The sequence below is a fragment of the Pezoporus wallicus genome, unplaced genomic scaffold (genome assembly GCF_028554395.1).
Source record: "Pezoporus wallicus isolate ANWC-B61680 ecotype Strahan unplaced genomic scaffold, APGP_CSIRO_Pwel_v1 contig_10769, whole genome shotgun sequence".
Lineage (NCBI taxonomy): Eukaryota > Metazoa > Chordata > Aves > Psittaciformes > Psittacidae > Pezoporus > Pezoporus wallicus.
In genome coordinates, this window is record NW_026635715.1 from 666,748 (window position 1) to 910,540 (window position 243,793).

The 243,793-nt window shown below is 51.9% G+C and overlaps 7 protein-coding genes, 2 long non-coding RNA genes and 1 other non-coding gene across 17 annotated transcripts; 3 read left to right on the forward strand and 7 right to left on the reverse strand.

The window, feature by feature from the left end:
* Positions 1–58,436: 58,436 nt before the first annotated feature.
* LOC130593049 (uncharacterized) lies at positions 58,437–61,733 on the forward strand. Its single transcript, XR_008970742.1, has 2 exons — positions 58,437–58,582; positions 61,486–61,733. It is a non-coding gene; the product is annotated as an uncharacterized LOC130593049 (long non-coding RNA).
* Positions 61,734–69,022: 7,289 nt separating this feature from the next.
* SDC3 (syndecan 3) lies at positions 69,023–104,301 on the reverse strand. 2 transcript variants are annotated; one of them, XM_057397874.1, is made up of 5 exons: positions 104,137–104,301; positions 74,146–74,263; positions 72,786–73,399; positions 70,788–71,058; positions 69,023–69,872 (listed from the first exon to the last, which is right to left on the reverse strand). In XM_057397874.1, exons 1-5 carry the CDS (start codon positions 104,233–104,235, stop codon positions 69,706–69,708), a joined length of 1,269 nt encoding a protein of 422 aa, XP_057253857.1. In that variant the 5' UTR covers positions 104,236–104,301; the 3' UTR covers positions 69,023–69,705. The 2 variants fall into 2 exon arrangements, with proteins under 2 accessions (XP_057253857.1, XP_057253859.1); XM_057397876.1 differs by lacking the exon at positions 104,137–104,301 and adding an exon at positions 95,669–95,728.
* A 4,384-nt stretch (positions 104,302–108,685) lies between these two features.
* On the reverse strand, positions 108,686–170,863 carry PUM1 (pumilio RNA binding family member 1). 7 transcript variants are annotated; one of them, XM_057397872.1, is made up of 22 exons: positions 170,720–170,863; positions 166,404–166,777; positions 155,782–155,850; positions 148,348–148,453; positions 146,103–146,281; positions 144,008–144,174; positions 142,504–142,774; positions 138,475–138,568; positions 137,079–137,195; positions 131,361–131,512; positions 129,403–129,541; positions 127,715–127,858; positions 126,062–126,358; positions 123,883–124,119; positions 120,092–120,359; positions 119,423–119,552; positions 118,184–118,312; positions 116,742–116,879; positions 115,032–115,157; positions 113,919–114,040; positions 111,851–112,043; positions 108,686–109,194 (listed from the first exon to the last, which is right to left on the reverse strand). In XM_057397872.1, exons 2-22 carry the CDS (start codon positions 166,764–166,766, stop codon positions 109,063–109,065), a joined length of 3,573 nt encoding a protein of 1,190 aa, XP_057253855.1. In that variant the 5' UTR covers positions 166,767–166,777; positions 170,720–170,863; the 3' UTR covers positions 108,686–109,062. The 7 variants fall into 7 exon arrangements, with proteins under 7 accessions (XP_057253855.1, XP_057253850.1, XP_057253854.1 ...); XM_057397867.1 differs by having other exon boundaries at positions 118,178–118,312; XM_057397871.1 differs by having other exon boundaries at positions 137,079–137,180; positions 148,348–148,456.
* LOC130593074 (small nucleolar RNA SNORD103/SNORD85) lies at positions 133,635–133,718 on the reverse strand. Its single transcript, XR_008970745.1, has one exon. It is a non-coding gene; the product is annotated as a small nucleolar RNA SNORD103/SNORD85 (small nucleolar RNA).
* Positions 170,864–176,467: 5,604 nt separating the features above from the next.
* LOC130593048 (uncharacterized) lies at positions 176,468–177,857 on the forward strand. Its single transcript, XR_008970741.1, has 2 exons — positions 176,468–176,570; positions 177,522–177,857. It is a non-coding gene; the product is annotated as an uncharacterized LOC130593048 (long non-coding RNA).
* A 652-nt stretch (positions 177,858–178,509) lies between these two features.
* On the reverse strand, positions 178,510–199,080 carry NKAIN1 (sodium/potassium transporting ATPase interacting 1). The gene is made up of 7 exons (XM_057397879.1): positions 198,766–199,080; positions 184,237–184,374; positions 183,975–184,055; positions 183,160–183,357; positions 182,394–182,454; positions 179,561–179,642; positions 178,510–178,754 (listed from the first exon to the last, which is right to left on the reverse strand). Exons 1-7 carry the CDS (start codon positions 198,817–198,819, stop codon positions 178,745–178,747), a joined length of 624 nt encoding a protein of 207 aa, XP_057253862.1. The 5' UTR covers positions 198,820–199,080; the 3' UTR covers positions 178,510–178,744.
* A 4,009-nt stretch (positions 199,081–203,089) lies between these two features.
* Positions 203,090–210,867, reverse strand: SNRNP40 (small nuclear ribonucleoprotein U5 subunit 40). Its single transcript, XM_057397877.1, has 9 exons — positions 210,736–210,867; positions 209,657–209,750; positions 208,909–209,074; positions 208,391–208,513; positions 207,310–207,430; positions 206,309–206,391; positions 205,851–205,912; positions 204,348–204,451; positions 203,090–203,514 (listed from the first exon to the last, which is right to left on the reverse strand). Exons 1-9 carry the CDS (start codon positions 210,827–210,829, stop codon positions 203,465–203,467), a joined length of 897 nt encoding a protein of 298 aa, XP_057253860.1. The 5' UTR covers positions 210,830–210,867; the 3' UTR covers positions 203,090–203,464.
* Positions 210,868–211,938: 1,071 nt separating this feature from the next.
* ZCCHC17 (zinc finger CCHC-type containing 17) lies at positions 211,939–224,260 on the forward strand. Its single transcript, XM_057397878.1, has 7 exons — positions 211,939–212,089; positions 212,462–212,519; positions 213,621–213,721; positions 214,267–214,358; positions 215,397–215,497; positions 216,413–216,561; positions 223,588–224,260. The coding sequence occupies exons 1-7, from the start codon at positions 212,048–212,050 to the stop codon at positions 223,783–223,785; spliced, it is 741 nt and encodes a 246-aa protein (XP_057253861.1). The 5' UTR covers positions 211,939–212,047; the 3' UTR covers positions 223,786–224,260.
* A 774-nt stretch (positions 224,261–225,034) lies between these two features.
* FABP3 (fatty acid binding protein 3) lies at positions 225,035–228,148 on the reverse strand. The gene is made up of 4 exons (XM_057397880.1): positions 228,057–228,148; positions 227,356–227,528; positions 225,906–226,007; positions 225,035–225,322 (listed from the first exon to the last, which is right to left on the reverse strand). The coding sequence occupies exons 1-4, from the start codon at positions 228,127–228,129 to the stop codon at positions 225,269–225,271; spliced, it is 402 nt and encodes a 133-aa protein (XP_057253863.1). The 5' UTR covers positions 228,130–228,148; the 3' UTR covers positions 225,035–225,268.
* A 2,667-nt stretch (positions 228,149–230,815) lies between these two features.
* Positions 230,816–239,980, reverse strand: LOC130593047 (cAMP-dependent protein kinase inhibitor beta-like). The gene is made up of 4 exons (XM_057397881.1): positions 239,896–239,980; positions 232,212–232,367; positions 231,937–232,088; positions 230,816–231,243 (listed from the first exon to the last, which is right to left on the reverse strand). Exons 3-4 carry the CDS (start codon positions 232,079–232,081, stop codon positions 231,161–231,163), a joined length of 228 nt encoding a protein of 75 aa, XP_057253864.1. The 5' UTR covers positions 232,082–232,088; positions 232,212–232,367; positions 239,896–239,980; the 3' UTR covers positions 230,816–231,160.
* Between the last annotated feature and the right edge of the window lie 3,813 nt (positions 239,981–243,793).

The following is a 243,793-nucleotide window of genomic DNA, read 5'->3' on the forward strand; positions in this document are numbered from 1 at the left end:
ACGGAGGGAGCTGTGCTCTGCCAAGGAGATGTAAGGCCCAAAGCCCCTGAGTTGCTTTAATTTCCTCCCCTGCTCCAGACCGGGCAGATTTGTGTCACATCGCAATCCAATTAAGTCAGTCAGCGTCGCTAAACCCTCCAAGCCGAACTAATGGATGTCACCATCTCACTGAGCAGCCCATCAGCTCTCTCCTGTGGTTTCTCCACAGAGCCTTGCTCCATGGGGTAGCACAGGGCTGCCATCAAAGCCCGCCACCCGTTTTCCTCCTCTGCTCAGGAGAAGCACAGCCAAGGATGCGAGTCATCAATGGAAACGCAGTCACCGGGCCTGACCCCAGGACCCCTGACAAAGGAACGTTTGAAGTGGGTAATTAGCTTTGATTAAAAGCCTTTTGCTGTGGCAGAGGCTCCTGTAATTTGCCTGGAGGGGACAGAAAAAGAGCGGAAGGAGCAGATGTTTGGATTTGCTCCCCACAGGCGGGGTGGGATTTCATCCGCCTTTGACTGGCTTCTCCTCCGGGTCCCAAGGCAACGGTGCTACAGCACTGCCTGCCTGCATCCTCTCCCCATCGCCCTGCAAAGGGCTGTGAGGAGAGGCAGTCTATTGCAAATGAAACTGAAAGAGGCACCGGTTACTGCGAGATAAATGTGAGATGAACGAGATAAATCTGTGAGCTCAGTGTGTTGGGCTGCATCAGAGCAGGTCAAGGGAGGGGATCCTGCCCCTCTGCTGCGCTCTGGGAGACCCCCCCCTGCAGTCCTGGTCCAGCTCTGGGGCAGCAGCACAAGAGCGATGTGGAGCTGTTGGATGGAGCTGCTGCGAGGGCTGGAGCAGCTCTGCTCTGGAGCCAGGCTGAGAGAGCTGGGCTGGGTCAGCCTGGAGAAGAGAAGGCTCCTGAAGGGGAGACCTGAGAGCAGCTCCAGTGCCTGAAGGGGCTGCAGGAAAGCTGGAGAGGGGCTTGGGACAAGGGATGTAGGGACAGGACAAGGGGAATGGCTGCACCCCCTCTGCCCGCCTGGCAGCAAGCGGGCACTGCTGCTCTGTGTCTCAATGTGAGATCGCTGCTGCCAAAGCCACTGTGAGGACACCAGGAAATTCCCTGGGGGCCGCTCTCTGGGTGCCGTGGCCAGCGCGTCCTCCATGGCTCACCCATGGAGAATAAAGCCCTGAGGGGCTGAGACCACAGAAAGCATCTTTATTAAATGAGGAAAGAGAGCTCATGCCTTGTTTAAAGGAGCCTCTCCGCGCGGTAATTAAATGCAGCTCTAACCGCTAACAGGAAACGGAGGCGTGCCAGGCTTCTCCATTAAGAAATGCTGCCCAGAGGCTGAGGCTCCCTGTCAGTAACCGGGCTGGGTGCAAACACCATCAGACATCCCCAGCAAGACTCCTTGGGATGAGGAGTGCCCAGGGTTTATTAACCCTGTGCTGTGCTCCTCTTGAAGAGGCACCAGCAGAAAGCTCTCCCTCCATGGGTAATCTCTGCCTCAGGGCACCCAGGAAAGACTTCAAACACCTGCCCTTGTTCAGCCTGGCTGCCGAGAAAACCTTCATTTACAGGTCCCTGTTCCCGTATTCCCCTGGGAAGCAGCCCTTGGGCACATCATGATGCTGCCTTTGTTTCACTCGCGTACACTTGGCCTAAAGAATCAGAATCTCCTTCTATCTTCTCCCTCATCATACTCATGCAAGGTTTATGGGACGCTGTAGCCCCCCTGCCTTCCGATTCTACCTGGTATTCCTGCCCAGCCTCCCAGCACCCTGATGAAAAGCAGGCAGGACTCTTTGCACAGGTCCATTTTATGCACCAAGGGTGACCAGTGACCTGGTCAAGGTATCCCTGTTACAATGCAAATATCCAGGCAAGGAGGTGAGTGTGAGGGAATCACTGATGGGAGAAAGAGACTCAAAGCAACACCTGGAAACAGCTGGCAGAGAGAGAGCCACTTGTGGGAACAACCCAATTTGATCCGGGGGCAAGTACCAGGGCATCAGGTCAAACCTGTGATCCATGGGGCCTGATCCTGCTCTCAGAGTCACCCAGGGACATGGCACTCACGCAGCAATGCTCCTCTTCCAGAGGAGTTTCAACCCCCAGCCCATGTGAGAGACTTGTTAAGGTGGAAGTGGTGTTTCTGTGCTTGAGAACCTTGAGGCTTTTCCCCCAGCACTTTATGGGATTGGTTTCTCCAGCCTCTGCAACATCCTGCGGCGAGGAGTTCCACCGGATAAGCACTTCTCGCATGAGGAACAGCCTCCTGTTGTTCATCTGAACTTACTTCTTGTGCTGGGAATGGACCCTGAACAACAGCCCCTTGTTCAGCTTCCCCCATACTCTGTCCCTTGCCCCTGCTCCTTTTCAATGCACACTTAGCATGGCAGAGCCAGAAAAGAGGGTCACAAAGCCCCGTGCCAACATCCCCCTTCTCAGAGCGAAATCCCATCCAGGACAATGCATTATTGATTAGGAAAGGGGAGAGGAGGTGATATTCAAACCACATGCCTTGCAGCACTCTCAAACCCACCCTCCGCTGCCAAGGTTTCCATATCCCAAAGGTTCCTGCTTCATCTCCGGCCGTTGCTTGCCCAGCAGCAGGTACAGTGGTGGAAAAGCAGCAGAAGGTCAAGAGCGGGGTTGTGCTGTGTGAGGCTGCTTGCTCTGGGTTGTTCATTCAGCGAGATGAAAGCTTAGCGAGGCTTTAGCAAAGCTCAGAAACCAATCTGCCCAGCTCCTGATGAAGAGTCACACATGCAGCAGTGTTAAAGGGTTATTTCAGCACTGGTGGCCAAGGGTAAACAGGAGTTTTCCAAACCGGAGTTTTCTAAACACGGATCCACATCAGTTAGGAAAGAATTCTCTCTCTTCTGCCCTGCCAGAAACTGGTTCCAATGAGCAGAGCCCTGGAGGGCTCAGGAGCCACTGCTCCCAATGCCTCTCACCACAGGGATGAGCAAGGCTCTGCAAACCCACTGAGGTTTCATGCTCTGGCCCAGCACACACAAACTAAGGCTGTGGATGCAAAGGGAAAATTGTTTCCATGCTGATTCTTCTGCTGTAAGTCAAGCTTGCAGGACGTGGCAGCCCAGCAACACATCCAGAGTCAACTACTTGGAGGCACTAAGATGATGGTGTGGGGTTTAGGAGCCTGAGCTTGCAGAGCCTTCGTCCAGCCACCCGCAGACCCCAGGTGGCTTCATTTCCTTCCCAGTTTTGTCTCTGAGCACTGGGGACAGGAGCAGGGGGATGCCTGCCACATGCCCAAGGCTCCCAGCTTGACTGGCATCTCATATAGAACCACGGACTGGTTTGTGTTGGAAGGGACCTTGAAGCTCATCCAGTTCCAGCCCCTTGCCATGAGCAAGGACATCTTCCACTGGAGCAGGTTGCTCCAAGCACCAGTGCACAGCAGAGGGGCAGGATCCCCTCCCTGAGCTACTGCTGCTCACGCTCTGGGGGTGCAGCCCAGCACATGGGGGGGGTTCTGGGCTTAAGCACACACTGAAGCTGGGTCATGGGGAGCTTCTCATCACCCAACACCCGCAAGTCCTCCTCAGGCAGCTCCATCCAGTCTCCCCAGGCTGTGGCTGTGCTGGGGATTGCCCCAACCCAGGTACAGGACTTTGCACTTGGTGCATCTCTTCTGTGTCCCCAGGCTATCGAGCCCTGGGGATAAGGGGAACTTCTTCCCCTTGGGCTATCATGTTCCTTGACACGGAGCATTTTTGGGAAGAAAACAACCCTCAACAGTGCTTTTTAGCGTTTCATAGGCAGATAAATCTAGGTAGTTCAGCAGCGCTGGAGTGATTTATTGAAGCTTCACAACAGACATAGCACGGAAGTTATGTGAGTCATGGATGCCTGTATTTGCATATGTCCATAATAAAAGGGATTTTAAAAGAATCAAGACAATGTGATTGATGGTTGAAACGAATATTACCATGTTATCAAAAGGAAATATCTTCAGCAAGCCCGATCTGTTTCGGGAAAGCTGTGCTTCCTCTAAACCCCTCCCTGCAAACCTGAAAAGCTTTTTCTGACCAGCTCATTTGGCACCTTGCAAAGGCAAGTCCTTACAAGAACAGGGGAAATCTCATGCATGGACAGGTTTGGGCACACAGGACACCGCTCCTACCACAAAGCCCCATGTGCTTATCCTTAATCCACTCAAGCCATCTCACCCAGCATCCTTTGGCTGCATCCCTGACTCCTAGCACTGTCTCTCTGCAAGACAAGGAGGATGCAGGAGGTGCTGGGCTCGCCAGGCTGCTGGGTTTTCCACACAGCAGATGTCTGTGCTGTATGGATGAGGTCTGGAAAAATAACCCATGGCTGGATGGATCTCCAGAGAAACTCCTCCCTCAGCGCTTCATTATGGAACTGATAAATAAAGTAATTGTTGCACAATTAGGGTTCCCATCTCCTCCAACTCCTTAATCACACCAAGATTAATTATCGGCGCCGTTATTGCTTTTGCTTTATGGTTTTTGGGTGTTTGTCTGCTCTTTTGGAGCTGCTTTGAGATGCGAAAAGCCTTTGAAGCAGCTTAAATGCGAAGATCCAGGCGGCAGCTTTGTTAAAGTTGCTTCTGCTTCAAAGTCAGCTTCATTTTCTCATCGGGGCTGGATGCTCTGAAGTCATTTAATTGCAATTTAATCTTCCTGCTTTCTCCTCTAATATATTGCGGTGCGGTTCACGGGGTTATATTTGCCAATTCATTACCAGCCTCGCTGCTATTTGACATTTCGCTTTAGGGAAATGCAGGTAAGCGATCTTTAATATTTGGAGGATTCCTGAATAAGATTTAGGGGCTGTGGGCTGGGAATTCTGATTTGCTTTTAATTTCAGTGTTCGCTTCAGGGCAACTTTGGGGCATTTTCCTTGAAGTTTTGGACCATGTTGAAACTTGGGAAGAGGGAGAAATCAATGGGAAACAGCAGCAACATTTGGAAGAGGAGAAACACGTAGATCCCTCTTGCATCTTGAGCACACATGGATTAAAATCCCAGAGTTTCCCAGATCAAAATCCCAAGCCTTTTTCTCCTGGATCTGATTTTTTTCCTCATTAAGCACATCGGGCTTTGCCTGTGCTTTGCTGTAGGAGTTCCTCCTCCAGCTGGTTTTGCTGCTATCATCACACCCAGTAGACAGGGAAGGCATGTGAAAGAGCCTGCCCACACATGGCACACCACATCCCTTTGTTAACACGAATCACGTCCCTGAAAGCCTTGGCAAAGGCTGGGATGCGGCTCCCACCATTTGGCTTTTATTCCAAGAGCGATGTAATGCTTGCCACGAGTGGAGCTGAGGGATGGGTAACTGCCTTTTGATGGTGGCTCACCCCTCTCAGCATAACGACTCTGAAATGAACTCCAGTCTTTTCCTGGGTTCACTTTACTGTTTTGCCTTGAGCTCACTCCTTCACCTCTTTTCACCTTGTTATTAAGGAAATCATAAAGATCCAAAATGCACATATATGCAAGTAACCACAAAAACAGACTTTTAAAGACACTTAAAGCAAAAACCACCTAAAACCACTTGGGACTTTCTTTTTAATACCCAGACCTCCTAGCTCTCCAGGCTCAGCACTCTGTGCAGAAAGCTTACATCCTGCACAGACAAATCCCATCAGATCCCAAAGGAAAAGAGTGATAAAGTGGAATTTGCTGGTGTGACACTTGGCATGGGCTTCAGCTCCATTTCATGCCTCATTCTCCCTTTGGATAGCGCAGAGAGCATCGCAGAGAGCTGTCGGGGCATGAGTTATTGCACACATGCAGCAACTCATATTAAGTGATCATTATGAGAAATGCAGAGTCAAATATGCAGAAGTATGGAAAGACCCGGAATTAAGGCTGCTTTTACCTCCCTAATTAGGCCCCTGGTGAGTGTGCATCGAGTCCCAGCATTAATCACCCCCCTGCACCCTCCAGACTTCATTGCTTTTGCAGCGTTTTTGTACATTACAAACTATTTCTTCTCCTGTTAAGCTTTTGCAAAGCACACGTCCCCTTCCCACACAGGAATACCTGCAAGTGCCCCTTGAACTACAGGAAGAAGGTCTGGGAGATACCCATGTGCATCTCTGGGCAGGAGGCAGCCACTAAATGCCATCAGCACAACTGGCACCTGCGAGAGTGTTTTGTCTGGCAGGAGGGCTGCTGCCTTTATTTGTTCCAGAGCTGCCTCCACATAAAGGATGTTTAATTTTGCTCTCTTCTCACATGGCAGCATAGAGCAGAAGCTCCCCATATACACCAGCTGTGCCCAGATAGTGCTATGCAGCTCAGCACACCGGAGCCGGCACCCGACTCCCATCAAGTTCCTGTTGGGGTGACCTGTGCCTCTGCCAGTGCTTTTTGGACTCGCGGATCCCAGACATCCCAATAAGGGTCCATTGAATAGAAGCAAACTTCCCAGTGTCCTGGTTTTTCTTGCTGGCTAAGACTTACCCTGCTTAAGCCAAAGGGACAAGAAAGGCAACTATCGTGACTTTTCTTCTTGAGGAGCTCTCAGCAGTGGGAATTTGCCTTTGGGCAGCCTTGCAATGAGGTTTATTTGTTTATCAGCCTGAGGAATGAAAGGCAGAGCTTTTCATTAGGACAGTTCAAGTCTTCCATGCAAATCCAGCCACACAGCAAAAGCAGGTTATGCTAAACTGGGCACGCTGATTGTGGATATAAGGCCGGCAGGGAGTATTGTCTAGTGGTTAGGCTGAGGGAGCCGGGTCCTTTCATCAGGTCCATTCACAACACTTATTACAGGAGACTTGTAACCAGACATCTCCTCTCTGCTTTAGTTTAAAGCAATATAATGCTTTTTCTCCTTATTCATCAAGCGGTAGAATTAACCGATGGCTGCAAAGCACTCTAAGAGCTACAAAGAAAGGTAGTTTTAAGAGTGGGCAGCTAGTGAGGTTTATAACTCAATCAAACACAGCCAAGAGGTGACATACCACAAGGAGAGCTCAGATCCTGCTGTCTCTGAGTGGTCACCATAAGCTGCCCATCCTGGGGATGAGATGGACATGGAGGGATGGAGGGCAGCAAAAGCATCAGCTCTCACCAGAGGGGTACTTGGGCACCGTCAGTGATGCCAAACCACACCAGAGGGAGAAACCAGGAATATGTCTGCAGAAAGAAAAGGCCACATCAAGGCTAACGAATCATTTCTAACCATAAAACTGGGCTTTGCAATGGCTTTGGTTCCCCACATACCCCCCCTCCTTAATAATAGTATACATTTCTAGCCAGATGCATTGGATTATTGCCTCCGAAATGAAGCTTAACCTAATAATACTGTCAAAAGTGGAAACACTGTTTAGTCATTAATGGAATTCTAATAGCAAAGTCATTAATTGAAACCCAATAATGCTTTTCCATCCCAGTGACTTACTGCAGTTGTGCTGAGGAGGCCCAGACTTGCATCTGCATCTCCTTTCCACCTTCAGCAGTGACCAGGACTTGTACCTTTTATCACTGTATGCCTTTGTATCAGGAGATTTTCTGCTTGTTATTCACTCTTAGGAAATTTAGCAAGTCTATACAGGCTCTTTAAAGCTAATGTTGCATGAAATGCAGGGATAAACCAAAGCAGACAGCTTCATATGTACAAACATACTATCAAAACGCTCCCATCACCTAGGCTCTTCCAACTGGTTTTATTATGTAAAATGATTCAGTCTGGAGCAAAGCCACCACTGCCAATGCAGCAGTGCCAAGCAGGTATTTAATTCCTTATTTAAATATGGAATTTCAATGAAATCACACTGCATCCAAACAGATTTCTCACTAGTTGCCACCTGGTTCCCAGGTCGAGGAAGTGATGGAAATTCCCATTTTTTATTACAAGAAGGATTCATTTACTCCAGGGTGTTCCCACCAACAGGAATTAGTGCCAAGAGACCTGTGTATGGATTAACCCATGAGGAACAACCCTCTTCATACCTGTATCACCCATGGAGAGAGGCCATTAGCCCAGGTGCAGACACAAGATCAAAGCTGTATTACTGTTAATTCATCTCCATATGGAAGAGATGTCCAATGACACGTTCAGCATTAAAAAGCCAAGGTGTGTGCTACCCCAGCCCCTCTCCTTTAATCTTTGATGTCACAAATCAAAGCCAAATTTGACAAAGGGGTAAAGCTCCCCCGAACTGTTAACGCCTTACAGCTTGCTTCAGAAAAGTCGTGGGCACTAAAGGAACAGATTCAGTGTCACCCCCCAAGAAATGTAGACGCTCATGATTCATTCCATATGGAAAAGTCATCTTGGTCCATAGACGTGTTCCGTGCAGCCTAACACGTTGCATAAACCCCGTAGCATACCTCATCCCTCTGTAAATTTTATTGCCTAAGGCATTGCAAACCAGGCCTGCTCGCCCAATATTTGCAGTGTGCTGTGTAACAAAGTATGCCCCAAATCTGCTTAAAAGGCTGTGAAACCTTTCAAGTATGCACACATAACATTAACATGCCTTAGCACCCTGGGAAGCAGCTCCATCAGCTCCCTTGAAGACTAAACTGATGTCTCGAAATACCAGGGGAATTTCCTTGCAGCTTTGCGCCCAGGCTTGTTTTGGCTGAGGAAGTGTCAGAGATTGTCATGTCCTTGTCTTTATAGATTAGATGCTTTTGATCGCCTCTGCTTTCATAAACTGTTTCCTGAGCTGCCAGCAGAGAGAGATCTCAGAGGCCCCGGGGATTGCGATTAAATTAGAGGAGGTTGTTGTCATCTCAGAGCCTGGAGCCTTTCCGACCCCCTGGGTCCTGCTGGAGCCCCCCGTGACCCTGTAACTCACACTGTGAGCAGAGGATCTGCTGCAAGTCAGCTCCTTCCCATCCTTCTCCACCCTTTTTGGCTGAAGATACTAAAGGAATGAAGCCTCCCTGTGCAATAAAGTCACACCACAGAGGGATTGCCCACTGGACAAGAGCAGGGATCCTTCCAGGCCAGCACCATTCCCAGCAGTAGGAAGGAGGTGGTCCCTAAGGAGGACATCACCCTAACCCATCACCAACACCCAGATTGCACAGGACAAGCCTGAAGAGTGACAGAGGCTGCTCTGCTTTGATTCTTGCCCCCTTTGTCCCCATCGAGGTGGTAGGTGTCAGAGCAGCAGCTCTGCACTGATGCTGAGCAGTGAGGCAGCAAATCAAAGGAGGAGCAGATCTAGACCAGGCTCTTGAAAACTGGAACAGGGGAAGTTCAGGTTGGACACAAGGCAGAAGTTCTTCCCTGTGAGGGTGCTGAGGCGCTGGCACAGGGTGCCCAGAGAAGCTGTGGCTGCCCCATCCCTGGCAGTGTTCAAGGCCAGGTTGGACACAGGGGCTTGGAGCAAGCTGCTCCAGTGGAAGGGGTCCCTGCCCGTGGCAGGGGTTGGAGCTGGAGGAGCTTTAATGTCCTTTCCAACCCAAACCATTCCATGATTCAGTGACCCCCAGGAGGTGGGAGGGCTCCTGGGCACCCCATAGTGAGCTGCACATCTGCCTTAGGGAAAGCTTTTTCTGTGCTTTTAATTCAAGTTGGCTGCAAAATATTGTCCTAAATCTCACCTTGTTACTGACACACAAAACCCAACCTTCCCCACCCTGTATTTAAGTGCTGTTGTTAAGGTGCTGTTATTAAGGCTCCATTACTTTTACAAAATGCATGACAGAGCATCCTGTGGCACCCTGTGAAGTCCTATAAATAATTAACTTCAACTAGACTTGTCAAAATAAAGGAGCAGAGTAGAGTCTGCTCTGTGGTGCCTTTGATTTTTGTTTGCATGTGTTGTGCCTTTTACTTTCTTATCTGCTAAACTGCATTAACACGGGGATCAGAAGAAGGAGGCCCTGCCACCAGCCTCGCTATTGTCACACGGGGATGGTCTGCCCCATGTCCTGCCTGCCCAGGAGGTTTGGTGTCTGCTGGAACGCTCACTCTTGGAGGGAATTTGGTGCCCAGGTTCCCCTTCCCAGCAGCATCACACCAGGGAAGGAAGCAGAGCTCCTTCAGGAAGGCACACGGCTCCTCCCCGGCCACTTCTGAATTATTCATTGGGAATTAGGCAAATCCAGGCTTCTCTGCATGAATTACCCCCAGAGCAGTGGAGATCCTGCTTTTCCCCAACATCAATTGGTTCATTTACACATCGTCCAGCAACAGAAATTAACACAGCAAGGCTGGGCAAGGACTTCACCCAAACCTGCACCAGGACCACGCTCTGTGCATTGCCTATGAATTCAGACCTGCAATACACACCTGTGGGGCACCAAATAGAGAGGACAAAGGGGGCAATACCAGAGCTGCACCCCTAAAACACCATCTGGGTACAGAAATAAATGAGGGAGACAGAGCACTCCTGCTTAGGGCTGTGGCTTCCCCTCTGCCTGGTTCTGCAGCAGCCTGTGCTGGTGTGCATTCAGATGCTCCATGAACGTGAGTCTCCCACCTGGTCTCAAGCAATGCTGTGCTCATGTGCAAACAGATTATCTTGGTCTCTGCTGCTGTAGAAGTTACCAGCCCCAACTTGCCTCTGCAACACATCCCTTTCTCCCCATCACTCTCACCCCATCTGTATGCATGGGGGCACCCTAAACCATCACACCCATGTTTTAGGTACCTCCATAACCCATAGGACATCCCCAAGCCAGAGAAATTGTACATCTTCCTCTGATCCATTCATCACCCCCAGTCATACCTGTATAGCCTGGGATTAAGCTCAAAGCCACTACAGTTCCCAGACTGCTTCCTTAATGGGATTAATTTGAGCAGCTCAATGCCACCTCCACCCATCACATTCTGACTCCTGTCTCCTTGCTCTGCAAGGAGTTCACACAAAATGGTCTCAACAACCCTTGAATCCATCTTAGCTGGAGAAAACTGCAGTAAAGAGAGAAGTTTGAAGTGGGGAATGAACTGGAGTATCCAGAAAAGGGGTTTTATCTGCTTAATGGCAGAAATAGACTTTCAATACCCAGCAGGAGAGCAAAGGATTCTCACTGCTAACAAAGCTATTAAAGAGAAATCAGCTTTGCCAAGACATGAGCAAGAGGTCTGGGTTCCCTTTCCAATGCTGCAGCGAGCCATTCAATTCCTTCAGTATGGTGGGGCAATTCCTCAAGCTCCCTGGAGGCGTTCTTCGTCTCCTCCTAGAAGATAGAGCTATTGAACCATGTTCTCCTCATGAACAATTCACAACCTGATGCACCATTGCCCTCCTCTGTCACCGTCTGGACCCAGGGAGCATGAATTCCTGTTCTCATCACCTAGGAGCTTTCATCCGTTTTACACTGGGATGGATGCTAATACACAGTGCAGGGCAATGTGACACAGGTTTTAGGTGGGAGATGTTGGTGCAAAAGATGCCAGATCCCCAAAGAAGCTCTCATGTGTGTTCCCCACACTGTATCCAGGAAGGAGAAGGCTCTGCTGAAAAGAACAGCATTGTCTGTCCATGCAAATGGAAATCTCTGCATGCAAAACCTTCTCTCTGCCCCCAGATTGGCATCTGGCTCAGTGGATTGTGAATCCTGATAAAGAACCTTTATCCATGGGTCTGCGGATCCTTTCTACCCTGCAAAGTGGCAGACAGCTCTTGTTTAGGGCTGCCAAGTGTAATACCTGCTGCTGCTATTGCTGACTGATAAATCCAACACAGAGCTGAACACGAGGGATGTCCTTGGGAAACGAAAGCGGCCTGCGGGTCATTGACTGGCAGAGGGCATTAAGAAGAGCATCCAACTGGAAACGGTAGCACCACTGGCTCCTATAGGGTCTTGTGCACTGTCCTGAAGGACAAAGAAAAAGGGGAATTTCTTAGATGGAAGGAGCTGCAGGATTTGTGATAGCAGCATCCCGTGGACAGGGCTGCAGCGGGGGGCATCAGAAGGACCTCAGGAAAGTCAAGGCACTGCTGGTGGGCAACCCCTGAGCTGCTTAAAATAATCCCCTCCTCTTACAGGGCTCAGTGCTGAAAGGAAGATCCTAAACCTTCATAGGAACAGGATTTAAAGGAAAATGACTACAACGCCTTCAGGTGACCTGAGTCAGCTCCAAGAAGCTGGATGGGCAGAAGGGAAGGGTGAAGAGCAGGGATGTAGCCCATGAGAGCAGGCATACAAAGAGGAGATTCAGACTAAGGGATTCGAAGTGATTCACCATAGTCAGGCAGCCTGAAGCACTTCAGTAAGTGTGTGAGCTGTCAGAGATGCTGGAATTCCAGCCGCTCTCACCCATCTCATGCTCCAGCCTTTGCTCACGTCTGATTTTGAGGTGAAACAGCGGCTCCATCCCAGACATAAAGAAATCTGCTCGAAACAAGTGAATTTTCCCTGCAATGGGTAATGCAGAGGGGCCCCACCTCCTGCTCCAAGCGGAAGATGAGCTCCGCTCGGGAGATGAACTGTGCTCTGAACGCCAGGCAGGTTGTTACATGTTATTACCATTAATTATCCCACCTCCCCTGTGCGGGCACCTCCATCAGTAATCATCACGTATCAGCCAAAGGGCCACCCTTGCTTTTCTCTGCCTCTAATTCCATAATTGGAGGGGAGGAAAGAGGGACGAAAAATCAGTGCTGAAGTGTAAATTGCTACACTAATCTTCCTGCACTAATTGCATGTTTATTTGGAAGGGAGGGAAGGACGGTGGGCAGCCCCTGGGTCGTTACTCTCCATCACTCCATCAGTGCAAGCAGCTCCTATGAGGTTAGCGGGGAGATGTGGCTGAGCCCCTGTTGCCTTCCGAGCAGAGTGAGCGCTCGCAGGTTGTGCTGCTCACCCCACATACCCTCAGCTCCACCCCTCTCATTGCACAGGCACATGGGAATGGGAATAAGGGTCTGCTTGTGTAGGAGCAGGTCAGGGACTGCAAGGAGTCCCCCTTGGCCAGACCCACACAGACACAGTCCCATACACCAGGGAGAGTGAGGGAAAAGCAGAATGAAGCACAAAGAAAAGCCCCTTTGTGCCAGTGCACTGGAGGAAAGGTTTGAATACACCAGCTCTATCAAAAGCTCCTTTTAGGATCCATCTCACTTAGCTGCCTGTTGTTTTTCAGTCCATTCACATCGCTCTCCTCCGAGCATCTCCCAGCTATCAGAGCTTGCTGTCGCTGGAGTCGGACCAGCAATGCCATGACCAGCGTCAGTAAATCTGAGCATCCCACAGCGTGGAAAGCCAGGCCTCCAAGGGTAATGGGGAGCCAGGGAAGGGCAGCAGCCAGGATTTGCCCCTGTAACTTGTTTCAGTTCACACAGAGAACACCAAGCCCCTTACAACCTTGAGTAGCATCCACATAGTTGATCATATTCATTACCTGTCCCACCTCCCTTCTCCAGCATCTGTGCATAGACCTCCTGTACTATGATCCCAGCAGCCTAAAAGGGCACAGAAAATGAAGCATTTCCCTAGGCAGCTCCATCTCTGCTCTCAAGCACACAGACCAAGGCACTCACCCTCCCCACTGCCTGACACGGGGCTCATGTCCCCGGGGGGGGCCACAGCCCTGGCCTAGGGCAGATCCCAGGGGACCACCAAGATCCACCTGCATCCTGCTTGATATCACCAGGGGAAGGCAGTGAGGGTGATGGGGAGACCCTTTCCATCTCCCTCACAGTGTTCCTGCCCTCGCTTTGGGATCATGCAAGGGTTTGGATAAGCATCTGCTCTGTTCTTTCCTCCTCTCCATTCTCTGTGGTTGCAGTGATGCTCGCTGAGCCTACGAATACATTAAAGTGTCAATATTCTTTCTTGCTTGAGGCTTGTTTGTACAGGTTCTTCTACCTCAGATTCGGATATCCAGGTTTATCTATGCCTATTTTATTCACGGTAATTCAATGCTATCAGCAGCACACTCAGCTTTTACCTTAAATCTCATATTCCCAACTGAAAGTCTGCAGGGGGAAGCACACACTTGACATGCTCTAAGCAAACAGTATTCACACTCTGCAGTTACCCACCTAGAGGAATCTGATCTCCTGAAGTACCCTGGTGAGATAAAGTAGCCATTTTCCAATACACCGGTGACCCGAACTCACATTTATTCAGCTTAAATGTGGTATCAAGCTCCACGGAGTGACTTTCATGCTAAAAATAATTGCCATTTTCCAAACGCATTGCAGAGTTTCTTAAGAGACTGAATTCCAAGGAGGATTCCCCAATCTCGAATATAAGGCTCAAGAAATGAAAGAATAATTTAGAGCCTTAGAAATGGGATCATTCATTATTTTTTTTTTTTTTAATATTATAGAATTCATAAAATCAATGATTCATGGCACTGTTTGCCCGGGCATCGCATCAGCTTTGTAAGAGGGTAAATAATTGAGATGCATTTATTACATTATTTATTTGAAAATTCACAACATCAATAATTCAAAGCCAGCTAATTATCTGAAAACTAAAGGCTAAAGGGAGGCAACACAGTCCATTAGCTACGGCCACCCAATGGAATTTAATTCCCCTTTACCAGGAGCAGGAGGCCGGTTATGGAAAGCAACAGGGACACAAGGATGCTGGTGAGCCAGCTCTAGGGCATCACTGCAGGCACGGCTGGATGCGGCTCCTCCTCATGCCTGAAGTGCTGGTGCCAGTCCCCACCTGCCATCCACAGGGCATGAGCTGGGTGCATGGTCCCATCAGCATCCCTGCTTCAGACTAAGGTCTCCCCTTCAGGAGCCTTCTCTTCTCCAGGCTGCCCCAGCCCAGCTCTCTCAGCCTGGCTCCAGAGCAGAGCTGCTCCAGCCCTTGCAGCATCTCCATGGCCCCCTCAGGAACTGTGGGCTCCTGGAGTTGTTGGAGCAGGAAAGCAGATGAGAAAGGACTTAACCGCTATTAGCAGGAGAGGATGGGACAGAACAGTCTGCTCCCCTCTCCTAGGCTTGTACCCACTGCAAACAGTCCTTCAGGCAGGGAGACCTGGCTTGGATCTCTCCCCTGGACTATTTATGTGTTACCATCCATCATCCTTCCCTCCTGCCTCCAGGTTGCGGAGAAGCAGCCCCTCTTCCATCGGCACTGTGCCCCTCTGGCTGCTCACAGCCACTTGCAACTTCATCGAAGTAGAACACCCTCAAACACACGTTTTGCTCTATCAGAAAACGAAGAAATCAATGGAAAGTGAGGTGTGGGCATTTTCCACTTAGTGCTGTTGAGACTTCTGCCACCATTAGCTGAATGCACGTTGCAAAACTCATTTATCGCTGTCTGGAAATGGTGACTATGTAAAATCTATTACAACCACCACAGTTTTCTTCTCCTCTGCCTCCTCTGATGCTCACTTTTGAAACGCACAAGCCTCATTATTAAAAGCACAGCCTCCTCCCTTCCTCCCACCCATCTCCCCCCGCTTTTCTAACCTATAAAGAAGTCAGCAATCTGACAGACCCACAGCTGCTGCTTTCAAACCCAGGACTTCATCAGGAATCTGGGAATAGGCAGCTTCCTCCTACCAGATCTGGTTTAGAGCTCAGGAAGAAGTTAGTGTCTGGGGTACAGATGCAAACCAGAGTTATAATAACACAAGATTATCCCTCTCCTTTATAAAATTCCACATAAGTGAATGAAAACTTATACACCAGCTTTATGGAAATCTGGTATTTTCTCTGCAGCGTTGTTATAATTGTGGCAGCAACAGCAGTTATTCTTAATGCTCATTTCTCAGTGTGCAATGGTGACTGGAGAGCTCACCTTAGAGGAAGCCCTCTGAAACCCTTGGGCTGGGCTGCTGGAGCTGGGGCTGTCACTGCCCACCCAGTACAAGGCTGCGTGATATCCCCTGCACCACAGGGGCAGTCCCTGCACAGAGCAGCTGATGCTGCCCTGATCTTCATTCCGCCGCTGTGATTTGCCGCCCATCCCTATGCAGGAGAAGGTGAAGGCTTTGGAAACATCTCTTACAATACCTCTGGAACCTCCCCTGTGATCAGTATGCCGGGGCATGCTGCATTCCACACGCATCCCCTTGCGCTGCCCTTTGCCAGAAGACTCAGAGTTTCCCCTTCTCCTTGCACAGAGCTGCCTTTCAGCTCCCGCTTTTGTTCCAGCCTTGCCTCTCCCCAGAGGAGTCATTAACTCCGAGTCGTGGCCGGTTTGTCACCAGTAGCACAAGTCTGGTGCACCGGCCCCTCTTGGCCTGGTGGGGAGCACGGATTCAGCCCTCAGCTCTGCAGCAGGCTCTTTTGGTGACGTTGGCTGTTGTTTTTGCCTAAGCCGGTTATGTCCATGACTTGCATCCAGATTGCTTCCATCTGGATGCAATCTATTCCTTGTGTCACCCCTAGGCAGCTGAGAGGAAGCCACTGGTTCTGGCAAAGGAACAAACAGATTCTGGACCGCTTGTCTAGGCTAAGCTGTGATGTTGTCTTCTTCCTGGGAACTGTGAGGCTCAGGTCCTGGCTCTTCACTTGTCCTGCAGCTCACTGAAGTCATTGCAGATGTAATCCAGTGCATCCACCAGCATGTGCATCTCGTATCTTACCTGACTCAAAACTGTGCCTTTCTCAAGCAAAGGGGATGCTCCAGTCCCACGTGAGGGATGCAGCCAGGAGAAAACACCAAGATGTGCAAGTCCCTGGGGGACGGCATCTGGGCAAAGGCATTGCTGCTCACAGAGGCTGCTGGTCCTGCAGCACTTGAGCAACTCATGGTGTCCCTGACCCAGCAGGAAGCATCTTTATAGAGAGTGTGGGCTGCAGAGATGCCACAGGGCTTAGTATGGGTGCACAGCATCTGGAGAAGAGACTATGCCTCCTCAGCACCGGCCTCTTATCTAGGGATGCTGGGATCTAAAAAGGTGCTGGAAGAGAAGACGACAGCATTTGTCAGGCTGGGACAAGTCAGGCTCCTGTGACAACCCAACGTGCCGTGGGGAAAGACCATGTCCAGGGCTCTGCTCCTCACCGTGACCAGGAATAGGACGTGCATCCTCTCTGTGCCTTGGCCTAGCTGTTAATTCCAGCTGGAATTCCCTCCAGACTGGCATCCTGCTCTGCCTCAGCAGCCAGAGGCACTTGCAGAGGAAACCCTCCTCTCCCTGCAAGCCCACACTTCATCACTACCCATCACTTGCTCTCCAGAAGACCATAAATACACATCAGTTACATCTCATGCAGGACTCCCATCCTGGCCAGCAGTGTTTTAAATAAGCTTTAAGAGTATGCAAATGGACCCTGGTGTGTGCTTCTCGTTTGGCATCTCTGAGACATTTGTGCATAACGAGAGATGGAGCGTTGTTGTGCTAGCTCCCTCTTTGCCGTGACACCGGGGCTTAGAAGTGTGATTTATTTGCCACTTGTAGCATCAGTGGAGCATGTCTCATGCTCAAGTTACCAAAGATGCTGCGAGGTTTCTTTTTCCAGCAGAAATCTGTTCCAGAAGAAGCTTGTCAATAGATGATGGGATTTTCAGCACAGAGGGAGGTCTCTGCTGCGAGCTTGGGACCAGAATTACTGATGCCTTTTCCCTTCTGCGCTTTGCAGGCTTCTTACTACACCCACTGTTACCAGTGTCAAGGGATTTTCAAGCAAATTACTAAGCTTGCTCCGAAGCACTGGGAAATCATCTCTGTTTCCAAGCCCCCAAGTCCCTTGAAGATGCCTTTCTCGTACAGTACCAACAAAGACATGGAACTGAATCCTATAGTTTTCCAGTCCCAAATAGCAACACTTAATTTGTCTTAGAAGCAACATGACCAAAGACAAGTCATGGTTTCCCAATTCATTAAAGGCAGCTTTAGGGCACTTAGCATCAGATCAAAACCATTGCAACTACACGATGCCAAGAGCTATATAAAACTCACTTGGCTGTTTCAAATGTGTTCAGAAATGTTGATCAGTTTTAGCTTTGTGCCAGCAGTTTTCCTCCTCACACAGGTATATTATATTATATTATAATCTATTGTATTATATTGCATTCTATTCTATTCTATTAATTGTATTCACACAACTCTATTCCACATCAACTGTTGTCCATGCTCTACTGCTGGATTGAAACCACTAATATGGCCAAAACCTCTTGTTAATTTAAGCAAAACCCCATCATGTGCCGCACATTGTCTAGAGTGAATATCTACACCCACATTAGCTCGTGTGCTGGTCCTGCAGCGCCACAGATTCAAAACTTGTCACATCCTTTTAACTCAGGACCAGCCCATCTGCTTGCAGCGTTGCCAGAGCCATCCAGGCTGGGAATACTGATGGAGCAATTAAAGGAGGAAGACAAAGATGGATTTTGAGGTGAGATATAGGGCTGTGATTTCCTCTCAGAAGAGGCAGACCGTGTGCTTTTGGACCATTCTATGCGTCCCTTGCTGAGAAGACTTAAGTGATGTTCACTGCCGGAGATAAACACGTCTGCACCTGAGAGCTCATGCCATATCCCCATCAGTACAACCCTGTCAGCCTCACTGAAGTCATTCTTGATCTGCATGGGTGCAATTGAGAGCAGAATGAGGCACAACAGACTGTGAAGGATAGAGATGACAAATATTGCCTGCACCCATCGGCCTTTGCATCCCCCAGTCTGTAGCACTCACAGTGCAGGCGCTACCCCTGTGTTTCTATTGTTCTGCAGAGATCTGGATGCCAACACTTCTGATGATAGAAACACGGCTGCATCTTAGAAAGCAGCACAGAAGGAGCCAGAGGAGTTTGTTTCTCGCATCACCTCACCCCAGGCTTCCCAAAGCAGAGGTGCAGAGGCTGCACACTGTGAAGGCATCAGACTCAGCGCATTCATGCTCTGCAGTTTCTATCTTAGAGCTTGCAGAGCTGAGACCTGGCCAAGGGCTTGATCCTAAACCCATCCATGATGATCTATGAACTATTCCAAACATCAAACCAAGTGGAAAAGGGATCTCTGTGCAATGCCCACTTGTGGTAATGAATCCTTGCTGATCCTCATCATGTGGGGAGGGGTTGTTATGCTCCTTTCTTCACAGATGGGGAAACTGAGGCAAGGACCAAATCATTTGGTGCAGCAATTCACAAACACAGACTCTCCAACACCTCTTCCTGGAGAGCAATTCAGAGGGAAAACCAGGGACAATCCTGCTTTATCCTAATAAAACAAGCTGAGCATCCCTCCTTGCATTTACAACCAAACACGAGCCTCACCCAGGAGTTTTATGGGTGGATCGTGACATTCTCCATGGAGGCAGGAACATTCATTTAGCCAAACCCCGACGTGCCCCTGCTGAATGGACTCATCAGATGTGTTCCAAGCATCCCTGATTTATGTGAAGCCAGGGAGAGAGCTCAGGCCTACCTCACCCTCACAGAGGGGGTTTTCTCTCCCAGTACTGGATGGTTTAGCACAGGGTCAAGGCGCTTCTGCGAGCACCAGAGCTCACTCCATTGAAAGGTCAAGGGATGGAAATGGAAACATGCCCTAAACCAGAGGAATTCCCTGGAGCAGGCTCTGGGCAGTGGAGATTGTTTGTCTCTGGCTGTTTATGTGAGGAAAAGCTGCTGAGGTTCACAAACAGCCCCATGCAGGGCAGAGGCAGCGGCTGGGTTTACAGCCTGGTCATTCAGTGACCTCCTGCTTATTACCTGCTCCTTAGATTGAATGTCTCAGGCAGGTCCAGCTGATTTCCCCTCTCTCCATCACCCCGCTCACCCCTTTCCACCTCCTAATGGGCTGCATCTGTTGAGCAGACCCAGCAAAGCTGGCAGGCTGAGAGGGGGGATGTTGGCTGCCATCAGCAAGAGCTGGGGAGGAAGGAGGGAGAAGGCAGAGTTTGCCTGAGATTCCAGGCTCCAGGAGGAGGAAATCCTGCCTCCAGCCACGGACCAGCTGCCCCAGATGGGGTGAGTGCAAATCAAGTTGAAGGGATGATGCCCGAAGAGGGGTCTCAGTGATCTGCTGCGATGCTTTGAGATGATGCCCTATATCAAGGTGGCCTGGCTCTCCTTGGTTCCAACTTGCAGGACCTGCTCCACATCCCGGGGTCCCTAATGGCATCCCAAGGCACAGCTCCCCCCCCACCATGTGCTTGCACACGTGTTGTTTGCTTTAGATCTGCAAAATTCAGGCTGAACGCAGTCCGGGTTTGCCAGCTCTTTGCAAGGTCAGAGCTGCCTGTGGGTGAAAAACAATGCAAATGCCACTTCCAGCTGAGCCAAAGGTTGAGCTCTGCAGCATCCATCAGGGAGCAAGGTTATGAAAGAGGAAAACGAAGCATTAAACCCCCTTCGTGTGAAACAAAGAGGTTCCTGTTTGGTTGTTGTGGTCCCTCTCCCCTCAAATCCTGGATAAACATGGAGCCTCTTGACACAGGATGACAACTCCTGCCCCAGTGGGGCCGTTTCCACCCAAGCCAGGAGCAAATCTTTAATCCCAAAGTGTGGATTGAATTCACAAACATACAATGGATCCTTCCCTTAGTGGCTTCAGAAGATCCCTGGGCTGGAAACATCCCCTGGCTCAGTGTTTGTAGATGCTCTAAGGAGGTTGCATGGGTCAAATTAGGGTGGTGAGGCACTGGAATGGGTTGCCCAGGGAGGTTGTGAACGCTCCATCCCTGGCAGTGTTCAAGGCCAGGTTGGACAGAGCCTTGGGTGCCATGGTTTAGTGTGAGGTGTCCCTGCCCATGGCAGGGGGGTTGGAACTGGATGATCTTAAGGTCCTTTCCAACCCAAACTATTCTATGATTCTAAATCAAGATAACCAACTTCTGCATTAATGTGAAGCTTTGGGAAGTGAGGTCCATAGGGTTACCAGGGGTTACGTGACTCATCCACCCTGGGGCAATCTGGTCACACACGGAGGCTGTGTGCACCCTGGTAGGAAACTCTCCCAGTTAAACCATTCTCCACCCCAAAAGTCTCCTCTGCAACGCTCCTATCCTTGATGCTCATGGCTGTGTTGCTTAACTGCCCCAAATGTGGGGCTGTCCCCTCTTAACCCCGGCCTGCAAAGCCCTTCAAGATGCCTCAGCTGAGATGCAAAGGGAGAGTTGCTCAGGGAGAGGGGTGAAAGTGTGCCTGAGCCCGTGCCTCGGTGACACAGACATTCAATAACCAGACACACAAGAGGATGGCAGCCTGAGCTCAGGACACAATATCTCCCCTAATCCCCAAATTGTGTCTCCTGGGGATAATAACCAAATATCTTGTCCACGGCTTAATTTAGTCAATTATACCAGCAGGGAAAAGTGCACCTTCATTGTGCGGGTACAAAGGGAAGCCGAGCAGCAGAACTCGGATCAATCTACTCAGAGAAAATGTAACAAATGGGGCTTTGTGAATATCTTTCCTTGGTTCTTTTTTTTTTTTTTTTTCTCTTTTTCTTATTTCTTTTTCCTTTTTTCCCCCTTTTCTGGCATATTTCCAGGTCCAAAAAAAAAGAAAACCACCAAAACTGGAGCAAGAGGTGATGAGGGGGGATTGGATTTAGGTCAATGGGAGACAAAAACCCACCAGGCAAATGAGAAAGGAATGGATTTTGTTCACATTTTAAGTGTTCTTTTCAACTCCTTATGAAATGCACTGAAGAAAAACCCTACCTGAAAAGGTCAGGCTGAATCTCAGAAGGAAATAGCAGGGTCTTTGCTGCTATGTTTGAGCTGGGGGAGGAGGAAGGTGTGCTGGGAGCATTTTGGTGTCTCAATCTGTGCTTTTCACTGCCTGGGAAACACTGCACCCAGCAATGGCAGAAGAGCCTGCAGGCTTCCCTCTGCCTTGCATCCCAATACAACCCAGTGCATCCCAGTACATCCCAAGTGGCTGGGGGAAGCCAGACCAACCCCTTCTGCGTGTACTTGTATTTGCCGGTAGCTTTTCCATGCCCGGTTCCGGTTTGGCTGATGCCCAGTACAATGTTGTGCCCAGTTGCAAGCAGGAACCACGATTTTCTCAAGCCTCAGCCAGCCTTTTCCATCACTTCCAGGTGTCATCAGCTCCTGGAAGCTCTGAACTGGGTGCTGGCTCCAGGGACAATGCTTTTAAGCCTCAGGTGCCACTGCTTTGAATGGGCAGGGTTATCATGTGGGGATAAGAGTAGGAGTGGATTGTCCATGGTAAGTGCTGCTGAAGGAGGAAGACCCTCAATGTGATCAATCAATCCATCCTTTCCTCCATTCTCCTGAGCCTCCAGGCTCTCATCCCAAAGCAGCAGGATGCTGTGGCCATGCCGCTCACCAGGGCTCATCCAAGGCACTCTCAGCTGGTTTGGCTGGGAATTCTGGCCTGGCCTCAGACCACCAGGCTGATTAAAGGGATGGTGGGGGAAACAGAGAGGAAAGCTTATGATACAGGATGAACAAAAGCAAAAGAAATAGCAAAGCGTGTGGCTAGAAAGAGGCAAAGCAGACGTGGGGCCAGCGCAGCCAGAGAACAGGCCAGGCAAGGGAGAGGAGGGAGCATCAAAGAAGGCATCTCTGTGTATCTCCCATTCAAGTGCTCTGAAAGGCAGACAGTTCAGTGTGTGCCTGCCTCATCTCCTACACCAATTAATCCAGTGATAGAAAAACCTCACACAGACTCATCAGCCACGCTCTTCCTTTCCTGACTGCTTCCCATCAGCTTCTACGGGTTTAAAGCATCCTCAAACCCTCCGTTTGCAGCACTGAAAGTCTCAGACCAACAGAGCCCACCATTTAACACCACGACAAAGGGCAAGGGGATGGTGACTTGGAGGGTACAGACCTGGGTTCACATCCAGCCCTGGCTGGTGGCAACCAAGAATCACCGCTTCCTTACAATGTTTTTCCACAGTTTTCCATGAAAGGGTTGAGGAATAGGGTTGGATATCTTCATCACAAAAGTCAGCATCCTGCACCAGTGCCTGGAGGCACTCAAGGCCAGGCTGGATGTGGTTCTGAGCAACCTGATGTAGTTGAAGATGTCCCTGCTCATTGCAGGGGGTTGGAACTGGGTGAGCTCTGAGGGTCCCTTCCAACCCAAACCATTCTGTGATTCTATGATCACTGATGCACCGGTTGACGGGGTCTTGGACCCCAACATGCTCAGGCAGGCGTGGAAAGGAGTTTATGCAGATCACAGCTAAAGGAGGCCCTCGTGCCTTGCAGGACACTCGCACCAGAGCAGTCTTCATCCTCAGGGGCTGCCATTCTCCATGGGCTTCCAATTAAAACAACAAAGGCATCCATCTGGAGAGGAGCTTTTCGGGCCAGCCCCATGTTGTGCAAGTCCTGAAGCTGAATCTGTCTGTGCATGGGCAAGTCTTGTCCACAGACCTTCACTGAAAACCCAGGGAGCTCCAAGGAGGGGATGTCAGCAGGTGGTGCTCTTCACCTGGAATCAGTGGGAAGCTCCCATCACTCGGGACCTCCTTCTTAATGGTGAGACATCAAATGGAGGTCTTGACCGCTCATGACCATTAAACAGCTCAGAGAATTGACTGTAAAAACAGCACCTTGCGCAACAGCTCTATTCCCTCTGACACATCCTAGCCATGAGCAGAGGCTGTATTGCTTTTAATGCCTGCACAGAGAGGCTGCTAAATGCTTACACAGAGCTGGTGGGATGGAGCTGCTGCCTTCCTCCATGCTGTTAGCAGGAAAATGAAAGGATGGGCAACTAAGATGATTAAGGGAGTGGAGCATCTTCCTTATGAGGAAAGACTGAGGGAGCTGGGTCTCTATAGTTTAGAGAAGAGGAGACTGAGGGGTGACCTTATTAGTGTATAGAAATATATAAAGGGGGAGTGTCACGAGGATGGAGCCAGGCTCTACTCAGTGGCAAACAATGACAGGACAAGGGGTAATGGGTACAAACTGGAACACAAGAGGTTCCACTTAAACTTGAGAAGAAACTTCTTCTCAGTGAGGGTGACGGAACACTGGAACAGGCTGCCCAGGGAGGTTGTGGAGTCTCCTTCCCTGGAGACATTCAAAACCCGCCTGGACGCATTCCTGTGTAACATTATCTAGGTGTTCCTGCTCCGGCAGGGGGATTGGACTAGATGATCTTTCGAGGCCCCTTCCAATCTCTAGCATACTGTGATACTGTGTCTAGAAAGCGGGGTTTAGGTGCCCCCCTGTCCTCCAAACCTCTGAGGCTTCCAGCTCAGTGGTGGGTTGGCACCAGCTTCCCATCGTGTTTCAGCTGGATGTGTTTCCTGAAGGCAGTGGCATTTTGCAGGTCCCAGGGATGGTGTGTGTGTGTCTGCAGGGGATGCGGCACAAGCAGGGATGCAGGGAGCGCGGTGCTCCCAGCTCAGCTGTCAGCTCTCCGGTGTCAGGAGTATCAGTGATGCTGACAGCTAGGGAAGGGGAAAAACCAGCCTTACAAACAGAGACTAATTGGTTTGGAGCTCCTGGAGAGCAGAGACACCGGGATGGCCAAGTGTGCCAGGCGAGTGGTGACATCTCCTTGGGAGAAGCCCAGAGCTCTGCTCTCCAGCACTGATGCGCTGCTCTCCCCAAGAGTGTCCACTGCAGCCCCAACACCTAATAATGATGTTTCTGCAGACAAACCCTCAGCCAGTGCAGCTGGAGCTGACACCATGTGAAATGTGCTTGATTTCTGCCAGACTTCCTGACCCATTGATGTTTCTGGCACTCTTTTGCAGCTCTTCTGGCCAACTGACATCTTTCATCCTCAGACATTTCTTTAGTCATTTGTCCTCTATCGCAGGGTCTGAACCTCCTCCCACCTGCACTGAGATGAGAAGCTGATGTTTGGGTAGAGCAAAGAATCCAGTCTTGCCCTCCAAAGCGCTCCTAAGGTCAGGCTGTTGATGGGAGGAGCAGGGCAAAAGGGTTTGTGTTAACAGTTAGCATTTACAAAGTATGTAATTCCTTAAGGAAGTCTTTGGAAAGCTGAAGCAATCCATTCAGGTTGTGTGTGACAAGCATCCAGCCAAGAAACACAATATACCCTGGGTGCACCAGCCAGCAGACAGCATGATTTGTATGCAGGGCTGGTCCTTGGCTAAACTGCTTCACTCTACAGAGCTTTCCCAACAGGAAGAGCTGTGGGGTGGGTGTTTGTTGGAAGCACTGGAACAAAACTGGAGTCACTGCATCTTCCTGGGGGAAAAGTGTGGTGCAGGAGGGTGGCACCAAGCACCTGAGGACATGGAGGAAGCTTCTACCAGGGCAAAATAAGACCACTGAGATCAATGGGGAGAAAAGAAAAGCTCTCCCTTTTGCTTTAAAGACTCAAGATGCCTCTTCCCTGCTTTCCCTGCACCCCTCCAATACTCTGTATGGGCTGTACAGTGACTCCAGTCAGCAGAAAAAGAGGCAATTTCCACAAGCCTTCTTTATTGCATTTATAATTAAGAGGCACCACTATTTCCTCCCAGCTGAATGGCCTTGGTAGATCAGGGCTTGCTTTGAAACAAGGACTATTACTGTTCAATTGGTTATTGATTATTAGCCCGTACTCATTCCTCAGTAAAAGCAGGCATTAAGACAGGAACGTTCTGTCTGTGATCGAAGACCTTGCAAGGGCTCTTAGAAACATGGGGATTATTTATCGAAGCACTGACCCAGTAAAAGCAAATGTGATGATATCTATTGATATTTGATTAGGATTTTGCCAAGGAGCCAGGAATACGTTATTAAATACAACTACTACCTGTTGTATAGAAGAAAACAATTCCACCTCTGCCCCACACAGCCCGTGTGCCTGTCTCCATCTGTGGTTCCTCTTGTCACCCTTCAACTGATCAGCTCTTTGTGGAGGAGAATACATCTGTTTCATTAGGACATCAAACATCCAGCACCACTTGGCTTGATCTTGGGCTGAGGTGTCTCGGTGTTACCCTAATAAGAATAAACATCAGTGACTGTGATGAATTAGGACATGCTGCAAACACCAAGGGAGGAAAAGACAAAGGCGACTCAAGTGATTCAGACAACGGGCTATTGGTCCATTGGGTAGTGCATTTTCTTTGTCCCTATTCAATGCTGTGAACTGTCATCCTAAAAACACTGTCAAAACACAGCAGTTTAACACAATACTGAGCACATAGGCTGGTTCACCAGGAGAAATGCCCCCTTCAACTAGAATAAAACAGAGGGATGAAGATAAGGGCTTGAATGCTCCCCAATCTCATGGGAATGGCTTCCTCCACAATGAAAAAATGGTGTAACCTACTGCAAGTAAAGACCTGTCACACCCCTCACTTCTGGGCCAGACTTGAAGTGTCCAGACAGTGATGATGCTCTGATCTCCACTTCTTCTGCCCCTCTTCCTGGGTGTCCCGATGCAAATTGCCATCAGAAGGGGCAGTGGAAAGAGCCTGCCCCAATGCAGCTGCTGTCCTGGGGTGGACCTGAGGTACATTTCCACTGCTGTTTTGTAGCTGAGTGACCTTCATTGCCAGCCCAACTCAAAGTGAAAGAGGATCACAGCCTCCTCCTGGGACCAAGAAAGGGTTGAAACCCAGGAACAGGAGCTTGTCCTCTGGCAAAGCAGCTGGTGCTGTTGTCCCCTAGCTTGCAGGAGGGTGAAGGCGCACCCCGTGATGCCTTAGCTTTAACAACCAGCTCCAGCCCAGAGCAGCTCAGCCCATCACAGCTAGACCAAAGCAGCTCTGCCTTTCCAAAGCTGCTCTCAGCTCTTCTCCCATCTGCTGCTCTCTGGCACAGAAGCAGCAGCAAGGCAAAGCCTTGGGTACCTGCCACCCAGGCTCACTTTGCATTCAAATCCATCCCACACGTCTTGAGCTCCCACTCAGCCCGAAGCAGCTGCAATTCCCAAAAAAAAACCCTATTTGTCAGGAAATGCCACTTAAAGCAGCCTTAAGCACAAGCAATCGGGTCGTGCACCAGCAAAGGCTCCCAGTTGTACCATCCTCAGCTCCTCAGCTCCTCTTATGAGAGAGAAACTGCTAACCCTGAGCTGACTTTGATGTCATTTAAAATCAAGTGTTAATAACTCCTCATTTCCCCCCTCTGGTACTTTTTCCCCTTCTTCTCCCCTTTCCAGTCCATTTCTTCTTCTCCCTCTGTTTTCCCCTTCCCTTTCTCCCCCTGCCCTTTTCCCCTAAAGAAATGAACTGAAGATGAAAAGTATCTGTTTTCTGTTTGCTGTGTGACTGTTATTACTGTTCTCTGTGCCTTCGCTGTCTGAATTCCGGAGACAGGGCGCAGTAAATGGGATGTTTCATCTTGCTGTCAGGGCCATATATCATTCCCCGAGCTCCTTCTGGGGTAACAAGAGCTGCTCAATTGACGAAACAAGCCCAGGAATGAATAAACCAACAGAAAACATTCAGTCCATGCTATTAATCTGCCCAGAGCCAGAGGCAGATGCGGGAAGGGAGGAACACACACCAGTGGCTCCTAATCACTGTTGCTTCCTGGAAGAGTTTTGGCCATGAGGAATGTGACTTGCTCCAAGGACACGGACCTTTCCCACAGCATCAGCCTGCAAACGTGCTGGTCCACGAATCCCACTGCAGCCATGGGAAGCAGCAGCACTTTCCCCTCCTCCTCCAAGTTTGATTTCCAGGGTGAGATGGACTCAATCTGTATCTTCAGGCAGGCAATGGCTTCTGCTGTGTCTTGAAAGTGCCTGACACTTTCTGAAGTGCTGCTGTCACCAGGAACAAGGCTTCATTAAGGTGATGGAGGGTTCAGTGGAAGCTGCAGCCACTTTGGCACGATGCTGTTGGTGGCTTGCTGCAAGGCTGCTGCACACCCAGCAAATGGGGCTGCTTATGGTGAGCAAAGGGGAGGCTTTGGGTACCAGCATGTCCCAGCTTGGCAGCAGCTCACACAGACACTGGCAGGATATTTGTCTCTGTGCTTTCAAGCTGAAAACAACCTGTCAAACCAAGTTCCTCTGTCAGGAGCTGAACCATCATTTCATCCTGCAGCCCCTTCTGAAACAATCAGTATAGACCATTTTTAAGACCTTCCACAGGGATGCTGAGGGCGATGCAATGCTCCTGAGGGTGATGCAATGCTCAGAGGCCTCCAGGATGGAGCCACCCAACCCTCAAATGATCCCCAGCCATGGAAACACACTTAATGTGGATCCAAGCACCTGCAAATGTACTGGTCCATGAATCCTGTCTCCAAACCTCTGGTATGGACCTCGGCTTGGCCATGGCAATGCCTTGTCCATGATGAGGCATAAGGGGATGGATAAAAAGATGCTGGCCTAGAAAGGATGAGCTGAAAGTATTTCTCACCTTCCTTGCGCTCGACAGTGCAATAGTCCAACAAAGCAGGAGCAGCAGTGATTGATAACGTGGTGTGCTCATGGCCAAAGAGCTGGGCACTGAAAGAGGTGCTTTGCCATTAAATATTCAGCTGGGCATGTACGATGAATGTATGTTACATGTAACATGAATCACATAGGACAGACTTGCTGCTGAGAGAAGGGTGAGGGAGCTGCCTCCTTACCCCCATCCAGGCACAAGGGAGGGTGGGAAGTGCCATGCTAACAATAGCAATGTTATTCTGAGATTCCTGGGCAGATCATGACTAATATGAGAAGCCCCTGTATTCAGAGGAGGTTTTCCATCCTCTCCACAGGGGGAGAACAGGAGCATCTCCAGGAGGCACATGCCCTGTAGGCCGTTACAGCATTCAGGATGATGAAGATGTTTGTTAATGGAGCCGAGGTAAAAGACCAGCCTCATCCAACTGCGAGAAGTTTCTGGAGATGCCCAGCAGAATAATAATTGCAGCATTAAGCATGCGGAGAGTACTTAGCCAAGCTATCATATTAGGCAGGACTATCAGATGGCCAATAATGCATGCACACAGTTACCCGATCACAGAGGCGGTGGAGCAGTGGCTGGGGAAGAGAAGGGAGAGGGAATTTAAAGCATGTCTCAAGCCATGGGGGTGGGCATAAGGGAAAGGGACGTTATTTCAAAGGTGAATGGAAATGCTTTTCAGCATAAACAAATGAAGCACCTGAGCTCCCGGTTCATGAGGGGAATTGATGCTGAGATCAGTGTTATACCCCTGCGCATCTTAACGGCAAACATCTGCCAAGCCTCTGTGGTTGATGAAGGACAGAGGCTTTCAGGGAATTGTTTTCACCTGCAGGACTTGAAAGACCTCGTCCCACCTTGGCTTGGGCAACCCACATCCACCTCCCCAAAGCCAGGCAAGAGCATACAAACGGGGTCTGGGTGCAAGGAGAGCGCAAGTCCACATACACACTGTCTGATGGGATGTCTGCATCAGAGCCTACAAGAGCATTTCTCAATGGAAAACAGTTTTGCAGAAGCAGAAAGGTTCATCTCACTGTGCACAGAGGTTTTACTAACCCCTGAGACAGCTAGGAGGTCATCTCACCTGGCTGGTCTCTATTTCAGCTCCATCTCTCACACTGAATTCATGACCAATGACTTTCATACCTTCAGAGCTGGTTCCTTCCCTGTGCCTCAGTTTCCCCTGCCTCAAACTGGCAACACCACTTCTTGATACCTTTGAGAGACAGCTTGGAATGTGAGAAGTCAGCTCTGAATGGTGCAGAGCTGTGAGCTGTGCAAAATGACAATGCTCACCAAAGCTAATGGGTGTTCACATAGGTAAAGCTGCAGCAAACCAGACAGGGCACTCAGCACACCAGGATGAACCCCTGAGGACTTCAAGCACTCACTGTTGTTCCTATTTATTCTTATCTATATTGATCAATAGCCACATACCCAATATCAGAGGCAGAGCAAGGAGTGAAGGACATGGGGAAATTAGAGAGAAGACATTTGTGTTGGAAGATGCTATGTAGAAATGACATCCAGGTCACCAGGAACTGAACCTGGAGGCCTGAGCTTGTTCTGCACAGTCATGGGGTGGCCTGGGGCTCGCAAGGTCAGTTCTGTTACAGTGTGGGGTTAAAAAGTGAAAAAGGAGGAAAGAAAACCATTCCAAAAGCAGCCTGTGCTGCTTTGAAGAAGACATTCCATCTGCATGGTCTTTCGCTGCACCTATGCAGGCAGCAGCGTGTTAGAACAGGACCGTGGCCCCCTCCTGAGCGAAGATTCATGGTACAAAAAGAAAACAACAAAAACCCCACAGATAACCCCCCCACACACACAACCTAGATCGGGATCTGCTGTCACTTCCAATCAAAACACTCATCAGCATCCCATTTTCCCCCAAACTGCCACCAAGGCTGCAGTCTTGCGGCTGCCCGCTCTCCATGCTCCCTGTTAGCAGCAGGGAGGGGAAGGATGTCAGCTCCTCCTCGGCAGGTTTCCCAGCACTTGGATCCCACCACCAGCTCTTGTTCTGGGCTAACTGGGCCAGCGAAGCTCCCCCAGTTCTCTGACTCTTCGAAGTGGGATCTCCTACAGTCCGGGTTCCCTTTAGTCAAAGCTTGTTTGATTCTCAGCCTTCATGTTGCTTCAAAAGCACCAACAAAGGATGTCTGTAAAGCTGCAAAACTGAGCACTAAGAAAGGAGGAAGTGCCAAATTTTGCCACTTCTCCACCTAAAGCTGGCTGCAGGATGACACATCCAGCAACGTCCCAGCAGTCTGGGGCTCTTTTTCCTGGCTTCATCTGAATTGCACAAGGATAATGGAAAGATTCCCTTAAATTCAGACCCCTACAATACTGGGGTGGTTCAGCTGGCTCCGATGCCCTTCAGAAACACTTCCTCCATCCCAAAATACGTCTTTGAAATAACTAGAATGATTCACTACTTCATTCAATGAGAGGACCTGGGATGAAACCCAACTTTGATGGCTAACAGAGGAGGGATGCATCCCAGCTGAAGAAAAATGAGATCCTGGGCTGGAATCATCCAACAAGAGTGTCCTAGAGCTAAGGAATACTCGGTGTATGAGGTCCAGCTCAAGATGACTGCAAAGAAAAGAACTTTTCCTGGATTTTTCCTTAGCTCTGAAGGACCCTGCCTCGGCATGTGTGGAAGCCACTAGACAATCAGTCTGGATTAGTGAGACATCTGATTAAAACGAGCGCCAAGAACAATGGTTGCTGATGATGAGTAAGATTGGATTTAGGTCACATTAAAACACTGTGAATAAATCATCCCGCTAAAGACCAATTACACCAGATTCTTTGATTGATGAATGGAAAGGGAAAAGAACTCCTCTGATGTGTTGCTGATGATTTCTAGGCTGCCCTTTAACCGTTCTCTGTCCAGAACCAGGCACAACACTTTTCCAACAGAAGGCTGTGAGCAACTTTCTTGCTCCCTGAGGCTTTTGAAAGAGTGGTGTGGGACAGAGCAGAAACAGGCTCAAAGGCACTTGTTCCAACCTGACCTAAAGCAGGAGAGATTGCGGCTGTCTGTAACCTGGTGCAATAAGGACCAGAGTCTTTCTTTGTGCAAGGAAGCTGTCCCCTGACCCTCGCTTATAAAACTCAGCCCAGCTCCCCTTTGAAACATCCCTCTTAAAACCCATGGCAGGGCTCCCATCCCTCCTCTATCCCGTCTTCTCCCTTTTAGTGATTCTGTTCCTCCATTTCCAACAACTATAAAAACCTCTATTTAAATTTCAGGAAGTAGGAATTAGCCCCATTGGGAACAAAGATTAAACCACTGAGTTCTGATTTGTTTTTTAGCAAAGCCAGGATTTCATCTGAAATTGCCCTCTAAAATAAAGAATAAGCACAAGGGTTTTTAAGCTCGGTAATACACGATCATCCTGGCCTATTGTGCTAGATGTATACCTTCCCTTAGCCAGGAACCTTTATCCGTCTCATACATCAAGTCCCTTTTTGTTTGCCACGTTATTGTTGCTCAATCTGTGTTCACTGAACTCTTAAATTATTGTTTAAAACAAATAATCTCCCTATTGTCTTTCTTGAAGACACAAACATCAGTCCAGAACAAAAGGAGATGAATTCCTCACCATAACGGCTGATAGAGTTGGATACAAAGCTCAGCCTTAAAAAGCCAAGTGTATTGCAGACATCTCTACCTGCTCTAAGCGAACAGTTCATCCTCTGTAACCAACTGCCCTCCCTCCAGCAGCTTCTCACCCACCTCTGTCCAAAGCCGCAGCACCCTAAATCTCCTATTAACTGCTGCACCTTTGACAGCATCCTCAATATCCAGGCTTAGCCAGCACAGGAACTCTTCTGCAAATGCACATCCCTGCGTATGTGCACACGAAACACAAAACCTACTAAGGGCCATTGGGCAGCAAGGCTCCTTTTGGAGCCTGGTCCTTGAATCCTTGAGCTCTCCGAGGATTTTCTTTGGTTCTTGTTTACTTTGGGAATTCACAGCTAAGCATGTCCTCCATGGGGTGGGCACCGATATATCTGTGCTGGTAGCTGGACACTGCTATCTGCAGGGTGCTGTCCTGTCCATATGACTGCTTTAATGATGCAGAAAGGTTCCTATTCTGTAATAAATGTGCTTGGCCTGCCTCCAAGGTGAAGGAGAAAGGATTAGTTACGAATCTTTCCTGATAGAGAAAGCCAAGTTAGCAAGTTTATTGATTTTGGTAAATAAAGCTCTTTATGTTGCTCCCTTGCTTATAGAAACAAACATACACTTAAATCAAGCCAATATCACCAGCCCTGGGTTGCTGTGATTCAGCAGCACCCCTGAAGCATCCTCAGCCAAGCCACCCTTGGAAGTTCTTGTATTCAGATCCCTTCCTCCCACCAAAAATACTGCTGGAATATGCCAGGCCTTTGCTGTGAGGCTTTTATTGGTTCTTATTGCATTTCCAGCAGAAAAAGGGGGAGGCTGAGTAGAGCTCAAAGGCAGCTTCCTCTAACCTGCCTCGCCATGGGGGACGTGCGTGCTAGGAATCGATGGCATAATCCATTTTGTTCTGTCTTGCAATACACTCTTACAGTTAATCCACAAGGACACTGCAGTTTTGGTGCCAAATGAATGCTGGCACAGAAGATGTACATCACCTGCACCTGGGAAATCACCTTTACAAATTCCTAACTGCATTGGGTTTGGCATCCTTTACAACCCAGAGGTTACACAGAGTTTAGTTACAGCTTTGCCGTCAGTGCTGAAGCACCACGGGAATTTGGTTCACAGCCTGATGTAACACAGAAAATGACCTTCCTTCCTACTAAAATATGAATTATAGTCATCTGTAAGTATATATTAGTAGCCACCATGGTGCAAGAATATGTATGATTAACCACGTGAAGGGGACATGCATATTCCTATGTATGTATCACGTATATAAGTGTATTTGCATCCTGACATAAATATATTCTGGAGTGACAATATTCTTTATCATGAGTCAGGCGCTGATTTCAGTTTCATAAACTGGTGACCAGATAAGACTGGGAAGAATTCAGCTTTTAACAAAGTAAATGAAAGATAAAGGTAAGTGCAAAGGTAATCAATAAAAAGATTAAGACATTTCTATGAGTCACCTAAATGAGACAGCTACAAAGGAAAGAAAACATATTTGCCTTTATAATATAGGCAAAGGGTAGATGGGTTCATGATGTAGTTTTTATTCTTCTCCCAGATTCTGCCTACCTCAAATCCTTTGAACAATGAACTCGCTTGAGGAGTGCAGACATTAAAGCCTCTCTCCCAACAGGCACGTCAGAAGACCAGCAGGACTTCAGCAAGACTAGACTCAACTTTCCTGCCCGTCTGACAGCAACCGTCGAGCATAAACTAACACAAACATTTAAAACTCTTTCAGGGTTTCTTTATACACAGCAAAGAAATCCCAGCGTGACAGAGTTCGCTTTCTGAACGCCATCCTTTGAAGGGCACCTTAAAATATCCCAGGAGAACACAAAGCACGGAGCAAAGACCAGAACGCCTTGAAAGAAACCTTCCCAGCCATCAATTCAGCCCCTGCTATTGCTGGCAGCCACATAATAAAACCTATTCATAAAGCTCCATTTGAAACGACGTGGGCTTCTCGCCGCCACCGCTCCTGCTGGAGCCTGTTCCAGGACCTCACTCCTCCAAGCTCCAAGACCCTCTCATTTCCAGGCTCAGTTTATTGATGGCTGTTTTGTAACTGCTTGGTCATGGGCCAGCCTGGTCCCTTGGCTCTCCTGCTTGCACTGTACATCTCAATGTTGTGCTTCTCTGGTTGGGGAGAGACATCACACCCACTCCTGCGCTTCCCTGCACAGACCAGGATGGGATCTAGGAGGTGCCTGGGGCAAAAGATCCCCCCATGGCCCCTCTGCAGTTGATGGGGTGATTCCAGAGGAGGACTTGGATCCTCTTGCTATAGGGATGCTGGGGAGGGACTCTTCATTAGGGACTGTAGTGATAGGACAAGGGGTAACGGGTTAAAACTTAAACAGGGGAAGTTTAGATTGGATATAAAGAGGAAATTCTTTCCTGTTAGGGTGCTGAGGCACTGGAATGGGTTGCCCGGGGAGGCTGTGAATGCTCCATCCCTGGCAGTGTTCAAGACCAGGTTGGACGAGACCTTGGGTGCCATGGTTTAGTGGGAGGTGTCCCTGCCCATGGCAGGGGGTTGGAACTGGATGATCTTAAGGTCCTTTCCAACCCTAATTATTCTATGGTTCTATGATTCCCCTACTGAAGGGATGCTCTTTCATCGACAGACTTCAGGAATTTGGCTGCCTGAGCTGAAGCAGCCTTTTAATAGCTCTGTCCCCACTGGTTTTGAGTGCCCCTTTCCCCAGTTACACCAGAAACCCTTATCCCAAACCAAGCCTGAGGAGTCCCCCATTCAGACAACTTGCCAAAGGAGGCAGCATGTGTTCACACCTCCATGTGTTCAATCAGCCTTGACATCGGGAAGGCAAAACGTTTCTCTAACAATCAAGCTCCAGGTTATACCAGTGTTCATAGTGGCACTGTGATGCTGCACGTCTTCCTGGCCTCAAAGGAGAACAGATCTCCTGAGATAATGAATAGAGGTAAGCTGTCATGCGTGGAAACTGAGAGGAGACAAGACCTTGCAGGTTTCACCTGGATATATGTCTCTAACCAGGCTCTACACTGGGTAGAGGCGTACAGCCGGAGAGAACAGTATTCATCTCCTCCAGCAGCATCACAGCAAAATCTATGTTTTACCTGTCTCCTGCAGGGTTTTACAGCACGACAGGCTCCTGGCAGCACACGACGTCTCCACTGCGATGGTGTGAACAGCACTGTCAGGATCTCCAAGAAGAGGAAATAACTGAAGCGGAGACAAAGATCTTCAGGAAATTCTAACAGCTCCAAGAGCAATTTGTGTGCAAACAAAACTGAGTTCGTTTTCTGGAAGAACATGTTCTATTTGAATTTATTTTTAATTGATTATTTTCACTCAGGATTGTTTTAATTGTGTGGGGGTTTTCTTATGTTTCCAATGTTTAATGGCACGACTTCAGTGACAGTACATAATATGGAATGCCACTCCATGTTAGTGGTGACAGGGAGAACATGATGCGTTAGCTGCTACTCCTGCCGTGGTATAATGTGACAGAGCGTGTCATACTGGCAATGCAGGAGATCATCCAGCTCCAACCCCTGCCACAGGCAGGGACACCTTCTACTGGAGCAGCTTGCTCCGAGCCCCCCAACCTGGCCTTGAACACTGCCAGGGATGGGGCAGCCACAGCTTCTCTGGGCACCCTGTGCCAGCGCCTCAGCACCCTCACAATGTAGTTCTTCCTTATTTCCAACCTGACCTTCCCCTGTTTCAGTTTAAACCCATTCTCTCTATTATATAATTATTATATTATTATTTATTTTAATTAGGGTTAATTAATTTAATATTGTTTTTCCTTCTACCTTCATTTCCAAGGCAGTTGTAAAAAGAGGGAGGAGAAGGATAGGGATGAAGAGACTACAACTGTGAAGGAGCTAAAATGGTTTTCCCAAGGCATCACATTCATCCCTGAGCAAAACAGAACTGATGGCTTCTGCCACCCAAGCTCTGCTGCTGAATTCACCTCTAGTCAGAAGCTGGGAAAAGGAAGCAAAACCAAGGAATGACTGAAAAATAGGCTATATTATCCAGAGCTCAGTGCACTCTATCCCAACCCTCCATCCTAGTAGCCACTGGTGTTCAAAACCAGAATAACTTTCACAAGTGCTCCAAGTATTTCTCTCCTTTGGTGCCTCCTAAGTGCTCCAGAAAATGCATGTTGATGCCTCTTTGGGTGACAAATTTAGCCTGCTAATGAGCGGTTGCATCACTGTTTGCTGAAGAAAATCACTGCTGCCATTTTTGCAGCTCCCAGCCAGTATTTTTCGTGTCACAATATTTTCCTCTGTGTGTGCAGGGCAATCCTTTAGCCCCTTGTGTGCCTGCAAGAGTTTTATGTGTAGCTCTGAAGCCGATGCTCTCCCAGGCACAATCAGGAACGGTGAAAGAGCTGCATGCCTGATTTCTCCTGCATTCCTCTAATAGAACTTGTGGCTTTCCAGGCAGGAAAATCCAAGCTTCCCTTGGAACTCTGCATCTTCAGAAGGTCCTCACTGGCCATGAAAGCCACAAGTAGGAACCCCCTGATTGCCATGGATACGGTGCTGGCTCTGTGAAGGGCTTTGAAAGAAAACACGACAGGAAGAGCAAGTATTTGCAAGGTCAGAGGAGCAGACACAGCCCCAGCCTCCCCCACCATGAACTGCCCCAGCATTAAGGATGGAATCTAGCTCCCTCCTCCCAGCAAACCCTTCATTGTCCCATGGGTGCTGTTGTGAAAGCCATGTCTGCAGCTCTGACCTGAGCCAGGACCCCCACTACATCATCTCTGCCCTGTTCACCCCTGGATGCACACTGTGGGAAGCATTGGCTCCTGCTCTGTCAGGGCTTTCCTGGGGACACTCAAAATCTCAGCATAAGGGAATTTTCTCCCAACAGAATCTGGCCCTCAGCAAGTCCTTATGATGGCCAGTTAGAGGGAAAGGCACAGGGCAGGCTGGCTCCATCTGGGAAGAGACAGGATGCTTCTTGTCTTCTGTGTCACTCCAGAAAACAGCCTGATTTCCCCAAGTCTGGAATCTGCAGGGTGGGACCAAAGCACTTCCCTCTCAGAAGGACATCAGGCAGTTAGGATGAGAGCTGAAAACCCATGGAACCACGGAATAGTTAGGGTTGGAAAGGACCTTAAGAACATCAGACAGGGAAAATCCTGGAACTCGTTGAAGCACCAGAGCCTGAGAGAGTTCTCCTTCTACATTGATTTCCTTTAATCCTTTCCCATAAATCAGCCTCCTCAATTCTTATGTCCCTTTCTGTTGCTTTCCTCTTAACACACTCCAATCCATCAAACTCTCTGTGATGCCATGCGCCCACAGATGAGTCCTGTGCCATCCCCAGCTCCATAAAGCTGGTGAAGAAAAGGACTGAATTCCACAGCAGATTCTGAGTTGGGTGACGTTTCTGAACACTTCATAATGGAAAATCTCCACTTCACCCATATATATTCTGGGGCTGAAACAAAGCTGCTGGGGACTCCTCAGTCTACACCAGGCACACCAGAACCTGCTCTGTAAATCCAGACATCACCAACGTAACTTTAAAGACAGCCCTTCATCCTTAAATAATGCAACAGATGTAAATGAGGACTGGTGTGCTGATAGATCATTTTCCATAGGCATCCAATCTACATATCTGCAGTCACAACAGATTCAAATATTGATACTGATACCCACTATAGCTCTATGGTGTCTATTAAGTGTATTACCCTCTCCATCAAAAAGCTGTCTGTGACAGAATGCTCTCTCCTGAACCAATACGAGCAAGGTTGGGAGTGGGAGAAGTCATTTAGAAAGAGTGCTCTAAATGTCCTGACTGTCATTTATGTTATTAATATGTCATGAGTGGACTCTAGGTGATGCTCGCTGTGAGATGAACGTTATAAATGGAACAAGCTGCATGTGCAATTAATATTCCTGTTGATATATCATTTGTAAGTGCTTTCGAGAGGTTGTAAACAGGGAAAGCTTGCTTGGAGATGAATGAATTGAAGGGAAGGGAACTGAAGAAAGAAAGAGGAAGGGAGGTGCAGGATTAGACCATGCTGCCTGTTTCCTAGGAAATAAATGCCAGCAGCCTTTCCCTCCCTCAGACCTGTTGTGCTGCCTTCATATCTCCCAGGACCAGGCAGAGAGAAGGAATGGGCTCTCCACCTACCCACCGCCCCGGGGCACAGGACTATGCACACAGCATGAAGCAGGGCTACAAGGAGACCCGGTTGGAAACAGAACTCTTTGGCACTGATTTTGGCCTCGTTAGTGCATGTTTTGCAGGCATCCTTGGGCTTCCTGCAGCTCCAGCTGGGTAATGAGGAGATGGCAAACTTGGCTGGTTACTTCAGACATATGTCTATCATCAGCCACCCTGGGGGGATCACTCTGCTGTGGGGACAGAGCTCTGCTGGCCACAGTCTAAGCAGACGCTTCTGGCATGATGCTGGATCACGATAGTCAGCCAGATCTCTTTGAACTTGCTTTTGAAGAAAGGGAGTTTGATGCTGTTATCTCCCTGGATGTGACCTGGCTCGTAAAGCCCCAGTCAAGACAATTCAATTAGAGCTTCACAGAACCATGAATTGGAAGGGACCTTAAAGCTCCTCCAGCTCCAACCCCTGCCACGGGCAGGGACCCCTTCCACTAGAGCAGCTTGCTCCAAGCCCCTGTGTCCAACCTGGCCTTGAACACTGCCAGGGATGGGGCAGCCACAGCTTCTCTGGGCACCCTGTGCCAGCGCCTCAGCACCCTCACAGGGAAGAGCTTCTGCCTAAGAGCTCATCTCAGTCTCCCCTCTGGCAGGTTAAAGCCATTCCCCTTGGCCTGTCCCTGACAGGCCCTTGTCCAAGCCCCTCTCCAGGTTTCCTGCAGCCCCTTCAGGCACTGGAGCTGCTCTCAGGTCTCCCCTTCAGGAGCCTTCTCTTCTCCAGGCTGAACCAGCCCAGCTCTCCCTTCCCACTGGAAGAAAGTTTGAAGCACCATTCAGGCCTGTCCCCAGGTAATAGGTGCTGCATAAAAATAGAACAGAAAGTAAACATGGTCTAAATAAAAGATGAAAGGCAGGCAATGAATGCAAAAGGCAGCCAGCAAAGCACCCAGGTAACAACACTGTAATGAACATAGTGCCTATTATATGCAAGTAGTAATTCCAACTCACAAACGGCCTCACCTCCATCTCATCTCCCAAGCATCCCCATAGAGGTACATCTGAAAGCTGACAGCATCTGCGCTGTGCCTGCCCCCTGGACAAATTGAGGACTGTGGTATCCCTAGTTAACAGCCTGGCATCTCCCACCAGAGGAAATTCACCCCAAACGTGACATGACAAGCCAGGATGCAGTGTTTGTGCTTCGCGTGAGTGACAAAACCACTCCTGACAGCCTGATTTTGCACTGCCACCGTGCCTTCCAAGCACACATCCCAGAGGATTTCTCTCTTGATAGGGCCTTCCACATGCTTTTAGGAGAGGCTCAGATCAAAGAGGGCTGTGGAAGATCACTAGCTCTGTGCAAGGAACAGGAGGGGGGAACAACTTCACCACACTGGAAAGCCAGATGGGGTGGACGTCAAGTCACCGGGAAGTCAGACGAGATGGACCAACAGCCTGGGGGTTATGGATCTGGGAAAAGACAAATGGAGGCAAAACCTTCCCTTGGTCTAAGCTGAATTCCCAGTGAAACCAGAACAACAGCCCTCAGAGGCATGGCTGTCCCCTATCCTCTCCTTCCTTTATGGGGAGCCTTCTGGGAGCCATCACTGAGGCACGACTCCCATTTATTCCTCCGTTTACAGGGACTGGTCATTATTTACTGAAGGTTCTCAATGCCTCAACAGCATTTGAAACAAGCAAGAAGAACTGCATTTGTAAAGAGGTAGTCAGAGATGACAGAGGAGAAAATTGCTCCTATCTATCATGTTGGCCTCTCTGCTTTGCTCTCACCAAACGCTGCTGCTGTTAATGCAGGCTATGGCTCTCCGTGACTGCAGTGGGGATGGGTTGTATGCTTCTGCCTTCCTTAATTCCTGCTTTGCAGAAACACGTGTTCTTTCTCCCAAAGACAAGCACGACTCACTCTGAAGCTGGACTTTGCAATGAGATGGGGTGGAAGCGAGAGGCTGGGGGCAGGAAGGAGCACCAGGCTCACTGCACAAACACGTGTGGGGATGTGCATACACATGTACATACAAACTCCCTTCCAAAAGCAATGCTGCTGCTTGCCACAGTCCAGGACCAGCAGCTTTCCATAAATCAAAGCTCTGTGCAACGCTGGGAGATTTACAATCAGGTTTGATGAACTTTGGAGATGTTATTTCGTGGTGGCCATAGTAACTTCATACAACCCCCTTCTTTGAAGCAGATACTGTTAATGATGCCGCTGCAAAATGCTCCCATAAGGATGCAATTAAGAAATGTTGGTGATAATGGGCATTAGACATTTTATCAGCTCTCTATTGGGTGGTAAAAAGCTGCTGAAGCAGGCATGGACCTGGGTGCAGCTGCGAGGATCCCACTTGTTCTCTTCTTCTGCAGCACCTCTTGCTCCAGTCTTCTCTGTGGTTTCTATTGCTGCTACCCTCAGCACTCTCTGTATAGTAACTATCAAGCCATGCAGGCTTCTCTTCCTCGCCTTTCCCATCACTGGGCCCTTGACTGTCAAGGCACCTTTCGAGACACTGGTCCAGGACATGGACATGAGGGGTTCTTGTTCCTCTTTTGACCAATTCTTCCACTGTTTTGTCACCTCACAGCATCCCATTAACACATCACTGTTAGTAAGGGAGCTGTGTGGTTCATCCCAGCTGAATCCTGACCCTACTGAGCTGGTGGCTGCTTACACTCTAGGCAGTGCCTGCAGAGAAGAGCTTAACATCCTAAAGAGACAAGACATCAGGAAAGGAAAAGGAAGTCCATAAAGAGGGAGTAACTAAACCAAAACCACAGACTTAAGTCTCTAAGGCATATTTATCCCCCTCAGTGGTAGTTATTTTGGGCTTGCTTCATACTTTCAGGAAGCTTCATGGCTTTCTTCAGCCGTGTTATTCCAGAAGTCTGATTTAAGTTAAGATGAAGCATTCTGGAGTCCACTTTTTGTCTCTACAGACCATTTAACCACTTAGAGGTCTGGATTAGATGGAGGCATCTAGTTATGGTGAGATGGATCCCAGCCCTGGTTTATCAAGGTGAAGTCTTAATTCCTCAGCCTGTGCAAACTACCATTGTAAGAATACATTCATTAACCTGCAATAACTTTGTGTTGCCTTATTGTCCATCTTCCAGTGCCTTTGCTTATCAAGATAGAGGTCTTTAAGCTGAGCTGATATTTCCTGATACCAATGCGATGGCCAATTTGATGCAGGGCTTTCAATCTGAATATCACAAAGACACACGAGGGCAAGCCATCCAAATCTTTTACCATCAGAATAGGCCATGGCTGAATAAATGACCACAAACTAAAGCAGAATAGCATCAGGGAAAACATAACTTCTTATATCCACCACGCGACCCCTGTGGCTGGTGATGAGGAACCACCTATGTTTATCTTCAGCTTGTCTTCACCTATGGCAAATAGCTTTTTCTTCATTTCTAATATTAATACAGCTTTCCAAGCTGTTTTCTTTAAAGCAGCTATTAAGAATGAAGGGTTAAAGTTGCCCCTTTGTGTCTCGAACATGGTATGGGATAACCAGTAGCTAAATCACAGCGAGTCAGACTAAAGGGCAATGAGTCTTTGCTAGCCTTGCAAAAAATTGCCCAGGTGCACTAATGCATCTTCTTGAGCAATGCCTCCTCCAGTGAAACTCTGCTTGCTGAGGTGGTCCTTAATCAAAGAAGTAGCTATTACCTGTGACACGACCAGGGATTTGATGGTTTCCCTCATCATGCTTTACCAGAGTGCCTAAAAAAAGACTGCATACCTGAAGATCAAAGGCCTATGAGAGTAGTGCTGGAAGAGGAGACATCTCCCTCTGAAGAAGTGCCTGAGGAAAGGTGATCAGAAGAGAAGATATTCATGTAGATCATCTTCCAGCAATTCCTTTTCAGCCAGCCCTCGGGCAGATCACTCTTAGCAGGGATGATCCTTTACTCTTCCACCTTAATGAGGTTATAATTTAGTGTTGAAAAGAGCTGGGCAGCTCTTTGAGTGCTCATGGGTAGTCTGTGGGATGAGCTGGCCACAGATTCCCATTCTCCTTCCATCCCTGCAGAAAACCCATATGGAGAAAGAGCCTGGTGGATGCAGTGCATCAATCAGGTAACATGGTAATAAATGGTTTGAGGTAGGAGTTGTGCACTGGCAGCGTGTATGTGTCACATACATCTGAACACATAAGGGACATCTTCTCTAGGGCTGCTGCAACAGCAGTTGCAAGAAGAATGAAGAGACACTGATGGTTATAAGCTATGGTGGATCCAAAACATGCATTTAATGATGTTGATTTCAGAGGATCATAGAATCCCAGCCTGGTTTGGGTTGGAAGGGACCTTAAAGCTTGTCCAGGTCCAATCCCTGCCACGGGCAGGGACACCTTCCACTAGAGCAGCTTGTTCCAAACCCCTGTGTCCAACCTGGCCTTGAACACTGCCAGGGATGGGGCAGCCACAGCTTCTCTGGGCACCCTGTGCCAGCGCCTCACAGATTTCCCCTCCAAAAGCAGGCACCAGCAATCAGGATGGGTTTGGTTTTTACAACTCCTCCTTCAGCATTCCGTATATTCCTTCCCAGACCTCCTGTGGGCAGGCAGACACCAGGGACACGAGTGCCTGACTTCGGTGCTATTTCAGAACCAGTGACCTATATACAAGCAGTGGCTGCCAGTCAGAGCGAGTGGGAGAGACTCGGCTCGGCTGTCGAGATGCTCACACATGAAGGATTTCTGCCTGGGTCATCAACCCCCATTGGCAGAGCTTGCTGATGCCTCGGTTCCATGACACAGAGGAGAGCATCAGCGTGAGGCAGAGATGAGGCTGAGAGCTGGCGAGATGCTATGGGTGGGATGAGGTCTGCCCCACACCTGCCACCACCAAGGCTGGAGAACAGCCTGTCTTAGAGAGGATGCAATCACACACAGCTTGCTGACACCACAGTTAAGCAAATGGTGGCATTAACAGATGAGTGGATTTTATTGGGAGCTCCACATAAACCCTCCCCACCAATGCTCCCTGCTTTAACACCCCACGAATGGCTGCTCTTTACCGCTGCTGAGCTGCTCCCTGAGGTCCTGGCAAGGGAATGGGGTGGGATGTGCTCAAGTCCTGCAGGCAATCTCTGTCAAACCCATCCTTCTTGAAACGGCTCCCAACAAGGACAAAAGCCCCCAGACGTCACTTTGGAAAGTATTTGATCCTTGGAGATGCTGCTAACAGCATGATCCCATCCTGGGGGCTCCGCAGCCGGTCCTGAAACCTCACTGTGCCCTCGTAAGGCAGGAACCCTGCCTGCCTTCCCCCCAAGCCCAAGCCATGAAGATGCAATCACAGCAGAAAGAGAAAAGCAATGTTATGTCCAAAGCCATGCTGGAAAGTCAGAGATGCACCTAAATCTCTGCTACACTGAGCCAGGGGTAGATCCATGTCCCTCAGCTCCATCAGACAAGCTCCTGACACTTGGCAAAGTGTGGGCTCCCTGTCACTTTGGGAACCCCCTTTGGGAAAGGGGAGACTTCAGCCTGTTCATAGCCCCCAGAAACACACATCCATTGCCTATGAAATCACACAGCTTCAGACAGATCTAATAAAGACTATGAAGAAAAGAGAGAACCCACAATAAATAAACCTGAGCAAAAGGCGATGTTTCATAGCAGGCTCCAACCATACATGATGGGGGGGACCTGATAGATAACGGGCTCCAATAGAAACATCACCTTTTGAACAAGATACTTTATCTGCTAAATCAGTTCCCTCTCTTGTCAAATTAAATCCAGAGGCCATTTAATCAGGAAAGTCAAAGCCGGATCCAGTGTCTCGGGGGAAGTTTTATTGGAAGCAGGTTCTGTCTCTGTGAGGAGGAAGGTAATATATATTTGAGACTGCATACTAATGCTAAAGCATTTGTCAGGAGGAGGAAAAAGCCATTACAAAGGAAGGAGGGAACAGCTCAGTTTCCCCCCAGAACATCATCTACATTGGGGAAATATGGAGTGACCCAGTTTTCTGAGGTCTTTTTTAAGCAGAGAGGAGTGAACATTGTAAGTGATGTTTCTGACCTAATGGATGCATTTTGGAAGGCACACCAAAATGATGATGAACTTAAACCAGGAGGGAAACAGGCTGGGATGAGGGGTAATATCCTGTTCTACCTGTCTTGAGAGGAGGCGTCAATCCCTGCAAGAGGATGCCTTCTTGCCCCGATCCTTTCCAGCAACACATGCTGGAAGGGTGCTGGTGAGGAAACGGGAACAGCTCCCAGGTCCCACCTCTGGAACATGATTTGAGCTCTTCTGTATGGCTGAATCCTTTCATAGGGTAAATAAATCCCAATATAATGAAAGCCAAACAACACTAATGAGGAGAGGGGAAAACAAACAGGAGAATAGACCAGGGCAAAAAGAGTATGTCCCAACAGAAGGAAACACACAGGGGAAGATGCTTTGCTGCCTAAAACTCAAACCAGCCCATGGGAAGGAAGCAGCTGAATTTAAAGTGACCATTTTGGAGATAAAGAGTTTGCTAAAATTACTGTTGAACATTATCCAAAAAGGCAGATAATGCCCAGATTACATCCTCAAAGTTTTATCGCCTTAAGCTAAAGGAGAAAGAGAAGGGGGGGGGGGGGGGGGGGGGGGCTGAGGCTCATAGGGAGAGAGATTTGGTTTCCTAGGACTGTCATGAGCCACATTGACTTGGACTCCAATCCCTGGGATGTTTAATATGTAGATTGACTTAGGCTTTCTCAGTGAGTAATTTAAGAAAACAGCATCTGGAAAGAAGTCTTAAGTAATTTAAACTCGCTGCAAGCAAAGGCAGCAGAAGGTCAGGTTCTTTAACATAGGCAAAAAGTGATGACATAGTATCTGGAAAGAGGCCAGGTTTGCGCAGTGGAAGAGGATTTCCTGCTTGTATTCCCATCCATCGTAACTCGCTGCTTCCCTTTAAAGCACATCTGCATGCGCGTGTGCAGATGCACATGCTTCCAGCTGCGAGAGTTCTGAGCCTCCAAGGTTTTCTCCTCCTCCCCGGACATCACTGACTGATTAAGAGGTACCCCAGGCTAAGAGCAGCAGCTACAAGAGAGGAAGGATCCCATCTAGCAAGACAGAAGCAAGGTAATAATTCAAGGAGATGGATTCTCATGGCTGCCTCTCCCAGGAGAAAATCACAATCTCTCCTTCATCCCTTCTTTGTCTGGCTTGTCTGCTCCAGGTCCAACCCAGTGAAGCAGTTAAGCGAATGCTTAACTCCCATTGATTCCAAGGGGATTACGCACCCAGCCTGAAATTAAGCGTGCTTTAAATGAACCAGGGCCTGAAAACTACGGTTTGCAGTGGGAGAGGAGAATAATGGGCCCCAAATAGAGACAGAAACTATTTGGGTACAAAACTTTTGAGGCTTTCCCCCTGCGGTGTGAGCCTTCTGTGGATGGGCTGAGCAAAGGGCTCCGTGATGCTCTCCTGGTCACAGGGACATGCAATTGCAAAGGTGGTGACAAAACCATGCTATTAAAAACTAGATAAAGTCAACTGAAATCGTGAGAGCAGAAGCCATTCCAGGTCCAGGTCCAGCTGTATATCCAAAACTATGTTTGGATTAGCTCAGAGCTGTGTCTGGGTGAGCTTTGAACCTTCTCTGAGGAGGAAAGCAGGAGATACAGCAGCTCTGGCACCAATACGGGCAGCTGGGAAGCCAAAGCCACAGTTATAAAACCAACCTCGAGTCTTCCCATCCAAAAGCCAAATCACAAGCCAGTGATGACCCATAACAGTGTTCTGATATCTAAACGTGGGCCACAAGAAAACTCTAGAGGGGCTTTGGACAAGGGCCTGTAGGGACAGGCCAAGGGGAATGGCTTTAACCTGCCTGAGGGGAGACTGAGATGAGCCCAGGGTGCCCAGAGAAGCTGTGGCTGCCCCATCCCTGGCAGTGTTCAAGGCCAGGTTGGACACAGGGGCTTGGAGCAAGCTGCTCTAGTGGAAGGGGTCCCTGCCTGTGGCAGGGAGTTGGAACTGGATGAGCTTTAAGGTCCCTCCTAACCCAAACCATTCCATGATTCTATGACTCTGTGTTCACAGTGCAAGAACATGCAGAGCTCCCAAACACTCAGCTGAGCATCCTCAGAGCCTACTTTGACCAAATGTGAGTTGTTTGCCAAGGCACAACAAAAGGCACCTTCCTGACCTCCAAAATAGCTTCGCATGAGACACAGATTGGTTTTGCGAACTGAAAAGCATCAGGACATCAGGGTGGCCTGACTCATTTTAAGCTTTACTCTGCAAACTGAGCTGCTTTTCCTGGACATTTCCACCAGCTTCCAACCTGGAGTAAAAACTGAGCCTGGGACATTTCCTTCCAAAGATGAAACACTTGGCAAAATGATCAACAACTGAAATCAGAGCCTGGCCATGGGGACTACTACAGAGCTGCAAAGGGGGATGCTGCAAGTACCCACTGAACACAATCTCCTCTTCTATAGATTTCATTGTGATCAGTCGCTGGTGCTAAGTAACCACATTTTAGTATTAAAAACACAATTTGTTCCAAACGCAGTGGCTACAGGAATGCCACATCCTGTTCTTAACAACCCAATGATGAACTGACAGCAAGCCAAATCCTGTTCTCAATTACATGAGTGTAAATTCACAGCAACGCAGTACATAACCCTCTGCGAAGGGAGTTAGCAAATGCTCCGAGCTTGTAGAAATCACATTGCAAGGATTTGCATACACAGAACTGGAAAAGCTGTCAATCAGAGCACGGGGACCGTGTAGAGCAGGCCCTTTCCGTCAGCTTGGCACTGGTGAAACCATCAGGAGTCACTGCCCGTGCTCTGGAGGGCACAGATTTGACAAAGAGAGCTCGTCAGACAGCGTTCTTTTTCTCTTATGCTCCCACCCACATGCAAAGACACCATTTTACAGCAGCATAAATCCAGGAGGGAGAATCCAAGCTCTCAGTGCTGTCCCTGCCACCAGGCTGGGGCAAATCCCTTCCTGTCTGCATCCACAAGCCCTGAGCCATTGGCTGCTCCAGCTGGGCAACACACTGCTGAGCCCCAGCATCAAAAGCCAGAGACAGCAGAACAGAGCCCAGCTGCACTTGAAAGACAAAGTCCTTGGGAAAACAGCCCCCCCCCCCCCCCCCCCCCCCCCCAAAGCATGGAGCACACCCGAGCCCCCATGCAGCAGCAGCACTCGTCCTGCCAGAGACTTCAAATGGAGGCATCATCTCCCTTGCGTGACTCCCCCTTTCATGCGCCCGGATGCAGGCGAAACCTCTCGCCAGCGGGACGGTGCCTGGGTGAGGACGTGCTGGGGCTTTCCCGGCCGCCACAGAGCTCTCATTGTGGAGGGAATACAATGGAGTCACCACAGAGCACATGGGCAAGGCGAGGGCTTGGGGAGAGCAGCGGCTTTGATGTGCTGAGGAGGAGCTGCCTGTGGGGTCCGTTAACCCTTGGGGCTCTGCCCAGCGTTCGCTTCCTCCCTTGGTCCCCCTGCAGAAGGGGCCTTCAACTGATGTGGGAGAGCTGGGAACCAGGTGTCAGGATGCTTGGGGTCCCATTCAAGCATCCCCATCCTCCCCACCAGGTATTTTACAAGCTGCAGCATTTCTTTGCTGATTTCCCATCCCTCTCCTGAATGATTCAAACATTATATTTGAGAAAACCCCATTTTTTGAGCTCCCCTTATTTATCTTTACTGCCCAGTAGAAGACTGCTCTTGAGCTCCAGCCATTGCACCCTGCACCTACCCAATATCCAAAGCCCACTGCCCACCTGCTCCAGTACTGATCCCTCTCATATCATGCACAAGCCATAGACCTCTACTGAACCTCTCCAGCTACACGCAAAACATCCCATGATGTAAATGAGACCTTGTTAGCTCCATAGAGAAGGAATGTGGTACTGGGGGAGGAGCTGTTCCAGATGATGGAACTGCTGGAGCAAGCCCAGAGGAGGCCACAAGGATGCTCAGGGACTGGAGCACCTCCTGTATGAAGCCAGGCTGGGAACACTGAGGCTGTTCAGCCTGGAGAAGAGAAGCTGCGTGGAGACCTCAGAGCAGCTTCCAGTGTCTGAAGGGGGCTGCAAGGATGCTGGAGAGGGGCTCTTCATCAGGGACTGTAGTGATAGGACAAGGGGTGATGGGTTCAAACTGAAACAGGGGAAATTCAGGTTGGAGAAAAGGAAGAAGCTCTTTACTGTGAGGGTGCTGAGGCGCTGGCACAGGGTGCCCAGAGAAGCTGTGGCTGCCCCATCCCTGGCAGTGTTCAAGGCCAGGTTGGACACAGGGGCTTGGAGCAAGCTGCTCTAGTGGAAGGGGTCCCTGCCCGTGGCAGGGGTTGGAGCTGGAGGAGCTTTGAGGTCCCTTCCAACACAAATCAGTTCTGTGATTCTATGGTTTTGAATTATAGAATATCAGGTGGGAGGATCTATGATTTTTTCTTGTTGACCAGAGAAGGTTGCACAAGGGGGGCATTTCTAGGAGAGGTACAAGGCAAGGCAGGATCTCATCACATTCATCCTCTCCTGATGTCAGCATCCTCCCTCACACGGTGCCTGCAGAGTGCATACCATTAGCTAGACCAATATAGTGTTTCTGAGGAAGGAAAATGCACCTGGACTGTGGTTCATCTGTCACTGACTCCAGAATGTATGAAAGCACCAAGAGACTGCGGGGAGCTGACAGACAGTTCCTTTGGGATTACAGGAGCAGACTCCAAAGCAAAGCCCTTTCCAAGGCTTGACATGCGAAAATGCAGTTTAGGGGCCTGATGCTCAGAGATATTTATTCCCCAGGATCCTGGCCAGCAATGAGAGGAACTGCACATGGGTGGCAGGGCTGAGCATCAGGCCCTGAAGCCAACTGTCTGGGAAGATGCATCTCATTCTGAGCACCTTTATTCCATGCCTGTGCCAGAGAGCACTTGTTAGTGTGGGTTAAATCCAGGCTTCACCCACCATAACCAGAAGCCCATCACTGCCATCCAAGTGAGCAGCATCTTTACTACTACATCTCTAGAGGAGCGAAGCAGACAGAAGCATCTTGCAAGTTAGTGTTTAAGACAAAGCAGGATCAGCCACGTCTCGCTTTATTCCTCTTGTTTTACAAGCATCTGCTGTTTTGGAAACATCTGAAACGAGGGCAATTCAACACAAGGCACCCACCCTATGCAAAGCATCCTCTGTCAAAGGCGGAAATCTCAGACACGTGTCTCAAAAGGACTTGAAAGCTTTTCGCTGTCGTGCTGCTGGTGGTAATTTTGTTTAAAGAGAAGGAAAGGAAGGGACTCCTGGTTTTTGAAGAACTCGCCCAGATGTTTGTGGTTTGGGATAATTTCTTTTCTTGAGAGCCTGGTTAGTCTCACGTCTATTGAAACCTGCCCTGCTCACACAGAATGAGGGGGCTCTGACAACGTTCAAAGGGATCTGGAGAGCAGCAGTTTATACAAAGCTTTGCTCTGCTTCCCTGCAAGGGAAGGAGGAGGGAGGGAATGGTGGGTAGGAGCTGTAAGGGTGGCTGCTGCAGTAGCTTTGTCTACAGAAACAAACTGCAGTGAAATGGAGCTTTACAGCAAGAAGTCCTACAGGCACACAGTCCTACAGGCTTTTCTCCATTACAATGCTCCCAAAGCCTTCAACAGGTTTCTGGGTGCAGATAGAAAATGCAGTCCATGTCCCAGCATGGAAGAGTAAAGACCTTCCCCATGTGTCCCATAAACATCAACTGACTCCTGCCTCCCATCAGCGCATGGTGTAGCTACCCCAGGTGTCATCTCGCTTATGTAAGCACTTACTATAGAGTTATACTTCATGTAAAGTGGAGAAGATCAAGGCTGAGGAGAACAGGGAGAAGAAGTCCAAGATGCCCATTGGGCATCAGGATGAAATACAGTGCACCTAAGAACAGTCATGATGCAATGGCAGGGGTAGGAGACTGGGAAGATGCAGGCTTACAAAGTACTTGAAGTCCCCTTCCAAAATTCATGGAACTCCGGACTTGCACATCCAAAAAAGCATCATTCATCTGACAGATTGAACCAACACAGAAACCTGGGTTTGTTGCCTTCTCATTGGGATGCCAGAAGGACTTGGTCACTGCTTGGGTGCCAACCATTACTTCCCAGCACAGTGACGCGAGGGCATGCACAGTCACCCAGCAGCCTTTAGCTCTCCAGTTCGAGCTAGTCTCTGTTTTCCACCCTGAAATACAGTTTGACCTGAAAGAGCATTTAATTGCAACGTTTTCCACCAAGCCAGGAGCTGTCAAATGGCAGATCAGAGCTGAGCACAAGCAGACACTGTGCAGTCACACAGTTCATTAACCCCAGATTACACCGACTGGAGGAACTGGTGCTGAGGGAGCTTAGCTACCAAGTGGGTTGGTGAATGCAGCTCTCTTGGCTCAGCAGTGTCAGCTCTGACCAGGGGAACTATGCTGCTGCCCTCCCAACTTACCCATCCCATTCATGTCCATCCATCTCATCCCATTCCATTCCATTCCAAAGAGAAATTGCATCCCAGAAAGGGTGCTCAGGCATTGGAACAGGCTGCCCAGGGCAGTGGTGGAGTCATCATCTCTGGAGGTATTTAAAAGACATGTAAATATGGCACCAAGTGCCATGCGTTAATGGTGGCCTTGGCAGTGCTGGGGAATGGTTGAACTGGTTTTTTCCAACCTCAATTATTCTGTGGTTGGATGGCATTGGCATTTCAGGATGCTGATCCAGACAGCCAAGCTCAGAGGGGGCTGGATGGCTCATAAACCTCCCAGGATCTCAGCAGGAGAAGATGCATAGCCTCTCAAAGGGAAATAAATAGTCTCTGGAACAGCATCCACTAGCAAGGAATATGCAAGTCTAGGGCTGGAGAGAGGGAGGAGAAAAGCTTTCCTGGTCTCTGCATCCATCACTATTAGACATACCTGAAATGGATCCAGGAGGAGAGATGTCACTAACTAGGTACATTTGTCACCCCTAACAAGGAGATGTTTTAAATCTGAGCAAGGAGACCTAAATAATTCAACCAACAAGACTGAGGCAGGTGAGAGGACTGAAGGGAGTTGAGCTCACCGCTCTGAGAAAGCCCAGCATTATCTAAACCATCCCATGAGCTGGATTAAAATCACAGCTCAAAGCCTAGGTTTGGCAGCAATGGAGAGGGGATGGGATGCTCTAAATTCCTCTGTGGGAGCTGATTGCACAGGAGGGCTGTCATGGAGAACTTCCAGACCCCAAAAGACTCAGTGTGGGTTCCAACTGCAGGACTCCCCACCCTTCAGCCTCTCCTATTAGCACCACTCTTCAGCTGCCACAGGCAAGAGCAAACGCTGTGATTCCTGATGCATGCTAGAGTGATGTCTCTATTAGATTTCCCTCCTTCGTTGAATGGGGGCTTGGTTGGAAATAATTCAATATTAATGTGGAGGGTTCAGCAAACTTTCCTATTTTCTGGCCTATTCAGTTAGGAAAATCTCTTTTTCTTTCCATTCCTCCCAGTAGCCTTTGAACTTGTCAATTAATTTCCAGCCAATTTGATCAAGGGAGAAAAGTTTCAGACCTCCAAACAATGTGAAAAGAGATGGCTGGGAGAGGAGATCCTGTTCGTGTCTCACTGGATGGCTGCAGGATGAATTTATCTGGGGTGTTAAGCAGCACTGAGCTACACTGAGAAGTGCTATTAGGAATGTACCCAACCTCGGGTGAAGTTTTGGTCCAAAAATGCATTTCAGAACAAGTGAAATAAACCAGAAATCAGGTATCCCAATCCCAGCTACTGGTGGGGCAGCGCATTTTAACCAGTGAAAACATTTCTCTCCTTCACTCTGAAGTTGCTTTAATAACTCGAGATCTCAAATGAAGGCAAGAAACATGTTTTCCAGTCATCATTAAACCAAGGAAGCATTACAACATCATGGAAATGATATCTTTGATGTTAGACTTCAGAAACGAGCTTTGATGGAGCATGGAATAAGGAATGGAGGTAGAAATCCCTAATGGGGACCCCCAACTTAAAGGGTAGGTGCGCATTTCGCTGTCAGCACTACGTGATGGAGATTAAGTCACAAAACACCCTCTGAGGACTTGGATGCTGTGAACAAGGTGCTGCAAGGATCTCTTCTCCCTTTTACACACATGCCTTGTCAAAACAGCAGCGTCCAGCTCAGTAATATCATTTACCCAGCAGTTGCTTTTCTAGTGGCTATTAAGACAATTCCACTTGGCCGATTCCCCCCGACCTCCTATTCGCTGCCACAATAACCTGTCTGAGCCCAGTTTGGAAAACCACTTGTATTTCATGAGAGCTTAAATCTGGAATCATCCCCACAGGGCATCCTTTAACTGTTTTCATCATCTCCCCTTCCCCTACTCTGCCGACTTCCAACATGGGGGAATTTTCTCCAAGCCCAGGTTAACGTGCTGAGACGCCGTTATAAATCCAAAGCAAATAGGCCTGAGATGGTCCTTGTGGGCCTTTTATTCAGTGAAATGAGTCTGGCAGCACGGCAGTTACTTTGCAAACACACTGCAAAGCTTTGAGGTTTGCCTCAAATCATCAGCTGCCTGCCCCTTGGAGCTGGAGGAGGGATGGGAAGGTCACTGGATTGTGCCTGCTGGGAAAATGCTTTCTCCCAGGTGTTGGATAGGCCCCCTTAGAGGCTAAAATAAGGGTTTGCAGAACTAGGACCCCTTCTATATGTATAGGGTCAGCTCTTGGGGGACATTTGGCACCACTCACTTGATGTGAACCTACTACGTCCATGAGAACGGATGGGAATCCCACAATCCCTGGTGTTGCCAGCTGCCTGCAGAAACCTGCCACAGGTGATTGACTTAAGTATGAGCTGCTCTGCCAGGACATGCCTGTAAAAGCAGCTCTGCACCTTCCTGCCCTTGGTAGACTCAACAGGTTCTGCTACCCCACACATCGCATCACTCCCAGCAATGACTTGGTCAAGCCTTGGGAGCTCTGGAGTTCATCCCCACTGAGCATTTCAGTGCTTCCAGGGAGCAAGAAAGACCAAGAGAAACCCAACCATTAGGTGCAACGACCGACAGTGGGCAGAGCCAAGCCAAGACCCACGAGGGTTCATAGAGCTGTCAGACCAGTTTCTGAAGAACAGGAATGCCAAGGAGCACAGAGAGGTGCAAGCACAGAAGCTGCTCAGAAGCACACAGTTCCCTTTCCCTCCCTGGCAGTGTTCAAGGCCAGGTTGGACACAGGGGTTTGGAGCAAGCTGCTCTAGTGGAAGGGGTCCCTGCCCATGGCAGGGGGTTGGAACTGGATGAGCTTTAAGGCCCTTTCCAGCCATGCTCCCATGGGCTCTCCCTATGTGACATCCATCTTAGCCTGGGGTGCAGGGAAGGACCCAGAGCTGGATGATGCTGATGAATCTGTCCCTTTCTCAGTCCCTCATACTCTGGAGATTACAACTGCTGCAAGGCAAACATTGGCTCCACTCTAGAGATCATCTAGCTATTAGCTAAGCACGAATAACGTCTTTTGCATTTAGTCACTCCTAATGCAGACTAAATGGGAGGCACTTCTGGGTGCTTCTTCAGCTGCTCTTAGAGGTGGCTCCTCTCCATTCAATCAACTGCTGCTGTGTCAAATATCCCTGCCCCAGGAGATGCACGCAGTTGGTTCAGCCTCTGATGAAGGCAGATGAAACCCTCACTCAATTTCTGAGATTCAATCCTGCTAAGATCTATCAATTAACTGAAGACATCGGAGCTTGCTAATGTCAGACTAATTAAGACATGCTTCAAGCACTTCCTATTAGTTATTCTCATGGTTGTTAGGTGTGGAGGAGATGTATATAAATAGACAGGAGCTCTTTGCTAAAGCAAGAGAGACTGTTGCAAAAGCAAGCTCTGATGGGGTGCTCTGAAATGAAGTTTGAGCAATATTGTGACTTAGCAAAAGAGGGGTTTAACCTAATTATTAGACATATGACAGGAGCATCTTGAAACCTCTCAAGCTGTTAAATTAAACATGAGTTGGACCTGAGACTACAGGAATTGGTCTCTGCCCGAAGCACTGTCCATGCATGTGCTGAACCGAGGCTGGGAGATGAGAGCCTTTAAGACCATAGCACCCACTGAGTCTTCTCCCTGCTGGAAACAAGGATGATTGCATTATCACCTACTATTGCAGCCAGGTGTCCTGAGCTTGCAAACCTGCTGACTGACTTCAACACCATTTAAGATGGGTTAAGATGTCTCAGGGGAATAATTTCTTTACCAGTTTAGAGGAAATGCGTCATAAGAAAACGCAGAGGGAAAAGCTGCCCTATAGATTTAGCCTTTCTTAGACCCCTGACTATTCACGCACACGGAATAGGCTATTGAAGTGCCAGCCACAAGGAAATCTTCCTTCCTCTGGTTAGAGCAGAGGATTGATCCATGAGATCTCTAGGAAATGGATGTCTTTCTCTGTGCTCCTGCTGCTGTTTAGCACAGCTGAAATGCTCAGAGCTGCCTGGCAAGGCTGAAACTCTTGCTCCAGTAGAGCAGAGCAAAGCATCAGACATGGAGAGGTACCCAGAGACAACCTTTTCCATAAGGAGATCAGGCTGTGGTGATCAACTGATCCAGCCTCACATCTTTGCTGGGGCAGTTACACTGGTGGGGTTCTATGGCAGCAGAGCCCAAGGGAGGAGGGCCATGAGTTCCTTCTGATACACACCACCCAAGGGGTCACCAGCACCATGGGCTGGAGAAAACCAATGTTCCCCCTTCCCATGGCCCTGAGCCATTCAGCATCCAAGAGCTGCTCTTTAATCAGGCATCTGAAATATCAAATAGAAGAGTCATTTGGGGAAGGCTGCCCTAAAGTTAAAAAAGGAACTTATTATGGAGCCTGAAACTAAAGAGAGCCAGCCCATGAGCCTCCTCCTGCAAGTTTTCCTCTATCCAGCAAAAACCTCAAGGGATCAACTCCCACTAAATTACCCTTCTCTCTGCCAGCCAGAAACTTGTATGCATCACCTCCCACTAAATTACTCTCCTTTCTGGCCAGCCTGAAACCTCAGCGGCTCACTTCCCCTCCGCCAGCCACAGCTCCTCCTTCCAGCTGAATTTCCATCCTGAGGTTCTTCTCCAAGTGAAAGATCTGTGGGACTCGATGAAGGAAAACAAACCTGCAGGCTTCTAGAGGCGTCCCGAGGGGCCTTGAGCAGCAGGTTCCTACCAAAGCCAGGCATGAGCCCCCAGGCTTTGCTTATGCAGCTGCTTAAAAGCCCCCTCAAATGCAGCAAGAATCTAGAGTTTCCTCTTTTCTTCCTTTCACAGCTTCTCTGAACACCCTGTGCCAGCGCCTCACCACCCTCACAAAGAATTCCTTCCTTATATCTAATCTAAATCTCTGCTCTTTCAGTTAGTTTCTGCTCTGTCCTCTCCTCAGCTCCCCCAGGAAGGACAAAATCACATCCTAGCACAGTCTTTAAGATGTGCAAATTATGAGGAAGAAGCAGCTTTAAACATTTTGCTTCCCCTAAACCTCCCTATATCTTTGTAAAGTATTTACTCTGACAGCCCCTAATACATTTACCATGGGAGATAATCTTTCCCATTTGGGGCTAGTGATGAAGAAAACTGCGTGTTATCAGCTGCCCAGCTCATCCCAGCAGGAGATATCCTATCTTGGGCACATGAAGGCGGATTTCACTATTAAAGAAGCTGTTTGTTTGCCCTGATCTATGGAGGAAAGAACCCAAAAAGGCAATCTCTTTTGTTCCCCACAAGCAGCAAATCAGTGTTTCTGCTCTGTCTTCATTACCTGCTCGGTAATTGTGGCTGCTGAGTGCCTGGTGAGACACCATGAAGGACGCCAAAAGCTTTCCTTTCCCCTTTTTGCAGCACCATCTGCTTTTGTCTTCTCACAGGCTGATGGAGGCAAGGAAGCATCCACTGCATTAAAGGGGCGTAAATGAACCCTCTGGCTTTATTTTTAACGTGATAAATAGTAAATATCAAATGCCTGTTTGCCCTCGCCATCTGCTGCAGGAGTTGACTTACTGAGAGCAACATCCTTCAGCTGCAAAGGCGAGGAGTCACCCTGACACCTCAGCTCCCTGCCTCTCACCTTGCCCAAAATGAGCAAAACAAGGTGACATTTGAGGTGTTCCAGAGGTGGTTGGGGATAGAGGTTGTGTTTGCAACATCCATTTTCCTCTTCATTCCAGGGGCTCCCCAAGCACATTTCTTGGCTCCTCCTCTAGCCACACATAGTCTTTACAGGGATGCAAATCGCACAGGGAAGGCAGATGCTGGATCATGTCTCATGATCCAGGGGTTTGGCCCAAGCTGCTCAAGACTCAGGGCTGGGAGAGATGCAACCAGGCACTGAAGGATGGTTCAAATGCCCTGAGGAGGAGTTGGTCACTTCCCTGATCAGACATTGTGCTTGTACCGCTATAACCTCTCAGGTGGCTTTCAGAAGGGACAACCCTTGACCATGTAGCATGGGTTACAAATGAAAACACACACAAACCATGAAAGCCTGGCAAGAGACGATTCCTCCTCTTTCCCCCATCAAACATCCAGGCTCGGAGGGGAGCCACTGTTTGTTCAGCCTCCCAACCAGTTTGTGCTCATTGGAACTCACGGTACAAAACGTTCCAGCGGATGCTTCCGGGCCTCTGGGAGCTCTTGAGGAGGCTGCAATAATGAAAAGTTATTAATTAGCCTATTATTAATTTATTATCATTATTAACTGCTGACATCCTGCTCAGCTCCAGCTGGTGGGGCTGCAGTTGCACATGGCAGGAGGCTGCCATGAGGAAAGAGGATCCTGTTATAGCCCTGCTCCAAGCCATGCACTGAGGTGACAATGAATGGGGGAAAGGAAAGGAGGTAGAGGGGCTCTTCAGATGCCTCCATTAGAAATAACACCCTAGGATTGCCATATGCATTAAGTTTCCTGCCCGAGCAGTATGACACAGTCTATGGTGTCTTACAGAAGAGGTGGCAGCACCACAGAGAACAGTTTAAGGATGTGAGTAGTGGTATTTCAGAGCAGAAGTAGAAAACCAGGGGAGATGGGAAGGTTGTGATTCCAAATCTCTTTGGTGGAGTAGACACAGAGCACGTTACCCCACACCAGCCAGGATGAGGGCTTTGTGTGCATGGCCACATTGATGTGTGCTGCTCCATCTACCTAAACCATCCTCCAGCTTCCCACGTTAACCCACGGAGACCTTATAACATCAAGTTTCAGATGTCCCTTCCCAGGGCACCACTCTTCACACAAAACAGGCAAGAAGTGCGTAAAACCCAGCCTTCTTTTAAAGCTTTTTCAGGTTTGAGCTGTTGAACTCGTTGCCTTGAGTGGTTTTGGATTCAGAATGTTGGGCTATTACGGAGGGAAATGCCCTGGGGCATAGTAATATGGATTTAGACTGAAACTTGAGCCCCAGACTGGGCACAAGACCGAATGTTTCTGAGCAGAAATTAACCCCTTACTGTTCACAGCTAGGAAGAAACTTTCAGCTGCAGTTCAGAGAGCAGCAGAAGTAGACATTTCCATCCCCAGCCTAATGCTACAGGAGAGACTACTGGATTAGAGGCATGGGAGATAAATCACTGCCTGTGCCTCGGTTTCCCCAGTATGGAGCCAAGAGGAGACTAACAAAACAGTTTAGTCAAAAGAAGCCAAGAACTCGGGAGCCCTCCTGGTTCACACACCCTGATTTTGAGACCTTACCAGATAAACTCCTTGTTTTCCCTAGTCCCTCCTTTCCCCAGCCCATAGCAGCTCCTCAGGGACACTGCTGCTATCTGGAGAGCACCCCTGGGTGCCAGGGCACTTGTTATACCCTCTCCTGTGGCCCCGCTGTGGAGACCTGCCACAGCCCTGGCTGATGAAAGCCTTGTCATTATCCATTTACTGTACAGTTGCTTTTAACTCCAGTCAAATTAAAGTAAAATGCAAATGAAGGTGTTAATTCCCAGCATCCAGAACCAAACAACTGAGCTAGGGATGTTTGTGGGAGACAGAGGTGAACCAAACACCAGAGCTAGGGATGTTTGTGGGAGACAGAGGTGAAGGAGTAAAGAGAAAAAGCACATTTCACATAGCCTCAACAAGTTCAAATCAGAGCAGCCTCCCTCTGTAACCCAGCCTCTGCTATAGACCTTTCCAGAAGAGATGCTGGAGAGAGTTCTCTGGCCTCAGAATGTCCCTTTTGTTGGCAGGGAGATGGTGGGGACACATTTGTCACCCAGGGGATGCCACCCAAAGGGTCTTCAATCTGCCACCTCCACCCCAACTTTGCAGAGAAGGGGCAGAGCTCCAACTCACCCTCCTCATCACATGCATGGAATGCAAAGCCACGATGCTGCTTGCCAGCAATGCCCTGCCTTATGTAGCAAATAGCCTGCAATTTAAGGCAACGATTTGCAGCTGTATGGATCATGTGCTTATAGAGACCACCTCTTGCACCCATTGAATGGGCTTCTGTCCTGGTATTTAAAGGAAAAGAGCTGAATAAAGAGCTGACATCCAGCTGGATGGGGTATGGTGGTTATGAGGCTCAGCCAACTCTTCCCAAGTATTTCCAGCTTGTGCAGCTTTGGTTTTTCAATGGAATGCTAATAATTGATGTGGGAGGATGCAAGCAGAATTACCCAGCAGTTCCTCTTGCCAGGTAAGTTTACTTAGACCAGACCTACAGAAGAGCTCCCCAACCTATGCTATAAGAGGATGATGATGATGATGTCTACCCTTGACACAATCCCTTCCCCAAAATTCAAGCTGTGGAAGATGAAGAGGCCCTCTGCAACTCAATGGGCCAAATGCGGCGAGAAATCCCATGTCAGGAAGCATTGTCCATGGTGGGAGTGTGGGGTTGCTTGTGTTTTCCTCTGGAAGTCGTTGACAGGGATGCAGTTTAGTCTGAGCTTTATCAGAACCAGCTGTTCTAATTCTCCATTTCCAATGACTTGGTGTTGATGAGAGTGGATTACAGGGAATAATGAGAAAGGCAGACTCAGATTGGAATGTTTGGATTTTATCTAAATGGAACGCTTAAATGGATTTAGCCTTTATTATTATTGTTTTGTTATAGGCAGTAGCACAGGGTCCCTATTATTTTTAATTGGCTTTGTTCCTCATTAGATTGAACACAGATTGTCAACCAGCAGAATTCCTCATTGAATACAAACGCAGGCACCAAATGTCCAGGCTCCAGCAGGCCTTTCTATAGAGGAGGGAAATATCCCACCAGGGAATTCTCTGGGCTCAAGACATAGGATACGGGGCGAGTTGTCCTGTCCTCCCACCATGGGGATGGACACAGCCTCAGGAAAAACAGCCCCTGGTTTGCAGAGGGGAGGAAATACTTGTGAGCTGGGCTGGGAATAGGTGAGGGACATACGGAAATCCCAAAGGTGTGCTTAGCAGCACAAATGCCAATTGTCTTGTAGCAGGTAAATAATGGGAAATGTCTGACTGCTGTAGTAGCTGCTAATAATATCTGCTGATGCTCAGGAAATGCTGTCATGCAGAGCAGGAATGGGCTGCTCTTTGCCTCAAATCCTAGACAATAGACCAAAAATACTCGGAGGCAGCATTCTGGAGCCACTGGCGTCAGCCATGCCCAGATATCCATCACTCCCATCAGGCAGCCCTGTCTTGCAGACCAGGACAAGGAGTTTTATCCGGCTATTCTCTGTTAGGATTTTATCTGTTTGTATATACATTATTTTTTTTAAAGAGCTTCCTGTCGTTGGGAAGCAGGGAAAAGGGTCCAGGAGCTCCAAAAGATAGGGAGAAACACAGAGAGGATACTTAGGTGAGATGGAGTGTGTCTTCAGGACCTCAAAAGAGGTGGGAAAGGATGGCAATGAAGATGTAGACATTATATACAGCAAGGCAGAGGGCTCCAAAATAGGGCTTTGTGCATACAGAATGATGGACGAAAGGGAAGCAGGAGATGACCCACCATGTCCATGTACTGAGGTGGGAGCAGAGCAGCAGTTGCCTGCGCTCTGGGAGGAGGCAGAACAACCCATCACAGCCTTTAGCAAAGCTGCCTTGGGAGCAGTAAGTCAACATTAGCCGCACGGTTGGTAAATGCTCTTTATATGGTGTAAGCAGAAAAGCTCATGAAGGATTTGTCCTGGTCACTGCTTGAATGATGGTGCCAGGTGAGGTCTGGCCATGGGGTACAGCCATAAAGGCATCTGAGCCTCACCTCATTCTTCCGTACCTGTTTAGGTGAATGTCTGGTCCTGGCAAATCCCATTCCTCCCTGCCCTGATTCCTTTCCAGCACACCCCAAGGCTCATGTAGGAGGTCTCCATTCAACATGCAAGCCCCTAGTAACATCCTTCATTGCACCCAAATATCCTGTAGCATTTGGGCACCATGGGGAGCCTGCTCAGGATCTGAGCACTGCTGGGACATTCATTATATGGCACGGTGTGGTGCCAACATCTCTGGAACCCAGAAGCTGATTCCATCCATCATTACAAACTGGTCTGGGTTGGAAGGGACCTTAAAGCTCATCCAGTTCCAACCCCTGCCATGGGCCTTCCACTAGAGCAGCTTGCTCCAAGCCCTGTCCAACTAGGTCTTGAACACTGCCAGGGATGGGGCATGGCCCAACGGCCTGATGCCATAGTGAGGGGCGCTCAGGAGCCTTGAACCTAATTCTAGGCTTCACCGGTAGGGTGCCTTCGAGTGGTGGCTGCCAAATGGGCTCTCCTTGAGCTGCCATAGCAGCCACGTCCTTGCAGCAGACGCATCCTGAGCTCCTGGGACAAGCTGCCTTCTCAAGGCTTTTGTATTGGATACTTGGATAGACCATGAAGAGTCCACTGATAATGGAGATATTAGGGTTTTTTTTACAGTACCTTCCCAGTTTACTGGGATCACTCGGAATTCCAGCCCTGTCCTTGGATGCACTCACTGTCCCTTCCAGTGAGGCATTGCCTGCAAATCTAATAATCATCTGTGTTAAGCCATCATTCAACTGTTAATGAAAACATTGAATAAACCTGCCCCAGGAGAGACCCTGTGTGGATGCCCGCTCAATCCATCTGTCTGTTTTGACAGTGAGCAGCTGACAACCACTCCCCTGGTACCTCACAAACAGGTTTCTCACCCTTCCTACAACAACTGCATGTAGATGAGGGTCCCCTGCGAGACAGTGACAAAACCTCACTGCCCTGGCCATGTCTGACACAGACAGGTCCTTGTCTGTGCACAGAGCAAAGTTCCGGGTCACAAAAGGACGTTAGATTGATTTGATGTATCAGTTCTTGACAAGTCCATCAAGTCTGATGTCCTTGTCATCTTCAGGGTGCTTACAAGCAGTGTGACTGTTTCTTCCAGTGTTTTCTAGGTTATAAACAAGCCTGGACCTCTCTTCCCTAAGCTTGGGTTAAGCTGTAGTCCTACTTTTACCTCTAAAGTGGGCATCTTTTGCAGTGCAGCTCTTTAGAGCATAGGCACACTGGTTTCTCTATCTGTTGGCTCTTGATGGCTTTGGGGACAGTTTATCCAAAGTAGCAGTGACAATTCTGTTTCCCTTCGTGCTCTTTTCAGCTCAGGGTTGGTATCTGAAGATCTTTCCCACTGGACACTCAAATGCGCATCATGGAGGTCCTCATGCAACTGCCTAAAAGCCATTTGTGAAGCAAGGAAGGGGCTAGTGCCTTTGGCCCACTCATTTGCAAGGAAAAACCTCAATTACAGTGTTGGTGTTGGACATTCTGCTCGTGTCACAGAGATTTATGATGTCTGAGTCACAGGGAGCCCCTTTTGCTGCAAAATAAACCCAGCTTTGGACTATTTGGGGTTCTCCTTCCAAATCCTAGGGGTCTGCAGCGGTGCTGTGGGAAGAGAACATTCCCATAACAGCCATTGCAGGGGTGGGGGGAATATACAAGACATGGGGATGGGGATATAATTAGAGGCTGTTCCAAGCCTTCAGCCTGAATACCAACACCTCAGTGCAAGCAGTTACTCACTTCACTTGTACCGGCAGCTGGCTGCGGCTGCTGCCAAGGGTGCAGGGGCTGAGGCTGCACAGTGAAATCATTATTGCTGGGGCTGGGGACAGCCTTGGAGACCTGAATGGGTGGCCCTGGTAAATGTGAGACACTTCTGGAGGCAGTGGGAGCTGCTGTGGGGAGCAGGCAGGGGATGCATAGGGACTGGGGGAGACTGGAGATACCAGATACCTGGGGTGTGTTTTACCTGGCTCTGGGAGTCAATGGTTGGGGTGAAAGGGAGGTGATATTATAGAATCACAGAATCAACCAGGCTGGAAAATCCCTTTAAGCTCACCCAGTCCAACCATTCCCAGCACTGCCAAGGCCACCACTAACCCATGGCACTGAGGCCTCGTCTCCACGCTGTGTGAACACTTGCAGGGACGGTGACTGCAGCCCTGCCCTGGGCAGCCTGTTCCGATGCCTGAGCACCCTCTGGGGCAGGAATTGTTCCTCAGCTCCATCTAAACCTGCCCTGGTGCAGCTTGAGGCCGTCTCCTCTTGTCCCATCCCTTGCTCCTTGGGAGCAGAGCCCAGCCCCTCCTGGCTCCATCCTCCTGTCAGGCAGTTGTAGGGAGCCATCAGGTCCCCCCGAGCCTTCTCTTCTCCAGACTGAACCCCCCAGGTCCCTCAGCCATTCCCTATCACACTTGTGCTCCAGATGTGGGGCTCTATCTGCTACCAAGATTCAATGAGGTATTTCTGAGCTGCCTGGCCTCAGAGAAAAAGTAAGGTTTGTCCAACGCATCCATCTGGGAACCTTGCTAAAGATTGAGTGTTGGGTTATATAGAACAGCAGTTTAACCATCTTTGTGCTGGATGAAGCACTTAGTGATGGGGCATGAGAACCTTCAGCCAGAGGCTTATAAGGGAAGCAGGGTCCAGGCTGGTAGTAAAAACCAGGAGCACTTCAAAAAACATAACCCCAAAGCCAAAGAAAGTGATGTTCCCTGAAACTCATGCCAGCAGTACAACAGCACTGGGGCTGGGAGCACATTTGGAGCATGGAGCACATCCAGCTCATGGGGCTGCTAACCTCCTGGGGCTTGGCATTTGCCCTTGGCTGAGGCTGACTCTCAAGACAGCGCGAAGCCATACAAAACATGCCTTCTGCTGCAAGCTGGGATGCATCCATGGAGGTCTGGCCTCTGCAACACAGGAGCCGGTTAAACACATCCAAGTATCTCCTTGCGGAGGCCAAGAGCATCGCTGCCAAGTCTCTCACCACGTTCCCTTCCAGGAATCGCTTTGGAAAGGGGAACTGTGAGAACGGGACCCCAGGCCAAGAGCCCAGGCTGCTTCCACCTCCTGCCTGGGGAGGGGATGGTTCTCACAGCTCAGATATCTCCTCCCGCTTGCTGGTGACACTTGTAGGACATGGGGACACTGGCTTGGCCGGAATGCTCCATGCTGTTGGACACATCTGTATCACTTGCAGCATCCCTCCGCATCCCAACCTCCCCCGTGGTCCAGCACAGGCACAGTGGGGTGCACCGCGGTGGTCCCTGCTGCGCTGGCTCCTAAGCATCTCTGCAGAGTTGCCATGGAGACCATTAATTAACCATCATCCCTCGGTATCGAGCCCCGAGAACAAGTGAAACCTTTTCCCTTCACCTTCATTGCAGGCTGGCACAAGGAAAGCCAGGGCCAGGCAGGCTGCAGCAAGAAAGCAGGCAAAGCCCTGGGCAGACAATGTTTAAATGACTTTATTTTTATTCCTTTTCTCCTTTTATAAATGGGCACAGCACAGAAAGAATTAAAAAAAATAGACAGTACCATTAACAGTGCTCGATCCATTGGCAAAAGATTATTTTTAGAGTCTTTTCTTCTTATTATTATTTTTAAAGTTTTGGCCATTGAGTAAGAACAAAAACAATTGACAAACATTTTCTTTCCTTTTTGCTTTGTTTTGTTTTTAACAGACACTATGAAGTAGTTTCAGTACTAAACTCTAGGAGAGTTATGTACATACCAAAAATGTTCGGTTTAAGATATGTTTCCTATTAAAAATATTTACATGCATTGTTTTGTCACCCCCTCCCCTATTCCTTGAAAGGTAAAACGTTTGTGGTTTCTTCTCATGGGTGAGATTTGTTGTTCTTTTATTGGGAATTTAAATTAGCTCCGAAGAAATGTGAATTGGGGCTCGCTTGTTGGGCTTTTCCTTTGATTTCCTGGAACCTTCTGGAAAGGGATATTTTTTTTTATTATTTATATCAATGGATTTTTCTTTTTTTGTGGTTTTTTTTTTCTTTTTCAGATTTCTACAAGAACGTTTCATGGTTATTTACAGGAGAACCAATGGGTGGTGATTGATCCTGGTGGTGAGCGTTGAGAGAGAAGCATGTGATTTTAAAAAGGAGTTCTATCAAACTGCAATGGATATACATTTCCCTAAAGTCAGCAGTTCTGTCTGGTTTGATTGTCAGCTGTACTCTTATGATTTAGACCAGGGGGACCCAGAACAGGGGTAGCTTATGCACTTAAAGTCACTGGTACCCTTGAGGTCTTTGGAGATGCGGTGGATGAGTTGTCTGGAACATGGGGTGAAAAAAAACCCATCTGGGCATCACAGGAGCATCTCCAGGGGTGTCTTTTTCCCAGAAATAAAAATAAGAGTTAAAAAAAAACCTCAAAAGGGAACCCAAAAAAGGTTTGTACACTCCAGACTGAGACTTCCCTATAGAGACTGGGAGTGGATATGTCCGTGGAGCTGCAGGCACAAGGTACGTGGGACAGACCAGAGCGAGCACGGAGGGGCTTTGGCTGCTTCACCAGTATCCAGCTCTGCTTCGGCTCTGGATGGGGATGCAGCCATTGGAAAAAGGCTCCATATCCCCAATCCTGGCACACCCCAACCCAGCGCCGAGGTGACCAGGGTCAGGCCACTGCTATGACAGGGCAAAGGATGGAGCCAACAGCATGGGTGCAAATCCTGCACCCCACAGCAGAGCGCAAGGGCTGCAACGTCCAGCACACGATGCCGGTGGGTAAACCCTCCTCCTCCTCAATAGGTGCAGTTTACATTGAACCTGTGCACGCGTGCGTGCTTTGCACACACACGTATATACATATATACATACATATTAATTACATACACATATATATACATACATACACAACACACCCATCCCTGTTGCCGCAGGCTCCAGCCCAGCCGAGCAAGCTGGCGAGGTGCCTGGTGAGACGGCAGTTACTCTAATAAACCTTTCAGTGCTGAAAGCTCAATGTCACTTCAGGAGCTGCCAGAGCCTTGCAGAAACCCTCGGAGCCCAGAAACGCTCATAAAAAGGGTGTTTGGGGGGGAGCTAAGGGGGGGAATAATAACGATGATAAAAGAAATCCATTCTTTTAGCTGATGGTTTTGTTCCCGTTAAAGCCTCCGTGCTGGTGACTCATGGCAGGGGTCGGGTAGCTCTGAGTTATGAGTCTGGGGAGCAGGAGCCAAGGTTCACAGGAAGCAAAGCAGCCCCTACCCAGGGATCTTTGGCACCCACCAGGCAAAATGGGGAGGGAATGGGAACTGTAGAGGTAAAGCAGCACACCGCAGCACACATCCAGCTCAGTGCCATCATCTGCCCTGCAGCAGGATCCCCCCCCCCCCCCCCCCCCCCAGTACAGGGATCTGCTGCTTTAGTTTTGAAAGGTCCAAAATCAGAGGTTTTTGGAGAAAAAGATGCAGCTCCCTCCCAGCCCTGCAAAACCTGCGTGGGGCTGAGTCCTGCTGCAGGCTCGGGCCACCTCCATCCCTGCCCATCCCGTCCTCCCTCTTCCAGGTCCTCATTTGGGCTCTTATGCATGGTTTCTGGTCCTCCCTTCTCTTTGCCCCTCTCCTCCTTATTTATGCAGCCCAGGAGTCATTGATCACTTCATCATTCTTCTCCAAAGCATCAGCTGCTGCAAATCACAGCAGGGATAAACTGAAATCCAGCAGAGCCAGGAGAGGAACCGCTGCCACTTTCCACCCCTTGCAACTGCAGCTTCCCTAAGACTACAGAACTGCCATGGCAAAGAGGCTTCCTTCAGCTCTGGTGCATCACACACACGCAAGCATGCAGGAAAGGAATGGAAAAAGAAGTGGGAAAGCCTTGCTCTATGCCCATGTGGATGCTCATATCCTTGGATGCACAGTTGGAAGGATGAACACATCTGGGCATTACTGAAACTGGGAGACCACAGCTGTTCCTGGGGATATCACTACAAGGGATATTCACAGACTGAGTTTGTGCAGAGGGGGATGATGACAAATCCATCACGAGGGAACGATGTGGGAATTGCTACCATTGGAGTTGATTTTCCTAATAACTTGCTCTGTGGCCAAATTGACAGCTAAGAAAAGAGGCTTTTGCTCCTCCTCCCTGTGCTTTTTCACTTCTTCCCCATCCATCTTCACACCAGGAATCCCTCAAAAGCCCGAGAGATGTGTCTATGCAGAAGTGACTGCTGGAGGGAGCAGTTGTGCCCCACTGCTACCGGCTCGGGACCATGAGCTGCAACACCTCCTGTTCACGTGGGTACCATACACAGCCTCAGGGATGGCCACACTGCAGCCCACCACCACCACATCCCCGTTACAAACCCTGTCAGCATCTCTTAGCTGGAGTTCATTGGGTTTTTACCCATCCCCATTGCACTGGTAATAAAGAGCAGATGGTATTTGCAATTTGGTTTGGAGATAGGCTTCCCCTGAAAAGATCAGACCATGTTCAGCTTCATCTCACCGTCACCACTACAGGGAAGGCTCAAGATCAGCCATCCTCCAGTAAGACAAGGCTTTTGTTCTTCCAAGCATCAACTCCAACCACTATCCCAGTGCTCCTGGGGAGCTGAGCCAACAGGAAAGGCTCCATCAATTTATCAGCAGAAGAAGGTGGGTTCCAATAACGTAAGATCCAACTTGAGCTCCCATCCCCTCTCCAAGCACAGAGCAATACAGCAAATGTATCAGGTAAAGGATGAACTGAGACTTTGGACAATTCTGATCACCAGTTCAATTGCTTTCACCTTATTTGGCATGTGGTTGTCTTGTACTTCTAATTACTGCAAGACAAAGCGCTGCCCAGCCTCTTCTTGCCATCCCACTTCCAGCCTTCCTCACTTCTGAAACTGTGATGGATTTAAGTCCTGGGATTACAATTTAACACCAGCTGAGTGAGCCGAGGTTAAGCTTGAGTGAATAAAAAATTGTATTATGGAACGTCAGACTATTAAATGGGGGAAAAAATGGCATGAAGAAGATTAGGGAAGCAGCTAAGAAAAGCAGTATTTAAAAGATTAAGCTGGGAGAGTTTTCTTTAATGCAAGCTCAAAGATTAAGTCCACATTTTTCCAAAAAGATGGTGATTTTGGGTGGCCTCGATACTTGCCATGTCCAACTCATTATACCATGAAGAGGCTCAAGTTCTGCCATTCCCCAACAGCGAGGGCCCTTTGTGTAGTCCCCAAAAACTCCAAAACCATCAAATCCATGAATTCAAACTCTCCCCTTCAAGAAGGTTGGAGAAAGTGGCTCTTAGAGCCAGGTTGGCACCAGCCTTCTTCAGATGTGGGGTCCCCTCTTCACAGCATCCTCATCCTCCACATCCAGGATGGACCCAAGAAATGGGTACGCACACACTCACACACACATGCACACCATTTACCTTTCAGCATCACCATCCAAGGCATCCAACAGGACCATCTTTCCCAAACTAAAAGAACCAAAACGTTGACCATTTTGAGGCTGACATCTCTAAAATGGGGATTTCAGAGCTGGCCTGTACACACAGGGACTCTGCTCTTTACCCTGAAGTAAAACCAGGTCAGCATTTTGGGTTGCAGTCTCTGCGTTGGGCACCCCAAACATGTAGCCCAAACCTCACATCTTCACAACCACAAAGTCCCATCCAGCCATTATAAGCAGTGCAATGAAAATTTACAGGGATTTCATTTCATATATATATATAACTGTGTATGTATGTGAGTATATATATATATATATATATATATCTAAAATATGTGTTTGGCCTCTCAAATTCCTAACATAAAGAAGCACTGCTGTCTTGTAGACTCCATCAGGGTCATAAATCCCTATATCCACTAACACCCTGAGGGGACAAAGTGTCACTGTGTCTGTGCAGGTTAATTCACGATGCAACGGAGTCAAAGCAACTGATTCTTCTCCATTTTCCTGTTTAAACTGCTCTAAGAGCAAAGCCAAGGTCTCCATGGGACACCCCTGAGATCCCAACCATCATGAAAACAAAGCTCCTTGACTGCATCACAAACAGTGCTTCAGCTAATTAAAAAGCCAGCTCATTGAAACAGCTAATTGACTTTTCTGTGCAGAGAGCTTGCTCCAAGAAAATCTAGCCTTTCTAGAAGGCACGGTTGGGCTTTGGATCAGGCCCTGCTGCTCTGCACCTTAGGTAGCCTCAGGGGGGGAAACCACTGCACTTGGGTGGTGATGGCTTCCAGGATCTATCGCTCTCAGGCTCCTGGGTGCCCTGTGGGTTATACTGGAATTTAAGCAACAACAAAAGAAACACAAACCATCAGTCCTGGGTCTTGTAAATGATATGTAGCAGCCAACCTGCCCTGGGGTGGACTGGTGGGAAGCCACCGCTTTGCCTCACCTTCCTCATCTTCTGGGTGCAAGTGGCCTGGCGGGGACCCTTGACAAACCCCAAAGGGGACACGGTATTGCCTTGGCTTTGCATTTGTTATGCTGTGTCTTACACCTTGCAGTGCTTCCTTATTCCCTCTGGAGTAACAGGGGAGAGGATTGAGCTTCTCCATTTCCAACTCCTCTCCCTGCCAGCTCCCCACCAAGCAACGTCCCGCTCTGTTGTAAAACCAGTGCTGTCGGTCGTACTGCGCAAGCTGAGTTTTATTGGTCACAGTGAAAACCCAGCAAAAGCAAGGTCCCTTCTCCACCAAACCCCTCAGCGGCTGGTGACACGCGGCTTCTATAGATTTAAGGTCTCTGTCTGTGCACAGCGATGCAGTGAAGCGAGGTGGTGGCAGGAGGAGAGCAGCAGGAGATGATACCCCAATGCACTGCTCCACAAACGCTCCAAAGAGTTGATCTAAAAAGATCATTTCCAGCGTACTGGCCACTTCTGTGTGTATTTTTGCCTTTCCTCACTCCAAGAGCAAACCCTGGGGCATCAGGTATTCCAGCCCCTTGTGCTTGTTTTCAAGGTTCGAAGCGTATTTGAGAGTCGTGTCCTCTCTTCAGACAGAAGCAGGGAGCAAGGAAATTCCTGCAAAGCAACCGACCCCGTTCAAAAAGAAAAGAAGAATTAAAAACAAGAGAGAGGGAAAGAAACCTCCCTCCTTTCCAAAGGGAAAAATAAAGGAAGATAAATCCAAACCAACCCCCCTGCGCCCCAGGGCTGGTAGAAGGTGTCTGGATCCCAGAGTCCGTTGTGTTGGTGGGAAAAGCCCAGTGACCTCCAGCCATTGTTGGCAGCCTGAACACACTGTCCCATGCTCACCAGGGTGCTCCCTGGACACGGGTTCCTTGGTGTTGGCTCCATGCCCCATGCCTCCCACTGTGAAAGGCCAGCGGTACTCGGTCTGAACTCAGCGATGCTCTGGGCACTTGGTTTTCCATCCTGCTGAAGATGTGTTTTCTCCTTTAGCTGTTGCAGGTTTTGCTTTTTAAATTCACAGTCTGATCCAAAGAAGAGAGAAAGAAAAAGAGAAAGAGAGAGACTGGATGAAGTAGAGGAGGAGGGAGAGTTTGGAGCGGGGAGGGAGGGAGCGTGAGGCACGCCAGGCTCTCCTTCTACGCGTAAAACTCCTCCTGCTTGTCAGGCTTCTGGTACGTCACGTTGGCTTGCTTGGGTTCCTCCAGCGTGTAACTGCCTTCATCCTTCTTCTTCATCCGGTAGATGAGCAGCATGACAAGGAAGGCAGCGAAGAGAGCTCCCACCACGCCTCCCACGATCACCGCTGCAACACAGACAAGTAGCACATCCATCAGTGCTGGCTTTCAGAGCAAATAATAGGGGGGGAATCATTTTGGATTCCAGTTTGGTTTTGCGCTTTGCACCTTTCCTACTCAAATCTATGATTAAGAAAACTGAACATTAAAGTGAGGGGATGGTGCAATGATGTGGTTCAAGGAGCTTCAACAAGCTCCTCAAGTGCAGTGATGCTGAAGGGTGGGTAAGACCTGAAAGTGAATGACAAAGCAGCCCAGGCACAGTGAGAGGTCCCTTGTGCAAGGAGGGTCCAGAAAGTACCCCCAAAGAGCTGCTCATCTGGGAGCCTGCCAGCATCTGCCATGCTGAAGACCACCAGAACAGCAGCTTCTTTGCTCTGCCATTGCCTCCAGCTCTCTTTAGCTGGTGATGGGACACTGACCCTTGTGCCTCATCACTAACGTCCCTTGCAGTCAGAGGTGGCCAGCTGGTTTTCAGGCAGTCCCATAGCACACAGAATCATAGAACCATAGAATCATTTAGGTTGGAAAAGCCCTTTAAGCTCATCCAGTCCAACCATTCCCAGCACTGCAAAGGCCACCACTGAGGGCCTTGTCTACATGATGTGTGAACACTTGCCACCTCCTGACTCCATCCTCCTGTCAGGCAGTTGTAGGGAGAAATCTTTCCACTAACATCCTGTGTTTGCCCTGCAAAACCATCTTAACAAAAGCAAACTGTGCACAGCTCTGTACTCTCCTCACAAAGACATGAAGACCCTTGGGAACCCCGCAGCAGAGGCCCTGGAGTGCCTGTTGTGGGCTATCCCACATTTCACACTTCCTCCATGTCCTTCCAAAGCCCAACCCCAATCCTGGGGCATGGCCATCCCAGCTCTCTGCCCCATCCCTAAAGCCCCCAGCTCTTCCCCACGAGCTCTCACCTATCAACACTTCTTTCCTCTCCAGGATGTTCTTCTGGGGGAGCTGAGCAGCCGAGTTGCCCGAGTCTATCGTGTTGTCCATCAGCCCCGGCTCCGCGTTCTTGCCCAGCCCGGCTCCCGATGGGGGGGTCACCACAGCCATCACCTCGTTGCCGAGCTCGGGATGAGTAGTCTCTTCCTCCTCCCGGATCTCAAAGTCCCCGCTGGGGCCGCTGCTGACCGGGACCTCCAGCTCGTTGTCGAGGGCTGTCGTCACCTTCCCTGGCTCCATCTGGGAGAAAGGACAAGATGGAGCAAGGGGACAAGGACCAAGGAGTGGTTCCTGCCTTCAGCAGCAATGATGTGTCCAGAGGAAGGACATCACAGTGCTGATGACAGCAGGGAACATGGGGGATAACGCTGGGGTGTCCCTTCCCTGTGTCTCTGATGTGGACGATTACATTGCATCAAGTAATGCAACCCCACATCTTGATGGTCGCCAAAAGGCTGAGGCCACTGTGGCTGAGCTGGATCATTCTTATATGCTTCCATCCCAGGTACCCCAAGATGCACAAACTCTCACCTGCTCCCTGTAGCTCCCCCTGAAGAGAGCCCCACATCCCGGGCCCTCATTTGGGCTCTCTGTCCCCAGTGTGGATGGATGGATGGCTGAAACATCTCACAGATACCTCCTTGCTGGGCATGAAGTGATGGAACTTTTTGTGCTACAGCAACATAGCAAGTGTAAAGACTGGTGCCATCAGACTGCTCCCAGGGAGGTCCCTTCCTTCTCCTTTTTCTCCCTTCAACCTGCTTCTGTGGTTGCAGCCCTGTGGCACAGGGCACAACTGGGTAGCTGGGTCCAACTTTAGCCTAAGAGCTCATCTCAGTCTCCCCTCGGGCAGGTTAAAGCCATTCCCCTTGGCCTGTCCCTACATCCCTTGTCCCAAGCCCCTCTCCAGGTTTCCTGCAGCCCCTTCAGGCACTGGAGCTGCTCTCAGGTCTCCCCTTCAGGAGCCTTCTCTTCTCCAGGCTGACCCAGCCCAGCTCTCTCAGCCTGGCTCCAGAGCAGAGCTGCTCCATCCCAACCGTGACCTATTCATTGCCTCCTGCTCATCCCCACATCTGCAGCTCACTCAGGGTCAAATCCCCCTTCACATTCCCCCTTGTCCCAGCAGCCTGACCCCCTGCATGTCCAGATGCTGCGCTGGACCACACTGAACATCCTTGAGCAAAACCTCCTTGGGATCCCTGCTTCCTGGAGCAAACAGCTCCCTCCACATCTGCCTTGGGATGTTACAAAGCCCAATGGGCAGAAGCTGGGGCAGGCAAGTAGGAGCCTTCTTCATATCACACTGCCCTGAACACATGGCTCAGTGCTTCCCGCAAGCAGGCGGTTTTGTGACAGGGATTAATTGAAGGTCAGCAAGAGCCCCGAGCTCTGTACGTACATCTACATGCAGAAAAGAGGGGCTGGTTTAGACAAATCACTCTGCCTTTCAGTCAAAGCAGTTTTGAAAGGGCCCCTGGGGGGTTCTGAATGAGAGATGGAGCAGCACATTAAACCCCCTGCTCAGGACACCCAATGGGTTGGAAACGCTCCGTCGAGCTGGAATTGGGAAGCATTTGGGCCTCCCAATGACAGGCTGCAAGGTGGGAAATGGTGCAATGAGCCCAAGCACCAAACCCAAAGCACCAAATCCAAAGCACCAAACCCTGGCAAGGCAGAGCTGGGGGCACCAGGAATGCATGGCGTACCCTGTGTGCTGCCCATCATCTCTTATGCCAGCCCCATCACCATGCTCTGCCTGTGCTAAATCCCCCCACCCTTTAGTCTCCCATCTCCAGCTCTCCAAATCTTCCAATCTGCAGGGATTGGAAGACCCCAACCTGGATTTGACCTCGTTCTAAGCAACGGGGTAAAGACAAATCAACACCAGAGGCTTCCCATCACCATTGCTTGGCTTCCAACACGGCCCACGAGACCTTTAGCAGGTGAGAAGGGCTCCTGCCTCCTACCTGGGGGGCTTCTGTGGGTGGCAGCGTGGCAGGACTGGAAGGCAAGGCAGTGCTTTTGTCTGTGGGCTCTGCAGTCCTGGACGTGGTTGGTTTTGGCAGTGACCTGGGTTTGGCTGTGCTGGTGGGGACAAGCCGCGTCGTGGCCACCTCTGTTGGGGTGCTGGTTGCGAGGCTGGACGTGGTGGGGGTCTCCAGGGTGGTGGCCCGGGTGGTGGCTGCCTTGGTGACCAAGGGGAGCAGGAACCTCCTGATGGTGGTGGGCTTGGCAGCGGCCATGGTGGTGCTGGTGGTGGTGGTGGTGGTGGCCGTGGTGGTGGTGGTCGTGCTGGCTGTGGTCGTGGTGGTGGTGGTCATGGTGGTAGGAGAGATGCTGGCAGTGGTACTGGTGGTGCTTGCTTTCCAGCTGGGGATAACCGGTGTCTCTGTCATCCTGGGGATGTACAGGACGCTGGTGGTCTGCTCGGGGGTGGTGTCCTCAGCAGGGAAGGGCTCAAAGGGGGTAGCCACGGGCTGCACCATGGTGATGGGCAGCACGGCCGCCGTGGTGGGCAGAGCGATGGATGTGTCCGTGGGGAGGCTCACGGCCGTCTCGAGCCCCGACTCCCTCTCGAAATCTGAAACAGGGGGAGAAGAATGAAGGGTGAAACATTTCCAAGGGCTGGAATGTGCCTGGAATGTGCCTCACCCCCCAGCAATGAGAGCAGGGACTGGTTCCAGGCTCAGCTGAAACCAAGCACATCCACAGCATTCCACTATCTGAAATGGTGCTGAAGAGGGACCCTTCATCAGGGACTCTAGCGATAGGACAAGGGGTGATGGGTTTAAGCTTAAACAGGGGAGATTTAGGTTAGATCTAAGGCTGAAGTTCTTCCCTGTGAGGGTGCTGAGGCGCTGGCACAGGGTGCCCAGAGAAGCTGTGGCTGCCCCATCCCTGGCAGTGCTCAAAGCCAGGTTGGACACAGGGGCTTGGGAACATGGTCTAGTGTGAGGTGTCCCCGCCTGTGGCAGTGGGATGGAGCTGGATGAGCTTTAAGGTCCCTTCCAACCCAACCCAGGCTGTGGTTCTGTGATTCTATGAAATTCCCACGTGCTGGTCAAAGCCCCTCCTCGGGGGTCAATGAAACCTCTATAACATGGCATGTGCCGTTGTGCCAGAGAAAGACTAATCCTGCCCCATAGCACCAGAGACTAAAATGGGAAATGGAATCACCTGAGCCCAGCTTTGGGACAGTTCCCTTTGCTTTTGCCTAGGAAGGAGCAGAAGGGCAGCTGCAGAGGTGGATAAGGGCAATCCCTCCCTCACATCCCATCACAAGCCCCTCTCCAGTCCCACCGAGGACCCTTCCCCACAGCTACTTACACCCTGAGCCTGAGCCCGAGTAGACGTCGTCCAGTTCATCATCCCCAAAGGGGTCATCGTCCCCAGAGCCCTCCAGGTCCACGGGCCTCTCGTAGTTCTCATTGCGCCAGCGCTGAGCCTGCAGCCAAATGGGGACACGCGTGAGCAGGTCCAGCCCCACCAGTGCTTGCACCGACACCCCCAGACAGCCCTCGAGGGATAACGCAGGGATTCAACAGGCCAGGGAAGAGCCAGACCACAGGAGCAGAGGCAGCTGAAACACCCAAATCGTGTGGGTTTGCCCCCAAAACAATTCACTGCTGTCAATCCTGCAGACAAGCAGACATGTGGGGAGCTCTCATTGATGCCAATGGTATTTCCCATGGAAACAAGCCCTCTGGAAAAGGGGAGGAGAAAATCCAACAACTGCTGTTGGAAACTAATGGGGAAATAATCAGTTTCTCCAGCTCATTATTGTTGGGTTTAGGTGATATTTGTGTGATTCCTGGCACAGATGTGACAGTAACACACGCTTCCCAGCTGCCGCGGCTTAGGAAGTCTCCATATGAAACAATATCAGACTTCACATATTCCACTGCTTTACAGTGCTAAAACTTGAAGAGCCCTTGCTAGTAGGGCTCTTAAACATCTTGTTTTGCAGATCAAAGTGTCTCCTGGTTGTGTTGCAAGGAAACAGTTTGACACTTCATTACAAGCCAAACAAGGAGTCTTTGATCTGCAAGATAGCATCAGATGTTCCAAGATGTAAGGAGGCAGGTTAGTGCTTAAATTGGAAATGAAGGGGTTGAAGGGTCCCCATCACCTCTTGGAGCGTTTTACCTCTTGACAGAAGCTTGGGGTTTCTTTGTTTTCATTCCACATTGGAACAAAAAGCAATCTTGAGGAGTCAGAAGGGCCCATGACATAGAAAATTGGCTCTTAACTCGCATCATGTCCCCACATCTCTCCTCCGGGGGTCCAGCAGCTCGCAAGGGGGAGAAAACACTTGGCTGGAGCAAGATGCACTGGGGCTAGAAGACACTTCCCAGGGGCTGTGAGGTGATCCCAGCCCTGGTGCCCAAGCCAAGGAGAGTCACTGGGTACTGCAGATGTGCCCCTGTGTCATCCAAAGCCCCTCTCCAGGCTTCCCGCAGCCCCTTCAGGCACTGGAGCTGCTCTAAGGTCTCCCGTTAAGGAGCCTTCTCTTCCCCAGGCTGGGAAGTCTCCAGGCTCCAACCTGTAGCACTCAGCTCCCACACAGGACGCAGATGTTTGGAGCTGGGAGCCTTTCCTCTGCGTCAACCCCAAACCTGCCCTATGCGAACCCCATCACCCCCTCCAGGCTGAGGGAGCAGGATCCATGCCCCAGCCCGGCAGGGATCCATCCCCTGGAGGCACTGACTGCAGCGGGGAACAACTTCACAGCAATAAAACACCTTGCAGGGCCAAAACCGGCTCTGTGGAGACAACTCCCCTGATGTGAGAGACGTCTCTCCCACGCCTGCCCCTCACACGCCAGCCTGCAGCAGAGCAGAGAGATTCTCAGCCAGGTTTTGTCCTAAGTGGATTCCCGAGGATCCGCATCAATCTGTGCTGTTCATACCCAGAGCACTGCCAGGGATGGGGCAGCCACTGCTTCTCTGGGCACCCTGTGCCAGCGCCTCAACACATGTTCACGAAGCTGCGGCGTTCCTGCTGCTCAGGAGAGGTGAAACGGGACCTAATGTGGGATGGCAGAGAGTTTCCCTTCTCTTCCTTGTCTGCAAGTCTCTGGGGGCTGCTCCTGAGCTGCTCCTGCGTGCAGGGGGAGCTGGTGATACAAAACCATGGCAAGCAGCAACGGATGCTGGGCAATCCCTTACTCCAGCATCCTCCACCCTACCCCTAAAGAACCACACAGCCAGGACCAGGAGTGGGGCACCCCCTGACTGCAGCAAGCAGAGCCCCGGCTCATCCAGCTTCACAAAGATTTACTGGTAAAGCCTTGTGAGGCTTCAACAGGCATTCCCAGGGCAGAATGGGGGTGTCTGGGACACGGCTGCTCCCAAAACAAGCCCCCATGTGGTACTGACATAACCCTCCTCCCAGCCAGGCTGCCCCAGCTGCAGCCCCGATGGTATTAGGTCAGGCTCATGCAATAAATCTTGGGAACAGTCGGTGTTTATTTGGATTTACTGCTGCTTAGATCCCTGATGCTCCGCATGCCCCCAGCCCCACACAGCCCCCCTGCGAGGAGGGGGCTGCTCCCCCTTTGCAGCATGGGATGAAGGGGAGAGGAGCGGTGCTTTTGCCAGCCCAGGAAATCACAAATCACACAGGACGGCAGCTCCCAGCCTGCAGCTGCCTCCCACCCCTCAGCCCCCATCGCATCAAAGGCGCAGCTGGCTGGATGGGTCCCAACAGAGAAACCCCATCCAGACCTTATCCCAGACCCTGCAGGCTCCGGGTCGGAGCGAGGTTGGAGGGAGCCTGCCGGCAGGATCCCTGCGTGTGCTGGATCCATCCCTTGCTGCCCCTGCTCCCTGGGATAGGCTCACAGAATCAATCGGGTTGGAAAAGCCCTTTAAGCTCACCCAGTCCAACCATTCCCAGCACTGCCAAGGCCACCACTAACCCATGGCACTGAGGCCTCGTCTCCACGCTGTGTGAACACTTGCAGGGACGGTGACTGCAGCCCTGCCCTGGGCAGCCTGTTCCAATGCCTGAGCACCCTCTGGGGCAGGAATTGTTCCTCAGCTCCATCTAAACCTGCCCTGGTGCAGCTTGAGGCCGTTTCCTCTTGTCCCATCCCTTGTTCCTTTGGGGGACTGTGTCAAGGACTGCCCTGACCCCGTTGCATGTTGGTGCTGCTGCCCCAACGAGCACTGCAAGCACCAAAGGAGGGTTTTCCATGGATTTCCTGCCTGCCTAGGATGGGAGTGACACAAGTCACATCCACCCCTTGCCCATGGTTGGGATAGGGGTGACGTAGTCGCAGGACTCCCACATCCTCTGTGTAGCCCTTTCTGGGTGCCCAATGCAAAGCTGGGCCAGGCAGAGAGAGGCTCCTTGGGGCAAGGAGGAAACCCCAGCATAGGGAGACCAAAGCATGAGGAGACCCCAGTGCGATGTTGATCCTGGCCCCAGTGCTCCTTGCCCCACACCACCCCCAGCTCAAGCCAAGGGACAGCAGCTCCATCCCTGCAGTTACAGCCTCCCAGTCAATGGCTGTTGGCAGCGGGGCACCCAACAGCTCAGTGCTGCTTGCCCCGGCCAGGCTTCATTAGGGAAATTAAACCAGTCAAGGCAAAGCTGCTGGAGGCACTGGAGCCCAAGACACCAGCCTGGGGGTTGCATCACCTTTGGCAATGTTTAAATCCATGGGAGGCAAAAAGGAGTGGGAAGGTTAAAATAGCCCTGCGAGGTGCTGGCCCTTCACCAGGCCATGCTCAGGACTGTCCTGCAGAAAGGAACTGCTCCATGTGGCTCTGTTCCTCCCAGAAAGGGAGCCACATCCCTGTGGCTCAGCCCATGCCAGCCATGGAGACAGCCTGGGCCCGGATCCAGCTCTGGCATCCTCCAGACCCCAATCACTTGCCCTTTTTCCAGGCCTCCAACATCCAGAAAGGTCACAGATCTGCTATAAAAGGAAGTCCTGGTGCAAAGCGGTCTCCATAGACCATAGACCGGGCAGTCAGATTTCAATAAACATCCCTCCAGTGCTCTAAATGTCACAAAATAAGTGCCAGACCCCGAGGATGCTCTGGAGATGACATGACCACTACATCAAGCTTGGACGACAAAAACATCCTCCACTTGATCCCAAAGGACCCTTCTGGTCCCATAGCCTCCATGAGGCTGAGCAAGATGAGCAGGAGATGATGCCCACCCAGCCTCTTTGATGCCTCTGCTCTGCAGCTTGGCTGGACCGGGCAGGAACAGCAGCCAAGAGGCTGGAGCAGCACAAATCACACCCATATCCCATGCTAAGAGCCTTGGAGAGCAAGTGAGAGCTCTGACCCTTTGGCCTGGGACTGCTGGAGCTGAGCAAGGGAGATTAAAGAAGCTTCAGTCCCTCTCCATCCTCTATGCCCATCTCACCCACGCAGCACAGCCCCTTAAAGCCCATCCAGCTCCAACCCCTGCCACGGGCAGGGACCCCTTCCACTAGAGCAGCTTGCTCCAAGCCCCTTGGTCCAACCTGGCCTTGAACACTGCCAGGGCTGGGGCAGCCACAGCTTCTCTGGGCACCCTGTGCCAGTGCCTCAGCACCCTCACAGGGAAGAGCTTCTGCCTAAGAGCTCATCTCAGTCTCCCCTCTGGCAGGTTAAAGCCATTCCCCTTGGCCTGTCCCTGCAGGCCCTTTTCCAAAGCCCCTCTCCAGGTTTCCTGCAGCCCCTTTAGACACTGGAGCTGCTCTAAGGTCCCCCCTTAAGGGGCCTTCTCTCCCTAGGCTGAACAAGCCCAGCTCTCTCAGCCTGACCCAGAGCAGAGCTGCTCCAGCCCTCACAGCATCATTAGGCTGTTACATTTTTTAGGGTGTTTCCCCTCCATGGCAGGGCTAAAAACCCTAAACCTGCCCTAAACATCAAACCCCAAATGTGCTGCCATTGCAAAAGCAATATTCACTGCTGAGTGTCTGGGTTTCACACCAGGAGGAACAGAACCTTATAAATCAATTAATCTTTAACCACGGGGAGAGGCTGGTTGGTGAACCTCTCTGGGATGCTCTCAGGCCCTTCACCAGTAGCCATCAGCATAGCAACGGTCACCATGGAAACCGCCTCCTCCATGGCGACGCATCCATGTCTGGTGCGGGGCGATGGGTGGTGTCCCCCAGCGCATCCACAGGATCCGGGTCTGGGGTCTGTTCCCTGCTGGGGGTCATGGGGAAGGAGGAATTGAATGACCTGATGGGGTGGGCAGCAGGGGGGGGGGAAGTTGCCTCCAGCTCCTGGGGAGTGGTCGTGGTGGGGCAGAGAAATCCTAATTCAATTCCCAGCATCCACTGCCTGTGAGACTTGCAAGGGGTCAGAGCATCACCCCACACAGCAGCAGCCCTGGTTGGGATGTTCTCTGACCCAGTCTGCGTGTGATTGAAGGCTGTGGATGTTTCTAACTCTCCTGGCTGTGAGAAGCAAGTTTTCCCTGAGGGAATCAGAAAGGACATAAAAAGAGCTGGAATTTGGTGGTTTCTAAGGCATTTGGGATGCAGGCTTGGTTCATGTCTGGAGGTTAGGCGGGTGGTGATGGGGGACAAAGCGAGGTGGCACAGTCCCCTCCCTTGGCTCGTGGGCGATGTGCATGGAGAGCAGAGCTGAGCAATTCTAGAGGCAAAGGGAACCCCAGGAAAGCATCGGAGCCTGAGGAGCCCATGTGCATCCTCCCATCAGTCCAACTGCAGTCCCCAGCACCACACGTGGGGTTTGGAATGAGAAGGCTCCTGCTGTGGGGAGAGCTGGCATGGCAAGCTGGGGATGAAGGTGATTTTATCCAATGGTATGGGTGTCCATGGCCACCCAGAGGCCTCCAGCACAACTCTAGGGCATGAGATGGGGCCAAGGCAGGGGGAAAGGATGCATGTGGAGAGCATCAGCAGGAATGCAGGGATCAGCCTGCTCCACATCCCAACAAGCTGGCAAAGAGGAGAAGGAAGATTGAACCAGTGTGAAGGCAGCCTAGAGAACAGGACAGGGCTGTAAAGGGAAGCACAAGGACTGGCTTGCATCCCATCCTTCCCTATCCCCTGGTGCCAAGCACAGGTTCTTGCCTCTACACCCGATCCCCTGCCTACCCTGCTTGCAAAGCAAAGAGCAAAACCAGAAAGGCAAAGTCTCAACGTTCTGTTTGCATTTCAACCCATTGAGACAGCCTTGGGAATCCCAAACCCCCTGGTCCCAGCAGCAGACCCACTGCCCTGCATGCTGCAAGGGCAAGAGGAGAGGACAAGGTGGGCAGGGACTGACTTTGGCCAGGATGGAGAGATGCAAACAGCAATGGGAATGCTGGGCTGTGTCATTCACCAGAGATGCTGACTCTGGCTGTGTTGGAGAGCTCGGAAGAACGCAGCCAGGGTCAGTAATCCATCGGGGGCTGAAAACCATTTTGTCCAGGAAAAACTGAGACCATATTGCAGGAAAAGCGTCGATTATTTCTTTGCTATTTTCCGCAGGATATTTTCAATTAATCACCCTTGGAAAGCGCTTTTCTGGTGTTTTATATAGCCAACCTCAATAGCTCGTCACAACATGTGATTTAGTGATACTATAAACAGTTGAAATAATATCCACTTGCACATAAAGCTGGAATGAAAACATTGTTTCTGAGCCTTAAAGACTCCACAATTCTTTTCCCACTACAGACCAAAAAAAAAAAACCAAAATCACTGAATTTCCACTCTTGGATCCAAGGCTGCGAGTTAAAAATAAACCTGTTGGAAAGCTGCTCCAGACGGCATCTCAGTGGCACAGGGACCTGCTGCTTTGGGAAAAGACCTCCATGTCCCAGCATGGTCAGCCCCCAGCCAACATTTTTGCTCATGGATTGATGCTGGAGACCACCAAAGCTGCTTGAGATGGAGATGCCCATGGTAAAGCCTGGGCTAGGAGGCAGTTTGGGATGCAGGATGCTGATGGGAAGCAGGGAGGGGGTGATGCTCACAGCCAACTTACGAACCGCGGTGTGAGCTCGCACAAGCAGCAGCCAGGTCGTTTGTGTAACTTCATTCTTTCTCTGATTAATGAAGCCCCTGCACAACAGCTGCCTAAACCCCAGCGCATTCTGATTTAATAAGCCTGTTATTTTATGCAAGTAAAACAATCATTAACATTTAGCAAGGAGCAGCAATTATTCTGGCTTTGTATCGATTCTCCACTGCCAACGCAGGCAACGCTGCGAGGAGCCAGGCTGGGAGCAGCCACATCCCAAAACCTGCCTTCGGACACACACACTTGTGAGTGTTTAATCATCACATAATGAACTGCCAAGCCTAGGTACCCTAAACCAGGCTCAGCTCTTCCTGTCCTCCTTGGGATCATCTGTCTCCACTGTCATTCTTTATCCCAGTTCTTCAATGGATTAGTGCCAGATCCTACCCATTACAGAGTAAATATCCCCGAGCCAGGGCTGGCATGAAAAACAGCAATCCTCCCTCCCGACAAGGTGGGCTGCTGCTGACACCTCATCTCCCAGCACGCTGGGCTCTTACCTCTGGGGACATGGAGGAGAAAACAAAGCCAAGCACAAAGCACAAGTCCCCACCTCCTGCTGCATGTAAATCCCTGGGGAAGAGGCACAAAGGAGCCACACATCAGCTGGGATTGCATCAGGCAACGAGATGGCTTCTTGGGGTCCCCCCAAGCACCCCTGGGATCACCTGTTTGGTTCCTGCTGCATCCTCAGTGGGTCGAAGTGTGGCCTTTCGCCCCACAGCCGTGGGTTTGGCCAGAGCTGATGGAGCACTTGGCTGGGAATGATGCTGTCAGCAGATGCAGGAGGGGAGCAGGAGGTTCCCCAAGCCTGGATGAGCCAGCATAGGGAAAAGCCAAAGCCAGGCCCTGCAGACCCCTGGAGAGGGGAGAGTGCCATGCCACAGCCTGAAGCATCGTGATACCCACTCACTCACATCCCAAACCGATGGTGCCATCCATCCTTATACTCGGAGCATCCTGCTAACGTGGGGGGTGAAACAGAGACCACCTGCATGGGATGGAGCAGAACCAGGCCAGGCTGGAGGGCAGGGATGGTCTTGGGCAGCCGGGGTGCCTGCAGCCCCAGCTCTGCCTCCTCCACCTCCCACTGTGCCTGGCCAGGCTGATCCCTTTTCCACACCGAAGGATCCACGGTGTGCTCCAGACTCATTAATTCCCATGGGATTGCACATTGCCATGGTGACGCAGGCAGCCCCGGGAATACCCACAGCCCCCAGACCACCATCCATGGATGCTCATGGTGGGCTCCATCCACCTTTTCCTTCCCCGGGGCTGGGGAGCTGCAGGCATCAGCAGGAATTCCTCCCAGTCATTACAGAATTGATTTAATTTGCTCTGCTCCATAATCCTATTGCAGCTTAACATGCAAAACTGTCTGGAGCTTTTCTCACCTTCCACAAAGGCTCCTTTCCTCTTAGACTCGGTGATGAGGAGCTGTGGGGATACATGGGTGGGGATGTACTGGGTGCTGCACCTTGCTGGAGAGCAGCCTCCTCTCTGAATTACTCTCCTAATTACACCTGAGAGGCTTTTGGTGGGGACCTGAACTAATTATTCCCACTTAACACCTTCATGGCCTTCCTGGCTATTGCCCATCAAGGGTAAGTGAAAATGAATGTCTCTGAAAATAACTGATGAAAATGAGGTTATTTCAGCCTCATAAGGGGCCTTCTCCATTCCCAAGGACTGTCCTGTTCCTTTTGGGGGCTCACTAGAGAGTCAAAGCCCCCATAAGCCCTGGCCACAGCTGAGCATGAGCCCTGCTGAGAGCTGGGGGGGTGGGTTGGCAACAGCTTGAGCTCCTCCACACACCCAAATCTCCTCAGCCAGATGGTTGGGTTGATTACACGCTTCCCAGGTCACCCGAGGGCAGCACCAGCATCTCCACAGGCCCCCCAGCCCCGAGTGAGGAGCCTCAGACAGGGAAAGAGCTTTTCTCCCTCTTTCCACCCTATTTGCTGCCAGTGGGAGCCCATTCGCTTCACTTCTTCATGCCCAGGGAAGGGCAGACACAGCACAGAGGGAAAAGCAACCACCACGCACCCGATGACACGAGCCTCATGGAGTGTTTGGGCATCACCAGGTTCAGTTTTAATCCGCAGCAAGCAGAAAGGGTAGAATCAAATAGGTGTGGGGATGGTTGGATGCACAGCACCTCAGACACTGGCCTCCTTGTTCTCCACCAGCCATGCTGCATGGCTGGAGCAGGGGAAACCTAATCCCTGCTCCCTCCCTGCTCGGGTTTCTCAGCTCTTTCGTGTTAAAGCACTGGGGAGGCAGCAGCAGCACTAACAAAACACGATGGTGGCGCCAGCCCTTGAGACACAAGAATTTAATGCCCAGCGCGTTACAAGCAAGGCTGGGATGGAGCAAGGTTTGCATGCACTGCGCTCCTGACTCCTCCATTTACTCCAAGCCCCTAAACCAGAATAGACCCTGGCAATGGGGGGGGGTTAATCCTTGTCAAGACCATCCACGAGGACAAGACCCCCAAGCAAAACTCAGAAGGGATGGGGCAAGAGCACATGGATTAACTGAGGTACAGGGATAACACTGGGGCCATCAGGTTCTTAGTGAGGTGCAGTGATTTCCTAGGACTGATGTGCCACTGTCACTGGGGGAATGCACCTGAATTTGGGGGTGTTGAGAGAGTTAATCCACCAGCACTTGAAAGACATGCAAGTACCGAGTGTTTCTTGCTTGACACTTAAATACTCACATTTTTTTGCACCTTAAAAATAGATCAATGCATGATTAGATTCAGAGCGACCAGGTATTAGCACTGCAAAAGGCATGTGAAAACTCCTTGCAAACAGTGAGTGGTTCCCAGTGCACGTGGAAGAGCTTCTCACCACCAAGAGTAACCCAGTTCCTGCTGTCTTGTCTCATCACTCAGCTCTCCTATGAGAATTAGAGCAGGATGGGGAGCTCACACTGGACTCCCTGCCCTCGCTGCCCATGCCCAGGGAGGAGAGGTGATGTGACAAAGCAGGGAAAGGCCAATAGCCAGTCTGGGGCTGCATCCTGGCTCTATCCAGCCCCTCTGGGCAAGACAGCAACCATCCAATTCACTTCATTTTCCAGCTGCAGAATGAGCCTCTCTCCCTCCAGAAGTGCTCAGGAGCAGGTTGACATTTCCCACACGCAGCAGATCACCACTGGAGCAACTCAATTGAGGGAGAAAAAAGGTATTTCCTCTTTCTAATCCACACACAAAGAGCCCTCAACCTATATTTATCCACCCTGAACTTTATCTGCTGCAGTTATTCGGCTGGAAATGTAATCAATCTCCCAACAGCACCAGCCCCTTCAGCTCAGTGGCTGCGCATCCTCTGCATCCAGAGGCGCTCAGCAATGAAACCTGGTGTGTGACAAAGACAATAAATACACAGCTTTGAAAGCACAGCTTTCGCTGCACAGGAGAGCACCTGCATCTGTTCAAACCCTGCTTTGTGCAAAGGCAGGAGACGCGGTCCCAAAGGACCCACTGGCTGCAGGAGCAATGGGACAGGCCACAGCAATGCGGTCACCCCAAAAGCAGCCACCTCCAGGACACCAGGACCTGGCTCCCGATGTGTCCCATCTGGAATAGCTTAGGCTCTGCACCGTGCCACTGAAGGTAAGGTTTCCAAATGAAAGCAAATGCTTCAGATCTGCTGGAAACCAGAACCTTGACCTCAGCGTTGCCCATCTCTGGTTACTGGTCCTTGCTCAGGAAACACTGCAGGGCTCAGCTTACCAAGAAAATAAAAGAGCTGGAGGTTTCAAGCCTTATAAATGAGCAAAGCTCCTGCCAATGGACAAAACCACTCCCGTGTTCTCGCTGTCCTTAAGCTGGGAATGGGAGATGTGAAGGCTTTTTGTATGCGGTGGGAAGCGTTTCAAGGTATCCTGCCTGCACGTGATGGGTGGATGTGTGAAAGGGGGCTGGAAGGAGTTGTTCAAATATTTATACAGCCCGAGCCTCCTTGTTTCCTGCCCCCAGATGAAGTCCTCCTAATGCAATGTAACTAAACAAGCCTTTTCCATGCGGCCTTTCCAAGGATAATTGTGGCTGATACAGTGAGTGGGACAGCAGTGTTCCAGCATCCCCATGGGGATGAAAACCAGTGGCCTTAAGGCAACAGCTACCGAGCACCCCAGCACTTGCAAAAACCCAGGGTAACACCATGCCACCAGCAGAGAGGACAGGCTGGGTCCTGGGTACCGTGCCCTATAGGTGATGGGTGCTGTGCCCAGGGTGCACCAGCAAGGACGGACACCCAGCGTCAATTCCCTTCTCTTTAGAAGAGGAAATGTTGTGTTTGCCAAGGGCAGAAGATCTCCAGCAGCTGGAAGCTGATGTCCACCATGGATGGAGGAATCCTGGGAATGGCTGAAGGTAAATCCCTGGTGCCCACAGAGCAAAGCATCCCCAGCCTGGGCATCTTGAAGCATCTCACCTGCAGGGTCCGAGTGGGGATGCAATGACCCAGGGGACAATCACTGTTGTGTACTTACAACAGGCCCATGCTGGAGTGGGGACAGACCCCACAGCCCAGCTGGAGGCTTCTGCATCACCCCTCAAGAGGATTAGCAGAGCAGAAGGAGCCATGCAAGGGGACCACTCTTCATCCTATGGATACAGCAGCATCCTGGTGTGACACAGACCTCTGCGACTGTAAGCTGTAGGGCCAGCATCATCTCTGCCATTCAGGTGGGGAAACTGAGTCACAAAGCAACTGGGCAGCATCTCGCAAGCCTGGGAGAGGACCAAGGAGTCCTGGCCTCCATCTCACACAACTTCATCCTCAGGGGATGTAGAAAGCCAAAACCTGCTGTGTCTGGAGGTGCTGGGGCCATGACCTGGTCCAGCAGTGTTCCCGATGCACTCACAACACTGTCCAGTCCTGCTGCAGTGATGGGGCTCCCCAGGAAGCAAAAAAAAAGGGAGAAAAAACCACCAGAAAAAAAAAGCTATTTCCAGCTCTCCAGCCTTTTTCTTTTCCCTTTTTTTTTTTTATCCAGATCTAAAATTGATTAAAATAAACCCAGTGATCTGACTGAGCTGTTTCTATTTAGGACCTGAATAAAGACTCGCGAGCGCAAAAGCTTATCTGCTTTGGAGCTTTTTTTCCCCCAACCATATCAGTTGCTCTAATAAAAGCTTCGGCCTCTCCCCGCCAGCCTCCTCGCACTCACATCCCTTCCACTGTCACACTTCCACCCTTCCAACTACCACTTCCATTGAGTCCTCCTCTGACTGGAGCAAGCGGCCAGGTGCCCCACTGCTACTGCTCAGCAGAGCAGTGACAAGGTTACGACTCACCCGGCTGCTGCTAAGTCCACCACAAAACCCTTCAAAAGGCAAGGATTTCGGTTAAAAACCCTGCTGCCCTCTCCCTGCTTGTTTTCATGGCTGCTGGTGTTCTTCCCACCACATTCTCAGCCCTGCACAGGGCTCAAGGCCTGGGTGCCCACCCAGCACCAGAAATGATGCTCCAACCACGGGACATGGTTTGCACACAAAGGAAGCAGCCAGGCATGGGTGCAAGCAAGGTGGGAAAGCGAGGCCAGAGCCTTGGATGAAGGCAGCTGCCTGGCTGTGTTCAGGTCCTCATGGATATTTAGCTGCAGATGGGAAGAGCAGGAGCCCCAGCTCAGTGCTGAGAGCATGTCTGGATGCTCAGACTGGGGATGGGGCACTGTAGCGACAGGACAGGCTGGATAGGGCTTGGAGCAAGCTGCTCTAGTGGAAGGTGTCCCTGCCCATGGCAGGGGTTGGAGCTGGAGGAGCTTTAAGGTCCCTTCCAACCCAAAGCATTCCATGGTTCTATGAAACACTGGGGTGCAGCACAGGGGATGGACAGAGGAATACGTTCCCACTCACCTTGCTGCAACACAACCCCAGCAGCAGGTTTGATCATGGCACCACCCTCACCCAGCACTCGGAAGCAAACCCAGGCTCGCCCCGTGCTGCCTTCCTCTGCCCCATGGCCGGTTCAGCGAGGGACAGGGTGAGGATTAAGGATGCGATAGCGAAGGGATTACCCGGAGCCCTCGCTGGGCACTCAGATCCCGAGGGATTGCTGGTGCCCTGGGGGGAGGGCAGCATAAAACCTTTGCATCTGATGGGTTTTTGTGGGGTAATAAAATGAAGGATTTCCCTAGGGGGGCCTCAATGCTAAAATGACAGCAGGGAGGTGGCAGAAGCAAGCAGCATCCATTGCAGCGCTGCGATGGGTGAGCAACCCTTGTCTGGCCAAAGGGGTCAGGAATTTCTATCCCCCTGCCAGTCTTATCCAGGCACCTGTACCCCCTTCTTACCCAAAGGGAAACTGAGTCAGAGAGCAGAACCCCAGCATGGCTGGAAGTCACCGCTCCATCAAGCTCACACCATAACCTCTGAGATGTGCAGGAATCACCCTTGCTCTTCCTTACAGCCACAAACACCAGCACCCCAAAGAGCACCCCAATGCCCACATTGCCCCCAGCAGCCTGGAGCTCCCGCTCATCCCGGTTCCACTTCTGCCTTTCCTCGTGCCTGCTTCCCAAAAGGCACAAGGACACGCGGCTGTAGATAAAAAGCCCTATTTTTAGTACTTGGTATCATGAACCTCTGGGACTCGCTACTACGTGCTGGCATCCCCAAGGACAAGGTTTCAGTCTGAGGCATCAAACCCAGGGATGGGGAAGACGCATTGCCATCAGCCAGAACGAAAACCAGGGGATACATCTGAACGTGGCTGGTGTGAAGAGGGTGTCCCCTCCTCTCCCCATAGGAAATGAAGAGGTTAACACCTTCCAGCTGCACTCACAATGTGGGTTTGGGGTCACATCCAACCCTGGGTGTGGGAAGGGGCAATGGCTCTGCTCTCCCTGGCCCCCAAACCCCACCAGGACCAAGCTGAGCCTGTTGGGCTGGACACTGAACCCCCCAAAACCCCACCACCTCCCTTTGTCCCTCCTGTCCCTGTGGCTTTATCCCCATAAGCCGATTGCCGGCGCTGCTGCCGGTGCGGGGCCGCCTGTGGTGAAGGTCCGTGGCGCAGGTGAAGCGGCGGCAGGAGACTGTCTGTGAGGATTAAAGGGAATTACAGCCACTGCTTAACCAGCCAGAGCAAGGCAGGAGTCAAGGTGCACCCTGAGAGCCGTCCCCAACCAAGAGCATCCTCCCCGGGGCTCCCTGCTGGGAGATGGGTCCCGTCATTCTCCATCCTGCTCCTAACCTTGGTAGGTCTGGTCCAAACCTTCCCTAAGCACAGGTAGGAGATGCCCACGGGGCGTCTTCCCTCATAAGAAGGATGTGGAGCTGTTGGAACAAGCCTGAAGGAGCTGTATAAACCCTTCTGACTTGATTACATGGTCCTTTCTAGGCTTAAAACCTACCAACCAAGGTATATCCATTTTATATATGCAAAACCTACCAACCAAGGTATATCCATTTTATATATACAAAACCTACCAACCAAGGTATATCTATTATATATATGCAAAACCTACCAACTAAGGTATATCCTAAGGTATATCCATTATATATATAGAAAATCTACCAATCAAGGTATTATATATATAGAAAATACCAACCATTATATATATATGAAAACCTACCAATCAAGGTATTATATATATATGCAAAACCTACCAAGGTATATCCCAAGGTATATCCATTATATATATACAAAACCTACCAACTAAGGTATATCCCAAGGTATATCCATTATATATATGCAAAACCTACCAACTAAGGTATATCCTAAGGTATATCCATTATATATATAGAAAATCTACCAATCAAGGTATTATATATATAGAAAATCTACCAACCAAGGTATATCCCAAGGTATATCCATTATATATATACAAAACCTACCAACCAAGGTATATCCATTATATATATAGAAAATCTACCAACCAAGGTATATCCCAAGGTATATCCATTATACATATACAAAACCTACCAACCAAGGTATATCCATTATACATATACAAAACCTACCAACCAAGGTATATCCATTATACATATACAAAACCTACCAACCAAGGTATATCCATTATATATATAGAAAATCTACCAACCAAGGTATATCCCAAGGTATATCCCAAGGTATATCCCAAGGTATATCCATTATACATATACAAAACCTACCAACCAAGGTATATCCATTATATACATACAAAACCTACCAACCAAGGTATATCCGAAGATATATCCATTATATATATACAAAACCTACCAACCAAGGTATATCCATTATATATATGCAAAACCTACCAAGGTATATCCCAAGGTATATCCATTATACATATACAAAACCTACCAACCAAGGTATATCCATTATACATATACAAAACCTACCAACCAAGGTATATCCACGCCTCGGGATAGTGCAGGGGAGATGGAAGCTGCTGGAATGGGTGGGAGGCAGCGGGGCCAGATCCAGGCCCTCTCCTGCTACATGTCCCACCATGGATTAAAAAAATCCCTTTTTTCCTCTCCCTAATTATAGCCAGGGAAGGTTTCCACACAGTCTCTGTGTTCCAGCTCCAATTACGATGCAGAGTGTGCAACATACAGGTCACCCGGCGCTATTATTACACACCTGGATGGTTTCCATTAATTAAGGAGGGGGAAAAGGGAACCTGTGGAGGGAGATGTGCAACACGGGAGCCTGGGGCGATGGAGGTAAAAATACCCCGCACGGGTGACTCATGGGCACTTGGCAAAGCCCAGCCAGCACCAGGACACCGAACAGATGGGCTCCAAAGATGCCTTAATGGCACGTCCCCATCTGTGCTGGCTCCATGGGTGATGCCACAGGACTCCCAGATGGGAATAATGGGGTATTTGGGGTGCCTTTGTGTATAGAGGAGGAGAAGCACATGGTGAGCAGTGGGTGCTGTGCTGAAGTGGGTGGGTGAGATGCTCTCCTCAGCAGCACATAAATACCCATCGGCTGGAGCAGAGGGAGCCTCTGCTCCCACCCAGCATCACTTAGGGAGTTAATCATAGGCTTCATAGTGCAACACCAGGACCCTTCAGAACCCTCTTTGTGCGCCCAGATGGGCTCCCAGGAGCAGCATCTGGGTTCACAGGAGCCTCTTTACACCCTTCCCAAGCAATACAAGGCCAGCTCCGGCTCTCACTTTGGTCTGGGTCATAGCTCAAGTGAAGAAACGGCTCGAACAAATATCGAGCTCAAATAAAGAAATGGGGCTATTATTTCTTTGTGCCCCAATTCTCAGCCCTGAAGCCTCATTTCAGTCGGGTTGAAAGGCTCCCTCCAGCCAAGCGGCAGCTTGTTCCCTGCCTGCTCAGATAACAGCCCTTTGCTAACAATGAAAAGGCAAGGAAAAGAGCAATTACCCTTTTCAAAAGCCAGCCAAGCGCAGCCCCAGCCCTCCCGCCCATCCACCAGGCTGGGCTGGTCCTAGCACTGAGAGGTAGGCAGGGACCAGCAGCACAGATTTGGTTCCTATGACCTGTAGATCCCCTTCTTTACCAGGGAAAAACCCTTCCCTGCAGACGGGGAAAGGCTTTGGGATGCTTGCGGAGCCGCATTGATGGCGAGAAGGGGACCACAGTGTTTTAGCTCATGTCCTCTCCTTAACTTTCAGTGGAATAGGGAGGACAATGCTCAATTGTGCTACGGGAGGAAGAAAATGATCTCAGAGCTGCTTGTGGAAGGAAAGGTTTGGTCTAGAAACGTCTCTGTGCCAAGAGAAATCACCCACAGACAGAGGAGGGACACGGGAACCGGGCACACCACACCTCAAATCTCTTTTCCATGAGGTTTCCCATGGGGAGCACCGGGCTCAGCCCTCCCCAGGAGCAGCAGAGGTGGGATGAGCTCAGCACGGTTATTTGGGGACATGGGGATAGGGCACAGGACCGTGATCCAGGCTGGAAACCTCTTCTGCCTTAGAGCACATGATGCTCCGTCGCAGCCAGAGTGATTCAGGAGGCAGAAATCCCCCTTATCCGAGGCCAGCATCGTGTTAGTCCCTCCATGGAGAGCACCGTGGAGTGACTCGTGCCACTTGTAGGTGACACTGGCACAGGTCAGATGCACCACAACCATTTTCTCCCATCGCTAAAGAGATAAAGGAGAAACGTGGACTCCCCCAAACAGCCCCCTGGGGAGCATGGGATGGCTTTGGTGAGCCAGGGTGCTGTCTCCGTGCCAGGGGATGCTCCACTGAAACCACAGGAGAGGCAGCTGCAGGAGGAAAAAGCCTTTTAATGACCACAAAAAGCAATTGTGGGAGGGTTTTTTAACCTTATTTTGTGTTTTAAATGCCTCTTCATTTCCCAGGATTGGTTTAATTGTGGTCATTAAGGTGGTGAGGGGAACACTTAGCCTCTGAGGATGGGCTGGGGTGAGAAGAGGATGGCTATAGGGGCAGACCTCAGCCCCTTTGCTCTTAAAAGGAGGCTTCTCCAGCCCTACAAACCATTCTCCTTTTCCCACCTCCTCTCCCTCCCATTCGCTGCCTCAGTTTCCCTATTCTCAGCATCATTTTAGGGATGCTGGAAGCATCCATGGAAAGGGCAATAAATGCATGAAAACACAGGGAGGTTGTGGGGATGCTTCATTCCTGCCGTGTTTAGGTGGCACGGGAAGGAGAAAAGCTATCCCTACCCTGCTGCCACGAAACCCATCACCTACCTGCCCCTACAAGCGCTGCAGTTCAGTTCCTGGAACCCTGTTGCCCCTCCCAATCCCTTCTCATGCTGAGCCACAGCTAACGAACCTCCTAATAATGATTAATTGGGAATAGATTAAAGCCTCTTGCAGGCAGCTGGAGATTAATATCGACTCCTCTTCGCCCCCCAAACCACTGATGAGGAAAGGAAGGACCCCTTTTCCCACGCAGCCCTTTTCCTTATGGCATTTAATAGGGAATAATGCATGGAGGGGGGATGCGTGGCTGACCGCTAGGCTGGGGTGGTTGCAAGCTGGTGTGTGCTGGGTGGAGGGAGTCGCTGCCCACCTTCCCTGGAGTTGTCATGGAAATTGGAATGGATGTTGATTAAGATGCTGCGCTTGCCAAATGCAAACGTGCCGCAATCTCCAGAGGGACTCCAGCCTGGAGGAGTAATCCAGAGCCTGGTTAAAGGGGAAGCACTGGAGGGACACCCAGCCCCTTGATGGGGATGGAGAGGGAAGAGAGATGCCCCATCTCGTCCCAGACAAGCTTCATGCTTCACAAATGCAGCTTCAATGCCTTGTCATTAAAAGGAACTAAAACCCCCCAAAACATTGGGAAGAAGGGAGCTGGTCTGGGATCCTGCAGTCACTGCTGCTCAAGTGCCCGCTGCAGGCAGGGCTGGAGCTCAGCATCCCTCCCAGGAGCAGGGGGATGTGCCGATTGGAGCGGGAGGCAATCCCAAAGCTTCATCCCTAAACTGCAGACCCACGAGCATCCGCTGTTCACTCCAGAGGCGGAAACAGTACCGGACACAGGCACAGGGCCCCAGAACCACTGGGATGTGCCCGATGGAGGGCGAGAGGTTGCTCGGAGCCGCCTGAGCCCCCAGTCATGCAAGCAACCAGAAATAGACCCTATTTCCATATGTAGGACGGAGCCCGCAACGCCAGCGTGGCCACGACCTACTTTCCCGCATCCCGGTGGGATGTGGGTGCATTCCATGGCTGCGGCAGGCTTGGCTCAGCACAGCCCCCACCCTGAGCAGCCCACCCCCCCCTCGGGGGGAGCAGAAATAGGCTGGGAGTCCCGCTTTTGACGCAAACTCCCAGTTTCACACCCAAACCAGCAGCTCCCGGGGGATGCGATGGTTGCCGGCGCCTCCGGAGCGCTGCCGGCAGCGGGATCTATATGGGAAGGGGTTGATGGGCTCGGAGCTGCTGGTGGGTTTCATCACAGACTCACTGCAACTTGCTTTGGACCCTGAGCAGGCTCGGGCCCTGCTTCCCACACACGTCACATGCTGGGGCGCAGCTCCTCACATCTCCATCTCCTGCTCCTCGCTGCCATTCCAGAGCCCACCAGCTCTTCCAGCACCGAGCACATGGTACAGAGACCCCACGCACCCTGCACATGCTATTTTTGAGTTTATAAGCCTTTTTGCACCACTGAACATAACACAAGCAGCTTTTACCGGTGCCTCTGGGATGCTCCTTCCCTTAAGGACTGCACAAACTAATTGGTTTCTGTAAAAACACGGCCTTTTCCATCAAGTTAACACAAGAAAACCCAAACATAATCCATTGCTGCTGAGCATCTCCCCTCTCACAGGGTTTGCCTGCAGCTTGGAATCGAGGATGGCAACCGGGAGTTCCCAAGGGGAGGCATGCCGATACTTATTTCACAGCCTGTTGTTGCCCCCAGCCTGGGCAGCGCTCAGCAAATATCCAGACAGGAAGGAGGGTTCTGCTCCATGTTTCCTATAGTAGTAAAGATTAAAAGCAGCTTTAGCTTTCGGGTGGAAATAGCCCTTCCTGACACGTCCTATTTGCTCAGAGCTATTCAGGGCTTCCAGTCTCTGCCGCTGGAGAATGACTTAGTATTGTAGAGTGAAAATGAACCCCACCTCAACCAGCTCTCGGATATAGTCCTGGAAGCAGGTGAGGAACAACCTCACTCAGTGATTAGTCAATGCACTGTCAAATATACTGGGATCCCCAGAGCAGGATGGTCAAAAGCACCAGCATCCCTGCACGGGGACGGGTACCAGCATCCCTGCGCGGGGACGGGTACCAGCATCCCTGCGCGGGGACGGGTACCAGCATCCCTGCGCGGGGACGGGTACCAGCATCCCTGCGCGGGGACGGGTACCAGCATCCCTGGGTGGGACTGTCAAACATACCAGCATCCCACAGCTAACCACCCAATGACACCCAGGACCCAGCGTCACCCTTTCAAACCCTGCAGCTTCTCACCCACAACCCAAAAGCCATCAGACCAGGAGGCAAAATAAAGCAGGGAGAGCTCCATCCCAGAGGATTTCAGCAGGAGAAGCCATGAGGATTGTTTCACCCCATGCCCAGCTTCTCCCTTATGGAGATATTTCTGGCCTCTGTACAGAGCAAGGAAGAACCTCCCCACACAGTGACCACCTCCAACCACACACCATGTTTTCCTCCAAGCCTCAGCTCCGCAAGTCAAGGGATTCCTTGTGCTTGCAAAAGCATTTCCAGCCTTAAATAAGCAGGAAGCTGGAAAACGAGACCCTGAGAAGCTCTCACAGCCCAGGGGGGAAGGAAACAGACCCAAAGTTTCGGTTTCACTGAAGAGGAAGATGTTTCATCCTAGGTTTCGCTGCTGGGGTGATGGCATTGGAAAGGCACATCCCTGCTAAAGCAACCAGAAAATCAAGCTGTTTGTCCACCTGAAACACCAACTGACCCTTGGGTTCCAGGTCAAGCCAGGCCAGCTGCTCACAACAGGTTCTGTTATCCCACTTTCCTACACGCAGTGGAACCATCAGCTCCAGGAAAAGGAGGTTTTCTGCAGCAGAGCCCACTGTGCCCCAGCACCATCCTGCCCAGGTCACCCAGACCTGCTCTTCCTCCTCAATTCCCCCTCCTGGGCTTTTCCTTCCTCTTTCTCATGAAGCTTCAAGCCATGCTGTGCCCAGAGCCACCCATCCGGGGTGGGCAAACCCTGGGAGCACCACGACCACAGTGGGCCCTCAACCTCCATCTTCCTGCCTCAAAGCAGCAGCTCTGGTGCTCAGCCAGGTTAAAGCCTCGGCAGAAGGAAAGGAGGAGCCATGAAAAGCCACCAAAGCACTGCTCTGTAAGCAAGGAAGTGCAAGGCTTGAGCAAAGGAGCTTGACCCTGCTGCCCGCTGGGGAAATGGGGATCATTTTCCCCTGGAAAGCACTGGGTCAAGCAAAGTACCTTCGAAATTCCCCTTATGGCAGGATTTGGCCTGTTCCTGGGGGAGCAGCTGTTTTCCCTCACCTCCTGCCCCATCCTCACCCCGGGAAGGGGTCATTCACACACCATAAATCCCTCTGCACTCAGAGCTTCCCTAATTAACAACATCCAGAGACATTCAGGCTGCACCAGCCCTGCTCCAGCACCACTGCAACCACCAGAAACAAGAAGGAACCCAATTAACTTCTTGGTGCCATTTAAGTCAAGGCTCTGGACAAGGGCCTGTAGGGACAGGCCAAGGGGAATGGCTTTAACTTGCCCGAGGGGAGACTGAGCTGAGCTCTTAGGCAGAAGCTCTTCCCTGTGAGGGTGCTGAGGCGCTGGCACAGGGTGCCCAGAGAAGCTGTGGCTGCCCCATCCCTGGCAGTGTTCAAGGGCAGGTTGGACACAGGGGCTTGGAGCAAGCTGCTCCAGTGGAAGGGGTTGGAGCTGGATGAATTTGGGTTATGGGAGGGGGGGTAGAGCTTGTCTCATCCTCCGGAGCCATGGTGGTGGCAGAGGAGGAGGCACAGAGCCTCCAGCCCCAGCTGAGGATGGGGAGCACTCGGAAAAGAGCTGGAATAACACAAAGCACGTTGCTGGGTTGGTGATCTCGTTTTCCCCTCTAATTGCTCCGCTGTTTTAACAGACAGACATTTCCTTGGCAGTTTTCAAGGGCTATAAATGTTTTATGTTCCTTTCCTCTGCGCTCAGACAGCAATTTCGACTGATGCAAGACCCGGAGCGGAGCAACTCGGTGCTGTCAGGGAGCAAAAGGACCAGGACACTGGCCTCAGGGGGAGGATCCAGCCCCGCATCCACATGGAAAGTCATCATCCTCCCCCATGGTGTCATCTCCTTCCCCCCCACTGCTAGAAGGGGATCCCACCACCCAAGCAAGATAAGATGTCTTTCCACTGCAGACAACTATAGATAGTGCCTAAACCCTTTTAAGATATTTATAGCTGGAGGCAAACTGATTGCACTCACTGGTGGCAGCTGGAATTGCACCGGGAGAGGGGGGATCCAGCCCATGCCTGATGCAGGGGAGTGGGTGCTGGGTGAGCATCCAATCGGCCCCAAAACCACTGGTTCCTTGCACTGCTGTGGGAGAGATGATGCAGGATGCTCAACTGCTGGAGAGAGATTTAGAATCATTGAATCCCAGCCTGGTTTGGGTTGGAAGGGACCTTAAAGCTCCTCCAGCTCCAACCCCTGCCACGGGCAGGGACACCTTCCACTAGAGCAGCTTGCTCCAAGCCCCTGTGTCCAGCCTGGCCTTGAACACTGCCAGGGATGGGGCAGCCACAGCTTCTCTGGGCACCCTGTGCCAGCGCCTCAGCACCCTCACAGGGAAGAGCTTCTGCCTAAGAGCTCATCTCAGCCTCCCCTCTGGCAGGTTGAAGCCATTCCCCTTGGCCTGTCCCTACAGCTCCTGATGCAGGGTCCCTCTGTACCATCCAATCTGGAGCAAAGAGGACACAGAGCTGAGAGGCTCCCATCCAAACACCCAGGGGCTGAGCCCAACCCGTTTCACCAACAGCATTTCCCATGGGAAGGGGAACTCACCCCACGCTGCCCCTCACCTGCTCTGAGCATCCAAAGCGGAGCAGGAGGGAGGAAATGGCCCCTTCTCCCCAAAGCCTGGCCCCAGCCCCGCTCCTCTCACACTGCTGGGGGAGGGCCCAGCCTAATTGCTGGCAGCTTGTCCTGACTTTAATACAGCCCATCAGGCTGAATGCTCCGGCTGGAGGGGGGAAAGGAAGGGACAAGGATGGGGAGGGGGATGCGGCCACCATTTCCTGAGCCAGGGATGCAAAACCCCACCGGCATGAGGATGGGATGAGGGGCAGGCTGGGAGCATGGGGGCTTTGCCCCCTAATCCTGCCCCTTGGAAAGCAACTGATCCCCTCCTTGTCCCAGCATCGTGAAGCTGCCCGGCATGGATTCGGTCCTGCTTTTCCTGCAGGGGTTACAGCGCTGGGATGCACAGCCCTCGGGAATTGCTGCAGATGCATTCTTTGCTCCCACTGGAGCTGGCAAGAGAAACAGGGAATCTGGAGCTGGGTCACAAGGAAAAGCCCACATTTGGGTCGCTGGGACCCTCTCCTGTACCAGTGGGTGCTTTACAGCCAGGAGGGCTCCAGCCGCATCCTCAGCATCGCACCAGGCTGGTGGCACCAGCAGGAAAAAGCTCCTTGGAAAGAAACCAACACACAACCGAGCCACAAACACTCTTTGTACCAAACACTTGTCAGTCACAGGAGGACCCCATGGGGTTCATCCCCCCCAGTCCCTATCCTGCTGCTTTTAGCTCAGCACAAAACCCAAGTGCACAAAGGCTGGAAGGGAGCACCCTGAGGAGACAGCCCCAAAAAGCCACTGTTTAGACCCAAACCCTCTCTCAGCTCTGGTGGGAGGGAGGCAGGACACAAAGCTATTGCTTCCTTCAGACCCTGCCTGTTGCCTTCTCTTTACAGCTGGTATCATTCCAATTTCCTCTCAGACTGGGGCTCATTTGAAGCTGGGCTGCTGCATGCAGAGCCTGGCCAGGCTGCTTCTTCCTCTTCTCCTCATACCAGTGGAAATCCCCACATTGCAGCCTGTTTGTGGGTCTTGTTTCGGCTGCGACAGACACAGCTTGAGGTTGGTTGTCTGCAAAGTGAGCCCAAACTCTGGTGAACAGAAACAACCCATCACAGATGCTGGGAGCTGCATCCAGGCGGCTCCACTCACCAGAGCATCCCAGCCCAGGGCAGCTCCAGCATCTCCAGTGGGTACCCAGGGAGCCCAGTGGGATGATGATGCCCCGCAGACACTAAACCCAGCACAGGACCCTGTTTCATCCCAGCTCATCCCGCTTGATGCCTCTGATGCCCAGGTCCTCATTCAACACCCTGATTAGCAAATACATATCAGCACACTCTCTAATTAACAGCAGGCTAATTAACACCAGGATCTCCCACTTGCTCTAGTGGAAGGTGTCCCTGCCCATGGCGGGGGGTTAGGACTGGCTGAGCTTTATGGTCCTTCCCAAGCCAAACCAGGCTGGGATTCTGTGATTTATCCTGGAGGAGATGGGCCCAAAGGGAGCAGTGATGCCAGCTGAGGACCAAAGCACCCCAAAGCCATGGATGGGGACACGCAGATGTGTCCCAGCACCTCCTAAAAAGGGAAACTCTCAATTGGAGCAGCTCCCAACCAGAGCTGCATGAAAACCATCCCAGTTCATCAACAAATACCTGGCAGCTCTGGGTTTTTCCACTGGGCCAGAGCCAGGGCTTGGGGAGGTTGAAGTGCCCGTCCCTTCCTCCTCCCCATGCTCTCCAGAAGCACCTCCTCCTGTGACACTCAGCTCTGGCTCTTAAACACTGTCACCAACAGGAGGAGATTCCCAGGACACCCTCACCTCGCATGGAGCAAACACACATGGAATCGTGCATGGAGAAGGAGCAGTAAAGGCTGCATGATGCTACTTGACAAAACTGGGAGGCAAAATGCATTATTCCAGCTTCCTCTGATTCATCTTCATGCAGAGGTTTCCCAGTGGCAGCACTGGACACAACAGACATCCCCAGGACAGAAAACACCTGGAAAAGTTATTAGGAGCCCACTGGACCCAAAATTGCCTTAAATGAACTGGAAATGGTGGACTTGACGCCTAGGCTGGGGTAGTAAAGCCCTTTGCATGCTCTGTGCCAGCACCACTCGCTGCCTCTGCAGGGAAAACCGCTCTAGGGTGGGAGAGGAACACAGGAGCTTCTGTTCAGCTCCAGCTTCCCTTGCAGAAAATATGAACTAAATCAGATTTTTATCAAAAAAAAAAGAGCTCATTTTGGACCCAAACTCCCACTCTCCCCAAAACACAGCCCATGGATGGGCTTTGGACACCACTAACACGAGCATCACTTCCACAGCGTGCCAAGCCCGTGCTTGGGACCACACACCCTTGCTCAGCAGCTATTGAGCCTGACCAATGCAGCTCATGGAGCAGCTTCATTCCCCTCCTCCTCCTCCTCCTCCTCCTCCTCTGGAAAACAGCATTTTTTGGCAAATGAACTGTTTTGCCAACAATTGTGCTCCTGCGAGGGGACGCTTCCCCCCAGCCCCAGCCTCTTCTGCCCCAGTGGGCCCCACATGGAGGCTGCAGCCATGGGCACACGTGCCTGTCCCTATATAGAGTTGTTTTGCCCCCTTCTCGCTCCAGCAGCCCCTGTTTCGCCTCTGGCCGAGCCCAAGCAGCAGCCCTGAGGTTGTTGCTGTTATTTTTATCTTGAAATGAATAGTTTGAGCCACGGCCAAGCTGCTCCGAGGGAGGGAGATGCTTTGCATCGTGGCCACAGAGATGTAAACACACGCCTGGGCAGGAGCAGAACAAACAGAGGCAGGCCCAAGGGAGCTGAAATCGCCTGTTCTGGGATGGAAAGGTGGAAAAGGGGGGGGTGAGGATCAAGAAGCATCACTCCCAGGGTAGGGAGAGCAGTGGTACCCATCACGGCTCACCCCCAGATCAATGCCATCCCCTCCCATCTGCTCAATACATCGCATGCGCTGCCCCAGAGGGGCTCAGTGCTGGTTTAGGCAGGACCAGAATGAACTTTTGGAGTCATTTTTAGCAAGAAGCCTTGGAAAAACCAGCTCTAAAGATGCCTTCACCTTCCCAGAGGAACCGGGAGCATCCCTGTATCACCCGCACCACACCAGGCTCCATCCCATTCCTTCCCAACTGCAACAAGGCCCAAACAAGCACGCTTTGGGGAGGGCGGATGCTGCAGCCAGGCTCAGCTCCTCTGCCTCCTGGATCTCCCCACATCCATCCCCCTGCCATGACTTCCAGCAGCTCCCATCCTGCCCCGCGGGGCTGGGCACAAAGAGGGGCCTTTGCCCTGTGCTTTGCTTGTGAAGGTCATGGAATGTTTTGCACAAGAAACCCGGCATAAATAAGTGAGTTAACTGGGAAGGAAGCCACAAAAGCTCCCTGCTCCCTCCTTGCCACCTCTGCTTGTGAAAGGCCCAGGGAGGAGAAGGATCGCTGGGTGCTTCCCAAGGGAATTATTGCCCCCATCTTAAAGCATTGCATCAAGGGAACGTGGAAAAGCACAAAGTGAGGATGGAAAAGCTGGGAAATCCTCCCCATCAGCCGCTGCTCCTCCCTCCACGCACACGTGTTGTGTCTCCAGGGACATGGATGGGGAGGGACGAGCATCTTCCAGTGAGGCTGGGGTGGAAACCAGCAGCACGGCCCCTTTCTGCCCATGGGAGGCTCAATGGCATCGCCCGTTCCGCAGGATCAATCCTTCTGCAGCAGCTCCTGAGCCAAAGGAGCCTTGTGCAGGCGTTAACCAGAGCAGGGAGGGTGCTGAGGGCCACAGCTCCAGCGAAGGTACCCCCCTGCACACAGGGGATGCCAAGCCATGGGCTGAAGGGGGTTTTGCTCCCCATCTCCTGAGCGCCGAGGCTGGCTTTGCAGAGGTGCTGAGTGACGGGTTCACACATCAGGGAGCAGGAGCAAAGCAAAGAGCACACCCAGAGCCACACAGGGAGTGAGGATGCGCTCGGAGCTGGCATCCCTGCCTTGCTCCAAGCACCGGGAAGGCTCAGCAGGGTGAGGACCCCAGAGCTAACACCCTGGCCTAAAACTCCTCTAAAGCCTTCTGAAGGCTCGGGAAGGGAACGGCTCCCATCTCCCAGAGCACAGCCCTGCACTGGGAGGCCCCGTTTTGTACCCGGCTCACGTTGTGCCGGGACGGGCATTCCCCCGGCCTGGCTGCTGTATCCCAGGGCTGCCGCGCGTCTCCCGGATGCTCTTCCAAGGGGGAAAAGGAGCTTTAGGGACACTTGGGGATTTAACCTCCCCTTTACCCGCATCAGCGGCAAGAGGACCCTGCACCCTTTGAGATGCTCTGGGACTGCTCACTGCTTGCTTGTAAGGGGAAGGAGGTGGTGCTGAGCACGGCTGGATGGGGAGAGCAGGGATGTGCCGACACACGGGGCTGGGTCATTACATCCAACCACGTCGGGAGCCAGGCTGAGTGCTGGCAAGCTCATTACACAGCACGTGATGCAGCAGCAGCCCCCAAAGCACCGGGATGCTGAAACCTCAACTCCACCCCAAACCTCGGCGGCACCATGGGGCATCTGTGGGTCCCGCATTCCCCTTCATCCCAATGGATTGAGCCAAGGGTGGGTTTTGAGGGACTGCAAGGAGCAGGAGATGCCAGACCACATCCGCCCTCACCCCATGGAAAGAAACCCAGGACTGCATCAGAATCACCTCTCAGCTCCTTAACAAGAGGGGAAGGATGAGACTGGGCAAAGCCCCAGCAGGGACAGGGACAACAGGGATGTGAGCAGCCAGGAACCATGGACAGGTTACAGCTAATCGATGCTCTCAGTAATTAAGGTGATGAGTTGATCCCTAATTAAGGTCACGGCTAGGCCAGCAGCCAGATCTAAGGCGACGTGTCCATGCCCAGCATCCCAAGGGATGCAGCCACTCCCCCGGCACCTCACCATAGCCCAGTGCATGGGCCTCTCTCCAGGGTTAAAGCTCATCAGCCCCCTGCACTTAATGAATAAGCACCTAATTAACATGGGCAGCGCTGCCTGCTCTGCCTGTGCTGGCCCCAGATGGATCCCGGACACCACTTGCCCACCAGCATCCCCACCAAGGCCCTGCATGAAGGAGGAGGAAGAGGAGGAGGAAGGAGTGACCCCGCTGGCCTGTGGGGTGGGGAGCAGCCGGCTCTCCCAGCTGCACAGAACACTGCCTGCTCTTGGATTCTCAGGTGTCTAATAACGGGTTGAGCTCACCCCCCCAACCCATGAGAACAACTGATGCAGGGGCTCCTCGCCACCAAGCTGCCTGCAGCCCCGAACAGGACCAGACCTCATCCTCTCAGAGTGGTCCACAGCTGGCTCCAAAGCGATGAGGCAGGAGATGGGGACAGCAGGGATGGGCAGGGCGAGCTCCTTGTTGTTGCCACACAAAACCGAGCCCACGTGTCCAGGACACTGTTGGGAAAACCCACTGCTAGGAGCGGGAGAGGCGGCTCCTGTCCCACGGAACACCCAAGGGTTAAAGGGAACCATTCCCGTGGGACCAATCCCAGCTTCCCCAAACCAAGGCCAAGAGGGATCGCAGCCATCAGAGATGAAAGGGAAGCGCTGAGTTCCCGGAGACTCGTTCCCAAACACTCCAGCAATCCCGGTCCCTGCACCGAGGCCGGGAACACAGTGTCCAGTCCCTGCAGTGCAAAGAGCGATCCTCCGGGTGCTGCTCCAGAGAAGGGCTCCCTGGCAGGACCAGGGTGTGCGTTACCCAGGTACAGCTGCTCCAGGGGGTCCTCAAATCCATCCCCTATCCCATTTGGGCATTCCCATAACACAGCAGCCAGCTGGGATGCACCAGATCGGTGCCAAGTCGCTGCTTCCCACCCAGGTGGCCGCAGGGAGAAGCCAAAACTGTGTCCAATGAGACCAAGTGATCTAAAAGCTCCAGTGAAGAGGAGGGGAGAGGCCTCGGTCCCCTCCGGATGAGGATGCCCAATGTCCCAGCATCCCTCCTGGGAGAAAGCAGCCTCTCCTCTCCCTCAGGTCCCTGTGGTCCCCAGGAGCATCCCACCACCTCCCACCCTGGCATTTAACAAGCCCATAACCTTTCCTGCCTGATAATCCTGAACAAGTGCCTCTGACTGTGGCACCATCCACCAACCAGCAGCTAGAATTCCTCAAATAGGGAAGGGGGGAAACGGGGGGAGCGAGCATCGACACAGCCCACCCCATGCCCACCATGGGTGCTGGGGACACCGGCACGGCCCCACTGATCTCTCACCCAGGGATGCGGCATAGCTGCCAACGGGGTTGGTGCTTCCCTGGATCGATAGTAAGGAGGAACATTGGAATACTGGGCTGCATAAACCACCCTGCGTGAGCGGCATCACCGGGAGCCCCGGTATCCACCACTGCTCAGGCGAGTGATTCACACACCTCATGTTCCACAGCACCTCAGCAGCACCCTCGGAAGCACCGAAGCTGCATCTGCCTCTTTGGGAAGGGACTTTGGCTGCCGGGAAAGCCGGGATCACCCCGCAGGTACCAACCCATAGCACCCCCAAACCAGACCTCCAGGAGGGCGAGGAAGAGCTTTGGGTCATTGGGTGCAGCAGGTCACTGGTGAGCAGCTAGGCCCTGGGGTCTTCTCCTCCTCTTGAAGAGCAGAGGAGGGGGCAGCCAGCCTCTCCCCACCCCGAGCTCTCCCATTCCCTTCTGGTTGCATGGTGAAGGCATCATCTTTTCCTCCTCCTATGGGATCCTTCCCATAGAGCATCACCCAAGCACCCTGAAAAGCCACCCTGGGTACCACAAAGGCTTCCGTGAAGAGGGCAGGCAGGGTGCAGGCAGGGTGCAGGCAGGGTGCAGGCAGGGTGCAGGCAGGGTGCAGGCAGGGTGCAGGCAGGGTGCAGGCAGGGTGCAGGCAGGGTGCAGGCAGGGTGCTCCCATGGAGGGTTTCCCCATTGTGCCTGCAATGGGGAGCAACAGTTTTGGAAGCGCCACGGGAAGCTGCAGACGTTTTCCTCCTGGAGACACGGGAATCCTCATCCGTGAGCAGGGCAGGGAAAACCGGGAAGAGCCCGGGCAGAGGAGCAGCAAACGCTGCGTGGGCAAAGGGAGCCGCAGCAGGGCTGGCGCCGACCCCTGCCCATCCCGACAGGGGCTGGAGCTGGGAGAGAGATTCCCGAAGGCAGGAATTGGGGGGGGGGGGTGCGTGGTGGAAGCGCCCTTCCCAAGTTTCTTGTTCAGGAGCGGGATGTTCCCTCTCTCCCTTCCTCTTAAGGCGCATCCCTACGACCTTCACACGGACCCCGCCTGCCCCTTGCGCCCCTGCCCCACTGCTGGGGGGGGGGAACTGGGGAGGTCTCAGGGAAGGGGATGGGGGGGGGAAGCGGTTTTGGGGGTGCTCTGCGGGCAGCAGCGTGCGGGGCGGGGGGGTCCTGAGCCCCCCTCGGGCACACAACGCGGTGGCGGCTCCGGGATCTCCCCCCCTTCCTCCAGCGCCGGGTGCGGGTCCCAGCTCAGGGCTCCCCCCCCTCCCCGCACGTTGCCGCTGCCGGACCCCGCCGGGTCCACGCACGTCGCCGATACCGGCCCCAGCACCAGCGCCCAGCCCCGCTCCCGCTCCCGGTCCCACCGCCCCTAACCCGGTACCGATCCCTTCAGACCCCCCCCCCCTCTCACGGTGCCTGTGCGAGCCGCATCCCTCCTCCCGCTACCGGTACCTCCATACCCCCTTCCGGGGCGAGCCCCCGCACGGCACCGCTGCCGATCCCCCCCCCCCCCCCCTCACCCCGCTTCCTCAGCGCACCCTCCCCCGGTACCGGTTGCAGCGCGATCGCGTTGCGGTGCCCGGTGCCGCTGCCGATCCCACCCTCCCCGGGGCCGGTGCCCCCCGCACTCACCCTGGCGGCGCGGGCGCTCAGCACCACCAGCACCAGCAGCAGCAGCACCGCGGGGCTCCGCAGTCCCCGGGGCGCCGGCGGCGGCTCCTCCGCGGGCATCTTCGTGCCGCAAGGACGCTGCCGGCGGCTGCAGCGGCGGGAGCGGCGGGGGGCGGGGACGAGCCTTTGTTGCCGCCGCCCGCGGGAGGCGGGGGGGTTGAAGGGGGTGGGGGGGGGGTGGGGGGGTTGTGGGACGCGCTCCTCCCCCCCCCCCCCCCCCCCCCCCCCCCCCCGAAGCAGGAAGCGCCGGGACTGGAAGCGGGGGGGGGGGGGGGGGGGGGGGAAGGAGGGGATAGGATGGGGGGGAGCTCGGGCAGATGGGGGGGGTCAGGGATAGGAGTGGATGTGGGACACCCTGGGGGCAGAGGACTGGGGGAGCCAGGAGGAGACAGGAGAAGGAGTGGATGGGGGGAACCTGGGGTGGATGGGATGCACGGAGTGGAGGGGACTGGGGCAGACTGGAGGGAGCTGGGGTAGAGGGGGGGGTCGGGGGTGAATGGCAATGGGGGGGGGTCAGGGATAGGAGTGGATGGGGGGACACCCTGGGGTCAGAGGACTGGGGGAGCCAGGAGGAGACAGGAGAAGGAGTGGATGAGGGGAACCTGGGGTGGATGGGATGCACGGAGTGGAGGGGACTGGGGCAGACTGGAGGGAGCTGGGGTAGAGGGGGGGTTCCAGGGGTGGATGGGGTGGTGCTGAGGCAACGAGGGGACTCAGGGGCAGTTGGGGGGCTCAGGAGTAAGTGTTGGGGAGTCTGGGGTACATAAAAGGGGGGATCTAGGGAGTATTGGGGGACCCAGTGTTAGGTGGGATGCACTGGGGGAAGTAAAAGAGAGGACTGGGGTAGGCTGGGGGGTCCAGAGGTAGATGGGGTGATGCTGAGGCAATGTGGGGGATGCGGGAGGATTTGGGGGGCTCAACAGGCAGATGGGGGTATGGGGGGCATCACCCCAGGGCAGATGGGGGAGAGGAACCCTCTGGATGCAGCTCCGTGATGGGACCCCCCCTGCCCTGCTCCATGGCCCCTCGGTCGCCCCTCGCTGGGGCTAGAGTCACCCCTGGGGTACCACAGATACCCAGGGACCCCCTGCCTCCATTTCCCCTTCCAGAACTAGAGGGAAAGCAGTGGGATCAGAGTGCAGGACAGTGACTTCCATGGGGTGACCCTGGGGTGATCGTGGCCTTCAGCAACCCCGATGGGTCCAGGAGTGAGCTGGGAGCAGGCGGGATGGGATGGGATGGGATCGAGTCGCTTCTCACCATGGAATTGCTCCTGAGGGCGGTCACGCACTCGCTGTGAAAGCCTAAAACTGCACTGGGATTGTCCTAAAACCCCTCATCTGAATGGAAAAGATACCCCGGGGGGGAGCAGGGCCCCACAGGGCCCGGTTAGGAGGGGACATCAGCCGAATGCCCTGTGAGGGTGCTGAGGAGCTCCAGAGAAGCTGTGGCTGCCCCATCCCTGGCAGTGTTCAAGGCCAGGTTGGACACAGGGGCTTGGAGCAAGCTGCTCTAGTGGAAGGGGTTGGAGTTGGAGCTGGAGGAGCTTTAGGGTCCCTTCAACCCAAACCAGGCTGGGATTCGATGAGATTCAGCTAAAACCGGAGCACCCGGACACGAGCATCCTCCTGCTCCCTGCTTGCTGGGAAACTGCGAGCAGCCTCCCCTTTGGGGGGCCCCTGCCTCGGGGGCCCCACCCGAGCCGTTTCTCTCCATTTTAATTGGGCTGTAATTAGCGGGAGCCAAATTAACAAGCATTAAATGCCCAAGTGCATCAATAGCATCAGCGGGAAGCGGGGGGGGGAGGCTTTGGGGGTGCAGAAAGGCGGCGGGGGGGGGGGAGCGGGTGCTGAGGGTCCCCGTTGCCGATGCTGTTGCCGTTGCCGGGGCTGCACCGCCCCGCCGTGGCCGCGGCCACCGCTGCAGGGTCCGGATGGAGCCCGCAGGATGGAGCCCGGAGCCCTGCGGGTCCCCACCACTGGTACCCGAGGCCAGGCGTGGGCAATGGGGGGGGCCCTGGACACGAGAATCGGGGTTCAGGGGGGTTGCTGCCACCGGGTCGGTTCCACGCCATGCTGGGAGAGGGGGATCCGGTTCTGTCAGGGCAGGGTGGGTGCGATGGGTCCTGGATGAGGTGATGGATCCGGGGTGTCAGGAGGGACCCCGGCTGATGGGAAGGACCTTCTAACCCAGGGGAAAAGGCTCAAAGCCCAGGTGAGCTCCTCACTGCAGCGAATAATGGGTGAGGAAGGTGAGGACCCACTGCTAGAGGCTGCTTTCTCCCCACATCCCCGGCCCTGGGCAATGGCACAGGGATGAAAACAGAGCTGGGGCTGCGCCGAGACAGGGAATGAGGGCACAAAGGGACACAGTGCAGGCAGAGGGTGAGGGCAGCCCCAAACCCAACACCGCTCCTGGGCACGGAACAAAGTCCTCAGGAACACGAGCCTTCCATGACCCAGGAACCATCACTGGGTGCTGCTGGAGCATCCCCTCCATGCCTGCCCGGAGCAGCTCCCTGCTCCCCACACCCTGAAGGTGAAGCAGAGGATGAGGAACAGCTCCGCAGGGCCCGGACCCAGCTGCAGCAACTCAGAGCACACCACAAGCGAGAGGTAGCAGAGAATCCCTTCCCTACCCTGCTCTTTGCTGCACTCAAAGCAGCCAAGAGCTGGCTGCTCATCTCCAGCTTAGAGGATGGAGGCTGTAGGAGCTACAGGTTTGTACAGGCCCAGAGGAGAGACTTGCCCAAAGCACTGGGGATGCAAACAGCCAAAACAGGATCATGGGATGGGTTGAAGGGAGCTTAAAGCTCATCCGGTTCCAACCACGGGCAGGGACCCCTTCCAGTAGAGCAGCTTGCTCCAAGCCCCTGTGTCCAACCTGGCCTCGAGCACTGCCAGGGATGGGGCAGCCACAGCTTCTCTGGGCACCCTGTGCCAGCGCCTCAGCACCCTCCCAGGGAAGAGCTTCTGCCTAAGAGTGCAGAATCCCAGAGGCTCAGGGAGGAGGCACGGCCATGGGGTCACTGCTCTTCATTCCCAACACGCACCCGGTGCTGAGGGCGGCTGCCATGGGGATGGCTGCTCCTCAAACCGGGAACAGACCCAGGGATGTTGATGCTGGAGCCGTCGGAAGCAGCCACGGAGCCAGATTCCAAAGTTCTGTATTTTTCAAAATAAAGATCACACGTTGTTTAGAGACAATCTACACAAGAGTTACAAAAAATAGGCGCCCAGGCATAAGCATACACAGGTTTGTTAATTATACACATATGGTTACAAGTGTGCTTGCAAAAAAGTTTCATTGGAAATATACACAAGGCTCTGTAAATGTACACCGTGTAGTGTTACAAGTCTATATTCAAACAAGGAAAATTGACAGTATGTTACATTCACTTACAAGTAGACAAAATGCAAAATACAGTTCATCTTCTGTACAAAAAGGGGAGGTGATTCACACTTTACAAGGTGAAAAGGGGCTCTGATTGTAAGGAAAAAACCAGGGGGAGCCGGAACTTCTGCACTTCTTGTTTCTTACTGTCACAAAAAGAAGCAAAAACCATTACTTTGTAAGAGTCAAAAAAACCACTATTTGGAACTGAATCAGAGGGGGGGGTGTAGAACATTTAGAAAGGGTCGCTACTGTCCAACGAGGTGACAAAGAAAACCAAGCATCTCTTGTTACTCTTTTTGCTTGTCCACATGAACTAGGCTGTATAAAGAGAACATTTCCTTCCAAAGAAAAAAAAATTTACTTCTGGTTGAAATTACAATTTACAATATACAACACTATATGCTACGACCATAAAAGGTGTGAATATACACTGAAATGCACAGGTTTGGCTAATTCTCTTTTTGTTTTCTTGTTTTCTTACCAAAAAACGGGTTCGATGTCGAGTCAAACTTCTCCACATTTACATTACAGAGGTTTACAAATGTACAATTGTACAGTCAGAAGTATGTTCCACTACTAGGGTACATTATAGATACAGATCAGACATCAAAACAAGAAAATACTACAAATTTTTATATATGTAAAGTCTACACCAAGTATACACTATATATTTATAGAAGCAAGACCAAAGCTGAGTTGGATTTTGTTTTCCTCATGCTAAGTAATCAAATGGTGTCTCTCACCGTTAACAGGACCAGGTACACCCGCCCTTGCGTTAAAACCTGGTGGGGCGCGCATCGCCTTGTCCCCCCGGCCACCAGCTAAACTCCCCTCCTTCAGCATGTTCTACTCCACAAAAGAAGAGGAAAAAAACCAACCAAAAATAACAACAACAACAACAAAAAAAAAAGCAATTAAAAAGTTTCAAAAACTTCATTCTTTGTTTAAAACTGCAGCGAGTTGATTTCTTTCCACACGTTTATCAACGGCGTCCAAGGCGCCCTTGGACTAAGATTCAACCTTTTCTGTGTCGGCTCAAGTTTGGACTAAAAAGAGAAGGAAACCAACCCAAGAGGGATTTGCTCAAGGGCAGGTCAATTAAAACCTGGGGTTTTGTTTCTTTTTTCTCTTGTTTTTCTTCAAACCAACCACCCTGAAAGTTTCCACAATTGGAATATAGATACAACAGTGAACAAAAACGTGGCCTTCCATGTACATTGGATCCCTATGTACAAGTATTCTATACACCGGTAAAACAGCAGGGCAATTAGTTAATTAAAAAAAATAATTAGTACATGTTATGCATAATAAAATTAAAGAAATTTACAAAGGCTTTTCATTTTTTTTTTTGTGTTTTTTTTTTTTCTTCTCTGGTTTTTTGTTTTTTTTTTTTGCTTGTAGCAACCATTTTAAACCTTTTCTGCCTGTGGACTGGAATCGTGGCGGTTGCTGGCTGGCGGGGCCCAGGGTGCTGCTCCCCGATGCGCCACCTCAGATGATGCCATTTGGGGGACCACAAATAGGCCCCAGGTCCACCCCGTTCTTCATGTAGTATTTCTCCAGCTTGGCCAGGATGTGTTTGCCATAGGTGTACTTGCGCAGGGTGGCGATGTGAGGCCGGATCTGGGAGGTAAAAGAAGAGAGAGCGAAGCTTAAAGGACCTGAATTATGGTCATGGCAATCCTGGGTGAGCTCCGGGTGCTGCCTGCTCAGGAGAGCAACAGAGCACAGTGCCTGCAATACTAATGTGCTGTTTGCTGTAATCACATTAATTAGTCATGGAATCCCAGCCTGGTTTGGGTTGGAAAGGACCTTAAAGCTCCTCCAGCTCCAACCCCTGCCACAGGCAGGGATGCCTTCCATAGAGCAGCTTGCTCCAAGCCCCTGTGTCCAACCTGGCCTTGAACACTGCCAGGGATGGGGCAGCCACAGCTTCTCTGGGCACCCTGTGCCAGCGCCTCAGCACCCTCACAGGGAAGAGCTTCTGCCTAAGAGCTCAGCTCAGTCTCCCCTCGGGCAGGTTAAAGCCATTCCCCTTGGCCTGGCCCTACAGGCCCTTGTCCAAAGCCCCTCTCCAGGTTTCCCCTTAAGGCACTGGAGCTGCTGACGCTCTCCTGGACAGTTTCAGAGGAACGAGACATCAGAGCAATTCATTTTCCTCACTAGATGAGAAATACCCCACACCACCAGCTGGTTCCCTCAGGAATACATGTACAGTGGAGTTTTCACTCTGCCCTGTGCCAGCCTCGCTTCACAGCTGCAGACGGGATGACGAGGAAACAGCCGGAACGGGATGCGCTCCTCGAGCAGCACAGTGCCATTACCTGCCTAAGTCAGGACCAAACAGAACACTCCCATGGGCAATCCCCACCAACTTCAGCCTATTTCACTGGGTCAGCTTCTAGCTGTTTAAATTCCTATTTCACTCTAAGGCTCCACCTTGGAACAGTCAGAAATCGATGCTCCGGCCACTGCCACATCCCATTTCCAAGGTCTGACTGCTGCTCTGAGGTTAGGGAGAGGAAAGCTCCCCAGGTCAAATCATTCCTTCTTTGTTCCTCTTCATTTCTGAGACTTTTTTTAACTGTTAAAATGACTTTTAACCTTTAAGATATGTCTTTAACACCACCACAAACTCACAACCCAAAAGCAACGGCCGATGCGGGTTGGAACTGGATGAGCTTTAAGGTCCTTTCCAACCCAACCCAGGCTGGGATTCCACGGTACACTCACTTTTCCCAGGCTTCCGTTCAGCTTGTGGCTGAGCTCTTCACTTGCACTCAGTCCTATTTAGCTGTCATCCCACTTCTATTTCTGACAGCCACACTGATAATCTGATTAGCATTTTATTCAAAAGACTTTGCTTGACAGGGAAGAACGTGTCAGTAAAGATCATCTCTATGTTACTCTTTTAATATACACACCTCTATATATAGATCAGCAAAGCCACAGGTCATTCTTGCCGTGTATTTCCATTACACTTTCTTTTGGACTAATACAGATTTTGGTTTCAAAGAACGACTCTGAATGATTCCTAAACTGAAGAATTAACCTCCCTGAAGATTGTTTTAGCTGCAAGTGCGGTGTTTATCCACTGATTAACTGCCTTGTGTAGGGAAAAATCAGCTCCCTCATGCAGATAATACCCACTTCTTTATACGGAAATCACTTGGTCTGTTTTCCTCAAGGATTCTTAAACACACTTGATTTCATCGGGATGCGAATACCTGACGCTTCTCACAGTTGTTGCTTTGATAAATACATAAATGTGGGTTTCCTGAGCCAGTATTAGTATTTCATTTCTAACAAGAGGTCTGGCTGTAGCTGCTATTCTGTACAGAGTAACACACCCAAACACATGTGACTGCAGAAAACCAGCTCAGTTCCACCACACGTCCAAAAGCCTGGGTTCTCCCATTCGTTACAAGCACAAAGACCCACAAACGTGACCCTTAAAAGCATGAAAATGAAGCTATCACCTGATTTCTAGCACTTCTTGCCCCTGGGGCAGCAGGAGAACAGCCCTGGGAGGTAGGACCAGCAGCAATGCCTGTTTCAGTCCAAAATCTCTTCTTTTTTGACAAATATGAAGCCCTGAAACTGTCAGGCTTCAAACCTTGTAGCACTAAGCTAAACTGTGGATGTGTTCAAGGCCAGGTTGGACACAGGGGCTTGGAGCAAGCTGCTCTAGTGGAAGACGTCCCTGCCCATGGCAGGGGTTGGAACTGGACCAGTCTGGGATTCTATGAAGTCTGTCATCAGAACCATATTCAAACCTGAGCAATAAGGATTTCATCAGGGGCTGCAGGCACAGCAGCGCAGTGTCACAGCTACCCAACCGCCCTAACAGGGCTGAAGGGCAAGGACAAGAAGGGAGAAGGCTCGTGCTGTGGGTGTGCAGAGGTCTGGCCCAGCCGCACCGAGCTGCTCTCATCCACAAACACTGTCCTCAGTGAGGACGAGCATGTTGCCATCACCAGACCTTTGGAGGCCCCTCGCCAGGCTCCAACAGTGCTGCTGCAGTGAATACTGATGGTTTTTAGCAGCATTTGCTAGTGTGGAAGTAGGTTACTAGGTCAGCAGAGATTGCTAGAAGCAACCAGCTTGTTTTAAGTCCAAATGGCATCTCATTATTTCACATTTTCATCTTTCAGCTCCTACCCAAAGTGTATAGATCTTACATATCCAGCTTTGAAACAGCCATCATTAGGAAATGCTAATGGCAAAAGCAATCCTGAGGAGCCCTCTACGTCCTTCTCCATCGATGGCAGCTGCTTACCTTGTGCATGACAATCTTCCGCTGAGCTGGCTCTGCCACATCAATCATCTTCTGCACCACGTAGTTGGCGTACTGATCTTTCATCATGGTGTATAAGGCACTGTGAGGGCCGTCGTTCATAGTGCACACCTCATCGATCAACATGGCACGCTCCGTGCGGGAGGCGTGAGTGACGCACTTCTCCACCACGTTGCTGTAACAACAGAAGAAGGACAATCTGTGGGCATGCAATGTCTCCACTGGGCTTCCCCTCCAACCCCAAGGAGATCTCTTCCTAATAGCGAGGGCAGACCATTTGGTGCTCCTCGCTACAAGAGAGTGATGCTAGAAGAGGTCCAGAGAAGGACATCGGAGCTGGTGCAGGGCCTGGAGCACAAGTGTGATGGGGGACGGCTGAGGGACCTGGGGTGTTCAGTCTGGAGAAGAGAAGGCTCAGGGGGGACCTGATGGCTCCCTACAACTGCCTGACAGGAGGATGGAGCCAGGAGGGGCTGGGCTCTGCTCCCAAGGAACAAGGGATGGGACAAGAGGAAACGGCCTCAAGCTGCACCAGGGCAGGTTTAGATGGAGCTGAGGAACAATTCCTGCCCCAGAGGGTGCTCAGGCATTGGAACAGGCTGCCCAGGGCAGGGCTGCAGTCACCGTCCCTGCAAGTGTTCACACCCCGTGGAGACGAGGCCTCATGCCACTGGTGGCCTTGGCAGTGCTGGGAATAGTTGGACTGGATGAGTTTAAAGGTCTTTTCCAACCTGGCTGATTCTATGATTCTATATGCTGGCACAGTAGTTCAGCAACATGGAATCGAAAAGCTTGGGATCCAAGTGGGAATTCAGATAAAGGACTGGTTTAGGTTTTATTTCACTCCAATTTGTACAGCTCTGAGTGATGCTATGTTTGAGATCAGCGTCTGTTCTCAACACACCCATCAGAGCAGCGTATGAGTTGCTCTTTGTTTGGTTTTCTCAGTGCTGGACCTCGACAGGAACAGAGTCCCAAGGTCGGAACAACTGGGAAATGCTTATTCAGGAACTTAAGATCTTAGCAAAGGCAGAGAACTCCCAAAATTCCTTCATATATTAGATGACTGGCCTCTGCTCTCCAGGGAGCCAGGTTAAATAGGATACATGAAAGGGGATGAGGAGTTTTCTAGTCTTATCTTCCACATCCCTGGAATCACAAAATCACCAAGTGGTTTGCCTCAGCTAGTGCTCAGCTCAGGGGAGACCTTACACTAGGTTAATGCTTCATGTGGAAAGAAGTTTAGGAATTAAAAGAGCAAGGCAAGTCAGGAAGACAGGAATCTGAATAACAAAATTAAGAGAGCTCTCTTCTAATTCTTAATGTTACACTTTCCTTGTGTCTGCAAGTATTAAAGCTCTATTTCACTAACCATAAATGCTGAGCCTTTGAGGAGCTCAGCCTTCATGTTCCAAAGGCCAGAAACACACACAAAAGGAATTTACAAACGTGGGAAGTACAACTTTGCCTTGACATCCACTAAGGTGGATTTTGCTTCTCCCCACGTGTAGCTCTGTAGTATCTGGACTAACAATCCCAGACTGCTGCAGCTTCCCTAAGAGGGCATCACATTGCATATGTCTCCAAAGGGACTGCAAGACTTGGCAAGTAAAAAGCCCAGCTTCTTCCATGAAAAGTAAGATGAAAAGAGGATTGTGGCTCCATGGATTTCCCGAATTCCCATGCGGCTTGACCCAGCATCCCAGGAGCAGTGAAATGCTCTGATGGCATGTTACTAACCAAGGGATAGTGACCACTTCAAAACCACCAAACCAAAATGAAGCCAACACACAGCAAAAGTCATGGTCACATTCCAGGACTGGATTAGAGCTGCTCCTCCACATCTCCATCCTCCTTCATGACCAGGAAAACTTACCTCACCGGTCACTCATCCCGCTTTATAAGCGGTTATAAATAGCATTCTGTTGTTAAGCAAAAAGCTCTTTTCACCTCCTTTCACCTCCTTGCACCCCACCCCTAACTCTTGGGCAACTCCAGCATGTGTCCATGCTCCCACGGGGCGTGGAGACTTTGAGGAACAAATTCATACCTAGCAAATTTATGTTGACTCAACACCAGCACGTTGCCTCTAATTTCTGCTACAATCTTGCTCTTATCCTCGGGCCGACCATGTTCTAGTACATGCTGGATAACATAGTTCCCATACTGATCCTGTTTGAGAGACAGCAGAAGTGTGTGACAAAACGTGGACAGGAACCATTAATATCAAACTAGTTCCCACTGTGCATTAAGACTTACAAGCTTGAACTAAACACTACTTAAAGTATCTACTGTACAAAACACGTCAATACTTTCTACTTCTACGGCAATGTGCATGCTAGAGCTTCAGCAGGGGGTAAAATGCTACATCTGTGTACAAATTACAGCACGAAATGTCAATACTCTGCTTATTGCAAGTTTCTTTGCTTTCTCCAGGCTCAGACAAACAAAATCACACGTCCTTGGAGGACTGTGTCATGGTTCTAGCTATGGGGACTGTTCTCATGCACGTTCACATTGTGAATGTGTGTGTATTCAGGTCACAAAGTGTTTTCCCAGTTGGCAGTACCAGAGGCATGACCTGATGCTTCCCCTCCATGCCCAACCTCTTCCCGTTTTCCATCTGCTAAATACACAGGTTTCCATGTGCTAAATACACAGGTTTCCATGTGCTAAATACACAGGTTGCATACAGGACAGGCTCATTTGCTGTTATACCCACTGTGCCCCAATACCTGGATCTGTGCAAAACAGGTCCTCAGGAAGAGGGAAGGCAGACAGGAAGGGGGTCTGCATAGAACCAACATACCTTAAGCGCCCAAACTACTTTGCACTTTCTTCTCTTACTCCTCTTTGATCTTACCTGCACGGTGATGCCTGGAGTGAAGCATTAGGACATGCACCCACTCAATACTTAAGCTCCTTTTCAATAAGGGAAGTTAACTACAACTTTGATACCTGATGGATTATTTGCACATAGCCAAAACAATTAACAATGATTATCTGTCTCTTCCTTCCCATTCCTCCTCAGGGACAGCATCCCTGTGTTCCCACCAGTGTGTCCAGCACCAATCCCAAAACAGGCTGCCAGGGAGCTTTCCTAATACAAAGCAGTACCTGAGAAACACCTCACAGCACCTGCATTCCCCTTTCCCACACTGACCTGAACAAGCTGCTCGGTGTGTTGGTGAAGTTCCTCCAGGATGGGAAGGGTCTGCTCAGGAAGACAGTGCTCGAGGATCCTCTGGATCACACGGCAGCCATATGGATGTGTCGACAAGGCAAAAACCTGCGTGCAACAAGGACAGGCAAGCACAGGCAGCAAGGCTGCTGTTAGTCTTTGGGAATCCTAGAAACCTTTTGGAATTAAGTGAACACATGGCAGGTTTTCCCAGGAACGGGAAGTAATGACAGTTTGCAGCTCTGGAGAGCACGAACTGGAAGCATCTGAGCCCCACGGCCACAGGGCTACCTGGTGATCACATCCCTACCTGTGCTGCAGCTTGCCCTTTCATCAAAGAGGGAAACAAGTGCTAAAGCCTCTTTATTAATACAAAGACCACCAGGATAACCAGGCCTTATTAAACACTGCTTCAGAAGAATAAACCCAGCACACTTGGCCAGTGACCTAGCTGAAGCTATGTAAGAAATGGTCTGACACACACAAGTTAAAAGATGCTCAGCAAAGGATTCCCCTCAACTCTGTGGATTTGTTTAAAAGCCTTAACTGTGCTTAGAGAAGAGACAACAAAGAGCCCTCGTTCTCATTTCTAACGGATTACCAAAGCTGTTGCTAAGAACATGACACATTTTATTACTGCTGCACAAAGTCCCACTTGGCTGCTTAAAATGACCGAAAGCAGCAAATCCAAGCACTGAAGTAAATTGACATTCTACACATTTTTAATAACTATTGAGTAAACTGTGCAAGAAAACAGGACTTGAAGTGCAATTAAACTGCAGGAAGAGTATTGAGGTGATGGCTTTAACCTCCCATATGCAAGTTCAGCTGAAACTGGGGCAACTGGTCAAGGAAGCACCAGTGCCACCAGCCAAGCTCCCAGAGGTATTTTGACTTTGCCCAGTTCCCTAGTGGAAGGTGCAAAGCTAAACTCTTAACCAGCAAATCTGCTGAGCAAGTTTCCAGCTGGAACCCTGCTTGTTCTGACACAGCCAAGCAAGTCCCCACTTTCCCTGCTGTTTCAGCAGCAGCCAAGTGAATAAAGCTGGTTCCTGCTGTAATAACCCCAGGCTATCCTCACATCCCAGTGGCAAAACCCTCAACACTTCAAAATGCTCCTCCAAAGCTGAAGCTGGAAACACCCAAACCAGTGCTTTTGTAATGGAAGAGAAGCTGACTACGGGCAGAATAAAGCCAGCTGCACAACTAAGAGCCAGGACACCAATTCAGGAGAGGATACAAGAAAAAACACGAAAATGAAGTGCAAGAAACTCCCCTTTCTAGCTGCAATTCCTGTTTCTCCTCTCAGCACACACCCTCGGGAAGCAGCAGCCCTCTAAGGATCCCCTCACAGCCAGCGATCATACTGGGAGTTTGCTATACCCATCACTAAACCCTGCTCACCACCTTCACTATGAAGATAGATTAGCAAGAGATTTGCTTTCCCCTCCATCAGCCAGAAATACCTGATTTTCCAAGCAAACAGGGTTTTGCAAGGATGCTTTCCTGTGATCTACCTGCACAAAAATGGTAACAGAGACACGACCAAGAGATTTCAGGTTCCCTAATGCTGCTGCATTACCCTTTCGACAGATACCTGCTGAAATGCATTATGGTTGAACAAGCTACATCCACTCTCACGCTATTCAAAGCAACACATAGGAATAAAAAGATGAGAGGCCAAGGCCTTACCTGTCCCTTAAAGGCATCGATGATGAACTGCAGGGACTGAGGCTGCACACACTCAATACACTTCTGCACCACGTGATTACCGTTCTGGTCCTTCACACACTTGAGGACGTGGCCATCCAGCTCCCGAACCATCTCGTTCTATTGGGGACACAAAGACAAACAGAAAGCACCAGCAGGGCTCATGGCTGAGAAATGCACAGTTTGCACTGCTGAATGGGGCCACGAATATGAACGGGATGAAGGATGCACCATGGACTTTCACCTGGAAGTTCTCCAGGTGCTGAGGTGAAGCTCGCTGTGCTCCAGAAACCAAGACTATGATGAATGGAAGATAAAGCCCTTCTTTCATTAAACATGAGTGTCCTCTTACGAGCATCCACATCTCGTGATCCACAATGATACTGTTCATCCCCCATTCCCTCCTCTGCTCCGCTCCAGGAGAAAGAACTCTCAAATGTCCAAACTTCATGAACTTCTTTGTGTGTCAGCTTCATGTGTGATTACAGTGGGGTAAGAACTTGCTAGTATTTTACACAGCGAGTTAGTGCTGCGAGTTAATGAAGGCATGTGCAGATGAAGTTTAGCTGTGACCAATGGACCCCACGTGCAGGCCAAAACCTTCACCATCAGAAAACAGAGAATGACAGCTTTGGGTACTCCAAAAGCAGCTGAGTTCAGGTTTGCAGCTGGCACAAACCCAGGAGCACAGAGGCCTCAAAACCACCATTCTGGAGGAAGCCAATGGCAAACCCTGGCCATCACCTTGCTGCTGCAGCAGCAGCTTCGCTCTGGCTCAGCCTACAGGGAAATGAGCATTCCTGAAGCCTCATTCAGTTTTCAATGTAATAACCTACATTGAGATTCCTGCATCATGATTCCCAACACCTTTATTAGCTGGCTTGCCCTGTGTGTTTCTCATCTTAATTCATCGCTCATAAAACCCTTGAGGAGCTGCTTTATTAATGAGCTCTGAGTGGGACTCTGGCTATCACCCACATCTCTGTAACACCAGGCCAGGCTTGACAGGAACTGCTGTATGAGGAGGAGTTACTCACTGTAGGAAAGCAGAGTATTGACCCACATATCAAAGCAGTGATATCTCAATGTATATTAAAAGCAAAACCCTGGCACTGCTTCCATCAAGGGATTTAAAAATATCCTTTAATTCACCATCATTCTCAGTTTCCCCTACATACATAATCTGATTTCAGGGAATTAACAGACAACCAACACCACTGCCAGTTAAGTGGAACAAGGAAATGACAACAAGACCCAAGAATGGTGTCACGTACTTCTCATGCACAGGGAACAGGACAACCATGCCATAAACCAAACCAAAAGAACACCAGCCACAAGAGGAAACAGGAGGTCGCAGGTCAGGTACCAAAGGGGAAGGAACGTTAAACATCAAGAAGAAAGTTAAAATTGAGACTTACAATTACCTGCTGGTCTGGGGGAATAAACTCCAGGGCCTTCTGGATCACCCTACAGCCGTACATCTGCAGAGCCAGGGACAGAACATGCCCACGGATACGTTCTGCCAAAGCTAACTTCTGTTCCAGGCTGCCAAACTGGGGAGATGAAAACCAATCACTACAAGCACAGAACTTGGAGAAGAGAAGGCTCCTTAAGGGGAGACCTTAGAGCAGCTCCAGTGCCTAAACGGGCTGCAGGAAAGCTGGAGAGGGGCTTTGGACAAGGGCCTGTAGGGACAGGCCAAGGGGAATGGCTTTAACCTGCCAGAGGGGAGACTGAGATGAGCTCTTAGGCAGAAGCTCTTCCCTGTGAGGGTGCTGAGGCGCTGGCACAGGGTGCCCAGAGAAGCTGTGGCTGCCCCATCCCTGGCAGTGTTCAAGGCCAGGTTGGACACAGGGGCTTGGAGCAAGCTGCTCTAGCGGAAGGGTCCCTGCCCGTGGCAGGGGTTGGAACTGGATGAGCTTTAAGCTCCCTTCAACCCAGACCTGTGAGTGTATGAAAACCCTCAAGTGGCCAAGTGTCACAGCAGCCCTCCCCTGCTGTCACACTGCAGTGATAAACTGTGCCTATGGAAAAGAAGGAAAACACCCACGACACCTCAATGGATGTAAAGAGGCACAAGCCAAGTGTCTGTTCTATGTCTGTCAGACGTGCCCAACATGTGAAACAAACTCGAGTCAAAGGTGCTGGAGCCACCAGGGTGAGATGTGCCAGCTCTCTAACCCTTGACAGGGTCAATACAAAACTACTGGACAGAAGAACCACAAGGGCTTGGTGGGGAAGGAACAGCCCTGTTTGAAGGAGAAGAGATGTGTGTCTGCCCAGCCTCCTGGTGTGACACCACCACGCTTTGCTCCAGCGGATGCTCTTCACTGGGAAAGTTTCTCTTTTGCTCCTAAACACGAGTACTGACAGCTCGGCACAGCACCCATGAATGCTCTGTTGGGCCTACATCTCCTGAGTATGTGGCTATTTATTCCTACACCTCCTCCATCTCCAAGCAAAGCGTTCCTTTTCAGATGAATTTTTGCAAGTCCCGCATCAGTCACCCCAATAGGAACGATTCAACAGCCCAGCGGGAGGAGATGTCAGCAGTGCTGACAGATACCCACTGGTTTAGCCAAAAATCAGGGTTTCCATGAGCTCATCCAATACCTCAGGACAACATACGGCAGAGTAAGACTTGCAGGGGAACACAGACTTACTTCAAAGAACTTCTGGATGACGTAATTCCCAAACACATCGACCATCAACTGATAGGCTGCCTGGAGGATCTCATTGAACACGAGCTGACGTTCTGCTGGGGTTGCACGCTCCAGTTTCAGCTGAATAAACCTGGAAAACAGGGCTGGTGTGACGCTGCTGGCACATACACCCTCTACACAGCTGTTAATCCAAACCCTTCCAAGAGCCTCACGCACTAAGCTCCTGCAAAGCAAATCTTAGATGCAGTCACCTTATCCAGCAATCTGAGACCTGAGCGTGGTGGCAGCCATGAGGTCCGTGGCCACACGTCATTGCTGGTACCCCAAAAACCTCCTCACTCCAAGCAAAGTGGATCTCAGCAGAGTAGTGCTTCACGGTCTTGTGTCCAGAAAGCTCTTCCTAATGAGTTAAGCTATGCCAGTGGGCCTAGCTAGCAAACTGCAAAGCAAGCAAGCTCCTCTTCAGAGGAGGAACTCCTTCTATCCCCACTGGTACCCAGGCAGCCTTTAAAAAGAAGGCTCAGAGTGTTCCACCACTTGGCTCTTCACACCTCCTTTTCCCTGTTCTGCCTCATTCCTTCAGGATGGGATGCAAACTGCAAACGATGCTGACTCAAAGAGCAGCTTTCCCAAAAGCCTCCCCCACAGCACGAGGTTTTTAAAGCCCACCTGGATCCGTGCTGATCCTGGGAGAACTCCATGATGTGCCCGGCGATCTCCCTCAGCTGTAAGTTGGGGTAGCGGTTATTGCGGAAGTCCTCAAGGAGCCTGCTCCGGCCGGAGGGCATCACATCTGACATCCCATAGCGCAGGCGGGAGGAAGGGAAGAGCGTGCTGCTGGGGCTGAAGAGGCTGGAGGCACTGCTGGCGCTGCGGTACTTGGCTTCAGCTCCAGGAGCAGCTGAGATGTAGCGGCCGCTGCCGTTTGTGAGCCCTCCTGCAAGGAAACCACATCAGTTGGATGGGGACGTGGTCCAGCACTGATCCTCGGTGCTCAGTTAGGAACAGCTACTACAGGTTTCAGTGAGGAACAGGCTGGAAGAGCTTCTGGTGTCAAAACTGCCTAAACCAGACACATGTCAAGCCCAGCGCTGGCAGCTTTTCACTCACTTCTTGTTTCCAGGTCCCCTTTCCACCATCCTCAGGTTTTCCCACACCTACCCTGCTGCTGTGTCAAGGACTGATTTCTCTTCATCAGGGACTGTAGTGACAGGATAAGGGGGAATGGGTTTAAACTGAAACAGGGGAAGTTCAGGTTGGATATGAGGAAGTTCCTCCCTGTGTGGTTGCTGAGGCGCTGGCACACGGTGCTCAGAGAAGCTGTGGCTGCCCCATCCCTGGCAGTGTTCAAGGCCAAGCTGAACAGTGCTTTGGGTGACATCGTCTAGTGTGAGGTGTCCCTGCCCATGGCAGGGAGTTGGAACTGGATCATCTTAAGGTCCTTTCCAATCCAAACCAGTCTGTGATTCTATTATAAGAAGCACACTGGGGATGGGAGTCAGGATTAAGATGAAATTAGGCAAGAAAAAGGCAGCAAGAAGGCAATAAACCCCCAAATCATTATTAAATACAGGCAAATAACAATAAATTAAAAGCAATAAATAAGTACTTTTTAAATCTGTGCTTTCACAAACGTTCTGAAGATGTCCACCCCATTAAAAATCCACCCTGTTACCCAACAGCAGGGATGGGGGAACAGGCAATGATTCACAATGTAGTCAGTGCATTGTGTGCACTGATAGGAGCCAGCTTAAACCCTGAAACACCACTTCCTTGCATATCAGCTTTCAGATTCCAAGCTACAGAGGACTCTTCCCTTTCCTGCAGGGCTCGGGATCCCTCTGCTGGTCAGAGACCACAAGGTGCCTCCAGAGAGTACTCATGTTCTAGGTGGGACAAAGTCCTCCCAAGGAAACTGCTGTTATCCTGTGGGAATCTGCCAGCTGAGAGGCCAACGGGAACAGAAAGGGCAAAGCTGGAAAGTCCTGGCAAAAGAAGGGAGACCTTCAGGGCAAACGGTGGTGGGGATGTGTGAAAGAGAACACACCTTCTCCTGCAGCTGCACACACAACCCTGCCTGAAATCGATACTACCTAAAGGAACAGCTGAGTGAGCTGCACTCTGCAGCTCCAGCAGTGCCTGGAGGAAGCTCCCATGCAGGAAACCCTACATGAGAATGAAGTATCTGATAACAGCCTAATTATCTTCTCCTGCCTCTGAGCTGGGTGAACATGTTCTGACTTCTACGGAGCTGGTGCCAAACCTGCCCTTTCTCAAGGAGAAGGAGACTTGAAAGCTCCTTGGTCACATCTCTGTCTCACACTGCCTTACCAATGGTGTGGCCATCATCTTCTCTATCTACCTGACTGAGCAGAACTCCACAAAGTGACCAAGTGACGTTCCCCACAAGGCTATGCAAAGGAACGGTAAATCACTGCACAGGTAAAAGGAAAACCAACAGGGACAAGCCCAGCAATGGTGTACCTATGATACCCACGGCATTCCAAGAGCTCAGAATTACTACTTGTTTTTTGAAAGCCTGGAGCAAGTCAGAGTCACAGCAATGGAAAATGAGTTCCTGATCACCAGCAAAGAGCTGTCAAGAGGAAGGAGTGCAGCCCTCACACTGCTGTCACCCATGAATTATCTCGGAGTTGAGAGGGAAAGCACAGTTTGTACAGAAAATGTCTCCATCAGAGGTTTTAAAAGAAAAACCTTCTGATCTTTTTGGAGATCCAAAGCAAACCACAAATTACTCCAGTTTTCTTCCCACGTCTCCCAGTGGAGATACTGAACATCATCCTGGGAATGAAGAGACCGCAATGGGGACAGGTTTCCCAAATCAAGCTCTTCTGAAACTCACCAGTCAAGCACCAAAGGCCAGAAACCTCAGAGCAGCTCACGATGGGAAGGCCCACAGTGACTTCTGGGGCACAACCCATCCAGGTCAATAGTAACTCCTCTCTCCTTCCAGTTTGTTCTCAAACAGATCCAACCCATCCCTGAGCCACTTCTGAAGATTCATTCTTCTATCTGCCTGCAGGGGTAACAAACTCTTTCTAGGGCCTGATTTGAGTCTGCTTAGGCTTCAGCATTAATTTATTGTAGCTATTTAACTGTCAGCTTCAGGCCTGTACAGCTGCATAAATAAAGCTAAACCCCTTCCAATTCCATTAAAGCTCTGAACAAGGGAAGATGGTAAATCTAAACTTGATCTTAAAATCATACTTATTACGGCTCCATGCTACCCTTTAGCCAGCATTCAGTTTATCACACAGGCATGTAATAAACATGATAAACAGCATTTTATGAGTGCACACATGCATGGAAAACTGTTCTGATAACCAAGTTTTGTTAAATCCAGACAGATACATGATAAAACCAGAGATTTTTGAGCAAGTACTGGTGCAGAAAAAGGAATAACCTACCTTATTTGCTTACAATACCTGGAAATGAACACTTGAGGAAGTTCAGGTGAGCACTGCTTTGTTCTTTAACACTTGCTTTATCAGTTTTATTACAGGTAAGAGCTCTGGGTTAACTAGAAGCTCTTCCAGAAGATGTACCCTGTATACAGTAATGCATCTTACCAGAATTAAGGAAGTCTCTCCCATGCACTGATGTGCTTTTTGATAAGGCCACATTGATGGCAGATTTTCAAACACAACCACACAAAATCCTCAGCCAAGAGCTCTGGGCTGCTCCAAATAAGATTGCATCTTGTGGTTAGAAGAAGAAGCTGACTTCTAAGTTCATTCCTTATTGAAAACTTAATGGGTATTTTAAACCATCTGACAAGATGTCTTGTTTTATTTTGTATCAATTCTCTATTTTAATCCAGGGCAACACACAATAAGTGCTGTTACCAAGATCTGTGCAAGAAAAAGTGTGTCATTCAAACACTTGAGAATGTTACCTCTAACTTAGGGACGAACAAACAGGGAACTAACAGAGAGGTGGGACCATGTAAACCTCATGAAGCCTGAAGATAGGCTGAGGAAGCTGGGCTTGTTCAGCCTGGAGAAGAGAAGGCTTCTCAAGGGGAGACCTTAGAGCAGCCTAAAGGGGCTACAAGAAACCTGGAAAAGGGCTTTGGACAAGGGCCTGTAAGGACAGGACAAGAGGGTTAGAACTGGATAAGCTTTAGGGTCCCTTTCAACCTAAACCACTCTGTGATTCTATGATTCTATGAAACCTTCCTATCTACAGCTGAACTGCTGCAAGAGTCAAACACAGGACTTGATGGTACTGTGTCTTTTCCAGCCTAAATGATTGATGATTCTATACCATGGATGCTACAGCTCCTGCTTCAGTGTTTCACCTCCTTCTACACAAGCAGAGACCCTGCTGCAGGAGTAAGAGCAGCCCCTCTGCAGCAGGTATCTCACCTACACAACAGTGCAGGGGTGGTCACACCTAGAGCACAGCAGCAACCTGCAGTGCTGCACTGTGGCTCTTACCCAGGTTTAAACTTGAAGATGATCCATGTGAGGATAAGGAAGGTGGCGGAGTCTGCGAGTGGCCAGGTCCTTGGCTGGGCAGAGGCATTCCCACAGGTCCAGGAGAGGAGGAAAACCCAAGGCCATTATAAAAACTGTGTCCTATAGGTGTCAAACTGCTGGATGTCCTCTTGTACAGGTCACTGCTCCCTGTAAGGGAGTCTCGGCGGGAGCCACTGCCCGTGTTGGAGTTAGCAACTGGAAAGAGGAAGAGAGTCAAGTTGGGTGATGTCAACAAGCTGCTGAGACAGCCAGAGAAGGGCACCCATTAGCAGCCATATAGCACCAGGCTGTTTTCCTACAGGTGCTGCATGTGCCCCAGTGAAATGCATTCATTAAATCCACAGCTGATGCTCAAGCAGAAAATCCCCGAGTTAAAAATGAGTCTGAATCCCAGCTTTACTCTTTGGCCATCAGAACTAAACCAAATCCAAAATGAGATTTGATCTACTCCTATTTACTCAAGACCATGTACAGCTTCATGTATGTTTGCTTGGAATCCTCATGTTCATTATTCACTACATCAGAGACCAGCTCCTGCTTGCACCGGCTTCATTGAGATGGGAATCAGAAGTCGATTGAACACACAAACCCAATGGATTTTGAAGAGTTGTCTCAATACTCAAATACAAACTCTTTAAATGTGTTGTCAAATTGAGGAAAAAAAAATCAATTTTGCATTAAATTCTTGCTTAATAAATAGTGAAACTGTTACCTGTAATGAACCAAGCACCTTTCATGGCTGCACACAAGCTCTAGAAGCCAGAACCTCACATTTCTGTCCACTGATTGAGGGAAAACACGTTTGTGCATCTTGGCATTGAGCAAATTCTTAACTGAATTCAGTGAGTTAAACTGAAACAGAAAAGGTGAATCCTGTTTCCCTGAAGCCAAGATGGCTCCAAATCTCAGGCTTAAGACAAATATCCAGACTAACTTGTGTTTAACACCAGGATTTGATGCAGCGACAGGATGTGCCTCAGTCTTTTTGGATGGAGCAGGCTCAAAAGGCATGTTTTAACTTGCCCTTACACTGATGAAAGCAGGGAAGTTCAGGATAATTACTACCTCTGAGCCTAAGCAGTAATTAAAACAATTGTTGTACTTCAGAAAACACAAACCTAAGGAATAAAAAATACCCAATCCACAGACATCTTTCTGCTTTGGATTTATTCTGAGAAAAATCTTTGTCTCCAACTGCCTATAACAAAGGAATGAAAAGAAAGCGTGTGGAGCATTTCTTGCAACCACATTAAATGACCTTTTCTTGGTGTCTGATAAAAAACTCCCAGAATAAAGCATGGAAAGCACCTCAGGTCAGCTTTTTTGAAGTCATGAGAAGTTACTCAGACATTATCCTGAGGTAAGAAGAGTTTGAACATGGGTGGATACTGCTCCCGAGCCAATCCCTGTTAGCCCAGTGCCTCCACCAAGCATGGCAGGTAAAGGCAAAGACATCCAAACCTGTTTTAAAACTTAATCTGTAGCAACAAGGGGATGACTGATCACGTGTACAACCAAACAAGTTCATTACTTTGGTACTTCGAATTGTATCATCTACTAAAAGCAGTTTCACCAGCAAGCGCTGCACATTTTGAAAGCCAAAGTATTGCTAAGGGAAAATCACCATTTAACCTACATGGATTTAACTTCCATTTCCATTCAATCTCCAGGCTGAGAGAGCTGGGCTGGGTCAGCCTGGAGAAGAGAAGGCTCCTGAAGAGGAGACCTGAGAGCAGCTCCAGTGCCTAAAGGGGCTACAGGAAACCTGGAAAGGGGCTTGGCACAAGGGCCTGTAGGGCTTTAACCTGCCAGAGGGGAGACTGAGATGAGCTCTTAGGCAGAAGCTCTTCCCTGTGAGGGTGCTGAGGCGCTGGCACCAGGGTGCCCAGAGAAGCTGTGGCTGCCCCATCCCCAGCAGTGCTCAAGGCCAGGTTGGACACAGAGGCTTGGAGCAAGCTGCTCTAGTGGAAGGGGTCCCTGCCCGTGGCAGGGGTTGGAACTGGATGAGCTTTTAAGGTCCCTTCCAAAACAAACCAGTCTGGGATTCTATGAATGGCTGAGCAGCTTGCACAGCCCCTCACTGCATGTAAAGCTGTCTACACCTCTTTCTTCCCCAGGAAGACCCCTGTGCTCTTACCTGCTGTCCCAAACCCTCCCAGCGCAGAGCCCAGTGTGGCACCAAGAGAGCTGCTGCTGCCGAAGCCCAGGGAAGTGTTGGCAGGTTGGGCAGAGCCCTGAGAAAAGAGCGAGCTGCTCTGGGAATTGCTGCTCAGCGAGTTGTTGCCATAGAAGGAGCTGGATGCCAGGTTGTTGGTGGGCTGCTGCTGGGGCTGGGGTTGGGGCTGCTGAGTTCCCAGAGGGCGGAATGGTCCGTTTGTGGTTCCTGCCAGGCCGCCCGCTGCCCCGTTGGCTGAAGCTGCAGCCGCTGCAACTGCTGCAAAGGAAGAAGCAGAGACTGAAGAAGTCCATTTCCACACCAGTTTTAGCACTTAAAACACAGCAGTTTCCTTGTATTTACTAGAAACCTTTTCCTTTCAGGATGAAAATGTCCCTTTTACCTCAAACTCTGCACAAAGTGTCTTCACTTCATACCCGAGCTCCACAAGTCTTGCACAGAGCTCCTGAATACCAATAGTGCCTCCTTATTATAACTGCCTGGATTATGAGAGCTGTGTGGATGAAACACACAAAACCAACCCCTCTCTCCCAAGATCCAAGGTGCAACTCAACACAGGCACACACTGGGCAATATCCACTTAAGAAACACAAGTTTTGAAAGAAGCAAAATTGCCCTTTAGTGCCTGAAACACAACCCTGCAGGGAGGGCCAGGAACATCAAACTCCAGGGCTTTTGGGTTTCAGCCAGTTCTAAAAGTAAAAGAAAAAGCAAAATAAACAAGAGCTACAAGGAAACAATTAAAAGGCCCATTTCATAATCTGTTACTAACCCTGGCAAAGACTGCTTACATGTACAGATTCTGCCTGAAAAAAAGGCTTTTAAAGCCTTGAACTCCCAAAGAACCCTAATAAAACCCGACCCAGCTCCTGGCAAAGGCCAGGCTTGTAACATCTTACGCAAGGTGATCATTTGGGAGCTCTACAGAGGCTAAAAGCTTTTATTACGTGGGAAACTAGATGCCAGCAAAGTCCTATGGAGACAGGCTGAGAGAGCTGGGCTGGGTCAGCCTGGACAAGAGAAGGCTCCTTAAGGGGAGACCTTAGAGCAGCTCCAGTGCCTAAAGGGGCTGCAGGAAACCTGGAGAGGGGCTTTGGACAAGGGCCTGTAGGGACAGGACAAGGAGAACAGCTTTAACCTGCCAGAAGGGAGACTGAGATGAACTCTTAGGCAGAAGCTCTTCCCTGTGAGGGTGCTGAGGCGCTGGCACAGGGTGCCCAGAGAAGCTGTGGCTGCCCCATCCCTGGCAGTGTTCAAGGCCAGGTTGGACAGAGGGGCTTGGAGCAAGCTGCTCTAGTGGAAGGTGTCCCTGCCCGTGGCAGGGGTTGGAGCTGGAGGAGCTTTAAGGTCCTTTCCAACCCAAACCAGGCTGGGATTTGATGAAATTTAAGGAACTGTCATGAAACTGCAAAACAAAAGTTTATGTGGTGCTGCCCACGTGAGGCTGCTCTGGAGGCTCAGTCCACAGTGAGCACAGAGATGTTCTCACCAACAATCCCCACAAGGGATCTCAGTGAGGGCAAGTGTGTCATCATCGCCAGCAGAGCCCGAAGGGTTCAGGTCTCCCTCCACCAAGGTTAGAGCAGAATTCCAGCTGCTGGGACTGGGACTCACCTGCTTGAGCTGCAGAGGAGCTGATGATGACAGGAGCGGGGGCCACCAGGCGGACAGGGGCCCCCAGACCGTTCCTGGCCCCTGCATTCACCACCAGAGCACCCGTTTGGTCATAGTAAGCAGCAGGAGCCAGCACTGGGTAACCTGAAGAAGCAAATTACAGGGGCAGAGGTAAGGTGACAAGCAACACAGCTCAGGGCAGATCCATCGCCTTCAGATGAGCGTGGTGCAACAGGACTGTGAAAGGAAAATCTGCCTGGAAAAAGGCAGCTCCACTTCTCCTGCAGAGGAATGAACTGTATTAACAGTTTATAACTTCACACTAGTAAGATTTTCAGGTAGAAAAAAGGTTTTTTTTATCCCTAAACCTACTACACTAGCATAACCCTCAGTGTCAATTCAGTTATACACATAAAAAAAAGGTCTTATAATACCAAAGCACTCTTTCTTTTCCATTGCAAGTAGAAAGTGTGCTGCAACTCTACACCCACATCAACATGCTGTACTTCCAACTCTCCCAGTGAAGCCGTTCAGTGTGCACACAAGTTAGGGATTCCTGAAGGTGTGTATCACATCAATATAGGTAAATACAACCTCCTAAATCAAATATGCTGGTTGTACACAAAGAAACAGACTCTCGGCAGCATACAGGTATTTAGGTACCTTGGCATCTAATTCTCCCTGCCCATGGCAGGGGGTCGGAACTGGAATGATCTATAAGGTCCCTTCCAACTCAAACCAGTCTGGGACTCTATGATGATTCTACAGCTAAATAAATCCTTCAGAATGAAGTGAAGTGCTTCTCTAAGGTGAGGCCAGAAAGAGAATGCTCTCTGTGGACATCTGCTTTGCAAATAAACCCTCCTAAACCCCACTAATGAAGCTTTAAGGAGCTCTGCAGATTGTTTGGAAACATGTCTAGAGTCTGACATTCCACTTCATAACTTAATACAGCAACAGCCTTCTTAAACCATAAAAAAACCCATGTAACAACCTTGCGACCCTTCTTGAGGTCAAAATAATCCTGTTCTGTCCCATCTGACCAGCCAGGCATACTTGCATGTGCCCTTTGCCATTACAAGAATATTCCATATAATGGAATGTCAAAAGCATTTGTCCCCTAGCCCCATGGAGCAGAGGCAGAAGTCACACAGCAGCTCCTCTCTTGCAGAATTGCAAATGAGAATAAACCCTCCTTCCTTTCCTTTGTTTTCTTTCCTTGTGCTTAAGCCACCAGTATTTGCCTTGAAGAAATGAGTCAGGGGAAGGCCCTATCCTGCTTAAAGACAAGCACTTGGAAGGGATGGAGAAAGGAGGCTAATGAACAGGACTAAGACACCTCTGAGGTTTTAAACTAAAGATCCCATAAGCTAACATGATCCACAAGAAAACCTGAAGGCAGCTTTCCATAGGCAACTGAGTACACAAACTACTAATGCACCTCCAGCAATGCAGCTGATAACATCTGTCACCCGGACACCTAAACCCTGATTTAACTACTGTCAGATTGTGGGGTTTACATTTAACAGCCTCTCAAAAATGCTTTGTAAAGCTAGAAATTAATCCCAAACCCTAATAAACCCAGGATGCTGCTGAATGCCAGGTGAATGGGACACCCCCAGAGACACAGACACAGCTTCCTCAGCCCTGCCCTGGCACTGGTGACATGCAGCTCCCCAGAGCCCTACCTGGCATCCCTGCTGCCAGCCCCTGCCCAAAGGCAAGGGCAGAGTTGACAGCTGCAGCAGCCACCAGTGGGTCAGTCTGCTGTCCCTGCTGGTTCTGGTTGGGGGTCAGTGGGCGCTGACTGGCTCCTCCACGGAGAACCTGCAGGAGACAGAGAAACATCACATCAACGTGGTTGCTTTGGGACCCAGGAGCAAGCTGCAACCTTGCAGGAGTGTGAGCACGGATGCAGCTGAAGTTCTTGCACAACGAGTGCATGACAAGCCCTCCCTTTACTCAGGACAGAGCTGCCTTTGCCACCACCAGCCTTGTCACTACCACCACGGTAAGTGGTAAGACCCAGTTGAAGTAACAAACCCCCCTCAGGCTGAGTGTAATCTGGACGTGCTTCACTATCTGCTGCATCATTTCTTGATCCACCTTCAGTACTCACCATTGTTAGAAACCAAGCCATCAGCCCCATTCCCAGTAATGGCTGGTCTCTGCCATTGAAACCCCCACTCGAGCAGAACCCTCAAGAAGCCCAGTGTGGGAGCTGGGGCTGGTGACAGGAGATGACAGGGGTTGTTCCAAGCCAAAGGTCCCCATAGAAAACAGCGCCTCAGTGACATGACATTTGCTCATCACTGGCAATAATGACCAAAGATCACATGCTGCCTTTTATATGCAGCTCTTGTGGTGTAAGCACAGGCTGCTCTGAGGGGAAGATGGCAAAGTGACCTTTCCTGTAATTACCTGTGGCAGGCTGGGCTCGCAAAAGCCTTTTGCCCAAAGTGGTGATGCAAGAGTTTGCTGCTGCTTTGCAGAAGCTCTCTTAGCACACACCCTCCTCATGGGGAGAGGTTCCCATCTGAATGTCAAAGCCTAAGTGCCTGCCGCACACTCTCAATGCTGGTTCACCTGCGTGCAGGAGCTCTGAGCCACACACTCCTGTCTGTGAACTGCCATGTGGGGAGATGTGATGATTAAATTGTCAGGAGCAAAGTGTTTTCCTCCAGATCCGTGGTCCACAGTTGTTGGTGTGAAACATCACTGGTTGTACGATCCAAAAAGGCCTCATAATACAACCCCACCCTGGGTTTGGCTTTAGTTTTTGAAGCAGAAGCTAATAAATTCTGTTGCCAAGTGCTCTCTTCTATAACTGTACCATGAGGACCAGGAAGGAAGGTCTGTGTTACTATGAGAAAGGAGCCGCCTCGCTCTTTGGAAGGGTAATGAACCCATTTGGTCTCTAAGCAGGAAGTATCGTGGGACAGAGGCCAGCAAAACTGGAGAAAACCAATGTCAGGCAAGGACCAGAGCTTAAAAATACCAGACAAACAAGCTGGGGCCATGTCAGAGCTGGCTGGGAAAGAGGAGCCTGAATCTGGTTTCTGACACCCATCCTTCGGGTCCTGCTTTCTCTAAAAGGAGAAAAGCAAAGCATATCCCACTGCGTGGCCAAGGGGATCGTAACCAAAGCAAGGGCAGCGGAACGCCCCTCGGCCTTCCAGCACTTAATCACTTGGTTTAGCAACCATCAGTTTCGTCTGAAAGCTTAGATTTGTTTTCTTTAACTCTGGAAACCTGGAGAAGGGCTTTGGACAAGGGCCTGTAGGGACAGGCCAAGGGGAATGGCTTGAACCTGCCAGAGGGGAGACTGAGATGAGCTCTTAGGCAGAAGCTCGTCCCTGTGAGGGTGCTGAGGCGCTGGCACAGGGTGCCCAGAGAAGCTGTGGCTGCCCCATCCCTGGCAGTGTTCAAGGCCAGGTTGGACACAGGGGCTTGGAGCAAGCTGCTCTAGTGGAAGGTGTCACTGTCCATGGCAGGGGTTGGACCTGGATGAGCTTTAAGGTCCCTTCGACCCCACACACTCTGTGACTCTATGAAGTGAGGGTCAGGAGCTGTCACTGAAAGAAGATCAGGGTTCTTCCCAACTGCTATGTTCATGATGTGATGTTCCAAGCACCCTGGCCCTTACCTGCTGCTGGCCCTGCTGGGTTTGCTGGGTTGTCTGCTGGCTGGCTGAGTTGGTGGCAGCAGCGGCAGCGGCTGCTTGCTGCTGGAAGAGGCTGGCAGGATACACTCCCCAGGGAGTAACTCCATAGTACTGGTGAGGAACAACTGCTGGGCCTGAAACACCAAGGACACGGGTGAGCTTCTCCAGCGTGACAGGAGTTACACAGCAAACAGTCACTGAGATACCTGCTCCTCACGTCTGGTTTAACAAAGCCCATTTCCAGGTGATCTGCCTTAAACCCTTTGCACACACACAGGGATTCTGGCAATTGTATTCTTCATTTCTGAAGAGCTCAGAAGTCAGACCTGAAATTCCATCTTTACTTGCTTTTACCTTTCTGGATGAGGTCAGGTTCTGGTATTAGTGATCTTGTAGAACCCTGGGTTTGTTGTTGAGCCCTAGTTTTATAGCGGAAGAACAACCCTCTCTAAGCAAAGAAGGAGGAAAGTACAGAGATATACAAGTTTCTCCTATCTCAGCTGCCATACACAGCTCAATAACATCCATCATTTAACTCCCCAATAAATTAAGAACCCCCCTGGAGAGCATCAGTTCCAAGGGTTGAAAACGTTGTTTCTCCAGCCACTCAGTCCTCCTTTGCATCTGCAAACCACCACCAAGGAGGCTGTGTCATCCTGTGTCTTTTCACATCCCTCCTCAAACTTCAGAGGCTCAGGAAAAAAGGAAATCATCCCAGACAGCACCAGGCAAAGCCTGAACCGTTGAAGATTCAGTGTGTTTCATCACGTCTCAGCACAGCACACGCCCTCATGGCAGCCTGGAGTAATTCTAGCTGGAGGAAGCAGTGAGCACTCTGTGCTCAGTGGTGGAGTCCCTCCCACAGATAACACGTATGTGAATCCAACAGCGTTCTTTAATATGTCTGTTCCTTAACACTGGGAATGGACAGCAGAAATGGAGAAGTATTTCCTTTGCTTTTCAAACCATCCCATGGGCTCCTTCCCCACAGCAGCAGTAATAACTTACACCACACCACGTTTAAGGCAGAGTGCCATAGTCGTATTTCACACTGAAGAATAAACAGGACTTCAGTGGATTCAAACCACAGACTTGTTCATATATGGAATAAAAAAAGCTTTTATTTTGAGAGACAGTTGGTATTTGAGTTCTAACCGAGCCATTTCAGTACTGCTGTGTCTCAGAGACACTGCAAAGGCCCAGAGCAGTAAGACAAAGGGCTTAAAACTGTCAGAGGGGAGACTGAGATGAGCTCTCAGGCAGAAGCTCTTCCCTGTGAGGGTGCTGAGGCACTGGCACAGGGTGCCCTGAGAAGCTGTGGCTGCTCCATCCCTGGCAGTGTTCAAGGCCAGGTTGGACACAGGGGCTTGGAGCAAGCTGCTCTAGTGGAAGGTGTCACTGTCCATGGGAGCGGTTGGAGCTGGATGAGCTTTAAGGTCCTTTTCAACCCAAACCAGGCTGGGATTTTGTTAAATTCCTATTTCAGAAGTGTAATAATAACTCTCCTTTTATTATTTTGTTTTTATCCATTATACTTCCCTCATATTTAGGATTTTGTAAGCATCATCGCTGACCATGCCCAGCTCCATGTACACACAGTGATGTGGGAGACGTCACAAGTAGCCCTTTGCCTAACTGCAGGCACTTCAGCAATACCTTCTGAGCAGCTGGATTTGTATCTCACACTAAATCTCTGCCACAGCACCCACCCTGGCTGGGTTTACTGGGCACCATCAGGCACAGACAGCAACTTGCCTGTCCCACTCATATTTGTCTTGCAGCAACAGCCACTTGTTTCTTACCTTCCAACCTGGGAATTATATAGCTAAAATGGATAAAAGCTGCAGGAAATGAACCATCCCCACCATGGCAGTGCCTATCTTGACCTGAGCACCTACAGCCATATGGCTCATGGGTGGAGTAGAACCTGTTTAGAGTCAGTCAATGCAGACCAGACACAGGTGCTTCTGCACTCATTGCAACTGCTCCATTTTATGCAAGTAATAACCCGGTGTTTGCCCTCAGGCTACCAGGATGTTGCTGCAACACGCTTTATCTGGGCAGAATTTGGGCATCTCTCTGGCTTATTTTAATCTCAGTTCTAATTATCAAACAAGCACAGTCTGGATGGGGATTTTTTTTTTCCTAGTAAGAGGTTGCTGATTGGATCTGCAAGAGCCTTAGGTGTGTTTGAAAGAAGAAAAGACATGGAAGGCTTTGAAGTCTGCAGGCAGCTGGGCTTAAAAGAGCTGCAAGTCTGGCTCAGCTCATTTGCGCACATGGAGAGGCTCATTATTGAACAGTGTTCTCAGTGAGGGCAAGTGTGTCATCATTGCCAGACTTTACCCAAACACCCAGAGTGTTGCTTGACTTCAGGAGATCTTGTACCTGCTTTTACACTTAGTAAAGACAGGCACACACGAGCAAATAAAAGCCTTTTTGGTGCCTATGAAATCAAAGATTCCCACTACTACGTCTCGCGCATCAGCCACAGACACCCACAAATAGTCCTTTGTAAGAAACATTAGCAAATCCATGGGTGTGTTTGTAACAAATCCTCTGCTTTTCATCTCAGCTTTGGCACCCAAGTCTCTTTAAGCTCAAGCCATACCTGCCCCTCCAGCCAAGAATGAGGGCTTGGGGACCACCATGTCAAAGAGCCTTGAGAACCTCATGTCTGAAAACACACAGCTTCAAACTGTATCTACTATTAGTGACTTGTGACTGCTTCAGAATTACCAGTACAGCAACTGAGGGTACTAATGGAGCTGTGGATTTCTAGGGATGGGGATGAGGACCAGCTCATCTCCAATGGCTCCAATGCAGCCTCATGCAAGCAAGCCCTGTGTCCAGCGCTGAGGCAGAGCAGAGGTACCTTTGCATGACGCTGTGCCTAAGGCAATGGGGAAAAGCCAGCTGGATCTGCTGCCCTAAATCCGAGCCCTCAGTGATGTGTGCAGGCATCCATACTGGTCCCCAGCTCTGAGCTGGGTCAGCAGTGAAAGAGGCTCCTCAGAATGCCAAGCTGAGAACCACAACACAGGTGCATCCAAATCCACTCCCCTCAATCCGTAAGTGCTGCTTTTTCCTGCATGCAGCCTAATCCAGCATCCACTTCTCCACAAAGCACAGGAACACTTTGCTCCCTGTCCCACATCTCAGAGGGAACCAGCATCTCCAGCTTGTCATACAAAAGCCAGCATTTCTTTATGAGTGACATCTCTCTCAACTGATAGAAGGCAATTCCACAGCACTTTCTGAAAGCGGCAGTCATCTTCCTCATGCTTTAAACTCACAAGTGATTTCTTCTTGAGCCTAGGGACCCTTTCCCTCTGCATTAAGATCCCTTCTTTAAAATGCTACTATTATTGGAAGGAAAAGAGCACTGCCACATTGTCACAGGGCTGACACTCAAGAGTCATGAAAAAGCTGCTGTAATGGCAGAATCTTAACGACAGAATTATCTCTGCCATAAAACACATGCAAGTTTCCCCTCTGCTCTAAGAGTGGAGCAATAAACTACCAACAACTCTAAACTCATTATTTCTTCCATCTCATAAACTTCTCCAGGTCTTCCCAATTTTACCCTCCCATACACATCAGGGAGGCATCTGACTCCATACATAGCTCTCACCATCTGAACTGTCCCCTGTCCCTTCAGTGCTGCACTCATCACAGATGAAGACTTTCAGAACTGCTCAAGTTCAGACAGAAAAGATGCTTATCCTAAAGCAAACATCAACTGCAACTCTGTTACGTTGCCATTTCAAGCTGTCAGGGTCCAAAGCCCAGTGAGGTGGATGGAGTAATTTCTATTTCTCCAGGGTGTAACACTGTAAGTACACTGCAGTGTGTTACACATCCTTTTGTTTGGCTTTCTGGAGTCATAAAGTCTAGAAATGATTCAAATAGAGACCCTGATGCCAAGTTTTGGGATGCTTTAGGTATCCTGGGGTGCGTTATTTCCTAGTTGAAGATACTCAGGCAGCTGCAGCTTCAACACAGCTGAGAAAAAGGAGAAGAAAACAGGCTGTGGCAAAGAGACTTCCATTTTCCTGGAAATCTGGCAACAGTTCCATGTGCCTTTCTATGAAATCAAGACACTGACCTCCTGCTCTGCTGAACTCCATCACTCCTTCCAAATGAGCACTGCCTTTAGAAGCACTGAGCTGATGCAAAGAGGCCAACCAGAATCCTTCTATAGTAATCACTTACACAGCCCCTCTTCCGACACGGACTGGAACTGCTCGTGCTCCAGCACCTCTCCCCTGCTAAATCCTGGCTGAAGCTCCTACTCGTATTTGCCATTGAGAGTTCAGGTCATTCATTCACTACCACACATTCATCATCACATGCTAGTTTATCAACTCCTGGACTGTTAGGAATATCCTTGTACTCTAGCTCTTGGCTTTCCTCCATTTAATCACAGTGTCATTTGTTTGCCAACAACATGTTGTTACCTAACGTTAATCCTGCATTGTTATTATGCAATCAGCACACAATGCTCACAGCAGTCAAAAAGTCCAAAGCCCACAGCTTTCAATTATAATCTTCATTCTTTACATCCATCCATATGATGCATTAAAAAAGCCATCCAAGCGGGTAACAGTTGCTGAAATCCCATTTCGGAGCTTGACCTGATGCTGGCTCAAAGCTTAAGAGCTCAGCAGTGTTGTGTAAGAGCTCTTCAACACCCCAAAAAGTCACGTACCAAACCCCAGTGCTCTTTGGCAGAGTGACAGCCAATGTCTTATGGCTTTGATTTGGTACAAGCCACCCCACAGTGAGTTCTAAATGGAGCGTGGCAACAGCATGCAGGCTCTGCTGGAAACCACCTCTGCTCTGAACTAAACAGGTTTCACTTCAGGTGCAGGCTTCCTCCCTGGTGGCTCCAGGACAGCAAAGCGTGGTGATAAAGCTGATCTTCTGAAAGAACGCTCTTCCTTTGTCCTCAAGGCTTAGGCAAGAGCCTTATGGGATCCGCAGCACAAGTTCAATGTACAGTGTGTTCTTCACACTGCCGGATAAGCTGTTTTCCTGAGCTGTCATCTCAAAATACACGGATTTTGGCTCTGGCAGTTGGAAAGAGTTTGGAAACTGATATGTGAACGTTTGGGAGAAAGACCTTGCATGAAGACAAGAGCCGCCATCGCTGCTTGCATCGGGCAAACTGCATATTCATGGTGTGAGCCTTGCAGTGGATACAGGGTGTTTTTACCTTGAGGATCTAAACCCCATGAATTCTTGAAAGTCTCTTGCAAAAGGGAAAGATCCCATTTGCAGGATGTGCTGCAGTAAATCAAGTTAAACAGCAATGAGATACGACCTCTCTGGCAGGAAAACACATCCTCATCTTTCTTAGCATTTAATAAATCTGTTTGCAAAGGTATCTCTCACTCCTGTCAGTCCCCAGAAAACCCCAAACATGCAGCAACACTGATGTCTGCAAGTGTTTCGTTCTGGCTTTGCTCTGGTTGTTTATCCTCAGCAGAGAGCGAGCCCACAGCAAGTGTTATACAACAATTACCACATGTAAGCAACAGAAAACGGTGTTTCCAAGACAAACCCTGTTTCAACTCACGGATAAACTATTACCTCTCCATGGAAATGACAGTGTACGAATAGTTCATTTCACAACCATGCACTCCAGAGCAGCTCTGGCACAGGCAAGGAATGAATGGGCAAGTGGGAACATCTCACCTAACGTGGCAGCGGCTGCAAGTCCGGCAGCGTAGGGGTCGGTTCCCGGCGGCGCGGCGCTGATGATGTACGGGTTGGGGACAAAGGCAGCAGGAGCTAAACCTGCTGAAAACATACCTGTCAGTGGAAACAAACTTCACTAGAAGTGCAGCCCTGCCAAAACACCTCTGCCCAGTGAACACAGAACCCTGGGTTGTTGTAGGATGTTAGTGTTTGTTACAGGGTGATTTCTGTAGTGAATGAGCGACACCAGAGTCTGAATAGAGCAATGTGTGGAGGGTATCATTTACATGAAAAAAAAACAATTCCAGTGATGCAACATCCATTCAGGAAAGCTGAAGTGGTAAAATTCAAGTGAGTCCAAAGGAGGCCATGGAGATGCTGCGAGGACTGGAGCAGCTCTGCTCTGGAGCCAAGCAGAGAGAGCTGGGCTGGTTTAGACTGGAGAAGACTCCTGAAGGAGAGACCTTAGAGCAGCTCCAGTGCCTAAAGGGGCTGCAGGAAACCTGAAGAGGGGCTTTGGACAAGGGCCTGCAGGGACAGGACAAGGGGGAATGGACTTCAGAATCCCAATACTTCAATGAATTAGCCAGGAAGGAACTCAGGATCATACAGGCATGGCAGGGAACCATCCCTGCAGTGTAGGCATTACCTTCCCCTGCAAGGCAACAGTTTAATCATTAGAGAAATCCCAGCGGGGCGGGAGAGGGGCGTGGAGGGGAGGTGAAGGTGAAGGGGAGCAAGGTAAAAAGCTAAACCAGTTTGATTCAGGTCTATCCCTGAGCCCCTACAAGCAAACAAGTACACTGTGCAGAGTGGGAGAGCCCCAACCCATTTGTACTGGGCTTTTTGATAGGAAGAACAACTTAAACTGCTTATTGTGCTAAAAACATTTAACCCTATGATAGTTTAATCATCCAGGAATAGCCCTGCTACAGGGTTATGCACTTTATTCCTAATCCATACTCCTTTAGTAATATCAACCATGTGTTGTGCATGAATTACATCTTTCAGTTCGAGACGGCCCAGGCAGCTGAGCCACAGGACATGTGTACAGATGCATATGGAGTTGTGCATTGCTGTGCTCACCCCAACTCATGTCTTACTCACAGCATGGATTTCAGAGCACCCTCCTTCCTGAGCAGCCCCCTCAACAAAGGTAAGGGTCACTCCTGCCAGACACAAATGCTCTGGAGCTTTTAAAGCAGACAAGAGCTACCTCCAGAACTCTTCAAGTGGAGCTTCAAACAATGCACTTCTGCTTGTATGCAATTACCAGTCACAAAACACAGTGAGGATTGTCCAAAACCCATCCATCCTTTTTCCCTGGTCTTTTCCCAATGTGTTCTGTTGATTAAAGCCCACTAAAATGTGGTGTATTACATGCAAGACTTACCTATGTGAGGCTGATGGGCAGCTGCCAAGGCGTACTGCTGCTGCTGCGCTGCTGTCAGCTGCTGAACAGCAAGTGCATTCGGTCTTTGGAACAACTGAAGGGAGAGAAGCACAAATATGGTCCTTCACTCTTCCTTTTAAAGTAATTCCTTTACACTCAATTTGTTTTCATAACTACAGACACTCCTCTTGAAGGGAAAACATTTCAATAGGAATTGAAAAACACCAAACTCTTGAAATCAATTGCCCATGATAATCCCCCTGGAAAACAATGTACTTCTGAAGTACAACTAAACCCCAGCTAGGGTTTTCTCTGCTGTTCTCTGAACATTGCCTGAAAGCCCTTTTATTCCCCAATTAAAACACACAACTCCTAACCGCAGCCTATGGATCACTAGTAGCTGCCACACACCATGAGACCTTGATCAACACCAAGCACAGTGAAATCTCAGTCACAGCAGCAGACAACCTGGGTGACTCCTCCAGACGGTGGGACTCATAGAATCCCACACTGGTTTGGGCTGGAAGGGACCTTAAAGCTCATCCAGTTCCAACCCCTGCCACAAACAGGGACACCTTCCACTAGAGCAGCTTGCTCCAAGCCCCCGTATCCAACCTGGCCTTCACCATGAAGAAGCCAGCAGAGCGAAGGGTGGGAGATGATACACTTGTGATGACTCCAGAGCCACCTAAAGAGCCATGGGGTGGGACAACAGCCTTGGGAGCTCACAACCCCTTGGCCAAAATGCTCCTTTTCCTGCCAGCCTTCCATGCAAGGAGTGTAAATTCTTCTCTAGAACAGACAGAAACCAGACCTGGGGAGTTTGTGGGTAAGTCATCCAACGGATACCCGAGTTTGCCAGCCCAAAGCTCCCTGCCATCTCCAGGAGCAACAGGCAGCGTTCCTGAGAACAGTCATTCCCAAGAATGAAAAGGAGAGGATTACATCAGTCTTCCAAGCATTTTTGCTTAGGTTTGGATTTTATGTGTTCTTCATTCATCCAGGCCCTTACTACAAACTCACTTCCCAGCTTTCCTTCTGCCGAAGGAAACACTCCCCAATGTAATCCATCAGCAGAGGATGGCTCAACTCTAATTCAAACACTAAGGACCCACAAGTGGAATAACCACTCCAGAGCTACCCAGAAGCAACGTTCCTCCCCACTCAGCTGTGGCTGCCCCATCCCTGGCAGTGTGCAAGGCCAGGCTGGACACAGGGGCTTGGAGCAACCTGCTCCAGTGCAAGGTGTCCCTGTCAGTGGCAGGGGTTGGGACTGGATGAGCTTTAAGGTCCCTTCCAACACAAACCAGGCTGGGATTCTGCAAATGAAGCATCGCTTACAGCACACGGGGGAGTTAATCCAGGGAATTCCAAGAAACCAGAACACGGGAGACTGTGTTATAGTTATGGGAACATTTGTGGATGACACTTCTGTAAGCCAGTTTCTCCTGAAATAGGGACATCTGACATCTCTAATCAGATTACGCGTGGTTAAGACCTTCCCTTCTTACTACTGCTTTTAGCTGCACTCGCTTGTAATCCCTTCAAAGTGTGTGATGCTTCCCAACAGCCTTTGAAAGGCACTTCTACAGAGGAGATCCTTTTGTTCAGGATGTATTTCCTTCTGACATCTGCATACAAAAAACCTGGACTGCCGAAAGAGAGAGACTGCTTTCATCCAGGCTGTAACTGGCAGCAGATTGGATGTCATGTAGTAAGAAAATGGGCACATCTAGGAGCCAAGATACAGCAGATTTACACAGATGTGCACTGGGAGGTCACATCAGGCAGAAGGAAGAAGCCTTCTCTTTACTACAGCCCTTACACTTACAAAAGCCTGATGAGCGCAGTTACTGTAGGTGTAAGGAGCTATTGCAACAAGGTTGAGGCTTCAAAAGAACAGCTCTGAAATAGCCCAGCCTGCTTATTGTCAGTGGGACCTGGGGAGGAGCTTAGCACAACACAGCTATGGGGTGAGCAGGGTGCTGTGCCCACAGCACAGACCTCCACTGCTGCCAAACCTCACCATTCAAAGAGACCAGAGAGAACTTCAGCTCCACCCAGCAGAAAGCTGGATTTTACTTCTTACGAGGACAGGCTGAGAGAGCTGGGCTGGTTCAGGCTGGAGAAGAGAAGGCTCCTGAAGGGGAGACCTGAGAGCAGCTCCAGTGCCTGAAGGGGCTGCAGAAAACCTGGAGAGGAGCTTTGGACAAGGGCCTTCAGGGACAGGACAAGGGGAATGGCTTTAACCTGCCCGAGGGGAGACTGAGATGAGCTCTTAGGCAGAAACTCTTCCCTGTGAGGGTGCTGAGGCGCTGGCACAGGGTGCCCAGAGAAGCTGTGGCTGCCCCATCCCTGGCAGTGTTCAAGGCCAGGCTGGACACAGGGGCTTGGAGCAAGCTGCTCTAGTGGAAGGTGTCCCTGCCCGTGGCAGGTCCCTTTTAACCCAAACCACTCTGTGACTCCATGATTACATGGAGGTGACATCAGCTCTATGTGGCTATTGCCATCTTCTTCATACAAAGAAAACTAAACCCCACCAGACCTGCTTAGGGCTGGCTGAAGCCAGAGCTCCATCCTGCAATCCCTCTGGACATGGACCTGCTTCCCAGGCCAGCCTTCTTCTGACAGTTTCTATTCCCACCAGCTACATGCAAGATATTCAGATTTTAAGTCCTAACTTTATAAAGCTCGAAGAAGCAAATAAAACCCACTTGAAATTGCCAATGAGCCTTCACTGAACTAAAAACCACAGACAAAACGCACATTTCAGGCTTCCCAGTCCTGCAGGTCCTTTCCCATATCTAACAGTTCTTTCCAAAGCAGTTCCCTTGTTGAGCTCTAACGTAGAAATAACTAGCCAAGTATCATTACTGGATGTTAATTCTCACAAGGTCCCACACCAAAAAGAAGACAAAGCCTTGGAACCAGGTCTTTTTTATGAACTCTTCAGCAGCTATTTAGTTTAATCATTCAAATAATGTCCACCATTCCTCTCCTAAACGTGCTGGATAATAAACCAACCCACCAGGCTCTAACAGGTATTCCCATTGCTTTAAAGGCTCTGATTACTCCGAGTTGGGCCTTTAGCACACACTTGGCAACGGGCTTTCCTCACTGGGGAATGCCAACAGGCTGTTCTGCTAAAAAGGACTGGTTATTTTAGGGAAGGCAGGGCTAGTTACATCCCTTTGCCCTCAGCTGTGACAAAGGGTCTTGCTGTTCTTTGAGAAATATCACTGTTACAATAGGAAAGCAATAAAAGTTGATGATTGCTGCCCATACTAGCAGGAACAGGAGCGGATTGAGCGGATCCTTGGATCTAGGCCCAGCATTCAAGCCAAGCCAAGAGCAAAGGCAGGACTTGGGTTACTGCTCCGGGATGAGAAGCTGCGGCTGCCTGCGTGGGAGAAAGGTCAAACACACTGGGCTGAGATAAAGCTCAGTAGTATTGGACTCTGGCCTCGGGTTTTAAACCCTGCTCAAGTACGAGCAGTTGAAATCCATTACTCCTTGGTTGGCTCTGGATTGGTACTGCAGAGATCCCACAGCAGGGCTGTGACACCAGGCCTGAGCTGCTGTTTGACCTTTGAGGGCTCGAGGGTGGGTTTGGGTTTTGTTAAGCAGTTTTGACTCATTTAAAGCTCTTCTCCAAGGTAAACTTACTCAAGGTAAAAATGATTAATACACAGACAAGCACTGCTGGTAACTGCTGCTTCCTACAGGTCCTGAAGTCTGCAGCTCAGTGGCCATGCTGAGATCTCCTGTCTCGTGCTCCCTACGAGGACACAGGCCGCACTCTACAGATAGCAGAGAGACAATGAAGCCATCCCAAATCTTCCTCCACCCCTCTCCCCAAGAGAAGGGCCTGAGCTGGTGCTGACCCCATGACGATGGAAGGTGTCCCTGCCCACGGCAGGGAGGTTAGAACTACGTGATTTTTAAGGCCCCTCCTAACCCAGCCCATTCCATGGCTCCCTGACTCTCCTGAGGACTGCAGCAGGATTGGACCACTGGCCAACACGTTACCTGCTGTTGGGAATTGTAGTCAAAGAGCCCCACGGTGGCTGCGGCCGAGTCCACAGGAACTTGGGTGCCCGAATAATCAAACTGAAGAGGCTCCATGCCAACGTGCTCCATGGGATCCAGAGGGACACTCTGGGACTCGATATTGGAGAAGTCCTCCACCGGCTTGGCACCGTTAGTACTTGCCAGCTGGGCTAAGCCCTCTGATCCGTTCTGGTTTGGGCCGAGCAGATCGACCTCACTAGCAGAGTTCTGGCAATTCCCGGGCGTGCGGCTGCAAGGAGAGATCCATCCATTTAATCACACAGCACTGATTCACAGCGAGACACAAGCACTCAGCACATCTGCCTGCAGATGGCATGACAAAGGTGAGGGGAAATAAGAGGACGCTGAAAGAGTTCCCTAAATGAGTTCTACAGCAGAATTTATGTCTTTAAACAAACTAAACCCCCAATCCCCCACCTCACAAGAGCTGGTGCAGTACAAATGTAAAACCAGCCAGGCTCTTTTTACTCCTCACTTGAGAGCATGCCATTACAAGACAGGGTTTCAGGAATGCCAAAGCTCTTTGGGAATTCTGAACTATGCAACACTCAGGTGCTGTTATCCCACTTGAAACCTCCCTAAATGATCTAACATAAGCCTTGGGCTCTGGTGGGAACTGGTTCATCCCAGCGCAGGGACCAGCAGGTTGCACCCCCCAACACTGGCTCTGCTTTAACAGTTTTCCTACATGTCAATGTGAGTGAGTGGGTAAGTGAGCAAGAAATACAAATGCACTGATTACAGCAAGAGCCACCATTTCAGAAGGCTTTAACCCCTTGAGAGCTACAACGAACAAGCCATAACCTCAGCTGTAACTGGTATTAGTATATAAGTACAGTCAACCTCTTCAGGTGATAGCTCCACAGGAATCCCACACACAGTAGTAAAAGAAAGGTGTGAAACTAAAACAAGATCACAACAGACAGAACTAGAGCTCACAGATGTTATCTTCCACCTTGCCAGTGCTTCCCTGGGTGCATTAGGACATCTTTAGGACCCTGTGTCAATGCCTCAAAGGCTTTTTCACCACAGCATGGAAAATCTTTCAAGGAATATTAGAAGTGTTGTGCGCGCTGGGTTTGGCTGGGGAAGAGTTCCTTTTCTTCGCAGTGGCTGGTATGGAGCTTTGCTTGGGATTTGTGCTGGAAGCAGAGTTAGAATCATAGAACCAGGGAATGGTTTTGGTTGGGAGGGACCTTAAAGCTGGAGCCCTGCTGCCCAGGAGATGGCTGAAGGCCTGCATGGGATGGGAAGCAGTAAAGGAATTCCTTGCTTTTCTTTGCATGTGTGCTTTCGCTTTACCTGTTACACTGCCTTGATCTCAACCCAGGAGTTTTCTCTTTTACTCTTCTGATCCTCCCCTCATCCCACCAGGGAGGAACAAGTGAGCAGTTACGTGGTGCTCAGTTGCCACTTGAGGCTGAACCAAAACTGATTAACTACTACCTAATAGTGCACGTACCTGAAGTCTTTGACATCTGCGTCGATCCCATTCTGCACAGGCAAACCATTGGTTTTATCCATCACATCCCCCTCCTCCTTCAGATCTCCTAATTTATCGCCATCAAATGTGCCCTTGTTCTTCTTATCTCCTTTGTCATTCTCATCACTCTCTGCATCCCTTGGCCCCTGGGCAAAAGAGACAGTATTTGAATAAGCTTCATTCTCACATCAATTCTACTTTCATTCTGAGCTTGTAACAAGTCAAAGGAACGTGTCACCATCCAACAAGTCACTTGCAAACACTAGTTCCTACAAATAAAAATGGAAAAAAGGCAAAATAGTCCAACATAATGGAAGAAAGAAGGGAATGACTCTCACTTTCAGGTTTTATCAATTTAGTTTCTTCCATTTAGCAAGTCAGTGTCTGCTTCTAAATGCTCAAAAATCCCACCCTAAAAGAATGTTAAAGAATACTTCAACAAACCCTCTTTCTAGACGGGATTTGGGCACTTCCAGTTTAACCCAGGGACTTCTCAACACAACAGCAGGTAGTGAAAAGGTACAAAAGGAATTAGAGCCTCTCAAAGTCACTGTCTCAGTGGCTGGAGAAGCCCATGTATAGGAGCAGAATGGGATCACCTCAACACTGTGATTTGTGCAGTGAATTCCGAGGTAGGGCTGATTTAAGAGCATTCAAATCAATCATTAGGTTGGTCACTGGTTCATAGAACCCTAAAGCACATTTTGGAGGGGGGAAAGGAATGGAAAGCAAAATAAAGGAGGAAATAAGAAGGTTTCTGTGCTGTTGAGCATTTGATGGGTGATTTTACATCTGCAGCTTTTCTGCCCTTAATGTCTGTATTTTCTTTCACTTGGGAGAAGAATCAAAGGGAATTATGCCAGGGGCACAGTTGTGAAAACAAAAGGGAGAGGAAAACCAACATAATTTATGATAAAAACCAGCAAGGGGCATATAAACATATTTATCAGAATGGCTTTGGTGCTGTCACACAGACAGACATTAAACCCTCCATCTGAGGGCAAGCTGCTCTGTATGTAACAGGGCAGAGGAACCCTATATTTGAGTCCTTTTTCCATCCTCTTCAATTGGAGGGGGGATTTTTTCCACCAATATTTAGGAAAAAAAGGATTGCTTTAAAAGTTATTATCTTCTGATGATGCTTCTTAAAGAAAATCAACCCATGCTTGTTTAAGGGCAGACACGGCAATACCAATTGTAACTACAGACGTGGAGCCCAGTCTCCCCCCATCACAATGGGATATTCCCTGGGGAGACCCCGGGTTGCAGAACTGGTGACCTGACCATCAGTGTGATGGAGCAGGCACTTCTCTAAGCCCCAATTCTGATGATAAATTGGCTCCTTCCACTGTTGTCCATTCCTCAAACCCCATCTCTCTTAGGCTCAGGGTTCAACAAGGTTATAGGGCGCCCAGTAACGAGGGACAAGATAAAGAGGATGGGCGAAGGAACCCACAAATCAGCTCCCTGAAAAGATGAGCAGTCCAGCAGTGACAAACCTACTCTGCTTTTGTGCTGTGTGACAACCCCTGCTTGAGCAGTGGCCTAGGAGGTGGCGATGCATCCCCTACTTCCCCACTGCAGGGATGGGGCCTGATTGTGCCTCCTTTCCCCACCCCATGAAGCACAGTGACTACCATCACTTCTCCATGGGAAACGATATGCCCTTTAAAGCATTCCCACTTGGAGTGGCTTCTACAGCTACGTTATGTTTCTAGCATCATTACATGGAGCTTTTTGTTCTTCACCAGCAACAAAGCAGCCACACGTTCATTCAGAACCACAGGCAGATGTGCACACTCCTCCCACAGTGAGCTCAGGTGGGGGGTCACTGCTGGTGGGGTGATACAAAGAACCAGGGAGCACCAGGAACCTTCACATTCCTCACACCCATTCCAACCCTGCATCCCGAATCAATAGCAATGGGTAAAACTTCCCTGGTTTAAGAGAGGGAGCTAAACAAGAGCAAATTAAAGAAGGAGTATCTGCCTTTAGGGATGGATTAACAACCAATCAAACCAAGCAGCAAATGGAGAAAGGAACATAACAGGAACTCAGATGTCAGCACACTTACAAATCCTCCTTTCCTTAGGCAGGAATCTCCAGGAGATGAGCTCAACACATACTCCACCATGCTAACTCCAAGTCCTCCACTCTCTGACCGTGGTGAAAGCACTGAGTTGACTTCACTATTCACATGAAACCCCTGACCAGGTCTTCTCTGCACCATAATTGGTTGGGAAACAGAGTGATCTGGAACAAAAACATGGATAATGCTTATAAGTAGATCCAACTATTTACAGGAGGCAAGTCATTAAATAATTACTTTCTAGGGTCTGAACTGCACTATGAAGTGCCAATGTTTTGACTCTGATCATGTCCATTAGATAAAGCAAGATGGCTGCTTGATTTTTAACTACTAGAACCTGGAAGCCTACATTCAGAGTCTAAAATCAGAGCATTTCAGAGACTTAAGTCTCTAAGGAAAAGTTGTAGTTAAAACCAGGAAGTTGTAGGGTTTAGTTTTAGTACAACTCTTGCATTGGTACAACAAAAAAACAGTCAGTTTTGGTTTGTCATTTCAAACATCATCCTACTGTTACCCCAGCTCTCTTGCTCAGATGAAGTACCCTATTCATGTCATGACCATATCTTCTCCTAGATGAGAACTTCATTTCTTCTTCATCCCCTGTCCTCCTGCATCAGTCCCATTTATCACCCCTGCCAAGGACTGATGGCTCCAAGTCCTCTGCCAGAACTGGCTGGGCAGGGGAAGGGACCCTGCAACCAGCAAGGAAGGGGAGCAGCTCTGCTCCTGCCTGCAAGGGCTGGCAATGCTCAGAAGCAAAAATAACAGGCAGCAGATACAGTAGTTGCCAGAGGATGGTGGAAGGGACATGCAATGATATTGATACTGAGCTGCCTTATAAAGCAGGCATAAGCTGTGGAGAAGTCATTCTATTCTGTTATTGGTCCTGGCTATGCTTCCCTGCCCCTCAAGCCAGCACAAGCATCTAAAATGGACTAAGGGAGACTTTTGGGGGATAAAGCTAACTAAGAAAAAAGAAAAGCTGGTTTTAACAGACCAGTTCTCCAGCAGTGTTCATTGCGCTGCTGTATAACCACTTAGAGCACCAGGAGCAGCATTTTTTTCTTACAAAAACCCAGGTTTCAATAGTCTGGAGAAGAGAAGGCTCCAGTGCCTAAAGGGGCTACAGGAAACCTGGAGAGGGGCTTTGGACAAGGGCCTGTAGGGACAGGACAAGGGGAATGGCTTTAACCTGCCAGAGGGGAGACTGAGATGAGCTCTTAGGCAGAAGCTCTTCCCTGGGAGGGTGCTGAGGCGCTGGCACAGGGTGCCCAGAGAAGCTGTGGCTGCCCCATCCCTGGCAGTGTTCAAGGCCAGGTTGGACACAGGGGCTTGGAGCAAGCTGCTCTAGTGGAAGGTGTCCCTGCCCGTGGCAGGGGTTGGAGCTGGAGGAGCTTTAAGGTCCCTTCCAACCCAAACCATTCCATGGTTCTAAGATTAGTTCCACTGTTCCTGGAACAAACCCATCCTATGCCCATGGCCACTTCCACAGCCACCTCCATGTTGTGCTCCTCACTTTGGGGCAGGGACCTTGAGGAAGTGCTCAGCCTCTGGCTCTTCTCTCCAGCTGAGATGAGCCAAAAGGGAAACTCTGACTTCCCTGACTCACCAGTGTGGGCCATGGCTCAGCACTGGGGGCTGTTGAGGTGCACAGGATTAATTGTGAATAAACAAAGGAAGAGATGAGACCAAAGGTTCTGACTCATGGAGATTTGGGATCAGCCAGTGTAGGAGTCACCTCCCCCAGATCTCCACCCACCTGTGGAGGCTGGGACCAGCCTCAGCTGAGCACAGGGTGAGAGGCTTTATCTCCTGGTCACAGCCCATTTGAAGTGTAAGTGATAAACCCTACCCTGATCACTATCCCAAAACCTTCCCCCTAATTCAAAGCATCACTTCAACCTCAGTGGTTTGGGGGTTTGGTTGGTTTAGTATTTACAAAATTAGGGGCTTTTCTTGTTCCTGAGGTTTTTTTACTCATCTTGTTCTCTAAGTTCATCCCAAGGCACAAAATACATCAGAAAATTGAAATTGAAATGTTAAGGGTAATCTAAAGCTTTGAAGCAGGTAACAGGGTGCACATATTCACATTAACCAATCCTTTAGTACCTATGGATATGTTAATCACAAACCAACGTGGGGGTTTCTAGGACATAAAGCAGGTGTCTTTGAAAGCTGAGTTGCACATCTGCGTTCAACCCCAACTAAATCAAGTAAATAATGGAGCTACCTGATGTTCCCCAAGCACTGTCTCTCCACTGATCTCCCAGAAATATCCCTTTTGGTCCATCTTTGCTGGAATCATCAGATTCCCAAAACTTTTTACCCGGCAACAGCTGCTGCAATTAAAGAAACACAACAAAAAAGAACACAAAACAAAACAAAGCATGATTAAAAGAAGTAGGAAATGCAAACAGAAACCATAAGCGTCTCCCTTGGGAACATGGATCAGTCATTCAACACCAACTGAGACATGCTTCATCATCAAAACACAGATACCCTCCTCTGGAGCCACCCAGCACTGAGGTACCACTTGCATCCTCACATCCCTCTTGCGTTCTCAAGTGCTTTATGAAGCCCACAGGTGGAAGCACACACATGCCACTGACACTGTCCATACTCTCCATACTCAAGAGCTGCTTGCAAATAAATATCAGCAGGAAAAAGACTCTGTTCTGATCAGAGAATTCTCATGTGTTGTGGTTTAGCCCCGCTTCATTCCATCTTGGTCAAGACCAGGACATTTTGCCTTCCACCTGAGCTGGGATGTGCCTCAATTGCCAATGTTTCCAGCACTGATTCTTGCTGTCAAATACTCAGAACACAGAATAGCTCAAGAGGTGCCAAGAGCCTTCCGTTCTCTCCTGTTCAATGTCTGCTGAGGGCTCCCCACACTGGGAAGCTTGGTTGTAAGCACAAAGAATGAACAATTCTGGGCCACAGCCTGTGCTGTTCCTATGGGATGTAAGGCAAACAGGGAGATGCTCTTACTGAGAATGAGACAAAGTCACTCTGGCTTGGATGAATCCAAGGAAAATGGTTCTGAACTCCAGAAGATGGCACAAAGAACAACATAGCCTATTGAGATGCGTTTCCAAAACATCAGCTTCTCCAAGGCAGCATGCACTATGTGGTAGCTACATACAGCAAAGGGAATTCCGAGCCCTCCACAGCTACCTTAGATGTCAACCACACAATCTTCAGACGAAATCTTGTGCTGAATGAGATGCGTGCAATCCCGACAGGAAACAGCAGCACAACCACAGCACATGAACCAAATGCATGAGCCTTGCCTGACGTTGGACTAAAACTAAAGGAACTGGAAGATTAACAACTCGTTGTGTCTGAAATGATCACAGAATGAGACTCATGGCCTCCAGCAGCTCACCTGCACAGTTGAGGCTATGGCAACCAGAGCAAACAGGCTGCTGGATGAAGACGAAGCAGATGTGATCCAAGAGCTCTGGTTGAAGGCAGACATCAGGAGAGTTGTGCTCACCCTGTACTTGTTAATGTAAGGAAGATCTATTTACTCAGAAACATATCACAAAGCAGGTCTGTATGTACAGGATTAAACCCGAGGTTCAAGTTTGGGTTTAAGGCCAGGTTACACAGAACACAGGTAGTACAAAGAAAGCAACACCAATTCTAGGCCTCACCTGAAGAGCAGAATTCCTTTCAAAACCTAAAAACACCAGAAAAACCTCAAACCCACTGTCTTGGGTTCAGCTGCAGCAGTCATTTTTCTCCTTAGTACCTGGTGCAGTGCTGTGGTTTCACCTTTAGCCTGAGAACAATGCTGATAACACACCAATGCTGTAAAGGAGTATTTCCTCCGATCAAGGACCTTCTCAGTTTCATGCTCTGCAGTGAGGAGGGGCATGGGAAGCTGGGAGGAAGCAAAGACCTGACCCTGGATCATCTCTGGGGCTCTTTTCGGGACCTTCTCCAGCCTGTCAACATCTTCTTTGTAGAGCAGGACCAAAACTGAACCCAGTATTGCAGGTGTGGCCTGACAAGCACTGAGTAAAGCGGGACACTGACATCTTTATCTCTGCTGGTGATGCCTTTATCGACATTCCCCAGCATCCTGTTGGCTTTCCTTACCACATCTGCACACTGGTCACTCTTATCGGGCTTTACATGTTGCTGCTTCCAGCCAGGCAGATCCCAGCCTATGCTGCACTACAGGATTGTGCTTTCCCAGTTGCAAGACCTGACACAACACACCCGCAAGCACCCCTGGCCACTGTAAGAACAGGGATAGCTAAACCAGGACTGCCAACACAGGGGTGCTGCATCTCCCACAACACTTGCAAATCTCAATTATAGCTACATTAGATACTCAAGGTGTGGAAAGGGACATCACAGACATGAGGCACCAGGTCAGACCCAGCTCATGGAGAGCTGCGCAAACCAGGAGCACCTGGAAGATAAGGAGAACCAACACTTCACATGAATATGTCTGTCCAAAGCACAGCAACAAGTTGTGTTAGGAACTGGAATGCAAAGAGTGAGCTGTTCTTTGCATTCTGGTGGCTCATTTCAATAAATTCTTCTATTTTCCTGACCATCCAAACGGGGTCACTACCACAAAAGACCGTCTCCTCAAGCTGGAGGGTGCCTTGAAACTCATTCAGCCTGGTTGTGATTCACCCAGCCCTTTTCTTAAGGGGGAAAACACATGCACTTACCAGCAGGATCCTGAGGAACTGCCTACAGACACCTTCCTATGGTTTTGCAGTGAATCACAGACCAGGACTAGAAAAATCTCAACTACTCCCTGTCCTGTGCACACACCTCCTTAGCTGCACAAACATCGACTCTGTTGCCTCCAGTTTAATCTTTTCCATCCCAGAAGCATAAAGCTCCCAACTGGAAGCTCTGTAACATCACCAGAAAGAAATGTTTCTTCCCCACACAGGTTCTAGCTGTATTTAGATACTGGGGAAGGGGAAAACCAAATGCCAGTATTAACAGATGGCAGTGGAGTCCTTGTGCTGTCAACTTCTGCTCCAACCCAAACCAGAGGGTTAGCAAGCAGCAACCATCCAAATTACTACTGACTCCTGCCCAGGAGATGAAGTTTTCCTCAGGGAAAGTTGTCAGCTCTAATAGAGGGAGAGAAAAATAGTATTTGAAGTGAATCTTATCCAGTTCTTCAGGTGGGAAATCAAAGAAGGAACATGCAGCAGTTTGGAACTGGACCAGTTTCATTGTTCCCAGTTGTTATTAAAATTGACCCTATCTAGTATGAAAATAATCCTTCTGAGCCCTCTTAAAAAGGACTTACAGCGTTAGGCCAATATTCAATATACCAGAGTGGGGAGGAGGGGCTGACTTGCACATCCACAAAGGCAATTCTACAACCCACAAGTACAGAGCCTGTGCTTGTAGATCCCACCGTGATGGGATTAGGAATTAAACAAATGAAGTGAACTGATCCCCTCCAGACAAGGCAACCATGAAGATAAGCCATCTGTGTCGCTGCAGAGCCCCATTCATCTGCAGCAACAGGTAGGAGGAGGAGCATGCATTTAGAGATCAGATTTGGGCAGTGCTGCAGGTTTACAAGCACCAAGATGTTATCTGCCCCCCAAAATATGCTGCCATGCATGTAAAAAACAAGACAGGGAGGCTGAGCACACCATGAGCAATGGAGAGGCAACCCCAAGGGCAGCTTCTGCCACCCCAGGGAGCTCAACTGGCTGGTGGAGGCTCTGACAGAAACCAAGGGGCAGCATCCTGCCTCTGGGTCAGGCAACCCCAGCACAGACACAGGCTGGGAGAGACTGGAGGGAGCAGCCCGAGGAGAAGGACTTGGGGGTGTTGGTCAATGAGAGGCTCCCCATGACCTGGCTTCAGTGTGTGCTTGAGCCCAGAACCCCCACCCGTGTGCACTAAAACCCATAGGGGACAGCACTAGAGAGTGAGAAATGCTCAGCAGAGGAAGTGGGAAATATTCCTTACAGCATTTCAAATCTAGGGTGATGTTCACCATTACCCCTGATATTCATACTGCAAAATGTTGGGTCCAATCCCTTCCATGTTTGAAGGGAAGTACCTACCAGCTGCCTCCTGTCTCTGTTCTCCTCCTCCTCCCACCCTCCTGGCTTAAGTTACAGCTGCTCCTGTATTGCAGACCCAGGCTTATCTCACAGCATCACCCACCACCAAACCAAGAATGTTGCTGCAATTCAAAATGCTGTAACTCTCTGATGACAAACACCTCTCCCAGCCTCTGCACTGGCCATGAGCCCCCAGAGATACTGCACCAATGTTCAGTGTTGCAAAGCTGCAGATAAAAGGGATTTATGTGAAGAAGAGCAGATGCCCAGAGACCAGAATAGGCCACGGAGATGTTTCAAAGGCTGGAGCAGCTCTGCTCTGGAGCCAGGCTGGGTCAGCCTGGAGAAGAGAAGGCTCCTGAAGGGGAGACCTAGAGCAGCTCCAGTGTCTAAAGGGGCTGCAGGAAACCTGGAAAGGGACTTTGGACAAGGGCCTGTAGGGACAGGCCAAGGGGAATGGCTTGAACCTGCCAGAGGGGAGACTGAGATGAGCTCTCAGGCAGAAGCTCTTCCCTGGGAGGGTGCTGAGGCGCTGGCACAGGGTGCCCAGAGAAGCTGTGGCTGCCCCATCCCTGGCAGTGTTCAAGGCCAGGTTGGACACAGGGGCTTGGAGCAAGCTGCTGCAGTGGAAGGGGTCCCTGCCCGGCAGGGGTTGGAAGTGAATGATCTTTAAGGACCCTTCCAAAGCAGTCTGCGATTCTTTGGTACCCAGTTCCTCTGTCTTGAAGGCCAGAAAAGAAAGAGAACTTGCACAGACCATGACAAGCCTCAGATAAATCAGTACTGTAGCACCAAGACCCCACAAGCAGCATGGACACACACTCTGGTCCATGGGCTAAAGCAGCAAAACTAACCAGCCCCTACATTCAACTTCTGAGGCACCATCCTCCTCCTTCACTAACTGCTCTACACCATTCCTTTTTACTGCTTCCCAGTTCAACATCTGCCGAGAAGGAACAAAACCAGACTCCATTATCCTGGTGTGGCTTGTAGTGAGGCCTCACGATGACTTCGTCCATCAGAGCTTCCACCTGCAGAGAGCACTCAAAGGAGGAGAGAACAGACAAGAACAGACATCCCTTTCACAAAGCTATTCTCAACATCATTGACTGTGTCCACTATCAGTGGCCCAAATCTCTTCTATTTCAGAGCTGAGCAAAAGGGTTTCTGTGGCTCCTCTTTTAATCTCACACTTAAAAGTATCACACTTCAAGGCACAAAGGAATTTAGGGGGGGTCTGATGCTGGCTGATGGGACTGTGAAACTGGAAACAGGGCATAGATTAAAGGGGGGGGTTAAGCTTTTCTTTCTTTTCCCAGATTAGACCATCTGTTCATCACCAAATATTACCCACTCTGCAGTCAAAATGCAGGTAAGAGATTTAGTTGACAGACCCCTTTAAAACAAAGCTCTTATGTCTTCAGAGGCACAGACTCCTTATACCACTACAATGACGATGCTGCTTACTAAGAAGCAAGAAAAGGAGATTAAAGGACACACTAAGTGATGAAGCACTCTTTCCCTCATCTTTCCCCTCCAGGTTTTCCACTATCACCTCAAAGTATGGAATTATGACACTTCCTACAGGTTCAGAAGACATGAAACAAATAGAAATCAAATTCCTTTTTCCTCATTTATTTCAGGCTTAAATGTTTTCCTAGCAGCTTTCTCCACGCGTTTCCTTCACATTCCAGGAGGAGGAAGAAAAGGGGTGGAAATCACCTCCTTAGTGCCTTGCTAAAGCATCTAAACAACAGACAGGGCATGCTGCACAAAATCAAAGCCTGCAGTTGAAGAACATGGTCTATATCCTGTGGGAATCTCTGTTTACACAGCTCCTTAAATCAGCCAGCTGGATCTATGGTGAAATACCTTGGGAAATACAGAGAAAATTCAACAGATAAGGAAAGGCAACTGCAAGACTGAAGGAAATACAAGAGAAACAAGAAGTTGTGGAGAAGGTGAGATGTCACCTTTCCTGGAAAACCACACACATTCCCAGTGCCAGAAGGATGCCATCCCCAAACCTTCCCCATCATAGGTACAAGAAGAAGGTGGGGAAGATGAATCAGCACTGGAAGGCAAACCTCACATCCTCCAAAGGCTGGACTTGATGATCTTAAAGGTCTATTTCCTACCATGTTGATTCCATGATGTGATGTTCTGGAGTGCCTTCAGGCAGTGAAGCCAACGTGACCTCCTAACACCACAGAACAAGTGCTGTGCTCACCCTCACCAGGCTTCAAAGAGCCTGGACGCTCTATATCAGAACATGAACTTCTTGCCCAAGTGAGGTGTTAAAAAATAGCATGGAGTGAACATTCCCACCCCCGCCATTCCATTGGCATGCTTCACATGGAGGCACCTCAGCTGGCGCTCAGCAGCTTTAGACAGGTTTTTAATGGCATGTTTTCTCCTCTGTAAATCACTTTCATCTACTCTGAAGTCAAGTGTCTCAATATAGGTTAAGATAAACTGGAGAAACACATTTTCCTATCAAGAACTGTCAAGTTAACATGCAGCTCAGTGTAAAGATCTTCCACAGAAGGAAGAAAGGAGAGAAGCTAAGATGCAAGCACCCTGAGGTCTTTCACCTGAGAGAGGGCACCTTCTTATGAATCCCACAACAGTCCTGGTTTGCTGTTTCTCCAATAATTTTGGAGATCAGGGATTAGTTTTTATGAACTTGGCTCATAAAGTAATTAAGAGATAGGATGGACTGAACATGGAGGAGAGAAACTGGTCTGAACTCCACAGACTGGAATGCCAAGTGGAGGGCTCTCCAAAACCACAGCCTCTCTCAAGCTGGCCTGCTGTACATTAACATCCTCCTCCAAGACAGCGCTTTCTCATCCACAAGCCTACAAAGGGACTGCCTACAAAGGGAAAGGGAATAACGAGTTTACAGCACAGCCAATGCAGTAATGGGCTGTTCAAGTCACCCTAAAAAGAGGTAAATTCTCTCTTTTCAAAGAAAACCAGTGGCCATCTCCCCCAAACCTGCCACCTCCTTATTGCACAATGAGGTTACAATAACCCTGCCTGGGTTTGTGCAGTCAGAACTGAAAGGCCATGATCTGACAACTCCTGCTCAGGCCTCTGACCTGTCCAAAGCACTTGGCACTTCTGCAGCCCTTGATTCCGTTGCTCAGTGACTCCCACCATTAAATACAGCCCTGTGCTTGGTGCCAAGAGCCAAAAGGTGGCCGGGAGTGGAAACAGGGCAGCAGACAACAGCAGCCACCTAACCCCACAGTGTGACAGGGTGTGAGCTCACTGCATCCCAAAATAACCACGCTGCAAGTATTGTACCACTTGTCACAAGCCATGTTTCTAACTGTTCTCTTACAACCACTGGCTTGCTGTTTGATGATACAGCAGGTGGAGGGCTTAGCTGTTCCTCCTACCAAGATGCAGCCCAGCCTGGCAGGGTCTTGTTTGTTAAAGCAAACACACACACACACACAGAGCTTCACAGCCACAATGGAGACCTCTCACATTCAGCAGCATTCCAGCAGCCTCTCCAAGTGTGATTTATTTCCCCTCTTCCCTCCCCCTCAAAATCCACTGTTTTTTCCTATAGGCCTTTCACTTACCTCTCCCATAGCCCGTCCTTCCAGAGCAAGCGCTTGAAAATCATGATTCAGTTCATCCATGGAACGTACCTATTTAGAGAAGGGGAAGAAAAGCCCATGAGGAAATGCTGGATTTCGGGTTTGGCTCAGTGATAATCAGAGTTCACAGCAATTCTTCTGATACAGACGAAGAGCTACATTCCATATTACAGCATAGGACAAGGTTATTGAGCTCCAACAGATGACTTACCTTTAGGACTCCCAGCTATAAGGTATACAGTGTTAGATTTATACACACACAATAAAAGGAAAAAACAGATATTACTTATAAGACACACAAAATCAAAAGCCTTTGATAAAGTCTAATGCAAAGATTAATGTTGAACAGTAAAGATTTCAGGGGAGTGAGTCAAAGCGTAAGCAAGAAGGTCAGCATCCTTTCAGGTGAGAAATCACAAAGGCTCTTGTATAAACCAGGTAGACTTCTAGTCAGGTTACATTGATATGAAAGGGAAAAAACCCAACTCCGGACCTGAGGACAAAGCAGAGACATTCAACCACATGCCAGGACCCAGCCCAAGCTATTGCCCTCCTCAGATAGCACCCCTGTATCAAGGCAGTGCTTACTACACCATACACACACACACAGAGCAATACTACACACCTCCTACTCAAGGCTTACACAATCCCTGCAACCCAACAGATCTGATGCACCTCTCTGCTAGAGCAGGGGGGATAGTTTATAGAACATTAGGTATGAATCATCCACAGCCTCTGGTCATTGCAGCCCCTCACAGGCTCTTCATGGGGGATGATGACCTGTACCCAGGGTTTAGTTGTGCCAACACTGGACTCATGGCATGAAGGAGGCCCGAAACACCCACTGGTGGGTTTATAGGACAAAACCCCCCCAGACTGGTTTAGGTAACTGATTACTACAGGGGTGACAGAGAGACCAAGATAAGAAGAGTAATAAAGGGCAAAAAGGAGGATAAAGATGAAAGCAAACTGCACTCCAGCTGTATAACTGCACACCTAACAGCACTGGTATTTCCACTCCTCTCCTCAGAGTCTGAGGGAAGCTGTCCTTAAACATGCCTTTGATGGCAAATTGCCATCCTGACCTCCCTGTTACACAACATACAGTAGAAATGAGCTGCATCCATCTTCCCAAATACACTTTACCCAGTCACTATCAAAAGCAGACAAAAAATAACACAGAATCATAGAATCCCAGCCTGGTTTGTGTTGGAAAGGTCCTTAAAGCTCATCTACTTCTAACCCCCTGCCACGGGCAGGAACACCTTCCACTAGAGCAGCTTGCTCCAAGCCCCTGTGTCCAACCTGGCCTTGAACACTGCCAGGGATGGGGCAGCCACAGCTTCTCTGGGCACCCTGTGCCAGCACCTCAGCACCTTCACAGGGAGGAGCTTCTGCCTGAGATCTGAATTACCCATGAGAGATGGTGAGAGTTGAGGCAACAACTTACACACACCAATTACACCCCTTCAACAAGCCACCCTTTGGGGGCTGATGTCCCCAGTGCCCAAAAGCTGTAACAGAGCAAAGGAGGAGCAGGGAAGCTTGTGACAGCCCCCATGTGCCCCCCAGGAAGCAGCAACGAATCTGAGCACCCGATGGGACACGTGGCACTACAAAGTCCAGTTCATTTTAACCCAGGCACCAAGAGGGCCCACGGGGCTGAATGGCACTTGTCAAAAGGAATCCTGCAGTCAGGTACATTAACAGCAGCCAGGGCCTCAAACTGTCCTTACAATTACTAAACAGGGTTGTGAAGGACCTAACATGAGAGCAACAGTACATTTACCTTTCTTCTGGAATAATCCAAGGGGCTTTTCCCACTTGACAGCTCCCAGCAAAGCAGCTGAATTGTAATTTTAAGTAAATATTAATGTCAACAATCAGGTTAATACTGCACCTTATATTAAGCAAATATGGTTGCTAATATGACCTTTATCTATAACTGCACAGTGCAATACCATAGCACATTTTGAGGTCTTTTGGGGATCACACACCAGCCTTGTGCACCGAGGCCTCCTCCCTGATGTAGGATTGATATAAACCTACACCGACACACAGCAAAGCTATTGCAAAGCAGCCTTCACTCTTCATCACAAGGGATCTTCTCTTCCTCTTTATGCCAAGTGATGTTTCCCAGTAAGAGAAAGGACAGGTGGACGTAAACAGAGCAAAACCCCAGCCAAATACACAGGAATAAACCCGAACAGACAGACCAGAAAGTGCTCTGGAGCACAAGCAGCTGAGGAAGAACCAGCTAAGAAATCCTCCAGCTGATGATGGGAAGGAAATGTCTTGACAAGTGCAGCAGGAAGCCTGAGGCTTTCTATTTTCTTTCTTGATGTTGAACAACATTAAACAGATCCAGCATCTGCATGTATTAGTGGTAACAGTGACTGAAGAGGGTTTAACCTATTGCTGTGAAGCCGATTATATTAAAGAGGGCAAGCAAAGCAAACCAGAGGATGCTTCTGGAAGCCCTGGCTCTCCAGTGTCCTTGCTTCCCCTCTCCCTACTGCCTCACAAGGGCTGCCCCTCTCCTCCCCCAGCACTTCCTTATGCCAGGATCTATCCAGCCCCACTCTCCCTTCCGTTGGAGCGCTTATCCTTCCTCTCTCCCAGTTCCACTTCTGACCAGGAGGCAAAACCTCCAGGACAGCATCTACTACACCCAAGGCAGGCCGGGCACCGCAAAGACAGGATTTGGGGAAGTTGGAACATGTAGATGGCTGCTTTCAAGGCTTCTTTGATCTACAGTGAATTACAGGGCAGACTGCAGGCTGCCACCCTGCCAGCCAAGCAAACCAACTCCAGGTATCCCACAGATCCTACTAGAAGGAATTCTGAGCACCCTGAACTTATCTGCCATCCCAGCAAACAAAAGGGCCAGGTGCTGGGAGCACAAAGCCATGAAAGGGCTCCTTTCTTGGGCTTCACTGATGCTGGACATGCTCCTGAAGCCCTCCCATTATCTGAGCTCTGCAAGAGTTATGGGACCACCTCCGTGTCCTACAGAGTAATGAGGGAAATGCTGTTACTGTGACACTTTTGGGGACAGATCAAACTGTCACGATATCTCAGAATAGCATTTGCTTGTTTCTGTGAGAAGAGATAAGAGATTCCATCCCCCTGCCACAGGCAGGGACACCTTCCACTAGAGCAGCTTGCTCCAAGCCCCTGTGTCCAACCTGGCCTTGAACACTGCCAGGGATGGGGCAGCCACAGCTTCTCTGGGCACCCTGTGCCAGCGCCTCAGCACCCCCTCACAGGGAAGAGCTTCTGCCTAAGAGCTCATCTCAGTCTCCCCTCTGGCAGGTTAAAGCCATTGCCCTTGGCCTGTCCATAGCCCCTCTCCAGGTTTCCTGCCGCCCCTTTAGGCACTGGAGCTGCTCTAAGGTCTCCCCTTAAGGAGCCTTCTCTTCTCCAGGCTGAAGGAGTAAAACATTCCTCAACAGAAGTCACCATTACTGCACCAGAAATCCAGGTGTAGTCATGTACTGATCCAGGAAGAAGAAGAAACATCAAGAACATTCAGGCCGCTGAGGCTCCTTAGAATGGAGGGGAGAAAAAAATTATATACATATATATACATGTATATAGTTGGTTGAACACCCTAAATATTTAGTGGCACTTGACTGAGGTACTCCCAAGTTTGAAGCTTTCTCAATTAACTACAGGTTTCCAAACTGGAGAAGGAAACAAATGCCTCCTACTCAGCCGCGGGAGCTGCCGGCGCCTGTCTGCTCTGAAGGGCTCACAGCTACTTGGTTAACACACATCTGAAAACACATACAAACACACAGATATAGCATCTAGGAGAGGAAAATAGTATTTACCGAGTGAAAACAAGCACCACATACTGTCAACAACAGGCTCACCACCACCGACTAGACCAGGGTTCAGATACTTTGTTCCATTGACTGACGACAGCACTGTTTCTAGCCTTCTCCCATAACAATGGTGGGCAAAGGAAGAATGTAAAAGTACAAGTAGTAGATGGGATGAGGTGGTTTTACTATTTTTGTAGTAGAAGATTCACCATTAGAATTGCTACTCCCATTAGCATTGCAAGCAAAAAGCTATTGAACTTACCCCTGGCTCATGATGGCTGTGGCGTCTGGCCAAGGTGATGAGTGATGCAGGGTACAGGAATCAACCCAAGGAAGCCTCTCACATTGATTATGGGATTCCTCAGGTTCTATTCACAGAGGGAATGGCTTCAGAGAAGCTGTGGCTGCCCCATCCCTGGCAGTGTTCAAGGCCAGGCTGGACACAGGGGCTTGGAGCAAGCTGCTCTAGTGGAAGGGGTCCCTGCCCATGGCAGGGCTTGGAGCTGGAGGAGCTTTAAGGTCCCATCCAACCCAAACCACTCTGTGTATCTATGATACATGAATGTGGAATTTAGGTACCCCCGAGATGTCTCAGGCACATACTGGGGTGCAAAATTCCGGAATATCAGATTATGGAAGCAGCAACCTTACTTTTGTCCTGCTGGAGCTGGTAATACCTTGGGAAAGCCACTTTCTGCTTCCCAGGTGCATGTCTGGATCAAGTTTTTGTGCAAGCACTCAGGGCTACACTAAGATCTGACTGGCCTGACCATAGGGAGGGCTTTTCCTTTCACTCCCCCCCCTACTCTGATCTACCAAGGTTTAAATTCAGAGGGACAAAGGTGTAAGGAAGGGAAAGGCCGCATCTCATTCACCACCTGTCACAGGAGAATGGAAGTGGCCCCAGGCTACGCTGGCAATGGTGCAAAGGGCTCATTTGAGGGTTTGATAATAGTCAAGTGTCACCCAGTACAGAATCAAGGTCTGAAGCTCAACTTGTGTACAGGGCAAGTAACATGGGCAGATGCTCCCAAGAGAATCAACTGCCCTAGAACAGAAGTTACCCTTAAAGGAAGAGGAGAAATGTGATAGCTGAGAGGAGATCACTTGGCAGAGGGAGAGCAGCATCTCATGACATTGGCACACAAAAGCAGCTCATCACAGAGCAGAGATCATCAGTCAGAGAAGACAATTCGAAAGCGTCTCAGCAAACACATCAAAGCAAGTTCTCCAATACAGGCACCACCGAATTCAGCGCTCTGGAACAGCTCCTTAAGGAGATTTCCATCAGCAGCTGAGATCAACTGGGCCAGATTTGAGGACAAGGTTACCCTGGATGCAGTGTGCCTTCACCTATTTACAAAGACACTCTTTTTATCACAACCTGTCCTGCCGAAGCACAAAGAAGTCAACACCAATGCAGTAAAACATGGAAGAGCTGAAAAGGGAAAAGCAAAGTTGGAGAGAGGAAAGGAAGATAACAGGCAGGAGCTGTGGTCTCATGAAGCTCTATTCAAAACACACCTGGGCACAAGGTATAAACCGAAGCGCTTGAATTCTTCTTGAAGCACTGAAATCTCTAAATTCAACAGTGTGAAAATAGCTTTGCTCTTCCCGAGCAAGAACCCAGAGGGGAACCAGAGCTCAAAGCCAGGCTGGACGGGGCTTGGAGCAAGCTGCTCTAGTGGAAGGAGTCCCTGCCCGTGGCAGGGGGCTGGAACTGGATGAGCTTTAAGGCTCCTTCCAACCCAAACCGTTCTGTGATTCCATGATTCTCATCCTATGACACACCACAGACACATCCCAGAGCCAGCACACCAGGGCACTTGTGCAATCCCAACTAGAGCCAGGTAACTTCCCACTGCCTGTCAGAGACAGGGAAACCCATGGATACCCAGGAAGCAAGTTCTTACAGTACCCTTCTGAAGATTTCAGGTTGGTTTTTCTCCCCTGTATTATTCGAAGGATTTTCCAATACCCAACCTTAAATATCCAACTTCACTCATGCTCCTTCTAGCTCAGGAAGGATTTTCAAAGGGCAATATAAAGCAAAAGACCAAATGAAATATTCCAATTCCCCTTCCCCAAGACACCCCCTTTACTATGGGGAAATCTCTGTGAAACAGATCAGCCAAATGAGACATTTCATTCAGGAGAGTTATGTTGTAAATCATCTGCGTATAGATTTAGCACAGCCCTGTCAGCGTCAGCATTAAGAAAAGCCCTAAGACTGTGAGAGCAGGAAGTATCCATGAGAACTCTAGACATCTAATGAAACACACCTCAGAAAGCTGCCTTCCAGAGCCCCATGTGCTAACACACGGTGTACATGAAGGACTCTGCCTTCAACTCCAGGAGACACCAAGCCAGGTTATCTGGACCCCAGCAGCCCTCACACACCAAATGATTTCCAGGGGCAGATCAGTAAGTCTCTGTCCTGAAGAGTCAACTGTCACTCAAACAGGACAGGACAAGGGGTGATGGGTTTAAACTTAAACAGGGGAAGTTCAGGTTAGATCCCAGGAAGTTCTTCCCTGTGAGGGTGCTGAGGCGCTGGCACAGGGTGCCCAGAGAAGCTGTGGCTGCCCCATCCCTGGCAGTGTTCAACACCACGCTGGACAGATCCCTGGTGACACGGTGTTCTGCTGACAGACACAGTACACCACAAAGTGACCACACACTAGCTGTATAATATGCAGAGTTTATTAAACAAGCATGCAAAAGCCAATAAGCACACTAAAGCAAGCACACTAATGTGAATTAGGTAAACATCTCTCTCTATATAGTGAGTAAGTACAATGAAGCAAATCAGAGATACAGGTATATAAGCAAAGTACCGAAGAAAGTCAGCAATGCATTCAATCATTACTGTATAGAGAGAACAGAGTTTAAGAAGAAATACATCACCAGCTACCACAGAATGGTCCTCCAGGCCCACACTTCCAGCTGGGAAGCCCCATTGCAGCCAATGCCAGGAGGCTCAGGTAACTGGGAAAGCTCCTATGCACTGCCTCCACCCGTAGGTGAGGCTTCTGCCATGGCCACAAGAGGGTTCTGCTTTTATACCCTTATCAAAACAACCGCCTTTGTGCCAGATCTCTGTTTGCTCGTGGGCCCGTGCAGTTTCTCATCATCTCACTGTTGTCCACTTCTGAGAGTGCTGGGCAGGCACTCCAATGCAGCCACGTATAAAGGTCATAGAACAGCTGCACACCTATGTTTTCCTGCCTCTTTCCGACACTCACCATGAACACAAACATATATACGCTGCCTACGCTGTGGCAAACAGCATCCTTTGTTCTGCCTTTCAGCCATGAGAGGGAATCACCTCTCACCTAGGTTCCCATCCATTATACATGCTCTAGGATAAAGCATCCCTGCCCATGGCAGGGGGTTGGAACTGGATAATCTTAAGGTGCTTTCCAACTCTATTCTATGATTCTGTGTTTCACTTTCAAGCACAAACACCAGGGCTCCTCCTCTCTTAGCCTCCAGGTTCTTTTTAGAGGCCCTTGCCATGACTTTAAGGCAGTCACAGGGCCTGCCAACAGGCACTAACACAGTCAAACATCAAATCCAGACGCTTCCACAGCGGCATTGTTTGAGTAGCTGTGCTCTAGACAGGCCAGGAGATTTACCTCCTGTCTCCACTTGAATTCAAGTTCCCAGTTAAGAAGTTCCATGGTCACACTGCCTTAAGGCAAAACTGAGCATAAACCCCAGTCCCAGCCCTGCTGCTCTCACTAATCTTCACCAACTACATGTGAAAAATTCCCCACATTCAACAAGATGATCCCTGTGGAGTTCCATTGTCTCCAATTACTAAACATGTTCTCAGAGCAAGCAAATGCCTAAAATCATTTGCTTCTACTAAACAGCTCCCATACTACCCTTGGAGCAATCCAGACAGTCTGAGCACAGCCACTCGCTGCAATTCAGAAGGGACCACACCACAGAGACGTTCCCTTCGCTCCAATTCAAGCACATACATGCCTCCACCAGCCCTGTCCCAGCAATCCCAGCCAACTTCCCTAAACCCCTGCTCAGTGTTGGTAACTTCTCCCAGCTCAACATCTTGACCAGCTTTTTCTCCCCCCTCAGGAGCCACAGATGGCTGTTTGGATTTGGAAAGACATACGTACGCTTTCATAGAATCACAGAACCATGGAATGGTTTGTATTGGAAGGGTCCTTAAAGCTCATCCAGTTCCAACCCCCTGCCACAGGCAGGGACCCCTTCCACTAGAGCAGCTTGCTCCAGGCCCCTGTGTCCAACCTGGCCTTGAACACTGCCAGGGATGGGGCAGCCACAGCTTCTCTGGGCACCCTGTGCCAGCGCCTCAGCACCCTCACAGGGAACAGCTTCTGCCTAAGAGCTCATCTCAGTCTCCCCTCGGGCAGGTTAAAGCCATTCCCCTTGGCCTGTCCCTGCAGGCCCTTGTCCAAAGCCCCTCTCCAGGCTTCCTGGAGTCCCTGCCCCTTTAGACACTGGAGCTGCTCTAAGGTCTCCCCTTAAGGAGCCTTCTCTTCTCCAGGCTGAACCAGCCTGGCTCTCTCAGCCTGTCTATAGGAGTTTTGTTTAGGAGCTCAGAGATTTCAGTCGGGAAAAAAAAACTCAGATTCCACCATTACTTCAGTATCTGCAAGAACAAAGAGGAATTTATAATGCATGCTATTTGTGTGGATACCTAAAGACGCAGAGTGACAGCAGCATCTTCAATTGCTGACTTTTATATTGAAACTTGCCCCCCCTCACCTTCTGGTAAAGGGAAAATAGAAAAAGAATGAGCATTTTTCTGCTGTTCACAACAAGAGGATACAATCTACTTCCTTGGGAGCAGAGAAACTTCAGTTTCTTAAGTCATCCCTATTACAGCCACTCACAGCTCCATCCTCAGAGCAGCTGCTCCAAGTACCAACAAATGAGAACAGCCAGCACAATGAGAAATGAAATCAAGGACACAGTAAATAAGTTCTGACTCACAGCACTTGTAGCTATATAGTAACACATGATGAAATACTATCATTTGGTAAAACTCACTGGAGCATTATCACCAGAGAGATGCCTGTCTACATCTATAACGAAGAAGAAACTGGGATTCAACAACTAAAGCAGCCCTCTATCTTTAATTACAACTCCCAAGCTCCAGGCAGACATTAACCTGTATTACCCTATAATTAGTTTTTTCTGACTTCCCATTATCTTCTAGCTCCTGAGTTTCTGAACCAGTCTTCAAGGCAACAAGGGCCCTCACTGCATTATCTTTGCATGTCTAAAATCAAGAGTACAGCAATGGAAGTCTATCCATCAGACATCAAGACCAAACAGACATCCACAATGATTTCCCACCTCTTGGCTTTAAACTAAACACCAGGGCTGAGTGACAAAGACCTTAGGTACAGGCAATGTGCAAACCACCAGGAAGCAAAACAAACAAGGTCCTACTGTTAACTGTATTTATTTTGAGCTTCAGATCACAAAACACATGGGGGAAAACCAGAAAGTACCACATTTACATTTCCTCCATCATTCTTTCTTGCAGTAACTTTTACATTTAGTGACTGAAAACTTGGCCAGTTAACAGGAAAATTACACCTCCTCACTTTAAAGGAAATAACTGCATTGAAATAACTTCATTAAATCCTTTGTTTCCACATGAGGGAATAAGAACAATATTCTTCTGACTGCTTAGCTCATATTGCAGGATTTCATATGCTTTTTCTTCCAGACAAAAATGAACCTGGATTTCCTTCTTTGTTGATGCACACACCAACACCATCGAGGTTGCAAAACTCTCTGCAACATTTGCTTTTCAAAGGTCTGGATGGCAACACTTCCCCCTAGGCAGTGCAACAAAGGAGCGAGTGCCTGTTCCCTTCTACTTGAAATACTAGAGGCAGGAGATACTCATGTGCAGGTTGCAGAAGCTTTGTGTCTGCTGCTCTCCTGCTTGTGGGAATGATTCCGTGTGAAAAGTGTGCTTCCACTTAAGTTGTGCTCCTTTAGAAGAGGGAGCACATCTCCTTTGAGGAGTTACTCACAGGTCACAGACAGAAAGCCAGAGTGAGTCATGCAGTCATTTAACTCACAGCACATCTGACAATGCAACTGCTAAGCAGACTTCTAGTAAACACTACTACAGAGGCACAGGCCAGCCCACTACCCCTTTAAAAACATTTAGTTGCTGTAAGAAGGTAGCTGTGTGCCTAAAAGCTGTTTCCTGACACTCCTAAGGCAGTTCTCAGTTCAGCTAAGCACATGAATAGCACCTTCCCCTCCCAATTATAGTAAGAAAAACCCAAACCCAAAACAAACAAGCAAAGAAACCCAGGAAAACACATTACCAGTGACTTCCAGAGCTGTGCTTTTCAATATTGGGAATGGTAAAAGCCCAACCTCCATGCATTGGCAGTTTTGTAATGCCATTACATAAGAATTATTTAACTACAGCAACAGATTTGAACAGCAGCAGCAGGCACTGCTACACTGGTTCACACATTGGAAAAAAAAACCAAATCAATAAAGGGAATGAGAAACTTTGCAAACATGCATTTGACTGTCACAGAGCGGTTTGGGCTTTCAACACCCTGCAAAGCCAAAATATTTCAGCTTATAGCTAACCAAGGCACCACAACCCTGGAAAGAGAAAACAAAAAAGCACAACTGTTGCCCATTCCAACCACCCAACAACCAGCTTAAGCATCATTAAAAGCATCTATCACAAGCCCGATGCATTCACAGGTTGAGTTTGGAAACAGGGAACTTGGTTTTTACCTGATGTTCTGCATGAATGTTATCCCCAGTAGGCCAGCGATGTTTGCTGTTATTATAGCCGCCTCCACCACTTCCTCCTCCCCCAAGCTGCTCACCATGCTGCCTCTGGAAGAAGTAATCCACCATGGCGTCGTCCTGGGAGCGACCAGCAACTCCAATTGATCCCGGAACAGGACTGGAGTGTGTCCCTGCTGCAAGGGCCTGATTTGCAGCTGGCTGTGGCTGAGCCTGGGACCCTGTTCCAGATGTCAGTACAACAGGCATGTTGGGATTAGCTGTATCTTGAGTGTGCTGCTTCAGGTGGGGGCTGAATGAGTCCTGCCACAGTACTGCTTTTCTCTTCAAAACACACGCAACGCTCATTCCACCAGCACCTATGGAAGGGGATGGATGGGGGGGGAGATGGAGGGAAAAGAGGGAAGGAAAAGATAACATGAAATCCTTACAGCTTCAGCTTTACAGCTTCAATCACACACCCAGCTCGTGACTGGCAGGGAAACATCACGACGCCAAACCCAACTCCTTGTAACATATTCTTTGCTCCATTAACCTAGCAACTAAAATATCACCTAACAATGCAAGCCAGCCAAAAAAAAAAACCCACGTTTTGTGTTCCAAAGCTTTATCAGCACACACAAGGTTTGTGTAAGGGGCCCATTATACTGAAATCAGAGTGTCAGTGTGTTCTATGGACACAACACCCACTGGAGTGCCATGGCTCCCTGGTGGAACACGAATCCCACCCTCAGAGCCTGCTGTGCTTGTTTCCATGCGACACTTCACAGGCCAGATCCTCAGTCAATACACGAGCCCCAATACCACCATGTGCTTGCTCAGTCATGCAAAATACCAAGGCATGCTTTTTAAATGCAAACTTAAACCCCTGGATTTCTACTTCTACAGTTACCCCAAACACAACACGCACCCTTCCTGCCCACTCAGCCGCTGGCTCGGGTCGTGAGACAGTAAAACACACTGGCCTGTTTGGTACAAGATTCCCTGGAGACAGAGCAGGTAACCTCCCAGTGCCCGGGATCCTGCAGAACCTTCCAGAGCAGCCAGCAGCGCCAGTCCCACTCGCAGCAGGGGAAAGCTGGACAAGTCACAGAAACCCTCAAACACCGAAACCACCCCAAATGCCTTGCATACAGCCCACATCATCTGTGTGCAGTAAGACAGGTGGGCACCCAGCACCTCCCTAATTCACCATCCTCCCAATATTCTGATGACATCCCAGCAGCACAAACCGTGGAAGTTTGTTATTGAAGATGTTATCAGCTGATCCTGAGAGCAATGAAGACATTGCACGTGTGAACAGAGAAGTGTTTTCATCTGTTATGTAACGCCCAGCCAGTGCAGAGCACACACAGAAACCAAACCTGGGTCTAAAGCCGTGCTGTAGTCAGAACTGGTCTAAGATCATCACTAGTTTATGGCTTGTTACCAAAACATAACCCCAAAGATCCCACACAGGAGTTACAAGGATGACACTGGGGCAGGGGGTGTTCTGTACAACACAACACGTTACCGTTGTACCTTGGTGGCTGCTAACCCTGGCCCTGATCCCAATGGCCTGAAAGGCGCCCGTGTTTGCTCTCTGCTCATCAGAGTCGTTTTGAACAACACTCAACTACTACAGGCAACTTCCAAGAACAATCTTCTAACAGTGGAGAAAGAAAGTCGACACCAAAAAGAAACAACAATCTTGGCTCAAACTTTGTCAGGTTTGCCCCACACACTGAGAAGGGTGTTAACAGTCACAAGAAAACAACTCTAAGAACTGCAGAGATGAGATTTAACTGCCCCTACACACAGCTTCCACAGCCACACACACAACTCCAGGAGGTTTCTTATACAAAGACCCTCACAACTTAAATACCAGCAGCATTCAACAGAACTAACTCCTCCTGTCTTTCCCAACCACTTCATAAACCACTGTGACAACACCTGATATTACTAAACCCTGTTTTTAAGAACACAATACTCAAATTTAATGGCATTTTCCCCTTAGTTTCCCTTTAATAATCATTATCAAAACCCTTCGGTACCACAAAATGAAGGAATAAAGCACCTCCATGCCATAAGAGAAACTCCAAGTAAGTAATTAGTGGGAAGAAATTCACATATCACCCGGTTGGGGCGTGTATGAACTGCTGACAATGAAACCTGAGCAGCCTCTGTGTGAAGAGGTTGCAAGCTCTCTCTGGGCAGTCTTTAAAAACCATAGGAAGATACTATGAATCCGCAAGGAGTTTCACTGTGCCAAGGCCCCTTTTCCAGGGGGAATACCACAGCAAACAAAGTTGTGCGAGGCAGGCAGCACAACCACAACCTTGTTTTCCTCCCAAAGAACCTCCTGCTCACCAGCACAAAGTGGTTTCTGCTTTCATTTATAGGCAGATCGGTAATAACTGTGTTACTATAAAGACTGGAGGGGGGGGAGACTGTCGCAAGGCTCATGGAGGCACCGTGCAGCTCCGCACCAGTGCCTCCTGCTCCCAGACACTTCCTCTTTCGTCTGATCCAGACAAGGCAGCTCCAAAGGCGAGAGGAAAACTTGGCACAGGCGACATTTTGAAAGGGAGCGAAGGGGAAAGGAGCTTTGGGGGTAGTTCAAGTTTGGTTCCAAGCCGGGTTTTTATAGAAATGCCATGGTAAATGCAGCGGACAGCTGAATCCTGTCATTCAAAGCACACAGAGCATCACAAGCATGTACAGTCACCTACACAACACGCAGTCATTCGCTAACCAGCAGCTCCTAATGGCTCCGAGGAGCCTTTCCAGTCCCAAACTCTTCCTCAAAACACAGAATAAACTTTTCCAACCTAAACCAGCTGCTGGGAGGTTTTGGATTTCCAAACAAAGGTTTCCACCCCCCTACCAAGCGTCCAGGGCTGTGATTTTCCTTTTCCCTCGATAAAAACACAGCATGTAAATAAAGCACTCTGTGTTATTACAGGCGAAATACTTTAGCTTATGGGACGTTCCACAAGCAACAAAAACTCTGAAGCTATCTCCAAGCAAGTCTGAAGCATGGCCTTGACTAATGCAGCTTTAATCCACGCAGAGCACAGCTCCATGCTCAGCTCTTCCCTGCTCCTGTTCAATATCCCTCTGAAAATAAGGCAATATCCCCAAATCAAGCCAGCGCAAGAGGCATGTTTCCAAAAGTTCAATCCGAACGAGAAGGGAGCTTGGGGCTGGGTGGGTTATTTGGGAAAGTTGGGCTGGATGGGAAAGCAGAGCCATTGTTCCGGCGCTGTGTGGGCCTAGGAGAGAACTTTGAGCGTTAAACCTTGTGTTTTCCTTCCAAGGCTGGGGACACGCTGCAGGACACTGGTCACACAGTCACCGACGGAGGTGCTTGAAAGCACCATGAAACCCTTGGGTGATAAATGCTCCCCCCCCCAAACACCCCCCCGTACCCCACCTCCCTCAGTCTTAATAAAGGAAATTCCTTACTCATGATCTGCCTAATAAAATCTCTGCTGAGAACAAAGTTATTAAACACTGACTACAAATATATATAGATATGTATATAAAGCCCAGATTGTTTCTCAGGCTGGGGCAAGAGACAGACTCTTAAAATTACAAGCCTGCAATTAAAAAGAGCCAAACGCTGTTATTACGTGAAAACGAGATAAAAACAAGGGGAAGGGATAAAAAAAAACCCACACAAACACAACCACCCCCCACCCCCCCCGGGTCACCAGCACACCCAAAGTATTGTCTGCATCCTCCTCACCCCCTCTTCTCAAGGCACCGTCCGTCGCCCCCACCCCGGGGACACCGACCCTCGGAGACACCCCCCCCCCCATTAAGGCCGGGGAGGGGAGAACCCACCGCACCCCCCCACCCCAGCGGGCCGGGCCTCCGGGTAACAAAGCCCCGGCCTTTCCCGGAGAGCCGAGCCCGGCGCCCCCCGGCAGAAAGGGGGAGCCCCACGGAGGGCCAGGCCCCGGGGGTGGACGCAGGCGGGGGGCGCCGGGATGGGCCTGTGGTTCTCCCCCCACACACACACAACAACACCCCGGTCCCTGCCGAGCGGGGAGCGGTCGGGAGAAGCGGTCGGGAGAAGCGCTCGGGAGGCAGGGCCCCGCCGCGGCCCCCTTTCCCGGTAACAATAGGGGCCAGGCCCCGGCCCCCCGAGCGCCGACAAGGAGCCGGGCGGGAGCGCCAGACACAGCGCCCCGCCGCCGCTCGCCTTCGGGGCGGCCTGGCGCCGCTCCGCCTCCTCCCCACACCAATATGGCCCCACCGGCGGCTCCGCTGGGGTGCGCGGCGCGGCGGGGGCCCGGTCCGGTGCCGATACTCACGGGCGGAGCGGTAGGATGAAGACGGATCTCGGCCCCCCCCAGGCCGCTCGCCGCCTGCCTCTCCCCCTGCCTTTCACTCCGACAACATGGCGGCCCGGCGGGGACGGGCGCCGCGCTGCACGCCGGGAAGGCGAGGCCGCTCCAAGCGATGCCGGCGCGGCCCGGCCCGGCCCGGCCCTGCCCGCCGGCCCCGGCCCCTTCACACACACCCGGCCCCGGGCCCTCAGCGCCGGGGCAGGCGCCTTCTTCCTCCGCCGCCCTTCACCCGCGCAGGTTGGGGCTCAGCGGTTCCGCTTCACCACCGTGGCCCCGGTGCGGTCTTAGGGCTCTAGGCCGCCCCTAGCTCCGCGCTGTCGAGCCCATGGGGCTGCGGTGGAGCCCCCTCCTTTATCCCGAGCACCCCGCAGCCCTAGGCGGGCGTTGCTTGGAGGTCAGGCAGCGTCCAGCGCCCTGCCCCACACAGCAGCACCCACCCGGGTGCCCGCCATGCAGAGCCGCCACAGAGGCGCAAAGAGCGGGTCGCGGTCACCCCACGCCTTTCCCAGCGCAGCACCAGCAACCAAGCACGATTCTGGGGGTGTTCCCCCCACCCCAAACCCCTTCCACTCCCCTTCCCCACAAAGCCAGGGCTGTAAGGAAACTACAGACCCCAGCGTGCGCTGCTCCGGGTCCAGCCTGGGCACTAAAACACAGCGCTGCACCCTGGGAGCGGTAGTTTGTGCCACAACACCTCCATGTTAAAGGGGCAGCTCGGTCGGCAGCATTGTGCAGCCTCCTCCATAGCGGTGCTGGGCTCCCGTGGGTTTTATTTGGGGGGGGGGGAACTTAACATGTGCGCTCGATGCTTACATGCGATGCTTCCTCTCCCCCTTGGCCAGGCGAGTGACCCACACATGGAGACAGGAGGAAGGTGCTGGTGCAGGGAAGCGCTCGGGACATGCCCGTGCATGCACACGGAGAAAACAAGCCCAGCGCGGCGGCTGCAGTGTTTCAAAGGGCTTCAGCTGCCAACGGGGTCCCACAAACCACACAGGACACGGCGAGAGGTTTCTCTTTATCCTGAGCTGCTGTGGGCAACGCCATCAGGTTGTGGTTTCAGGTGCAAGAAGTTACCTCGGTTTATCACAGTCGTTAAGCTCAAGCAGGGTCAGATCCAGCTGGGAGCTGGCTCTGTGGCTTGCATCCATCTTCTCCCCCAAAGGGTGATGGGTGTCTCTGTGTCCCTTCTAAGCACCCACAGCACCAAAGCTGCGTGGAAGCAGCCAACTCCGAACCCCTAAGGACACACAGCTCATGGCTGCAGCCTGGGGGGTGCTGAGCACACCAGGCCAGGTGTGATGGGGTCCTTCAGGATAAGGAGTTAGCTTATAGCGTGTACAGCACCCAAAGCTTGCTTCAGCCAGCGCTGGCGTGGCGTGTTTGACCTGGCAGAGCCTCCCTGTGATAAACTCTGCTGGGACCATGTTGTCCAAATGGGTGTGTGGCCCTTGGCATGGCCCCCCCCCATGCCCTGAGCACCCCACAATGGCTGCAGCATGGATCCTGTGCAACGAGTAGCTCCTGTTAGCGAGGCCTGGCTGCCTCCAGGCTCTTCAGCAGAATAGGAACATCAGCAGCTTCTCTTAGCGAGCATCCCTAGAGAAGACAAAGCTTACTCTGCTGCACTGCGCTTCCCTGCTCCAAGTAAATGGCCTCAGGGATGCAGTCAGCCCATCAGACGTGAGGCTGGATCAGTTCTCCACCTTCCAGCTGGTAGAGCCCTAAACCTGGCTCTGCCATGCCATGGTGGACCATGCCACAACCCCAAATCACCACCGGTGTGAGCAAAGCCAACCTCTTGGCATAGCAGACATGTGAATAGTGGAACTGTGTCGTCTTGGCACTGGAGCAGATCAATCTGCCCACACACCCTCCTCCTCCCTGAACATCCCAGGCTCCTACGTGGCATCAGTGTGGACTCCCGGGTGACAAACATTCCAGCTGTGAAGCATGAGAGGTCGGGAGCTGTTTCTCACACCGTGTCTTCACTTGCGGAGCCCAGGGGAAGACGGGCAGGTCCCTGCTTGCCTCTCCTGGCCACGTTTTAGAGTGTTGTGCTTGCAAACTGGCAACCTCAGCACCCCACCTTGCTGGTGGGGATTCCTGGTCCCCAACTATCATGCTGGTGGTAGCACAGGAGTCCCCAGGCAGTGCTGACCCTCTGCTGTGAGCCAGAGATAACAGCTACACCACAGCGGGTTGCAGCATGCACCCAGGCTGCTGCTGACACCAGAAACAGGGTTCCTGTTAATTACACCAGGGATAATTACATTTATACCGGTATAATAAGAGGGGGAGGGAAGGAGTCCTCCTGTGGTTGAAGTGTTAGTGGTTAAAACCCACGTATGCCAGTCAGTTTACTCAGGTTAGGAACAAAGAGGCAGGGAAATGGCACATGGGGACCTGCAGCCCTGTGGCTATGGGACTGAGCTGGAGTTTGGGTCTCAGCTCAGGATAAGCCTGATTCTTTCCTCCTCTTGGTTTGCAGCTGGTGCATCCTTTGGGGAGGATGCTCGGTACATAAGCCCATGCCTTTCCCCAGGTCCCAGCAATCAGAGGGTACATCACTCCCATCACTTTGGTTTTGCACCCATCCTCTTATTTTCAGAGCAGCGGGGGAAATGCTTCGAAACAAAACTGATGTGAACAATCACCCAAAACGGCCCCAGCCATGGTGAGTGTGGGCATTGCACCACAACCCACAGCCATGGTGAGGTCTGGGGGCTTCACTTTGAACCCCTTATCTCCTGGACCAAACTGGTCCCTCCTTACAGCCACTGTCCCCTGCCTGGCCAAGGCTGCGATGTCATTATAGAGTCTGAGCACCTCTCCCTGCTATCCTGTGAAGAATCCCTGTGTCACTGTAAACAGGAAGGGCAGGAAGAAAAACGAGTTGATTTTCTTCCATCCCAACCCAAGCGAAGAAATGGCTGAGGAGCAACAAAGGATTAATTTACCCTGTGCAGAAGCGCCGGCTCCCTCCCGCAGCCGAGGGACCCTGGCGAGTCACAGATGTTAAGGAGTAAAAAAGCCGCTTTCACAACCTCAGACAAAGGCACAGAGATGCTTTTCAGGGACTCGAGTTGATCCATAGATCTGGCTGCCTGGTCCTAGGTGTGCCGACATAAATACTGCTGGTTCCAAGGGAATGGGAGTAGGCACGGGAGCAAGGCCGGTAGGACGCGATGGGTGAATGGGGACAATGCTGTTTTCGTGCTTGGAGGGAAGCTTTTGGTTGTAAATTGATTAAAGAACACATCCCAGGCCTTATTTCCATCCTCTGTTGTATTTCCTTAGCAAGGATGAATTCTCCAGTGGCCCTGCCAGACAGGATGTGGTGGCAACCCCAAAGGACGCTGTCCTGAAATTGCATTGCCCAGCAGCAGACTGATGGCATGGCTGGAGGAACCCTGAAACGCCTTTGCTGGAGCAAAGCAGCATCATGCTCTGGTCCTGCAGCAGAGCCAGCTCTCAATCAGCTGCCTTTTAGCTCCAGAGCCTCAGAAAGGGCTCAAGGACGGGATGGAGCCACTGCGGGCAGCTGCCCGGGCAGGAGAAGCTCCATTTTGTTCCTGCAAGTGGGACATGTGCCAGATGTGTTACACCATTCCTGAGCTCCTGTCCCTGCCCTGTTGCCATGGGACTCCTGTGTTGTTCCTGGCACTGGTGCCTCTTGCTCTGGGTGGTTTGGTTGCATTGCCGGGGCAAGCTGGGAGCAGAGAGGCTCCACTCTCACCCTTTGCCCTTTCTTACTCAGCAAACCCTCCTTTAGCACTCTGGATTCAAGCAAAATCACTCAGGATATGAGAGAGAAGAAAGGCAAAAGCCTTTCAAGCGCCAGATCTGCTGCGGGCTCCTTCCAGCTTGTGCAGGAGGGGACATGGGGGTCTCACATCCCCATCTCCCTCATCCCTCTGCCCCAGGGCAGATCCAGCCCTAACTGGGCCATGGGTACCATGGGAAGAACCTCATCTACAAAGCAGTAATTAAAAGCTGGATCCCAACGTGTGTGCCTCAGGGGGCTCAGCTGAGGTTGTAGATGTAACGGTGTAGGCACAGGAGTGTGCAGTGGGGGTGATGCTCATCCATACATGATAACATGCTGGGGTGTTGTTTTAACTGGGAGCAAAACAGGAAGCACATCTTGAAGGTGCAGCGTGCAGATAGCTGTGCCCTGGGCAGGGCCCCAGGAGGCCACTGTGACAGCCCAGCAACAGCAACACGGCGTCACCAATGACAAGAGCAAAGTGGACAGCTCAAAGCCAAGAAATCAGATCTGGAGAAGCTGGAAGCAAAGGAGGAGTGAGGTTGGGGACTAGGAAGACCTTCTGGCTGACTGACCCCTTGCAAATCCACTGCTCATACCCTGATGAGGATTGCAGCCCTGTGACTCTGCAGTCTGTATGTTCCCAGTAACAATATACATTTTCCATTGCATATACATATTCCAATGAATAGCTCTGTGCAGGGGAAGGATCCGATGATCTTGAGGCTCTCCAGCCCTGTTTGCTCTGGAGATGTAAAGAGAAACCCAGAGCTTCCTTCCTGTCGATCTTCCAGTGCTGAGGAAGAGCTGGTGCAGTGCAAATGAGATACACAGAGCTGGTGGAAAGAGGTAGCTCCTCACAAAACGCAATCAGGCTAGAGGACTGCAAGAAGATGTCATGTGGACTGAGAAGGCAGCAAGCTTCCAAAGGGCTTACTCATGTAATTGCCTGTTGAGAAAATCCAGTGTTGATATACTTAGTGATAACAAACAAGCTGGAAAGCTTAATCAGCCTCTTGCTTCAGAGCTCTAATGATTAGAAGCTGGGATGAGATGTGGTGTGGGGGATCATCATAGAACCACAGAATGGTTTGTGTTGGAAGGGACCTTAAAGCTCATCCAGTTCCAACCCCTGCCACGGGCAGGGACCCCTTCCACTAGAGCAGCTTGCTCCAAGCCCCTGTGTCCAACCTGGCCTTGAACACTGCCAGGGATGGGGCAGCCACAGCTTCTCTGGGCACCCTGTGCCAGCGCCTCAGCACCCTCACAGGGAAGAGCTTCTGCCTAAGAGCTCATCTCAGTCTCCCCTCTGGCAGGTTAAAGCCATTCCCCTTGGCCTGTCCCTACAGGCCCTTGCCCAAAGCCCCTCTCCAGGGTTCCTGCAGCCCCTTCAGGCACTGGAGCTGCTCTCAGGTCTCCCCTTCAGGAGCCTTCTCTTCCCCAGCCTGACCCAGCCCAGCTCTCTCAGCCTGGCTCCAGAGCAGAGCTGCTCCAGCCCTCGCAGCATCTCCATGGCCTCCTCTGGCCTCGCTCCAACAGCTCCACGTCCCTCTTGTGCTGCTGCCCCAGAGCTGGATCAGGGCTGCAGGGGGGGATCTCCCCAGAGCTCAGCAGAGGGGTAGGATCCCCCCCCGATCTGCTGCTCACACTCTGCAGCCCAGCACATGGGGGGGTTCTGGGCTGAAGCACTCACTGAAGCTGGGTCATGGGGAGCTTCTCATTGACCAACACCCCACGTCCTTCTCCTCAGGCTGCCCCATCCATTCCCCAGCCTGTGGCTGTGCTGGGGATTGCCCTGACCCAGGGAAAGGACCTTGCACTTGGCCTCGTTGAACTCCATGATGTTCCCATGCTCCCACCTCTCCGGCCTGTCCAGGTCCCTCTGGATCCACCCCTTCCCTCCCGCGTGTGTTTTCTGCTTTTCTACTGTTCCAAATTCCAGCTTTTTCTCTTATTTTACTACCAGGGAGGAAATCACCCACCCGGGCAGCGAGGGAGAAGGTGGAATCTCACTGGGACACCAGAAAATGAAGCTCATGGTTACAGGTACAAGCTGGGTGCTAAAGAGCCCGCAGGAGCGAGTGGGAGCATTAAGAGGGAGGGGAAAAAAGGGGGCCAAAAGTAAAAAACCCACCAGATTTTAATCGATTCAAGTGCAGCAGGAAGGGAAATGCCCCAGAGCAGGACAGCATCAGCTGAAACCTTCCTTTGCCTTTCGTAGTTACAGAATAGAAAAGAAATCCTCGTTCACATTACAAATACAGTCCTGTATAAAAACAAGCCAACAGAAAAGGGGGGAATAAGGAAACCCAAAAGGTCACGGCACCAGTGCCTGGCTCCCCCCGAGCTCAGGAGGGAGGGCAGCTCCTCTGAATGAGTTAGGATGATTCCAGGCTTTTCCTTCTGCTTCCTGCTGGTTTGGAGAAGGGTTTTGAGCAGGAGGGTGACTGCTCCCATCCCACCCCATCGCATCCCGCATCCCAACCCACGGCAGGTCAGTGAGAGCATCCTTGGTCCTGGAGAGGAAAAGCAACCCCGGAGATGGTGTTGTCACCGGGGCTGGGCAGCGCTTGGGGCTGGGAATGTGTTTTGGGGATAGGGGGGAATCTGTTGCCTGAAAAACATTGTTTTCCTTGGAAAAACTAAGGGAAAGGGTGGAAAAATTATTGCCTGTAGAGTTTGCAGCTTGGCTGGAGGCGATGGAAGGGCTGGTGGGGGATGCAGCCAAATCCAGGGGGATTTGGGCCTGGGCAGCTTCGGCTGTTGGTGCTTCCCAGCTGCTTCTTGGGAAACACAAAAAATATCCCTAGATAACCCCTTGGAGGGGAGGACAAACCCCTGGGAGGCAGAATTCACCCCACCCCACCCCCTGCTGCTTACAGGTGCCAAGGGTGGGCTTGGAGCCAGGAGACACCACATCCCACCTCCGAGAAGCAAAGGAGAAGGAGGAGGTTGGGAGGAGCTGGGATGCTTCATGGACCTTCCTTTTCCTTCCAGCTTCCTCTGAGACTTCCCAGCTCCTCTCCATTCACAAAGCAATCGCTTCCCAATGGATCTCGACCATTCCCCTCTCCCACATCACCATTCCCCACACCCCGATGTCGCCCTCCTTCTGCTGCCAGACCTGATGGGGTGGATTAGCCCCTAAGATCCCACAGGGATGGAGGGACCGGGGTGGGTTGCGAGGCCCCAGGGTGCCCTGGGATGGGCAGAGCGCTGCTGAAGGCACGGTGTCGGCCGGGGGGGGGGGGGGGTGTCATGTTCAGCCACTGCTCAGGCACTTCAAATTAATACAAATTAACCAAACCCAGTAATTAAAAAGGAGAAAACCAACCCAAACATTCATGAGATGTGTTAAAACAGCCGGAAAGGGGCTGTGTCAAAGCAGCGTCAGTATTGCCAACTTTGACCCCCCCCAAAAGGTGGGAGGGATGGGGGGGTCTCGCAGGGGGATTCGGTGGGCTCTGTGTCCCCCCCATGTCCCCAGGCAGGGGGGGGAATTGAGGCAAGATGCTGACAGCTGGATCCAGCTCCTGATGGCAAAGGGGATCATCCCGGATTGAACCCCTCTGACACTGTTCCAAGCAGTCAGGGAGCTGGGAAATTCCTTCTGGGAGCAAAACCCCTGGGTTTGGGGGCCAGCCCGACTCCCAGACCTGGAATTTTGGGCCAAGTGTCCCAGCCCTGGAGAATGAAGGTGGTCCCTGTTCCCAAAGCACTGTTCATCCCCACCCCTGGTCCCAGTTTGCTCCAAAACAGCTGGGTTTTGCCCCAACCCTGCTCCGGCCCCCTCCTTCCTGGAACACCGGGAAGGGTGCTGCTGCTCCAAGGGAAAACCAGGCTGGGAGAAACAGAAGACGACGGTGTCCAGTGGGTGATGCCACATCCCTGCTTGTCACCGTGTCCCATCCTGGCGAGGCTTTGGGAGCATGAGGGGGAGGACACAGTGCAGGGGGGTCCACCTGTATCAAGCCCCCTCACTCCCCATCCTGCTGTGGGTGCCTGGTTTGGGCTCAGAGGCTTCCCAGCTGGATGGACGTGCAGCTCCCGGCTCCATCCTCAGGGGTCTTGCAAGGTGCAGGGAGGAGATGGATGTCTTGGCATCGTGTTCCTCCCCCCCCCATTCTGGGGGTCGTGTCATTGGGTGTGGGGCAGTTCACTCTCAGGGGGTCCTATGGCCTCTGGCTCCCACGCTGGGCTGGGGCTGGATCCAGGGCAGGTTACCCGGACCTGGGGGGGAAAGAGAAGACGTGTTAGGGGTGAGACCCAAAGCATGGAATCACAGACCCAGCCTGGGGTGGGTTGGAAGGGCCCTTAAAGCCCATCCGATAAAGAGCATCACTGGGGAACCTGGCTCGGGGAGGGCAGGACACCCACATCCATCCCCATCATGTGTGTGCTGCCACCCTCGGGGTGACACCATCCATGTCCCCATCCCGGGAAGCTCTCACCCCACCGTGCCCTGCTCACGCTGGAGGGCTGTGGTGGTGGTGGGGAAGGGCCAGCTCCATGCAGTGGGGTGCAGCACCCATGGGTGCTCACCCATGCACTGGGGTGGGCGCATGAGAGCCTGTGTGTGCCCAAAGGTGCAGGGAGGCCTGAACAGCATCACAGATGCATTTGTTCCACCACAGCTCTCTCACTGTAGGCACTGCCCTTGAGTTTGCATAGAAGGCTTTGGATATAATTAATTCCTGGCACCCAACAGGAGGCAAATCCCTTTGGATTTCACAGCCTTATCTCGTTTCAGCCTTTATCTGGTTAAGCTTAATGGGGAAGGGAGCAGAGAACAGGGAGCTCACTTATCTGCAGAGCTGCCTGTGGGGCTCAGCAAACACAAAGCAGCAAACAGGAGCATGAACTAAAACTGCCCAAGCCCAGCCCTGATGGAGACTCTGGTCTTTATGGTGAGGCAAGGAGGATGCAGACCCACATCTTTTGGGTTATGATGGTGCAATGAGGGACCTTGGAGGCGCTCCTGCATCCCAGAGCATCCCAGAGCATCCCCAAGGCTTCCCAGCCCGGCACAGACTCACGTGTAGAGTGGCTGTAGCTGTAGGTGTGATGTCTTCTGTGGTGCCTGGTAGCCGTAGGAGTCGAACCCGCCAATGAAGTCGACTGGAGAGAGGGGCAGAGGAGCGAGGTGAGCTGGGGAGGGTGGTGGGGACATTTCCCTGCCTCCCCCCCCTCTACCAACAGCACCCATGGGTAACGCAGCATCCTGACTTGCAGCAGGGAATGCTACATCCCAGTCTGCAGTGGTGTTCTGGGCCCCTGCAGCATCCCAGGATCACTGAATCCCAGCCTGGTTTGTGTTAAAGGGACCTTAAAGCCCATCCAGCTCCAACCCCTGCCACAGGCAGGGACCCCTTCCACTAGAGCAGCTTGCTCCAAGCCCCTGCGTCCAACCTGGCCTTGAACACTGCCAGGGATGGGGCAGCCACAGCTTCTCTGGGCACCCTGTGCCAGCGCCTCAGCACCCTCACAGGGAAGAGCTTCTGCCTAAGAGCTCATCTCAGTCTCCCCTCTGGCAGGTTAAAGCCATTCCCCTTGGCCTGTCCCTACAGGCCCTTGTCCAAAGCCCCTCTCCAGCTTTCCTGCAGCCCCTTCAGGCACTGGAGCTGCTCTAAGGTCTCACTGGAGCTTCTCTTTTCCATCCTAGGTCATGGAACCATCCCAGTCCCCACAGCATCCTAGGGAAGTGCTGCTTCCCAGGTCTTGGCAGCAGCTGTGGTCAGAGCAGCATCACAGGGACACGCAGTATCCTGGGTCACAGCAGCGTTCCAGGCCTCAGCAGTGTCCCAGGGAAGTGCCATTGAGAGGCAGAGGAAAGGAGCTGGACTGACACGCAGAGATCCCTGTGGCTTTTCTCATCACAACAGCTCTTGCATTGCAGGCTGGACAAAGTGGGCAAAATTACCCTGTCATTGCCTCCAGAGTGGGCATTTAAGGAGAATTATGGGGGAATTACCTCTCCTTTAAGGCCTGTCATTTAGGGAATTGCAGACACCCATGGATCAATGTTCCCTGGTGCGATTTCCAGCCTGGTGGCTCCTCGCCCTGCATCAACCACCTATCGAGCCCTTGGGTACTCACTGGAGGAGTCCTGGTGGCAAATCCCATCCCTTCACCATAGCTGGATGCAGTGGGAACTATGGGGGGACCTCAACATCTCCCCCAATCACCCCATGTGGCCCCAGACCTGAACCCTCCACCAGCACCCCCAGGCTGTGGTGTCTGAGCTGCTGCAGGAGCCACAGCACAACCCATCTCTCCAAACCCAATCCATTCATCCCCATGGAGCAATGAGCTGGGTGGGTTCGCACAGGGGTGTCCATTAAACAGCAGCGTGCTCAAAAGGGGAAGCAAACTGATCTTCCTGACTCAGTATTCAGCCCGCTCTCGGTTTCGACACCATCCATCCATCCATCCATCCATCCATCCATCCATCCATCCATCCATCCATCCATCCATCCATCCATCCATTTCCAAACCTAATATGATATTCCATTGAAAATGTGCATTTGAATCCTGGGCTCCAGCAGCATTAATATTAAAAGTGTATCGAACGCAGGAGCTGTTTGAATGCAAACACGCTCCAAAACCGGCGGCACTGGATAAACCTTTGTGCCAGCTTCTTGGATACAGAAACAAGTTATTCCCGCTGGCAGTGGCCACTTTCACATGGAGATTTTCCTTTTCCACTACGCTGGTTCCCAGCAGGCGGAAAACATGGGGATGCTGCACGCCGGCATCACGTGGGATGGGCTGGGAGCATCCCTGGCTCTGTGGCACCATCCTGATTCCAAGGCAGGAGCTGGATGCTGGGGTGGCTTTTGCCATAGGGGCCATTGCGGAGCATCCCTGCCTGTGGTGGCTGCTGGGAGCTGCCAGCTGGCAGGAATTCATTAACAGCAGATGAGCATTTAATGTGGTTGGATGGCTCCAGCCTTCACAGCCTGGTTAATTGGGGTGCTCAGTGCTTCCGGACGGGGGTTTGCTGGGATCGGATTGGAAAGCACAATGTAGTTCCTATGAAAATCAGCCTGTAACGATCTTAAATTGCTGATTCCCTCCCTGTTTTGGGTGAAACCTGTTTGGGTGATGCTATCCATGGGGATGCTGGCTGGGGACACCCATTCCCTTGTCCCTGAGCCCCAGGTGGCTCTCAAAGGGGTTGGCAGGCAATGGATGGAGATGGGAGCAAGGCTCTCCCACAGTGCCCTGGCACCAGATCCACACCAGGAGGAGCATCTACCATGAACATATCAAAGCACTGTGGTGGATCTTTGCAGCAAGGGCAATTCCCTGCCCCTGCCACACTAGAGCAGGGACCTGGAGGAGATGCTCTGAATTTGGGTCAGTGAGGAGCAGTGAGAGGGATGCTGAACCCAAACCTGGCCACACTATAGGGGTGAGCTTCCTGGCTTCAGTGGGACCTGGACTTGGGAGACTGGGCACCATCTCAGCCTCTTCATGGGCTGCTGTGGGGCCAAAACCCAGCCCCATTCATTGGATGAAACTGGTCCCATTCCTGCACCCAGTCCCATGGGAGATGCAGCAGCTCAGGGCTCAGCATCCCCAGCCCTGTCCTCTGCCAGCCCTGGCCATGGTGCAGCACCCTTCCCAAGGCTGAGGAGGGGGACTGCACTGGTGGCACAGGGTGGCACATCACACCCCAGCCCATCTGCCTCAATGGGGATGGGAAAATGGGGCAAAACCCCCAACTAAAGGTATTCCTTCACCTGTGACCCAGGCATCATTCCCCATCCCTGGCTGGGAGCTGCCACCCCAGCAAGACCCTGGTTGGTGTCATCAGAGGCTGTTCTGCAGCTCTCCCACCCCATGACAGGTATCAGGAGCACTTACAGCTGTCTTCTTCCTCCAGGAACACTTTGCTGACGTAGCAGGCATAGACAAAGCCAAAGAGCTGCAAAACAGAAGCAGTCGGTCACTGGGGTGATGGGCAATGAACCAGCATGGAGCCTGGTGCTGCGAGGGGATGCCTGGAGCATCCCAAGGGCACTGGGAGCATCCTGGGTAGGATCAGTGCCTTCTCTGGGATAGTGGTGCTGGAGCCCATCTCCAGTGGGTGCTGGTTTGGGATGCAACAAGACTGGATGGTTTCATCTGCGCTATGGGAACAAGGGTGATGGCCCAGGATGGGTGCTGAGCCCCATGCAGAGCCTGGTGGGTGCACGGCAGCTGCTCTGGACCCCAATTCCCTTTCAAGCTTTATTTCCTTGCAGCCCCCAAGGCTCCAGAGGAGTTTTGCATCCAGGTGCGTCCCCTTCCCACCTCCCCATGGGACGAGACAGCCCCTGAGATGCGGGGACCACCCCTTGTGCCAAGCAGCGCATCCCAGGGGCTCATCCTCCAGCAACACCTCTGTGTGGATTACACCGAGAGCTCCCCAATCCCTGCAGCACCCAGCCCACAGCCTGACAGGCTTTAGGGTGAGCAGCACCCTGGGGTGCTCTCATGGGCTCATTGCCCTCGATGCTATAAACAGGCACCGATGCACGACGGCACAGTGGGACATCTCCAGCTCTGCCCATCCCGGTCCCTGCCGTCACCCCCTTCTCCCACTGCACGATTTGGGATTGGGGATGAGGAGGAAAGGAGCAGTGCTCACCGCCAGGAAGATCTGTGTGGCGCTGCTCACCACCTCGATGTACTGGTAGTCGAGCAGGCAGCCGCTGACCGTGATGACGTGATGGTCCTCGGGCGCCAGGTTGGAGTTGAGCACCGGCGTCACCAGGCAGCCCGGCCCGTTCTCCATCCACCACGAGCGGTGCAGTGAGGTATTGAAGGTCATGATGAAGTCTCGGTCCTGCGGGAGGGGAGCGCAGGAGGAGGCACAGAGCGTGGAGCTCAGGGGCTTTGCAGAGGGGTTGGGTAGAAAATGGGGTTTTCCAAGCCAAGGAAGCTCCGTGAGACCCAGAGCGTGCTAGCACAGTACAGGGCATCTCCCTAGCCTGCAGCCAGCACCCAGGGTTTGTGGCTTCCTCCTATGCTGGTGTCCATACACCAGAGGGAGAGAATCCCCTTCCTCGACCTGCTGCTTGAGAGGCAGAACCATGGGACCGTCCCTCCAGCATGGTGCAGAAATCCCATGTTTCTGCTTGCTAAAACAGCCTCAAGTGTCCTGGAGCCACATGGGAAGATGGTTTCATCCATCAAGTCCCCCAAAAAGCCCTTCTCCCCACTGTGGGCAGCTGGGACCTATGTCCTGAGCCCTCTGGGATGGCATCCTCAGAGCAGGGTGCATCCTCAGCATGGGTACCCCAACTGCGGGCTGGGGATGCTCAAATCACCTAATGATGCATCATTACATGGAGTTTTCACTACATGAAGTTTTGCTCTTTTCCATGCACGAGCTCTACTTTAATAGCCATGGGAGGGAAGGAGAGGCAAGGAAAGGAAGGGGAGGAAGAGGAGGAGCTTTACCTGTGACAGGCGTCCAACCTCCAGGTAAAAGCAGATGATGAAGGCGTTCCAGCCGACCCACAGCACCAGCCACACCGCGTACTGCCAGGAAGAGAGAAGCTCAGGGAATGCCCAATGGACACCCCCTGCTCCATCCCACCTCCAACCTGCTCAATGGATCCCATGGGACCCACAGCTTTGGATACAGGGCGGGACCTGGGGCTGAGCCATCCCCAGGGGGGATGATGCTGCACGCAGGAGCAGCATCCGCGGTGGTACCTACCACCATGAGGTATTTGGATCTGTACTGGATGGTCCCAAAAATGCCCAGGATAACGGCCATGATGTGTAGGAAATTAGCCAGGATGGGGGCCCATTGGTAGCCCAGGAAATCAAAGATCTGCCTCTCCAGCGCTGCCACCTGCAAGAGAGCATGGGAAGGGGCAGGTATGAAAGCATCGGTCACCACAGCATCCCGGGATGCTGGAGGCAAAGAGCAGCTGGTAATGAATGGGAATTCCTATGGATAATTGGTTGCAATGGGCTGAAACATACGTGTGATGCCTTGGCTGGTGGGGGGTGAAAACATGGGGGGGAGTGAGGGGTTATTTGGAATATCTGGAGCTAGAAGGGGAAAGCAGGAGATACCAGCTTGTACCCACCAGCACCCTCCATGCCTCAGTGTCCCCATTGCTCAGGTCTTGGGCACTGTTTTGATCACCCTTTGGGATGGGTTTATCCCTGGAATCAGCCTGCCCAGGGGTGAACCTGCTCAGCTCATGCACGATGCCCTGGGTACCAGCCCTCCCATTTAACACCACTGGGGTTTGATTGCTGTTATCATTGATAATCCATAAATAAGGACTTGATGCAGCTAAATAAATCACACAATGCACAAAATCAGGGCCGGTGGCTTCGGATGGAACCTGCCTTTACCTCAGCACTTATTTACAGCCCTATTTATACCAGCTCAGGGTCTATTACTCTTAATTACAGGATTAGCCCAAAGCGATGTGGTAGCAGAGGTGATGTGGGAGCACTGGGGCATTTGTCAATGGTAAAAAATGGAGATTGGATGAGGCTTTGGGGGTTTTAGGGAGTTTTTAGGGCTCTTGAGGGCTGAGCTGCAGCATCCGTGTCTCCAGCAGCTTTGCAACCAAACCAACTCTTACATTTACCTTTGTGAGAGCCCAGCCCCATCTCCTCGCTCTTTGAGGTGCCCCAGATTCACCCAATAAACCCTCCAGGGCCCCAGGTCCTCCCTGCAGCACCGTGCCTCAGTTTCCCCTCCCAGGGCAAGGCCCTTCATCCTGGCAGGGAACTGGGAGCTTATCCTGCAAATCACAAGAGAAAATGGGCTTCACATCCCCTGCTGAGCTCACCAGCACACAGCGAGCTGGGCTGGCCTCAGGGGAGCTCCATCCTGGCGCTTCCTGAAGCTCCCATAGGAAAATGAGGGCCCTGCAGCATCCTTGCACAGCCACAGCTTCTCTGGGCACCCTGTGCCAGCGCCTCAGCACCCTCACAGGGAAGAGCTTCTGCCTAAGAGCTCAGCTCAGTCTCCCCTCGGGCAGGTTAAAGCCATTCCCCTTGGCCTGTCCCTCCATCCCTTGTCCCAAGCCCCTCTCCAGGTTTCCTGCAGCCCCTTCAGGCACTGGAGCTGCTCTAAGGTCTCCCCTTAAGGAGCCTTCTCAGCAAAGGCAAGGACTGCTGGATCCCATTCCCTACTCTATCACTGGGATCCATGCTGGCAGGACCCCAGTCTCAATTGAAGGTGATGGAAAGCCACAGAGCAGCCGCCGGGTCCGTGGTGCCGTGACTGAGGCTGTTTGCATTGAGCTTAATTCACTTCCACACTATTTAAACTCTCTGAGGAAACAGCCTTTGGAAATAACAACGGGGCTGTAAATCCTTTAAATTGAGGGATATAAATAATAGATGATAACAGGGAATGTGGTACCCCGGGGGGTTAGAGCCATCCATCGAGCTGGTGGCTGTTGACAGAGCTGCTCAGCAGGAGCTGGATGCGAAGGCTGGGTTTTGGGTACCGGTGTGTCTCCGAAGCGAGGGAAGGGACTCTGAGAGCATCTCATGGAGCTGGAGTGATGGATGGCACCTGGACGGCTCCTTAATTCCAGCCCATTGAGCCAGGACAAGCTGGGAAGAGCCTGGTCAAACCACATCCTTCAGCCCAAGGAGAGGCAAAATGAGGAGCAAACACCACGGTGTCCTCGAGGATGAGCAAGGGCTCATCTCAGGCTTCAGCTGGGACATTTGGGGGCAGAATTAGGGGTTTGCACAGTTTTACTATGTGGGCAAAACACCCACCTTTTTTTTTTGGGGGGGGGGAAACATCCCTTTTGGGGGGATGGAAACTCCTGGCTCCCTAGGATGTGGCAGGAGCAAACCTGCCCTTGTCCTTCTGAATGTCTTCACCAAACCACCCAGGCAAGGGCAGGGGATGTTCCCCCCTCATTTTTCCTGGAAAGAGTCAAAAACAGGCAGGAAAAGGCTCCATTCCCCCCCCACACACACACAAAAAAGGGGATGTTTCCCTCTGAAAACACTGTCCCTAAAGCCTGAAGAGCCCCGAGCATGCGGCTGCAGTTCTACCCGCTGTCAGCGGGGCCGGAGCAGGCAGCGCAGGCAGGATGCTCCCGGCTGCCCCTGCCTGCAGCATCTGTGCATCGGGCTGAACTAAAGCCTCTGCCCTCCCCTGGCAGGAGCGGAGCGGTGCCCCCCGATGGGATATTATCCTTCCCCGGGTGATTCCCTCCCGAACACCATATGCCCGAGGCTCGCCGGGGATTTAACCTTTCATTTCGCTGCGTTTTGAAGAGATTTGGGGGTTTATTCTGCCTTGAATCCAGCCTGAAGACACTGCGGGAGCATCACTGCCCCGGCTGCTGAGCCCAGCCTGGGGGATTGGGGCAGAAATGCCCCATTCTAGGAGTTTGGGGCAAAAATGTACCGGGGTTCAGGGAGAAAACACCCCCCAGCAGAGCTGGAAATCAGGATCCGGCCCTAAGGGGATGCCAGGTGCTGTTAGTCCCCATGAGGGATGTTTCCCATAGCCCAGGCCTGGATGTCCTTGCAGCAGGTCATAGAACCAGAGAATCATCACAGCCTGGGTTGGGTTGAAGGGACCTTAGAGCTCATCCAGTAAAGAGCATCCTTGGGCAAACGAAGCTCCGGGGGCTCCCAGATCCTGCCCCCATCCCCAGGAGGAACAGCCAAGTCCAGCTCCCATCCTGCTACAGGCACCACACCACCCTCAGCACCCTATTGCAGGCTCTGCCACCATTCATTTTGAGGCAGTTTACGGCATTTTGCTCATTTTCCCTTTGCCATTGGAGGTGTTTCCATCATGTGGTTCCATTCCCAGCTCCGCCCGGCTCCACTTTGGGGAACAGCTGCGATTGGAATGAGCGAATTGACTATTAAGGAGGTGCAAACACCGCTGTGAACCCGGGGACTTCAGTTAATGACTTGGAAACAAGTTCTTGACCTACTTCCAACTTGCAAAAGCCTTCGTGAAATCACAGAGAAAGAAATTAAAGGGGCCAGAGCCTTGATTGCTCTGTGCTATGGGGTGGAGATGAGCAGGATGCCGCCCCTGGCCTAGAAGATGCTCTGAGACGAAGCAGTATGAGCAAAAAGCAGGGTGAAAGAGGCACAAATTGGGACCTTCCTCAGCTGTTGCAACCTCAGTGGGTTTGGGGGGGGTTCTGGCCTTTGCAATGCCCCTTTTCCCCCACTCCCAATGGATTTAGGAGCTCATGGAGCAGCCCAGATCTCCAGGATGCAGCTGCAAGTGCTGGGGGCACAGGCAGAGATGTAGTGGAGGGGTGAGATTCCTTGCCACAGCTCCCCATCACCCCCCCCCAGCACCCATCCCCCTGGGCTTTCCTTCCTCTCGCCTGTGTTTTCCCACCCCCATTCCCCTTTATTTCATTTCCCTGCATCCGGCAGCGTTGCCATGGGAACACGGCGGCTGGATGCGCTTGTCTAGACGCTGCACCCCAGGAGCCCGCCGCCGGCATCCCGCACCATGGACTGGGTGCGAGGTCACTCCCTGCATCCCTATGGCTGCATCCCCTCCAAGCTCCTGGCTCCATCCATCCCTGGGGGTTCCCTACAAGGAGGGCTGGGAAATGCAGCTTGGGGGTGGATAATGGGGATAACAGTAACCATCATCACCATGGAATCATTGAATCCCAGGCTGGCTTGGGTTGGGAGAGACCTGAAAGCTCATCCAGTTCCACCCCCAACGCTTTCCACTAGAGCTGGGCCCATTGCTCCCAAACCTGGAAGTTTTGAGTGGATTTGGCTCTGTCTGGCTCCGATCTCCCCAACAAGGACCGCAGGGGATTGTTATCCCTGGAGGAATGTCAACAGGGGTTATCTTTCCCAGCAAACATCACAGCTTACCCCGTGAGGAGGCTGCTTCAGCTCTAGCGCAATGCCACATCCATTTAACTTCCATCCAGGATTCCATCTCTTATGTCCACTGTCCTATAAGTGCTGAGACGAGACTTTCTGCTTTCCCTCCTCTCCCAGCAAGGGAGTCACTTTTCCATGCCAGGGGAAGCCAAGGAAATCCAAGCAGCTCAATTCCCCTATTGCCTGTCAGAGGCTGAAGCCCCAAGGTCTCTGGTGCTGGCTGGGAAGGGTTGATCCTGCACTGCCCGGGTGCTGTGCCATGCCTCAGTTTACCTGGGAATTGGGCCCAAGTCCCATTGGCCCCGCTCAGCACCACACTGGGAGCATTTGCTCTCTTGGTTAGCTCCATCAGTGTAGGTCTAATGGGGAAACTGAGGCACGGAGGGATGGTGGAGGAGACCAGAATCCCAAGCCTTGGAGAATGGCTGTGCCTTGAGGACAACGGGTTGGGAGCTGCTCCAAAGCCACCAGTGCAGGGCTGGGACTGCTGGGCTGGCTCGAAGAGATGGGATACGGGCTGAGTTACCCCCATCAGGCTAAATTAAGCCACAGTTCTCCCTGGAGATGCTGAGTGGAGCCGCATCCCTGACCCCAGCACAGCATCTCTGGTACCCGGACTGGCTGCATCTCTCCGGTGCCGGTTTTCCCATGGGATGCAGTGGGGAAGGGGATATCCCCCACTGCCCATGGAAACCCCAACACTCACCCAATGTCTTGTCCTGTGGCTGAGGGGGAAGAAGGAGGCTTGAAGGAACCAGCGCTGCAGCAGGACACCCATGGGATCCTGCCCTGCTCTGTGTGGAGAAAGGGGCTTGGAGCTGGGAATCTTGGGCTGAAACCTGGGAGAATTTGGGCTTAGATCTGGGGACCTTGGGTTTAAATTTGTGGGATTTTTGGCTTAAATCTGAGGATCTTGGGCTTAAATTTAAGTGGTCTTCATGTGAGATTTGGGGAGTTTGGGGCATGAATTTGGGGGATCTTGGGCTTAAGTCTGCAGGTTGTGGGGCTTAAATCTTGATCTTAAAGTGGAGAGATCTTGTGTTTAAATTTGAGGGATTGAGACTTAACAATGGGAGATCTTGGGCTTCATTTTAGGAGATCTTGGGCTTAAATCGGGGGAGTTTGTGGCTTAAATTTTGCAGACTTGGTGCTTAAATGTGGAGGATCTTTGGCTTAAATTTGGGGGGTGCATAGATATGACAAATGAAACGGGGAACCAGGAGAGATACAGGGAGCCTGACACATGAATGACAAATGATGCGGGTGAATCCACAGGGGTTGGACAAGGAATGGGAGTGAGCAGGAGCCGGATGCTCCAGGAAAAGCAGGGTGGGAGGGGATGGATCCTGACCGAGATGTCCCCATCCACCCGCGCTGGCCGAGCTGTTTGGCCAAGGCTTAAGCCTCAGGCAATTTCGATGCTAATTCTCCCCGCTAAGTTCTTTAGCTGCCATCTGCGAGGAGCAAGAGGTGTTTTCCTCCACATCTCAAATGATGCCTCAAAGACAGCGTTAATATAATCCCATGGGGGAGGAAAGGAGGGGGAAATACATACAGATATATATAGAGAGATATAGAAATCCAATTTACTGACTTATTTAGTGACACTTTGTGTAATCAATTCTCGCAGGAAAGAAAGGCTGATTAAAGCCAAGCGCATCGCTATGGAAACCGGCATTCCCTCCTCCCACGACCCGCCGGCTGGGAAGGGTGAGGAAATCTGCCTGGTAACAACCCCGTTAATGAGCCAGGGAGCCCAAAGAATCCCTGGAAGCGCCGCTGCCGCCAAAGGAGCAGCCGGGAGCAGCCGGTGGGGAGGCGAAACCGAGACGCGCTCCCCAAATATTGATTCAGATGGAAGGGGTTTGGAGGAGGAGGGGATGCTCCTGCATCCGGGGTTGGTACCCAGGGGGGCACCCGGCGAGCCCTGTGGGGGCGGGTGTCTCTTATCCGGTTGTTTGGCCTTCAAAGAGAGGATGAACCCACCCTGACACGAAGGTTTGAGAGATTCAGGAGGGAGCTGCCAGCACAAAAGGGGGTTCTATGATAAACCCAGTGGGTTTCCCTCTCCGCAGGGCGAATCCCCAGCCCATGGGCATCACTTCCCGTTGTCTGTGCTCATCTGCCCCATGGGCCAGAGTTCCTTCGGGAACTGGGGATTTATTCTTATCTCTCCATCGGATAATGGCCCTCATGGAGGGTTCAGGGGTCTCCTCCTGCCTGGATGCATTCCTCACCTCAGCACCCTGCAAGGAGAAGATGCTTGAGACACCCGTGGGTGCTGCTGAGGCAAGGGTAAATATTCCCATGGGATGAATATAACCCCTCCCTTGGGTGGTGGGAAGTGGCTGGGGCTGGCAGTGAGCAGCACAGAAGGGACTTGGCCATTTCCCCACGCACTTGTGATGCTTTTCGGGGTGCTTTAAGGAGCGAAGGTCTGCACAGGGCATCCTTACTGCTGCTCCTTGTCGGCTGAGGGATTTAACAACAATCCCATCCCGTATTTTCCTTAAATTCCTTCCATTACCACCACTGTCACCATGACCAGGGATGTGAGTGGAACTTCACATGTGAGAGGATGCTTCAGCAACGGGATCATGGTCCAGCCCGGGGACCAGAGCATCCGGGTGCTGCATCACCCCATCCACCCACATCCCAAGACTATCACAAACAGGAGCATTCAAAAGGATGTGACATCCCACTAAAACCAGAAACCTGGATATTCTGAACCATTCCAAGGAGCTGTTAAACCTTCCCATTCATCCTGAGGAGCATTTACTCAGGCTCCTCTCAGTGTGTGCTGTGGCCACCGGTGCATTGTTAACGCATCCATCAGCAGCAACGTGGCCGGGAGCTCATCAGAGACACCTCCAACAGCCATAAAAGCCACTTGTATTAATGGCTCTGTCCTCCTTTTATCCCCACCACGGCCAGGAGGGGGGTTTTGGGGTTGATTTTACCACCGCTTTTGTTGCTTGGTGATAGATGGGGAGCATTGGATCCATCCCAGTGCCCACCCTGGGGCCTTCCTGCTCTACTCGGCCACATCCTTCAATGACACTGGGGTGACAATGACACAGCTGGGATGATGCCACCCCAAGCATCCCAAACCCTGCATCCAACAGGGATGTGAGCCCATCCCCGTGGCATCAGGGCCAGGCCCACATCAAGGAAAACAGGATTTTCCCCCAAACCTTGTATTTTCTCCCCCCTATAACCCCGTGGGATGGCTTTGCCAGCTGGGTGATGGGTGCTGCTCTGAGTCACCCCCCTTTTGGGTGCACCCACAGGAGGGATGAAGATTTCCATCTCAAAATCTCTGGGGAAAACCCAACCCTGCAGCTCCCATGGCCTGGACACAGGAGCTGGGAGGACTCCTGGGGTCCCCATGTGGGACACCCCATGACCTGGACACAGGAATGATGCTCCCACCACCTCCTGGAGTTCCCCTGTGGGTCCCCCCTGGGGGCAACGGGGCTCTCCCTATGTCCCCCTGCTCCATCCCCATCTCTGCTGGTGGCAGACATTCACCTCGGCGCTGATCCTGCTTCCCCATCCCTCCCGGCTCTGCTCCGTGTGCCTCCCAAGGGAAAGTGAGGGGATACCCTGGGTGTCCCTCAGTGATGGGAATGTGACCATGGCCAGGCTGGGCATGAGGACCCCCGGCCCTTGGGGACGAGCCCCACAGCATCATCCCCACCAAAGCCTGCCTCCGGCACCATGGGGCTCTTAGTGGCCCCAGTGCCATGCCAGGGGGATGCCACCCCCAATACACAGGTGCCACCCTGCCACAAGCCCCATCAAGAGCCATCTCCAGCCCTGGGGAGCAAAGAGGCACCCCCAGACCCCCCAAACCTTGCTGCACTCCGAGCACCCCATCAGCCACCCCATACACAGGGACTCGGTGCCAGCCCTGAGCCACCCCGGTGCCTGTGTCCCCTCCTCCCTGAGCCAAGGGAAAGCGGTGCCAGATGCCACAGAAAGGGGCCAGGAGAGGATGGATTCACCCGAGAGCCCTGGCAGCTGCCAAAGGGAATTGGCAACCGGGTGGTGATGGGCTGGAAGTGGCAGCAAGGGAGGGGACAGCAGGGGCCAGGAGCAGGGGGGGGCCTGGAGGTGCAGATGGGGATGCTGTGCCCCTGGGTAAGGGGGACAGGGCTGGTTCCTGAGCCAAAAGAGGGCGGAAAAGAAACGGATTGAGAGTACAGGGAGAGAGCCCGGGGGAGACGGGACAAGGAGTCTGAGCGTGACATTTCCTGGCAGGAGCCAAGGCCTCACCATCAATCTGAGCCATTACTGCACAGGAGCAGGAGCAGACAGGGCTTCCCAGGGGCTCCCATTAGCGTCAGCATCCCGCCCTGTGCTGCGCGAGCATCCTCCATCCCGCTCGGAGCATCCTTCATGCTCACCCGGAGCATCCTCCGCTCTCATCTCAAGTACCCTCCATGCTCACTTCAAGCACCATCCACTCCCCAAGCGTGAGCACCCTGAGCACCCTCGACTCCCACCTGAGCATCCTCTGTGATGATGCCAAGCATCCTCCACTCCAACCGGAGCAGCCTCTGCTTCCAACAGGGACATTTCCCACTTGGGGCTCGTACCTGGGTGTCCCTATGGGATGGGACAAGGTGCTGGGCAGAGATGCACCACTCCAGTGACAGCAGAGTAGAGGGGATTCTCCTCCGCTATTTAAACACTACCAGGGCTGCTCCTTTGCCTTCCCACTTCTCCCGGCTGTGATGTCCAGAGTTGGACAATTGGAATAAACAGCAGCTTTCAAATGGGGGGAAGGAAAGAAGCCCCATGCCCGGGGGCCTGTCCTGAGCCCCTCCGAGCATCCCTTGGGATTCAGGAAGAACATCTCCTCACTCAACCCCCAATGCTCCATCACTTGGAGGCAAAATACAGCCCCCAGCTCCATGCTGTGATAGGGATAAGGACATCACAGGGCACCCTGGGAGGATGAGGGATGTGGATACAGCCTGGAATGCTGGGATGAGAGGGGTCTGAAGACGCCTGCCTGTCTACTGATCGGCTTGGCTGGGCGCTGCAGCAATCAATAGCCAATAACCTGCATGGTGCTGAGGAGCTGTGAGGACGTGTGGCTGGTGCTGATGTGAACATCAGGGTCTTAGGGGGGTGCTGCAGGGGGCTCCTGACTATTTCCTTCCCTCTGTATAAGGATATCCCCAAGCCCCCTCCCTGTCATCCCACGGACCAGCAGAGACCAAGCTCCTCAAGACGCTGCTTTGCCGCATCCTCCAACCTCAGCTCTCCTTTCCCAATCCCCTCCTGAGGTCCTGGGGATGTATTTTGGGATGGGACACCCTGCTGGCAGGGCTGTGGTCCCAGGGGTGATGCTCACTGCCCCCCCTTCAGTCCACACCTTTCCTCCCGCGCTGGTTTTATTCCTCCTCTTCTTTCTTCCCATTACTGAAACGAGCATCATTGATTTTTTATAGTGCTAATTCTTCTCCTAACAGAAAGCCACCTGGGATCACATCAAATTGCTTACCAGCATCCAAACACTATTATGGCAGCTCAGGCCCTTTCAGCAGCCAAACGAGTCAGCTCGATAAGAAACAGCATCAAGTTTGGCTGGATGAGGCTCCTTTTCCCAGACATCAATTAGGCCACCTACTTTTAGGCTTTGCTGATCACATCATGCATCAACCTTCCCTTGCCGTGCTCTCGTGGCTTCGCCATCAGGCCATGCTCATCCTCTTTATTTGCTCTACAACTGAGACATTCATTTCCCAGTGCCCATCGCTCCCAGCTCCGGCAGGAACGGGCAGGAATGATTTAAGTTCTCCAACCACTCGCGTTAATGCTCTTGGGTGTACGTTTGCTGGTCTTGTAAATGTAGACGCACTGCACTTTAATCGCGGGTTTAATTGCGAGCAGGAACGTTCCTGCTTCCCAAACGTGCCCATAAACCTTTATAGCTCTGCCTGGGAATAATGCGGCTGCAATGGAGGATGCGCGTCCACTGGGATGGAATAAAAGGACCCCAGCCTGCTTTGGGTTGAAGGGACCTTAAAGCTCCTCCAGCTCCAACCCCCTGCCACAGGCAGGGACCCCTTCCACTAGAGCAGCTTGCTCCAGGCCCCTGTGTCCAACCTGGCCTTGAACACTGCCAGGGATGGGGCAGCCACAGCTTCTCTGGGCACCCTGTGCCAGCGCCTCAGCACCCTCACAGGGAAGAGCTTCTGCCTAAGAGCTCATCTCAGTCTCCCCTCGGGCAGGTTAAAGCCATTCCCCTTGGCCTGTCCCTACAGGCCCTTGCCCGAAGCCCCTCTCCAGGTTTCCTGTAGCCCCTTTAGGCACTGGAGCTGCTCCACAGCCACCCGAACCCATGGTCCCTTCTTGGGCTGGTCACCCAGGCTGGTGCTGAGGTGGGTTGGTGTTTTTCATGCCTCCAACACACACAGTTCCCACCTTGGAGCCGTCTCCAGATCCTCAGCGCTGCCCATCCCTGGAGCATCCCTATCCCTCCACACCAGCACCCACCACCCCGCAGCATCCCTGGGAACGGAGGCATCACCGCACTCATTGTGTCCCATCCCATGGGATGGGGTGCAGGGATACGAGGGTCTCACCATCCCTATGCCACTGCCAGCCCCCCATTGCCATGGCAACCATGCAAATGTGAAAGCTTTCCATAATCATTAGGGAGCAGAGCAGTATAAACAGTGACTGCAGCAGATTACATGCCGATTATGAACAGTCGCACCTTCTGAGTGCTGGTAATTATACCTAATTGTGCATTTAATTGTGTAATTGAAAACCCCCATGCACAGTTCATCCCGGGCTCTGTTCCCCTTTCCCGGCAGTGGGAATGCGGTCAGGGGCAGCTCCGGCCCCGCTGTCCTCAGGTCATCCCTGTGCTGGGAATGGGGCACGGTGGGAACCGCGCGAGGACAAAGGATGCCGGTGGATGTTGGAGGTGCCAGAGCTGGAGGCCAAAAGCAGGGAGATGGGGACAGCAGGGTCAGGAAGCGGTGCAGTGGGGTCCTGCCGGGGATGGGGATGTCACACAGGGCTGATGGGTGCTTCAGGGATACAGGGATGGACTTTGCGCATCCTTCCTTAGGCCGACCCTGTTAGCTCCTTCCCTGGGCTTGGTGATGGGCGGAATTCACATCCCAAAGGCTCTCAGTGCCCTGTGTGAAGCCCATGGATCAGGGAAGCAAGGTGGGATGGATCCGTGGCCCCTCGCCCTGCACCTCAACCCTGGGAGGCTGCGGGGGGAAGGATGCCAGTGCCGGTGTGGTACAGCATGGCACGGTATAGCATGGCACGGCACGGCACGGCACCACACACTGCCACCCCGGCAGGCTCAGCCAGGCAGGAGGTGCCAATGGAGCTTTGCTTTCCCAGCCAATTAAAGGAGAAGGAGAGGAACAAAGAAGGAAAAGGAGCCCTGGTTCGGAGCAAAGCTGAGCTGCATCCCATCCCCAGGGAGCCCTGTGCTGCGATGGGAGCACCACCGGGGCATGGAGGAGCCCACCTGAGCATCACTGAGTGGGATGGCCGGCTCCAGCCTGACCTCAGCTTCCAGCATCCCACATCCTGGAATCCCATATACCTGCCCACAAGATTGGGTACAACCCTCTGCAGCAGCACAGCTGTCCTGGTCTGCAGCCAACACCATTAGACTTCAGAGTTAACAAGAGTCATGGCTTGTGGCTCCATGTCCATGCTTGCAGTAGTGGGGTGGTATCACCCCCAGGTCCATTTCCCATCCAACCACCTCAGCAGCTCTCATCTTCACATAAAGATAAATCCTCCCAACATCACCCATCACAGAGAAAGGTTCCCAAAGCCCCCGGACCCCCCCAGGCTTTCCCAAATGCTGGGAAGGACCAGCAGAAACCTGAGAGTTTTGATTTCATCCCACCTCATCTGCCCAAATATCTCCCAGCAGCTCCTCTTGATGTGGGGCAGGGCTGGTGGGCATCTGGCAAGTGCATCCCTGGGGTTTTCCCAAAGGAAAAAAGAGAGGCAAAATCCAATCCCTTGGGAATGGTGACTCTGTGTGCAGCATCGCTTCACTGAGTGCTCAAGGAGCACATGGGATATTTGGATGCTCCAAAGCTTCCGTGCCATGGCCCAAACACCGGTTTCCCAAACCTGGTTCAGGCACAATCACTGCCCCAAGGGCTGTGCTGGGCTCTGCCTGCAGTGTCCTGCCCCTCCAGACCTGCCCTTTCCAACCCAGCACAGGGGACCTGGCCCCCAGTGGGTACCAGCAGCATCCTCTATCACCATGAGCATCCCCCGTGGGGACACAAGGGACCAGGAGCGCATCCCCAGGTTGCAAATACTGGGGAAACCAATGGTTCCATGGTGGCACACAGGGAGCAGCGGGAAGGTGCCTGCAGGAAGGGGGCCCAGCAGTGAGGACCAGCCAGAGGTGATGGTGTCACCCAGGGCAGGCTGCTCCTCACCCGCACTGCTTTGCTTAAGGGAAACCGAGGCTGATGAGGCCTGGCAACCAGCGTGCTGGCTGTCGGCACAAGGTGACCCTGCAGCAATGGGGCACCCCCAGCACACACCAGTCCAACCCCAGGCACTGGGAGCACTGGGAGCATGGCAGCCATCCCCCCCCACAGCACAGAGAGCCGGGGTCAGGCATCATCCCTGCTCCCCATCATCCCCTCCCAGCCCTCAGCATCACCTGGGCTGCACAACTCGACCGTGTCACCTCAAGGATGAATATTGGCCTTGGTATCCAAGGGGACCCTGATGGCTCAGCCCAGGGCTGACGCCCCTCATCCTGGGCAGGGCACCCAGTGGTACCTTTTCCTCATGGACCACATGGGTACCACTGCTGTGGAATGGGGTGCTGAGGGCAGAGAGCATCTCCCCATGGCCAGCGGGATGCAAGCTGCTGCCTCCGGAGCTGGGAGAGCATCCCACAGGCTGGGAGGGGATGAGCTGTAGGATGGGGTGAGCCTGAGGTGGGAGAGCCACTGGCGAGGGGCATTTATGGAGCCAAGCCTTTGGGAATGCTGGCAGCACCAGGACACACGGGGTAAGGGGTGGAGAGCAAAGCCTGACCCCCATCTGCAGCACCAAGTTTCTGCTCTCTCAACTCGGTTCAGTTCTTCCCCTACAATAAATAGGTTAAAATCCCCTGGATCTGGGATATGGCAGGGAATAAACACCAACAAGTGACCGAGAGCCAGGAAACTCCTGCACGCCCGGAAAACACCCATCAGGTTTATCCTAAGGGGGAAGGCGAGCAAAGCGCAAAGCAAGGCTTTACAGATTGAACCAGGGGGACGGCTGGGGACACAAGAGGGCATTCCCACTGGGAATGGCAGGACTTCAGCCTGTGGTTCAGGGCTGGCTTGGAGCATTCCTGCATCCCGCCAGGAAAGCCCAGTGCCCCCCATCCAAGAGTGGGGACCCTCCCGCTCTCTGCCTTCCAAAGAATGGAGAATGAACGAGAGCAACGCCGGGAAGAAAGCACGGGTCAGCAAGATAACACCATCATCCCTGGAGCTCATCCGGAGGCTTTCCATCACTGCCTCCATCCACCCCATCATCCCCGATCCCTGGGGACACCAGGGCTGACCACCCTGCCTTTCCACAATCTCCTTCCTCACCACGATGAGCCCCAGCATGGCCACGAGGCAAGTTGTAGGGAGCTGATGCTCTGTTACTGAACCACCCACCCGGGATAATCCATCACAACCTGGTTTTAGTGGAACCCCCCCCAAACACCCCATGCGCTCCCATCGCTGGCTCCGCTGTGGGCAGCCTGATGAGGACTGACCCCCAGGCAGTAGCCAGCACAGCACCCAATGCTTCTGAAGGCCAACAATCCCATTAAACCCTTCCTTTCCCTCTGCTCCCACCATCCCAGCATCCCCCCGCCGCGGGCAGACGGGTCCCGCTTGAAAGCAGGAGAGTTTCCAAAGTGCTGGCAGTGGCTCCAAGTTTCCCTTTGGATCCAGCTCGGGGGAGCAGCACCCCAAGGAACATCCTTGGAGTGACCAGGATGGGAAAGCGCCGGCGGCAGCGAACAGGGAGGGAAGAGGATGCAGGTGGAAACAAAGCTCACACCTGCTGGAGACGCATCCCTCAGGCGCTGACAGCGCAGGGAACCGGCTCCCATCCATCTCCCCAGCCGTGACTCCAGCCAGCGCCGGATTGAGGCAGGGGATGAGGGGGGCATCTCATTCCTCGTTGAGTGTTAAATCTCCTTGGGGTATAGGGGGGGGCTTGGGTGTCAGTGAAGCATCCCCAAGCCGGTCCCACAGCAAGGTCACCGCCGACACGGCGCGGGTAGCGGTGACAGCAGCGTTCGCACAAAGCGCGACCCGGCATGCTGATGAGCGCGGGCGGCCCCTCGCCTTACCAGCTGCAGGCAGCAGAATCCCACCAGCGTGCATCTCCCGTTGCATCTCCCCATGGTTTCCCAGCCGGAGCCGCGGATTTTCCTCCACCGTGGCCTCGCGTCTCCGTCCTCCGACTCCTCAGCGGCAGAGCCGACACCCGGCGAGCATCAGCCGGGCACCAGCAACATGTCCCGCTCCGCAACCCCCGGCCAGCCCCGGTACTTTCTTCACAGCAGCCCCGCCATCTCCCGCACCCTGCCAGGGCAGCGCAGAGCCGGGATGGGCTCAGAAAGGGGCATCGCCCCCCATTCTCCGCCTTCCTCCCCGCTCCAAGCCAAGTGCGCTCCAACACCCCCCGAGCCCGCTACAGCCCCATCCCTTAGCGCAGAGCCCCCGGGGCCGCGCAGCCCTCGCCGCCCATCCCCGGAGCCCGCAGCTCTATTGTCTCTCCCGCACAGCCCCGGGGGCGGGCGGGGAGGTGGCGGCGGGGTGGGGTCGGGGGCGCGCCGGGCAGGGCGGGACGCGGCCGCCGGAACAACGCCAGACGCGCTCCCCAGCGGGGCCCGGCAGGCGGAGCGGCCGGGAGGGGCGGAGGCGAGGCCGGGCACGCTGCGCAGCGACGAGCCCTTTAGCGGCTTCCGGGGGCGCCGGGAGGTGCGGACCCTTCGCTGCAGGCGCGGCTGCCGGTAGCGCCCGCCTTCCCTTAGCCCGGTATTGGCCTTTTTAACGGCAGATTTCTATTCTATTATTTTCCAGGTGGGGATGGGTTAAACCCCGGCGATGCGAATGCAAAGGGGCTGCTGAGCTGCTGCCCTCCCCTTTCCCTCGGCCCTGCGGCCCTTGGGCGGTGCCTGGACCCGCAGCACGGGGACCCCGTAGCCGCCTCCTTTGGGGTGGTGGTGCCGGGGCAGCAGCGGGGTTCGCAGGGAGGGGAAGCCCCCGAGCATCTTCCCCCTGCAGAGCCCTCAGCCCGGCACCCGCGGCTCCAGGGCCGGCAGCATCCACCGGGGCTGTGGTCCTGAAGGGCTTAAACCCAGCAGAGCTGACAGGGTCCGGCCCCAAACCGCCACCCACCCTGCTCGCCTTTGTTCTGCTTTCACAGCACGGCTTCAGGGGGATCGGGGAGCGCACATCCTCCAAGGAACAGCTGGGATGCTGCTTTAGGAACCTCCTGCCGAAATGCCACCGGCACAAGGTCTCGGACACACTTGGCTGCTTTTCCCTTCCATGATTTCTTAATCCTCAGCTCTGGTTTTTATAAGGAACCATCTCTTAAACCAGCCCCATATGCTGTTAGGTGTCAGAGCTGCTCTGCACCAGATCCAAGGCGCTGCAAACCTTACAGGTACATTAGAATCATAGAATAGTTAGGGTTGGAAAGGACCTTAAGATCACCCAGTTCCAACCCCCCTGCCATGGGCAGGGACACCTCCCACTAAACCATATCACCCAAGGCTCTGTCCAACCTGGCTTTGAACACTGCCAGGGATGGAGCATTCACAACCTCCCCGGGCAACCCATTCCAGTGCCTCAGCACCCTCACAGTAAAGAACTTCCTCCTTAAATCCAATCTAACTTCCCCGTTTAAGTGCACATTAATGTGTAAGTGTCGCCTAGCCATGGTCTAACCAAGGGCCCATCCCATCCCCATGGGCTGCTGGGACCTGGAGCATCTCCTTCATCCTCCATAGTGGGAATTTCTCTCCCTCCCTGTGTATGGCCTTCATGAATGCAAGAAACATGCAGGGGGTTCACCAAGTGATGCTCTGAAGCAAGGGACCTGCAGAGGTGGTTGCACCCAGGCTGAACCATCACTGTTTGAGACACAGGGACCTCTGCATTTCTTCTACCCTATCCCCAGGCCCTCACCAAGAGCTGAGCGAGATCCCATCACCCTCATCCCACGGGGAGAGGTGTCCTGTGCTCCTGCAGGTTATCTGGATGCATAAGGGCCCAGCATCAAGCTTGTGGCTTCCTCTGGGATTTCAGCACAGCAGAAACCCAAAGCAGAGGGACTGGTTTCACCCCATGGGTCAAAACAAGGCCCAAGCACCCCACAGCATCTCCTTGGCAATGACCAAATCCGCTCAGCTCAGCCTGCCTGTCCGGTTCCTAAAAATGCCAGGAAAAGGCAAAAAGCCCTGATGTAAACCCAGAAAACCCAATCCAATGGCTCCCGAGCAGGTGGAGCTTCCTGAGGAATCAATAGGAGATTAGAAAAGGTCAATAGAACGTGTCAAGTGCTTCCCTAGAAGGCGAGGAGAGGACTTCATCTATGTTGTGGGTGGGAAATGCACCCACCTTTGGCTTTTGTTCCCTTTTCTGTTGCAAGAAAACACCTCAATGACTTTATCACTCCCTACAACTGCCTGAGAGGAGGATGGAGCCAGGAGGGGCTGGGCTCTGCTCCCAAGGAACAAGGGATGGGACAAGAGGAAACGGCCTCAAGCTGCACCAGGGCAGGTTTAGATGGAGATTAGCGATGGGGACCCCAAACCTGGGCATCAGTCTCCTGCCAGCGCAGCCGTCACCAGCCCTCAGCCAGCACCTCTGCTGCTGGCCTTGACTCTGAACCCATCCTCCTCCTCCTCACCTCACCTGGACCAGCCCCAACACACAGCAACACCGAGCCCATGGGACCCCCTGGGGGCATCCTCCAGCTCCCAGCCCCAGGAGAAGGATCACAATGGAGCAAAGCAGCAAAGACCCCTCTATTTAACCGATTCCTCCTCGATTTTAACCTCATGAGGCCCCAGGCTGCGGATCCCCCTGAGTTCCTTGGATCGCTGTTAATGGATCCCTGTTCCTCTGACTCATGTTGAATTGATGGAGAAATTAAAATGCATTCACACCATTCTCTTATCTGGGTGTCTCGCGAGCAGGCTGGCACATTACAGAGCCCATCAGCATTGAGCCTTTGTAGCTCGCAAAATTCATAATTAACCAAAAACTTCTATTCACTTCTTCATGTAATTTAATTAGTTTCCCATTAAATAGACACTAAAGTATCCTCTATTTCCCAACAGAGCAAATAATTGTTTTCTATCCTCTTAGAAGTTATCGCTTGCTTATTGTAACTACCACAATTCATTAGGAGCCTCTAAGCAGCAGGGGGGGCAAGGACTGGAGGAAGGGACAGGGAGGTAATGAAAGGGGGTAGCAGGGCCAGGGGTGCCCTTGGCTGAGCCAGGACCTCCCAGTGATGCCCCTGTTGTGCCCAGCACCCAGCACAGGATCGGCCCACTGATGCTGAAGGGTCAAAGAGTAGGATGAGGATGAGGATGCAGGGGGTCCCTGCCAGCTCTCCATTCCCCATGGGAAGCAGCAGGCAGGAAAGCTTAGAGCAGCTCTATCACACAGAGGCCGTTTATCTGGATCCCAGGAAGGATTTAGTTTACAGTGGAAATCTCTCAAGCAAAGACCTCCCTTGGAGGAACGAACCTGTTCAAGAAAACAATTGGCTCTGTGCTTGGATTATGCTTTCAACACTTTGCTGCTGCGATGCCCGAGAGCTGGTGAGGCTCCAGTGTGGGATGGGATCCACGAGGAGCCCGAGGCAGGGACTGGGAACCTTGGGACTGGGAACTGGTGGGAAAAGCAGCCCCAAATCCCCTGGAGCTGTGGTACCTGGTACAGAGCATCAGCCTAACCCCTAGGCCTGGTGCTGGCCCTGACAGTCTGGGGGGCTGTGAGTGTACATGGGGGTACACATGGGTACATGAATGAATGTGCACATGCAGGGGAGTGTGCATGGATACATGCATGTTTGCACCTGTGTGCGTGTGTGTGCTTGTGTATGCATGTATCTGTGCTGGGCTGCACCTCCAGAGCGTGAGCAGCAGCTCAGGGAGGGGATCCTGCCCCTCTGCTGAGCTCTGGGGAGAACCCCCCCTGCAGCCCTGATCCAGCTCTGGGGCAGCAGCACAAGAGGGATGTGGAGCTGTTGGAGCGAGGCCAGAGGAGGCCATGGAGATGCTGCGAGGGCTGGAGCAGCTCTGCTCTGGAGCCAGGCTGAGAGAGCTGGGCTGGGTGAGCCTGGAGAAGAGAAGGCTCCTGAAGGGGAGACCTGAGAGCAGCTCCAGTGCCTGAAGGGGCTGCAGGAAACCTGGAGAGGGGCTTTGGACCAGGGCCTGTAGGGACAGGCCAAGGGGAATGGCTTTAACCTGCCAGAGGGGAGACTGAGATGAGCTCTTAGGCAGGAGCTCTTCCCTGCGAGAGTCCCTTCCAACCCAAACCACGCTGTGGTTCTATGGAGTTAACATCTGTGGTTTCCCTGGGGTGTGTACAAGTGCTTGATTTAGTGTTGGACACTGAAGAGTAAACCAGAACAAGTCCCACACACAGTTCTTGTAAAAAGCCATCTATTTCAGTTTTCACCGTATAAAAAACCCAAGAGAAATGGACAAGGAATATACAATCCACATGTGGACCTTGAACAACTTTTACCAATTTCAAGTGATCTGGGGAAGGGTTTTGTCATCTGTGGTACAGCCAAAAAGCAAATTCCTTTCAATCCCTACTATTCCTTCCTCCCCACAGGAGGGAGGTTGGAAGGAGGCTGTACAGTGACATTACAGCCTGAGGAGGGCAGTTTGTCACATTGAGCTGCTTCAACGTTGTCCCAGTGCCATCAGTGTGAGGGGGTCTGGCATCAGCAAGAGGCAAAGTCAATCCCACCTCTGTAAACCAAGGATCATGGATCCCATCTCCTTGTTGTCTTCACTGGATCTCCCCCATGTACAGCCTTTTGTCACTGGATGCAGAGAGAACTGAAGGAGAGAGATGGGAAAAGGGGGATATGTTAAACACAACAGTTTGGGATTTCCACAAAACAGAGTTGGAATTGACTTTATTTCACTTGCTGCTTGTGAGCTATAAAGCCAAACTGCATTTGCTCCACAAAACCACCCCGTGGAATTGCTCCTCTGACCACTGCACACCATGGCTGTCATTCCCCCAGCCCCAGACAGGCATAACCACACACTGCCTGCAATGTCTGAGCAGGAAAGCAGTAAAGAGAGGTGTATGAACACGCTGGTAGCGCTCTGGAGCATCCCAAGGGGTTGTTTCCACAGCCTGGATGCTGCCGGGGGCCTGCCGGCCGCTAGAGGGCACAGGCTGCCCAGGGAAGCCTCGAGGGCGGTGGTAGTGATCCAGAGCAGGGTAAAGGCAGCTGGAGCCCAGCTCCACCGCACCACCTCCGCCTCGAAAGGCTCTTCAGGGGATTCAATACACAAGAACAAGCCAGAAGCACCACTCTTGACACTGACAACGGCTTCATTTGAGCCCAGGAGAGGTGTGGGTGTTTCTGTGTGAACTCACACGCTGCTGTCGCTGAGCACAGAATCACAGACTGGGTTGGGTTGGAAGGGAGCTTAAAGCAAGCTGCTCTAGTGGAAGGTGTCCCTGCCCATGGCAGGGGGGCGGAACTGGATGAGCTTTAAGGTCCCTTCCAACACAAACCAGGCTGGGATTCCATGAAACGTGTGTGACACTCAGGGCTCTGGGCCACAAGCAATTGTGGGGCTGTTTCCCAGAGGATGAGCAGTTCAAGCAGCCCTGAAACCATTGCCCCTTCTGACTTCAGCTGGAGAGCACTTACTGATGGGTTCCTCTGGATGGAAGGCCAGTTCATTCACTGAGCCAGCGTGGCCTGGCAGCTTGTACAGAATCCTCCTGGATGTGGTGTCCCACACGTACACAAACCTACAAGAGAGGCACTGTGAGCGCATTGAGGAGGGAAAGCAACTGCCCCCCTCCAACAGCTCATCCCTGCACTGGCTCAGCACCCGGCCTGACACAGATCCAGCTCCTGGTGTGAAAACCTCCAGGGGAGCTTTAGATGGAGCTGAGGAACAATTCCTTCCCCAAAGGGTGCCCAGGCATTGGAACAGGCTGCCCAGGGCAGGGCTGCAGTCACCGTTCCTGCAAGTGTTCACACCCCCCCCCGTGGAGAAGAGGCCCCAGTGCCATGGGTTAGTGGTGGCCTTGGCAGTGCTGGGAATGGTTGGACTGGGTGAGCTTAAAGGGCTTTTCCAACGTAACTGATTCTGTGGTTCTGACCACTGAGGAGTTATTTTGTACAGACAAATGGCACATTTATGTAACCTTGCTTTGCTTTCCCAGCAGAAACTCCTCAGAGACAGCAGAAGGATTTGCACAGCCTTGTCTAACCTGCCCTGGGACCTGGCTGCCTGCTCTTCCCCATGGAGCAGCACCACAGAGCTGCTGTCAGACCTCAGAGCTACACCAGCATCTGCAGAACTAACCCAATGGCCCAGTGCTTGGAGGGACACATGTGTCCCTCCACCATGTGCTGCAAAGGAGTCACAGCTCAGCCACTTGCTGTGACAGCTGCCCCACTATATCTGACCAGTGAGAGCTAAAGTTCTCCCTCTCCTCTATCAGAAACTCATTAATCTGCTGATTACTGCTCCAAGTCCTGGCCTCCAGCCTGCAGGAATTCCTGTCTCCATGGCACTGAGGGTGCGTCTGGATTTGTTCCAGTGGCAGTTGGTATCCTTCACAGTGACCTTCAGTGTCTGGCATGGACCCTCTGCTGGCTTCCTCCCTCTGCCCCTTCCCCTCCTCAGCTGCTTTAGTTTACAGAGTCTCTCATTGTAAAGCCCAATATGTGCTAATTTAGCCAGGTCTTCAGTTCTTGTTACTCATGAATGAAAGGATCAAGAGTGATCCTTGGAACACCACTGGTGCCTCCTGCAAGCTGCCACACAGCAATTTAACCACTTAATGTGGTCCTCAGCAGTATAACCTCCACACTACATACACTTCCCAGACTCCCTGCGTCCTGAACAGTCTCACAAGCACCTGCTAGGATGACCACATGGGTCCTAGTCCAACATCAACCATGCTCCTGTCATCTGCTGGTCCTGAGGTGGGATCCCGTGGTTGAACATAAGCAGTAATGCAGATTTCTTGTCAGCTTTTGACAATAAGAAGAAGGTTTTACAACTATGTGGTGCTCCTCCACTGCCACAAAGGCAACAGAAACACATCACTGTAGTAATCAGGGCAGCCAACGTGATCCAACTCGTTCCAGGAGTGTGTGGATTCATGGTTAACAGGGAAGGCAGCAGCAACTCACCTGTCAGCCGAGCCCCCCGCGATTTTACTGCCATCCGGGGACCAAGAGCACCTCAGAAGGTTCTAAAATGAAAGAACAAGCACAGATCTGTTGGCAAAGGCAGACGTAGTCTTCCCCTTCTACTCGAGTTAAGATCACCACGAGGCTTTCAACATCACGAGCACCACTTTAATGATCCCGAGGAGATGGTAATTACAGATTTTGGTTTATGGCTGGCACCATCCAGAGCCTTGTTATTTCACACCAAGTAGGTAGTAAATGTAGAAAATACTTAATTTACAGCTAATTACAGTGAAGTGAGCAAAGAAATCTGGTTACTGCAGCTTTAATTGGAATCCCACTTTGTGCATTCATCTTTGAGCTCTTATTAAAGCCTTTCCGGTTGAAACTTGAAGAAACAAGTTGGAGAGCAGTTAATAGCACCACAGACACCACGTTCTGCTCTGCAGGACACTCACCTTCTCAAAGTTGTGCACGTTGCCCTGGAAGATCTTCACACATCTCTCCTTAGGGGCGAAGGGCCGCACGTCCCAGATGCGAACTGCAACACAGAGCTCACAGTCACCAGCTAAAGGTGGCACAGGGCAGCTTCAGGAATGCTTCTTTCCCTGACATGCTGCTAATGAGCAAAGCTCCTTGTTCTCTCCATAGAATCATAGAATCCCAGACTGGTTTGGGTTGGAAGGGAGCTTAAAGCTCACCCAGCTCCAACCCCTGCCACGGGCAGGGACACCTTCCACTAGAGCAGCTTGCTCCAAGCCCCTGTGTCCAACCTGGCCTTGAACACTGCCAGGGATGGGGCAGCCACAGCTTCTCTGGGCACCCTGTGCCAGCGCCTCAGCACCCTCATAGTGAAGTTTTAACAAGTATCTCCCCAGAAGCAAAGGGAAAGCAGCAGCTTCCCCCTGCAGAAAGCACTGGTGTGAAAGGTAAAACACAGACATTTATAATCACACCAAGACCCCACCAAAAGGAGGAGAAAAATCCAAGCCAACCCTTACATAAATGAGGCACCATCTCCTTACATGAACCTTCTCTTTGTTCTAACATGCCATGACCACGGTGCTGAACAGCTTCACTGAACACCCCCCAGGAGACAGTTTGGAATCTGCTGTCATTCCCACTGCAGGGAGAGAGCCAAACCTCCCTGACAAGAGCCAGGCTGAGGCTGTGTTCAACTGTCTGTGCAAACAACGTGTGCCACAGTGTGTCCTCCCTGCCCTTTGGAGCCGTGACAAACCCTATGCTGCAGCTGCTCCCTCCCTGCAAAGGACACGACTGTCACTGCTGTAACAAGAATTCCAGCTTTATCTCTGGAGCCAGGCTCCCTTCAGATTATCCCCACGTCTGGATCTTGTGCTTCTACATCACACAAGTTGAGCTGTTCCTAAACGTGGTGCAAAGCTGGTGCAAGAGAGCAGCCCTTGACTGCTGTGCCCTCAGAGCAGGTAGGATGTACCTGTGTTGTCCATGGCGTTGGAGAGCAGGTAGGAGCCTTCAGAACTCAGGCTGAGGCCTGTCACCGAGTCTGCGTGTCCTCTCATCGTGTAAGTGAGCTTGTTCTGGCGCAGGTCCCACACCTTCACACACAACAGAACCAGAGTTTAGCAACAAGACAGCCAGTACTGTTGGAACTGATGGTTCCAAAGTGTTTCACACAGGTACTGATCACAGCAAACATCAGCTTTTGATTCCAGATGGGGAGGTCTGAACGGCTAAAATAAGAGACTAGAATTTGTGTATATTAGGAAAAGTGGAATGTGCCCCTTAGAACATGTTCAATCATCAAGGAGTTTAATGTCAGCAGCCCCACACATGCAGGAATCCCTCTCCATCTGGCTAGACCTCCCCCAGCTCCCAAATTCCACTGACTGATGGCACAGAGCAGTTGTTTAATCCCCCAAATTCCACTGTTCTCTCCCAAAGCAGAGCAGTGGGAACAGTTCTCCTGCTGATGCCACACTCAGTGATGGCTCTGTGACAAGCACACGCTCCTCACGCCTAGGTGAGGCTGGAGCCTGAGGCTAAAGGGCCAGGAAGACAGATTAAACCATGCACTACCAGGAGAATCTCAGTCACCAGCTGAATGAAACCCTGACCTGGTTCTTAAATAAGAACTTTCCACACCAGCAGGTGACAAAGTGAGCTGCAAACTGGAGCAGAGGTCACAGAGTGTGGATGCGTCACCACATTTCCTTTAGTTTACCTCATATATGGCTCTAGAGCCTCCGGGACAAGCACAGGCTGCCAGAAGAGCAGCATTCCATGTCTGCTCCAGCGGGTGACAGCAGCACTGGGACACCTGGCCAGGAATGCCAGGGCTGCCCAGGCTGTCACATGGCAAAGAGCCCTGGAGCAACTCCCTCAGAGCTTATTGGCCCTAAATCAACAGCGAGGTCAGACACAGGAGGTCCACGTGGTTCTTGTGACTGTAAAATTAACCAACAGGCTTCCACATTTGGCCTTGAGCAATGGAAGATGTGATGGGATGGAAAAGGTGTGTGTGGTTGGAAAAGCATGCTAGGATAAGGGTGTTCTACCTTAATGTCGTTGTCGATGCCTCCGGATATGATCTGATCACTGGTGTCATTGAATGTCACAGCCAGGACCTGGTATGTGTTCTGGAATGTCTGGACAGCAGCTTTTTTCCTGATATCCCACAGCTGAAAAGACACAGCACATAAGAGGTGCACAGAGGTTTAATGACAAAATGACAGGCAGTTGCATGGATGCAGAGAACCATAGAATGGTTTGGGTTGGAAAGGACCTTAAGGTCACCCAGTTCCTACCCCCTGCCACATGCGGCAGAGGCTGAGTGCTCCCCTGAAATACCCTCTTTAGATCTCGAGGTCTCTATAACCCCCCCGAGAATGACAGCAATAAAGGAGCAATCAAATTTGATTTCAATGTTTCTTCTCAAGACTAAGTTGTTACCTAAAGGAATGAGAACAGTGATGAAAGGCTTGATTTAACCCACTTAAATAGGACCCCCCCCCCCCAAATTCTTTCAGAGATGCCATCTTTCAGCCCAGACTATCTCCTCCCGCCACACACTGACCTTCACTGTCCCATCATCACTGCCTGTGCAGACGAGCTGGGGCCCTCGCCTCGCTGGGTAGCAGGAGTTCACGAAGGATGTGTGGCCCTTCAGCCTCTTCACCCTCTCTCCAGTCTCACTGTCCCACACAGCCACTGTTTTGTCTGTGGACGCTGAGAAGAGCATGCTGCAAAGGAGAGTCACGGTGAGGATCCCAATTTCAGGAGCACTTCTCCCCTCCCACCTTTTTAACTCTCAAGTTGTGTGATCAAAGGTGGGAATAGGCCATGGAGAAGCATCTCCATGCACAAAGACAAAGGTGGTGTTTCAGAAGAGGCTGACTGGTGGTGGGGCAGCTACACTGGAGGCACCCCCACTTCTAGATACATAGACATTGGTTTTCTGCTTTAACAGTACCTGGAAGGAAAACTGAGTGGTAATGGCTTAGACGCAACAGTGGAATGGTCTTTTAAGCTAACAGATATCCTCTGAATACCAAGACTGGATTGTTCCAGGCTCACACAACTCTCATGTTCTTTCCCTCCTCAGTGCCTCCCAGATGACCAGCATTAATTTTCCTCTGCTCCTCCAAACCAAAATCAAGGGTACTAGTGATGACTTTGCTCAAGCCCAAGCCAGCATCATTTCTTGTCTGGGAAAGCCACACCACAAGCACTGGACCAAGCAGAGGATGTGGTGGGACTCCAGCCAGCAGAAAGCACCTTTAGAAAGAGCTGTGACAGGCCAAGTGCCACCAGCACCAGCTTACCTGCCATCAGTGTTGTAGTGCAGCTCCATGACCGCCCCGCTGTGTCCCTTCAGGGTGGCGTAGTTATCACAGTCCCCGTACACGTTCCACAGCACTGGGGGAAAGGGAGGGAATTAGGAAGAACAGGAAACAAGGAAACACCTCCCTACTGCAAAGGGCTGGTCTCCAGGAATTCAGCAAAAGGAGCTCTATCATCACCACAATCAGCACCACCAGGGATGAACAGCAACAAAGAGGCATTGTGTGAGGACAGAGCTGGTTTGAGCTGATTTATGGGTCTAGTTCAAGCTGAATTTATGATGAAAATAATCTTCATCTCAGCAACCCACAGCATTAAAGGCTGTGTTTCTGCAGGGCGCTGCAGGCACAGACTGGGGCACACCAGGCTATCAGCCCCATCTGAGTGTCCTGGGATAGAGAATCCTAGAATAGCTTGGGTTGGAAGGGAACTTCGAAGATCATCCAGTTCCAACTGACTGCCATGGGAAGGAACATCTTCAACGAGATCAGGTTGCCCAGAACCACATCCAGCCTGGCCCTGAAAGGCTCCAACTTGTGCCAGTGTTTTACCACCCTCATTGTAAAGCTTTCTTTACATCCAGCCTGAATCCTCCCTCTATTAGTTTAAACCCATCATCCCTGGTGCTATCACAACAGGCCCTCCTAAGAAGTCTCTCCCCATCTTTCTTGTAGGCCTCTTTTAACAACCAAAAGGCCACAGTAAGGTCTTCCTGGAGCCTTCTCCAGGCTGACCCAGCCCAGCTCTCTCAGCCTGGCTCCAGAGCAGAGCTGCTCCAGCCCTCGCAGCATCCCCATGGCCTCCTCTGGACTCGCTCCAACAGCTCCATGTCCCTCTTGTGCTGCTGCCCCAGAGCTGGATCAGGGCTGCAGGGGGGGTCTCCCCAAAGCACAGCAGAGGGGCAGGATCCCCTCCCTGAGCTGCTGTATGGCTCCTTTCTCACACCCCTAAGGTGAGGCTCAGGACCCAGTAAGACGAGGGCTCCACCCCAGCAGCCTGATGTACAAGCCCCAACCCCATGGAACCAGCATTGGCTGGGACCCCGGTGCCTGGTACTCACAGATGAGCCTGTCGAAGCCAGCAGAGGCGAGTGTGTTGCCATTGGGGTGGAATTTGCAGCAGTAAACCTCCCCCTCGTGCCCTGAGAGCAACATGATGGGTGCCTGCAGCGAGGAGCAGCGAGGGGGGCCCTGGGGAGCGATAAGAATCATGAAACCACAGAATCAACTGGGTTGGAAAAGCCCTTTAAGCTCACCCAGTACAACCATTCCCAGCAGTGCCAAGGCCACCACTACCCCATGGCACTGAGGCCTTGTCTCAATGGTGTGTGAACACTTGCAGGGATGGTGACTGCAGCCCTGCCCTGGGCAGCCTGTTCCGATGCCTGAGCACCCTCTGGGGCAGGAATTGTTCCTCAGCTCCATCTAAACCTGCCCTGGTGCAGCTTGAGGCCGTTTCCTCTTGTCCCATCCCTTGTTCCTTGGGAGCAGAGCCCAGCCCCTCCTGGCTCCATCCTCCTGTCAGGCAGTTGTAGGGAGCCATCAGGTCCCCCCTGAGCCTTCTCTTCTCCACACTGAACCCCCCAGGTCCCTCAGCCCTTCCCCCTCACACCTGTGCTCCAGGCCCTGCACCAGCTCCATTGCCCTTCTCTGGCCCCCTCCAGCACCTCAATGTCTCTCTTGTCGTTAGGGGCACAGAACCGAGCACAGGATCCGAGGTGCGGCCCCACCAGGTGGGCGCTGACGGCACCCGCGCTCTGTGGGCAGGCCTGGCCCAGCCCTGCCGCCCTGGGGCTCAGACCGGGCTCCCGCTTACGGCCTCGGCTGCCCGCGCCGGTGAGAGCCGCTGAGCACACGCGGCAGCAGGGCAGGGGCGGCCGGAGCGCTGTGATGGGCACCGCGGGGCGCTCGGGGGTTGGTGCTGGTTGTGGCTTAAGTCGAGGCGAGATGTAGCGATGGGACACGGGGGGATGGGTTCGAGCCGCAGCAGGGGGGGTTCAGGTTGGAGATAAGCTCTTCCCTGTGAGGGTGCTGAGGCGCTGGCACAGGGTGCCCAGAGAAGCTGTGGCTGCCCCATCCCTGGCAGTGTTCAAGGCCAGGTTGGACACAGGGGCTTGGAGCAAGCTGCTCTAGTGGAAGGGGTCCCTGCCCACTGAATGGAACTCAAAGTCCCTCCCAGCCCAAGCCAGTCAATGAAACAAGCACTGTTCCCTGTGGATGAGCCTGTGTGCAGGTGCCTTCATGTATTAATCAGCTGTTTCTTCCCAGGGTGTCTCTCTGCACCCGGGCGATGGATGTGGGATCCCCTGAGTGAGTTCAGCTCCCGTGGGGCAGCTGGAGTGACTCTCACCTGGACAATACAACGCTGCAGCCATGGAGGTGCTGCCCGAGCTCTACTCCATCTTCCAGGGAGAGGTACTGAGGGCATTGCCTGTGGTCCTGGGGAAAGGGCAGGCTGTGGGTTCTTCATCTCTTGGTCTAGTGGAAAGTGTCCTTGCCCATAGCAGGGGGTTGGAACTGAATGAGCTATAAGGTCCATTCCAACCCAAACCAGGCTGATTCTGTGATATATATGTATGTATATACGCAAGGTGCTAATCTGACTCGCATGGAGTGCTTGGCTGGCTGTACCCACTCCCACGTTAACCAGGGCTGCTCTGTCTAACCTGCTCTGTTAGCTAAACTTGAAGGAAAAGCAGGAGAACCATGTGGGCTTCATTGCCTGCTCTAATCTGTGGTTTGAAAGTGGGTGTTTTGTCAATGGCTTTGTGTCACTTTTCTCCCCAGGTTGCTGCAGTGACAGAATATGGGGCCTTCATCAAAATCCCAGGCTGCAGGAAGCAAGGTTTGTTGCTGTGCTTTTGTTCAGCTCTGGTTTCCCATTGGGGTGTGTAGCTGTTGTCTGCGACATGAAAGCCTCACTGGTTTTTAGCCAAAGCTCAGAAAAAGGTATTTTTCCTTAATTAGGAAGAAATTGGCATCTCAGGAGTTATTTGCAATCTGATGATGAGTTTGCATGAATACTACAGTGACTCAGGAGGCTTTTTGGTAACTTCAGGATGTTCTAGAGAATCATTTGAAGGTCTTGGGCAAACTACAGTAACCTCTTGCAGTTTGCTGCTTTGCCCAACTGAGTTCTTCAGTGTCCAATGTAAGTTAATAAAAATGACTGAAGTGAAGCTCTAATACAGAACTCAACAGGGAAAGCTGATTTCCAGCTCCTTCGGTGTTTGTGGAGAAACCTGCATAGGAAACAAACTGCTTTTACAGAAGAAACAGTGCCTGGTGGAGGCTGTATCACGTGCTGGCAACACCAGCCCTTCTCTGCCCATGGCAGGGGGTTGGAACTGGATATCTTAAGGCCCGTTCCAACCCAAAGCAGTCTGATTCTATGAAATAGGTTCTTTATGCCCCAGTGCCCAGGGTGGGGACAAGCAGGAAGGGAGAGCTGTGACTGCCTGCTGTGCTGTTCCTTGTGGGCATCTGGTGTTTTGAGTACAAAAACGTTGCTTTGGAGGATCTGCTTCTCTGAGTTATTTGGAGCAGATCTTGATGAGCTTTGCCATGTCTCATTGCTGCAAGTACTTGATTCTCACCTGCTTAATGTACTGGGGGAAGAAAATGGTTCATTTTGCTTAAGGGAACCACTGAGCAGCTTCTCTGTGGTCTCCAAAGGGGTTTGGTTGTGCACCCCTGGCCATAATCAGTTGAAATCAGTTAATCAAAGAGTTATTGAGCACCCCCTCAATGTTTTATTGATAAATTCTATGCCTGTTCTGCTGTACTAATGTCATGAACATTATAAAACACAGAAATGAAGACGGGATGAGCTGAAGATGAAATGAGCATCCAGCCCACTTGGCAGACTGCAGGTCTAGAGGGCAAAACTGGGCTTCAGTGGAGACTTGGCTTAATTTTTCTCCTTCTCTTCCAAACCCATGCCCAGGCCTTGTCCATAGGACCCACATGTCCTCCTGCCGTGTGGATAAACCATCGGAGATAGTAGATGTTGGAGATAAAGTGTGGGTGAAGCTGATTGGGAAGGAGGTAATATTCATTCTTGTTTCCTCAGTGCTCTGTAGATACTATAGCCTGCAAACCCACTGAGAGCTGTACTGAGGGGCTGTGTTTCTGGTGCTGTGTTGGCATTCGAGGGCCTCTGTTTTACACATAGGCAGTTTCTCTTTACCTCCAGGCATGACTTTGGGAACAAGGCTTTGGTGACTTGCAGCAGAACAGGGACTTCATCAAAGCTTTTGGCTTAAAATTCCCTGGAAGCGTTCACTCACCGTGTAGCTGAGGCCCTCAGTGCCATGGGTTAGTGGTGGCCTTGGCAGTGCTGGGGAATGGTTGGGACTTGATGCTCTTAAAGTTCTTTTGCAACCTGGTAGTTCTGTATTTGAGCTTGTCTCATGACTGAAGTAGCTGCTGAGCAGAACCAGGTTTATTGGCTGTAATACTAAATGTAGCTACAGACTAACAGAACAAAAGCACTTTGCAGTATCCCTTGTGCTGCTCTTTGCTAACCAGACTTCTCAATAGGCCTCCAGACACAGGGCATTAACAACGTTGTCATGAATCCTCTCTTTCAGATGAAGGATGACAAGCTGAAACTTTCCCTCTCCATGAAGGTTGTTAACCAAGGCACAGGAAAAGACCTCGATCCAAACAATGTTTCCCTTGAGTAGGTAAATCTATTGAGCAGGATCTGACAGACCAGCCAGGTTGCTTCTGCCTTGAGTTCCTGCTTTTCCTGCCATACCCCTTCTAGAGCTCCCCTCCTGTGCAGGGTGGGAGGTCCTGCCTCAGTCTGGTGGTGTCTGGCTGGAGGGTTGGCTGAAGGCAATCCCTTGGCTACACTGCCTACAGGCAGGAGCTGGAAGAGGCTGCAGCAAGTTCCAGCCCTTCACACTGCAGCAGGATTTTCATTCCTGTGTCCTGATGGGCATTAACTTGTGCAGGAGGGACTGTTGCTCCAGCTGGGCGTTTGTCTCGCTTCACATACTGAGAAATCAAATTGTAACTGAGTGTTTCAGAGCTTCTTTATCTACTTTTTATTGCTCTTTGCTTCTTTTGATGACATCTCTTGCAGATCAGAATGCCAACCTGGTCTGGGTTGGAAGGGACCTTAAAGCTCTTCAAGTTCCACCCCCTGCCATGGGCAGGGACACCTTCCACTAGAGCAGCTTGCTCCAAGCCCCTGTGTCCAACCTGGCCTCGAACACTGCCAGGGATGGGGCAGCCACAGCTTCTCTGGGTACCCTGTGCCAGCACCTCAGCACCCTCACAGGGAGGAGCTTCTGCCTAAGAGCTCATCTTAGTCTCCCCTTTGGCAGGTTAAAGCCGCTCCCCCTTGTCGTTTGGACAGGCATTTGTCCAAAGCCCCCTGTGAAAAACAAAATCACTATTTTTACACTGGGCAAGTTACAGATGTGTGTTCACATACCAAATAAGATGTTAGCATAAAAGACGTATCTGCAGCTCCCTGTGTTTGTCTGCTCTGTGCAGAGAGCACTCAGGTCGCCTCAGAAGCAGATGATGATGGGCAGTACACTGTTAAGAATGTGCTGTGTCATCATGAGCAGTTGCTCAGCTCCATTCTTTGGTTTAACAAGTGGGACTTCTAGAGCCGCAATTGAAAACTGTTTAGGTTGGGTCCATGTAACTGTATTTGTTTAGAGATGAGAGTGGATTGAAAACAGAGCTGTTCTTACCTTTCCAGTCAGGATGAGAGGAGAAGACGCACGTTCAGGGACTACACGAGTCAGAAGATCACACTGGAAGCTGTCCTGAACACCGTGTGCAAGAAGTGTGGCTGCAAAGGTATGTTTATGGGCTGCCTTGTTCCAGCCAGGTAATGACCTGTAGACTGGATTATATCCACATCCTGCTCATGGTGTGTGTAAGGGCTGAGTTTTGCTTCCATGGGCCTTAGAGAGCTGTCTTCTCTCTTATGAAAAGGAAAGACTTGGCTGAAATTCAGTAGAAGTCACATTTGAGCTTCCTACAGAGAACTTTCCTGCCGAGTGCAGGTCCATGCAGGGTCCCTTCTTACAAGATTTGTTAATGCCTCTTGTTAATGAGGCCTTGTTCTAGTTTGAAGAAATACACATGTGCCTTCACCACAGAGCCACAGGGTAACTAGTTAATGCTGTTCTGGAGAAGGTTAGCAGCCATCTGCAGAGAATGCAGGGGTGGATAACTATCTAAAATACCATTTTAAAGAATCCCCTAAGCTTTAAACTGGATTCTGTGTGTTTCCAGTCTGGTTTCTAACAGTGATGTCTCTAAGGGGTGAGCAGATGCAGCTTCCCCTACAATTGTGTGTAGGGCAACTTTGATGTCTCCAGAGTAGAAAGGATTGAAGCACAATGAGCTGCTCTCCTCATTGCCTGTGGCTTTGGTCTCATTACCAGGTGCCTGTCACACCAATTTACTCTTTCCCATCCACCTTTCCTGTTTAAGCCCTTGCACAGGCACGTTTCTACCAGTTGCCCTGTTCAGACAAGAGCATCTTAGTGTTTTGCCTGACTAATCTTTCCAGAATGACCTGGGTTGTGTTTCCTCCTGGCTTGTTTAATCAGGGCATATTAAACTAGCTGAGAGGTTGGGTCAAAACGGGTTCTCTGATGTGATTTAATAAGGTGATCATTGGCAGCACTTCAGGTGTCTGAAATAGTTTTAACAAAAGAATAGTAAAAAAAGAGGTGGCTTTCTCCTTAAAACACTCTTTTCCAGGTCATTTTGCCAAGGAGTGTTATGTGCAGCCTGGAGGTACCAAATACACCCTCATTCCAGAAGAGGAGGAAGAGGAGGTGGTGGCAGCAGGACATGAAAGACAGAAAAAGACCAGCCTGGCTGATGAGCCTTCAAAGAAAAGGAAAAAGGTACGAGGTGCCCTGCTGCTGGCCTGGAAAAATGAGCCACATTTGTCCTGTGTGACTACATCTGAGCTGCTTATAGCACTGGGGCTGTGAGCAGCCAGTTCTGAGCTGAGGAGGTGGCTCAGCTCTGGAGCAAAGCAGCAGACTCTGCAGTCCTTTGGGTAATTCTCATACTTTCTGCCTTTGTTCTTGTTACACCATCTTTAGGGTGGTTTTGTGCTGTAACATGCAGTCCTCTAAAGGTATTTGAGAAAAGGGTTATTTTTACCCTCCTTTTTGTGAGGCTCTATAGAAATTGCTCCAGTTCCCTGAACCTATTTCCCTGTTTACCTTCTGTGCTCTCCCCTCTTGCCCTGTCTTTAACTGCACTGGCTGTCCCCTGCAGCGGGTGGCCTGACCCAGGCGGTGCCATGTGCTCTGGGCTTATCTGCCCCCACGGTGGGGGAAAAGCACCAGTTGTGTTTGCACAGGTAGCACGCTCCACTTCCAGGCTCTGCAGCAATTCTTGTCCATGGGAAAATGTCGAGAGATAAGAGACCACTTATGTCCAGTGTTTGAGCTCTGCCTTCAGAGCTTGTGTAAAGCGTAGGGGAAACCTGAATCCAAACCAGGAGCTGGTCAGTGTGTTTGTACAGCATCGAGTATTCCAACTTTAGACTTCAGTAAACAAACTGTTTCATCAGCCCCTTCACAGCTGGAGTCCAACTTTCAATTACACTTCCAAAGCCTGCCCTCTTTCCTCTTTTTCCAGCTCTGACCTGTCTGTATCCCTAGAGAGAGGCAAAAGGCAGAAGAGGTGGTGGATTTGGGTTTTACAGGAGAGGGACAAGGACAGAGTTAGCAATTGCATAGTAAGGACTAACTTCTGAGGGCTTAGTTCTCTCAGGCTTACTGTGGAGTTAAACCAATACTAGTCCCAGCAGGAGAGACTGCAGATGGGGGAATGGAGGAGTCTGTTTTGATGGCAGGACTCAGACCAGTTCAGAGTGACTGACACTGGTGGCTGAAGCATCACATGCAGTGATGTTATTCACTGGTAATGTGGTTTCTGGCACTTTGGCACGCTCTTGCTGAAGAGAGGAGGGGTAGCTGGGGGTGTCTGGGGTTGTAGATGGTGGCTGTGCTGGGGAAGAGCCGTGTGTGTTGACTTCCCTTCTGCAGCCCCAGCCCTGTGCCAGTCCTGTTCCTGCTCTATAATCAGTACAAAATGAAGCTTGTGTTCATTTGATGCCTCTTTTGCAGTCGTTTGCCCAGTACTGCTCTGGATCCTGTAGCAGCAACAGGATCACCCTTGATTGTAGATCCTGTTGCCTGGTTCCATCCTGAGCTGTTCCATCTGGGACCTTAAAGCTCATCCAGTTCCAACCCCCTGCCATGTGCAGGGACCCCTTCCACTAGAGCAGCTTGCTCCAAGCCCCTGTGTCCAACCTGGCTTTGAACACTGCTTGTGTAACTGTTACTTAAATGTTATGGGGTGAGAAGTGACACAAAGGTATGCAAACAGCTCCTTGTACCAGTGCCTGCCCACTGGGGTGGGGATTCCTGGTGGAGTCTCTCCCTGCTGAGACTACAAGAGATCTGGGTCACTATCCTGAATTTATTACTAGTTCTGGGTCTTTTTTTTTTTTTGGATTAACAGCTTTCCTTTCAATCCTGCTGCTTCCTTTGATCCTCTTCCCTTCTCAAGGAGGAGATCAAAAGTTTTCTGATGTTTTCCAGTGCTGCTTTGAGCTTTCTAGAGGGAGGATGTGGGATCCTCGGTGTGAATAGCTCCCTTGTTGTCTTGAGTGCCTGCTGTGAGCTTGTCTGGGAGCCTCCTTGTGCTTCCCTGTTTGCCTGGAGGCCCGGGGGAGTTACACAGTAGAAATAGCTCATTCTACCTAGTGCAAGTTGCCTCATCCCATCCGGTGCTGTAACATGAATGTGGAGCTTTATTTTCAAATGAGTAGACAGGGAGCTGCTCTTTACCAATATCCCTTCAATGTTATGGCAAAGGCATGAACACTTTTGGCTGCTCACAATCAAACACTTTTGCCTGCCTTGATCTGCTTTTTCCTTGCAGTTTCTGGATGATTTTTCCTCTCCCCACAGAGATACTCTGGCCTCATAGAATGGTTAGTGTTGAAAGGGACCTTAAAGCTCCTTCAGTTCCAATCCCCTGCCACAGAGAGGGACACCTTCCACTTAGTGGAACTAAGCACTTCTGCCTAAGAGCTCATTTCAGTCTCCCCTCTGGCAGGTTAAAGCCATTCCCCTTGTCTTCCCCCTACAGGCCCTTGTCCAAAGCTCCTCTCCAGGTTTCCTGTAGCCCCTTTAGGCACTGGAGCTGCTCTAAGGTCTCCCCTTCAGGAGCCTTCTCTTCTCCAGGCTGACCCAGCCCAGCTCTGTCAGCCTGGCTCCAGCAGCATGTGGCTCTGTCCTTTCACTTTACTCCTTGGGTCCCAGGGTGAAGGAGCTCCCATGGGAACCAGCAGCATGTCTGTGCTGGGCTCGTGTGGGAGGCAGGCGTGCTGAGAGACATGAACCCTGCCCATTCCTCTTCCTTGTCTTTTCAAGAGCAGATCTGCAGTGTCAACCTTAGGAGTAACCCCTTTAGTTTTTCTACAAAGCCATCTTCTGCTCACATACATTGATTGACTCATCCCTGGGGTAGTTTGGAGATGGTTGGTACTGTGTAGTGAATGGGATCTGTGATGCCTTCTGGGCAGACTTGCTGCTCCTACTCCCACCTGGAAAAGGCTTCCAGGCATTCTCCTTGCAGATGTTGTCTCTTCATGTCAACCACACCTCTTTGTTTGCTCAGTGACCTGTGATTCATCAAACCTCAGCCCATTCTCCCTTGTAGCTGGTGCTTGTTTTACCAGTTCTTACATGGCATTAAGTTAGGGCCCAGCTCTTCACACGCTGTGCTGTTTTCTTACTGTCCTCTGTGCATTTGTCAGTGCCATAGAGTGGGTTCTGTTCATCAGATTAATTCTGGCTGGACCTTCAGCACAGGGTGCTGTAATGCCTTCAGATTCTTGTTTGGAATTAAATGGTGGGGGGTGGAATTCTGCCTTTTTGCTTGTTCTCTTTAAGTATAAAACCTCCCAGAAGGATCACTGGCACCTCTGGAGATGCACAGAGAGAGATACCTGGAAATCCATTCCAGTTTTTCACAAGACACAGACACATAGCTCTGTGAAAGGGTCTGACAAAAACGTAAATGCTTTGTGGAGCTCTGGACACCCCTCTTATCTCAAATACCTTTACAAGGAATGAACTGTTGGAACATTCTCTAAGCATAGCCTGGGGCACCTTGCCTTGCAAAGGGCTGGAGAGAGCCTGGTGGGTGTTGTGGTCCCCTTTAGTTCCAGCTTTTTAAATGTAAGTAGAGCAGTAGGAAATCCCCAGCACAGCCACGGGCTGGGGGAGACTGAATGGAACAGCCTAAGGAGCAGGACTTGGGGGTGTTGGGTGAGGAGAAGCTCCCCATAACCCAACCTCAGTGAGCACTTGAGCCCAGAGCCCTGCTGTGTGCTGGGCTGCACCCCCAGAGCGTGAGCAGCAGCTCAGTGAGGGGATCCTGCCCCTCTGCTGTGCTCTGGGGAGACTCCCCCCTGCAGTCCTGATCCAGCTGGGCTGGATCCTGACACTGCTGGTGTCCATAGAATAGTTGTCCAAAGCCCCTCTCCAGCTTTCTTGTAGGGGACCCCTTTACCCTCTTGCCTGCTGGTTTGCTCCCTGCAGTATCCATAGCCCAGCACACGCTCATGTGCTGTGGTGCTTTCATTGCTGCATGGAAAAGGGCTTTCCCTGTGCTGCTGTGAGCACTTTGGCTGTAAGAAGTCCCCAGAAAGGGGACAGGGCATGGGTTGTTTTTTCTTTTTCAGGCAGCACAATGTCCATATGTGTCCTTCCATTCCCTCTGTAATCCTGAAGGAACACATGTGACATCCTGTCCTGTCTTCAGCCTTCCCATGGTGAGGAAGTTTCCCAAGCTTGGGAATGGAACTCTCTCACTTGCTAAGGTCTTGTCAAACTTTCTCACCACGTGCACGGGCTGGAAAAGCTTGAGAAAATTCTCCTTGCTGCATCCCTTTCTCTGGGAGATTTAACTCTTTACCAGCCTCTTCTTCTAAAGACTGTTACAGCTTCTTTCTGCCCTTCATCTGGGGGTGGAAGACTTCTTAATGTGGTCTTGTCCCATGATAAAATGCAGACACTCCAGTTTTGGCGACATCCATGACCATGGTGCTGTTGTGGAACTGCACAAACCTGTTCCCTGCCAGGGGTTTGTTAGGTGTAAACTCACCTCTGATCTCCCCCCTGGAGTCTGAGGCCTCTTTGCTCCATGGGCAGCTCTGTCCATGTCTGGTCTCTGCTCTTCCACCTCCCTAAAAGAGTTGTGCTGTTTCATGTTAAATAAGCTACCTCCCTCCTTTCCTTTTTGTGGTACCTCACTGGTAACCACTGTGATTCTATGCTCTACACCAGGAAAAGCTTTGGTAAGGCAGATAAAAAGCCAGGCTTCCCACCACCTCTAAGTACAAGAGGGTGAATGATGGGGGGTGTTCAGAGCATGGTCCTGCACAGGTTTTGGGGAGCAGTACAATGGGAGACAGATCCAAGTCAAGTGCCAGTCCGAAACATAAACCACAACCATGTTCTACATTCTCCTGCAGAACAGAGTGTAATGGGAGAAGCCTGGAGCCCCAAGCCAAGCACTCTGCTTCCTTTCCCAGCCAAGAGTGTCCCCAGCAACCTCAAGGGTACCCTTGGGCTTGCAGTGTGTTACGGAGACGTTTGCTGTGTCACCCCTGCCTTGGCAGGGATGCTGGGGCTGTGCCCTCATTTCACAAGGAAGCAGAAAGAAGCAAGTCCAAGGGCACAGTTACGCCAGTCACAGGACAAGGAGTCCTCAGGGAGGCCACCTCCTTGGCTGAGGACACCACAGCCCCCAGGAGCTAAGCCAAGGGAGAGAGAATGAACCCATGATTACATGAGGGAACAGTGGCAAAGAGCCAGATACACAGGAGACCTGAGCAGCCCAGAATGATTGGGGTGGGCAGCTATTTCCACCTGCTCCAGTACCACCAGATAAGCACAGGGCTGGCCATGGAGGGTAAAGGTCTGACATCAGTTTACACTGAATCATAAAATGGTTTGTGTTGGAACAGACCTTAAAGCTCATCCAGTTCTAACCCCTGCCACGGGCAGGGACCCCTTCCACTAGAGCAGCTTGCTCCAAGCCCCTGTGTCCAACCTGGCCTTGAACACTGCCAGGGATGGAGCAGCCACAGCTTCTCTGGGCACCCTGTGCCAGTGCCTCAGCACCCTCACAGGGAAGAGCTTCTTCCTAAGAGCCCATCTCAGTCTCCCCTCAGGCAGGTTAAAGCCATTCCCCTTGGCCTGTCCCTACAGGCCCTTGTCCAAAGCCCCTCTCCAGGGTTCCTGCAGCCCCTTTATGCACTGGAGCTGCTCTCAGGTCTCCCCTTCAGGAGCCTTCTCTTCTCCAGGCTGCCCTAGCCCAGCTCTCTCAGCCTGGCTCCAGAGCAGAGCTGCTCCAGCCCTCGCAGCATCTCCATGGCCTCCTCTGGCCTCGCTCCAACAGCTCCACGTCCTTCTTGTGCTGCTGCCCCAGAGCTGGATCAGGGCTGCGGGGGGGGGTCTCCCCAGAGCGCAGCAGAGGGGCAGGATCCCCTCCCTGAGCTGCTGCTCACACTCTGGAGTGCAGCCCAGCACATGGGGGGGGTCTGGGCTCAAGTGCTCACTGAAGCTGGGTCATGGGGAGCTTCTCACCCAGCCCCCCAAGCCCTCCTCCTCACGCTGCTCCATCCAGTCTCTGCCCTACCTGTAACGATGCCTTTGATGCATTGAAGTGAATATCCTGCACTTCCCCCACCTCTTGGCACAGGCTCAGCTAACCTCCAGAGGTGGTGGCCAGTGTGGAGGGCAGTGCCATGGCTCCTTGCTCGTGCTCTGCCTTGACCTTCAGCTGCAGTGTTGCTGTGTCATCTTGACTGCAGGCTGTGTTCTTACAACCCCAGGATGACACCAGGCTAGAGGAGATGTGTCCAGGAAGGGAAAAGGATGTGTAGGGGGAAAGGAACTAGGCTTTGACTGGGGCTAAAGCTGCATCCAGAGCAGCTCACAGTGGTTTGTGTATCACTGGCATCTGATCCAGGGGATCAGATCCTCTCCACAGTCCTGTTTGCTAATCAAATACCCACAACTTGCAGTGCTGCACCATTAAATAGCCTTCATCTGCTTTGGGATTCTCTGCCTGATGCCATTCCAGTGGGAGGTGTGAACCAGGGTGCTCCTCTTGGAGTAATCTCCACTTGGGAGTCAGATGCCTCCAAATGGAGGGTTTAGATCTGTTTCCAACTGCCAGCTTTATTCCAGCACCAGCCATTCTTGAGCTCTGCTTATCTTTTGCTTCAGGGCTTTGCAGAAGCATGGACCAGAGGCTGAGTGCTGCTGTGCTGGGGAAGGGAGAGGCTGTGCAATCTGCCTGGAGGTTGTGCAAGGGCTTGCACAAAACCCTCACCCCAGGGAGCCTCTGACTGGCACTGCTTGGGCTTGGGCTTTCCCGAAAGGGGAAGGGCGTGTTGGGAGTGCTCCAGCACGTCTACACATTGCATTGCCTGGTCTGGGGCTGCCGGAGATGTGGGGATGGTGCTCACGCCCATGTGGCTGCTGTACAGACCCGTTTGGTTGGCCAAAAGGCTGCATCCTGCCAACGTCTATTAGTAATAGCCTCGAATAACAGAGTAGGCTCTGCCTGTGGAGTAGTGGCTCTCTTCTTGTGACCTAACAGACGGTTTTCAGGCTGGGATTTACACCCTGACACCCTCCTCTGCTCACTGCAGCTTGGACAGAGCAGTAGCTGAATCCAGCCTCATGGGTCAGAGCTGAGAGCACATCCCAGATAGGAATGGGCTTGCCCCTGTCACAGCTTGTCACAGGGCTCATTGCAGTGTGTCTCACTGCCCTGCTGAGCAGAGCTGACAGGTTTCCCACCTTAACTTGTTCTCCGTTTTCTAGGAGAAGAAGAAGAGAAAGAAGCACAAGCATCAGCCCTCCTCCTCATCATCATCATCCTCCTCCTCCTCGGCCTCAGACAGCTCAGACTCAGACAGTGATGGGGCTCAGCCAGCCAGCAAGAGGAGAAAGCACTCAAGAAAGGGCAGCAAGGCCCAGAAGAAGAAGAAGAAGCAGAAGAAGCAGAAGAAGAAGGCCTGAGGCTGAGCAAGCTGGTGGGGCACCAGCGGTGTGAGCCCCTGATGTGTGCACCACGAGGCGTGAGCAGAACTGAACAGCACAGCCACCATTAAATAGCCTCCATCTGCTTTGGGATGCTCTGCCCGATGCCTTTCCAGTGGGAATTGTGTACCACAGTGCTCACCTGGGAGTAATCTCCATACACCCCTTCCTCAGCACCAGGCCTGGCTGCAGCCTTGTGTCCCACTGGTGCTGCCCATTCATTGTCTGTGAAAGGTGGAGCAGCTCAGCCGTGTGTCCTGCATCCTCCCAGTGCAGTGTCTCTTGACTTTAGGCTTAAACCCTCCCCTGGCCTCACTCGTGTTGGCTGCGAACATTGGGAGTGGAAAAGTAAGGAGCAAAGAGGTGAATGGAGATATTTTAAGTAAACATTAACAGTGGTGTGTTGGCACCATGGTAAGGGATGGAAAACAAAGCACTCCAGCCTCCAGCTGCACTTTGTACCTGGTCTTGTCCTTCGTGTGTTCTACACTTGGTCTTGGGCAGTGAAAGAGTCGGGGTAGGGGTGTGGGAAGAGGTGAGGCCTGTATTAAAGGGGTTGTTTGGAGTCCTGGCTGCTTTGTGAGGTCCCCTGCAGCGGGAAGGGAGGGTGTAATGAGGCAAGAACCCTTTTGGAGGGGGGTATGAGCCTTGTAACTGGAGCTGAAGGCCAGGGGAAGGGGTGGCAGAGCTGCGCTCTCCTGTACCTGTGACTGCAGTAGGTTCCCTGTGTGTCCCAGCCACATGGGAACTGTTGCTCCCATGGAGGTTGGAATGGGGCTGGATGGAGGTCAGCTATTGGCATGGCAGGACACAGGGCAGCTGCTCCTTCTCCTGTTGCTTCTCCCCCCACTTCCCCACAGCCAAGCCCCCTTTGGGGCCAGTTCCTTCCCAAACCCACACCTGAGGTGCTGGTGGCCTCAGTCTCTGTCTGCAGCTTTGGGTTGTGGAATGATGGCTCTTGCTGGCATGGAACACGCTGGGAGCATGGAGGAGCGATGCCAGAGCTGCAGTGGGAATAAACCCAGTATTCCCTCTGGAGAAGCACATTTCTACCCGTGACCACCTCTGCTTCCCACTGCTCAAGAGAACAGGCTGAGGCCACTACTGGGATTGAGCCTCCTTAACCCCATCAGTGTCCAGGCTGGTTTAACCCCCCCATTCCCCACGGCTGGAGCCTGCAGGTGAGCCCGAGCCAACCCCCCTCTTCCCAAGGCACTGCTCCCAGAGCTGTAACAACGAGACCTTTATTCATCCTTCACGTGGCTTTTTCCCATTATCAATAAAAAACAAGAGCCCTGACCCATGAGACCGGCCCCAGCAGCCCCCGAGCGATGGGGACAGGGGCAGCGGGTGGCCCCATGGCGTGATGGGCTCCAGGACCCCGGTGTGGGGCGAGGGCTGAGGTGTGTGTGGGGGGGGCGAATGTGGCACCAGGTGACAGGCAGGGAGCTGGGGATGGCATCTATGTGGCCTTCTCGTAGGTGCGGGTGGACACGACGTTGCCCATGGTGAGAGTCTGGTGGTAGAAATGGGGGTGTTAGTTGTGATGTTGGGGCAGCTCCTGCCTGCCCTGGCCTGGCCTGAACCCTTCTGCATAGAATCTCAGTTTGGGATGGAAGGGACCTTCAAGCTCATCCAACTCCAACCCCTGCCACAGGCAGGGACCCCTTCCACTGGAGCAGCTTGCTCCAAGCCCCTGTGTCCAACCTGGCCTTGAACACTGCCAGGGATGGGGCAGCCACAGCTTCTCTGGGCACCCTGTGCCAGCGCCTCAGCACCCTCACAGGGAAGAGCTTCTGCCTAAGAGCTCATCTCAGTCTCCCCTCGGGTAGGTTAAAGCCATTCCCCTTGGCCTGTCCCTACAGGCCCTTGTCCCAAGCCCCTCTCCAGGTTTCCTGTACCCCCCCCCTCCCTTTTTTAAAGCATGACTGCACCCCTTAACTCACACCATTCCCATTATGGCTATTAAATAGATTATACATCACGATTTTGTTTCCTGTATCCCCATAGCAGTTTTTCTCGCTGGTTTTCCCACTAATCCACCCATTCTCAACACCAATACCACTTGGTCTCCTTTCAAACCATTTCTATTTCCTTACCAGGATTAACTTCCCATCCTTCAGCTCCCGCACCAGCGATGTCTCCTTCCCATCCCACTTCTGCACATGGACCAGTTTGCCTCCATCCAGCGTGACCACGGACTGAGGGGAGAGAACAAGAGCCACCATTACCAGGGCAGATACTAGGAGAGGTACTAAGGGATGTATCAGGGCAGGTATTGGGGATGGTACCAGGGCTCTGATCTGAACCAAAAGGGCCTGGGAAGGGTTTTGGATGGGCTGACCCAGCACGCTCCGGGGCTGCTGTTTGCACAGCTGCTGCTGCTGACTCAGCACCCAAACCCTGCCAGTGCCAAGGTTACTGTGAGCCTGGGGCTGTGCCAGGGCCACATCCTGCCCTGTGCCCCACACCGGGTCCCCCCATGGCTCTGGCTCCTCCTCCCCAGGGCTCAGGTCTCCCCATGGTGTTGTCCCCACCCAGGCTCTCTGCGCACCTCGGGATCCCCACAACTCATCTTCTTGCACAGGGCCCCACGGCCCTGGACCCACACATCCGGGTGCCCCATAGTGTGCCAGCCCCATCGATGCAGCCCCATGGCTCGGGCAGCCTCCTGTGCCCTTTGGCCAGTAGCCAAGGAGCACCCGAAGGGCACGTCCTGGGTTGTGGCAGGGTCTGGTGCCGGTCACATGCTCTGCTGCTCCAAGCATAGTTTCCACCAGCTCCAGCCAGTGTGAGCAGGGATCTGCTGTGGACATGGATCTGTTTTGGGCATGGATCTGCTGTGCACATGGACCTGCTATAGACAGGGACCTGCTGCCCTGTATCCCCCCCCGGCACCCATCCCCTTTCAGCCCATCCTCACTCCGTGCCCAGCTCTTGCACTTGCTGCCTTGGGGCTGGGGAAGGGGATTTGTGTCCAATGAACCTCAGTCCCACCCCCCCCGGGATGCCCCCTGGGCTGGGGGGCACAGGGCTGCCCTATGCACAGTGTATGTAATGGTGCATGGGATCAGCTGCTGGAGCTAGGAGACAGCAGGGGCAGCGCTGCAAGGGGCAATGTGCAGGGGGGAGAGGCCAGGGAAGGAGCTCGGACCCTTCTTGAGGTGCTTTTTCCTTGCTCTTATGGGGAAGAACGGCCCCATTGGGTTCAGCATCATCCAACTGCTCCATCCCTGCTGCAGCTCTGCCCGGAGGGGGCTCAACGCCGAGCTCTGCCCCGATCCCTGCCCTGGAGCAGGGACAATGCTCGCTGCCACCCCACACATCCCCTTTGCCTGCTCTTGAGCAAGCCCAGCCCTTGCACAACCTCCCTGCCCTCTCGGGACACCCCAGCTGAAAACAGGGTGAATGAGACCAGGTTTGAACCCCAACCCTGGAGCAAAGAGGCTTCATCCTTCCATCGGCAACAAAGCTGGAGCCCCCCGACCCGTGCGGTGACGGCCGGATCCCATTGATCCCACAGATCCCACCTGGGGGGCCGGGGCTCACCTTGACGTGCCTGTCGTCCGCCGTGGTCTCATCGAACTCCTCGCCCAGCTTGAAGCTGATCTCCGTGTTCTTGAAGGTGCTCTGGGTCTTCACCGTCACCTTGTCCCCATCCAGCTCGATGATGGTGGTGGGCTTGGTGAACCCGGCCACCTGCCGCGTGGCAAAGCCCACGCCTGAGGGTGCAGGGGCAGGGTGAGGGTGCGCGGAGGATGCAGCATCACCCTCCAGCATCACCTCATGGGTATGGGGGTGAACCCCGAAACCCCCCAACCCATGCTCCTGGCCACCCCCCAGGGTTTTCCTGCTCTGCTTGGGGAGGGCTCTGGGATGGGAACAATGGGAAAAGGGGCTGGGAATGCTGCCATTGCAGCACCCAGCTCCAGGGTTGCGCTTGGGGAGGGGGGGGGATTCACCAGTGTCCCCCACGTCATGGACCACTCTGTGGTGTGGGATGCACAGATGTGATGTGTGTTTGGGGGGGGGGGGCAGGGTTGGGGGGGATCCTGATCAGCTCCCAGCACACACCCCCCCCCCCAAAACCAAGGGCAGAGAATGACGAACCCCCCCACCCAGACCCCCCCATAACCCACCCCCCTATAGCAGCGCCCCCCCCTAACCACAGCCCCATGCGCTTGGTGGGAGGGGGGAATATAAACCACGCAGAGGGGCGATGCCCGGCTCCAGCCCCCCCCGGTGCTCACCCAACGCCTTCATGTACTCATCGAAATTGGTCGTTTCCACCAGCTTCCAGGTGCCCACGAACGCATCCACCATGGTGCGGGGCTCCGGGGAGGGGTGCAGAGGGGAAGGGGGGGGGGTCCCAGGCAGCGGCTTTCGGCAGCGCCCAACCCGCAGCTCCCGTCCGGCCGCGCCGCCGCCTTAAATAACGTCCCCATCACATGATTGGAAAGAGCAGACCCGCTCCAGGAATACTCCTCCTCGGCAGCGCTGCCAGCGCCCACCCCGCGCCCCGACAGCGGGGCGCAGCCATGGGGCGAGCGTGCCCTGAGCTGGGTCGGGTCCCGGCTCCCCAAAGGGAGAGGGGCGATGGGGAAAGGGGGGGTGCGGGCGTGAGCATCCCGACGGAGGGGTGGTTTGGGGTGGGGATGTGTGTGGGGACAGCAGTGGGGTCCTTCAGGGGGATGTGTGCTGAGGTGGGGGCCGTGGGGACCCCTGCTCCATGTGTGTGTGGGGGGGGGGGGGGGGATGTGTGACCCCAGTGATGCTCTGTGTGTGCGGGGGACATTGGGGACAAGGGCGGCCATGGGACCCACACGTGTCCCCTTTTGCTTCAGGCTCTGTTGGCAGTGGGGTCCATCCATCAGGACTCCATCCCCAGCACTGGGGGGGGTCCCACTTTCGGGGTGGGGTGGCCTCACCCCCATATCTGCAGCGTGTTCCCCATGGGGTCTTAGGCACAGCGGGGGCAGAAGGGGGTGAGGGAGGGACCCGAGGACACCTCCTCCCTCTCTCTGGCCCCAAGGTGTCATTGCAGGCACCCAAAAATAGCCGGAGCTCGTGTTCAGCCTCTTCCCACTGCGCTGCCTGTGATGGAACCCATTGCGGTGGGGAGATGGGGACAGACCCCGTGGGGTGAAAAGGGGGGTGTGTGACATGAGGTGTCCCATGTGTGCAGAGCCCGGTGCCCACACACTCCCCCAGCCTCCCCCCACAGCAGTGGGACCATGGGATGTGGATGAGCCGCATGTAGGGCACAGAACACCCATCCAAAGGGACACCCATGACAGGGACACCACGTATGTGGGTACCGATGCACGAATACCCGTGCACATGAGCATGTGTGAGCACGCCTGCCCATGCGCATGGATACCTACCCATAGGAGCACCCACGCATAGGAGCACCCACATGCATGGATACCCACACACAACAGCACGTCCCCGTGTAGATTTCCCCTCCACGGACACCCATGCGCGCAGGCACCCACACACGCATGCCCATGAACATAGGTAGCCACACACATGGACACCCGCTCACATGCTTGAGCACCCATGCACATGATCTACTCCATGCACATGGATGCTCACCCACAGGAGCACCCATGCACATGGGCACCCATACCCACAGAGACCCACCACACACGTGAGCACCCATGCGCATTAACACGCATGCCCATGCACATGGACACCCACCCATGGCAGCACCCATGTACATGGATATCCATGCACATGGACATCCATTCACATGAAGGTGCATGAATATGGACACCCATACACAAGGTCATCCATGTGCATGAACATACATGCACATGAACATGCATGCACATGGGCATCCATGCATATGAGCATCCATGCACGTGAACATGCATGCCCATGAACATGCATCCACATGGGTATCCATCCACGCACATGAACATGCATGCACATGGGCATCCATGCACATGGCCGTACATGCACATGAACATGCATCCACATGAGCATCCATCCACACACATGAGCATCCATGCACATGAACATCCATGCACATGGGCATCCACGCACATGAACATACATGCACTGCATGCACATGCATACATGCATGGCTGTCTGCACACATGAACACCTACCCGCAGGAGCACCCCTACACATGGCCACCCATGCACACTGTGTGCACAACACCCATGCACATGGATGCACAAAGGTGCTCACACCTGGGTTCCCCATACACAGAGGCACCCATGCACACAGGTACCCATGAACAAGGGTCCCCATGCACACTCACATGCATCCACACACGTGTGGCTATGTTCACGTTGGCTGGACACGGTGACCCCACACATGGCCCCACACCAGTGTCCCTGACCCGGTCACCCCCCAGGGTGGTGGCCACAATGGACCTGGGCTTTGGGCTTCCTTTGCTGGTCCCACAGCGACAGCTATAGGTGACCGTGGTGATGGAGATGGGTCCAGCCCAATGTGCAAGCTCTGCCTGGCTCCAGCTTCCCACCAGGAAACCCCAGCCTGGGCAGGATCCTGCCTCCCAAGTCCTTCCCAGCCCCTCGGCGCCCGGGCAGGGGGGTCCCCATCCCACCCGACAGCAGGTTTTGGGGAGCAGCGCCTGGGAAAGCCCGGCTCCATCTCACACCCCCCTCATTCCAAAGCACTGCAGGACCCGTTTGCTGCTGTTCCCCCTCCTGGGTTTTCCCCAAGGAATACGAGGGGATCCCAGGCCTCTGGGCATGGGCACCCATAGGTGGCCCTGGCAGAGGGGGGATGCTCAAAACAGCATCACCCTGCTACCCCCACCCCCCCCCAAATCGCCAGCATCCTCTTGTCCATGGAGCCGAGACCCCCATGCATAGGGCAGGGACCACCCTGGGATGCTCCGCTCCTTGGTGGGAGCACTCAGCAAGGTGCTGGCTGCCTTTGCTTAAGGGCTGTTGGGGGGACGTTGGGGTTGTGCCCCCCCCTCCCTTGGAAAAGGCCCCCGCATCACGCAGGAAGAAAGGCGAGGAGACGGAGGTGGTACCCAAAACATCACAGTGAACACCACACTCAGCTAGAAACACCACAGGCTGCTCCTGCGGCCAGGAGGAGCCCCCCCCGGGGAGCCCCCTGTGCTCGGCTCTGCCCAGCGTCCCAGGACAAACACATTCCTCCCTCGAGTCCTCGCCCCGGGTGGGAATTGCCCCTTGGGAATCATCCCGGCAGGTCCCCGTGCGATGCTCGCCCCATGGCGGGGGGATGATGCCCGATGGCAGCACCGAGGAGAACCCAGCGGACTCCGGCCGTGCCAGGGAAGCTGGGCTGATGCTCCACAGCCTCCTCCTTCCTCCGCTGGTCAGCAATGGCCCCCCCCGGAGCGGGGTTAGGACGTGTCCTTCAGCTCGGGGCTGGGGGGCTGCGGAGGGGGCACCTCCGCCGAGGGGGACTGCATCTCCTGAGCGCTGCCTGCGGGAGAGAGCAGGGGTGAGGGATGAGAGCAGAACATGGCCCACGCAGTGTGTGTGTGTGTGTGTGTGTGCTGGGCTGCACCCCCAGAGCGTGATGGAGGGGATCCTGCCCCTCTGCTGTGCTCTGGGAGACCTCCCTTGGGTCCTGCATCCTGTCCTGGGGTCCCCAGCATAAGGAGGACATGGAGCTGATGGAGCAAGGCCAGGGGAGGCCACGAGGATGCTCAGGGGCTGGAGCAGCTCCCATATGGAGCCAGGCTGAGAGCATTGGGGCTGTTCAGCCTGGAGAAGAGAAGCTGCGTGGAGACCTCAGAGCAGCTTCCAGTGTCTGAATGGGGCTACAAGGATACAGGAGAGGGACTCTTCATAGGGACTGCAGCGACAGGACAAGGGGTGATGGGTTCAAACTGAAACAGGGGAGACTGAGATGAGCTCTTAGGCAGAAGCTCTTCCCTGTGAGGGTGCTGAGCCCAGAGAAGCTGTGGCTGCCCCATCCCTGGCAGTGTTCAAGGCCAGGTTGGACACAGGGCTTGGAGCAAGCTGCTCCAGTGGAAGGTGTCCCTGCCCGTGGCAGGGGTTGGAGCCAGATGAGCTTTAAGGTCCCTTCAGCCCACCGCAGGCTGTGGTTCTATGACAAGCAGCCCCAGTTCCTGCCCTCCCCGCACCATCCTCCATGGTCCTCATCACCCACCTGCGCTCAGGGACATCTCTGCCAGCTTGAGGGGCAGGTCAGCAGGGCTGACACCGGCCGGAGAGCCCAGGATGTCAGGCAGGGCATTGCGCCTGCCCGTCCTCCCGGAGGATGCGAAGTCCAGCACGGGTTCCACCTCGGTCATGTTAACCCTGCCAAGACACATCCCTGCCCATCAGCGCCTGGGAGCACCGAGGATGAGCTTTAAGGTCCCTCCCAACCCAACCCATTCCATGATCATGGAGAAATGGGGTCCCCCCCCGCAGCAGCCTTACCGGGCACCCTCCAGCCTGGCCTGGTGCTCTGCCTCCCCTGTGCCCAGGGTCCTGCTTTGCTCCCTGGCTTGGTGCTTCCTCCTCCCAGGGTCTCACAGGCAGTGAGGGACCCCCCAGTAGATGGGGACCACCCGGCTGGGTCCTTCAGGCTCCAACCTGGGGGGAGAGAGAGGAGGGGTCAGCAATGGGGCAGTGCAGGAGGGAGCCGCGTCCCCATGGGTGGTACCCAGAGCTCCCAGCACCCTCCTCCCTGTGGGGCTGCAGCAAACCAGGCTGTGAAGGGCAGGGACCCCTTGTTGGAGAGATGGATGGAGAACAGGGATGGGGACGGGGAGGTGGGATGTGAGGGTGGCACAGGGTGCCCAGAGAAGCTGTGGCTGCCCCATCCCTGGCAGTGCTCAAGGCCAGGTTGGACACAGGGGCTTGGAGCAAGCTGCTCCAGTGGAAGGGGTCCCTGCCCATGGCAGGGGTTGGAGCTGGAGGAGCTTTGAGGTCCTTTCCAACCCAAACCAGGCTGGGATTCATTGATTCTATGGCAGCAAGGCAGGCTAAGAGCTCACTGTAGCTTGTGCTTGTGCATGCATGGCATCCCCTGGCACACATATGCATGCGTGTGCACCCCATGTCAGTGCAGGGGCTCCCATTAAGTGCCAGGGCTGTGTCAGCCCCTGGTCACAGAGGTTCCCATCACACATCACACGTCCAAGTTCACGTCCTCCGTGTGGCACCAATTGTGGCCACGCTGACCCTGGGCACCAGGACACAAGCAGCATCCATGTGGATGCCGGAGCAGCCGCCGTGTCCCACTGTCATCCATTGGGAACAGGGGCTGGGCTGACACCTGGTGTGTGTGATGATGCACACACACACACACACACGTGTACACTCGTGTTCACACACATATGTATGCACACAACTACACCTATGCACACGTATACATGTATACACATGTGGATGCTCACATGCACACACGCATCCAGCAGGGCAGGAGCCCCACAGGGCCAGATCAAAGCCCCTTCCCAGCAGCTCCCTCTGGCTCAGGAGCTGCAGAACCAGCAATAAGGAGTCTTCAAGGCCAGGCTGTGTCCATCCTGCAGTTCCAGGGACACCGGGGTCAGGGTACCAGGGATGCGGCCGGGGGTTCCATCCTGTCTGTCACCCAAACCACCATGCAGAGAGATGAGAAAAGGTGCTGGGACCCTGCAGGGGTTGTCATGGGTGGGGATCCTGAGCACTGCTGGGTGCAGCATCACTGTCACAGGAAGCCCATCGCGCTGTCTGCATCCCGCTGCATCCCTGCGTTCCCATGGGAGCCTGCCCTGTGCCAAGTGGTCCCAAACCCAACCCAGCCTGGGCAGGGATTTCCCCTCTAAGCAGGGACTGTTTCTGTGGGGCTTAATATGGTCTCATCTTAAAATAGCCCCTGGAGTCACATGGAAGGTCCTCAGGGCCACTGGCTCCTTCTTTAATGCCCCTAATGGGATATAGGAGGTTGGGGCAGAAATAAACCTTAATCCTTCCTGGAGATGGGCCATGGTGGAAGATCCTGGGAAGAGGTGGAGGGAGGACATGGCACAGGGATCCATCATACCCCTTGGGAATTGAGCCAGCCCGCACTGCCCCCAAACCTTGGGCATCTTCAAGCACCACAACATCCTCCCAGCACCAGAGCATCCCATCAGGTGCTGCTGAGCCCTGATGCTCTCGTGCCACAGAGGTGAGAGCCATGGACAAGCTCTGAGCAGCTTGGCTTGGGCTCGGGATGCTCAGCAGCACCATTTGGCTGCAGCAATGATCAAGCACAAGAGGGGAAGGTGATGGACACCAGGCACATGAACCAGGCCTGCTCCGGGGTGTTTAGGACCAGGGAGATGGGACAACGATGGCTGGGAAGTTATGCTAAGGATTCATTTCCCCATAGGATTTGCTTCTTCGGCTTCTAAGTGGTTGATGTGTCCTTGGCTCATCCGAAGCATGGGTTTGGGCCATTTCATGTCCCCAGCTTGCTTTACAAAGGGGGTTCTTCACGCTGCTTTAGTTCAATGTGGTTCAATGGGGTCTGTGCTGAGCCTCTCCAGCCACAGGCTGGGAAATGCTGCAGCCCAGCCTGAGACATCCGTGTTATTAAGGGATGATGAGCGGGATGAAACATGGGAAGGATTTACCGAGGCGTAGCTGTAACACTGAATTAAATGAGGCTGCAAGCCGGGAAGGAAAGAGCTGCCCTGGATCAGAAGGGGATGAGAGCATCATCCAGTGATGAGTCCGCACGGGAGGCAAATCCAACGGGGCTGATTTAAGCAGAGAGCGACAGGCACCAGGCAGAGCAAAGAGCCCCTGGGGCTGGGAACAGCAGATGGCAATGATTAAACACAGGATAAGGTCTGGAGAGCTGAGGGATCCCCCATGGAGGCAGCAGGTTGGGACCCGGTGGGTTCATCCTGAGGGATGTGGCCGCAGGCACAGGAGGTGCTGAGCAGCACCCGCTGCCATGTGGCAATGGGCTTTGTCAGCTGTCAGCAGCCCATAAACAGCGCCCAGGATCTAGGTGAGAGGGAAGGATGGGAATAAATATTGTCCCAAACTCATCGTCTCCAGGGCAGGGATGGAAAAGGCCTCAGGAATGTTGGCTGGTGCTGGAGTATTGATGCAGAAGGACACAGAGAACAAGCCCGCCACTGAGGTGGTCTCGATGCGAGTGTCTGGAGATGATGATCCCTGCTGTTGATGGATGCAGCCCATGGAGGATGCTGACATCCCATCGCCTGCCCTTGGCAGCAAACCCTCTCTGACCACGGACTGCACTTCTGTCCCTAAACCTCCAGCTTTCCAAGGGGAAGAGCTCGGATCCTGCCTGGTGCTTTTCCAGGGATGGTGGCACAGTCTGGAGCAAACCCATGCCTGGGTGCTCGGAGCATCACCGAGGTCGCACACCAGCCTCACCTACTTCCCCTCTTCTCCACAGCTCCTTCTCGTGCTTGGGTTGCCTCATCCATCCTGGGGCACACTGAAGGGTCTGTTCCTCCCCTCCATCATCCCGGCATCGCCCTCATCATCCTCACATCCCTCTTCACCCCTTCCCCTACTCCATTCGTGGTCCCCATCACTGCTTTGCAAGTGGGCAAGACCAGATCTAAGCTCAATGACCATGTCTAAACTCAGTCCCATTCCTGCTCATACCCCATTCCTGAATTATTCCACCCAAACCTCTCCTGGGGTTACAAGGATGCTTTTAAGGATCTTCTTTCCCTTGGATTCATTTCCTTTTGGATGCCTTAGAGATGACTTGGTTTTTAAGGACCTTTTCTCCAGCTGTTGGACCCAAAGTCTCCTTTTCACCCTAAAACCTGGGATGTGTCTGAGCTAAAGCCAGCCTAGATGGGGCTGGTTGGATGGAGCTTGGAGCAAGCTGCTCTAGTGGAAGGTGTCCCTGCCTGTGGCAGGGGTTGGAACTGGAGGAGCTTTCAGGTCCCTTCCAACCCAAAGCATTCCATGATTTTGGACCAAGCAAACACTTCCCTGTCTCTGCAGTGGGGCTCATCCACGCCTCTTGGATATTGGTACCTCAATTCCCATTCAAGGCAAAGAGTGAGAATGAAGTCCAGAACACGACACTGATAACCTTCATTCCCCATAATCCCTGGATGCCAACAGGGAGATGAGCCCCAGAGGTGGCTTTTGCTGCTGACATCCATAGGATGGAGTCGCTGGGAGGAACAAAAGATGGCTCTTGCTCCATCAATCCCTGTCTCATCGTGCACAGGGATGACGGCAGAGTTCAGCTCTGCTTAATACCCTCCTGAAAGCAAATAAAATCCAACCTGAGCCTCTCCAGACAGGATTCCAGGCTGCTTGCAGGAGCTGTCACTCTGGTTTATAACACTGCAAACAAACCAGAGCAAGGCCTGCTCGAGGGTAAGACTGAAAGCAGCTCAGGCGCTCGCTGCCATCCCAACCCAAAGCTTCCCCCAGCATCTGCAGGGCAAACCCAGCGCTGCCAACCCGAATGTGGTGCTCACCACCGTGTCCCACATCATGGCTCGGCTCCCCCAAAGGGCAGTGACCACAGGGAAGATCCCTTTTTGATCCTGCAGACCCAGATTGGGCCGGGAAACTGCGCTCCATAGGACTCAGCAGTTTAATCCCAACTCAGCCCTGCTGAGCACAGCATCTCCTGCGAGTCCCTGCATGGGTAAGATAGAGGCATCTTTTCCTGTGGGAGCAGCATCCCGGGAAGATGCCAAAAGCACTGGGGAAACCTGAATGTGTGGTGTCCTCTGGACCATCCTGGCTTCATCCCTGGACAAGCCTGAGTTGCTCTCATTAAAGAGGAAAGCACTAAAAGCTCAGCAGAGCTGGCAGTGCAGCATCACTGCTGGGCCTTGCTGGGCGCTTATCCTGCACCCAAAAGCTCCTCATCTCCATCCCCCTGGAACCTGGAGCTCCCAGCCCAGTGCACATCGCTGCTTCCCATTTCATCCCTTCTCCCCTCGGATCCCTGTTCTCCTCTGGGAAATCGGGAGGGGAAAATGTTCCTTCTCTCTGTGCTAACAAGAAGCACCTCCAGCTTTTACCGACCTAAAGAGCAGGGCCCCTGTTCCCTGGCTGATGGGAGCTGCAAGATCCCTGTGCAGAGGTGTGGGCAGAGGTGAAGGAAGGGACCCCATCACATCCAGTGGAGGGATGGAAGGAGGGATCCTACCTCATCCCAGGGCAGGAACCCACTGCATCCCAGGGAGGGATGGAGACATCCCAGGGAGGGATGCAGGGAGTGATCCCAGCAAGTCCCAGGGAAGGATGGAGGAAGGGATTGCGCCACATCCCAGGAAGTGATGGAGGTTGCTCCAGCCACTCCCAGGCCACCCTGTGCTTGTGCCCATCGCTGCCCCCACCCCATCAGTTCCCCACCTTCAATTGGTGTGGTGGGAGAACAATCTCCCTGGTGCGCGTTGGGGACCCCACAAGGGTGCTGGGTGCGAGGGCTGAGCCCATCTCCCCCATCTTCCTCATGCTTTCAGGCCCATCCTTTGCATTTGGGTCCTTTTGGAGTCCAAGGGGGAGATGGAACAGCCCCATTCACAGGACGGTGATGGAAACCCACGTGCAGCCCAATGGAGAGGACCTGGCACCGCGGGTAAAGCAGTGCTTGCTCTCGTAGCCAAGGGAGATAAGCAGGAGCTTCCCCTGCCACACAGCCCCATTGCAGAGCAGGTGATCTAATGGGAGGTAATCGCAGTGATTGAGCCCTGGCTAATACAGCTCCCACCGTAACCCTGAGTTAGCTGCTCCCTGGCAGCACAAACTGTAATCTGGCACAATGAACGTGGCACCCACATCTCAGCCGCTTCCATTCTCCATCACGTCCAGGCTCCCTCCTCCCCACATGGCTTTTCATCAGCTGCTCCAGCCTCAGCATCCTGTTTGGGAGCCAATGGACCCGATCCGAGGCGCTGGGGACAGGGACAGCCTGGATGCTCCCCTGTGTGGAGCATGTGGGCAGCAGCGGGATTTGTGCCAGGGGAAACCCAAGGAGATGTGAGGATGCAGCGACACGGGCTCTGGGATGCAGGGGCTGGGACATCGGGGGCCTGATGGGTACCACTGGGTTCATTCTGGGATGTGCTGGGTGACACGAGCCACCAGGCATCTCTGATACGCAGTTGGATGGCCCCAGGCTCACCATGCATTGCAGGAGCCTCTTGTCCCATCACAAGGTGCCTTTACTCCATCACTTTACTCCTTTACTCCATCACTTTACTCCTTTACTCCTGGTCAGCACCAGGAGAGGAGCGTGGTCCAGCTGGGTATGGTGGGGAAGGCAGCTTCCCTAAGGAAGCAGCATGGAATGCAGAGGATGCTCCCAGCCCTACCAGGACACATGCATGCTCCCCCAGATCCTGTATCTTGGGGGCAAAGCCAGCTGAGGCTTCCCAGGCCACCTGCAGCATCTGCTTCCCCCCAGGGCCTCTCTCCTTCCCGCTGTAGCCCATCCAAGCAGGGACTGGAAACCTCCCCTGTGTCCTGCTCCCCAAGCAGCATCCTCTCTCGAGGATGAGTCTCCCTCGTGGTGAGGCATCACATGGAGGTGATCCAGATGCTTCCCCCCATCCCTGCATGGATGCCAGGAGCATCACTGGGATTCCCTGATGCGGTGGCTGTCACCTCATCACCCAGTGACACCCACCTGGCCTCTGGGGAGCGGCTGGGGAAGGGACTGAACCAAGGAGGGAACAAATCCATGCAGGCACCCTGGGATCAGAGGCAGGGATTGGAATTCTCATCCTGAATGGAGCAGAGCTGGATCCATCACCCCTTGGCTGAGCCAGGCACTAGAACCTCCTGCCCAAGGAGCCAAGGTAGGAGCAGGGCTGTGGGTACCCTCCCCATCCTTCATGGTGCCATGTGTCCACAAGGGACTGGAGCACCCTGAGGGAGCACAGGGCCAGGTCAGGATCTGGTGCCAGAGCTCCACTGGCTGAAACAGCAGCTGAACCCCAAGGCAGCAACCAGAGGCTCCAACAACCTCCCACCGAGCATCCCCCTGCTCCCAGCCACCTTCTCCACCTCCTCCAAGCATCCCAGTCCTGGAACCAACACCGTGAGTCCCCCAGCTTAAAGGAGTGAGGAGACCCTGGCTCTGCCACCACCTTCCCCTCCAAAACCTCCTGCTTCAGGGGCAAGATGCTGCTGAGACCATAAAGGGTGGAGGTGATGGTCAGGCTCTCAGCCCCATTGCACCTTCCACCTCTGCTGCCTGGCCATGATGAGTGGGGATAAGCAGGGAGGACCCAGGCTGACAGCAAGAGCTGTGGTGTCCCTTGGTGGACAGCCCCAAGGTCACAGGCTGTGGGTACTCGAGGTGAGCACAGGGCATCCTGCCTCTGCCACCTCCTTGGTGTCCCTGCCACCCAGCCAGGGAACAGAAGCCAGCGCCGGGGACCAGAGGGACCCGATCCAAGGGGCAACCTGCCAAAAGAATGCCCTGAAGGCAGCGGGGAGGGGGTGTCCCTGGGGAAGCCCTTTCATCCCGAGAGGATGCCGCGGGAGGAGCCTGTCCCCTGCACAGAGCAGTGCTCAGCCCGTGCTGGGTCTCACTGCTGGGACCCCCCCCCCCGGCACCCCAGGCCTGAAATCAGCTGGGAAGCTCAAATCTGGGAAGGTGAGGGCAGGAGCTGGGAGGGGGGGGGGGGGGGGGTCGGGGTGATGGAGATGAGGATGGGACAGGGTGGAAGGTGGTGGGGGTAATGGTGACCCTAGGACCTGCCAGGGAGAAGGGAGCAGGGGCTGAGGGCCCAGGATGGGACAGAGATGCCACCATGGGGGCTGATCTGAAATACCCAGCGCAGATGGGTGAGTCTTGCTCAGTGCCCGATCACTGCTCACCCTGATCTGCCCCAGAGCCACCTACCCCCAGTTGGATGGTCACAGCCCCCCCCCCCCCCCAAGCCCTTGAGTACCCCCTCAGCACCCAAGCCTGATGTAAAGTTTCCTCCCCCTAAGCCCCATCTGTACCCTAAAGCCACCACCACCCTCTCCTGCCTTTGCTCTGATGTGCTGCCATGGAGGTGCCCAGGGTGGGCACCCAGTCCCCATGGTGAGCACCCGATCCTCAGCACCCGTCAGCACAGGGCACCCACCCACCGTGGCCCAGGTCCTTGATCACCACCACCCATCAGCTGCTCACCTGGGCTCTGCTGGAGTCGCTGCCTACGTCGATACCGGCGGCAGTACCGGTGCTGCTGGCGGTGATGCTGCTGCTCCCGATGCTGATGTTGATGCCGCTGCTGCCGCCGCCGCCGGTGTCAGCGCTGCCGCCGGTGCCGCTCGGTGCCCGCAGGAGGGATGCTCCGCGCTCCGGCTCGCAGGCGGCCCTGGGGGCACCGGGGCCGAGCCGCCGCCGCCGCCGCTCCCGGCCCACGCTCCGTGCGGGGGGGACCCACCCGCCGCCCCCCCCAGCCGCCGCCGCCGCCGCCGCCGTGCCCCGCCCGCCGGTGCCGCCCCGCCGTGTCCTCCCGTGTCCCTCCCGCGCTGTGCCCCCCCCCCCCCCCCCCCGGGCCCCCCCCCCCGGGGGGGGGACCCCCCCCCCCCCCCCCCCCCCCCCCCCCCCCCCAGAGCATCCAGCCCGGGCTGGGGGCTCGCAGCGCGCTGATGGCGGCAGCTCCGCTCGGGGGGTGAAGCGCTGAACCCCCTGCTCCTGATGTCTGCGGATGGAGCCCCATGGGGGGGTGATGGGGGTTCCACTTGGGGCAGCTTGGTCCCCAACACCCCCCCCCCTTCCCTCCCGGCTCATTTATTTCAGGTCCAGGATGGAAATCTTAGGAATAATAATTAAAGATAATAAGGGGATGGAGCCTGGGGTGGGGGAGTGGGGGGGGCTCGGAAAGCCTGGATCCCCCTGTAAAACCCACCTGAGCGTGCCCCAGCCCATGTTTTGCTCAACACAAGGACATGGGCAGCACCGAGTGTGTGTGATGAGGGGGTCATCCCCCCGCCCAGCACCCCGGAGCCGGATGGGAGCTGTGAGGAGGGGAGGGGAGAGCAGCCTGAGCATGAACTGAGATCAGCCCAAAGCGGCACCCATCCCCTCGGCTGCCATTGCCCCTGTGTGTAACTGGGGCTGGGGAGAGCCTCCAAACGTCCCCTCCCGGCTCTCAGGGTGGATGTGCAGGGCCAGGTTGGAAGGGGCTTGGAGCAACCCGTCCTAGTGGAAGGTGTCCCTGTCCATGGCAGGGGTTGGAGCTGGATGAGCTTTAAGGTCCCTTCCAACCCAACCCACTCCGTGACTCCATGATCTGTGGCCAACCTCCTCTCCCTGCCTATGGTGAGGGGTGATGCTGAGCACCCGCAGCAAGGTGCCCACCCTGTCCCTTCCCTGGGGGGCTCAGCACCACTCCTGGTCCCTGGGGAGAGCAGAGCTTCATGACCCATGAAGGGCAATGCTCTCCTGACCTCCATCCCTGTGGAGGGATGAGGCTCACGGCACCAGCCAGGATCGGGTCCCCCCGTACCCCACGATGGGGCTGGAGCCAGCAGTCAGTGGGGGGGGGGGGGATGCATTCATCCTGCTGCTGGTGACGGGCGCTGGCAGCTCCCGCAGGGACCAAGCCTTCACCAGATGCTATTTTTAGCTCCTCACGCTCCGTTTTCTCCTTGACTGTCTCCCCTCTCTGGAGCAGTCTCTGGCCGAGCATCAGGGATGTTTATCCTGCCTGGCACCCGATCGGATGTGACACTGCCGGTCATGGCGGGGGGGCTGCATCCCTCTGAGCCAGGACGTGTGTGCGAGCAAGGGAGGGGACGTTGGAGGGAGAGGAGGCAAGCACAGGGTGATTGGGGAGGGTCGTGGTGGAGCACCCTGCACTGGGTCTCCCCCTTTCTGCACCCTCCGGGTGCCCCCAAGGGATGCTCTGCCCTGGGACATCTCTGCATCCACCTTGGAACGCTTCCCTCTGCCAGGTGATCCTTTGGGAACAGCTGGGCTTGGGGGGCTGGATAAACTGAGGCACACAAGAGGTGTGGGTGTCTCCATGTGCGTCCCTGGTGCTCAATAACCTCCCCAAACCTGCCTGTACCCAGGACATGGGGAGCATCGGGGCCCAAACTCCAGCTTGGGTACAAGCCCCAGCAATGCAAAAGAGGTGGGAAGGGAAGGATTATTCCCTTATCAGGCAGCACCCGCTGGGTGTTGGGATGGGGCCATGCCTGGTGCTGTAGCCACATGGAGCAAAGGTTGCTCTGCTCCCCTGCTCCCTCAGGCTTTGCAGATGTTGGGAGCCTCTTGCCAGAATGCTCCTGGCAGGGACCTCAAATACCCCATCCATGCCCCCCCCCAGCATCAGGAGAGCCCCTGCTATATCCATCACAGAGGTGAAGTCAGTGAGGATGGGCTCAGACCACTCCCTGCCCTCCACCTGCTTTAAATCCCAAGAAAGGGGTCCAGAGCAGGGAGGAAATGGGCTGGGAGAGCCTGTTCTGCTCCCACTGCTGCGTTATCCCACTGGTCATCAAACCCCACTGACCCTCAAGCTGCTGACGGGGATGGAGGCAGCATCCCCCTGCCCCAGGCTGCAGCAGGGGAGGATCAAGCTCTCCTGCTTACTGCTGTGGGCTCTGATCTCAGCTCAAAGTCACCTCTGAGGAGAGCAGCACTTTGCTGTTCCTCTTTTAGATGTATCTTCCTGATTCCCAGCCCCTTTAAGACCCTGGTTTCTGGCTGGGTATGGAGGTGACGTGGAGGAAAGGCTATTCCTGAGCCGAGCTCGGCCCTGGGCTGCGTCAGTCCCTCCGTTAAGGTGCTATTTCGGGACATGGGTCACAGGGTTTGGGGACCTGCAGGTTGTTCGCTGGCCTGGGACAGGGACTGTCCATGAGGATGGGCAGGACACAGGCTCTGGGGCTCTGAACCAGCCCCGTAGTGATGGAGGTGGCTCCTATAGGATGCTGCAGAAATGATGCTCAGCCCTGGAGAATAGCCATCCTCCCTGTGAGATCCCGGAGGCCAAAGGCAGAGAGAGCATCTGGTTGCCTGGAGGATTTAAAACCAGAGGGAAAATGCCAGCAAACACCTCCCAGGGATGCCATTTGTCACCAGGCAGGGTGGAGATGGAAGTCTGGCCATCGCCATGCTGCCTCGACAGGAGATGTAAGGTTACAGCACATAGCAGTGCCCTTCCCTAGCATCCTCATGCATCCCGGTACTCAGCCATCTGGATGTGAGCTGGCTGCACCGTCCTTCACAGGGACATGGATTATGCAGCACCATCTCCCCGTGGGCACAAGATGGAGATGGTGGAGACCTTCCCCACGCTGTGTCCATGCATCCTTTCCATGACAGGGCATAGCATATGAGCTGCTTCTCCTATTCCTGTAGGTCAAAGCAGCTTGAATACATGCAAAGACTTGCACAGGGCTTTGCAGCTCGTCTCCAACTTGGCCATTCCCAGCAGTGGGAAAATCCACCCAAAATAACATCTTCCCATTATTTCATTGCAGCAGAAGCTCTTTTCTGACCCAAACCATGACGGGACTCACAGCCACAGCCTGCGGCTCATCCAGTTCATCACAGGAGCTGCGGTTCCACCAACAGCATCCCCATCCAATGTGCCTCTCTTGGGGCCCAGGCATGGAACGATTCACATCACCTGCCCCAATGGACAAGCATATTGTTTCTGGGACAAAATAGCCACAGTTTTGGAAGCCACTTTGTACTGACTCATATCGGCTTCAATCATGTTTTTGGGAAGCAGCCTGCTTTACATAGGAGAGGAGCCCAGGCAAGGTCAGGGATGTGCGGAAGAGCTCAGAGTAAACCAGGGTTTGGGAAGAGCTGGGAGGTGGTGGGATTTGCCCACGGTTTGCTGTAAGAGGCCTGGTTGGGATGCTGAGGTGAGCTCTGGAAGAAAGGTGTGTAGGGAGTAACTGAGCATAAAGCATCCCCCAAAATGATGTCTTCACAGGGGGAAAAAAAGCAGCTCAAATCTATTCATGCTCCAGTAACTCCCAGATGCCTTGATGGGGATACAGGGAGCCTCACAAACACCTTCTCCGCCCTGCCATTGCTCCCTGCCCATGAAGGGGGATGC

What these genes read in the sequence shown, in the direction of transcription:
- SDC3 (XM_057397874.1), bottom strand. Translation starts at nt 104,235, where the DNA reads ATGCCCGCGGAGGAGCCGCCGCCGGCGCCCCGGGGACTGCGGAGCCCC. An exon ending in TGAGCGCCCGCGCCGCCAGG is followed by an intron (nt 74,264 to 104,136) that starts GTGAGTGCGGGG and finishes ATTTGGCTGCAG; the next exon opens with GCTCAGCGCTGGCGCAATGA. An exon ending in CTCGGGCTCAGGCTCAGGGT is followed by an intron (nt 73,400 to 74,145) that starts GTAAGTAGCTGT and finishes CCCCTGTTTCAG; the next exon opens with ATTTCGAGAGGGAGTCGGGG.
- PUM1 (XM_057397866.1), bottom strand. Translation starts at nt 166,766, where the DNA reads ATGAGCGTTGCGTGTGTTTTGAAGAGAAAAGCAGTACTGTGGCAGGAC. An exon ending in TGCAGCCGCTGCCACGTTAG is followed by an intron (nt 131,513 to 137,078) that starts GTGAGATGTTCC and finishes TTGGTGTTTCAG; the next exon opens with GCCCAGCAGTTGTTCCTCAC. An exon ending in GGAAGATTGTCATGCACAAG is followed by an intron (nt 109,195 to 111,850) that starts GTAAGCAGCTGC and finishes TTTACCTCCCAG; the next exon opens with ATCCGGCCTCACATCGCCAC.
- NKAIN1 (XM_057397879.1), bottom strand. Translation starts at nt 198,819, where the DNA reads ATGGGGAGATGCAACGGGAGATGCACGCTGGTGGGATTCTGCTGCCTG. An exon ending in GATCCAAATACCTCATGGTG is followed by an intron (nt 184,056 to 184,236) that starts GTAGGTACCACC and finishes TCTTCCTGGCAG; the next exon opens with TACGCGGTGTGGCTGGTGCT. An exon ending in CCTGGAGGAAGAAGACAGCT is followed by an intron (nt 179,643 to 182,393) that starts GTAAGTGCTCCT and finishes CCCTCTCTCCAG; the next exon opens with TCGACTTCATTGGCGGGTTC.
- SNRNP40 (XM_057397877.1), bottom strand. Translation starts at nt 210,829, where the DNA reads ATGTTGCTCTCAGGGCACGAGGGGGAGGTTTACTGCTGCAAATTCCAC. An exon ending in GTGATGATGGGACAGTGAAG is followed by an intron (nt 208,514 to 208,908) that starts GTCAGTGTGTGG and finishes GTGTCTTTTCAG; the next exon opens with CTGTGGGATATCAGGAAAAA. An exon ending in GCATCGACAACGACATTAAG is followed by an intron (nt 207,431 to 208,390) that starts GTAGAACACCCT and finishes TTGTGTGTGAAG; the next exon opens with GTGTGGGACCTGCGCCAGAA.
- ZCCHC17 (XM_057397878.1), top strand. Translation starts at nt 212,048, where the DNA reads ATGGAGGTGCTGCCCGAGCTCTACTCCATCTTCCAGGGAGAG. An exon ending in CCCAGGCTGCAGGAAGCAAG is followed by an intron (nt 212,520 to 213,620) that starts GTTTGTTGCTGT and finishes ACCCATGCCCAG; the next exon opens with GCCTTGTCCATAGGACCCAC. An exon ending in CCAAACAATGTTTCCCTTGA is followed by an intron (nt 214,359 to 215,396) that starts GTAGGTAAATCT and finishes TTACCTTTCCAG; the next exon opens with TCAGGATGAGAGGAGAAGAC.
- FABP3 (XM_057397880.1), bottom strand. Translation starts at nt 228,129, where the DNA reads ATGGTGGATGCGTTCGTGGGCACCTGGAAGCTGGTGGAAACGACCAAT. An exon ending in TGAGTACATGAAGGCGTTGG is followed by an intron (nt 227,529 to 228,056) that starts GTGAGCACCGGG and finishes CTGCACCCTCAG; the next exon opens with GCGTGGGCTTTGCCACGCGG. An exon ending in CGGACGACAGGCACGTCAAG is followed by an intron (nt 226,008 to 227,355) that starts GTGAGCCCCGGC and finishes CTCTCCCCTCAG; the next exon opens with TCCGTGGTCACGCTGGATGG.
- LOC130593047 (XM_057397881.1), bottom strand. Translation starts at nt 232,081, where the DNA reads ATGACCGAGGTGGAACCCGTGCTGGACTTCGCATCCTCCGGGAGGACG. An exon ending in AGAGATGTCCCTGAGCGCAG is followed by an intron (nt 231,244 to 231,936) that starts GTGGGTGATGAG and finishes TCTCTCCCGCAG; the next exon opens with GCAGCGCTCAGGAGATGCAG.